Raw genomic sequence first — 254,842 nt, 5'->3', positions numbered from 1 at the left:
GTAGTAGAGTGACGTTGCCGCATGGAGTTGTTGTGACGTGTTTGAGTACAGTTAAGGTGGTCGTACACACCTGACAACATAATACACGTTATATTTACACTGACAAGTTTGTTACTGTATTTATTTAAGAACACCTTGCAAGGTAATGTGTGTTCAAAACTGATTGAATGGTTATAGATTTTCAGGATGTGTTGGTATGTTATTTGTTGTCGTAACATGTATATTTAATGGCTACCTTGAGCGAGAGGTGTATTTGTGATTCCCAGACACAAAACACATTGATTTTTCAAAGTCAGCAAAATAGTGGTTTTAGGTGTACATATTGGGGCATAATTAGAAATCGTTTCAAAGAAAGTACACACCAAATATATGTGAAAGGTGTTGCATAGGCGGATCCAGAAGGGGGTGGGGTGTGTGTGTGTGTCACCCCCTTTTGTCCTGAAAGTTTATTAAATGACCCTTGAAAACGAAGTGTGTGCACGCCTCTTTCTCAAGAGTGTGCACCCCCACCCCACCCCCTTTTCTCAAAAAGCTGTATCCGCCCCTGGGCCATGTTATTTATCTGTGATAGCAAAAGTTATTTGAAAATTTTCGACACCTTCAAGCACAATGTTTAGGCTTGACAATGTAAAGGAAGAAAATGATATTGTCTCGGATAATCAAATACGATGGTGGACATGTACTGTGATTAGGCACCGCTTGTAAACAACACGTCGGAGTCAAATTTCTGTCAAATTGATCGAGCATCTGAATCTCTGTAATGTAAACCATTGTGCATTATTTCCTCTATTAACGCCCCTTGAAATTATAGCATTGAAGAGAAGGTATGGCCTAACATGGAACGGTACCACCAATATCAACATGGTGGTCAACCTGTACTGTTGCCCTGATCTCCGTGACCTGTTCCCATACAGCGTTAATGAAATTACCAATCAGGATTGTGCTTAGTCAACAATGTTGGCCGAATTCCTGGTCAGTCATAACGACGAACTGACCACAGTGGACAATTGAGAAGGTCACGGCACTCACACATCATATGCCTGGCACCCTCGTATGTTTGACACAAAACCGTTCCTTTTGTTTCGACCGAGGTCATTAGAGTGTAGCTTTTGTAATGTGTATTCTACAGAATACATATCATCAATAGGTGTGAGAGAACTGTGAAATGAAGGGCATGTTTGACCTTGCTCCGTTGTCGCTGGGGCATTATAAGGAAATATACCTACTTGTCATAGCTTTACTGGCACTGCAACGCCACAATATTCAATTGTACTTCGATATAAAAGCCAGGTATATCAATTACGGATTTGCACTTGTTGTAAGCTAATGATAACGTTCTCCAACGTCAGCTGCCAGAGGGCGGCGGGGAAGCTTGGTAGTTACAGCGGTCTAAGACCCAGATTCGATACACCAGATTGGGACAGTTTGTGAAGCCCTTTTCATGTTCCCCGATATTGTTTGTACATTGCTAAAAGCGGCGTAAAACAATACTCACTCAGCTACCTGAGCGTCATTTACAAAGACAGAAGCAAGCCTATGTTTAGCTTGTTATGCTCGATGTTTAGCTTGTTATGCTCGATGTTTAGCTTGTTATGCTCGACTTTTAGTTTGTTATGCTCAATGTTTAGCTTGTTATACTCGACTTTTAGTTTGTTATAATCGATGTTTAGTTTGTTATACTCGATGTTTAGTTTGTTATTCTCGACTTTTAGTTTGTTATACTCGATGTTTAGCTTGTTATACTCGACTTTTAGTTTGTTATACTCGATGTTTAGTTTGTTATACTCGATGTTTAGTTTGTTATACTCGACTTTTAGTTTGTTATACTCGATGTTTAGTTTGATATACTCGATGTTTAGTTTGATGTTTAGTTTGTTATACTCGACTTTTAGTTTGTTATACTCGATGTTTAGTTTGTTATACTCGATGTTTAGTTTGTTATACTCGACTTTTAGTTTGTTATACTCGATGTTTAGCTTGTTATACTCGACTTTTAGATGTTATACTCGATGTTTGTTTGTTACTCGATGAGTTTGTTTACTCGTTTGTTTTATACTCGATGTTTAGCTTGTTATACTCGATGTTTAGTTTGTTATACTCGATGTTTAGTTTGTTATACTCGACTTTTAGTTTGTTATACTCGATGTTTAGTTTGTTATACTCGATGTTTAGTTTGTTATACTCGACTTTTAGTTTGTTATACTCGATGTTTAGCTTGTTATACTCGACTTTTAGTTTGTTATACTCGATGTTTAGTTTGTTATACTCGATTTTTAGTTTGTTATGCTCGATGGCGTTTTAGCTGCATCGACACACTCACGTGTATTTCACTTGTATCGATCTGGGGTGCAACCCACGTGTAAGATATGTGACCTCTGGAAAGATTATTGTATGTTTCCTTCTTCCCTGTATTGATGTAACTACAATTTGCTGTGTCATTACGAACCAGGAAATATCTACAATGTTATGTCTACAAATACACTGTCACTGTTGTTACTACACTGCGTTTCATGTACCATACTGCCCTGCAGCCAGTGTCCACCTACTTCTTGTCCAAGAAAGCTCAGTCGATTCCACCTAGAAAACCATTTGTGTTCATCCATGATCCATAAATAGGGAAAGAAATGGAAGCGATCTGTATTTCGTGTTTCCTCGTTTCTTTTCAAATATTTAAAATTATTCTCCAGGTGACTTCATCCTTCAGACTGAAGTCCTTAACTGGACCGGCTTCAACCCATAAAATAAACCACAACGAACAACACAAAACTAAACTAAACAAAATAAAACACACCTCCAAAACCCAAACACCATCAGAAAAAAAAACAAAGTAAAAAGAAATGAGTACCAGAAACTCATAGAAACCGATGGCAATTTGCAAGTTTCTCTCTAAAAACAAGTATACACCTTGCGGCAATTGACAATAACACATGGTGATTGAACATTCTCTAGTAATGGCCAAGTTTAACCTCGGGATACTTTTGCACCGTTTGGGGTTTCAATATAAGAACACTGCTGGTGATAGCAGGCGTGTGTTTTGTGAAGAGAATGGTGTAGTGTCTCTGGGAAACAATTAACTGAGAACCTTACGTGAAAAGCGGGAAAAGGGACATGAGGTGGCTTAACTACATGAACCGTGGGTCAATGCATGTGATGCTATGTAACACCCTTGGGTTTCATCAGATGTGAAAATCTCTCGCAAACTACCTTTAGATAAAGGTGGGAAACTACTCAATATGCATGAATATCAGGAGCGTAGCTACCGTTATTGAAAAAACCGGGCTTACACATGATTGTTGCTAAAAAGGTTGGGCAAGCCCTCAATACTATCTAAATATAAAGCTTAGCAACCTATCGGGCTTACACGAAAGAATTGGCTTGCTTGGCGCCTGAATATAGAAGCAACGGATTTCTTCCCGCGCTGTGGTATTTCGTGCCGAACGATATCCGAGATTATCACACCGAAATGACCAGCCAAGTCTTTCCAGAATGGGTGATGAAACAGCTTGTTCCTGCTCTACCTCCTAAATCGATGATCGCTAAGCACAATGCTCAGTATCACTCTGTACATGACCCAAACAGATGACTGCCAACAGTAAATTTTAGAAATGGAGACATGGTATCTGGAGTCGCATTGTATCTATACTCTTCTGTTAAGACTACCAAGGCTATGTTGTATGCGACTGTGAAGGTAAACAGACAGACAGACAGACAGACAGTTTATTCTCAAGAGAACCCACCAACGGTGGTACATGAGAAAAGTACAATATAAATTCGCATATGATGATATAATCAATCAAGATTACAGCAATATAAGGTAAATACATATATATATAGTGAAATTTTCAATGAAATATGACAAAGCAATATTCTCATGCAGCTGCAACTAGTCTGAAGATGATGTTGATGAATTTAGACAGGTCTTTCACATTTTTTAATCTGGTGCTAGATAAACATTTTTTTAGCTTGAACATATTAGGCCATTCGTAGAGATCTTTACGTATGTGTATAGACCGCGGCTGGAGAAGGGCTTCACACCTGAACAGGTAGTGGAACTCATCACCAACCGCCGGGGGAATTACACAGATGGCACAAACGTTCCACTCTTGGGGTATCAGACCAGCGTCCGGTTTCAACTGGTAAGTTGTGATTTGTTGTTCTAAATTTCAAGATTGGATAATAGACGTTTTTAGGTAGATAAAGGTATTTTTCAAAACTTATATTTTCTTTAAACATTTTATAGTACACACCTTTCGGGCTTTCAATAATGGAACCATGCCAGTTCTGCAGGAACTGGTCTTTCAATATTTCTTCAACTTTTGAAGCTAACCACCGTGAAGAACACATAAACGGATTGTCAAATATATCACCTAATCCACAGTTATTTAATATTTTCTTAACGAACGTTGTCCATAGCAGTTTTTCAGAATAGCACGTTTATATATTTTGATGTAGAGGGATTCCCTACCAAGTTCTCCATAAATCATATAGTTTGGTGTTGAATTTCGAAGACCTGCTGCCAATTTAAGAAATTTTAAATGAACCTTTTCAATAAGTTTTATGTTTTCAAATGCCCCCCAATCAAAGCCTCTGTACATAGTGGGCATTTAACTCCAATCTCAGGTCCAGAGGCTACCACGCTATCATTGTGACTGTAACCCTTACAGAACTCACCTGGGGCATTGTGATGGGCAATGTCAGCAGAAGCAACACAACATTCACACTATCGGATGTCTAGAAACTGTCATAAATGGTTTAGAGAGTTTTTTATAAGGTCACATGGACCAAGTGCATTGAGAAGCAAACCGAAACATGAGTCTCATTAACCTATTCAGACAATGGTGGTGGTGGAATTGGGTTTAACGTCGTGCTTGAGAATATTTCGCTCATATGACGACGTGCATGCGTGTGTATGTGTATGTGCGGCTGCTTGTACTAGCCCAGACTGAAGCTGGTTTTATAGTGCTAGCCCACTGAGATACCATGCCGCAGTGAAGCATGAATACCCCACTCAGACACATTATACTGACTCCGAGCCGACCAGTCCTTGTTCTACCCATTAATGCCGAGCGCCAGGCAGGGACCAACAAGTACCATATTTTAACGTCTTTTGGTATGACGCGGTCGGGGATTGAACCCGCGACCTTCCGCACTCCGGGCGGACGCTCTAACCACTACACCACGGAGGCGGTCTATTCAGACTATGACCTACTTTTCAGCCGATCCGAATTTTATCGTGTGAAAGTGAAAACAAACAACTATGGTTACACTGAATTCCAATTCCTTGTTTCATAAGAAAATAATATTTACAAATGAATTTTAATTTTAAACTTTAATAACATCGTATTTCTATATTTTTTGGGCGAGTTGTAGGCAGCATGACCGTAACTAAGACGTCACAGACTGCCCCAACTTGATGAGGTCGTAAAATAATTCACAATGTATCTGGCTCACTGGTTACACCTGTTATGAGATGTTTGCTCTTCTTCAGTATATTTCAGTAACGCACAATGTGATTGATATAATATCAAGCCCGTACCAGACCGCCAAACTTTTCTAGCGGCAGAGCCTCGTTGTGAGATTTCCACGATTTCCAGGTTTCTGTTTGTCAGTGCTCGCTGTACGACAGAGCACGCTGCGCGACATGTTTGCAAGGATTATAAGGAGCATAGTGTTGCAATATACAAGTGCTTAGATGTATCAAATAATACTGATTAATATTTATGTATCCAGTTAAATGAATTGGTCTCAAAATTCTGGAGTGGTTATTGTACTAAGTTGCGCAATAGGACGGAACGCAGTCAACAGGAATCGAGACTGTTGTGTAATCAATGTTTTGACTTGTGTGACCGGAATTGAAGCCTCATCTTGGGAACGAGACATTTTTTATCATTTAACCATCAGCCAAACTGTCATTTCAGTTGACAGTGACAATAAATATATTTCAGAATGGAAATGTTGAGACTACCCCCGTGTTCCGGTGCCAACAGCTGTTCTGTTTATAGACATCAACGATGACACGATAGTTCGTTAAACAACGTTTTCTCCATTTAATATCCATGTATGAAACTATGGAGTGGAATTGGTATGACCAAATTAAAAAAACCCAACTTTTAGGCCATTTAAGAATTGTTCCTTACCAATGTATTTTGCATTTCATCAGAACGATTTTGCAGCAAACGAAGTATAGTCCCTATCCAGACAGATACCTGTCCTTCGCGGTGGTGATGGTGACGTCAGTGACGACGTCATCTGCTGTGGGGGAATAGTCAGAGACGTCCATTAGGGACAGGAACCAGTGTGTGTCTGACATCAACTATGACCATCATTTTCACCTATGTACACCCGACGGCGGCGCGTGCTAATGAAGTATAACACCTCCCCCCGCGACTGTCTAGGTGAGCCTCGCTATCAGCTTACCTCAATCGCATGATAACACGTACCAGAACCGGCGCCTAATCCTTTGTAAAACACACAATGAAAACAAATTACCCTGGCTCAGCATAAAGTCTTCCCGGCAGCGTGCCGTCGAAAGAGTTACAACATATCAAGTGGACGCCTGAAGGCTCACAGAAAAACGGGGAAGTGGACCGGACGCTTATAGCTTAGACTTGACGTAAGAAGGGTATATCAAGATCAATATGTTTACGTCACAATACGTTGCCCCAGATCAACGAAAGAAGTCCTGCTTATGTAAGATAATCAAAACGATCACTCTGTAATATTGATTTGTAGATAATTGAATGGTTCATGTTGTCAAGAATTATGAGATGCCGGTGTCGTCTGCTTTTTCCACAACACGATTATGTCGTCTGCTTGATACATAATATCGTTTTGTTTCTGAAGGATATATGTCCTGTTTGTAGTGTCGAAGAGAAACTATAAATTAATGTTAGACTGTCATTATATCCCACACAAAGGTTTTGAGAGGGTGTAAAGGGATTCTTCCATGACACAATTGTCCAATGGTTGGTCAGGGACAGAATGAGGGGGCATGAAACTTTATGTTTCCGGCAACACCCTATCTCATCCTGTAATGTAATTCTGAATCCACGGGATTCATCTATTCGTGGCACTGTCGACGGAAGTAACTCCAGAATTTCAATTACGGTTAGATTAGCTTTTGCAAAACTATATCGACTGACAAAAACAAAGGTTTATCTCCAACGCGACAAACCCGATCTGAAAGAAGCGACTGAATTATAGATGCGGGTTGACATGACTGGCTGGATGCGGGATTGGGAGACATTCTGCATAAACAAGACACGAGGGATTAAATATTCACATATACGTAGATTCTCATCTGCCCCGAGCCAGTGCATATCAGGCCATGCGATAAGCCACTGCAGGAAACCAGGATGGTCCCTGGAGATCGGTAGATGTCTAATGTACTGGCTTCACGATGCTAACGCTGTGCAAGGGTTTATTGGCGCTCTTGCTTTGTCAGAGGTGCTTGAGATGTGGCATATAGTTCGATGGAATCGAGGGATAGGTGTGTTGTAGTAAAGGGTCTTGGTTTTGGTATCGAAGCCACCCAGTGAAAAACTGCCATTCTTGTTTTATACACAAACCCTAGCGCCAACATATCTGTCTTGAATGAATGGTTTATATGTAGACGTTACAGACGCTCAGAGGACAGGTGGCTCAGTGGTGTAAGGTGACCCACTTCTCTTCAAAGAGGTGGGTCAGGATACGATGATGGTAGGATCGAGTCCTCGATGGCCGGACAACGGAAAGAAACACCTGTTTAGATCAATAATTTATCAGGGCATGATGTTGTCTCTGATGACGACATCTCTGTATGTCGCCCACTCATTGGATACTGTGTCCATACAACACAGAAGGTGGTAAACCCTTAACAGATTTCAGGGCTTGTCTGTTTTCAAGGGGCGGTCGAGGGCGCCTTTATAGACACGTATCTATAGTACTAAATGGTACACCGTTGTATTGTGTGTCGTACCTTCCGTTCCTTTCGATAAATAAATTACATGGAAGATGGGTGTCTAGGGTGAGAATAACACAGGTCGTGTACCCAGTTAGGTGAAACTGGGAGCACGGGGGCTAACGGATTATTACCAAGGTGCACAAGGGATTTGAAACCGCACAAAGCTTATCCTGACATGTTTAAGGGACATAACTCTTGACAGTTTCAGCATCTTAGACCAATGGGCCACTTTTGTTCGAGTTATGACAAGGCTTAATATAGAAGTTAACATCATGTAATATAATGGGAATATTCAGCTCCGCACGCCAGTCGTATATATATTTTGTCCACAACGCACAAATGCTATATAATCTTCTGAGACAGGCCGCACGGCTCGTGTTGTTTCTACGCCAGTCAACTTCATTGCATAACGACTGCTGCTATAGTTACGCATATAGTTAATGTCAGTAGGTGCTTGTGATGTTCCATGAAGAAAAAAAGTCTGAGAATCAGCCAAATCGATTTGTCCTTGTAAGGATTATATCACATGAAGATGAAAGGCTACGCATACATAGGATGTTGTGGCGTCAGGTATGACTAGACAGATATTCTGAACAAATACGAAATGTGTACCGTCTCGGAATGCCTATGAGACGCATTACCCATTTTTCTGTTGAAAGAGACGGAAGATAAGTTGATTGTGATTCCAAAGTAAAACCCTGTTGTCATGTAGTAGGTATACAAGGTTTTTAACTTTCAAGATGTGACGCTGACGGCCGTACATCAAGTCCTCGTGGTTTGGTAGACCGTCCATTTTAATTGAAGTCATGGCGATGCATACTATAGAAATGATCCCTAAACGTAATGATCCCATCAAACGTTATAGGTCCCGTGTCTGTTGCTGACGGTTGTACGTAAAGGCTTATAGGTCTCATGTCTGTTACTGACGGTCGTACATCAAGGGTTATAGGTATCATGTCTGTTGCTGACGGTCGTACGTAAAGGCTCATAGGTCTCACGTCTGTTACTGACGGCCGTACATCAAGGCTTATAGGTCCCGTGTCTGTTGCTGACGGTGGTACGTAAAGGCTTATAGGTCCCATGTCTGTTACTGACGGCCGTACATCAAGGCTTATAGGTATCATGTCTGTTGCTGACGGTACTGACGGTGGTACGTCTGAAGGCTTATAGGTCTCATGTCTGTTACTGACGGTCGTACATCAAGGCTTATAGGTCGTACGCAGCAGGCATCATGTCTGTTGCTGACGGTCGTACATCAAGGCTTATAGGCATCATGTCTGTTGCTGACGGTCGTACGTCAAGGCTTATAGGTCTCATGTCTGTTACTGACGGTCGTACATCAAGGCTTATAGGCCTCATGTCTGTTGCTGACGGTCGTACATCAAGGCTTATAGGTCTCATGTCTGTTACTGACGGCCGTACATCAAGGCTTATAGGCCTCATGTCTGTTGCTGACGGTCGTACGTAAAGGCTTATAGGTATAATGTCTGTTACTGACGGTCGTACATCAAGGCTTATAGGTCTCATGTCTGTTGCTGACGGTCGTACGTAAAGGCTTATAGGTCCCATGTCTGTTACTGACGGTCGTACATCAAGGCTTATAGGTCCCATGTCTGTTGCTGACGGTCGTACATCAGGCTTATAGGTCCCATGTCTGTTACTGACGGTCGTACGTCAAGGCTTATAGGTCTCATGTCCGTTGCTGACGGTGGTACAGCAAGGCTTATAGGTCCCGTAAAACTTATGTCTGTTGCTGACGGTGATACGTAAAGGCTTATAGGTCCCATGTCTGTTGCTGACGGTGATACGTAAAGGCTTATAGGTCCCATGTCTGTTGCTGACGGTCGTACATCAGGCTTATAGGTCTCATGTCTGTTACTGACGGTCGTACATCAAGGCTTATAGGTCCCTTGTCTGTTACTGACGGTCGAACATCAAGGCTTATAGGTCCCATGTCTGTTGCTGATGGTCGAACATCAGGCTTATAGGTCCCATGTCTGTTACTGACGGTCGTACATCAAGGCTTATAGGTCCCATGTCTGTTGCTGACGGTCGTACATCAAGGCTTATAGGTCCTCATGTCTGTTGCTGACGGTCGTACATAAAGGCTTATAGGTATAATGTCTGTTGCTGACGGTCGTACATCAGGCTTATAGGTCCCAAGTCTGTTACTGACGGCACGTACATCAGGCTTATAGGTCTCATGTCTGTTGCTGACGGTGGTACGTAAAGGCTTATAGGTCTCATGTCTGTTGCTGACGGTCGTACATCAGGCTTATAGGTCCCATGTCTGTTGCTGACGGTCGTACATCAGGCTTATAGGTCCCATGTCTGTTACTGACGGTCGTACATCTTATAGGTCCATGGCTTATAGGCCGTCGTCAACGCATGTCTGTTACTGACGGTCGAACATCAGGCTTATAGGTATAATGTCTGTTACTGACGGCCGTAAATCATCAGGCTTATAGGTCCCATGTCTGTTGCTGACGGTGCGTACATCAAGGCTTATAGATCTCATGTCTGTTACTGATGGCCGTAAATTAAGACTTATAGTATAATCAAGAAATTATTGAAAATTTTAGGAATATGACGTAATTGGATTTCTAAGTATAAACAACCTTGACCAGCTATCAAGTGCTTGGTTCAAAGGCTTATAGGTCTCATTCAAGAGAGACAACTCCGTTAATCCTTTTCATTAGTTTGTGAAGAGTTATCCCCATCTGTTTACTTGCTAGCAGACTTACATTTTCATGTGATCCTCAGGATGGATGATTTAGGAAGAGGAAGTTGATAGGTTTTAGAGTATTATAACTGAAGGACATCAGATCAGCTAAAGTGATTTCAAGTAGAACAGGCATCCCTTTGTCCACTGTTTATCGTGCACGTTTGGAAAAATATTGCAAATGGATATGGCATTGAGGCACCAGGGAGGCGCAGGTAGGCCCATAGAAAATTGACTGTCGGTGACAGGAGGCGGATTGGTATTCTTGTTTCTAAAACAAACGAAGGAGTTTAGAAAACTTAAGGCTGGATATGATTGATAGAGGAACTATGGCTGTCTGTAAGGAGACAATTAGAACTGAGCTGCATGCAATGGGTTGGCAGAAAAGTCGAGGAATTCCATCACCGATCATGAAACCTGAACAAAAGGAGCAAAGGTTGAACTGGTGCTTACAGCATAGAAATTTTAACTGGGACAATGTGATTTTCTCAGATGAAAGTTCTGTGTGACTGTTTCCTAATACACTGAAATTCTGGACCAAACAAACTGAAAAACCTTTGTATCAGCGCCCAAAGTACAGTCCGAAATTTAACGTGTGGGGTGGTATATCTGTGTTAGGGGCAACGCCCCTCTGTGTATTTGATGGGTATATGAACAGTGAGCGGTATACAGATATTCTCGAGGGACATTTACTTCCATCTGCTCACGTGTTCTGTGGAATGTTTTTGATTTTCCAGCAGGATAACGACCCAAAACATCGTTCAAAGCATTCACAGGCCTGGTTTCGGACCCAAAATATGACATTATTAGATTGGCCAAGCTATAGCCCTGACCTAAATCCAATAGAAAATGTTTGGGGACTTATGAAGGAAAGTGTCAATAAGAAAAATCTGACAAATATTGCTGAAATGAAAGAAGAGGTGGTCCGATATTGGGACAGCATGGACCACGACTTTCTAACTTCTTTGATCAGTAGTATGCCCCGCTGCATTGAAGCCTGCATTGTGCCCATGGTGACTTGACAAAATACTAACTGTTCACCTGTCTTTGAATCTGGAGTTATGTTCTGCTAATATTCATATTTAATACGTGAGTAATGAGTGAAAAAAATAATAATTACAATCTTAATTTCTGGTTGTACTGTATAAATCCCATGTCTGTTCCTGGCGGTGCACGTCAAGGCTTATAGGTCTCAGGTCTGTTACTGACGGTGCACGTCAAGGCTTATAGGGCTCAGAATCTCAAATGACTGACATTATGAACAACGATCCACGTCGTCACGGTTCTAGGACACGCAGTGAAACAAATAAAAGAGACTGACATTCCGATCACTAGCACAGGTTCTTCTGGGAGAAAGGGAAAATGTGTGTAGTTTTGTGGGAAGCGTTGTCTCCGTTGTATAATATTAGCCAACTAAATTTACGCCAAACCCCATATATTCAACATCTCTGACAGCCTAAACAAGAATGGTTTATTATACAAAGATCAATATCAGCCGACACTGTCCTTTGCACCTTAGAGTCATATGTGAATTCTCAAGCTCGACATACCCCAAGGACATCTAGTCCGAGAACATATCGAATCATGCCAAATTGACATGCGGTCGATACAGTAGGGTCATTACAAAATGTGGTATCGAACTGACCGACAAGCTGTATAACTTCTTGATCGATCAGTGAACATCGATGGACTATTATCAGGTGCCGAGGGAACATCATCTCCTTCGACATGTTGGATTCTGTTGCGGTGACGTTAGGGCCATTATGCATAGGACTGGACTGCCACGTGAGCAGGATTTTACGCAGCTTCGATCAATTAACATTTCCGATCTTCAAACAGTTGATGAAGTGTTGTTTTTTTATAAATGCTTTTCGAAACTTTAGCGCGCCTGTTTCATTTGTCTCCTCCCTAATTCAGTAGCAATGGAGCTATAGGTTATTGAAGTGTATATTGTCGGGTCTCCCCCATAATTCAGTAGCAATGCAGCTGTAGGTTATTGAAGTGTATGTTGTGGGGTCTCCTCCACAATTCAGTAGCAATGCAGCTGTAGGTTATTGAAGTGTATGTTGTCGGGTCATGAAAAAAATAACATATCACATTGTTTAATGCTATTAGTCACATGATCATAATGGGTCTGGGTATTGAGACGGGTACCCGGGTCCAACTCATTACCCACCCGTCCCAGGTATCGGGTTAGCCGTTCCAGCCCTTATTGAAGTGTAAGTTGTCTGGTCTCCTCCATAATTCCGTAACAATGCAGTTGTAGGTTATTGAAGTGTATGTTGTCGGTTAGGCCGTTTGTTGGTGATGTATCACTCAGTGGACAGTAACATGTCGTGTGTGTGAAAACGGCAACATTTTAACTAGCTAACCTGAGCGACTTTCTTGGCCAACGTGTCATGTACCATTCTAACGGCAAACTCCCATATGACAGAGCCAAGCCATCTGTGTCTATACAAAACAGGACGCGATTTCTTCTATTCACGAGCATTGGAAGGATGCCACAGGAAGAATTGGGCTTTTACAGCAGCTTCCTGCAATTGTATGTCCTCCGTTATTACCAGTTCGTATGAAAATCGCCAATCTGAAGTTACTCTGACTCAATACATACAGCGCACTCAATGTTGATCGTTGGTGATACGTGCATGTATCAGTCTGCAATGCAACATTAAATGGGGGCAAACAAATATCACAGGTAACAAATTCAACCCCACCCACTGTAGTCCAGGAGGAGAATCTCAAAAGGGGCCTAGAAATAGGATTTCGTAGCCTCCCCAGTACTGATTTTGTTTGACACTATTTTCAGTTAGTATGATGTCTTGGGCTCATGAAAAGGCCTGTAATACTCTCAGATTGTGGTATCAGTTTTTTTGTTACAGGCCATTATATGTGGTGGGGGTCTGCGAGCATTTTCGTCACATTTGGTTTGCTGCCCGACAACACCTCAAAGTTAATCATTAATAGTTTTACTACTATCAATCTGATCACTTTCATTTTGACTTCTGTGTACTGCTAAAGGATGTAGAAATTATTTGACATAATTTTGTTTTGAAAAAAAAATCAAAATGGCTGCCATTATGACCGCCGTTTTGTTTTGTCGTCTTTTGCCTTCTCAGCACTTAAATCTACATAAAATGAATACCGAATGTTTCCATTTACATCCAAAGTTGATACTTTGATGTGTTTTTGACACTTGTTTCTCCTAGAGTGATGGCTTGGGCACAAAACAAGTCATTTAGTATGGTCATAACATGGTAATTTAATGTTTTACAGCTTATTCTTTGAGACAGGGGTATTTTAGCGATTCTCCGACTTTTCATGGAAATGTGTGAGGGTGATTTATTTAATGGCAGATAACATTATTTTTGTTACTAAAACAAGTTGTTTTGTTTTCTTTACTTCTAGAGTGACGGCATATTATTAGGGATTTTTATATATTACCCAGAATTCAAAATGGCCGCCAAAATGGCCGCCATTGTAGTTTAACTACATATACTTAGTGGAGGACTAAATTTGTACTGATATGAAATCCAAACAAATCATTTGGTGTCTAATGTTTAATACAGTATAGGAATAGAGCTAAATTTCAATGATAGGGTCAATCAAAGCTTCACACTCCTAAAATATTTGATGACATAACATTATCCAAAAGTGTTTGAAAACTATGCTTCACGGCAGATAACTACGTATAAGCTTTGGTTGTAGGCATTCAAATTGTTCTATCAGATAACTCTTAATCACTTTTGATACATCCATAAGCTTGCATATAACCCTCCTTTTCACTTTCTTTCATTTCATATGTTACATCATGTCACAATCGGACCTGTAGAGATCCGGGTTAGAATTGATTTTCAATAACCCATGCTTGTCGTAAGAGGCAACTAACAGGATCTGCTAACGTTGTCAGGCTCGCTGACTGGGTTGACACATGTCATCGTATCCCAATTGCACAGATTGATGTTCATGCTGTTGATCCCTGGATTGTCTGGTCCAGACACAATTATTTAAAGACTGCCGCCATATAGCTCGAATATTGCTGAGTGCGGTGTAAAACTTAACTCACTCACTCACTCATGTCAGAATCGGAGTCATCTACTGGCAACAAGTCAAAGGTGTTCGGGCAACAATCATCTGCCATACAAAAAGATATGCCTATGTGCACACTATATCATTCTTTCTGCTGGCATGCTGACTTTTTGCATTTACACGATGTCAGTAGTTCAACTAATCCATGGGGAGCAGGATCTCTCGACATCAGAATAGGATAAGCTGACCATCACAAATGCTCCAACCATGGTCAACTGGTGAAGGAATGTTCATGATTGGTTGCAGAGACTGTTTCCAAACATGGACTTGGTAGTTTACTCGTTCAATGTGATGTTTTAGACTGTTGGATGTTGGTGGGAGGTTTTCATTCAATATCTTGTGTCATCTACAGACATCACTGGATTATTTGGTACATACATAGAATGCACAAACTGGCCACAAGATATAATTAGTGTTTCTTGAACATCCAAATTGTCATCCATTTGTTGTGTGAAGCTTCTCATCCCTGGGCTTTACAGCCTTTTTGGGAATCAATGTAAAAAAGGTTTTCAGGTTCAGTCGATGTAAAGGTGACCACAAGTTTGTCCTGGAAGAGTTCAATCGACTACTTATGAAGTTATCCCTTTGCTCTGCCCCAATCTGTTTAACATGCAAGAGGCTGTGGATTATATCCTTTGGGACAACAACTCCACTTCCAATGTTCACAAGATGCAGACATCATTCACTTGGAAGATTGAATGGATTTGTCATCAACCTTGACATTTCTAGTGTTCATTTACAATGGCTCATTCAGATGGAACATTAAGAAAGAACATCAAAAGCGGTTTGTTAAATGAACTTTAAAAGGAAGCTTTTGTTCCTTCGCTGCTTATACTAGCAGAAGAGAGAATGTTGGCAGTTCATATAGTTGATGGAATGGCAAAATTGCAAATGTTCAGAAAGGGAGCTGCTTCCACATTTGGACACTTGGCTGATATGCATTGGGACAACACTTCAATTCTGAATCGAACAGACTGCATTAGAGTTGATGTTGTTTGGGACAGGTATGCCAGACAAGAGTCAATCGAAACATGGGAGCAAATCAAAAGAGGATCGCCAACGGCGCTAGAAGTCAAGATTGTTGGCAAAAACAAACCACTGCCATGACAATGGGGGAAAAAACATCAGCAGTCCTGTCAACAAGTCTAGTCTTGTTGCATGTATGAACGAACGATGGTGTTCTGTTGGTCCAGCCATGCTACCTGAGTCACACCAATGTAGTTCTTAGGATGTCCTGCCCTGTCCAAACAATAACTGTAAAGTGACCTCGAAGGGGATAGAACGTGTAACTTTTGTATAAATTACAATGCTAGTTTGATCAAAAACAGTTCTCAGTACGTCTGTCTCGTCTTTACCCTGTCCTCAGACAGTTGGTGTTACGTTTAGAGTGGGTAAAATTGCCCGTTCACCCCGTGTGGACAACGTTTTCAAGCAGTCCAATCCTGTCCATAGTCACTTTATATCCCTTCTGAACTAAACCTATCTCGTTCTTAATGCGCACAACCCCGTTCTAACTCATTCTTCTAAACCAACTCATTTTCAGGCACTTCTTCCCATTCTCACTACTTTCTCACTCCGTTTCTAGTGCGTGCAATCGTAATAGCAATCACTTCCTGATTCGATTTATATAAATACCCTGACCATTCTTATTCCGTTCTCAGTTTCAAGGTGGAAACATTGACATCACCATGCCTCCAAGGAAGAAGAAGGGTGAACATCTAATTTATAAAGGGGTCAATGCGTTCAAGAAGTTCATCAAACATGGGTGGGGTGATGGGACTCATGATCATCAAGGCGGAGCTCCTCCATCTGTTGATGATAATGTCCCACAGCTATTCACCTCTCAGGTTTAAGCCAGTTCCTCACCAAACAAGTTCTTGTGTTTTCCTTCTTTCTTGGTCTACCAACTCATTGTACTCTTGCTCTGCTTCCGATAAAAATTGCAGGAAACCAGCATTCAATATTCTGACAGCTGCAAACTTGTTCATAGAAACTCTATCCCAAATGACGACCATGTTAAAAACGCATGTATATGTACCCTACCTTGTCATATCGTAATGCACACAGAGTTGACATAGTAAGAACTGCATGAGAACTACATAAACATACTAACAACGAGTAGAAAGTGATGAGAACCCATTGCAAACTGTTAGAACCGTGTACTACAAGTTTCTTCAGAACGGTTCATTTTGTTTTGAACATATTTGCTTGGAATAGCGACTAACTAGAGTTCTGCAAACGGGATGGACCAGGTGGAAACTGTGTACAAACGTATTGCAATTGATGCCGGACTGCACTACGTCTGCACACATACCCAGTAAGATTGAAGCGCCGCGATTCCCTTAGTAGTATGGCAATTCCGGTCTTAGTATGGCAATCTCATTTTAAGTACGTTATTACTCCGTCCCATTTTAGAACGTGTAGAACGTTCGACATGGGGAATTGACTTACAGAAGTCCTCTGAAAATCACCAACAAACATTGACACAATTGGGTGACAATTTGGATGTTCAAGAAACACTCATTACATCTTGTGGCCAGTTTGTGCATTCTATGTATGTACCAAATAATCCAGTGATGTCTGTAGCTGACACAAGATATTGAATGAAAACCTCCCACCAACATCCAACAGTCTAAAACATCAAATTGAACGAGTAAACTACTAAGTCCATGTTTGGAAACAGTCTCTGCAACCAATCATGAACATTCCTTCACCAGTTGACCATGGTTGGAGCATTTGTGATGGTCAGCTTATCCTATTCTGATGTCGAGAGATCCTGCTCCCCGTGGATTGGTTGAACTACTGACATCGAGTAAATGCAAAAAGTCAGCATGCCAGCAGAAAGAATGATATAGTGTGCACAGAGGCATGTCTATTTGTATGGCAGATGATTGTTGCCCGAACACCTTTGACTTGTTGCCAGTAGATGACTCCGATTCTGACATGAGTGAGTGAGTGAGTTTAATTTTACGCACTCTGTAATATTCGAGCTATATGTCGGCAGTCTGTAAATAATCGTGTCTGGACCAGACAATCCAGGGATCAACAGCATGAACATCAATCTGTGCAATTGGGATACGATGACATGTGTCAACCCAGTCAGCGAGCCTGACAACCCGATCCCGTTAGTCGCCTCTTACGACAAGCATGGGTTATTGAAGGTCCATTCTAACCCGGATCTCTACAGGTCCGATTGTGACATGACGTAACATATGAAATGAAAGAAAGTGAAAAGGAGGGTTAATTGCAAGCTTATGGGTGTATCAAAAGTGATTAAGAGTTATCTGATAGAACAATTTGAATGCCTACAACCAAAGCTTATACGTAGTTATCTGCCGTGAAGCATAGTTTTCAAACACTTTTGGATAATGTTATGTCATCCTTTGGATGTAAATGGAAACATTCGGTATTCATTTTTATGTAGATTTAAGTGCTGAGAAGGCAAAAGATCGACAAAACACAATGGCGGCCATAGTGGCAGCCATTTTGATATTTTTTTCAAAACAAAATTATGTCAAATAATTTCTACATCCTTTAGCAGTACACAGAAGTCAAAATGAAAGTGATCAGATTGATAGTAGTAAAACTATTAATGATTAACTTTGAGGTGTTGTCGGGCAGCAAACCAAATGTGACTTAAAATGCTCAGAGACCCCCACCACATATAATTGCCTGTAAAAAAACCCTGATACCACAATCTGAGAGTATTACAGGCCTTTTCATAAGCCCAAGACATCATACTAACTGAAAATAGTGTCAAACAAAATCAGTACTGGGGAGGCTACGATTTGAAATTTTTCAGCTGCCTCCTACTGGACTGTATGGATATAAGGAATACTTACCCTTTGATTTTCGATAGATACTAAAAAGGTCAGATTTAGAATAGCCTGTGTATAAGTGAATCTGACTGTGGTATTGAATAATACTCACTCGTTCCACAATAAACAATGATGTAGAATTCTGGGAAAAGTTCATGACATACAAGCTTGGCAGGTAAGTCAGGAAGTGAATCAAATGGTGATTGTATCCATGTTTAGGCTCCTCAAATAACCCCTGCAGTCTGAAATCAATCATGCCAAGCTTTTGCCACTGTTGACAAAAGATATCATAGAAACTATGTCAATCCAACAATTTGTGGCATCTCAACCTAGGTCACCCTGAAAATTTATTTTTAATAGGATACTGATGAGTATTATTCTGTTTGTCACATGGTACAGAAAAATGATTAATCAGGTCCAATATCACAATTTTTATTTTCAATGTATAGTAACAATTTCAGATTTTACATATAAAGGTTGTATATACAAATAAACAATATAAACTTTGGGACAAATTATAATACCAAGTTGCTTATACAACGACTCATTCTCTCACACTCCCTCAAGACATACAATCACAGATAGGAAACATGGAAACATATTTACATTAAATAGTAAACAAATGTCTTCAACAGTAAACAACACCATCTGATTGTTGTCAGACATTAGCTGTCCAGGGTGGTGTTGTATGAACATATACATGTTGTTCGAACAGCACCAAGCATCTACAAGACAGCCCACATCTCGACAGCAGGGAGATGCTATGGTATGGATGCCAAGTCGGTAATGCTGTTGAGTATGGACGGATGGATGAACAGCAGATGAAGAACTATGTTTTGTCACACCTTTAAACAATACAAAATACTGTAGTCATGTAATCACACATGCTGTTGTTGAAGTTTCGCTGTCACAGATGCCCTTGAATCAAGTCCTGGTGATACATGCTCAGTCTTTCTTGGTTGACTCCTGCAATGAAAGGCACCATGCCACATTATAGACAGCTAATCCTAGCATCATACACACATATCGTATAGCTATGCATATATACAACTTAACACATACTTGCAAACATATAAACAGATAATTGAAAAACTGAAGGTTGAGTCACGGGAGGGCACAAGGGTTTCGTCATTTAGTTCAGGTATGTATGCTGAAAACATTTGTCCTGCCTCCAAATAACCATGATTCCAATATGTCTAGACCGACATTGAAAACACATGTCAACCTTGCTCTTCATGGTACTAAGCAGTATCCTTTCACATTTACAAGACCTGATAGCATCTATGAGAAGCTCTGTATGTGTTCCTGCTACTCACTGGGTGGCCATTGGTCTTCTCCTCCTCTCCCTCTTCCTGGATTGGTGACGTCTGCAACGTAAATAACCAGAACTGTCACACCTTCCATAAATGTTGTGGAAATTTAAACTAAATTCTTAAACTCCCTTGGATCTTGTTCCTCAATTCACTATTCTCAAACCCTTTGTTCCCCAATGTAAGGTATTACTAAAGCGCTTGTAAGAGATAAGAACAAATTCAATGTTTACCTTGCCAGTGTCTCCCTTCTCAAAGTCCTGAGCTGGTGCTGTCTGCTTCTTCTTCTCCTGCTCAATGATGGCAAAGAACTCCTTCTCTGCCTTCTCCACGAGGTCTTCCTCCTCCACTGGAGCTTCAACCTCCTTCTCTTCCTCCTGGAACAAGGCAACAAAGTAACACCGCCATGAACATGGGTAGTCTCATCACAAAACACACAGCATATCACAGCAGTGTAAATAATGTTGGGGCAAGATAATCCAGTGGTTGACATTATGAGTACCATCCCCATTGTATCCCATGATGACATTTAATTGAGCAGGTCATTGTGCCTGACACCCAATTCAACTGACTTGCCTTTGACACCAAGCACGACAGTTCTTGGATGACAACTAGGTATGTTTGACTGACCTTGTCCTTCTCCTGCTGACTCTTGGTACGTTCCTTCAGCTTCATCTCCCTGTGTCGGCCCTCCAGGATCTTCTCTCGCCGCGTCTCACGCTCAAACATCTGTGGAGGATACACAGGAACCATTGTTAGAGCAGCATTAATAAACAAAGAAAACTTATGTTCCTACTATAACAGCCATTACTAGCTTGATGGATGTTGTCACATCAGCGAACCCTATGATGATTCCACTAAATTACGACACTGTTCACACCACAGAAGAGGTTTATGAGCGCTTTTCTAGATCACAGGTTGAACATCTTGAGAAAGCTGCTTACTGATGTGACAAGGTTCTTCTCATTCCTCTGCATCGTGTGCAGTCCCTCCGACAGCTCCAACAATGTCGTTGTACCGTCCTCGGAGCCGCATGCCACCAGCCTGCCAGCCTCCTGTACCCGCAGGCTGTGCAGTGGGACATCGCATACCTGGCAACATCACATAGTCATTACTGAGGCTTCTCATCATGTACAACATCTTAAACCTCATCAGTTATTTCCCCCAAGATAACAAGGACCTAAAAAGGCAACAAAGATCACAGCTCACTGCTTAATATGAAGTGACTGGCTGGACAAAATGTGTCGATTTACAAACATCTATCGATTTGAATTTAGTAACAGAGAGAGACAATGTGTCCCAAAATGTGTCGATCTGCAAACATCTATATTTGTATTTAGTAAAAGTCAGTGAGTGAGACAAATTGTGTCCCAAAATGTGTTGGCACAAATGCAAATACAGATACAGATAATAGTGTATAGAGGTAACAAGCCTTATATAAACATACTTGTAGACTGAGTGTTGGGTCATTCTGCTTGAAGATGATGTCCCATACATCAAGCGTACCATCCATCTTTGTGATGAAGAACACTGCAGGTCTGATTGGACTCCAGCATCCATCTGTGAGGTAGGATGGGTACTGCCTGGAACACAGCCACCATTCAGCTGAATAATCCATAAAACACACATCATTTTCCACAACTTGTACACTATGCTTTCAACACTGTACTGACTGTACTGATGGACTACTCACTTTGACCACATGATAGAAGACTCCCTGATATCTTCAGACCACAACTGAAACAACAAGGACAGTTTTACTATAAAGAAAACACACATCCAGCATGTGTTGTGTGTGTGTCTACTTTGTGAATTCCAATTATGATACACACACATATGCATACAGGATTGAACTGACCTCATGATACAGTGGATGACCTAAAATGTTTAGAGACCACATTGAAGTTATGAAATAGTATAGCCAGTGTGTGTGTGTGTGTTTCGGGGAAACACATACACACACACACACCATGCACACACACACACTCTCTCTCTCTGGCTCCACCAATGCATAACTTCAATGTGGTCTCTAGTCATTTTCATGCGTGTTTTCTCGGACGGACGAACACACACCGAAAATGACTAGAGACCACATTGAAATGCATTGGTGGAGACCACATGTGAAGTGTGTGTGTGTGTGTGTGTGTGTGTGTGTGTGTGTGTGTGTGTGTGTGTTTGTGTGTGTGTGTCAGCTGGTGTGTGCCTCCTTTGAAAATTCCTGGATCCGCCTATGCTTGACAACTCAACCTGTCCAGCTAGCACAATGTGAATGTACACGCAATCAAAGTAACTCAAAGTTGTTTTTAACACTATATAAGTATTAATGCATTCCCCATACCAAATTGACAATTTCTTTTCAAATGCAACATTGAGACGAAATGCCAATTATCATGAAATCAATTTTACACAAATCAGAATGCAGCACATATGCCCATTCATGTCACAGTTCACATTACGAGAGTGAGCTGCATGCTGTGGACAGCAATATGACAGTAAATGTTTAACAGTTGACAATATGTCACAGGCCAACCACAGGAGCCCAGTACTTGGACCTGGACCAACAAATTGGTCCATATTGCATGGGTACAGACAAACAGAGTCACACAACTGCCCTTAGTCATCTCTAACAACAAGCACGCAGCACTGGTAATAATTCTGGCCAGAACACCTCACTGAGAATGTTCACAGTAGGGACTCTCACATATTCTATATTATTCTAATTAATGAAATAGGCTCAAGATAATGAAATAATCATGACTAACTACCACTTACCCTGGCACACCAGTCTCCAACACTGAGGAAGTTTTTAGGGAAGTGAGGGTTTCTCTGTAGAGAGTAAACTGGGCCAATATGCCCTGAGTAGTTGGCTACAATCTTCTCTCCGGGGGTCTTGGCCTTCCTGTTGCAGGCAATCACTGATCCCTGCTCTGTACCAACCATGAACTTGGTTGGCTGGTGGAGAACACATATAAAACTATAAGGAACATTTCACAAGTTTTTTACATGAAAATACCTTTAGACATGCGAACAACAAATAATATTAATTTCCATGCACATTGATATTACATTTACAGTATTAATCCATCATTATACGAAGAGGTTTGACAAAATATGCAGTGAAAAGTTGTGTCAGTGTAAATGTTGTAACGTGAGGTGTAGTGTGCAGGGGTCTTGCAATGTGAATAGGTTCAGTGTCGGACATATATAACATGCAGTATCTTCTATGAGTTCATCCTAATTACATCAAAGCAAGTGTGTTGCTGCTGTGGCGTACAGCTCTCTAGACATCAAAGCACATAGTTGTTAAACACAACCAGGTAGGACATGACACAGGCTCTGACACAAACTAGAATACAACACAAAGCTTGACATGAGGGATATGGTCTATCTTGTGATTCCTATAGACATGCTGTCAGTGAATGACAACATATCATCTCACCATCAGCTTAAACTCCTCCAACAACTGACAGTATCAAGAATATAAAAATCACAATCATGAGATCACAAATGTTCACAATGAGAAACAATGAGCACTGAATAGCATTATGGTTTACCCAACAAAGATTCAAAGACTCTTGAAAATGCTTGTTACCATTAAGTAAAAATTGAAAAGCTATTGTGTGGTTTCTGTCAACATTAGCCTAATGAAATTTTGTCTCTATGACTTAGCACTTAGTCATATTAGGCTTTACTTGTAAGTCTTGTTATTTGATATGATAGACTATGTTAGCCAGCAAATGTGATCTACTTGTAACAGATTATCCAGTTGTAGTAATAGGTATATATTTTCTTTAAAGATATCATCAATACTAGAGATGTAAATCTTTTTAATAGCACCACTCAGCAATATTCCAGCTACATGATGTCGGCCTGTAAATAATCAAGTAGGAATCAGATAATCCAGTGAAACCAAGTCTGCGAGTCTAACCACCCAGTTTACTTTGTAGAACAAGTATAGGCGGCTGAGGACCCACCCTTAACTACGAACCCCATGGGGCCACAATAACGAACTTGACATACCATCGTTGGTTCATACTCCAGACAGTAAGCTCCCTGTGCCTTCGACAGGTCCTGTTTCTTGTCTAGGAAGAGTTTTTCTGTGGGCTCCCCGAGCTTCCGGATGTCCCACCACAGAACCTGACCGTCAGTGGAAGCAGAGAAACATTCTGTGCCTGTCTTTGACTGGATCCATATGGCCTTGTAGGCGGGGTCGCGATGACTCTGCTCAATAGGGGTCATCTCCACTGGTTGGGATCCTTTTCTTGTGTCCCAGTATGCTGTAGTGACAAACTCCACAATAACTCATTTATGAAATCAAAGAGTGTGAAATGTCTAAATATTTCAGAGAACATTTTGATGAATGAATGAACTGTGTTCAACACTGCTTTGAACAGCATTTCAGTGCAATGTGGAGAGATATCATGAATGTTTTAGATATTTACCACCCTCTAGCACATGTGTGCTACTGACAAACCAGGAACTGTAGTCAGGGTGAATCAGACATGGATCCACGATTATGGAATGCTGGCAGACCTAATGACAAAACTCTGCACAGCAAGAGAGGCACCTTCGACTCTCAAACCCGACCATATTTATGAAAGTATCTCCATTTTATAATGATTCTAAAGAAATATGAAACAACAAACCAATTTGTCCGTTGTAGCATCCACCCAGTAACACATGGGAATCCTTAGGGTTGTACTCCAGACACACCAGTGGGGAGACAGGTTTTAGAGTCATCTCGGGTTTGTTTGGGTTCTCTGTAAGTGAAGAAATCATAACAAATTATAACAACAGCAGACCAATTCATTGGTTTCATCTATTACTAAAAATTTCTAAAAGGCCGAAAGTATGTCACATGGAGGATTTGTTATATACTGAGGGAAAAAAGTAAGGGATCACATGAAAGCACAAGTGTTCCTTTATTTGTTTCCCGGTTTCTTCACAAGCTGTGCGATACAACGCCTGCGAAGAAACCTGGAAAAAATAAAGGAACACTCATGTGATCCCTTATTTTTTCCCCTTAGTATATATGTCAATGTAAGGTGAAAATACTTACCAACATCCCAGATATAAGAGTCCATGCTTGTATCTGGAGACGACCCTTGGAATGTCAGATTACAGTATGCTACTGCCAGTTTCCGGGGTCCATCAGGGAACCAGGAGATGTGTGTGGCTGTGCGCTTAACCTCATTAGGATCTCTGTTGACATACAGTTTCACTTACAAGTCAAAGCAGAATGTTGATGACAAGGAGTTTATGGCACTTTCAATTCTTTTCTCCAAAGTTCAAGATTGATTTGGAAATTACAGTCACATCAAAGTAACAAAGACAAAATTCTGGGTTCAACCAGATTGGGACACATGGAACACTAAACTTTTATGGACTTTCCAAGGACTTACAAAAAATGCCCAAATCCTAATAACACTACATTTTTAAATACTAAAATGCAGACATGGTTGAAATGGCTTTAATTGTATTCTTCATGATGAGAAATAAGTGTGACCTACAATCAATGCAAACACTGTAATAAACCAAATAATTTCTCAACATGCCCAATTATGATGAAAACTTAAACATAATCAATAAACAGATATGCAACACACACTGAAATGGAACAACTTAACGTCAAGGAACATGTTTTAGTATTTTTCAGAATTTAAGTTGAAAATTGAATTCAAGGATGTTTCTTAGTAGGCAACTGTTAAATTCATGGCAATTTTAATTGGTGTGTGAATCCTACTCTGCATATAGAATAGCCACACAGCCAGGCTACCCCACTACCTTGAAACAACGTAGGTACAACTCTGTGATTCTTACCTGAAAACATTAATAGTTTTGGCTGATGGTGTTTCATCCACCTGATCCACATCGACATCTTCAAAGTATTCCTCATAGATGTCAATGGCATTGTTCTGTTTGATGCAGTGCTCCATGACCTGAATAACAAACACATGTCAATGATGAAATCAACCACCATAGTCATGAGAGCACTTACAGGGAGTGAAGGGCATGGTTTTACACTGCATTTAGGACTATCACAACAGGGGACACCAGAAAATGCACCCATTGTATCCATGTGATGTATTGAAATCTGTCCTTTGGTGTCACAAGCAAATGATTAACCAATAGGCCATCCCATTTTCCCAATAGTCTTAATATATAGATAATGTCCATTAACATTCGTTAATATTACATCTTCTCAAGGATTGACATCAACATTTGACTTGAATTGACTTCAATACTTTGTGTTTATGGAGACATAAGGGTGAAAAAGAACATAAATGCAAAAGCATATTCATGACACTTGCTATAAATAAACATGTCAACAATAACAACTTCACAGGCTGTTTGTTTTATCAGTACCACAAAATAAACATGTAGGCTACAAATCAGAGACACTGATCAGTGAAATATTGGTGAATAGCTGTTAATAGCTAATTAGGAAACAGTGGGTGTTTTCCTTTTGTTGAATGAAACAAACACAATATTAACTGTATGGTTAGCTAATTAAATGCCACAAAACCAATGTGCATTTTTCTATTAAAAAGCAAAGACTCAAAAGAATAGTAAACATTTAAAATCTTTTGACTGATAACTGCATTACTACTTACACTGCCCAGCTGCTGAATGGTCTGAATGTACATCTCATCTTTCTCTACTTTCTTCCTGTATCTTGTCACCTGCTCCACCTCACCGGCATTGACATCCTTTGGCCAGCCACCTTCAACATGGTTTATACCACGAGAGCTGGTCTCAAATCTCTCGGTATTCACCTGCAATCATCATATGAATTAGAATGAAAACATGAAAAATGGTCAAAAGATTACAAGATCCAGGGTTAGAACACTAATTTTTCATGAATCTTATAACATGATCTGGTGTAACTGTCTACCAAATGGCAAAAGTGGTTGCATTGAAACATTTTATATTGCACTGTAATTAAACTATTTTCACACTAGACATTAATTTTATCTTACGAAAAGACATGATGATGTACTTACCTCATGTTCTGACATTTCCTGCACACATTGAATTCCACTATCCACTGGATTTCTCTCCACAAAGTTTGAGGTGAGTGATGAATCAGGGATAATGTCAACATGCAACTCTGCCTGTCTGTCAGCAAAGTTACACTGTCGACCGAATTCATTCCGTTTCTTTGTGTAGACGTAAACTATCTCCATTTTGTGAGGTGTTGTTTCAAAGCAAACTTGAAAATCTAGCTCCTTGAAATCTATAAAAGAACATTACATACACATGTTTGATAGCGTGAACAGTGTTTAAAAGCTGAATATCATGGATGCATTGATTGTCGATTTGTTTTTAAAAGCATGGCCTAGGCCCACTTACTAGTATTTAATCAACACTGCCAGTGTCGCCTATCAAAAACTACAACAAACATGATACATTTTGAACTATGAACTACATATTAACCGCACGAACGTGCGTTATTTCTATGTCAAGCAGATCTAGTTATATCCTTTGCGTGAAAATACTGATTTCGTAAAATTTTAAAACCAAAACGACTGCAATATAGCCGAGTAAAAACAAGAATAAATCTCATCACTCACCAGCGAAGCAGTTTGTAAAGTTTAAATATTAATAAACAGACATAACATGTACATAGCAACGTTGCACCAGAGATGACAAATAAGCGTTAAAAGTATCTGGGTATACTCAAAGGTCCGAGATTGTAACATGCATACCTTCAAATGTTTCAAGAAATGTGTTTCTCTCGGATTGAAGGCTCGATATCGGGTCGCTTGAAGAGTCGCCTATGGCAACGTTGAAATGCGCATGTGCAATTTTCGGTTACCTCCCAACTTCCGCCGGAAACCACGTGAGCGATGTAAACATGGCCTCTCAACTTTGGACAGTCTCAGACAGCAAGCAAGGCATGTAAAATGATGTTGAAAGAATCACTCTTTGGTCTTGATTTATTTTAAAACAATTTTGCACACATAATATTCATTAGTCACAGCTAAAAAATACATAGTTCGTCAGTTAATTTCTTTTGTTACACGATTTGCTGAATATAAACATGTAGATAGTATCCAACCAACGGCCACTAATGTTTGTCCTTTATGGTTCTTGGTACATTTTAGCGTAGGCTGCTGCAAAGTATAAGGTTGAACCATGCCAAATAGATTTGTATGACATTAGTTCACAAAAGCGAACACGATGAAAGAGTATAAACAAGCTGTTAGTTCCAGAAAAGATTTCAGAAAAAGTGTTTCCTATACTATAGTCTCAATATGTTTGGATTTTGTGATTGTGATTATGAATGATGTGCTGAGAATTTGTGATTTATTTTATTTTCCAATATTTAATCATCAGAAATGCATCACAGGAAGACATTGATAAGTTGTGTAACAACATACTGGAGATGATGTGCACGCCAGAAAGGTCTGGGGAGCTCAGTGGGATGCTGCGGCAGTTATGCTTCATACTCCAGGCATCTGAGGAGGAGCCTTTGTGAGTGCACTTAGATATCCTTTGAGCTGTATTTCATCTGTTTCCAGCATGATCATGATGAGAGTGTTGTCACGTTTAATATCAATTTGGGTATGAGTTATGTCTTGTTTTCTCATGATTTCCTATATGTCAAAGGGTAGCTAAATTTGAAGGGAACTGATGTTGTGTATACATGTTTATACAAGTGCTGGATGAATGCCCCTTGTAGATTGCCTACAATGCCATCCAGCAATTGTTTAAGTTGTCATGCTTGTAGTTTAGTAATAGTGTAACATTTAGTCTAAAATGAAATGAGGGAGGTTTCCCGATGACTTATGACTGAACTGCAGCATAAAACCTTATTACTCAAATCTGCTTGATACAGCATTTCCACCAAGCTGCTGGTGTCATTACTGTCAGCAGTGAGTCCAGCAGGAGCGAAGTCGAACCCCCGTCAGTGTTTGTTGTGTCAGCAGATTGTGTCAGAGCTACTCCCCTGTGATGGAGACTGTGCCAAAACTATCCAGCCATTGGACAAATCTCACGTGAACAAAGACCACCTACCTTTCTACATACTACAGGTAGGGTGGGGCAGACAGTGTGCTTTCCACTGACCGGGAACATGGAATAGGTGTGAAAGGAAGAAGGGACAGAGAGAGGGAGTAGGGAATAAAGTAATGGGACAGGTTATGGGTTGTATACTGAGTGGAAATGTGGAATAGGTGTAGAAGGAAGCAGGGTGAGGGACGATGACAGGGATTAGGGAATAAAATAATGGGAAAGGTTAGGGGTTGTACACTGAGGGGGAACATGGATTTTGTATTGTAGGAAGATGTTCTAGTCTCCCACATTGCTGCCTTTATGTTTCAGGGCGAGGGGTTTGGGTGTTTGGACCACAGTTTTTCTGAGGCTGTGAGGTGAGTATGGAAGGACTTTGTTAACTGTGAAAGATGAAGCTGAAACCTAGTGCAACAATGATTATGTTTCCTTTAAGTGAGGAATACATGGTGAGTGTTGTGTTTCTAAAGAACATTACACCATATTTTTTAAATCTGAGATGCCAGTTAGAGGTGTTAGTTATGTTGTCATACATGCTCCACAATACAACTGTTTGTATGACTCTGGACTTTCTTACAGGTGGTTGAGTACCAGGGGAGTTGACCTTGACACTCAGAGAAAGGCCTTCACCTTCCTCGTCTCCCTGTCAATGCTACATACCAAGCTTGCATCAGACAGTCAGTTCATTTCATATAATTTTTCCATATCCTGACTCATGATCTTTTGCTTATCTCCCTTTCCCTTGCGAATGGTAGTGGAACACTTGAATCCCTTGTAGTTACCGAAGCGGACGTAAAAATACACTCACCCACGAGGTTACCTCCCTTTCCCCGCGCAAACAGTCATGTGACCAGCCTTACTTGTCACTCTGTCCCTTTTCGCCCAAGCGGATGGCTGGGCGAGCACTGGAGTCCCGTATACGGTAGAGATCCTTTATATTTAGATCCTATTTATCAAAATTACACTGTGTATGGTATTTGGATATAACTATCATGTATTGATTGTATAAAATTTGAAGAAATTATTGTAATTTGTTGCACAATTTTCATCGTAATGTAACTTGTTTACATTTCATGAAATCTTGCATTGTTTGCAGGCACCGGCTATCTGTGGCTGATCCTCACCCCCCAATGCCCATCGTGCATTAAACCATGTTCTTCCACCTCACGTTGTACATATTGCAGTGATTTATCAAATTTGCAATTTAATAAATATTTGTCTTATATCTATAAACTTGCCATGGATCGGGTGAGGAAGTCATCACAAATCATGGTTGATAAACCTGGAGATCAAGCCGGTAACCGTAGGTTGTTTGCTACTGCAGATATACTGGTGCTATGTTGAGTACGTTGCAGGGGCAGTCGTCTGTTACGGGGTTGAAAAAGAGCTCTGCTACGACGGAGTTGATGCCCTCTCAGAGCAAGAAAAAGACTATTGCTTCATTCACAACGCAGAAAAGGGCATCTATAACTAGGTCTACATCGAAATCAACATGACCTAGCAAGTCAACTCATCAGAGGTCATTTAATGAGGAGATCATCCTACCGCCGTTACTTCTGCCTGAAGTACCTATTAGATCGGCGATGCAGTCGACCTCCACGATTACTAGATCGTCTCCTGCAACTACAACAGCGGGCCAGCTGTTTGACGGCCAACTTCTCAATGCAGTGAAGTTGAAGCAAACAACACATCAGTGTTCCCGAACGCTTCATCAACGCGAATCAGTTCCAGTCAACGCAGAACTTCGATCCAGGCGACTTTATGAGGCAATTTACTACTCAAATGATGGCCATGATGGAACAAGGTTTCGATGAGGAAGTGAAGGCATGACAGCGTTCGCAAACCCTCAGACCTACGCGAACCTAATATGCCTCACAGATCTACATCTGCAGACAACGTTGGCGAACGTGAACGTTCGAGAAGGTCATCACAATCGGACGACTCTGTCATAATAGAACAAGATGGAAGATCCACGAAGGCTACTAACTCTACGAGAACTTCGTCTGCGAACCCTCAACGTTCGAGAACGCCTAGGAATCCATCCCCAAGAACCAGCCGTTCCAGATCTACATCCCACATCTCTCACATGCAAAGAGAAGGTTCGCGCGGTCAGGGTTCGCGAGAGACTAGTTCGCGAAGGGATGGATCACGAGACAGACGTTTGCGAAAGGATGAATCACGACATTCGCGAAAGGAAGGTTCGCACATAAAGGATTCGTGAAGGCATAGTTCTACGGAACAAGAACTATCTGATGAACATACCGACTACATCTTCTCAGATACGGAAGTTACAGCTTGGATAGCTAATGGATTGAACTTAGAGTCTCCCTCCAAGGAATTGGATGAAGTTTACACATAAAAGATGTGCAAGGACGACTTTGACTCGGTGACCATTCCTCCTATTGAGCCAATATCCAAGGTGCTTTCGAATCTACGCATATCTTTTTGACAATGCTACTAGATTCCAGAATCAACATCTGCCAGCATTTAATGTGAGGAAAATCCCCTTACATCACATGGAAATCTTTGTGAGAGCGCCAGACTTAGATGAGAATATAAAACTGGTCAAAGAATCTCGGAACAAGATTTACAAGGTGGAGGATAAAAAGTTGTCCCAACTTGATACCGCAACGAGATCCTTCTTCGGATTAGCGAGGTCCAGAGCAATCAATGAGGCATTGATTAATAAGTTCCAGAACCCCAGTTCGGAAGAAGATAGGATGATATTATCTGCTCTGCTCACTCAGAAGAAGGACCAATACAACTATGGTCGAGTTCACTGAGCAACAGAATGCTGATGATCCACACAGACAACTCTACAGTGACATTCTCTATAAATCGGCAAGGATCAACAAGATCGCCAAGCCTACTGCAGCTCACATTCCAGTTGTTCAACATCACAGAGGAGGCAAACATCTGGATAAAGGCTCGTATGTCTGAGATACATGCGCTGGACTTTGGACGAACTAGATTCGACACAGGGCACCGTGCTGCAGTACATCTAGGACTTAGATGGGACTTTATTGCAAAGAATCAACTACCTGGTCAACCAGATAGACAGTTTCATGTGCTAGCGCTATCTACAATCCTCGGACCAGAGGACACCCAGGACTTATCCTTGTGTCCTGTCAGAGCCTTGAAGATATATCTTTAAAAGACTAAAACAAAGAGAAGAAAATTCAAGCACCTATTCATCCCCTTGTCGACAGAGACATCAGTGGAGGTCTCAAGAATGACAATATCGTTTTTGGATGAGAGCCGTTATACTAAGAGCCTACAAAGCAGCAGGATTAGAACCTCCAAGAGCTTCCAACCCAAACGATGTCAGAGCACTGGCATCAACACTTGCTCTACATGGAAATTGCTCTATAGCATCAATTATGGAGGGCTGCTTCTGGAAGTCAGATACAGTGTATGCCAACCACTACCTCCGAGACATAGCAACCGAAGACGTCTCCGGCATTCACCAGTTTGGGCCTCTTGTTGTAGCACAACAACTAACGGTTCCTCAAAGGCACTGAGTTGAAATCTCACCCTTTATCACGTTGATTTGTTGATAACTTTTACTATGGAAAAAGTTCTAGTTTGAAAGTCCATGCGCACAGTCTAGACTAGGCTAGCATGAATGATTAAGACTCTGTATGGGTAAAGATCTTACCTGTACGTAAAGGGGTCGCAACTCATTTATGATAAAGATCTTATCATAATCTATGGGTTGTTATAGATAACTAGTAAAAAGAAGATACTTAAGCCACATGAATCTACAAGATTCACTTGTCTGAGAGAGAAGTAAGACAAGATTGTGGTCCCCCCGAGTTACAACGGAAGTTGGAAGCATAGGATCTAGGAAATGCCGTTACGCAGTTCCCATGGGGGGGAGACAGGACGAATCTATGGACAGCTGTTGAATCCAAGAAGTGTCTTGACCCACGACCAATCGTTAGGATTCTATAAGCTAAAGATCATGAGTCAGGAAAAGGAAAAATATGTAATTTTTTAAGTAAAATTGATATTTTATACTTATCCTGACTCATGAGGAGAAGCCCTCCCAACCTCCCCGCTGGAAACATTTCGGATTTCACAGTAGATCCAGGTGCATGGGCAGAAAAATCAGGAGAGAGTGATAAGTAAGGCTGGTCACATGACTGTTTGCATGGGAAAAGGGAGGTAACTCGTTGGTGAGTGTATTTTTACGTCCGCTTTGGGAACTACAAGAGATTCAAGTGTTCCACTACCATTCGCAAGGGAAAGGTAGATAAGCAAAAGATCATGAGTCAGGATAAGTATAAAATATCAATTTTACTTAAAAAATTACAATTTTTCCTTATCCTGACTCATGTTTATTTGCTTGTCTTCTTCTTCTGGCGAACCTAGTGGAACACTTGTATCTCCCAATTGAAGTTCCCTTCAATAAAAAATCCCTCATTAGTACTGACCACGAGTTACCTCCCTTCCACAAGCGTGGGAACGAGGGCGCCACCTGAACCCATGTGCCTCACTCTCTCCTTCTTCGCCCAGTGAGCAAGACGTGAGAGCAACTGTGTCTCCCTGCACACTATATCCTTTATTTATATTTAGTTTGTTACCTCTTATATTCATCTATAGAGGTGTAACTAGTATCATTATTCAACATGCATTGATAATTATTCGTGGTTTCTGCTGCTTGATTCACAGTTCGCCGTGTTTGCTCAGCAGTTTCATGCTAATAAAAATCTGCACTGTTTGTAAATTACGCTACTCTGCTACCGATCCACATTTAAAATGCCCTAGTTGCATTACTCCATGTTCTATTGTTTCTCGTTGTAAATTAAATATTAATTTACCAATTTCTGCCTTTGATAAATATTTATGTTCCGCTTTTGAGACGGAAGGCAGATAAATCTCGAAACAATCTTCAGTCATGGCTAATAGATCGGAGTCAGATATATCCTGAGTTACCTTCGGGGATAAGCATGGGACGAGTCCGCTATATCTAGAGTTTACCTGCTTCCCAGGACGTTCCTTCATCACAGTCTAAAACTAGAAGAACTTCCACGCCGTCTCAACGATGCTCCGAGCCCCCCCAGGTCTACAGCCTCGCCAAAGGGAAATCCACACTAAGACTACTAAAAACTTTGCTTCTGATATTTAGAATTATGTTTATATGATGATGACATTTCGCTTATCATTCCAGATGTATGTCATAAGAAGTGACCAGTACGGCTACCGCCACTTCAGCGCAGATCAACATGCAATCAGAGATGCCTACGCTGACGATAATTATAACTGAGGGTCCCGCCACTATCACAGAGAGGACACCCTCAACGCCAGCGCAGACCATCCCAGACCACCTGGTCAACCAAATCATGAGGCTGATGGAAGACCGCTATGGCTTACAGAGGCCTCAGAGCCACGGGCCCCAGAGCCCACCCCATACTAAGTCATGCAAGGCCCCAGAGCTCCGCCTTTGACTTCGCGTGAGGGCCCCTGAGCCCATAGACGCGCGCCGCCGCGAAAGGGCAACACCCTGCCCGAGTGAGCTCTTTGCATAAGGTATCCCAGGTCGCCCGAGGAGGAGCTAGAGCCTGACCCTTTGCAAGAGGCTTCGCTGAGAAGGAGCGCCAGCCAGCACGACCTTGTCATGTACGGCGGATGCGCGCAAAGCAAGCACTCATATGTCGGATCGACACTGACTCCAGACATTCGCGCAAGACGCGAAGGCTAAGTGGTTCTACAACGCCTAGAAGGCGTTCGCGTAGCCCTCGACATTCGAGAAGTCCAGAGCGTCTCGAAGCCCACAGTTTCCGCGAAGGATGTCTTCTCCAAGGTCTACATACACTAGCCAATCGTCAGTCCGTTCTCCTCAGTCCTCACATAGATCTTCTTACAGATCGAGGCTCCGACATACGACCATACGTCAGAGGAAGACGATGGTATCATTTAAGATCGAAGGAGCGCTTCGCCGAGCCCACACCCTGTAGAACACAGAGGTCGTTCCCGAAGCAAGCGCTCATATATTGATCGGACTCTGACTCGATACTTCGCGAAGGTCGCTAAGGCTAAGTGGCTCCAAGTCTACTTCACCCAGAAGATCTAGAAGCGCATTTCGAGATCTTCGCTAAGTCCTCGGCGTTACGGCCGAGGAAGTCTCCTCCAAGGTCTCCATATACTAGCCACTGGCCATATATAGCCACTCGTCAGTCCGCTCAAGACATCACATGAGTTGTTTATCAACTGTAAGCCATATGCCGCCTACAAGCCTCACGCGAAGACAATTGCACAGGCTATTTACAACACACAACGCCGCTGTATTAATTTATCAACGGATGAAGAGCCTTATTAGGAATCTTCAAGCCGACTACCTACTACGATCACGACGATTATCTACATGTGTGACCATTACGCAGATCTGCAGACAATTCAAAACGAAATTGAACAGCAGTCTTGTTACAGCGTAGTAAAACTCATAATCGCCAACGATTTCCTCAGAAGTAATATGTACAACAAGTTCAGCTTTAACAGTCTACAAGCTGACAACTTGCAAGGTTATTGAACCTTATATAAGGAAGTCGGAATTATCTTCAAGACTGAAGTTACTTTCACGACAGCCTGGAAAATAACTTACCCAGCATTAATATTACAGAGCCAGGTATTTCGCTACCGGAGGTTTCAGCGTTTACCATCAACCCTCAAACACGCGTGGTCACCGGGTAACTTCGGGAAGTTACGGTGAAGACCGACGATTGTTCTAATATCAACGACGGCACTATATTATACAAGGTTCCTTTCCTGATACACCGGTGACGCCACAGCTGGTACTCTACAGAATCAAAATGCCTTGTTCTGATTGGACCGAGATGGACAACGCCCTACGAGAGGTCGATCATAGTTCACAGTTCAACACATAGGTTGCAAGTGACAACAATATATCAGTGAACGAGCAAGCCTCCTTACAGTCCAGCTAATCTAAACCTTCATGATTGGGCTGCCTTCTTGAGGTTAGAGACCTCCCCTGTCAAGTAAGGACGAGGACACGGCAGTCAGACGATTTTTTACATAAAGTTCAACGATGGCAGTCACCCCTGGTTATGCATCTACATCGTCAAGCACTTCGCAGCGAATTTACCTCGACGACGGGATACAAATGGATCCAAATCCATAGCGTCTCAGACTACAGTTGAATTCATCATCAAGCTACTAACACAACTAGATGGTTAGTAAACCTACTTAAGTTGGACCTAGAACCTTCGCAAGATCTGCTATTTCTAGGTTTTTGATTTGTAACGGCGCAGAAGTGCTCGAATCTGTTAATACATCCGCACACCAAACAAGCGCACGGAAAGCCAGATATATTCCAACTTCACGTATGGATTGTATCAAGGCGTGTCTGAATAACAACTTATTCAGCCAGAGCGGCAAAGCAGTCTAACTTGCCCTGCGTAACTCAACTGGCAACTTATACGATGCTAATGGCACAGTTTTGTCAATTATGCTGCAAAGGAAGGATTTACAGCTAGATATGCTACTCATCCTCAAGTGGCGGACTACTTATGTTATCTACGTCAGACTAAGATTTTATAAGGCTCAGCTTGTCCACCTATCTTGCAGCAATAGCTCTATCATAACTGAGAACGGGCCAAGTTAACCTAACCCAGTTACTCGCCTGCTACGAAGCTTTCCGATTGGAGGATTAAAACGGAAGTTCACGCTCCAACTTGGGATCTGAATAAAGTGCTCCAACACCTCACAAGTGAGGTTCATGAACACGCTTTGATGATATACTTGAACCCCATGATACGATGAATCTATCACGATGGCCAGTAACAGCACTGAAAATATATCTCCACCGAGCCAAACAGGAGGGAAAAATGCAAGAGATTTATTTCCTCTATCAAGCTACGCAGACGGAAGTCTCACGTACTACTATATCTCCTTTGGATCAGAACTGTCATACTCACGTGCCTACAAAACTGTAGGACTCTACCCTCCATGAGCTTCTAATCCTCATAATATTAGAGCGCTAACATCTACAATTGCTCTACACAAATGCCTTTGGAATAATGGAGGGTTATTTCTGGAGATCCGATATGGTGTTTGCCAACCACTATCTGAGAGATATCACCACCGAGGACGCCTCAGGTATCCACCTATTCAGTCCCATGGTCCTCACACAACAGTTGACAGTTCTCGGAGAAGATAAGTCCATCTTACAGAATTTTACTTATCTTATAACAGTACTAAATAGCTACATGCTATATATATTTTGCTTAAGTTCAATTTATTATCTTAAGCTCAGTACTATGGTTATTATATCATACAATATGTAAGCTAACAACTCTAATGGAGTTTGTTATTATATATTTAGCTTAAGTTAATCATATCTTAAGCTCAGTACTATGGTTACATTATAAATATATTAGCTAACAAACTCCACGGAGTTTTTGCTATTATATATGTAGCTTAAGTTTATTCATATCTTAAGCTCATTACTATGTTTATATCATATAAGTATATAAGCTAACAAACTCTAAAGAGTTTTTACTATCATATACTTAGCTTCAGTTTCATCATATCTTAAGCATTATGGTTACATTATAACATGTATTAGCTAACAAACTCTACAGAGTTTTTGCTATTATATATGTAGCTTAAGTTTATTCATATCTTAAAGCTCAGTACTGTGTTTATATCATATAAGTATATTAGCTAACAAACTCTAAAGAGTTTTTACTATCATATACTTAGCTTAAGTTCATCATATTTTAAGCATTATGGTTACATTATGATATTTAATAGCTAACAAACTCTACGGAGTTGTTTTGGCTATTTAGGTTGCTTAAGTTAATTATATCTTAAGCACAGTTCTATAATCATACTATATATATGCCTACAACTCTTAGGAGTTCTACTATTATATATATGTTCAGCTTAAGTTTCAATCCTTAAGCTCAGTCATATGTTCATTTCATAACATGTATTAGTTAACAAACTCTCAGTAGTTGGTTACTATTATACAGCTTAAAGTATCATTATACCTTAAGCACAATTCTGTTATAACTTACATATATGCATATTGTAAGCTTACTACTTTGGTTCTTATAAAAGTATTCATTATAAACTATCAACAGTTTATACTATCACAGTAATAGCTTTAGCTTAATTAATGTTCTATATACTTTTATTATATTCAGTAAATTGTAATAACCCTTGTATGGCAACTGATAAGTTAACAGCAGGAATTCAGTTCAGTGCCTTCATGAAGTTCCCTTAAGGTTATTACAATTATCTCAGTTCAAATCACTAATTAGTAAAATCCAAAGTATATATAATCCCACCTCCTATTCCGTAGGATTCTACAAGCAAATAAACATGAGTCAGGATAAGGAAAAATATGAAATTTTTAGAGTAAAATTAATATTTTTATACTTATCCTGACTCATGAGGTAAGCCCTCCCATCCTCCCCACTTAACACTTTGGATTTCCCTGGAAATTCAGGTGTTGGGCTCAGTATATGAGGAGAGAGTGAGGCACATGGGTTCAGGTGGCGCCCTTGTTCCCGCGCTTGTGGAAGGGAGGTAACTCGTGGTCAGTACTAATGAGTGATTTTTTATTGAAGGGAACTTCAATTGGGAGATACAAGTGTTCCACTAGGTTCGCCAGAAGAAGAAGACAAGCAAATAAACATGAGTCAGGATAAGTATAAAAATATTAATTTTACTCTAAAAATTTCATTTTTCTTACATCTAGATTTGATTGTAGAAATTCAGAAGAATGACATAGACACAGTGTTAATAGTTGCCTTTTGAGATCTATTGTGTATTGCATCTCAAGAATATAGCTGTATGGTTGAAAGTAAACAGCCATATTTCTACACACTCAAACTGCAGATTTGCGTGTTTGGCCTTGACTGTGTTTAGTAATGTAAGTGACTTCTAAGAGAGAAGCAATTGGTTACAGAGATAGTTCTGAAGACAAGTGAGCAGCTGTCCAAGTGGCTGGTGTCCGCTTCCCGCTATCAGGCTCCCAATCCTTACACCAAGAACCCTTTCCGTAAAGATGAGTCCAACCTCGTCACCGAAGTAGATGGCACTCCAAGTCGCAATTTCTTTACAGTTCTGAATATAGGTAGGTCCAGGACTCATAACTCCCCACCTCACAGACATCCATACTGTACACAGATAGCTAAGTGGAGGATGTTTGGGGTTACAGGAACTTACACTAGGTCTCCAGTATCCACAATGCCTGTTGATGTTGATGACTTTGGTGTTTAACAATATTCAGTAATATGCTCTGTGGAATCAACTTGTGAATTCAGTTTGACCTTTTTGTGTAAATATACAAACAATGGATTTTTTCCAGCAATTGTATGTACATATGTACATATGGAAATGATAATTTAAAGTTGTGATATGTGTAGACGGTGATATTTTCTCATTCATGTGTCCACAGTCATATTTATAGTTTCGTCTTTGAGTTGGTTAGATAACAGCTATCTGAATGTAAACAGGTGTATAAGGAGTTGGTTTCAAGGTATATCAAGACCAATGAAAAATTCCAAGACTTTATCATAATGTTATCTTGACATTATGGGGAATTCAAATGCTTTCTAACAATAACATGGATCTGTTCAGGGCAGTACTTCACAGACGACCAGTTCCTGAACATCTACACGTTCTCACTACTGTACCGCTGGCTGTACCACAACAACATCAACTGTGGTGATGGTGAGGCCACAGATGCTGACAGCAGCAAGGATCGGGAGACTCCTTTGTCTATGTTGGCGACAGATTCTCCACAGAGCTCTCCACGGAGAGATGGAACTTCCCCATCATTTGCGTCTCTTGATTCCCCATCGCGAGGGACAACACCCGTTAGTTCTCTCGACTCAAGTGACCAGTTTTCATCAATGATTTCCGAATCCCCTCAAAGAGGGAGTGCCCAGTTTTCATCAGTGATTGCCGAATCCCCTCAAACAGGAAGTGCTCAGTGTTCATCAATGGCTGGGGAATCCCCTAGAAGAGGGAGTGCTCAAGTTTCATCAATGATTACTGAATCCCCTAGGAGAGGGAGTGCTCAGCTTTCATCAGTGACTGGTGACTACTCTCGAAGAGGGAGCATTCAGCAGTTGTCAATGAGAATTGGCACTCCGGACTCGCAAGACAAGGGGAGACAATCAAAGGTGTTTGGGTCCCTGTCCTCGCGCACCGTTGACTACTGTTTCCGTGTGCTGGACCAGTGTGAAAGAAGTAAGTAGGATATTCATTTCATTTCCTTTGGTGATCAGGGAGGGCAGACAGAGCTGTAAGAACAGTTGTCTAAATACCCAGAATGATGTAGGTTAGTTATGTACATTCAGGAAGGTCATCCTGTCACCTTGGGTTTGAAATATAGCAATCAGATATGCTGACCAGTGATGCTGATATGAATGTTTCGCACGCATACCCCAGAATTTAGAAGTCTGATGGCTGATCCAGCTGACTGGGTGATCAGAAAGTTCATCTGATGCAAGCTCCTGTGGGCGTGTCCTCAGATCTTCATCATGTTCATGCTGATACTATCATAAAAAGAAAGTAAAAGAATAAAAGAAATCTGTACCAAGCCATGCCTGCAGGTGGTTTATAAGTTACGTGTGTCAGGAGTACAGGAACTTCACACTACAAGACTAAAGGCTGAGGCCTGTATACAGATGTGAAGCATGTAAAATCCCAGTTTCACAAAATACAGGAACTTAATTCTTTTTCATAGAGATCTTCCTATGGGGTACATATATGCATATTTTTGCGACTGAAACTGTCATGTGACAGGTAAGCACCATAGCCCAAATCATCATTCCTTCTGCTGTCATGCTACGTGCAACACGTGCTGGCTGACTGAGTTCTACAAGAAATGTCTGAGACTTCGACTACTGTATGTATATTGTCATTATTCGTTTTGGGGAACGTTTATTGACTTTCAGTTGTTCATGTCTTATTTTATGTGACATATAGTTGCAATTTACACTATTTTTCCCCATGGTTTACATAAATATTGCTATTCCATTTTAGCGTTGTACACGTTTGAAACTTGCTTATTAAAACAATTGTTTCATGCTGCATTGTTTTTTTTCATAAAATTTTCTGTTTTGTACATGTTATGGTGTTTCCCGCTGTTAGCGTCATGCTTTGCATGTTTGCTTTCAGGCGTTTACGGTGTGCTCCGCTTGTGGGCAAAACATACCACCTCAGGATGGGCATGATAAATGCTTATGCTGCCTTGAGAAAGCCGGTCATAATCCGGACGTATGTGAGCTATGTCTGGGGTTTTCACCTTAGGACTAGGAAAAGGAGAGCAGTGGACTTCCTTTTCTTCAAAGACTTACGTGAGGCGGGAGGTGACTCCATGTCGGAGGTCCCTCCATCCAAAGCTAAAAAACCTAAACATAGGTCTAAAAGTACTTAGGATAAACCTGCGTCTGTTTCTACCCCTCCTGTTAGTTCTCAGCCTTCATTTGATATGTCGCTTATCAATCATTTGTTTCAACAGCACATGGACACGATGAAGTCGTTACTCCACGATTCGGTTGCTGGGCTCCTCCAGGAGTTCCTCACCAACTCGGGGGGTGGGGCAGAGAGTTTTGGTGTGGGATTGGCAGGCTTGGCTAGATCCCCCAGCCTCGAATTTGCCGTTGATACTTTGGCTTCGGTTCCGTCTGTCTCGCCTCTGGCGGTGGGGGAGGGTTCGCACCCAGTCCCTGTCCCTTCTGGCTCGTGTCCCGTTGAGTATCCCCGGTGTGCCGGGGGCTCCAACCACTCGAGCTTCATCCTTGAGAGAGGAGGCCACTGTTATGCCAGTGGACCTCTCTGAGTCTCGGGACCGGGGCCCTGTTCCGTGCGTGGCGGTCGGGACGGAGAGTTTGTCTGGTTCTTTCTTTCCCCTGGTGTCCTTGGGTCGGTGGTTGGGTTCTCCCTTTGGGTTGGTCGCGACTCTGGCTCAGGCTTGGAGGCCGAGTCGATGGAGGTCGGGGATGCAGAAGAATCAGAGGGAACTTTCCGTTTTACATCGGCCTTACGGGAGGTGCGCCAGCACATAGCACTGGTTCTCCCTCAGGCTGCGATCCCCTTGGAGCAACAGGGCTCGGCTGAGTTCCACCTTCTGGGGGAGGCTTTCGCCCCACGGCAGCCTACTCAGACGCTGCTCTGAGTGCGTGTTCACTTCAGTGACCCTCAGGGGAGGCTCGGCTTCCTCGTTAGCTGCTCTTTGCAATCCGTGGCGACTCAGGTGATGTGTGCAGTCATGGGTATGCGCGGGCTGTGGTTGTTGACTTCCAGGTATTCCGCGGCGACAGGTATTCCGCTGGCCCTTCCATTTTGGCTTGGGGGTGGGGTGTGTGTCCGGCAGGAGTGGGAGAAGGCTACAACTAACCCTGGACTGTTACTGTCGGCCACTTACCACTTTCGAAGCGAGGCCGGCCAGAGTTTACCGGCATAAAGCGCACTCCCGTGCCGTCCTGTCTGGTCAAGGCAGGTATTCTGCGAGACGAGGTTCAGGCTTTGCTGTCCAAGTCCGCAATAAAGCGTGTTCCACCGGGAAAGGAACTATCAGGTCTGTATTCCACGTACTTTCTTGTCCCGAAGAAAGACGGAGGCTTCCGTCCCACACCCAACCTCAAGGGGTTGAACCGCATGATAGAGGTTCCATCCTTCAAGATGGAGACACTTCGCTCGGTGATCTCCTCTGTTCAGCCCGGCGATTGACTCATGTCGATCGACCTAAAGGATGCGTATCTTCATGTGCCAATACATCCCTCGTTCAAGCGTTACCTTCCTCTTGTTCGACGGGATTTGTTACCAATTTCGGGTGCTCCCCTTCGGCATATCTACTGCCCCCAGGGTGTTCACCAAGCTCATGTTAGTGCCGGACATATTAGCTCGGTCGCAAGGAAGGCATTGTCATCCTTATCTGGACGCTTTCCATGTGACTGGTTGCTGCGGGCACTAGCTCAACCAGCGAATCTAGACTCTACTCACATTGTGTTAGATATTCTAGTTCGCTGGGGTGGATCGTGAACCTCAAGAAATCCGACCTGGTACCCACCCAGGACTTTATTTATTCTCGGGGCGTGGTTCAATACACATCAGGGTCTGGTTTCCCTTTCGCCTGATCGGATCACCAGAGTATGGGAGTATGTCCCGTTCCTCTCACGCCCAGGCCGCTGCCACGGACATGGCTCCGGTTGCTGGGTCACATGGCGGTGACCGTCTCTGTGTGGCAGGTGAGGCTGAGGATGCGCCCTTTACAGCAGGCTTTGGCATGTCTGTGGGCTCACTCAGAGGATTTGGAGAAGTGTCTCACAGTTCCCAAGTGGTTATTTCCTCACCTTCAGTGGTGGACCGATGTCGGGAATCTCTCCAGGGGCTTCCACTTGAGCCTCCCAACACCAGTTCTCTCAGTTCAGACGGATACATCCCTTGCGGGCTGGGGGTGTGTGTTCTCGGCAGTCTGTCGATGTCCGGACGCTGGTCTGTAGCCGAAGCCCATCTTCACATCAACATATTAGAGCTGAGAGCCGCCAGGTTGGTATTCGAGCGCTTTGGGGATTACGTTCGGGGCCAGGTTGTTCATCTGCAAATGGACAGCCACAAGGCCATGACGTACATACTGGAGCAAGGCGGCACAGTGTCTCCAGCGCTCTTTTAGGGGACGTGGGAGTTCCTACTGTGGTGCGACCAGTATAACTGTGAGGTGGTTCCGGTATATCTCCCGGGGCTGCAGAACGTTCGAGCAGACACGCTCTCTCGCCGGTCCTGGTCCCGCACGAGTGGATGCTCAATCAGCAGATATTCAGAGTTATCTCCCAGTTGTACGGGTCGTTCCAGGTGGATCTGTTCGTGTCTGCGGGAGGAATCAGATACTAGTGTTCTGCTCTAGAATACCAGAAGGTGTACAAGACAACCGTTCAATATGAGAATAGGTGGTCCCGCTATGCTCGCTGATGTTCAGATAGGGGGATTGCAGATCCCTTTTCTGTGGATTTAATCCGAGTTTTGGAGTTCCTTTAGTCTCTTTGGCGGCTTCGACCATTTGTGGCTACTCCACTGCTATTTCCACTTTTCACACCCCTGTCAATGGTGCTCTTCTGGGGCAGCACCCTCTTATGCAGCGCTTCTTAGCTGGCGTGGATCGGTAAGCAAACAAGCCCACCTTGGGAATTGTCAATTGTGCTAGATTGGCTGTCCGGTCCTGCTTTCTCACGGCTATCGGCTATTTACCTTAAGTTGTTAACGGTTTCCTGTGGCGGTGACATCCGGTAGAAGGGTCGGCGATGTTCACACAATGTCGTCCGACCCGCACTGACGGGTTTTCACCATGATCGGGTCAGTATTCGCCTCCCGGATAGTTACCGTCCGAAGATCGATCACGCTTTCCATGTGATAGCTCCTATTGATCTTCCCACTCTTACCCAGTCTTCTACATTGGGGACCACTCCTACGCGTGCTCACCCGTTGGATCTCCGTAAGACCCTCAAGGTCTATATCAAACGAACACAGGGTATCCGTATCTGTTACGGTGATGAGAAAGCTGTGGTTCCTGCCAGTAAACAAACTATCTCTCGCTGGCTTGTTTCTGTCATCTGTGCAGCTTATCAGGCTAAGGGTAAGCTTCCCCGAGGGGTTGAAGGCTCAATCGGTTAGGGCAGTGGCTACTTCAGAAGCTTTGCAGCGGCACTGCCCATTGAAGATATTTGCTCAGCCGCTATTTGGCGTCAGCCGAGTTCTTTTATCCGACACTACAAGTTCAACATGCATTCTAGTGATCGTGCTAGTTTTGGTCGGTCTGTTCTCTCCAGTGGACAGTGTTCTGCCACCCTGACCGAGTGAGTCTCGGTTCATTATTTTGATTCTGATTTTCGATTGCTCTAATCGACTATCCACTGAAGGCTCATTGTTTACTTATACAATATATTCTCCTGTCGGTGTTGATTATATTGTTATGTGTACGCCCTTTCGGTGCTCAATCATGAATTGTCACTATGTGGGCTGGGCGTTTCCGAACATGTATCATGTTCTCATTCATTTACACTTTTGGCTCGGATCTGTGTACAATCCTCCCTTTCGGGTCACCTCCCATCATGCCTCTCTTCGAGCTGCGGGTCATATATGACCAGGTGAGTGTTTTTAGCGTAAGTAGCATGCTTCGTCCACAATATCGCTAATTTTCTTGCACCTAACAGAATTCCCACCTCCCTAGCCTTCGGTCTTTGGGAGTCTGTGTTTATGCATATATGTACCCCAAGGAAGATCTCTATGAAAATGAAATAGCTAAACCTGTAGAGGTTTCCAATTCTTTGAAGATAATCTTCCTTGGGGTAGGGCCGACCACCTCCCTGCAATTCTGTTTACTGACGCTTTGTCAGCAGAAGGAATGATGATTTGGGCTAGGGTGCTTACCTGGTTGGCCACGCATAGTATAGTAAATACAAAGGCATATGACATTTTCAGTCCCAGAAAATGCATATATAATGTAGATTCTCTTCAAAGAATTGGAAACCTCTACAGGTTAAGCTAAGTTTATTTAAATAGTTTTTGATGATGATAAATATTTGTACATTTGCATAGGCGGATCCAGAGGGGGGTGGGGGCAGGGTGGGGTGGGGTGAGGTTGCAGGGGTGCCCCCTCGCCCTTTTGTCCTGAAAGTTTATGAAGTTATTATTTGACAATTGAATACAGTTGAAAATGAAGTGTGCACCCCCTCACTTCTCAAACATCTGTATCCATCCCTGATTTCTTGCTCGTTGAATTCAGAGTGTAAACAGTTGCCGCGATCAAGACTTCATGATGTATGTAGACCATCAAGGGTTTACAAGGCAGTTAATAGCTAATCAGCTGGTTAGATTTGGTCAGGTTTGTTGCTGAAACCTCTACTTCTGATTATGAGATAATGTGTGCTGATGTCAGTCAGCTGAAAGGCACTACTTATGCCCATTGTATATCTTTTTCAGAGCCAAAGGTTAACACTGATGCTGAACTGCAGATTGCTGTAAGTACAAAACTGACTCTATCTGATGTAAAGGATGGTCCAATACATTTCTTGGCACTGTCTCTTGCTCTGGAGCATAAAAGCAATACACTTGTTGAAATGATGTGTATTCATGAGAAGTTGGCAGAGTTCTGAGATGTCATTAATGAATGAAGGAATTGTATTTTCCTCAGTTTCTAGACAGATGAGTCTTGTTCATATACAGGTATTGTCAGTTAGTTAGATATGTCCTGCTACAGTGTGATATCGCAGCAAGTTTAAATTATCACAGGAAACTAAAAATGATTGAACAGTCTTTTGATGTTTTTTTCAAGAATGTCATTCACCCTGGACAAAAAACATTATTGTGGGATAAAGTGTATTTATAATTTAAGAGACATTTTGCACCAGATAATAAAGATTGCTGAAAGTGTTGCCTGGTATGTTCCAACTGTTTATTGTCTGCAGTGCTTGGTTGAGGCAGTGACTGTCCTTGACCTCATCTGTGAGCTGGATGAAGGTCATGTTCCTCGTGTGCACCAGGAAGTGAAGCGTCTGTATGCTCGCGTGTCATCTGAAGCCCAATATGCACCCATTGTACTGCAGATATTGCAGTTCTTTGTTAACCACAGTAAGTTAAACATGTTTGAAACAGTGTAGAGGAATACTTCATGATGAATCTTGCCAGAACGGGCTTGACCATGTTGCCTTATTTAATTACAGGATATTGTGATGAGTTAGACAAACATTTGTTCAATAATTCCTGCAAAATGATTTTGAACCCTTGCCTCAGAGTGGCAGTTCTACAATGTATATGTTAAATACAACCAGTTCACATGACAAGCTAGTAATATGTCCTGAGTCCCAGGTTCTAACAGCTGGTCTCAGATGGCCTGTGTTCTGCATGGGTATCTGGATATACACTGGCTATTTTATATGGTTATAGTAGAATGAAATTGCACAACTGCAAGGATGGGAATTTGGTGAAGATCAAAATATTTTATGATTGCATGAACAATGCTTGAAATTCTTAGGAGATTTAAGTCCATCATATTAAACAGGTAGCGCTGTGGTCCATGACCCTGGAGATACATACCTGCACTACTTCCGTAATGTGTTGGGCCGCAACTTCCACGATCCAGGTGTGGCATTCGACACCATCAGATTTATTCTGCGTAACCTTGAGACCCTGTGTCATACAACCAAGGTCCTCTCTTCTTTCTTCCCCAACATTCTGAAGGTAGGTGTAGACAAATGACATTGCAGATGCAGTTTACAGTCTATTCCCAATCATGTCCGTATTTTGAATTTCTTTTCTTGTTAAATGGACAACATGCATATGTTTTACTGCAAGTGTTCCTAAGGGGTGTCTGTGCACTGATTACTGATATGTGATGTGTGTGTGTTGGTTATGTTTGCCTGTTCATCAAACTCATCTTCCTGACTGTAACAAGTATGATCTTAAATTGAGCACACTTTTGGTAAAAATATAATCCTAGCTCAGTGTTGACTTATTTGTAAGAAACTTTGTTCTGCCTATAATGGTACATTTGAATGTATCTAATCGTATGTTGACAGATTCTTGCCTGGCATCCGCGGACATTTGTGTCTGAGTTTACAGAGATCCTGCCTGCCCTCATGTCTCCTGCCACAGCCATGGAGGTGAGTCCATGCCGTTAGGGCAAATACATTTTGCCTTATCCTGACCAATACTATATTGATTATCTTTCATTCTCTCGAAATGAAGTGGAAACTTGTGTTCCGGAAGAACAGAAAAAACATCCAACCTGAACACATCCTTGCTCCATGCAGGCATACCAGAACCACATGACTAGTTCAGTTTACTTGTAGCATGCCCCACAGTTGTACAGGTCTGACATGGAGCTCTACTTGGTAGGTGTTCCACACAGTCCTTGACCTTCCATGCGTCACAGCAGCTTTAGAGGTTATCGAGAAAGCCAAGAAGATTGAGCATCTAGGTCAGGGATCAACTGGGGATGCGGAACCATCCAACTCTGTGGAGGCCTTCCAGCACCCGTTCTACAGACCTCTGTTCAGCTTTGTCACCCGCTACGACGGTGGCCACGGAGACACCATCGACAAGTATGTACACTTCATGCAGCATGCAACACACAATTACTAAAATATTTACATGTTTTGATGTAAGAATCATTTAACTAATATTGTATGACTGTAATTTGGTCATAATTGCTTTTCAATGCTTGTATCAATTCAGTGACAGTTTTCTAAGGAATCAACTCATCTCTTTGTGTGTTCCCCAGATTGTCGTCTCTACACAACATCTTGTCTGACATGAAAGCCTTACCCAGGGTGGTGGTGTGCTCCCAGACAGTGCCAGTACTAGTCAGGTAATAGTACTTGTTCTAGTGGGTAAATGACATGCTGAGATTGTTATTGATCCAGGGGCTACACCATGTCGATTCCAGCTTCAATAAGGTAGCCAGCAAAGACGAGTACAAATACTATGTGCTGTACAGATGGCCAGTGACTTGGCTGTTTGCATGTTATCATAGCCATCAAAGGTGGAAAGTTGACAGGTGTCTTGCTGGATGAGACAAACAAACATCCTGATAACACCAAAATAGGATCAGTTTGTAGGAGACATGTTTGACCAAACCATCACTGGGACTCCATCTCCAACCCCACCTTTCCTTCTCCCTGCACCATCTCCTACAGTTATCCTTCTGTGTGTGATGTATTGTCAACATGACTCCTGTTGTCCAGGGTGTGGTTCTCTGTGGTGCTGGAGGAGGTGGACGTGGAGTTCGCAGGGCAGCTACTTCCTGTCATGCTGGAGAGGTCCTCTCTGCTCTACGCTATCCCAGAATTCCAGAATGACATCAGAAGGTATGCCACGACCTTAGTTAGAAACCAATGATGTCTTTATTCTGGTTCTACTGTACTGCTACAATATATAGTATTTAAGGAAAATTTACGGAAAACGTCTGATCTGTTCTCATACTGAGTTTTGTTGCCGTGTGACGATAGTAGGTCCATTGGTGAGTCAGTGGGTGAGTTTAGTTTTAAGCCGCACCCAGCAATTTTCCAGCTATATGGCGGCGGTCTGTAAATAAATGAGTCTGGACCAGACAATCCATTGATCAACAGCATGAGCATCGATCTGCGCAATGGGGAACCGATGACGTGTGTCAACCGAGTCAGTGAGCCTGACCACCCAATCTCGCTAGTCGCCTCTTATGACAAGCAGGGGTTACTGAAGATCAATATTCTGACCCGGACCTTCATGGGTAAGGTCCATTGGTGATACTTTAAGGTGTCCAGTGGAAGTTGCATGAGGGAGCAGAGAGATTCTTTGTTGGAGGAGGGGGAGATCTAAATCTTAAATTATTATAATTGATTATTCTCGAATTGTAGTGAATGATTAGTGGTATAATACATAATACTTAATCATGATATTTATTATATTGAATGACTTCAAGAACTGTAATGACTGGTCTTGAGTGACACTGCTAATTTGAATCACAGACTCTTGTCTGAGAACCTGGTTGCCCTGCTACGGAAGTACCCCAGCATCGTGAACAACCAGTACCAGGAGATCTCCACCTTCCTCATGGGCACACGCGACTTCTCTGACAGGGAGGCCATCTTCTCTAATCTGGTGAGTCTTAGGTCAGACATGTCACATTTCACAATCATACTCCAGTGTAGAGCACTTCACAATTGTACTTTATTATATACAACTGCAAGCCATGAAATAGTGTGATTACCAAGTTGGTTGCACTCGTCTGAATCAACAGCCTGGAGCATGATATGGTGTCACTGTGTGAGGAGCATGTCTGAGGAAGAGCAACATCCTTCATGTTGTTGGACTGCAGTGTGTTATGCCCTACACTGGGCAATGGGCATCCATGAAGTAACACAACTCTGTAAGGATTGCTCAAACTTGTGTCTGTTCAACAGACCCATCATTGTTCATTTTATACATATTACTGTTAGCTGTGACTAGTAGTGGGGTGGTGTGGTAGCCGAGTGGTAAAAGGGTTCACTTGTCACACCAAAGGCTGGGTTCGATTCCCCACTTGGGCACAATGTGTGAAGCCATACTCACTCACTAACGCACATGTTGTAGGTGTGGTGTGTAGGTGAGCTCTGTTCCCTTCACCATGACCCCGGCTGTACGGCAGACCTCATCGCCAAGTATTATGAAACTCTTGAGGCAATGACCTATGAGGTGTCAGGCTTGCTGTTGTCTGCAGAACATAGGTCGGAGGTCAGCCCGAAGATCGTGTCAGTACTCATCTCCGCCATAGCCAAGGTGAGTGCATCCTCCAGACCTGTGTCACCCAAGGTCATCACAGCAGATGTTTTAGCTCTAAGATCACTCTGTGAATGTAGCCATAATTGCTTTATTGTACCCGAATCATATTACCTTGACGTCATTCTCTGAGAACCTCTTGCAAACAGTGCATGTTTTTTTTTTTAATTATTCAAGTTGAAATTTTCTGATGACTTGATTTTGTAAAATCTGCCATCAGTATTCTTTAAGCATGTTGAGTGGATAGAAAGCTCTGGGATACTTTCTTGGAATGGTTATGCTGAGTAGCTGTTGGTATGATTAACATCTTAAAGTCTTAAAGCAAATGTTATAAAAGCGAGAAATATTTAGTCTCTTTTTTGGCTGTTACACATGTGTGAGGTGTAGAGAAATACGCTTCATGCTGGAACTGTAGTTGTGTGCATGAGAGGCACTGGTTGTGACAAGATGTATCTGTCATGTCTGCAGCTGTCCACCAGGTGTCAGGACCTGATACCACGCGCCATCTTGTGTCTAACCAAAGTTGCTAAGCAACACTACAACAACGCAGTGGACCCTGAGGGCAGTGAGGCCCTAGTGAGCCGAGCCCATGAACTTATCAACTTGCTGAAACTGCCAAAGTGAGTGCCAGTGGTGACAATGGACTTTAGAAACACAATGACATCCATGGATAATGTCACTCTCATGCCCTGGTATTGTCGGTAGTATGTTGACAGGAATCTCTGACATTACATATATTTAAAACATATCATAATGTTCCAAATAATTATTCCATTTCTTCACCCATTGCCAAAGAAATAATCACTAGCTGAAACCCAGTGCAGAAGACTTTCAACACTAGCTTGAAATAGCAGAAGGAATTGCAAAGGGTTTTCATAATGTTAATGGTTCAACATAAGAAAATCATACTGCCACTCTTCATTAGTTATCAATGAAAAATGTACATCTCTGTCATAGCATTGTGACGTCATCAAGCTCATGATGTCATAGCATTGTCAGGGCATTGTACAAAATGTACTGTCTCCTACATGAGTCCTAGGAGATATCGTTGATGTCACACAAGCAATATCTCCTGTGGAACACAGTTTGGGATGATAAAAGAAAATCATACTGCCATTATTGTGATCCCTTTTCACGATTATGTGGTTGAAGCAAATAACACACAGGCAACAAGGCTGGAGCTTGAGCATACATTGTGACTTGGAGTACACAATGGGGCTACCGGATCAGTCGGACAGTATTAAGGGTTTTCATCCCAATTTTTCTCCTACACCCCATTAACAGCAGGGTAAATTTGTTGGAACATGATTTGATGTTGTCCACACAAATTTATCCCAAGATGCCCCAGTTACAAAAAGGCAACCCCTATACACAACGGGGTATGGCAGAAGGAACATCATGTGGAAACTCATAATTTATATGGATGATCCTGTACCCCATTGTCTATACTACTCTTGGTGATACTAACACTGGTAACTTGTGATTTATATGGATGATCCTGCACCCACTTGTCTATACTACTCTTGGTGATACTAACACTGGTAACTTGTGATTTATATGGATGATCCTGTACCCCATTGTCTATACTACTCTTGGTGATACTAACACTGGTAACTTGTGATTTATATGGATGATCCTGTACCCCACTTGTCTATACTACTCTTGGTGATACTAACACTGGTAACTTGTGATTTATATGGATGATCCTGTACCCCCATTGTCTATACTACTCTTGGTGATACTAACACTGGTAACTTGTGATTTATATGGATGATCCTGTACCCCACTTGTCTATACTACTCTTGGTGATACTAACACTGGTAACTTGTGATTTATATGGATGATCCTGTACCCCACTTGTCTATACTACTCTTGGTGATACTAACACTGGTAACTTGTGATTTATATGGATGATCCTGTACCCCACTTGTCTATACTACTCTTGGTGATACTAACACTGGTAACTTGTGATTTATATGGATGATCCTGTACCCCCATTGTCTATACTCTTGGTGATACTAACACTGGTAACTTGTGACTTTTATATGGATGATCCTGTACCCCACTTGTCTATACTACTCTTGGTGATACTAACACTTGTAACTTGTGATTTATATGGATGATCCTGTACCCCATTGTCTATACTACTCTTGGTGATACTAACACTGGTAACTTGTGATTTATATGGATGATCCTGTACCCCACTTGTCTATACTACTCTTGGTGATACTAACACTGGTAACTTGTGATTTATATGGATGATCCTGTACCCCACTTGTCTATACTACTCTTGGTGATACTAACACTGGTAACTTGTGATTTATATGGATGATCCTGTACCCCCATTGTCTATACTACTCTTGGTGATACTAACACTGGTAACTTGTGATTTATATAACACTGGTAACTTGTGATTTATATGGATGATCCTGTACCCCCATTGTCTATACTACTCTTGGTGATACTAACACTGGTAACTTGTGATTTATATGGATGATCCTGTACCCCATTGTCTATACTACTCTTGGTGATACTAACACTGGTAACTTGTGATTTATATGGATGATCCTGTACCCCATTGTCTATACTACTCTTGGTGATACTAACACTGGTAACTTGTGATTGATATGGATGATCCTGTACCCCATTGTCTATACTACTCTTGGTGATACTAACACTGGTAACTTGTGATTTATATGGATGATCCTGTACCCCATTGTCTATACTACTCTTGGTGATACTAACACTGGTAACTTGTGATTTATATGGATGATCCTGTACCCCCATTGTCTATACTACTCTTGGTGATACTAACACTGGTAACTTGTGATTTATATGGATGATCCTGTACCCCATTGTCTATACTACTCTTGGTGATACTAACACTGGTAACTTGTGATTTATATGGATGATCCTGTACCCCACTTGTCTATACTACTCTTGGTGATACTAACACTGGTAACTTGTGATTTATATGGATGATCCTGTACCCCACTTGTCTATACTACTCTTGGTGATACTAACACTGGTAACTTGTGATTTATATGGATGATCCTGTACCCCACTTGTCTATACTACTCTTGGTGATACTAACACTGGTAACTTGTGATTTATATGGATGATCCTGTACCCCATTGTCTATACTACTCTTGGTGATACTAACACTGGTAACTTGTGATTTATATGGATGATCCTGTACCCCATTGTCTATACTACTCTTGGTGATACTAACACTGGTAACTTGTGATTTATATGGATGATCCTGTACCCCCATTGTCTATACTACTCTTGGTGATACTAACACTGGTAACTTGTGATTTATATGGATGATCCTGTACCCCACTTGTCTATACTACTCTTGGTGATACTAACACTGGTAACTTGTGATTTATATGGATGATCCTGTACCCCATTGTCTATACTACTCTTTGGTGATACTAACACTGGTAACTTGTGATTTATATGGATGATCCTGTACCCCATTGTCTATACTACTCTTGGTGATACTAACACTGGTAACTTGTGATTTATATGGATGATCCTGTACCCCATTGTCTATACTACTCTTGGTGATACTAACACTGGTAACTTGTGATTTATATGGATGATCCTGTACCCCATTGTCTATACTACTCTTGGTGATACTAACACTGGTAACTTGTGATTTATATGGATGATCCTGTACCCCATTGTCTATACTACTCTTGGTGATACTAACACTGGTAACTTGTGATTTATATGGATGATCCTGTACCCCCATTGTCTATACTACTCTTGGTGATACTAACACTTGTGTAACACTGGTAACTTGTGATTTATATGGATGATCCTGTACCCCACTTGTCTATACTACTCTTGGTGATACTAACACTGGTAACTTGTGATTTATATGGATGATCCTGTACCCCACTTGTCTATACTACTCTTGGTGATACTAACACTGGTAACTTGTGATTTATATGGATGATCCTGTACCCCACTTGTCTATACTACTCTTGGTGATACTAACACTGGTAACTTGTGATTTATATGGATGATCCTGCACCCCACTTGTCTATACTACTCTTGGTGATACTAACACTGGTAACTTGTGATTTATATGGATGATCCTGTACCCCACTTGTCTATACTACTCTTGGTGATACTAACACTGGTAACTTGTGATTTATATGGATGATCCTGTACCCCACTTGTCTATACTACTCTTGGTGATACTAACACTGGTAACTTGTGATTTATATTGGTGATACTAACACTGGTAACTTGTGATTGTCTCACTGAACTTGTATGATTTGGCATTTCCAGTTTTGCGTCAGTGGTACTTAATCCTGCAGCAGACATCGACTCTGGAAGGTGAGTCATTTCTCACATCAATATCATGATAACTCCATGAGCATGGTGACTAGACAAAATGTATAGGAAATTACAGGTTCTAGTGAGTATGGTTTTATGCTGCTTTTAGCAATATTCCAGCAATATCACGGGGACACCAGAAATGGGCTTCACACATTGTACTCATGTGGGGAATTGAACCGGGTCTTCGGCACGACGAGCGAATGCTTTAACCACTAGGCTTCCAAACCACCTCTTCTGTTGATTGAACCAGTTTTTGTCTGTCAAATTTGGTGCAGTGAAATCTCATTTTAGTTGAACAGCCATTGTGACAATAGTGACCCAATCAAAACCATCACCACATACATGTGGTCATCCTCCTTGACAAGAGTATAACTCTCTTACCCTTCATGTTTGGTGTTTTTGCAGGTGGCATCGTGACAACACAGCTCTCCCCATCATCCTGAGAGGCACCTACAGACTGCTCTGTCCTGACTCCAAGTGATGATGAGCAGTAGAGATATCATGTTCTATTTACATTAACCTCTTGAAAAATACTAGACACTGTGTGATATCTGCAAAATAATTTGCTCTTTTAAACAAATGAGTGAATATAACATAAACTGGGCGAAACTTGGACCAAAGGGACCACAAGTCATGTCAAGGTTGAACAGATCATTCCAGATAGAGAGTAAATACATAGTGTATTCCTTCAAACTAGCCTCGCACACATTTATTTATTTAACACTTGTGACTGTAAAACAAAGTGCAATATATTTATTTTGTTACAAACAATTTTTCAAACTTGTTTCCTGTTCTTTGTGAATGACACACTTGTTTCTCCATGGGAATGGTAAGATAATTTCACACACGTTAGCTTGGCTGATGAAAAATCGATAAATAAAGACTAAATTCCACTTAAAGAAATGTTAGTGATCAATTTTGGCTTATAATAAAAAATGTTAGTACTAAGTGGGTTTTGACATATGTTTGAAATGCTTAAACATGGGCTTACAGCTGAAAAATGACAATGACAAACCGTTGCCCAAATCAAAAGACACTTGAACTTGGAGAGATGCAGTCCATCTCTGCCCAGATCTCACCAGGAAAAGGGTTTTCATACTAAAATGCATACATTTTACTTGAGTATTTCAAACAGTCCTGAAGAAAAACATTCAGCAAAATGTCAAGAGTCAACAACAGCTGTATCCCGATTGAGATCCCACCCTGCGGCCATAAATTATGAATGGTCCCTAGGTGTCTCAGTGGATCTGATAGTTTAAAAGACAAAGAGTTGAAACTTGTATGATAATTTATTTTCATTGTATGCACATTTATACAAATGTAACCTGTATGTACACCATTTACATTGCATTTTCCCACACAAACATTACCAGCAGTTGACAGACAGGTGGCTAAGAAAGGGTTAATACATGTGTCATACAAAGTGTAAACATGGGGACTGACATGGCTGTGACAGAGCCATCTGCATCTCCCCACATCCTAAAGTATAGCAATAATGTAGCCAGGCATACTCCTATGTGTCAAGAACACTACATTGTAAAGGTTCTGCAATCAAATAGTTTCTATAAAAATCAGGCCAAAAAGCATGTACATCTTCAATTTGAGCAGCAAGGACAAAAATGCTTTGTGATAAAATAGCAGAAAATAGAATGACAAATTCCTTCTATGCAGAATGCTGTAAAACACACATGGATGACATTCAGAAAATGGACACTATAGCACAGCTATATTTTCCTTCAGTTCTTCATAATGTCTGTTCACCAAAGTATGTTTTGCGCTTTCAACCTGGCAGTGAGTGAGTATGGTTTTAAGACGCTTTTAGCAATATTACAGCAGGGGACACAAGAAATGGGCTTCACACATTGTACCCATGTGGGGAATCGAACCCTGGTCTTCAGCTTAATGAACGAATACTTTAACCACTTGGCTACCCCACCGCCCCTTTAACCTGGCAGGTCCAGCAGGGTGTAGCCTGGTGTTTAACACTGTAGGGTAGGCATGTACATGGAGCATGCAGACAGGCAGCAGCTAGAACAACTCTAACAAGCACAAGGACAGCACTGGTACACACACCATTTCTTTCATCATAGTAGAGCTCTGACAGGTAGAAACATATTGTCTCAAACCCTGACTCAAGTACCCGTCAGTGACCTACATCACAGTCATGATGCCTTTAAAATTAACGTGATAGTTAAACTTTCGCAATAGAATTCACAAGACATATATATTAGGTTTAACCTTTCCTTTGTTTGGAATGATTATGGTAGCACTATGAATTTAATCTTAATCATCACCTATGAAATTGTTGCTTTTACTGATGGGCTGCATTTCAGTGTTTGACAATTTTAATACATGCCCCATCCCTCCCAGCTCTTGGAGTATGTACAAGGAACCAATACATAACCTAATGTTACACTTAGTACTTAGATATGGCAGAAGACCCAAATTTGTAACATCTGAAGACAGTTCCATCGAGAAGTTAACCTCTATTTAGTATTTGGTTACAAAATTATGAAAATGGCTTGTCGGAAGGCACAAACGACGTCTACAGCTTTTGGAAACCTATCAGCATGGTTAGGGTGAGGCCAGAACAAAGATCTGAATCGGGATGCATCTGGGATTCAAAGTAATATACATGGAAGAAGGGCAGTACCCACTGATCTGAATCATCAAAAGTATTAACCAATAAGTTGATTCCTTGTTCTCAAACTACTTGTGCCGACTAGCCCCAACTAAACAGACTATTACTTCCTTCAAAGACCTCTTGACAATAGGACCGAAATTGTCTTCATGTTTAATCACTGTCTGATCTGTGCGGACACGCTATGCCCATAATTAAATGCACCAGTCTGTTTGAAAAGGCTATTCCCAATTTAAGTTTTCTTCTCAGAACAGACGTGATCATGTGTTACATCAAGGTCAAGATGCTTTGGTTTATTGTACATAAGGCCTCTGGCCCGTATACATAGTGTCATAATCACAGGCAAGTATGAACAGTGCAAATAGTGGAAAGCATCATAACATTGTGAAATTAGCTGACAGGAGAAATCTGTTCCTTAATGACAGTGAATGTGTTAAAAACAGGGCTAATTTTACATTGACAGATTCGTCTTCTGATGATAAAATTCTTATAAGTGTTTCCCTTGTGGAATATACTTTCTTAAATTGGCATAAGTATCACATATAAATAATATATATAATAAAAATTAATGTCATAAGATACAAATCTTCCACTGCAGTGTGATACTCTCTGTGTAAATATCTGACCAACAGTCCATAGCGACCATCTAAGAAGCGAGATCCATGGATTTTTAATCCAATGTCATTTTTTTAAATAGCAAACCAGCTTCATTTCTATTCCACATCAATTCAGAAATGTTGATCTTAGCAAAAGAAAATGCACACCAAATGACCACAAAATGCTCTTGACAGTAAATTGTCTATACACTCTTTTCTGAATTTAGAAACTTCATTTATGACACAATATAGAGGGCATTATATCACATTATATTGGACTTAATAAATAACAATAATATTTTTCAAGCTTGTACACATTTTTCATAATGATTCCTCATTCACACCATTTATAAGCTGGACATGAAGAGCAATGATATAATGCCTAAATGCAAGAGTATGCTCAACACTGTAGAGAATGAAAGCTAAAGCTGTGGGTGATACATGGTGCTGTCAGATCTAATTGATGACTAGTGGATAAAGCCATGTAATAACACTATGTGACACATATATAGATTACATATACTGTTAGATGGTTATCCATGAAGGATAATTTCCAAGTAAGTAACTGTTATAATGGTGGGATGTTCTCATGATCATTTCAGCAGAGGTATGACAAGGATCTTGTTTCACAAAGCAATGCTAATGCCAAGGTTGATTCAAGAATCACATGGTGTAGTTTATGTTATGTTTGTTGAAGGAAGTATACCTTCCATTTTACAGCTAAATATTCACAACTGGCTATATACAGACGATCCCTACACTGGGACTGATCACATTAAATGAGCAAAAAAAAGCATTTGGATTGATCCTTCATGTTTCAAGGCTATGATGAAGCTGTTTCCGAGACGATGTGTGATGCTCCCCTATTGGACTGATGAAGGAGAGAATGAGGGAGTTTTGTTCTTTACCACTGTCAGCAATATGTTACATATTGTATTCATCTGGGGAACTGAACCCAGGTACTCAGCGTGACAAGTAAACACCTAACCACCTGCTTATCCCCCGATTATAGCATTATAATACAGAATTTGGCACTCAATTTTTCAATAGCAGAGATGCCAACCCTGAATCCAATGAGAGCAGTCATGCCTGGCTGGAAGTCAGGCCCAAGCACAGAAGCTGCCAGTTGGGGGTGAACACGTGGTCGGCTCTGCCATTTTGTTTACATACGGGCTATGACATATACTTGGAAAAACTTTGTGAAACTTAGTCGTCAATAACAAGCAATATACACAATCGAGATCCAAAAGATCACATGCTACGTTTCCGAATGCTTTAAACGGTGTCGACTCAAATAAATCACCGTTGACTTATGAAATTGTATACTGTAAAAATCAATTTCAGAATTGTTTCTTAAAAAATCAGTTTTTTAAAGACAAATCAGAGAGCAGATTTTGTATTCGGAGAATCGGAGTAACACCGTCAAAATCAGAGTGGTTGGCATGTCTGCAATAGATATATGAAAAAGAGTTGACCAAACGAATAAAACATTAGCCTTCCTGTAGCAACCTACAGCAAACTGTAGGGGAGCCAATACAATGTGATGCCCTTGAAACTGGTTACAAACGATGACAAGGTGACTCAGTGAGAGTGTTGCTATGAAAGCGGATGAAGCTGTACTATATTATGAGAGTATAGCCAATATGGACACCTTGCATCTTACACTGACCTCTACTGTGGAAATACTTTGAAAAATACTGAAAATGATCAATATATTGCAAAACGGAACATTAGATTAACCAAGACATGAAGATTAAGTTGCATATACTGACAAAAGTGTACCAACCACACACACCAATTAGTCTCTTGCTAACTGCAATTGTCTGCCCATTTTTAGAAACATTAACATCAAGTAGGTGAGAGTTAACAATCCAACAGAAATATTTTCCTTCTGTGCCCCAACACCAAGTATTTACAACTTACAAAGTGTGACTACTTGGGTACCACAACAAATAACACCTTGAAAACAACGGTCGGAAATAGATTCAATCAAAAACAAATATTTACCAATATATGCAGGAGTATAATGTGACGACCATCATCAACACCAAAACAGCAACATGCATAAGTTTCAAGTATATTTTAGTATAAAATAGTCACCTCTGTGATATAACTCGATGATTGTGATAAGCACATGGATGAAAAGTGAATGGGGTTTTGCCTCACAGTGATGCCAGCATGATATACATATTAGCACTTCCATATTGACACTGTAGGATTAATTAATTGCAGCATAGACAAGGATAGTATCACAAGAGTTGACTCCCCAGCCCAAAGTTCAGAAACAGTCTCGCTTCAGATTCAGAATATCTTGGTATACCTTTTGAGACTTAAGTGAAACCACCAAACTATAAATAGAATAAAATCTTTGATTTCCTGAACTTGGGGCAGGTGGAGGAAGGTTTTATGCCATATTTACTAACATTGCATCAGCATAATGTCTGCAGACAGAGCCCAGTCTTCAACTGTTGTATGTAGGGGTCAGCACTCTGAACATCAGTGTGATCACTGATCCAACAACTAATGTGTGGAGCCTAGCACAACATACTCTGACCATAACATTCTGCAGGTCCCAACAAGGAACCCTGTTTGTTGGTCTATAACTCTGCTTCACATCACTAAATCTATACTACTGAATATCAACTCAATCCCATGTGTGTGTTGCATCAATTACATGTATCAGGTAATCCTTTATCATGTCCATATTTAGCATTTGAAGTGTCTGTAAAATCAGTTTATATTACACTTGCATTTGCTGAGTACTATCCATAGAAGCTTTATGAAGGTAACGTGTATCATGTGAGATACACATCAACGGCAATGGTATTAGTGTACTAACGTTGTCCAGTCTCTGGGTAGTATGCTGAGTACAAAGTCTGTCCTCAAGAAGTCTTCATGGTTCTTTTGTCAGCCATTCCTTTCCACATACCAACCATCTCCACACGCACATCTGTTGAGAAGTTACCCACATGGTTCTGTTCCGAAAGACTCCTCACATCCTTGGACCAACAGACACCTGATGTCCACAGCACTTTCCACATATCTTTGTTCTGTGCCTTGATAACAAGATTAACAACATCCTACGAGGTGCTCACAGACTGGGAATTGTATCTATGTCACCTGTATCTGTCACATTGTTCTCATTTAAACTATATGTCACCTTGTACTTTAACCGGATCTTTTCCTGGAACAGAGACATAAAGATGCTTTAGTATCACATATAGCCTTGTCAGAGACGTATCACCTTAACACAGTAGTTTGTGATAAAAACCTATGAGACTTACAGCTGAACGAAACAACACTAACAGATGGGCAAGCTTGAACATGACATATATTTTAAAGGAATATTTGTTTTGAAATATGCCTAATTCTATATAATATTTGCAGCAAGCTGAGTGAGACACCACTTTTTAAAACCCAGGGACTAGACTTTCGAAGCTCTCTTAGTGCTAAGATAGTCGTAAGTTAATGTTAATGTATGGCACTTACGACTATCTTAGCGCTAAGAGAGCTTCGAAAATCTAGGCTCTGCAGTTCACCTTTTCCAGTTCCCTCATGCTCATGTTAACTTAGGACATTGGAGGACATCATGAATATGTGACGGGTCATTCTGTCTGACATTCCCTGCAGCATGCTATAATCCCTTCTGCCCAACCCTAACTGAAATGCTACACCCCTATAAAGGGAGGCAAGTCAACATTTTCCACAGGTTCTGAATCGTTCATATCACCAAAGTTCTTTTTTCAATTTACATGGAGTTGTGTTCCTATTAAAATTAAATAGCTTCAGAGTGTAAGCATTAGTCTTATTATTTTGTTCTAAATGTTTTGTTACTGATTATTAACAACTTTTCAACCAAATATTGGAAAATACATATAATAGTCAGTCAATGTTGAAGAAAATGAACTGATCTCAAACATAGTACACAGCTACAGAATTGCTGCTGAGCTATTGTGTCCTATATTCTGTGGTGTTTGAGATCTCATGGAGACATCCAGATTCTCTTATTGACTGTCATAAGGTATGATGACACGATAAGTCAGAAAGCATGTTTGTCATGATGTTATTCAATCAGGAGGTGCCGGGGATGGTATGCCCGGAACTCACAACTGTTCATAGCTTATGGTTTACACTTGATGAAAGATGTTTCTAAAACCTTACCCTTTTTGGGTTTGCTATAAGCATAACTTGTGTGATGGCTGCAGGGGGTAGGATGGGGTTGTATGCTGGGAGGTCCGAGGCTGAGGGGGGCTGCAGCTTCACCTTCATCACCTGGGGACAGAACAGTGCATGGAAATAGCATCACTGACAGTGCACAAAAATAACATCACTAACATCAACTTCATCGCCATACATGGAAATACCATCTCTGACAGTCCACGAAAATAACGTCACTAACATCAACTTCATCGCCATACATGAACTACTACTGTACTACCAGATATGACTTCCCTTACTTTTGGCACAGCTGCCTGGAAAACAAACTTCTTGATTGGACTTGTGTTGGTGGACAGTGTTGAGAGGACCATGACAAGTACATCTGGCCGAGGCTTGTCTGTTGCCAGATGGATGACGGTCTTGACACTGTTCTTGTCATAGGCTGTCACAGGGGCCATGTCTGTGGCTGCAGATAACGTTGGACAGAGCTACATGAGACATTGTCTACATCATTCCCTAGTAACTGATCTGATTTGTTCTTCCAATGTTTTGCTACAGTTTGAGTGTTACCAAGCGACACTTTTATATCATTGCGCTTGGAATATTTCTGTGTTAAATCAACAAGTTCATAGAGCATAGTGGAAGTCGCAGTGGCTGAGCGGGTTAGGCGGCTGACTTTGTCTGCTGGCGATTAGGTGCCTGACTCTGAGGGTATTGGTACGAATCCCGCATGGGACTCAACCCAAAAAAGTACTTTCTAAATGGCATTGTGTAATCATTCATAGATCACATTCCAAAATCAGAAATCAAAGACTGATGCAACATCAATGTTGTCCAGATATGACGTTTAACAAACATAACATGAGTTAAAGGTATCCTACAGATTCATTAAGTCAACAAACCGTAGCAAAAAAGTTCATGTGGCACAGTCTATGATTAGCAGAACAGGTTAAATGTTTTAATCGACCCAGCTGAGGATGCCCCAGATTCACAAAAACCTTCAAGGCTTGTCTCATTAGTGCTATGAAACTAAGGACCAACAGCTGATGTAATCACCCTCCATCTACACAGGTAAACTACTGCTGGAGCTTCCAAACAGACAGGTATGGCAGTGGATCGGTGATGGTAAAATGTGGGATTTTCATCATAGACAAAATGTACATTGTCCTCCAGCTTGCAGCAGTACATCACCACAGTAACCAACACTGAACCCCAGTTCTACACCTATTGTACAGATGCAGGGCATCATCTGTCAAAGTTTACATTGCCATCCACAACCACCCTGACAACTGGATGGTTGATTGGGAACATGCCATGTCAAATACCTGAATCCATGTTGCCCTGTGCTAATCTATAACTGTGATAACCTATTACTTATAGGCAGTACTTGTATAGTGCATACTTCAGATGTCACCCAAACTGTCATTACTTACAATAAACACACCTGCTCATTTATCAGATCTGTTGTCATTTCTAATATTATACAATGGTTTATTTTGCTTTGATCATGGCTATCTCACCTGGTTTAATATTTTCTAGGGGAATGAAGATGTCTGTCAGGGGAAGTAACTCTTGTGATGCAACATTCCCAGGAAGTATGGGATTGACTATTGCTGTAGACTGTGAAGATGAATTCTGATTGGCTAATGTCAGTAACGTAGGCTGTGTGCCTGGTGCTGATTGGCTTGCCTGGTTGGCGGACACCGCAGCAAGCTGATTCATGGTCATCTTCTTTGGTGTTGTTCTGAAAGATGGAGGACTTCAATGATAACAGTGTATGAGACAGAATGTTAACTACTCTCTTAACCACAGAGATAGTGAGAGAGAAAGAAAATATATTTGCATGATTTTTTATTCACTGTGAGGTGCTTCCTTCAGCCTGAGAGAGCAAGAAAGACACACAGAGAGAGAGACACTTACTGTTGTGGAGGGAAGTGATTGCGCTGCTCCTTGCCACCGAGGCTTTGTTGAAGAAGATTCTGACCCAGGAGGTCAAGGTCAGCCATGGCTGTCACTGGTACCTTCTGTGATGACACGCCAGGTGAAGCACTTGAGGCCTGAACTCCTGCTGGTATCAACAGTCATGTGTTCTGGTAAATATGCTTTAATACCCATCAGTATTTACACTCAACAGGAGAAAAAGACATTTCATATTGTTACGTGTCATTGTTTATTTATCTGTAGAAATTACCAGTGGCATCAAATGGTTAAAGCGCTAGTAAAATGTCAAGAACACAGATTGTAACAAAAATTGAGTTATCTCCCTTGCTTGTAGGAAACCTGAGGCGAGTTCAGAACCGCGAGCGCCCGCGAACGCTAGAGCGAGAGCTCGATCCTGAACGCCTGTGCCCGTTCGAGCGCCCGCGAACCATTCTCACAGCTGCCTCGCCAAGCGAACTAAGATGGCGATCATGTTTAATGTCATTCGTCACCACTCGCCCCTTTCCGTTACCTCCAAAAAGAAGGCATGGAGGGTATTTTATTAATGTTGTCAGATTACATGTATATTTCATCGAGTGGTCTGACAAAGTTGATATGTTCATGAGTGGCGTAACGATTGACAACATCAACAAAATATATTCTATTTAATATATTTTGATCATTGTTTATAAATGATCGAGACATCTTTTCGTAGTTCGCATTTAAGTAGTTCCAGGCAACAGTGATATATTCTACTCAGTGAAAATGCTAAAAAAATACCACTCAGTCAGTCAGTCAGTGAAAATGAAAATACCATTTTTTCTTTTCACCAATATTTACAGTATTTCACCCTTAAGAATATAATAAAAGAAGCTACTCGGCTTGTCCCGGAACAACACGAGTTGGTCACAAATGGTTTATTGTAACCAAGCGCTCGCGTCCGTTCAGGGCCGATGCGCGAGCGCTCGCGGTTCTGAACACGCCTCAGGACAAACTGGAATGTTCAGTAGTTTTGGTGGGTGAGTTTCTAGAAGGCTGGCTGTGCCAATATATGTAAGAGCAACACAAATGCAATTTGTAGCCTATTTGAAAACACCAAATTCCTGGCAGCTTCCCAGACAGAGACAGGCCTGTTTCAAGACATTTGAACATGAATGATGGACATTTGTGAATGCACTGACATATATGGTATGGCCTTTCACCTACTGACCCACTGTACTGCCTTTAAACATTCAATAAAGATTCCTAAAATGAAAACAATGTGTCTGGATAAAAAGTGTTGATTATTCATTAATCTTGTGTGGTTACTTACAGCCTTTAAGTTCTGTTTCAATCCTACTACAATTTACTGTCAGGTTTTGTATGGCACCTTGTACTACTGGTGCTACATTGGGCAATCTTACTACAATTTACTGTCAGGTTTTGTATGGCACCTTGTGCTACTGGTGCTACATTGGACAATCTTACTACAATTTACTGTCAGGTTTTGTATGGCACCTTGTACTACTGGTGCTACATTGGACAATCTTACTACAATTTACTGTCAGGTTTTGTATGGCACCTTGTGCTACTGGTACTACATTGGACAATCTTACTACAATTTACTGTCAGGTTTTGTATGGCACCTTGTACTACTGGTGCTACATTGGACAATCTTACTACAATTTACTGTCAGGTTTTGTATGGCACCTTGTACTACTGGTGCTACATTGGACAATCTTACTACAATTTACTGTCAGGTTTTGTATGGCACCTTGTACTACTGGTGCTACATTGGACAATCTTACTACAATTTACTGTCAGGTTTTGTATGGCACCTTGTACTACTGGTGCTACATTGGACAATCTTACTACAATTTACTGTCAGGTTTTGTATGGCACCTTGTACTACTGGTGCTACATTGGACAATCTTACTACAATTTACTGTCAGGTTTTGTATGGCACCTTGTGCTACTGGTGCTACATTGGACAATCTTACTACAATTTACTGTCAGGTTTTGTATGGCACCTTGTACTACTGGTGCTACATTGGACAATCTTACTACAATTTACTGTCAAGTTTTGTATGGCACCTTGTACTACTGATGCTACATTGGGCAATCTTACTACAATTTACTGTCAGGTTTTGTATGGCACCTTGTACTACTGATGCTACATTGGGCAATCTTACTACAATTTACTGTCAGGTTTTGTATGGCACCTTGTGCTACTGGTGCTACATTGTACAATCTTACTACAATTTACTGTCAAGTTTTGTATGGCACCTTGTACTACTGGTGCTACATTGGACAATCTTACTACAATTTACTGTCAAGTTTTGTATGGCACCTTGTACTACTGGTGCTACATTGGACAATCTTACTACAATTTACTGTCAGGTTTTGTATGGCACCTTGTGCTACTGGTGCTACATTGGACAATCTTACTACAATTTACTGTCAGGTTTTGTATGGCACCTTGTGCTACTGGCGCTACAGGCTGCTGCAGTTGCCCAAATGGTGACACTCCAGGCTGCTGGCCCATTGCTGGCATCATGACGGGGAATGTCGCCGCTGCTCCCATGACTGGCGCCGTGCCGGAGGCAAACATGGCCCCTGTAGGCATGGCTTGTGATACAGCTGGCTGTGGGGGTTGGGAAACTGACTGGAAAAGGGTTGTAAATATTTGTAGGACGTGTTTGTCAACTTTGCTGTCAACATCTTCTTCTTTTCCTGCTGTATGATCTGTTACATTTAGGCAAAGATGTCTCTTGATAAAACAGCTGATCAGGAGAAAGTAGATGATTACTGGCTGATAAACTGATCATATGGAAACAAGTTTTTTATTCAGATTATGAATCAATATATTTTGGTAATTTGTTTGAGAACACTCAAGAACTTTCCAAGGCACATAAGCCTTTTCTAGTCCTTTGAGAAAGAAACCATATTCAAAAACATTTCAATTAGAGCCAGAAAAACATATTCTGGGCATTGACAGTCTGTGTGAAGCCTGCAGGAAGTACCTGTTGGGCAGCAGCTCCAAATATATCATCTAGTTCACTGAGGACTGAGCTGTCAGACGCCTGGGTCCCGGACAACTTCTTGTCATCCAGACCTGTTGGAAGGTGGGAGGCACATGTTACATTATAGGCAGTGTACTACTCCATGGCTTATATCACCTGTTTTGTTTCAACACAAGAAAACATCACAACAAAGTCACTTAATATGATTAAAAGGAGGATCTTATATACAGATCAATAAATGATACAAATGTTTCTTTTCCCTTATGGGGGTGGTTGGGTAGCTCAGTGGTCAAAGTGTTCACTTGTCACGCCGAAGACCTGGGTTCGATTCCCCACATGGGTACAATGTGTAAAGCCCATTTCTGGTGTCCCCTGCCATGATATTGTTGGAATATTGCTAAAAGTGGCGTAAAACCATACTCACTCCCTCTTTCTCCTTATGGTATGAAACAAAGAGAAAGCAGGAAACCCCTTGTCAGAAAGTAACCTGGATATATAATAAGCAGCAACAGGCAATGTCCGCCACCACATGATTAACATAAGAAAGCAGGAGGTCTAAGGAACGACTCAGTAACAATGCAGTTTAACTGTCATAATGCATAACAAAAACATCCAACTTTCCCTATTCTTTATAATCTCCTAGATAAACTACCTAATGCTTGGAACTCGCCCTCCAAGATGGCTGTTGAGGTGGAGGTTGCTGATTGGTCAGGTCTAGCAGCTCTGCTAGGCGAAGATTCAAAGTTGAGATCCAGTAACGAGGAGGCATCTGTGAGGAGGAGTATAGATGGGGATCACTATTAAGGAGCCATATCTTGAGGGTGCTTAGGGGTCACTTTCACAGCACCAGAGTTGACAGTAATTAAGCATACATTGCAATTATAAGCATGGTAAGCAGTTACAGGAAGGACACAGGACTGTTTCAACAGTTAGGACTGTGGCAGAGTGCTGTGCTATTCAACAGTCAGACCATAGGAAAATGTTATTTAACAGTTACAGCTATGACAGTGCTGTGCTTATTAACAATTAGGACTGAGGATGATGCTATTCAACAATTACGACTATGATAGAATGCTGTGCTATTCCAAAGTTGTGACTGTGACTGGGCTATATCTATCTAGTGGGTGGATCTGACTTACAATCTGCAGAGTTAACTTGGCAAAATCCGTGCAATAAATAAACAAAACTGAACTGCTAAAAGGTAATTCTAATCCACCACCTGGATAAAACAAAAATGTAATTTTTTGAGTAAAATTGATATTTTATACTTATCCTGACTCATGCTCTTTTGCTTGTCTCCTTCCTCTTGCAAACATAGTGGAACACTTGTATCTCCCTAATTGAAGTTCCCTTCAATGTAAAATCACTAATTAGTACACCACGAGTTACCTCCCTTCCACAAGCGCAGGAACGAGGGCGCCACCTCCACCCATGTGCCTCACTCTCTCCTCATATACTGAGCCCAACATTTGAATTTACAGGGAAATCCAAAGTGTTATTTGGGGAGGATGGGAGGGCTGACCTCATGAGTCAGGATAAGTATAAAATATCAATTTTACTCAAAAAATTACATATTTTTCCTTATCCTGACTCATGCTCTTTTGCTTGTAGAATCCCTACGGATTGGAGGTGGGAATATATAATACTTTGGATTTTAATAATTAGTGATTTGAACTGTGATGATTGTAATAACCCTATGGGAACTTCATAAAGGCACTGAACTGATGAATTCCTGCTGCTAACTTATCAGCTGCCATATAAAGGTTATTACAATGTACTTATTATGATAAAGTATATATAACATTAATACAATGCTTAAGACTAATAGACTTAAGCTTGTTAATATGCTAGTATAAACTCCTTAGAGTTTGTTAGCTAAATTACTTTAAAATATAAACATAGTACTAAGCTTAAGATATGATTAAACTTAAGCTAATTATATAATAGCAAAACTCTTTTAGAGTTTGTTAGTTAATGTACTTATATGATATAGACATAGTGCTGAGCTTAAGATATGAATAAGCTTTAGCTACCTATATAATAGCAAAACTCTGTAGAGTTTGTTAGCTAATATATTTTTACAATATGAGTATAGTACTGTGCTTAAGATATAATTAACTTAAGCTACATATATAATAGCCAAAACTCTGTAGAGTTTATTAGCTTATAGATTAATAATGTAACCATAGTACTAAGCTTAAGATAAGATTAGACTTAAGCTAAATGTATATAGCAAAAAAAAAAAACTCCTTAGAGTTTATTAACTAATATACTTTTATGTTATAACCATAGTACTGAGCTTAAGATATAATTAAACTTAAGCTATATATATAATAGCAAAACTCCGTGAGAGTTTTGTTAGCTAATACATTTTATAATGTAACCATACTGCTTAAGATATGATGAAACTTAAGCTAATTGTATAATAGCAAAAACCCTTTAGAGTTTGTTAGCTAACATACTTATATGATATAAACCTAGTATTGAGTTTATGAAGGAAACCTTAAGCTACATATATAATAGCAAAAACTCCGTAGAGTTTGTTAGCTAATATACTTATATGATATAAACATAGTATTGAGCTTTGAAGGAAACCTTAAGCTACATATATAATAGCAAAACTCCGTGAGAGTTTGTTAGCTAATATACTTATATGATATAAACATAGTATTGAGCTTAAGATTTGAAGGAAAACTTAAGCTACATATATAATAGCAAAAACTCCGTAGAGTTTGTTAGCTAATACAAGTTATAATGTAACCATAAAGCTTAAATTATGATGAAACTTAAGCCAAATATATACTAGCAAAAAACTCTTTGAGTTTTGATAGCTAATATACCTATATGATATAAACATAGTACTGCGTTTAAGATATGAATAAGCTTAAGTTACATATATAATAGCAAAAAACTCCGTAGAGTTTGTTAGCTAATACATGTTATAATGTAACCATATTGCTTAAGATATGATGAGACTTAAGCCAAATAGCAAAAACTCTTTAGAGTTTGTTAGCTAATATACTTATATGATATAAACATAGTACTGAGCTTAAGATATGAATAAGCTTTAGCTACCTATATAATAGCAAAACTCTGTAGAGTTTGTTAGCTAATATATTTTTACAATATGAGTATAGTACTGTGCTTAAGATATAATTAACTTAAGCTACATATATAATAGCCAAAACTCTGTAGAGTTTATTAGCTTATAGATTAATAATGTAACCATAGTACTAAGCTTAAGATAAGATTAGACTTAAGCTAAATGTATATAGCAAAAAAACTCCTTAGAGTTTATTAACTAATATACTTTTATGTTATAACCATAGTACTGAGCTTAAGATATAATTAAACTTAAGCTATATATATAATAGCAAAACTCCGTAGAGTTTTGTTAGCTTATATATTTTTACAATCTGAGTATAGTACTATGCTTAAGATATAATTAAGTTAAGGTAAATATATAATAACCAACTCTGTAGAGTTGTTAACTTATATATTGTATGATGTAATAATCATAGTACTGTGATGATAAAAAGAACTTAAGCAAATTATATATAGCATGTAGCTATTTAGTACTGTTATAAGATAAGTAGAAATCTGTAAGATTGACTTATCTTCTCCGAGGAACTGTCAACTGTTGTGCGAGGACCATGGGATCGAATTGGTGGATACCTGAGACGTCCTCGGTGATGATATCTCTCAGAAAATGGTTGGCAACCACCATATCGGATCTCCAGAAAATAAACCCTCCATTATTTCAAATAACATTGTGTAGATCAATTGTAGAAGTTAGCGCTCTAATATCATGAGTATTAAAAGCTCATGGAGGGTCGGATTGGGTCCATCCGTCTTGTATGCACGTAGTATGACAGTTCTGATCCAAACGGAGATATAGTACGTGAGATTTCATTCTGCGTAAGTTGATGATAGAGGAAATAATCTGTTGCATTATTCCCTTCTGTTTGGTTCGGTGGAGATAAATTTACAGTGCTCTTGCTGGCCATCGTGATAGAATCATCGTATCATGAAGTCCAAGTATGTCATCCAGGCGTGTTCATAAACCTCACTTGTGAGGTGTTGGAGCACTATATTCAGATCCCCAAGTTGGAGGGTGAAACTTCCGTTTTAATTCTCCAATCAGAAAGTTTAAGTAGGTTTACTAACCATCTAGTTGTTTTAGTAGCTTGATTATGAAATTCAGCTGTAGTCTGAGACGCTGTGGATTTAGATCCACTTGTATCCCGTCGTCTAGGTTATTAAGCTGCGAGTAAGTCCTTGACGATGTAGGTGCACAACCAGGTGTGTCTGTCCTCGTTGAACTTTATGTAAAATTGCCTGACTGCCGTGCCCTCGGCCCTAACTTGACAGGGGAGGTCTCTAACCTGAAGAAAACAGTCCAATCATGAAGGTTCAGATTAACTGGACTGTAAGGAGGCTTGCTGCTCGTTCACTGATATATAGTTGTCACTTGTAGCGTAAGTCTTGAACTGTGAACTAAGATCGACCTCTCGTGGAGGTCGTTGTCCAACGCGGTCCAATCAGAACAAGGCATTTTGATTCTGTAGAATACCCGCGCTGTGATGTCACGGTGTAGCAGGAAAAACCTTGTATAAAATCTTGCCGTCGTTGATATTAGCATAATCGTCGGTCTTCACCGTAGCTTCCGAAGTTACCCGAGTGACCACGTGTTTCGAGGGTTAAAGAGGTAACGCTTGAAACCTCCGGTAGCGAAATACCTCGCTCTGTAATATTAATGCTGGGTAGGTTATTTTCCTGGCTGTCGTGAAAGTAACTTCAGTTTTGAATATAATTCCGACTTCCTTATATAAAGGTACAATAAACTTGCAAGTTGTCAGCTTGTAGACTGTATACATGAATGTATCGTCATAATTGTAGAATTAAAGCTGAACTTGTTGTACATATTTCTTCTCAGAAACTTTGACGATTATGAGTTATACTCGCTGTAACAAGGCTGCTGTTCAATTTCGATATTGAATTGTCTGCAGATCTGCGTAATGGTCACGCATGTAGATAATCGTATCGTAGTCCGGGATTGCATATTCTAGCAATCTATACGGAAAGGTTGATTTCTGTGAAGATCTATGAAACGTCGTTGACTAATTAATATAGCGACGTTCTGTGTTGTAAATAGCCTGTGCAATTGTCTTCGCGTAGGCTTATAGACGGCATATGGCATACAGTTGATAGACAACTTATGCGATGTCTTGAACGGACTGACGAGTAGCTATATATGACGAGTGGCTAATATATGGAGACCTTGGAGGAGATTTCCTCGGTGGACGCCGGAGACTTCGCGAAGCTCTCGAAGTATCCATTCTAGATTTTCTGTGTGAGGTAGACTTGGAGCCACTTAGCCTTCGCGACCTTCGCGAAGGTATCGAGTCAGAGCCCGATCAGTATATATAATATATGAGGGCTTGCTTCGCGAACGACCTCTGTGTTCAACAGGAGTGAGTGAGTGAGTGTTTTGTTTTACGCCGCACTCAGCAATATGTGGGGTCGGTAAAGCGCTACTCCTCCGTGACGTCCCTTGTAACTGGTGAGGCTCTAGTTCCTTCGCGGAGGTGGCCTGGGACTTCCTTAGCGAAGTGTCTAGAATCCGATCAATATATGAGCGTTAGCTTCATACAGGGTGTGGTTCTTGCTGGTTCTGCATAAGTAGAGCCGAGTAGATCATCCTATCATCTTCAGAAGTCGTGTCACGAAATCTGGTGATAAGAATCTCATTGATCGTTCTAGATCTATTAAGGCCAAGAACATACGCCTCTGGCGTTTGAACTGTTATGGCTTTATGGTAGGCTGTGTCCACATACTGTGGCACCGCAGCAATCGAGTCGATCGGAGGTAAGGTGATGGCGTCTGCCTCGTCTTCCTTTATCAGGTATGTCTGCGCCGAGTTGCCACTCTTGGAAGGTGAAGAGAGATCTAGGTTGTTTACCATCCAATATCGTATCTCAGCGTCTGAGAAAATGATGCCTCCATCATTTTCTATCCCAGCATCGCTGATGAGAGGTTGATGCTCTTCTGATGGTGGACTGTGTATTTCTATCTCTATGTCGGGTGACGCTCGGGGAGACCTGACTGTAGACTTGTGTGCAGACTTGTGTGGTGACCTGTGAGGCGATCGACGTGGTGATGTACGAGGAGATCGGCGCGGTGAACGGCGGAGATCGTGTTGGTGATCTGCGTCTATGGGTTGACCTTCTCGGAGACCTGTGAGGAGAATGTTGATAGCTTCGCGAAGCTCTTGTGTAGTCAGGTGTCCTTGGCGAAGGCCTTCGCGAAGCTTCCTCTGCGTCCGGTCCTGGGGAACGGCGATTTGACCTTCGCGAAGGCTTCCGTGAGGTCTGATGGTCTGAGTCCGCATCTAAGGATGAAGCCAAGGAAGGTGATGATCTATCCCGCCTTCGCGAAGGCCTCGAAGGCTGTACATCTGGGTCCTTCGTCGAGGTGGTCTGCGACTTCCTTCGCGAAGGTGGCTTCGTCGTGGCTGCTACGCTGATGGGGGTGCCTCTGGGGTGTCGTCTGCGTTGGAACCTTCGCAAAGGCTCAGGCCTTGGGCTGGCTGCTTCTCCAGTCTGTAGTGGCCCTCCATCATGATCATGATTTGCCGCAACAGTTCATCTGGGATGGTCTGCGACGAATTAGTCGGTGCCCTCTCTGCGATGTTAGCGGCGGGGCCCTCAGGGAAGTCGTCTGACGTCAGTGTAGAGACCTCAGGCTGCATGGCGATCTCTGCTGATGTCACTGTAGCTGTCTCCGGTCGCTTCTTGTGGCGTACGTCGGGGATGATGATCGGCTGATCATCGTAGAGGCCCAGTTCAGCGGCTGGAACAATCTCGGTTGAGAAAGTCCTAGTAGACTTCGTTGATTTCCCCTCAGAGGTCGACGCTGCCCTGGGGGTGCGAAGTCTGCGTTGAGTGTTGGTAGCGACGGGACCCTCAGGAAGAATATCAGCGTTGGTACATCAGGCTGCATGTTGATCTGCGCTGACATCACTGTTGTCGACATCGGTCATTCTTTTGATGTACATCAGGTATGATGATCGGCTGATCATCATACAGGCCCAAATCTGCGACGGGAACAATCTCGGCTGAGAAAGTTCAAGTAGACTTCGTTGATTCCCCCTCAGAGGTCGCGTTGAGATGCAGTAGAAACCCTCTAGTCTTCGGCTGCGACGATGGGATGTCTGGGGAAGCAGGACGCTTCTTGGAGGCGGCGGACTACGTCCCACGCCTCTCCACCACTCTAGCGGAACACCAGACGGGAGGGGGGTCGACCAACAGCAGTAGACTGGCGAGGGGTTCAGGTGTATCAGTCATGGCTAGACTCTGCATACGCGACCTATCTGCTGCGCGTCTCAAACGCAAAGTAATATTTATTAAAGGCAGAATTGGATAAATTAGTACCGCAACTGCAATGTGAATAACATGAAACATGGCGCAGTACAGCTAGGGCATATTAAATGCGGATCAGCAGCAGAATAAAAAACGTAATGTGCAACAGTACAGAATTTTTATCAACGTAATCCACTGAAACAACACGGCGTCCCGTGAATAAACAGTAGAAACACGACTAAATATCAATATATAATTGTTGAAGATACTAGCTAAACCTCTATAGATGTCTAACGAGGTAACTAACTAAATATAATCAAAGGATATAGTGTGTCGGGAGACACAGGCGCTCTCACGTCCAGCTCACTGGGCGAAGAAGGAGAGAGTGAGGCACATGGGTGGAGGTGGCGCCCTCGTTCCCGCGCTTGTGGAAGGGAGGTAACTCGTGGTGTACTAATTAGTGATTTTACATTGAAGGGAACTTCAATTAGGGAGATACAAGTGTTCCACTATGTTCGCAAGAGGAAGGAGACAAGCAAAAGAGCATGAGTCAGGATAAGGAAATATAGAATGGTTCAATAAATCAAAAACCAATTAATTTAAACCCGGTAGCACAAAGTCATATGAGATCTCATGCCTACATTGTCTCACCAATGTACAAGTTACTACAGGTTTAAATGCCATGCATTTCTTGGTACACAAAACGTAACTGTTGCATGAAGCAAGTGTCTGCAATGATTTACTCCCGTGAAGGCAGCAAGAGTTGCCTACCTTTCCCATGAGCCCAGTCTCCTTCATGGACACCTTCAACTTTGGACTTATATTCTCCCATTGTCTTCATAACTGTGTCATTAGCCTTCAAGATATCATCTGGAAACAAAAGAAAATACAATCATCTCTACTGTGGCTAAGATGGCCTCGAAGTTACAAGGGTACTGTGGTAGCCTAGTGGTTAAAGAGTTCCATTGTGACGCTGAAGACCTGGGTTCAATTCCCCAGATGGGTACAATGTGTGAAGCCCATTTTTGGTGTCCCCTACCATCATTTTTCTGGAATATTGCTAAAAGTGGCGTAAAACCATACTCAATCAAGTTACAAACACTGCGAATAATACCTAATCACTATTCAGATTATCAGCCATCCCTGTAAATTGTAAGCAACAAATTCAATCACATTTCACTACATTTCTGTCTGTTCGTGCTTATCTTTTCATGATTTTCTGTGCATTTGCACTCATATGAAAACTATGAACACTCATATAAAGTTTACACAAGTAACTAGGTTCTGGAAACATTGGTGACTTACTGATTCCGTCACTGTCTTTCTCATCCACATCACTGGCAAGGCGGAACAGATTGGGGCGTAGCTTCTCTAGCGTCGCATGCAGTTCCTGGGGCACACAGGTTGAAATATTGGTAACATTCTTACAAACATGTCATACCAACACATGGATTTCAGGATAAAAAGAAGCAGATCACTTTACAAATTGATTATTTATATGACTTTGTGCACATTATAAATATCCCTCTCACATGCAATTTAATGTGTAATTTATGTTCAATATCCTCAATTATCTACAGTATCACATCTCTTACCATAAATACCCTGGCTCAGTTCACTCTACCACAACTTCTTGGTGAAAAGCTGCAAATGATTTTTAACTCGGGCGCACGAGTCCTATCCATGTAACCATGACAACACAACTGTCATTGCAGGAGAGTATGTCTCAGTGTGAAATAACAGTCCATAACAACTAGTTCTGGAGAACATGGGAATATCATCAACAAGGTGGCTCATGTTTTCTCGAGGTAGCACGCACCTTCATCATGTCTTTCTCTGCCTGTGTCGTGGTGTTATTGTCATAGATTGCCATCATCTCCGTCAGCAACTTCACATTGTTGCTGATTGTCTCCAGCTCATTGATCCGCCGTGAGATCTTCTCAGTCTTAGCCGCATCCTACAACCATGACCAGCCGGCATGTGTGAGGTGAGGTGAAATTGGGTTTAACGTCATGCTTAAGAATATTTCGCTCATATGACGACGTGCATGCGTGTGTATGTGTATGTGCGGCTGCTTGTACTAGCCCAGACTTAAGCTGGTTTTATAGTGCTAGCCCACTGAGATACCATGCCACAGTGAAGCATGAACACCCCACTCAGACACATTATACTGACTCCGAGCCGACCAGTCCTTGGTGTACCCATTAATGCTGAGCGCCAGGCAGGGACCCACAAGTACCATATTTTAACGTCTTTTGGTATGACGCGGTCGGGGATCGAACCCGCGATCTTCCGCTCTCTGGGCGGACGCTCTAACCACTACACCACGGAGGCGGTCAGGAATTTGAGAGGCAAATCCTTAACAGTTATAGTTACTATCATAAACTGAAACAGTAAGCCTTGAGAATGGCATGTGTCTCCTACATAAAAAAAACTTGTGTTTCCTAATAAAAATAATTATGTATTCACATTGAAATGACTGTATTCACATCGAAATGACTGAAATCATTTTTCAGGATCATACTAAATGCACACACTGTGCATTACCTGTAGAACTATCTTGATGTGTCACAGTCTGAACCTGCTACACATATCCAGGATACCTAATGTATACACAGTGCCTTCAGAGAGTGGTCAGATGTAACATACGTTAAACCTGGTATCACACTTTCATGAAGAGTAAGTTCTAGTACTTTCTGGAGCTGAGTCACAGATGGGATTCAAACCCCCACTCTCAGAGTGAGGCACAAATCACCTGCTTTCAAATAATTGAACACAGATGATCAAAATCACACTGAACCTTTGACATGATCTGCTGTAAAAGATAGGTAAATGTAGTAGTGGTATTACCTCCTTCACCATGTTCTTGATCAGTCTGTTGGCAGCCTGCAAGTCATCTGGGTTCTTACTCTTCAGAAGTTTAGAGAGAAGCTACAACACAGAGACAGGGTCTTTCACCTATCATTTCTTAAACACGCATATATTATGACTATGGGAGCTACTGGAGACAACTTTGTGGAATGTTACAGTCACCTCACATAACCAGCTGATCCACCTTACAGTCACCTCACATGACCAGCTGATCCACCTTACAGTCACCTCACATGACCAACTGATCCACCTTACAGTCACCTCACATGACCAACTGATCCACATTACAGTCACCTCACATGACCAGCTGATCCACCTTACAGTCACCTCACATGACCAGCTGATCCACCTTACAGTCACCTCACATGACCAGCTGATCCACCTTACAGTCACCTCACATGACCAGCTGATCCACCTTGCAGTCACCTCACATGACCAGCTGATCCACCTTACAGTCACCTCACATGACCAACCGATCCACCTTACAGTCACCTGACATGACCAACTGATCCAACTTGCAGTCACCTGACATGACCAGCTGATCCACCTTACAGTCACCTCACATGACCAGCTGATCCACCTTACAGTCACCTCACATGACCAGCTGATCAGTCACCTCACATGACCAGTCACTTACTCTCACATGACCAGCTGATCCTGACCTTACAGTCCACATGACCAGCTGATCCACCTTACAGTCACCTCACATGACCAGCTGATCCACCTTACAGTCACCTCACATGACCAGCTGATCCACCTTACAGTCACCTCACATGACCAGCTGATCCACATTACAATCACCTCACATGACCAGCTGATCCACCTTACAGTCACCTCACATAACCAGCTGATCCACCTTACAGTTACCTAATATGACCAGCTGATCCCCCTTACAGTCACCTCACATGACCAACTGATCCACATTTACAGTCACCAGACATGACCAGCTGATCCACATTACAATCACTTGAAACGTACACCTAATCCACATTAGTCTTACATGATCAGTGTGAAATCTGCATCTCATTAGTACCTACCTTGGCCTTCTCGTCATCTTCAAACACAGCATTCCGTGGCCGCTCTGGTGGGATCTCAAAGGTCTGAAAGTACAGACACAGATTACTGATGCTGATGTTTTGCTTGTCCTACTCACCACATTCATAGCAGTCAGCAAACACGTTGACATGGCAACAGTTTTACTTAGTCATTTCTTTTGTTAGCCTGTCTATGTATTATGTCAATACTAAAATGTCTTAAATGGCATGAAAACATGACAAAGTGCTTAAGGAAGTTATTTCTACTTCCTCATCCAACACTGACATATACAATACAAAGTCTTCTCTTATCTTTGCACAGGAAAGGCCAGTAAATTGAGTAATGCACTTTGTGGCCTATCAGCCGGTACCTAGCAATATGTGTGTGTGTGTGTGTGTGTGTGCGTGCGTGTGTTTGTTTTTCAGGGGGTTCAACCCCCCCCTTTTGAAAATGATTTAAGACCACATTGAAGATTTTTTTTGCGTTGGCGGAGCCAAATGGGGAGTTCAAGGGGATCACAATTCACTTATATATCGTACCGTAACTGGTTTTAGGACGACTACTATTTTCGGACAGCCATTTTACTCGCAAATGCTGGCGTTATAACGAGAGATGTGACGTCATCAAACCTGCTGACTCGTCAGGTAACACCTCCGCTGTCTCTCCGGCAAAATGCTTCGCGTCAAACTTCCTAACGTGACTACAACATCAAAATTATTAAGAATGTACGTTACTTGATCCCTGGATACTTTTTGTAAATACATGAACAATTAAAAACATCTGTATCTCATTAACAACGTGTGTGAAAATCTGAGAGATGCGTCGTCTGCTATGTTGCCAACCTATGCTGAAAGTCGCGTGACACTAAAGGGGGGAAACTGTGGCAAAAGTTTTAATCTATGGAATCTGAGTAGGGTCATCTCTTATCCCGACGGTCTTCAAGAGCTCGACCACTTCTGACCACCGATCGGAAGATAACGGGACCAGCCGGGACAAAAGTCAGACAAGTTCGACATAACAAGTTCATCAACAGCAGCAGCTACAACATTAACAGTTTCCAACTTCTTTGCGAGAATTGATGAAACAATTTTCTTCGACCCAAAACCTACCAAAAAAGCGGAAAGTTATGAGCGCAATAGTTGGAGGACGGGCAATAACTGATGACGACATTCTACAGAAGATGAAAGATCACCAACAAAATCAGCCATCTGCCAAGAAAGTTCAGTTGTCTTCACGTAAATATTGAATATCGTCCGTAAAACCATCTGAGAACTGTATTCCCGAACACAGCACTTCAAGAATTGCCGAACCGAAGAGATCAATGATGGCGATGACGAAGTTTGCTACTAGTGCAAGTTATTTCAGCCTGTAGAGGTGAAACATTGTGTCTCACTTATTTTTGTGAAATGGGCGGAATGTACACACCCTAGTTGTAAATACTGGGTCTACCTACAGTTTTGCACTCCCGCCAAAACAGTTTGTCGAAATTCAGTGTTTTGGTGTCCATGTCGCAACGAGAAAGAGTAGAGAAAGAAAGTTTGTCAGCCAGTGTAAATATGTTGCTGTTTCTAAAGTGTTGTGATTTTCATATCAGAACTTCAAATTTGGACACGTTTTGTTTGTTAACGTCGGCTTTGCCGATTTCTTTCGTGAACAGTGCACCATACATTGTCGCACATTCCGGGGAATCCCTCTGACACATACACCAATCAAGTGTCCGGAAATAAGTGACGTCACTCTCATCTATCGGAAGTCTCCCAGTTGAACAATGGCCGTCACACCGTTTATTGAGGACTCGATGGAGATCGGGAATTGTGTTGATTTGATCCCTAAATAAATCATCTAAAGGTAAAAAACTGTTTTGGAGTTGTTTTTTTATTGATTCATCCGAGCGATACATAGTATTCTTATCTGTCCGAAAACCAGGTTCGCGAGGATAGCAGACAGAGTATATATGTTCTGCAGGTCATAAGACCTAACCTGTCCATAATATGATCATATTATATGCTTAAGATTTACATTGTACAAAATCAGTTGTAATAACTCATCTTCCAAATCTGAAAAGATGAAAATAACGTCTTATTACTAACACATCAATTACCATACTGTAACCATAACTGTCACAAGTTATCACAACAATTGAAATAAACAATTATCCAGTACAATTGAAAAGTACTATTAATTTCTGGAGTTACTATACATCATGACACACCATTAATTAGATATCCTCGTGACCCTAGAAATGAATGATGGATTCACATTGATAAACTACCACTGGACTTGCCACAGATCATAACTAGAGCTACTTGCGTTAGTATCACTATGTTCAACATCAATAACATAATGAGACAATAAACTTTAAAGGAATGTATTAGAATAATTAAACAAACAAATCCATAAATCATACTGCGGACTGTCAACACAAATACAGTGGAACCAACAACACAACTCAAGAGAAGCCATGGACTGACAACCACATGAGGGATACAACACAGTATGTGAGACGGTCCAAGTGATTACATCGTGGGACTGGGTACATCCAACAACACAATGTGTGAGACAGTCCAAGTGATTACATCGTGGGACTGGGTACATCCAACAACACAATGTGTGAGACAGTCCAAGTGATTACATCGTGGGACTGGGTACATCCAACAACACAATGTGTGAGACAGTCCAAGTGATTACATCGTGGGACTGGGTACATCCAACAACACAATGTGTGAGACGGTCCAAGTGATTACATTGTGGGACTGGGTACATCCAACAACACAATGTGTGAGACAGTCCAAGTGATTACATCGTGGGACTGGGTACATCCAACAACACAATGTGTGAGACAGTCCAAGTGATTACATCGTGGGACTGGGTACATCCAACAACACAGTATGTGAGACGGTCCAAGTGATTACATTGTGGGACTGGGTACATCCAACAACACAATGTGTGAGACAGTCCAAGTGATTACATCGTGGGACTGGGTACATCCAACAACACAGTATGTGAGACGGTCCAAGTGATTACATTGTGGGACTGGGTACATCCAACAACACAATGTGTGAGACAGTCCAAGTGATTACATCGTGGGACTGGGTACATCCAACAACACAATGTGTGAGACAGTCCAAGTGATTACATCGTGGGACTGGGTACATCCAACACTACATTTCTGACGTGAAGGTGAGGTGAGGTGAAATTGGGTTTAACATCGTGCTTGAGAATATTTCGCTCACATGACGACGTGCATGCGTGTGTAGGTGTATGTGCGGCTGCTTGTACTAGCCCAGACTGAAGCTGGTTTTATAGTGCTAGCCCACTGAGATACCATGCCACAGTGAAGCATGAATACCCCACTCAGACACATTATACTGACTCTGAGCCGACCAGTCCTTGTTCTACCCATTAGCGCCAAGCAGGGACTAACAAGTACCATATTTTGATGTCTTTTGGTATGACGCGGTCGGGGATCGAACCCGCGACCTTCCGCTCTCTGGGCGGACGCTCTAACCACTACACCACGGAGGCGGTCCTGACATGAAGGACAGTAGTACTGTCACACTTCTGACTTTGCCATGTACTTCGATAAGCAATACAATTACAGTCAAGTCTCGTTAATCCTACATCGTCCATCACACAGCAAAATGTCAGATTATCAAGGATGTCGGATTGTCGAATTCTGAGTACAGATCACGTTCATGGTAAAAAGCAGGACAATCATGATTCATATTTAGTGTGTGTGTGTGTAATTAAGCCACTAGGCTACCCCATCGCCCCTACTTGTCTGAGCCACTGACTTGGACAGTGATTTAACACAGATTGTAAACCAAAAGTCACTGTGTTCTTTAATCTGATTGGTTGAAAAACGTGATCAAATGGTATTTGATTCCCGGAAATTGTCTGCGTATTAATACATACAAACATCGCTCACACCATTGTATTGTTACGTCGTCAGCTGTGATGACGTCATTAAAATCATATTGTGACGTAAAGTCCGAATGACGTCACAAATGAGCAGTTCCAGATGCTACCATGGGAGACAGCCGAAACGGCCGGCTGATGAGATTTCACTGCTGTACCCGTACTCGATGTCAATGAGAGCAGACACAAAAAACGTGTGTGGACTTTTTGGTTTACTTTTTGTGTTTACAATGTCGATAAACATCATGTGTTGGCTAATTTCGGGTGTTATTGAGTATTTGAAGCACGGGAATATTTCATTTGAAACCTCCGGCTGACGCCGTCGGTTCCAAATGAATTCCCGTGCTTCAAATACTCAATAAAACCCGGAAATTGGCCAACACATTGTGTTTATCTCCTGAACAGCACAGTGTCATTCTCATGAAATGACAAAAGAGTTAAGTGTTGCTGCTTGTCATATAAAGACCAAACAGAAATGTGTTGCTGCATGTTGTGTCTTACATTTGAACAATTGCAGTCTGTAATTCACTGTCCATCACAGGAAAGTCTCATGGCCTGGCATGTCAAGACACCGTTTTGAAATCATGGTAATGAGAGAACAATGAGGCCAGGCTGACTCCAGTCATCTGAAATTTTGACTTTACTGGCTATCGTCTGTCATCAGAACTGTCAAAACTTTAAACTCAAGTCCCATAAATCTTGAGTCTTGTGTTCAACTTTCACTTTTACAGTGAGACAAAGATGACACAGTGCTGACAATATTACAAGGACACAGTACACAGAACAAATTCCGAACTGAAGGCTAACACAACAGGCAAAATGATGAAACATCACTACGGTTACCTGGAAGTACTGGTCACCAATAAAGAAGAATTGAAATGGATTTAGTAGTGACAAATGAGTACAATGGAGAATTACTCAATTAGAATACTGTGGTTACCAAGGTTACGTATTCAGAATTAAAGAAAGTCAAGTTTACAGTGTGAACAACCAAAAGTATTGTTTAACTTTGGTTTGTTTATTGTTGTATGCTCCACTTGGCAATATTCCACTACAGTCAGTAAATAATCGAGTCTAGATCAGACAAGCCAGTGATCAACAGTATGAGCATCGATCTACAAAATTGGGATGCGATGACATATGTCAACCAAGTCAGCGAGCCTGACCACCCGATCTTGTTAGTCGCCTCTTTTGAGGATGGGTTGCTGAAGATCAATTCCAACCCGGATCTTCACAGGTTCTTTAACTTTGGTAACTGATGTTGACATATATATATACTGTTTCATTCTAACATAAAAGGGGTAAATTGAAATCACATTTGTAATCTCACTACTGCTATACAAAGATGTTAAGACATTCCGTTACAGGTCAGATCAGAAGGAGCAGCTAGATAATACAAATTACTTCTTTATTGAGAATTATCAGTGTGTGACTGGCATGGATTAAACATACAAATTCACACAAGAGAGCCAGGTAATGTCTTAATTCAATCTGAACAATAATCAAGTGTATAACCCACAACCACATACATGTGCTTAGCTGTCATAATCCACAGTCAGTGTTTCCCATATCTTGTTATGGGTATTCAAAAAATCAGAAAATGCTATTTCCACTACAGCCAACTTAATGCAAGAAACAGCAGTAAAGCCTTCAGGAAGTGCCCCATTTTCTGTTCCCTGTTGGGTAATATTACTAACAACTAACAAATCCCCACTGGCAGCATCAAATGTTTGAAGAATGAAGAAATACAGATAGCTGCCCTAGGTGATGGTGGCCTCAGTTACAACACTAATTCAGTGTACATGTCATCAGAAATTCCCATTTGCATAGAGCTATTCTGTATTCTATCAACAGTCTTACTCTGGCATGAAACTTGTGATTTTGTAATGGTTTTATAATCCCCTGTAAAGTACTAGCAAGGGATAATGCCATCTTCAAACATTCACAAACATGACATCAAGTAGCTGAAGATCGTTTTGTAAATATTCATAAAAAAGGATGAATTAGTCCAAAAGCATGAAGCAAAGTTATATTTCTCTGTGAGATACAGAAATTATTTAAACAGTGTAATGGGATTATCCTTGAACCTCTAGCTTGACACAGATGAGCACCTGACCAGGTGATGTAGAGATGTAAAGATTCACTCACTGTGTCTACGTATGTCGGATCCTCCTTCACTATGCCCTGGGTCTTCAGCATGGTGTAAGCCTCCTGGATCTTGCTCTCATGTGTCAAACCCTTGCTCCAGCTGTACAGAATCTCAATACACCTCTTCTTCACTTTCTCTGTTGTCTTTGAGCCTAGGTACTAAAGTAAAACAAACAAGCTGGTGTCAGTGAGAGAGCACAGGTGTAGTGGATTTGCATGTAATAATAATGTTGTAGCCATACATATGTTAATGGCATGCCCTACTACTTCAGACTAAAAGAAGAATTAGGCTTAGGTGAGTTGACATTTAGTGAGTGAGTGAGTGAGTTTAGTTTTATGCCGCTTTCAGCAATATTCCAGGAATATAACGGTGGGGGACACCTGAAATGGGTTTCACACATTGTACCCATATTGGAAATCGAACCCGGGTCTTCTGCATGATGAGCAAATGTGTAAAACACTAGGCTACCCCACAGCCCCGAGTTGAGATTTACTATATTTAGGGATATCAATTTACATGAAACAAATCAACAGCCATACAAGAAAGGAGTAGTATTAGAGATACTGCGTGAGTGTTGGCTTAATGTCATGTTTAACACTACTTCAGGCCAAGAATCATAATCAAGGTGAATCTGGTATTAGGGCCAACAGCTAGAGTGGGTGAGTTCAAGTGATCAGTGTTTTAAACAGTTTCCCTATTATATCATTATGTGTCTGCTAATGTGGGAGGGAAGCCCAGAGTGTGTCATGTTTACCTTTCAGGTGAAACCCACAGGCACGGAAATACTACTGACAAACCAAGAAACCTAATCAGGCAGAACCCGGAATTGAACCCACAAATGCTTTCTTTCCATGACCAAGGCATGCAACTCCGCACAAACACCTGCACCACCTTAGATAACCGGGCCACCAACAAATTCCATCGTGTTGAACATTAGGTGCCCTTACTCACAGAAGGAATCTCAACATCTTGGTTATCATTTATATACTTACCTTGGGAGACACAACTTTGATAATCTCATTTAGAAAGCGAAATTTTCCAATTTCTTGATGAAATCTGCGGCCACAGTTCTTCACACATGCTTCCAGTGTCTGAAGGATAAAACAAACACAGTCACCACGATGATAAAACTAATATGCTCTCAATACAGTGATACATGTATACTGTATATTATATGCTATGAGAAGGCTGTGTCTTCAAACACCCTTTGTCCATTCTTGACAGAGCAAGTGTATGGGTTGTACACATTTTAAACAATATTTCAGTAGCTTTAAGATATGTTAACATAATAAAGTAACTCTGCAAAGAAAACCACAATATATTGAATTTCGACTTTCTCATCATGATACTTTTTTCCAGCGTGATATGAGCACAACTTTCACAAGTGGGTACGTGATACATGGTCTCAAATGGGCTAACTGTAGACAGGAAGCCGGTCACAAATACTTTCACATATTTGATCACCAGTTTCAAGTTCTAATATCTGAATTTTGTAACAACAAATTTGACTTGTAATGTACAAAAACTTTGCCAACAAGACAAACATATGGATGATGTATCGTAATACATACTCATTTTCATTGCAATTATGATATACAGGTAAACCTGTAGCACCCACACCTGTAAAACCCAACAATAATTTTCATTGCAAATCTGGATTAACAATGACAACTCACAGTGAGGGCAAACAGTGACTCTCTCTCCTGGGGTGACTGTATCTTGTGTGCCAATAGTCGCACAGCAAACTGAGGTCCCTCCAGTTCATGGTTCACCTTGTCACAGAACGCCATGATGAAGTCCCAGTCCTCATCTCTCTGGGCTGGGTTTGTCGCTTTGTCTGGTGATGTAGATAAACATTGTTTGATCTCAACATCACCTTAGGAAGGGCTTACATTTATCAATATTGTTATGACGATAATATACTTTGAAAGGTCTTAGCAAGTCAACCATGTATGTAGTGTTTCTAACACAAACCAATACATGAGGTATGAGTTAATCCAACTAGTATACACTTCATTTAAATAAATTCTATATCTCACTCTCAGACAGAGGTTACCATGGTTATCATACCAATATTTGTGTGAAAGAAACACAAGATCAGTGCACTTTACCAGGCAGATTTTGTACAATTCAACTAGTACTGAGTGGAGGATGGAACTCATGTTGCCAGCTTGAAGCTAAGCTAGGCTGATGGGTTTGTCTAATTAGTCTACAATTTACCATGGGATTACAGATGCTTTCACAAAAAACAAGTGTTTGCCACTAATATGGCAATGTCCTGCCGCTAAAGAAGAATGAAATATTTACAACATATTTACTACTTTTTGGTCACATACAAGATGCCTGAAATGACTGGTGTCTGCATAATCACCCAATGTAGGCTGTCAACATAACTGAAGACATTGGGTGCAATGTTTTATGAGATATGGTGTTTACATACGTTTGAAAAGTGGTCAAAGTGTCTTGGTGACCTTGACGATAAGGTCAAGGTCATCCAAATCTACTGGTTTCTCTGCATAATCCCCAATGTAGGCTGTCACCAAATTTGGAAACATTGGGTACAATAGTTCATGAGATATTGCGTTAACAAGAGCTTGAAAAGTGGTCAAAGTGTCGTGCTGACCTTGAAAATAAGGTCAAGGTCACCAAAATCTTCTGCGTAATCCCCCAATGTAGGCTGTTACCAAATTTGAAGACACTGGGTACAACAGTTTATGAGATATCATGTTAGCAAGAATCAGGACGTACGTACGGATGCTGCTGAATACATAGTCCCCTGTTCCGCGTTCCGGGGACAATAAGTGTTTGTCTACCAAATGATCAAAACCGAATTGTTCACCTTTTGGGCATACAGAGTAGTCATTTTCAGGGGAAATTTGAAACAGTGTGATTTTCCACAGATTTTGGATTAATTTGTCAAAAAGAGAGAAACCCATACACTACCTCAAAACTAACCTTAAGGATAGTAATGGGGTTGCTTAATCCAAAAGGTCAGAAAGGGGTGTTTGATTAGCGAGTAGTGCTCAAGATTTGTTTGTTTGTTGTTTAATGCCACAGTCGGAAATATTCCAGCTATATGACAGCAGTCTGTAAATAATGGATTATGTACCAGTCAATCCAGTGATTGACATCCTGACCACCGATCTTCACAGTTGGGATACCATGACACATGTGTGAACCAAGTCAGTGAGCCTCACCACCTAATCCAGTGTTGCTTTTTACAACAGGCATGGGTTGCTGAAGACCAGTGCTAACCCACATCATCACAGGTACCCAACCCTATGAGTAATGAAGGGGTGCTTGTGGCTTACTTGGAAAGGGGTTCCTCACCCTAATAAATGTAAAACTGTTCTTGATTGGAAAGGTTTGCTGAGATTAGAGTTGAGAGCAATCTACCCAAACAAAAACCTAGGAAACTTTAAGGACCGAGGGGGTCATGCATGATGCGTGAAGCCAGGGATAGAAATGCAATTTTTTCGAGGGTGCCATATGGCCAAAGAAAAGGTACTAAGGCGTGCTTTCGTGAAAATATGTGTGCCCATCCATTTTGATGATTGAGACTTAAAACATCACAACAATTCTGTTCAATTCTTTGTTTAATGAATCAGTAGACATCATGTAAACCTGTAAACTTGAGAGCAGGATTCCCTGAACACTATTGCGACAACAACAATAGTTCAGCTTCATTTGTCCTGGACCCATTAACTAACCCACAAACTATACTATCATCCAAACTATGCTATCGTCCAAACTTGAATTCAAAATGGTCAAGCCCATGTTAAGATGTGAGATAGAGTGTACCAATAAATAGTTTCATGAGGTGCAAAAACTGTTTTTCAATAATCTGAATTGGTCAAATTTATTGCTTTTTCCATTACATGAATCATGTTGAGTATTTTTTGTATAATTTTAAATGTGCTGCCAGGGCACTGCAAAAATATTTTATCCATGCCATTTCAATATGTGCACAAAAATCAAGCACTATTTCTATCACTGGAAGCGAAAGCAGCTGGCAAACTCAGCTTGTGAAAACTGTAAGCAGTGCCCGCTGAACTGCAGTATTACTGAATCACATATAACATGCTTGAAACCCCAAACTTATTGTGGTTTGCTCGAATTATTCTGCAAGAGATGTTTTTTCATCAGTGATCACACTGTGGATGTAGGCTTGCATGCAACCAGACTCATCTCTTGTTTAAAAACAAATGCACATATTCGGAAGGAAGAACAAGCAGGCTAACTGGAAGCCTTTTGTGCACCTTACAGTTGTTTGTGTGTGCATAACGATATAGATATAATACTAAAGCACATAAGTGTGGTGCATGACAATAAAGCCTTTAGCATCCAACAGACCTTATTGCTGGCATTTTGTATGGATTCAAGGACAGCATGTGGAGGATAAATATGCAAATGGAAATAGCTATTCATGTTTCAGAATATTTTCTCAATTAAAGTTAATTTTTTGTAACATGTATTTATTCAAATGTGTAACCATGTCCAAAATAAAAAAGATGAAAAAAAAAACATGAATGGATTGTATAATGTGTGATGCTGGTAGGAAAGTGATTGGCTTATTACAGCCGAGCCATTGAATATTGTGATATAGACTTGATAATCAGTGAAGCAGTGAAGCAAGATAGCAATATTAGCACTTTGCAAATCATCCATAATGTTTGGTTTGAGAACAGAATGAGCTCAAGGTGTGACAGACTCAGAAATTATTTCATGCATGATTTAAAACACACAGAACCGTTGACATACTGGCCTTTTAAGGGCAAGAAATTGAAGGAAAGGTTGCACCGTAACACAAAAGTGGAGAGTTTGGTTTATTATCATGATTATGTTTAACACTTTAAATAGTAAATGCCATGGCATATAATCTTTATGTGGAATCTGACTGCCTACTTGCTATACTGAATAGACCAAAATACATGTACAGTTACCAGGCTTCCGCCTAAGGTCGCAGACTGACACTGTTTATCATACAAATGAGGGGAACATGACCACTGCTGACATGATGATCATTTGCCTGTGTATATACACAAGATACATAGGTCACTAAGGAGGCAATGCTAAATTTGGGATACACAGTCATCTATTTTCTGTTAGGATCTTTTCGGGTATGCTTCATAATGATTGCGTCTGGTCCGGTTTGACCAAAAAAGTGGTCGTGGCTAAATTTCCACGAACACTTATTTAGTCAAATCATTCTGATAAATAGCTATTGTGACTTAGTACTAATATTTGTCTGCATCACTGGTACCCAACATAAATTGTATCTTGAGTAACCATTGTCAACTGACTGAATAAAAGGTAGGTCTGGCAGTCCATGATAAACACCTTTCGTTAGCACCAGACAGGGTCATATCAGACTATAACGAATTTACACGCACATGCCGGCCGGAAATTATTTATGCAGGCGCTGTTTCAAATCGTCCTTACACCATTGTGACAAATACATATTCAAAAATAACAATCAATCAAACAATTTGTGCTCTGTTGTCCTCTGCAAAATATTCAGTCTGCCACGAACTTACTCAGTACCGACTCCAACGTTTCTCGTTCTTCGGCCATCTTGGTGACTATCACGCGACAAGTTGCGCGAGATTGTACGATACTTCCGACACTAAGGGGGCGTGGCATTGACAAATAACATACGGTTATAACAGACAATATCGCGAAGTTATGAACACGAGCCCAGATACAGATGACTGGGTGCACATTGTATTAAATATAGGATATGAATCAATAATATATGGAGCTTCTGAAATACATCCATGCACCAGAAATGACAAAAGTATTATATTAGAGAACAATAAAGTGCGAGAGACATATATACATGAATACCTATATGAAACCAGGGAGAATAGAAGACGATGCTGTAGATTATCCCTGATGAAACAAACAATCGGTGCAGAAATCAGAGTAATTTGCGAAATGCCCTTACATCGCTCCTAAATTCCGTCTTCGCTGTATTCTCAATTACATAATATCAAATTCGAATTATTTGGAACATTAATGCACCTAAAGCAAAATACTTTTTAAAAAATTACTTAGAATGTATTTTATATCTAGGTCAGAGAAATATCATATAAAATATAGAAAATAAATAACTGTAATAACTTTCACAATCACCAGCATTATAATTAATAGAAGTAGCTGTTCTAAATTTGTTCATGATAATCTGCCATAATATATATGGCTCATTAGTACTTCATAGAAACTGAAACTGAGTTTTAAACTTTTCCACGGTATCGCCATTGCGATAGTAGGGTAGACTCCTGGAGTAGAATGGACCGTGTGGAGGGACGTTATACGTTGAACAAAACACGCATCCGTACACTTGTTGATGTCAGTTTAGCAGATGCAGTCTCTTCATATTTGGAATGTACACGTGTGTATAAGTTTTGTGAACAATGCTGCCCTTGTTTCTTCTTTGGATGTTATGACATAGATATCGTATCTATTTATTTACATTTTGAAAAAAGATAATTTATTTTATAAATTCAGGTTTATGTTTCAACGTGTCATGATTTTTTTCCTTTTTGCTCCTTGATAATAACTACCTGGAGATAACACAGATAAACGACGAAGGACAGTAAAGGCAGACAGCTGAATATTCTGAATATTGCATAGGCACTTGTAACCTTTAATTCACACTGACCTCATACATAGTTCTGGAAATAGTTATGTTATTTTTGTGAACAATTCTCATTTGTACAAGTTACACCACGAACAATTATCAATAACTGGCAAGGGATTCAAGTCTAAGTAAACAAAGTAAACTAAGTATTATTCGTTACACTGCTATCAGTGTAACGAATAATACTGAGCCTAAGTTTACTTAGACCGAAGGGATTCGTGCGTAAAATATCCTTTGATTGCGTCCCTTGAATCAGAACTCTTCAATGATGAGTATTGTTTTTACGGAAATAAACATTTCCTAATGTACACGCTATACGCTGAACATTCTAGGCATGTTCGGAGATCGCAGTTTCCTCCCACCAGTCAGTGACAGGTCACAAAATACACGTCAGCGTTAGCCAGTGTTGTATAACACGCATATACACAGGAGATGTTGTTATTGGTGGTTTCAAGTCGTCTCGTGGCGGGACATCAGAAGAGGTTTCACTAGCGGTATGCAACCTGTTGTCTACAATGTGTTGAAACAGTTACATTGATTATATCTACAGGCGAGTTTTGGAAAGATGTGTCATAATGTATATTGGCAGAGAAATGTTAGGTAAGAGTTCCGCCGGTAACCCCCGCTTGAAATGTATTCTATTTATTAGGATTATTTCGAGGGTTTAGGGTTAGGTTTGGGGTTAGATTTTAGTATATCATGTTTGGTATCATGTAATTTAGGTATCATGTTTGTACCATTTCCAGTCTAGCATTTTAAAGGAAAACAGAACTCCACCTTTAAGCCGCCCAGTTGACACCTCTTTAATTAACCTGTGTAATCATCAGGTGCCAATTGGCGTCAGCAACTCAACAAACTGTCTTTCCTACGAGCTGGGGAAGACCTTGTTGACAACCAAGGGAATCTCCTTGAATTCTCATATATGATCGAATCACGCTCACCAAAACATTTCACAGTAACCTTAATGGTTACTGGTCATGCTTTACATTTTTTAAGCATAAATCAACAACAAAAGCAAATGTCAGTTTGACTGAACCTCTTTACTGTAAATCCTTTGTTATCACCAGACATATAGGTGTTGCTTCGCACAGCAAGAATAGCCCTGAACACAAGTAAAACATGTCGAAATATTAGTCCATAATAAGCAAATTTGTATTACATGAAGAAACAACAAATCCATACTTTTGTTTACCTTTAACTGGATAGTACCATACGGTGACAGTTGTAGCCAGTCACACCATGTTTAACCCGTGAATATCTTGGTTAGAATTGATCTCCAGTAACCCAAGCTTGCTATCATCATATCCCAATTGCGTAGATCGGTGCTCATGCTGTTGATCAATGGGTTGTCTGGTCCAGACTCGCTTATTTACAGACCGCCGCCGCCATATAGCTAAAACTTACCTCGCGCACACCATGTTTTGTTTGTTTCTTGTTTATTGTTACGCTTAACAATGTGTCAGTTATATGATATTGGTCTGTAATTAACTGAGTCTTGACCAGACGATCCACTGATTGACGTCATGAGCATTGATCTACACAACTGTGATACGATGACATGCAATCAACCAAGATACAGAGTGAATGTTTGACTGTTTTATTTGATCAATAGTATAAGCCGAACCAATTGTATTTCATGTGTTGTAGATGGATGATACGTACAAGGCCATTGGGGCAATGTTGGCTATGCTCTTCTTTGTGGTGTACCTGTCCCGCTTGTACCGACGATACAGACTCAGACACTATGAAGTGCCTGTCCGAGATATACGTAAGGGGCATCGATGGTTCATGATGGACCTGTTCACAGAACCCACATACTGCAACATCAGCGGTTACCACATCATTCACGGGGCCAGGTGTGACTCGTGCGGCATCAGCGTGTACGACCACAGCATGAGAGCAGCAGACAAGAAGTTCAAATGTAAACAGGTGTGCATTAAGGGGGAGGTAATGCATCACCAGTGGATTCCAGGTAACCTCCCCTTGTGCAGCGTCTGTGATGTGTGTGGTGAAGACTGTGGCAACTCCCCAGAGCTGTGTGATCGGCGATGCTGCTGGTGTCAGCGAACCGTCCATGACGACTGTACACCCTCCACCGATATCTGTGATATGGGGGCCAACTGTAAAGAAATTGTACCTCCAAACTGCCTTGAACTTAAGTGGGTAGGGCTCAAAGGTCGTAAACATCTCATTGTGAAGTCTGTCCGCAAACCTTCCATTCCAGAATGGTCTCCCCTGATTGTCATAGCTAACAGGAAGAGTGGGAACAATGATGGGGAACATGTTCTGCAAGCATTCCGTGCAATACTGAACCCAGCACAGGTATGTTCATTCATCTGAGTTAAGACCAGTGAAGATCTGGGTTAGAATTGGTCTTCAGTAACCCATGCTTGTCGTACGAGGCAACTAATCCAGATAAGATTTAGCTCATGTAGGTACTGTACCCACTGTATTTTTTTGGAGTGGGTATTATGAATGTTGAGTGGGTATTTCATTTTCTGTTACCCTCTGCTCTCAAATATGTGCGTATTTCAGTCATTTTACTCGCCTAAGTATATGCCATTGAGTAAGTTTACTAAGCAGGTATGTTCTGCCTTATGTCATACTACTGTATATTACCGGCTATAAGCCGAATTTTGAGGACCAAAAAAAGCAGTCTGTAGAAGGGGGTCGTCTTATCCATGGGTTACGCTTTCGTCAAACGTTTTTCTGGGGGTAAGAAAACAACATCATATCACTTCGCGTGAACAAACAACAGAAGATGACTTTGTCAGTACAGACGTCAAATTTGCAATTAAACATCACTAGACAAGATTATTTACCTTTTAAGTTCTAAGTTGTTTTTGCTGGGCATTGTATTATTTGCAGGGATTAAGATTACTGTGTGTATCTAAGCCGGAAATAGCAATCAGCTGTGCACATGTTTCCCGGCGAACAAGTTCAAACATGCACAATAATATAACGGGACGAATTCTGACGCAGTCATCAGTAAAATATAATACAGAATACTATTATTTAACCCAAAGAAATATAACCTAGCATTGTGTAATTTTAATTACAGTTTTTATGTAAAATAATATAATCAACACTAAGGTTATACGGACCCTCATGAACGTGGTACGCAGAAGTTGTACGCACATGGAATGGGGTAAAATACGGAAGCCATTTAAATTCACACATTTTTACCGATGTTACTGTAAACTAGCAGTCAATGGAAAGCGAGGCAGTAATCAAAACCAACTTAAAAATAATGGAAATGATTTCATAAAAAATCACTCATCCTATACTGACAGTACAACACTTGTCTTATACTAACAGTACAACTTGATAGCAATCGATGTCTTTTTCATTACGCAAGCGATTTTGATAAATATATTCTGTACGCATTTGTGTTAAACATTTTAAATGCGTAATTGGTATGCAACAATTATTTTTCAATGCGTAATTCTATGCGTATTTTACCTGGATACGCAGCTTATCTTGGCCTCTGCATATGTGTTGAATTTGAGTATAAATATATTAAAAAACCACTTGCTTTTGGTGGGACAAATGTGAACTGACCCTGTTTCCTATCCTCAGGGAGAGCTAAGTATGGAAGAAGTATTATTAATATTATACAGGTTTTCTTTGGTATGTTTGGTAGTTTCAGGTAGGACTATTTTGGGCCAATCACCACCATCTGGGTACAAAATGCTTTCATTACCCTGTGTATTGTGTTGCTAGGTGATAGATCTCCATGACATTCCCCCGGAGAGTGGCCTTGAGTGGTGCCATCTTCTCCCTCTCATCCCTGTGCGTGTCCTTGTGTGTGGGGGTGATGGCACCATCGGCTGGGTCCTCAAGTCTATAGAGAAGCTACAGTTCAAGGTATATTTGCATCCACCCTAGACAAGTACTAATCAGTGCACCCACAATGCACCTATTCTTGTAGTAAATTTTATAGTATTTCCTGGAAGTTTTCAACCAGAAGCACTTCGAGCAGTCCTTTCTGATCTAATACAAATGACCAAATTCATATATCTGTACGGAATTACCAAGGCATTTCTTGATTCTAATGTATGTATGTTTTTTTGATAATATGTTTTAGTATTTATCCTATGTCTTTGTTCCAGAAGCCCCCACGAGTGTGTATATTACCGCTTGGCACAGGAAATGACCTGTCTAGGGTGCTGGGATGGGGTGAAGGTTACACAGGAGATGTGCAGGTCACGGATGTTTTGTCTCAGTTGAAGAAGGCCCACCCTGTAGCCCTGGACAGGTCTGTGTGTGAACTTAATGTTAGGGATACAGTTGAAGAATAGGGATACAGTTAGGGATACAGTTGATGCAATTTGGTCAATGCATTCTATTTATTAGGATTAATTCAAGTGGTTAGGGCTAGGGTTAGGGCTTAGGGCCTACCTTTAGAATACAGCACCACAAACTTTAAAAATACGTCATAATACCCTTTTACGTAAATGTAATGTGATTTTGTTCGAAAGCACGTTTTCGAAACAATGCCCTATGACGCCTGCATGGCAACACGGTTGTCTAGCTCAGTGAGTGCATATAAGCTCCGCTCACTGGTGTTTCATCTCTACGAGCTATGTCATTGCATAAGCCCAACGATGTTGAGAGTTTCCAGTAGTTGTATACCGGCGGATGCGTAATATTTTGCAAGCACCAGTTTGAAATATTTTAATCTTTTCACTAATACGCTCATATTTATTTGTATTACAGGGTGCTGAGGTGTTACGTTTTGTGTATTTTGTATATTTTGTATTTTTTAAAGTTACATATATAATTTTTAAACTTATCCTATCTCACGACTTGCACCTCTCTCCCTTCATTCGCCCATGAGTGGAAACGAATTAAACTTTGCTCCAGGCCTACCTTGTCCCTGTCCCCGTGTTGTGCATGCCTTCCTGTCTTAGCCATGCTCACTAGTCCGTGACAGCACGAGGCATGTGCAGTCCTCACTCACATGATCACCTTACATACTCATTCTCTTTCTTGTCGCTCGACAGAGTGGACGTGAAAAGTTTTTAGTCTTAGAATTGCTCAACATGGATAAGCCTGTTCAGGCCAGAAAACGAAAGTTTTGCGCTCAATGTAATAAAGTCTTTTCACTTTGGGACCCACACAAATCGTGTATTGATTGTGTGGGTTGTTGTGATTGGGACAAACGTTGTCCTAAGTGTTCAGGACTGTCTAATGAGGATTTTAAAGCTTACAAACGTGCTTGTGCCCGACGTTTGGCAGATAGGGCCAGGAATGCTTCTGCGGGATCTGGTCCATCTCCCGCTAAAAAACAATGTTTAGATCGCCGCACCCTACCTGTTCGCCGTTCTAAATCTCCCGTCTCTCCTAACGAAGATTTTATGGACGCTTCGTCTGATTCCTATTTGTCTGAGGATGTTAAAGGCTTTTGGGACGCTTTCCTCACCTAGCTTAAGTTCTCATGGGCAGACAAGGGTGGTAATGACTGATATTTCTTTTACACAAGACCTGCGATCTACTTTATCTCGTAGATCCTTTTCTTCGGACAGTTCAAAGTCCTCGAAAACTTCTAAATCCAAGCATTCATCATCGAAGCGTAGATCGGCGTGGTTGGAATGTAACCGTTCTCCTCTTCGTACGGTTTCATGCCACTGAAACAATTCACCCACACGAGTTGAGTCACCATCTCGTTCGGAGGTTCGAATTCGTTCTGCTACTGCTGGGAAGTGTCGTTCTAGATCTCGTTCACACTCGTGCTCTCGTCGTCCTTCCAATGTACCAGTCCGAACCGATTCACCACCTCGATTCATTTCACCAATCAGAATTGGGTCTAATGCCAGTGTTGGTTCACCTAGCTGTGTCATTGCCAAGGGTCGAACGAGTTCACCAGACCGAACTTATTCACGTAATCGAATGGATTCACCAGGACGAACCGGTTCACGTACCCGACTCAATTCACGTCAACATATGTTTCTGTTCGACTCATCATCTCATGGTCGAATCAAATCACCACAGCGTTTTGATTCACGTAGTCGTTCAGTCTCACCTAGTCGAAGTGGTTCGCCATTTCGATCCGGTTCACCTAGCCGTACGGTGTGTTTTCGTCAGAGTGATTCTCGTAGTCGGTCTCATTCACCTCAGGTGAATCAGGAAATCCCGTCTAGTCAGTCTAGAGCTAGTGAGCACTTGCGGTCAGCGCCTTTGCGTGATAGTTCCCCACATCAACATCGTTCTGTGCGGGTGGTTTCACCTGCTAGGCTGCGTTATTGTTCAGTGGATCGGCGTTCACCTTCACGCCATGCCACTTCTACTTTGCCTCGGTCACAGGTTATTGCTGAGTCTTGGAATCCTGTGCTTGATTCCTCTCCAGCGACGGGTTTAGACACCATGCTTCATGCTGTTGACCCTAAGTAGCGTAATTTTGAGCACACTGTAACAATATTTACTTCCTCGGATCCCCACTCGTCATGTGTGGGTTGTATTGACCTGTGTTCCTGGAGCAAACGTTGTCGGTAATGTGCTCCCGAATCGGTTCGCCATACCGAATGGATTCACCAGACCGAACTGTTTCGCCACGGCGTATGTGAATTACGACATCGACTCCATTCACCATAATATTAAGACTGTTTCTTATCGCCGAAACAGTTCGCATCATCGATTCAATTCACAGCACCGAAATGGCTTGCCTCGCCGTAACGGCTCTCTTCACCGGAACGATTCACCTCGTTGAACCAATTCTCCTCGGCCGGAACATTTCACCTCGCCTCACTGGTTCATCTGATCGTTCTAGATCTCTCCATCAGCTGAGATCATTTAATCGTTTCGGATTACCGAACCGATCCAGATCACAGTCACGATCCAGATTACAAAGCCGATCCAGATCCTGGACTGATTCAGATCATATCAACGTTCCGGCTCACCACCCTGAACTGATTTACCAGCAGGAATTGTTTTGGTTGATTCGACACACATGATCGCATGGTTCGCCGACCACCTACAGCTACCTAGAGCAAGATACCAGATGTTCTATTGATTACATTCAACATGAAGGATCGGGACTTGTCAACACTGATTTTCCACATCCTCAACGAGGTTCGTGAACTTGCATCCAGATAGGGCCAAATTTGTCGAACTCTGCTAGTTTTCAACACGATCCTAGTTTTCAGGGCATCTGTGAGGCGCTGAATTCCTCATTACGAAGTGGCAAGCTCTAAGCTCGACAATTTGATTTGTTTATCTGGTTTACTTTACGGCTTGTGAGGCTTTTTAGTCACATAACTTATCCAACCTTGTACCCCTTTTTCGGATGGTTGAACAGAGGTAGTAGCTATGTGCTTCACCATGCCGACTCGATTTACATGTGATGTCAGTAGCGCAGTCATCTAGACATATCACGTTCAGCACTTGACGGTCTGCCGATCCCAGTTCTCAAGAGTCCTCCGTGACCGGGGCTCATCTTATTCCAGATTTAATCTACCATCCGATCTTCACCTTTGATGAATGATTCGGTTCAACGAATCTACCCTTCGGTGTAGATATCAGTTCTAAAACCACCCGATAGGGCATTACTAGATAAGCTTGCTAGCCAGGAATACTTTACGACGCTTCACTGAGTCTTGTTACTACAGACTACTGGTAACAGCGTGTTTGTGTATCGCTGAGTGCAATTATTGCTGATGGTTCGTCATCTTCAGCTCCCTTTGTTTTACATGATAAGCAAGTTTCTGGACAGATAACGGATGGGTCAAGTTTTTGCGCATGGTACCAGCAGTGATGTTTTGTCAAATAGCCAGCATAGCTCAGCCCGGAATTTATGGGTTGCGACTCGCCCGGTTAACCGAAGACCATGTTGTCCGTATTTTTGTCAATTGTGTGTAACGTTTGCAAATGGCGGACTACTGTTTGTTTACCGGAATTTTGATGATTAGAGTGACCATGAAGTGCCCTTGCAGACTTGTCTTGGTCCAACGAATCGGATATCAAGTCCAGCCTTTAAATGCTAGTAACAATGAACGGTGCCATTCCCGGTAGGAGTGATTGTGTCGGGATTTCGACAGCCAGTCGAGAGAGACTGCTTATCGAGGGTGACAGACAGAAACACCCGTGAACGGTTTCACTTTTGCTGGGGTTACTTGGATTTTCTACACTAGCTCAAGCACTGAGTTCAGAGGTCACTGCAGTTATGCGTGGACTGTCACCAGGCAGCGATCTACTACCTTTCTCACTCCACCTGGCGAACCACCTGAGGTTGCCGATCGTACAAATTTCTTCAATTAGTTTACAATGTGAACGTTCCTGTAGATTGACTGACAATCTCCATGCGCCGATCATACTACATTCAGCACTCTGTTAGAACTGACATAGAAGACTGACATACATCCAGACTATCGGAAGTATCTTCGATTTACTTTCAAGGGGCATCATTGATACCAGTGGAGGGTCCTGCTGTTTGGCATATATGCGGCCCCGTGGCTTTTTACTCAGATACCCATTCCGATAACAAGCTACCTGCATTGTCTAGACGTGACATTCGAGAACTATATCGACGACTGTGTTCAAGCCCAGCAGGATCCAGTCGTTCTTCCTCTCCACAGGCAGTTAATCATCAAGTTGCTCGCGCAATTAGGATGGCTGCTGAATTCGGAGAAATTGGAGGTAACACAGACCCAGTGATTTCTTTTTATTGGGACAATATTCAACACGACAGGTCATGATGTTTGTGCCCCAGGAGAGGTGGGACAAGATTCAGTGCAATGCACCACTAGTGCTGGTCCAACCCACAACTTTTCGCCAGTGGCAGAAGTTACTAGGGAGATTGACGTCGGCACAAGCGCTGACTTACAGGGGCCAGCTGCAGCTTCGCCCTCTTCAGATGTTTCTGTGCCCATACATCCGGGACGACAACCCCAGGGAGTTGATTCGTCTTACCGCACAACTACATTCAGTCTTTCGTTGGTGGCCCAACAAGTGGAATGTTTGTGTTGGAGTCTCTATGGTGCCCTTCATACCGACTCAACACCTGTTCGTCGACACATCTTTCAAGCTGGGGCGCTCACTTTCTCCATCAAGTGGCAGTGGTCATCAGGAGAAAAGGCCCTTCATATCAACGAATTGGAATTCAGCACTGTCATTCTCGCCGTTCGGCATTGGACAGTTGAACTACGGTTTAGTCATGTACTGATTCAATCAGACATTTCGATGGTAATATTGTACATAAACCATTAGGTGTTGACAGGATCAGCAGCTCTGCTTCAGTTGATGTTTCGAACTTATCATCTGATCGATTCACTCAACACAGTGGCCAGAGCCCGACACATTCCCAGGATGATGTCATTGCCGATGCCCTTTCACTCATGGAGTGGAAACAACTGCCTCTGATATTCCAATCGTAGATCTACCTGTTATCACGACCAGATGTAGACCTGTTCGCCACTCGGGACAACCATCAGCTTCAGCGCAGATGATCACCAGTTGCGATCGTTTCTGCTTTGTGTACAATCTGAATAAAATTCTGAATTATATTTCTGATTTGTGTCTTCGATTCTTCTGGGACTTCGATTTCTCCTCTCAATTTAATTTGAGAGTCGCCACCTCACTTACTGTCCTCTGCTCCACGGAGTAATTATGTCAGTGAAGTGAGTCATTCCCGAAGTGTTACACTTCGTAGCGTTTATGCTCCTAAGTACCTATACACATCTATGTGATCTTACTGTGGTAGTGGAAGTGGAGGCATAAGATGATGTTGTGGTACTGAACGTTAAAATTGTGAGTTTTTCCGATTCAATTACCCTTTCACCCTCCTTGGGACGGTGTCTGTGTGGGTTGTTTCGAAGCAGGGGCTGGCCCGATACTAGTCGTTAGACTTTTATTACGGGGGTACCTTGGAAATCATGGCGATGCGACTGATTACACTCGCTAAGCTGCGTCCTTTCACTTTGTGAAGGTAGTGACTGAACACCACATTGCTCCGGAATCCCGGTCCCTGGGAGCACTTGTGCTTAGTAAGTCAATGGGTTCGAACTAACCCTCGCACATAGTAACTTTGGTAGTTATTGGCCTGCTTTGTAGTTGCTTCCTACGGTTGTTTTGGCATAACGCTTAGCTGTTATCACTTGAACTTCGGGTAATCTATGACCCACCTTCCTACCGTGGGATAAGTGCAAGTCGTGAGATAGGATAAGTTTAAAAATTTGGAAATTTTAACTATAAATTGTTTATTTATATACTTATCCTATCTTTTGAAGCGGTAATAATGCAGTACACTAGACACGTCAGTCATGTTTGTGCCGGTTCGGTCAATGCATTCTATCTATTAGGATTAATTCAATGGGTTAGGGTTAGGGCTAGGGTTAGGGCTTAGGGTTTAGGGCTTAGGGTTGGGGACCTAATCCAATATAGTAGGTACATGTCCGGTGGTTCAGTCAATGCATTCTATTTATTAGGATTATTTCAATGGGTTAGGGTTAGGGCTGAGGGTTTAGGGTTAGGGCTGAGGGTTTAGGGTTAGGGACCTAATCCAATGTAGTAGGTACATGTCCGGTGGTTCGGTCAATGCATTCTATTTATTAGGATTATTTCAAGGGATTAGGGTTAGGGCTGAGGGTTTAGGGTTAGGGTTTGGGCTGAGGGTTTAGGGTTTAGGGTTAGGGACATAATCCAATGTAGTAGGTACATGTCCGGTGTAATATGTGAGTACCATTTGTTGTTTTTCCTTTTGCAATTTAATACTTTTTTTCACACAAAAACGGGAAACCAAAAATGTCGAAAATACACTATGAAATGGTTTAATGTAGAAATTTTGGGCTAATGGAAACTGGCCTGGAATTTGCACTGAAGCCTCTTTCACACGCAATATTTGTTCAGTAATGATTCGAAGGCTAACTCACCCTCGTGCCGTCACTACACATGCTCATGTCTCCCTCGTTCCTTAGTGCGATCCACATTATCCTTACAGTGTTCCCTACATCACTTTTCTGTCACTAAATCACCGATTTATATAAAAAGCGTCATTCATGCACGCGCCGTGAAATCTCGTCTGACACCTGGCGTCAACAACCCTTTTCAGTTTGAGGCATATCGGCTCATTCCACGCCACACGTTATCTTGTAGATTACGGAATGGGACGAGTGTGCCAAATGGCATCAGGTCCATTCGGCAATTGTCCGTAGATTAAAATCACGAGACACCAAGTCTACCCATAATCTTCGTAATTGTCCGTGACCTATTCGACTCTTTCCGTTCATTTCCGTGACGTCACAGGAATGACTCGATAAATTTGCACATTGTGCAACAGTGTGGACGTAGCTCAGTTGGTTAGCTGTCGAGCTAACAATCCGAAGGTCGCGGGTTCGCGTGGGACGGGTTCCCACAAACTGGTTGCTTGTCTTAATGACACGTGACCTACGGCAGAGTTCGTCCTCACGAGAAGTTGTGGTGCTGTATGCTAAAGGTGCTCCCTGTGTGTGAATATAATGTTAGGGATACTGTTGAAGAAGGCCAAACCCTATAGCCCTGGACAGGTCTGTGTGTGAACATAAAGTTAGGGATAGAGTTGAAGAAAGCCCACCCCATAGCCCTTCACAGGTCTGTGTGAACATAATGTTGGGGATACAGTGGAGGGTTGGTTGTGTTCACACTGTGTGTCCTCAATATGTAAAGGACAGTGTTAGTGTTAGGGTGACATCATTTGAGGGTGTTCACACTTTGTTCCGTACAACTGTATCTCCTGAAGAAGTCAATAGTTGTGTAAAAAATATCCAATTATGACTAAGATAAGGATTAGGGCAGCACATAAGAAACACGAATGTGTCATCTTGCAATTTGACAAACAATCAAGACAACAGTCAGATATTTCTGCCAGTAAATGAGGAGACTATTGCTGTCCATGTAGACTACTTGTTCCTGATTCATATTGGGTGATTTTACTGATGCTTCTGTCTCAGTTCTGTGTTGGGATCACTGAAATTGATGAGATATTTTGATTGACGACTTTCAGATGGAAAGTTGAGATCAGTCATGAGAAACACTTTGGAATATCAGTGCCCAAGCTGAAAAGGGTAAGTGTATTACTACACCTTTCACGTTCGATGTGACAAGGCCAGTGTTCTGGTGCCCGTGTAATTAATATCTTGTGTGTGAGACATTGTCTCTGTGTGTATTAGAGTACCATTAGTGGTAACTTGATATACAGGTTAAAGTCACACAGGTTGATATGCAAAGTTCAGTTTGGGGATTTGAATAAAATTTGAGAAGAACGATCGATATCTTGAACTTAGTCCCCGTTTGAAAATCAGGCCAGGAAATGATATTTATTAAATCTAATCTGTGTTTTCCCCTCAGGTAATGATGATGAACAATTACGCCTCTATTGGTGTTGATGCACTAGTCACACTCAACTTTCACAAGCGCAGGGAAAGTTGGCCATGGCTGTTTGCTAACAGACTCATCAACAAGGTGGGTACTCTCAATACACGGCAGACATACGTGACATGCAGACTCATTTGTATGAAATGTAGTTTTTACAGAACATACACAGAGACAGACACACAGACAGAAAGACAGTATAAACACACACTCTCTCTCTCTCTCTCTCTCTCACTCACACACAAAGTGTGAAAGGACTCTTGTATCTGAAGTTTTCAAGTCAGTAGAAAAGGAGTTACCTCCCTTTAATCATTCTTGGCATTTTATGTCTGGCGTGATCTTGTAATATTTAAACCAGATGTGCATAAAGTGGGTGAAGTGTTTGTAGGTTAGGCAGATTTGTCATGTGTGATAAGCCTTATGTATTATTTCTGATTCAACTGTGAGTTGGTGTCAATTCTGCAAAGTTTGATGCAAGTTAATGCTTGGTACAAAAAAGATGAGTACCCAATATTCAGTATGCCTTTCAACTCTCTGCTGATTTTTCCATGCTAAAGCAAAGGAATTTTGTTTTAAAATGGGTTCTTGGGCAATGACTTTTTTAAAACAGGCGACCTCTTTCATTCGTTATGACAAAAGTAGGCTATTTAGACATAAAAAAAATAATACTTTTTTGTCAGAAAGCAGCAAGAAAATGTCTTTTTGCAGGGTGTTTTTGCTGTTGTGGCAATGACTGTGAAAAAAGAATATTTAAAAAACATTAGTTGAGATAACTTGAAAATATGTTATTTCATTCACACTTAATGTTCCTGATTTGTGTTAAACCAATTTCTACCATGCTAGTTGAAATCCTGCATTATGATTGGTGAACAAGCCACTGTGATTGACCCCATTATCAAAGATGAAAGTATAAGTGTGTTTGAAAACTTGTACAAGACAAAGTAAACAGATGCAAATGCTGATATTACATTAAACTGCTTCAAGAATAATCAAAGAATGTGTGGTAATGCCCTTAGACAGAAACGTGACATACATCGACCAATTATATTAATAGAGTGCCTTATTACATTCCTTCCCACCAAGGAAGTCCAACATATGGTTGCACTCTATCCTGTATGACATCATGCTCGCTGCAACGCAATGCTTCAACACCCTGAATAAACACATGTTTGTTCTTGTGAAAGGAAACCTGCATTGTTTGTGTCATTTTCTCAGGGTTTACATGTCTAAATATTTGGAGATGTTTTGTTTTCTGTTATCTGCAAAATATATTGTTTGATTTATAGAGAATACTAAACGATGTCCCATGTACTGCCATATTTATGAAACGAGTGAATGGTTTGGTATCTAACGTAGCGAAACCAATACCATTCACAAGTTTCATAAATATGTTCCTCTGTATCAGAATCACATGTTTTGAAAAGCAGTATGTGTGCAGTACACCTGTCATGACACTGTGGTGTGTGTAATTCACCCCTGTGCAGTACACCTGTCATGACACTGTGGTGTGTGTATTTCACCCCTGTGCAGTACACCTGTCATGACACTGTGGTGTGTGTATTTCCCCCTGTGCAGTACACCTGTCATTACACTGTCGTGTATGTATTTCCCCCCTGTGCAGTACACCTGTCATGACACTGTGGTGTGTGTATTTCCCCCTGTGCAGTACACCTGTCATGGCACTGTGGTGTGTGTATTTCACCCTGTGCAGTACACCTGTCATGACACTGTGGTGTGTGTATTTCACCCCTGTGCAGTACACCTGTCATGACACTGTGGTGTGTGTATTTCACCCCTGTGCAGTACACCTGTCATGACACTGTGGTGTGTGTATTTCACCCCTGTGCAGTACACCTGTCATGACACTGTGGTGTGTGTATTTTTCCCCTGTGCAGTACACCTGTCATGACACTGACACTGTGTGTGTATTTCCCTGTGCAGTACACCTGTCTGTGCAGTGTGTGTACCTGTCACCTGACACTGTGGTGTGTGTATTTCACCCCTGTGCAGTACACCTGTCATGACACTGTGGTGTGTGTATTTTCCCCTGTGCAGTACACCTGTCATGACACTGTGGTGTGTGTATTTCACCCCTGTGCAGTACACCTGTCATGACACTGTGGTGTGTGTATTTCACCCCTGTGCAGTACACCTGTCATGACACTGTGGTGTGTGTATTTCACCCCTGTGCAGTACACCTGTCATGACACTGTGGTGTGTGTATTTCACCCTGTGCAGTACACCTGTCATGATATGGCAAGTCTTATGTCAGTAATGGCCGTGAGACAGTGCCCTGTGACATGTGGGAGTGATTGTTGAGGGGGAGTGAGTCACCCCAGGCCAGGTAGCTTCATTTGAGGATGTTGGCTGCATCACTGACCTAGCACCATGTGACTGCATGCTCCAGTCTGACTCACAATCTGAAAACCATATATGCACACACAAACAGCTTCTGTTTGGGGAAAACAGTTGCATTTTCTAATTTAGCTGTTAAAAATACCAGTGTTTTTAATAGGGTGAGTCACTTTCCTTAATTTTGGTTTTGATTATTGGTGCACCTGGTTCCTGAATCTAACGATTAAGATATGAATGTATATTCTTTATTGTCTTAGAATCTGACTAATAAATACATGTCATGTTTGGCTGTTTGTATGTTCTTGAGACATACTGAATGAATCACAATTAGGAATGTTGAGTTGTGCAAGGTGCAGTGATCACAGACTCGTCCTATTTCTATCAGTTAGTACTTGGCACCAATGACTAATGTCTATGTTCTTACAAAGGTTTCTTACAATCTGCCTCATATTATGTTGCCATGGTTAAGCAATGGTCTCAAAACTGCAATCAAATATGAATACAAATGTGCTGAGAGTAGACACTTTATACATGCTACAGAGTTGGGGCAAATGCTTCAGATTTCTCTATTTACAGGAACCCGTGAAGATCCAGGTTAGAATTGGTCTTCAGTAACCCATGCTTGTCGTAAGAGGTGATTAACGGGATTGGGTGGTCAGGCTCGGTGACTTGGTTGACACATGTTATCGTATCCCAATTGCGTAGATCGATGCTCATGGTGTTGATCACTGGATTGTCTGATCTTGTCTCGATTATTTACAGATCGCCATCATATAGCTGGAATATTGCTGAGAGTGGCATAAAACTAAACTCACTGAGAGTAGGTACACCTATTTCAGAAAAGGTACACCAACTTCATTGTAGGTACACCTACTTCAGAGATGGTACACATGCTTCAGAGAAGGTACACATGCTTCAGTGTAGGTACATGCTTCAGTGTAGATACATGCTTCAGTGTAGGTACACATGCTTCAGTGTAGGTACATGCTTCAGTGTAGGTACATGCTTCAGTGTAGGTACATGCTTCAGTGTAGGTACATGCTTCAGTGTAGGTACATGCTTCAGTGTAGGTACATGCTTCAGTGTAGGTACATGCTTCAGTGTAGGTACAGGCTTCAGTGTAGGTGCTTCAGTGTAGGTACAGGCTTCAGTGTAGGTACACCTGCTTCAGTGTAGGTACATGCTTCAGTGTAGGTACACATGCTTCAGTGTAGGTACACATGCTTCAGTGTAGGTAAAGGCTTCAGTGTAGGTACATGCTTCAGTGTAGGTACATGCTTCAGTGTAGGTACATGCTTCAGTGTAGGTACATGCTTCAGTGCTTCAGTGTAGGTACATGCTTCAGTGTAGGTACATGCTTCAGTGCTTCAGTGTAGGTACATGCTTCAGTGTAGGTACATGCTTCAGTAGGTACATGCTTCAGTGTAGGTACATGCTTCAGTGTAGGTACATGCTTCAGTGTAGGTACAGTGCATGCAGTGTAGGTACAGTGTAGTGTACACATGCTTCAGTGTAGGTACATGCAGACTTCAATATAGGTACACATGTGTAGGGTCAGTGTAGGTACATGCTTCTAGGTACACAAGCTTCAGTGTAGGTACACCTACTTCTGAAAAGGTACACATGCTGCAGTGAAGGTACATGCTTCAGTGTGTAGGTACATGCTTCATGCTTCAGTGTAGGTACACGCTTCAGTGTAGGTACATGCTTCAGTGTAGGTACACATGCTTCAGTGTAGGTACATGCTTCAGTGTAGGTACACCTACTTCAATGTAGGTACATGCTTCAGTGTAGGTACATGCTTCAGTGTAGGTACACCTGCTTCAGTGTAGGTACATGCTTCAGTGTAGGTACATGCTTCAGTGTAGGTACATACTTCAGTGTAGGTACATGCTTCAGTGTAGGTACATGCTTCAGTGTAGGTACATGCTTCAGTGTAGTGCACACATGCTTCAGTGTAGGTACATGCTTCAGTGTCGGTACATGCTTCAGTGTAGGTACATGCTTCAGTACTTCAGGTAGGTACATGCTTCAGTGTAGGTACACAGGTACTGCTTCAGTGTAGGTACACATGCTTCAGTGTAGGTACATGCTTCAGTGTAGGGTACTTCATGCTTCAGTGTAGGTACATGCTTCAGTGTAGGTACATGCTTCAGTACATGCTTCAGTGGTACATGCTTCAGTGTAGGTACACTTACTTCAGTGTAGGTACATGCTTCAGTGTAGGTACATGCTTCAGTGTACATGCTTCAGTGTAGGTACATGCTTCCAGTGTAGGTACATGCTTCAGTGTAGGTACATGCTTCAGTGTAGGTACATGCTTCAGTGTAGGTACATGCTTCAGTGTAGGTACATGCTTCAGTACATGCTTCAGTGTAGGTACATGCTTCAGTGTAGGTACATGCTTCAGTGTAGGTACATGCTTCAGTGTAGGTACATGCTTCAGTGTAGGTACATGCTTCAGTGTAGGTACATGCTTCAGTGTAGGTACATGCTTCAGTGTAGGTACATGCTTCAGTGTAGGTACATGCTTCAGTGTAGGTACATGCTTCAGTGTAGGTACATGCTTCAGTGTAGGTACATGCTTCAGTGTAGGTACATGCTTCAGGTGGGTACATGCTTCAGTGTAGGTACATGCTTCAGTGTAGGTACATGCTTCAGTGTAGGTACATGCTTCAGTGTATGCTTCAGTGTGGGTACATGCTTCAGTGTAGGTACATGCTTCAGTGTAGGTACACATGCTTCAGTGTAGGTACACATGCTTCAGTGTAGGTACATGCTTCAGTGTAGGTGCTTCAGTGTAGGTACATGCTTCAGTGTAGGTACACCTGCTTCAGTGTAGGTACATGCTTCAGTGTAGGTACATGCTTCAGTGTAGGTACATGCTTCAGTGTAGGTACATGCTTCAGTGTAGGTACATGCTTCAGTGTAGGTACACCTGCTTCAGTGTAGGTACACCTGCTTCAGTGTAGGTACATGCTTCTTCATGCTGTTGGTACATGCTTCAGTGTAGGTACATGCTTCGGTGTGGGTACATGCTTCAGTGTAGGTACATGCTTCAGTGTAGGTACATGCTTCAGTGTAGGTACATGCTTCGTGTATACACCTTCAGTGTAGGTTCATGTAGGTACACCTGCTTCAGTGTAGGTACATGCTTTCAGTGTAGGTACATGCTTCAGTGTATGGGTGCATGCTTCAGTGTAGGTACATGCTTCAGTGTAGGTACATGCTTCAGTGTAGGTACACCTGCTTCAGTGTAGGTACACCTACTTCAGTGTAGGTACATGCTTCAGTGTAGGTACATGCTTCAGTGTGGGTACATGGTTCAGTGTAGGTACAGGCTTCAGTGTAGGTACATGCTTCAGTATGGGTACACATGCTTCAGTGTAGGTACATGCTTCAGTATGGGTACATGCTTCAGTGTAGGTACATGCTTCAGTGTGGGTACATGCTTCAGTGTAGGTACATGCCTCAGTGTAGGTACACCTACTTCAGTGTAGGTACACCTGCTTCAGTGTAGGTACATGCTTCAGTGTAGGTACATGCTTCAGTATGGGTACATGCTTCAGTGTAGGTACATGTGTAGGTACATGCTTCAGTATTGGTACATGCTTCAGTGTCGGTACATGCTTCAGTATGGGTACATGCTTCAGTATAGGTACATGCTTCAGTGTACGTACATTCTTCAGTGTAGGTACACCTACTTCAGAGTAGGTACATATTTGCTGTAGGAACCCATGCTCAAGTGTTGCCACACAAGTGCTTCAGAGTAGGCACATGAGTCTTTGGTAGTAGGCACGTGTATGCTTCAGAGTAGGCACAAATGTCGTTGAGAGTACGGTCTGACTCCATCAGGTGATTCAGAACAGTCTGAAATGCAGCCTTTGTCACATTGAAGAGGACATGAAGACAATGACATTGATGACACTTTGTTCTGATGCGCACTACTTGTGAAACAAAGTCATAGTAAGAGTTTGATTCCTCAGGCCTCTCCTGAATCCAGCATGTCCTAGTGTAGAGGTCTGGTGTCAGAACCCGACATTAAACTGACATCGTGCAGGCTTCTTTCTCTTGAAGGTTGTGTTGCACTCATCTGTATGATTGAAGAAAAAATGTTCTGTCATGGTGCTATGTATTTTGAACGATGTCTGCACAGTTTCAGCAAATACCAGGAATATATTTGTGTCATAAAAGGGCCATTCATTTCTGATTCCTGTCAAGCATAGGCTATCAGCCATGAAGAACCTTTTCATGTCACTCCGGAAGACACTAGTGGTTGTTAGTTTTTTCTAAAAAAATGTTGCTTTCATTAAGCAAAGCATCCAAATTGACAAAGTATGTCACCTTCAGCAATTTCAGAGTAATTTAGATTTGAAATGTGAGAAAGGCAGAAAATATAAGACAAACAAGCGCGGTTTTCCGTGAAGAGTGTTCCTCCTCAGGGAGTCCTACGGAGTTTGGCAACAAGAAGTGTTAGCCCAGAACAAAGGTGTTTGTACATCATTTGCCGCCAGCATTGGTGAGGAGCAAGTGACAATAAGCAATGAAGTGTGTAAGCAGAGATGCCTTAAGTGGGAGAATGAGAAACAGGTGTGAGATATGACAGAACTTTAACAGTAAAACACCAGGAGGAGGAAGACAGCCTGTGTCTGTCACACCTCCAAGCTTGGTGGTAGAAACAGCAGCATGCCCCTCCCGTGTTGGTCTCCCCTCTGGGGGGTCCTGTTTCAGTGCTCTCCCCTCCAGGATCATCAGTGAGAACACTTAGCAGCCTCCTAGTTCCTCCATTATCTGCCTGCAGCAAGATTTATGCGGTCTTTTATTGACCATGGTCGTGTAAGCTTGAGTCAGGTTGCATGGAATGAGCCTGGAGTTCTTTGTAGCACTGATGAGACATTACTGAAACCACTGATGACCTCAAAAGTCTACTTTCTTAAATTTGTGAGCACACAAGCCTGGCATAGTGATAAGGGACTACCACTTTCTACAGGGTTCCAGCGGTATTTATGGGTCATTAGGAGTATTTGGTAAACCATACAGAGGTGCCATCTGTGTTCCACGGATCTCATGTGCAATACATTACAGTGTATCTTTATTATGGAGAAAGCTTTTATTGTACCAGTAATTGGCTACAGATCATTGCCACTGATATCTGGGACCTCATTACTTATACAGTTAAGATGTTTGGGTATATTTTGGTCGTTGTATGCTTCAGTGCGGGCAATTGATATTTTGATGTTTAATCAGTGTTGTTAATAATCACATAATGTGGTGTTCTAGTTGTTTTGATCAGTGGCTCTGTTGTTATTAAGTGTAAGTGAGTCTGGGTATTAGACATCACCATCTTTAGGTATTAAGTGTTGATGTCTCGAGGTATTAAGTATCAATTATTATTCTATGTATCCAGTATCAGTGTTTCCATATGTATTGAGTATCAGTGATTCTAGGTATGGTGTTTGAATAATTCTAGGTATTATAACTGAGTCAAGGAAATAAGTATCTTTGAGTCTGGGTATTAAGTATCTTTGAGTCAAGGCAAAAAGTTCCCATGATTCTAGGTGTGAAGTATGAGTTCAGGTATTAAGTATTAAGTACCCAAGAGACTAGGTGTGAAGTATGAGTTCAGGTATTAAGTATTAAGTACCCAAGAGATTAGGTGTGAAGTATGAGTTCAGGTATTAAGTATTAAGTACCCAAGAGACTAGGTGTGAAGTATGAGTTCAGGTATTAAGTATTAAGTACCCAAGAGATTAGGTGGTGGCGTGTGGTCCTGTGCAGTGAGCTCAGGTCACAAATCAGTTGAAGTTAAGCAACATCGAGCTCGGACAATCCTTGGATGGGTGACCGTGTTTGGCAGCTTGACTCCTGAGAGTTTCTAGGACTTCAGTCCTGCCCCACAATGAAGCACATGTGATGCATGTGGTCTCACCTTAGGCAAGTGGGTTTGTTCAAATTGCCTCTATTCACCCAGCAGAAAATGGGTACCCGGTTGGATAAAGTCATGTGACTATAACCTTCTAGCACCTAACAGGCAGCTTGGGTTATCCAGGGTAATAATAATCAGATTCTGATTAAGCGCCGCGAGCAATCACTTGGTGTTTGGAGACTGTGTGCTATAGAAAATGGTATTTAGTACCCATAAGAACAGGTATTAAGTACTCATGAGACCAGGTATTAAGTACTCATGAGACCAGGTATTAAGTACCCAGGAGACTAGATATTAACTACCAATGATTCAAGGTATTAAGTACCCTTGAGACTAGGTATTATGTACCCTTGCGACTAGATATTTAGTACCCATAAGACCAGGTATTAAGTAATCATGAGACCAGGTATTAAGTACCCATGAGCCAAGGTATTAACTACCAATGATTCAAGGTATTAAGTACTCTTGAGACTAGGTATTATGTACCCTTGAGACTAGATATTTAGTACCCATAAGACCAGGTATTAAGTACCCAGGAGACTAGATATTAAGTATCCATGAGTGTAGGTATTAAGTACCCAAGAGACTAGATATTAGGTACCCATGAGTGTAGGTATTAAGTACCCATGAGTGTAGATTTTAAGTACCCATGACTTAAGATATTAAGTACCCATGAGTGTAGGTATGAAGCGCCCATGAGTCTTGATATGAAGTATGAGTCCTAGGTAGTAAGTATCCTTTGTATCAAGTATCCCTGAGTCAACTGTTTAAGCATCTAAGTTGTCAAGTTGTCCGCATAAATACTCAACACATTTCACCCAAAAGTCTCCATTGATAGAGCTGTTTCTTGTTATACTTGCTGTATGTGATACACAGGTCTGTTCACTGCTGTCAGGATACAACACATGTAAAAATAATTTTTAGACACATTCCTTATCTTGTGTAGTCAGACTCGAAATAATATCAAACTATGAGGTTTCCTCAGATGTTTTTGTAGGAGTTTTTCATGTGGATTAATTTGGTCCAAATGTTATTACATGTTGGCCTGTACCCTGTAACTGACACTGCAGTGGGAAGGGCCATAAATCAACAGCTGATTACCCCCTGAAGCAGCAAGGCATCCCCACTGCATGAAGCAGGGGAAACATGGCCAGCAAAGAAATGTTGCTACATTTAGGAAAATGATTACATTTTCAAGCTTTTTAGGTTTGATTTAAAATCATTCCTGTTTCTCACTGTGATGTTAGTCCGGGTGATCTTCTTTGTGTGCTCCTGTTAGTGGAGAGTCACCAGAAGGTTTCCAGGCTCCAGTCAGGCCTCTTTGTTTAGTTTTTTTGTATGCATTCCCTCTTATTTGTGGGGATAAAAAATATCTCAAATGTCCAAGTAGAATAATATTAGTTCAGTCAAGATGTATTTGCATTTATGAACATTGATAGAAGTAAAAATTAGATTATTCAGAATTGGATAATGAATCCTTGGTATTGATGAAGTTAATGTTTTACTGTTGTCATTTTTGAGTAGATGTAATGTGCTTGAGTGGGGTGTCCATGTTAAATTGTGACTGTCTCAGACACAACTCTGTAGTAGTAGTAGTAGTAGTAGTAGTAGTAGTAGTAGTAGTAGTAGTAGTAGTAGTAGTAGTAGTAGTAGTAGTAGTAGTAGTAGTAGTAGTAGTACAAGCTACAACATACATACATGCATGAATATTGCTGTGCTAGTGAAAATCTTCACTGGAATTTTGAACCCCATATGACCAAACTCCATACCAGACAAACTGTTTGTGCATGTTGTCAATGCACACCACTAACAATGACATTCAATGGGTAATGCATTTTGTTAAAATACACCTCAAATACAATGTCATTCTCTAACCGAGGTTCAAGCATAATGTCTACATACATATCACACCCTCACTGACATTCTCAGAAAGTGGTCAATGCATATTGTCAACACCCTCACTGACATTTTCAGAAAGTGGTCCATGCATATTGTCAACACCCTCACTGAAATTCTCAGAAAGTGGTCAATGCATACTGTCAACACCCTCACTGACATTCTCAGAAAGTGGTCCATGCATACTGACAACACCCTCACTGACATTCTCAGAAAGTGGTCCATGCATACTGACAACACCCTCACTGACATTCTCAGAAAGTGGTCAATGCATACTGACAACACCCTCACTGACATTCTCAGAAAGTGGTCCATGCATACTGTCAACACCCTGACTGACATTCTCAGAAAGTGGCCCATGCATGTTGTCAACACCCTCCCTGACATTCTCAGAAAGTGGTCCATGCATACTGACAACACCCTCACTGACATTCTCAGAAAGTGGTCCATGCATATTGTGAACACCCTCACTGACATTCTCAGAAAGTGGTCCATGCATATTGTGAACACCCTCACTGACATTCTCAGAAAGTGGTCCATGCATATTGTGAACACCCTCACTGACATTCTCAGAAAGTGGTCCATGCACTGTCAACTATCATACTGTCAACACACATTCTAAGGCAGACAACTAAATGTGTTTCTGACCTGTGAAGTGTGAATAAATGAGCTGCAAAAAGCAAGAATCTTTTCCCACATTTTCTTAACAAGTGGTTCCTGTCACTGTGGGGCATCCCCTGGCCCCTCCCCCAGTACATACACCATGGGAATCGCAGATACCCTCCTGCCCCCCTCTGTATCTGTTATGGTGTCCCCAAATATGATTCTCCACATGGCACCTGTCCCCCACTGCCAGATATATCTGTCCCCCTGTGATCCCTAGGCCCTCCCAAAACACTCTGTTTATAGCATTTCAAAATTTATAAACAAAATCTGACAAATATTTGTGCCCCAGGGTGAGTTTCCCAAGCTATTCTGCTGCTTAGCTGGCCATGTTTATTTTGTTGGAGGCATGCTGATAAGAAGTGGTTAGATGATGTTAGAAAGAGCAGTCCGAGGGCCATTTTGTCAGCTTCACTACAGACATGGGCTTTGTTGTAATCCACATTGCATAATCGGAACTTGCTATGATGTTGATAAGGTCTTGTTGGGATTCATGTCAAACCTATTGTGGGCTGTGTTAAATATTCACTGATCTGTCTGTAGTAGACTGTGGCCTATATCCACTGATCTGTCTGTAGTAGACTGTGGCCTATATCCACTGATCTGTCTGTAGTAGACTGTGGCCTATATTCACTGATCTATCTGTAGTGGGCTGTGGTCAATATTCACTAAGCTATCTGTAGCAGGCTGTGTTCTTCATTCACTAATCTGTGTGTAGTAGGAGATGGCTGGTATTCACTAAGCTGTTTGTAGTAGGAGATGGCTGGTATTCACTAAGCTGTTTGTAGTAGGAGATGGCTGGTATTCACTAAGCTGTTTGTAGTAGGAGATGGCTGGTATTCACTAAGCTGTTTGTAGTAGGAGATGGATGGTATTCACTAAGCTGTGTGTAGTAGGAGATGGCTGGTATTCACTAAGCTGTGTGTAGTAGGAGATGGCTGGTATTCACTAAGCTGTGTGTAGTAGGAGATGGCTGGTATTCACTAAGCTGTGTGTAGTAGGAGATGGCTGGTACTCCTTAAGCTGTGTGTAGTAGGAGATGGCTGGTACTCACTAAGCTGTGTGTAGTAGGAGATGGCTGGTATTCACTAAGCTGTGTGTAGTAGGAGATGGCTGGTATTCACTAAGCTGTTTGTAGTGGGAGATGGCTGGTATTCACTAAGCTGTGTGTAGTAGGAGATGGCTGGTATTCACTAAGCTGTGTGTAGTAGGAGATGGCTGGTATTCACTAAGCTGTGTGTAGTAGGAGATGGCTGGTACTCCTTAAGCTGTGTGTAGTAGGAGATGGCTGGTACTCACTAAGCTGTGTGTAGTAGGAGATGGCTGGTATTCACTAAGCTGTGTGTCACTAAGCTGTGTGTAGTAGGAGATGGCTGGTATTCACTAAGCTGTGTGTAGTAGGAGATGGCTGGTATTCACTAAGCTGTGTGTAGTAGGAGATGGCTGGTACTCCTTAAGGTGTTCACTTAAGCTGTGTGTAGTAGGAGATGGCTGGTATTCACTAAGCTGTGTGTAGTAGGAGATGGCTGGTATTCACTAAGCTGTGTGTAGTAGGAGATGGCTGGTATTCACTAAGCTGTGTGTCACTAAGCTGTGTGTCGTAGGAGATAGCTGGTACTCACTAAACTGTGTGTAGCTGTGTGTAGGAGATGGCTGGTACTCACTAAGCTGTGTGTAGTGGGAGATGGCTGGTACTCACTAAACTGTGTGTAGTAGGAGATGGCTGTGTGTAGTAGGAGATGGCTGGTACTCACACTGTGTGCTGTGTGTGTGTGTGTAGGAGATGGCTGGTACTCACTAAACTGTGTGTCACTAAGCTGTGTGTAGTAGGAGATAGCTGGTACTCACTAAACTGTGTGTCACTAAGCTGTGTGTAGTGGGAGATGGCTGGTACTCACTAAACTGTGTGTCACTAAGCTGTGTGTAGTGGGAGATGGCTGGTACTCACTAAACTGTGTCGTAGAAGATGGCTGGTACTCACTAAGCTGTGTGTCACTAAGCTGTGTGTAGTTGGAAGTGGCTCTTTACTAAGCTATCAGTATTCAGTATTCAGTACATACATCTGGATGCTGTAGAACTCGTGATATCAACCACTTGTTTACAGGCCCAAACCCAGCTGTTTATGTGCCACCAATATGTTTAGGAGGAGCATGGTGAGGTGCACCAATAAATGTAGACTAAAGCTTAGTCTCTGATTATATAATTTTGATGGTAACAAATAAACCCATTTAAATTGAAAAGGAGCCCCAATGAGACCAGAGATTCAGAACCTGAACCTGGGGAAATCTTGACTCGCTTCATTTAGGGCTTTAGCACTACAGGGAAGGCTAGGCTGTAGGGAAAATAATGTGGTTCAGGGACTGTGAGACAGACTACAATAAATGTGCCGAGGAGTGGTGCCATTAGCGGGATAATGTTGTAATCTCTTGACCATTAAGCTTAAATCCATCTTTTGATATTGAACTTCATTGCCAACCTGAGTGTTGTTGCCATCAGTGGTTCCATGGTGTTCAAAGCTGATGAGAAGCTCACAAACACCATTCTTACATATGAGTTTGTCAATTCCAGATGTCCCATGTCATCGGTGCTTAGTTTAACTCGGTAGCGTAATTGAACGAGTTGAAAAGATGTTTGATATTTGTGCTGATTTGCATTGAGTGTGCTATGTAGCATTGCCAAAACAATCCATGTTACTCAAATACTTGACTGTCATCTCTATTTATGCTCATGATACTGGGGAAGAATCATTTGTGATGAGATTATTTGGGGTTCCAAGTTGTTTGATATCACATTTTCTTATCTTCAGGCAAGCTATTAGTCTCCTTCAACATGAGGAGACTGCAATCTCAATTCTTGTCATTGAAAAACACATCCAGTGAGACCTGATTCTACCCGATTGTGGGTTAAACTGTCTTTGTCTTGGAGGGAAAGATGGTTGGGGCTGAATGACCTGGTTGATGGAGAGTCAGAGTGCTGGCTGCTCACTGTATCAATCACTGGTTCATCACATGCCATTGTGATGTTACTGTAGACTAACATTCCTGGACTAGCAATAAACTTCAACTCCAAAGATGTCATGTAAAATGATGTAACCTTGCAGGTATGGTCTAACGTCAGATGTAACCTTGCAGGTATGGTCTAACGTCAGATGTAACCTTGCAGGTATGGTCTAACGTCAGCATCATGAACTACAAACAAGCACAAATATTATTTTCTTTGGTAATGAGTGAGTGAGTGAGTATGTTTTTAGCAATATTCCAGCAACATCACTGCAGGGGACACCAGAAATGGGCTTCACATATTGTAGCCATGTGGGGAATCAAACCCGGGTGAACGCTTGAACCACTAGGCTACTCCACTGCCCCCTTTGGTCAATAGGAATGGCAGAATATATAAATGTGACAAATTGTTCTGCTGTGTAGGAATAAGTTTGTTGTTGTGGCCACCTATATTTATAGACGACTAACCATGAAAAGTGATAGCGTCATTTGAATGTTGTGGTGTTGTCGCTGCAGTGCTAGATGTTCGTCACATGTCCGTGTGAATACAGTGTTTCAGAGAGCAGGAGGTATGTGGCTTTATCATCTCTTCATTGCCAGAACCCTAGAAAATTAATATGTTAAACTCCATCTTTATTGAGAGTAAAACCTCCAAGCCCTGATATTTGAGACAGTCATCGTGGTCATGGATGACAAGTTTTACCAGAAAATGTTTTCTTTCTATTTCACCTTGTCATTCTGTTTCTATCAATGTCATCTATACGATGATCAGAGAATGTTGCAGCGGTTTTATGGCAATTTTAATACTTTTCGAGCTGGTTGCAAAGAAAATTGCATTTGAAGTCTTGTATGATTCTGCACGTGTGCCTCGTACACCAGATGCAGAGAGCCGTTTAAAAACTAGAAATGTCACATGACATCTGGAATAGCTCCGGAAAGACCTGGCCATCTGTGGTGTGGATGTAGAGGCAATGTTCCACATGGTGGTGGGCCATTGGACGCATTCTCCAAGCTAGTTAGCAGGATAAAATTATCTAACAGACGCGTCATGACAACAAACACCGAGCTAGCCAAACACATGGAGGGACTCTCCGATTTTGAAGTCAATTTAAAAGATGACTTTATGTTGATGTGAGAGGTAAAGAAACTGTGGGAAATGTGACAATGAGAGTAACGTGTTGATAACGCTGAGTTTCTAGAAGGGCTTGTAAAATGTGAGAAGTAGGTTGTCAAGTTTGATAATTTGTCACCCAAGTAGAAATGATAGTGTTTCAGGTAAACACAACTACATAAGGAGATTTCATTTACCAAACCGCCCTACTTGTGGATTGTTAGAAGGATTGCCTCAGCAGCCAGAGTGAATGTGGTTGTGTTGCCAGGAGTGCACACCTACAGCACTCAGCTTCTGGAATAGCTTGTTAGACTATACGGATTCACATTGGCTTCAGGAACTAGGCAGGAATGTTGATTTTTAGTCTGGTGTTTTTTTTATGTCAGTCATGGTTTGGTTTGTGAGTAATTGGGTATTAGGAACATTTGTGAGGCTGGATGACTTGAGTATGTTTTCCTAAGTTCTCTCATTAGCCAGATGACAGAGCTGTGTTGTTGGCAGTGACAGGAGACGAACAACACCTGGTTCAAACAGACTTTACTGGATTAGCACTTGTTTCATTACCATTTGTGTGTGTCAGTGGTCCCGCTGTTGGTTGGACAATATACACAACAGCATTCTTACAAGAACAGACATTACCACCTACTTAGGTCTTCATTCACTGATTCAGGCTTCCATTAACCACTATCATCATTCACCACAATCATTCACCATCATTCATCAATCACCAAGTAAGACGGAAGTGTCTATGCATGTTAGAAGTTCATAATCTTGATGCTCTGCTCACTATAAAATTATGGCACAAAACCGAATCCCTGCATTGCTTAAATGTGTGATCAAAGTGTTCATTGATGCTTAAAATAATGGTTAATCAAGTCTCACTTCAATCGGAAAACTGGTAATCAAGAAAATGGTGGTGCAAATGTCAATCAAGTTAATTGTTTGTGAAAAAAACATTAGGCTTTGGAGCATTTGATAGAGTGAATCAGTTAATCAGATCCACAAGTATGTTGAGGTAAGGCCCAGTCCAAATGTACTCTGTGTTCTCCTGTTAGATCTTCATACAGAGATAGTGTGTCATGGTGAAAGGTTTGATAAAAGGTGATTGAACTTTAATTCCACGATCAATGACATTTTTTGCATGTCCTGCAAGCTGCTGATTAGTCCACTGTACTCAGTAGTGACTGCTGTGACTGCTGTAAGTGCCATTCCCTCAGTCACCATTCCCTCAGTCACCATTCCATTCACCTTTCAGTGCTCCTTAGCCTTGATATCAACTCAGAATTATATGGATTGGAAAAGAATGAAATCTGACATTACCATCTTGAGTTTTTTCTCTCGAGGAAACTGATGATAGAAACATGTTGAGAGTCTGCTAAATGGGGAGATGAAGTGATCATGGCTTGATCACGCCAAGCCAAATTCCCCAGTGCAATCCGCAGTCCACACAAACACGTGTCTTAGCCCCGCCACTAGGTGTGTGGCGGACCCACCATCACATCAGCACGGGCCGGGCTTTTTACAGCTAGTTTGCCCTCAGGCACTTGCGAAAAAACTCAAATTTAGAGCAAAAACATTCCTCCCTGGTGACAAGCTTGAAATGAAAATATTAGTTTTAGCCTTTCTTACGTTTGCGTATGTTTGGAAGACTTGAACCATCCACTGTCTTCCTCTCAATGAACCCAGGGGGCATACTTTCTTACACACAAGCAACCATTTTTTATGAAATGCCATACCAATTTCAGCCAAAAATAATATTTCAATTTGTATTTGAAATGGTTGTTGGCTTTGATAGTAAGTTCAATGTTTTGGACATGTGGTTTAGTTTCTTTCTTCAGAGAGATTTTTGCCGGCCTTGTTCTTCGGTTTCATACCCTGTTGGATTTTAGAAAAAAGCAACACATACCGCATACCTGAACGGTTCATAAGACAGCAGTTGTACAACTGGGGGGCATAAGCCATGCTCATATACTCAGTCTTGCCATGTCATGTAGCAAAAGTCTGTATGTCAGAAATAGAATAAAAGGGTTTTATTCAAATCGTAACAATAATGAATTTGCTCAGTTAAAATTGAAATTCTTAAATCAAGGTGGAAAACGTATGAAGCCAAATTGTTTTAGAATGCTGACATCTGATTGGCTCAAGAACCCTGATGCAACCTTCCATGGAAGGTTAGTCAGATCTTTGGGTAGAGATGACTCATCAAGATCTAATTTTGACAAGAGTTAGCTGTATCTAAATGTAGATGGAAGGGACATATTGGCATCACAACTGAAGAATACGTTCCAGCTGGATATTAATGTTGGTGTAAATTGACTAACCAAAGCGTTCTCTGTATGTTGACAGACCAAAGCGTTCTCTGTATGTTGACAGACCAAAGCGTTCTCTGTATGTTGACAGACCAAAGTGTTCTCTGTATGTTGACAGATCAAAGCGTTCTCTGTATGTTGACAGACCAAAGCGTTCTCTGTATGTTGACAGATAAAAGTGTGCTCTGTTTGTTGGCAGACCAAAGTGTTCTCTGTATGTTGACAGACCAAAGTGTTCTCTGTATGTTGACAGACCAAAGTGTTCTCTGTATGTTGACAGACCAAGTGTTCTCTGTATGTTGACAGACCAAAGTGTTCTCTGTATGTTGACAGACCAAAGTGTTCTCTGTATGTTGACAGACCAAAGTGTTCTCTGTATGTTGACAGACCAAAGTGTTCTCTGTATGTTGACAGACCAAAGTGTTCTCTGTATGTTGACAGACCAAAGTGTTCTCTGTATGTTGACAGCTCAAAGTGTTCTCTGTATGTTGACAGACCAAAGTGTTCTCTGTATGTTGACAGACCAAAGTGTTCTCTGTATGTTGACAGACCAAAGTGTTCTCTGTATGTATGTGTTGACAGACCAAAGTGTTCTCTGTATGTTGACAGACCAAAGTGTTCTCTGTATGTTGACAGACCAAAGTGTTCTCTGTAGTGTTCTCTGTATGTTTGTATGTTGACAGACCAAAGTGTTCTCTGTATGTTGACAGACCAAAGTGTTCTCTGTATGTTGTTGACAGACCAAAGCGTTCTCTGTTGACAGACCAAAGTTGACAGACCAAAGTGTTCTCTGTATGTTGACAGACCAAAGTGTTCTCTGTATGTTGACAGACCAAAGTGTTCTCTGTATGTTGACAGACCAAAGTGTTCTCTGTATGTTGACAGACCAAAGCGTTCTCTGTATGTTGACAGACCAAAGTGTTCTCTGTATGTTGACAGACCAAAGTGTTCTCTGTATGTTGACAGACCAAAGTGTTCTCTGTATGTTGAGTGATCAAAGTCTCGTGTATATTGTCAATTTGACAGACCAAAGTATTCTCTGTGTTTTGGCGTCCCAAAGTATTCTGTATATAGGGGCCCACTGACTAACCAGTGTCTCGTGTATATTGACCAAGCTGATTCTTCCATTCTTGTGTTTGGCAGCCATGCAATGGTACGCTGGTATTTTGGTTGCAGGGTGCGCCATGCCTGCCTGTGCAGTGTTATCTGCCAGATCTGTTGTAGAAGATGTACTTATGAACCTCTGAACATGGAGATGATGTGATGCTAGGCTCCCAGGACATAGCTTTTTATTTTAACTTATCACCAACTTTGTCACCAATGTCATGAATGTCCTTGAGATATTTTCAATGAATTATATTGTTTCAACTCTGGGGCAGAAGTATGGCTGGATTCTTTTCCCAAGGTTTGTGTAGACCAAATTTCTGTAACATATGTTATATTTGGGATTACACCAAGTTTCTGTTCAAGCATCCAAAACTGGTGGAAATTAAACATGAAAGTGATCTTTGTCATAACCCAAATATGGGTACTAGCCCATTTCTGGTGTCCCCTGCCGTGATATTGCTGGAATATTGCTAAAAGCGGTGTAAAACTAACTTTTGGTATTCTGAATTAAATAGTTTTGGCGTTTCCATGGCAACAAGTTTGACTTAGACTGAAATTGGTGGTAGTGCTGTTTTCCGTAGCTGAACTCTAAAACCGTTCACTATTTCTTCACCAAACTTGGCACATAGATTGGTCTGGTGGTGTACTGGTGCCTTTTGGTAGTTTTGGATTTCTGAATAAAATATCTTTGCATTTCCATGCCAACAAGTTTGACTTAGACTGAAACTGGTGGTAGTGCTCCTTTCTGGAGCAGAACTTTTAGAACCTTTCAATACTCTCCTTCCACTTTTCTATATACACACCAAAACATTTGACATAATCATAACTCGTAGACATATTCATGAAGAGTATTTTGCCATTGCCATATTGATGTCTTCTTGTTTAATAAATGTTTCATTGTTGGAAGACTTTAATCTCCATAGTTCTGGAGTGTTACATTGTTAGAAGATCTTGGTGTCATTAGTTCTGTAGTGTTACATTGTTGGAAGATCATGGTGTCATTAGTTGTGTAGTGTTACATTGTTTGAAGATCATGGTGTCATTAGTTCCTGAGTGTTACATTGTTGGAAGACCTTGGTGTCATTAGTTCTGTAGTATTACATTGTTGGAAGATCATGGTGTGATTAGTTCTGTAGTGTTACATTGTTGGAAGATCATGGTGTCATTAGTTCTGTAGTGTTACATTGTTGGAAGATCTTGGTGTCATTAGTTGTGTAGTGTTACATTGTTGGAAGATCATGGTGTCATTAGTTGTGTAGTGTTACATTGTTTGAAGATCATGGTGTCATTAGTTCCTGAGTGTTACATTGTTGGAAGACCTTGGGGTCATTAGTTCTGTAGTATTACATTGTTGGAAGATCATGGTGTTCCTGAGTGTTACATTAGTTCTGTAGTGTTACATTGTTGGAAGATCATGGTGTCATTAGTTCTGTAGTGTTACATTGTTGGAAGATCATGGTGTCATTAGTTCTGTAGTGTTACATTGTTGGAAGATCATGGTGTCATTAGTTGTGTAGTGTTACATTGTTGGAAGATCATGGTGTCATTAGTTGTGTAGTGTTACATTGTTGGAAGATCATGGTGTCATTAGTTCCTGAGTGTTACATTGTTGGAAGACCTTGGTGTCATTAGTTCTGTAGTGTTACATTGTTGGAAGATCATGGTGTCATTAGTTCTGTAGTGTTCATTGTTGGAAGATCATGGTGTCATTAGTACTGTAGTGTTACAGGTTGTCAATTCTTGGTCTGCCAGCACCATATTCATGTGTGTCTCCAAGTGGGGAGACTCTACAAGCGGCTTTTCTGTGAGAGTTCTCCCCCAGGCAGCTTGCATAGCATAACTGAAATACTGTTTAAAGGGGCATTAGACTTCACTCACTCCCTCTAATGAGTGTGACACATAACCCAGACGTGATACAGGTATGAGGTTACCTGCATGAGTTGTAGGTAGCAAACGGCCAGACCTACACATAAGTGTGAGAATTTCCCATGTACAGTGTTTGTGTTATGAAAGGAGAAGATGACAGTGGTCTCTCAAGTCAACCATGACAGAAAACACCAAGGATTTGTAGCTAGCCCAACCCAGACATGGAGTGAACACTGTGCAAGAGCAGTTTAATACTGCTATAAGAAATTGATAAAAAATATCTATTTGTTAACCAGCTGCTGGGCAAGGGAGACAACTGTTCTCTCTACCTGTTGCTTTACAATATATGCTGGTGATAGAACACTTTCTTCAGTGGTGTCCTCTAATGGAAAATGGTGTCTTGATGGACTGTGAGTTCTTTGGTGAATTGAAACTTGGAGCCAGTACTGAGGACATCAACATGCTGTCAGACACTCAGCACAGATTCTGCTCTGTCAATTCTGAGAATTTCTGAAAAAATCACTAGTTAAAATTGCATATACTTTCCTAGTCTCTTAGTGAGTGGTATATCATAGTTGCCTACCTTGTAGGGCAAGAAGTCGGATGGAATGAAACTGAACTTTTTCCATGTTAAAATAAAAATGATGTCATTCATCCACTCTGTATCAACTGGACGACATGTCATTCATCCACTCTGTACCAACTGGATGGCATGTCATTCACCTACTCTGTACCAACTGGATGACATGTCATTCACCCATTCTGTACCAACTGGATGACATGTCATTCACCTACTCTGTATCAACTGGATGACATGTCATTCACCTACTCTGTACCAACTGGATGACATGTCATTCACCTACTCTGTACCAACTGGATGACATGTCATTCACCCATTCTGTACCAACTGGATGACATGTCATTCACCTACTCTGTATCAACTGGACGACATGTCATTCATCCACTCTGTACCAACTGGATGGCATGTCATTCACCTACTCTGTACCAACTGGATGACATGTCATTCACCCATTCTGTACCAACTGGATGACATGGCATTCACCTACTCTGTACCAACTGGATGACATGTCATTCACCCACTCTGTACCAACTGGATGACATGGCATTCACCTACTCTGTACCAACTGGATGACATGTCATTCACCTACTCTGTACCAACTGGATGACATGTCATTCACCCATTCTGTACCAACTGGATGACATGGCATTCACCTACTCTGTACCAACTGGATGACATGTCATTCACCTACTCTGTACCAACTGGATGACATGTCATTCATCTACTCTGTACCAACTGGATGACATGTCATTCACCTACTCTGTACCAACTGGATGACATGTCATTCACCTACTCTGTACCAACTGGATGACATATCATTCATCTACTCTGTACCAACTAGATGACATGTCATTCACCCATTCTGTACCAACTGGATGATATGTCATTCACCTACTCTGTACCAACTTGATGACATATCATTCATCTACTCTGTACCAACTGGATGACATGGCATTCACCTACTCTGTACCAACTGGATGACATGTCATTCACCTACTCTGTACCAACTGGATGACATGTCATTCACCTACTCTGTACCAACTGGATGACATATCATTCATCTACTCTGTACCAACTGGATGACATGGCATTCACCTACTCTGTACCAACTGGATGACATGTCATTCACCTACTCTGTTCCAACTGGATGACATGTCATTCATCTACTCTGTACCAACTGGATGACATATCATTCATCTACTCTGTACCAACTGGATGACATATCATTCATCTACTCTGTACCAACTGGATGACATATCATTTACCTACTCTGTATCAACTGGATGACATGGCATTCACTTACTCTGTACCAACTGGATGACATGTGATTCATCTACTCTGTACCAACTGGATGACATGTCATTCACCTACTCTGTACCAACTGGATGACATGTCATTCATCCACTCTGTACCAACTGGATGACATGTCATTTACCTACTCTGTACCAACTGGATGACATGTCATTCACCTACTCTGTACTTACTGGATGACATGGCATTTACCTACCCTGTACCAACTGGATGACATGGCATTCACCTTCTCTGTACCAACTGGATGACATGTCATTCACCTACTCTGTACCAACTGGATGACATGTCATTTACCTACTCTGTTCCCATGTGTGTAGTGTGTCATGGTGGCCTGTAGTGTAGTGTGTTGCCTCCCCTTGTGTACAGGAGGAAGGGAACCCTGCTATAGTCTTGGGTACACAACAAGGCAATAAAATGCCCGCCAGCCGAGCAGGAACCAGATTGCTTTCTGATTCCCAAGACCTTTTTTCATCAATGGCTGAAAAAGAGAGAAACTGAAAATTTCTCATGAGAGAAAAACCGATGTAGCTTTGTAATGTTTGTGGAAAGGCTGTAGAGCTAAGTTGTCAGGCATGGTTTAGTGTACATCTGTGGCTGGCTGAGGAGAAGCTGTCTGTCTGTGTGTCTGTGAGGAGATGTGTTGCAGCAACTTCTCCTGGATGGGGCTGACTGTTATCACTGATGTAATCTGCAGAACTCCACCCTGTCAGCCTTGTTACATGAGAAATATGCCACCACAAACATGTTGTTTGTTTAGGTCAAATATCCCCAGACTGTTGAAGCTGGAAAAGTACTGTTGGATTTGTCAGAAAATATCTTTAGATGATATGCATGAATATACAATCTTCATTTTGTTGCATAGTTTTCAATATATGAGCCAGATTATTAATACAAACTTTCTGTTTTCAGAAAATGTCAGTTTCAGCTATCTCCTTCATTCAGGAGCTTGTAAGAGTATGTCCTCCTGTGAAAGCTTGAGGTCATATGGGCTGTCTTCAGTGAATGCCATTGATATTTCTATGAAACATATTAAAGCTCTGAGTCCACACAGTTGTAGAACAGTATTTCCCTGTGATATTTGTCAGCAGAAATTTTGTTCCAGGTTAAGTCCAGTATCTTACAGTCTGTCTAAGACATAAATTTGTTAAAATTGTCCTGTGTCAGAATGTATCATTTCTACTCTTCAACACAGGTATTTGAGGGGTGGTGGGATAGCCTAGTGGTTAAAGCATTCGCTCATCACGCCAAGACCCGGGTTTGATTCCCCACATGGTTACAATGTGTGAAGCCCATATCTGGTGTCCCCCACAGTGATATTGCTGGAATATTGCTAAAAGTGGCGTAAAACTAAACTCACTCACTCACTGAAGAAACGGTGACCCTTCGTGATATTGCTGGAATATTGCTGTAAGCGGCATAAAACTAAACTCACTCACTCAGAGGTATGTGTGCAGTGAGGGTAGTGACATTGGATACTGAGTAAATTAGAGTATGATACAACTGTCCGTGAAACTCTGTGAACTATGTGATGTTAATGAGCAGGTGCTTGTGTTTCAGTTTGCGTACTTCACCTACGGCACCAAGGACGTCCTGGAGAGGGAGTGCAAGCAGCTCAACAAGAAGATGAGGGTGAGGATGATAGTTCCGACAATCCTGGGACACAGTGATGCAGCTGTGTGAGGCACCATAGTTCTCTCAGTTGCATCACTGACGTGGGTTCCCTAATTACACTGATTACGATTCTCGGCTTGTCAGTACTGTACCAGTGCTCAACACGTGGTCATTGTCTTTGATCTGATTCATTTGGGGCTTTTCTATCACAGTAAGGTGATATGCCATGAGTGAACTGAAACACTGTTTAACATAGTGTTGATACCCTCTCACTCATATAACCGCTTTTATTGAATTGAATTATTATATTTCGACCAAGCATCTTGATTCGGTGTTGGTCTGAGCTCGTACATGCCTAATGTAGTTGCTAATTAACAGTGTTGGGTATGTAAGGGGGAGGCATTGCCACAGTGATGGAGTGACGTGGATGTGGTTGTTGAGGCTGCCATGTGTTCAGCTCACACACTCACTATAGTACATGACAGAAGCACACTGTAGTTGAAGTGTTCACACCTGTGTATGTATGTGAATGAAGAACTTGATAAGAAAGGACAATGGGCCATTCACATTGTACATGTACAGGTGAGGATAGCGGAGTTTATATATTGGAGAATAATAAGGCCCTTTATCTATACAGATAATTTACCTCTGGAGTAGTTGGGACAACATGTGCTTGTGTTCTGACAACCTGGAACAAAGGAAAACCCTGTATGATAGAGACGGTACTGTGACTGTGGAGAACTCACTGATGGCTATTGTGTTACTGAAATATAGCCTTGTATTGTGGGATGTATGTACATATGTTCTCCATTCATACCTGTAAACTCCATTATGCCATATTTTTCTCCTGGAAAGAAATGACTTTTCACCAACTGAGGAAACAGTTTAGCACTGATGAAGATTAAGGTTAAAGATGGTTGTTTTCATTAAGTTTGATTGAGGGTGTACCCCTATTAAAGATGGTACTAGGGTTGTGTCTTGTCATTGAAGGGGCAGTGGGGTAGCTTAGTGGTTAAAGAGTTCGCTCGTCATGCTGAAGACTTGTGTTCGATTCCCCACATGGTTTGCTGGAGTATTGCTAAAAGCGGCATAAAACTAAATTCACTCACTCACTCACTCTTGTCATTGAAAATGGGTAAAGTATCATTGTTGTCATTGATAGATGTGTCTTGAATGGAGTGAGGGCTTACTAGTTTTTTTTCCTTGGCAGTTTTGACCCTTGGCTATTAGGTATCCATAGTTGTGGGTTCGAATCCCAAACAGATTTACCCAAATTTGACCAGACGTTTTCCCTTGAATTTCACTTAAATTGTGAATGTCTCAGCTGACACACCATGGAAAGCTGGAATAATGTTGACATGGCATCAGATCTATCTCAATGACTGACTTGTCATCTATGGACTGAGGCCACCCCATCATGGGGTGTCATGTGGTGTGGGGAGCACCTGTTGGACTGGAACACAAGAGGTAAGGAAGTTGTGGAGGGTACGACCAGGCTCAACCTGGGCATCACATGACAGGAACAACCCATTTCCTATATTTATTGTCTCATTCCCTGTCATTGTAAAATGCCTCTCTCTTGGGAGTCAGGAGTAAACATCCTTTCTTTGAAGCAGTCAGTATGGCCTGTTCCTCCTTATGTGTAAACACTGGTGTTCAGCCTGCTGCTGATGCTGTTTGTGATGTCTTTGCTCTGCCATGGATTCCCCACCATACACTGGTCACAAGTATCTCCAATCTGCCATCCAGCACAATTCCTTTCTATCCCATACTATCCAGTTTTATCTATTGCTGCCCTAAACTATCCAACACCATCCTGTGTTGCCACAGATATGCCTAACAGTCTTTACTCTTTTCCTTTGCAATAAAAATGAAACACCACTATCTATCTTATTCAGTGGTACTAAGCATTGTATTCATTTTACCCCCAATACTATACCTTGGTATCACACACTATCTACAACTATCACTATCACTATCTACAACCATCACTATGACAATCTACAACCATCACTATGACAATCTCCAACCATCACTGTCACCATCTGCAACCAACCATCACTGTCACCATCTGCAACCATCACTATCACTATTTACAACTATCACTATCTTCAATCATCACTATCTATAACCATCACTATCTACAACCATCACTATCTATAACCATCAATATCTATAACCATCATAATCTATAACCATCAATATCTACAACCATCACTATCTATAACCATCACTATCTATAACCATCACTATCTATAACCATCACTATCTATAACCATCACTATCTATAACCATCACTATCTACTATCTATAACCATCACTATCTATAACCATCTATCTACTATCTACAACCATCACTATCTACAACCATCACTATCTATATCTATCTATAACATCATCACTATCTACAACATCATCACCATATCTACAACCATCACTATCTACAACCATCACTATCTACAACCATCACTGATTATCTATATAACCATCACTATCTACAACCATCACTATCTATAGTTAACCATCATTATCTATAACCATAGTGATGCATATGATGGTTATCTACAACCATCACTAATGATGGTATAGATAACCATGGTTATCTATTAGATAATGATGGTTGAAGATATAGATAACCATCAAGATAGTGAAACCATATAGTGATGGTTATAGTGATGGTTATAGTGTTAGTGATGGTTATAGATCTATAAGATGGTGATGATAGTTGTAGATAGTGATGGTTATAGATAATGATGGTTATAGATAGTGATAGTGATATAGATAATATGATATTGTAGATAGTGACTATTATAGATAATGATGGTTGTAGATAGTGATGGTTATAGATAATGATGGTTATAGATAAGTGATGATGGTTATAGATAGTGATGGTTGTAGATAGTGATGGTTATAGATAATGATGTTATTGTAGATAGATAGATGGTTGTAGATAGTGATGGTTATAGATAATGATGGTTATAGATAATGATGGTTGTAGATAATGATGGTTGTAGATAGTGATGGTTGTAGATAGTGATGGTTATAGATAATGATGGTTGTAGATAGTGATGGTTGTAGATAGTGATGGTTGTAGATAGTGATGGTTATAGATAATGATGGTTATAGATAATGATGGTTGTAGATAGTGATGGTTGATAGATAGTGATGGTTATAGATAGTGATGGTTATAGATAGTGATAGTGATGGTATAGATAGTGATAGATAGTGATGGTTATAGATAGTGATGGTTATAGATAGTGATGGTTATAGAATGATTGTGATAGTGATGGTTGTAGATAGTGATGGTTATAGATATAGATAGTGATGGTTATAGATAGTGATGGCTGTAGATAGTGATGGATAGATAGATGGTTATAGATGTGATAGTTGTATAGATAGTGATGGTTATAGATAGTGATGGTTGTAGATAGTGATGGTTGTAGATAGTGATGGTTATAGATAGTGATGGTTATAGATAGTGATGGTTATAGATAGTGATGGTTGTAGATAGTGATGGTTATAGATAGTGATGGTTATAGATAGTGATGATGGTTATAGATAGTGATGGTTATAGATAGTGATGGTTATAGATAGTGATGGTTATAGATTGTGATGGTTGTAGATAGTGATGGTTGTAGATAGTGATGGTTATAGAAAGTGATAGTGATTGTTGTAGATAGTGATGGTTATAGATAGTGATGGTTATAGATAGTGATAGTGATTGTTGTAGATAGTGATGGTTAGTAGATAGTGATAGTGATATAGATAGTGATGGTTGATAGTGATGGTTGAGATAGTGATGGTTATAGATAGTGATGGTTATGATGATAGATAGTGATGGTTATAGATAGTGATGGCGATAGATAGTGATGGTTATAGAAAGTGATAGTGATTGTTGTAGATAGTGATGGTTATAGATAGTGATGGTTATAGATAGTGATAGTGATTGTTGTAGATAGTGATAGTGATGGTTATAGATAGTGATGGTTATAGATAGTGATGGTTATAGATAGTGATGGTTGTAGATAGTGATGGTTATAGATATAGTGATTGTTGTAGAGTGATGGTTATAGATATGATGGTTATAGATAGTGATAGGTTTATAGTGATAGTGATGGTTGTAGATACATGATAGTGATGGTTATAGATAGTGATGGTTATAGATAGTGATGGCGGTTGTAGATATTGTTGTAGATAGTGATAGTGATGGTTGTAGATAGTGATGGTTATACATAGTGATGGTTGTTGGAGATAGTGATAGTGATGGTTGTAGATAGTGATGGTTATAGATAGTGATGGTTATAGATAGTGATAGTGATAGTGATAGTGATGGTAGATAGTGATGGTTATAGATAGTGATGGTTATAGATAGTGATGGTTGTAGATAGTGATGGTTATAGATAGTGATGGTTATAGATAGTGATAGATAGTGATGGATATAGATAGTGATGGTTATAGATAGTGATGGTTATAGATAGTGATGGTTGTAGATAGTGATGGTTATAGATAGTGATGGTTGTAGATAGTGATGGTTGATAGATAGTGATGGTTATAGATAGTGATGGTTATAGATAGTGATGGTTATAGATAGTGATGGTTGTAGATAGTGATAGTTATTATTGTAGATAGTGATAGTGATGGTTATAGATTATGATGGTTATAGATAGTGATGGTTATAGATAGTGATGGTTATAGATAGTGATGTTTGTAGATAGTGATTGGTTGTAGATAATGATGGTTTGTAGATAGTGATGGTTATAGATAATGATGGTTGTAGATAGTGATGGTTATAGATAATGATGGTTGTAGATAGTGATGGTTATAGATAATGATGGTTATAGATAGTGATGGTTGATAGATAGTGATGGTTATAGATAGTGATGGTTGTAGATAGTGATGGTTATAGATATGATGGTTATAGATGATGGTTATGGCCATAGATATGATGGTTGTAGATAGTGATGGTTGTAGATAGTGATGGTTATAGATAATGATGGTTGTAGATAGTGATGGTTATAGATAGTGATGGTTATAGATAGTGATGGTTATAGATAGCAATAGTGATGGTTGTAGATAGTGATGGTTATAGATAGTGATGGTTATAGATAGTGATAGTGATTGTTGTAGATAGTGATAGTGATGGTTGTAGATAGTGATGGTTATAGATAGTGATGGTTATAGATAGTGATAGTGATGGTTATAGATAGTGATGGTTATAGATAGTGATGGTTATAGATAGTGATGGTTGTAGATAGTGATGGATATAGATATAGATATAGACCATCACTATTCACAACCATCACTATCTATAACCATCACTATCTACAACCATCACTATCTATAACCATCACTATCTATAACCATCACTATCTATAACCATCACTATCTACCAATCATCATCTATAACCATCACTAACCATCACTAACCATCTATAACCATCACTATCTATAACCATCACTAACCATCACTATCTACAACCATCACTATCTATAACCATCACTATCTATAACTATCACTATCTACAACCATCACTATCTATAACCATCACTATCTATAACCATCACTATCTTCAACCATCACTTATCTATAATCATCACTATCTCAACCATCACTATCTATAACCATCACTAACCATCACTATCTACAACCATCACTATCTATAACCATCACTATCTATAACCATCACTATCAACAACTATCACTATCCACAATCATGTGCCATGACCACCATCTCCCTGTTGCATCTGCTGTGCTGTTACTGTTTTGCTAGAGTTGTACCAGTGTTGTGCTAGTATCATTGCTGTACTATGACTGACAACAGTTGTATCTCGGCTGTACCATTGCTATACCATGTCAGTATGATGTTTGTACCATAGCTGTACCATTGTGTACCACCATTGTGTACCACTCGTGTGGCATGTTGTACATCTGCTGTACCATGGCTGTGCCATAGTTGAGTGAACTTTGTACCAGGGTGTATCAGTGTGGTACCATGGCTGGGCAATTACTGTACCATGTTTGTATCTTTGTACCATGACTGTGCGATAGTTGTACCATTGCCTAGTATAGGGGTGTACCTGTGCTGTACCCTGATGCAACAAAACTGTGCACTTCTGTATCCTACTTGTACCCCTGCTGTACCAACTTTGTACCGTAGGTAGAGTACCTTCCTCACTGCTTGGACCCTGCTTGTATCATCTGGAGGACATCGTATGGTGTTGAGCAAGCAGGCTGTTTCATATCTCACCCCGCCGTGATCAGGTTGCTCGTAAATCTCTCCCTCCATTAGCCAGCAAGAAAACAAACAGGCTGAAAATTCCAGGTTTTTATATTTCTGATATTTCATTTTTGCAGGTTCCATCACAGGCAGTGAGTGTGAGAAAGGCTGCGCTTATGACAACTGCATGTATGAGAGTGTAGGACCAGCGAGTTCCCATAGCAGGCATGGCTGTCTCTGTGTTTACATGGAAGAGAGGCTGGCCATGCTGGTCTTACTCTATCATTAATAACACATTTGGGCCTAACAACATGCATGAGGACAACCACTGCACCATGTGAACCTTCCTACACCAACAGTAACCCAGTGATCAATCACGACATTCTTGCTTCAGTTTTGGTAAAAAGCAAATGGAAATGACAAATTGAACATAAGTTTAAACTGATGTGACTGGGTTAATTCTCTCTGTCCTTATGTAACCATGTACAGAATTTATGGATTTTGTTTATCACAAAATATTTAAAACAGTTTAAAATGAGGTCAGATTTATTTGAATTTTTATTCCACCACAGATCTAAATATAGGTTTTTGTTGCTGATTTACCCAACTCAAGTTTCAGAGATTTCAGCAACTTAACATAGCTTGAATATTGGAATTGACTGTACTATGAAAAACATAAAACTGTTTATAAACAGTTTAGTCTCACTTGGCACACTGGAAGGTCAATAGGAGATCAAAATGTGCTTTCAGTTTATCATAAACCTAAACTGAAGATGATTTTTTTCAATGTTGTAGATCAAACAGAAACAGAATTAGTCGAACTATTGAAGTTGTTGTTGCATTTGTGTTAAGCTTGGTCTATGTAGTGGATTTGGCATGAAACACATCATCCATCCACATCTAAGTCCCTGGTGCACTTCACACAGTTGTCTTTTAATACCATTATGTTGATCCGAGTTGACTTTCAGTGAAAGCTGATAGCTCTTCTCTTGACATCTCACAACTCTGGGAATAGGTTTTCAAGCTGTTTGTAAATATTCATCAAAAAAAGATTGCAATGTGTGATGGCAACAAGATAAGACATGTATAGTATAGGCAGTGGTGTGTTCCACTCAAGACCTGATGACCATCAGTAGCTAGTCTCTCATCTGTGGTGGGCATCTCATCACTTCATTTACACTTTTCATTAAACTGAGGGGACCCAGGAAATAAACACATACCATTTTGTACTCATTTTACATCCTGCCCTGTTATTTTACTGTCTTTATGAGGACATTATGGAATGAACATCTCTAAATAGCCGCCACTAAATTCCCTGGCCACAATGGATGCTAAGTGTGACTTGTACTTGGGAGTTCAGTGACATGACATTTACTAGGAAGGACCATGAAGTGACTAGAACTTTGAAGGTTATTGAAGTGACTAGAACTTTGAAGGTTATTGAAGTGACTAGAACTTTGAAGGTTATTGAAGTGACTAGAACTTTGAAGGTTATTGAAGTGACTAGAACTTTGAAGGTTATTGAAGTTACTAGAACTTTGAAGGTTATTGAAGTGACTAGAACTTTGAAGGTTATTGAAGTGACTAGAACATGGAAGGTTCCTGAAGTGACTAGCAGTTGCAAGGTCACCAAAGTGACCAGTACTTGGAAGTTCCCTGAAGTAACCAGTACTTGGAAATTCCCAGAAGTGACCAGTACTTGGAAGTTCCCTGAAGTTCCCTGAAGTGACCAGTACTTGGAAGTTCCCTGAAGTGACCAGTACTTGGAAATTCCCAGAAGTGACCAGTACTTGGATGTTCCCTGAAGTGACCAGTACTTGGAAATTCCCAGAAGTAACTAGTACTTGGAAGTTCCCTGAAGTGACCAGTACTTGGAAGATCCAAACAAGACCAGACTGATTCTGTATCACACTCTGTAGATCACAGGCAGACATGCTCTTACTCTATCAACCACGGGTTGCCTGGCCTGCACTCTGTCATTACCAACCTAAATGATATATCTGGTATTTTGCATACTACAGTGTAGAATCATACATTTGTATACCCACGACAAGCCTGAACCTAGCACTGGTCACACGGTCGCTTGGGGTGAATACAGTAGAGCTAGAAGCATTCATACAACATACACTGTAAATGTAAGCACAGATCTATACAAGAACTGGACCTGTTTAAGAGATGGGATATGTCAGTTTACTTGCTCCAGCATCTGGGTCTCTGTTTCAATCCAGACTTCAAGCCACGGCCTGGAATTTGTTCATTATGAGACACAAGCAAAGTCCAGTAATAACTGAAGAACTACAACCACTATGATCTTACCATTCTGCTTTGAGATAAGATCTTATTCTTCTGAATTGTTTGATTTGGTGTGATGAGAGAGGCTTTCTGTTAGAACGAACCTAGATGACATGGCAGGGGAGGAGGGTTGCGGTCTCACAGAGCTATCACATGTACTCTAATTACATTTCCAGATATACGCTGTGAAATAGAAAAAAACTGTCTTCAAGAATGAATGGTCTGTTCCGCGTCTCACTCATCTCCTTGACTTCAGAATGTCTCATTTACACAAGGTTCAGTTAGTGGGGCCATCTTGAAGTCTTCCTCCAGCTCACCTATATAGCTATCTTTGTGTGTCTCCTTATGTCTTCTGTCTCCATCTTGTGTGGCATCCTTTAAGCTGACACAAGGTGTTTGTTGGATGGACAGTTCCCTCAACATATGGGACACTGCATATACAGTCCTAGACTAAGGCTTAATCTCTGAATATATATAATTTTGATAGTAACAAACAAGCCCATTTATATTGAAAAGGAGCCCTAGGGAAACCAGAGATTCAGAACCTGAGGAAACCTAGACTTGCTTTATTTAGGGCTTTAGCACTGCAGAGAAGGCTTGGCAGTGTGGAAAATAATGTGGTTCAGGGACTGTGAGACAGACTAATACAGTCCCTAAATAATCCCTAAGCCATCAAAAACATGCTAATGTACAATATTTACTGGCCCAGCATGTCTGTTGTAAAAGTTATCTTTTCTCTCTGTGATGGTGTGTTTAACTAAAATGGCCTCTTGTTAACCAACCTGATACCTTTGGGATTCAAGGACAGAACAAGTTCTTACTTTCATATTGTTCTTGAGATCCGACTTCAATGGGGATGTTGTTTGTAACTTGTTGTGTTTAGGCTGTCAACGTTGTGACACATTTACCCCCCACTTATGTCATTGTACAAAAACACATCATGTTGAATATTTGCCAGATTTGTTTGTCAACAGTCCTGTTCATTTTCTGCCCTTGTTATATAAGTCCATATTTTCCTGCCACAGGTGTCCTGTATGTAACAGAGGTGATTTCTGCTTTCAGGTTGAGTTGGATGACCGTGTCCTTGAACTTCCTGACATTGAAGGCATTGTCATCCTCAACATCAGCAGCTGGGGCGGTGGTTGTCGCCCATGGGAACTAGCGTCTGATGACCTTGACTTTAAACCTGCAAGGTAAGTTCTCATACTACATAGACTGTGGCATCAAACTGTCACATTGTTGTTAATATTCACAACGTTAATACAAGGGCCAAAACATCACAATGAAGCTGACTGATGGGGCACTTTGTACGCTCACCAACAGGACACGTGCAGCTGACTGATGGGGCACTTTGTACGCTCCCAAACAGGACACGTGCAGCTGACTGATGGTGCACTTTGTACGCTCCCCAACAGGACACGTGGAGCTGACTGATGGGGCACTTTGTATGCTCCCCAACAGGACACGTGGAGCTGACTGATGGGGCACTTTGTACAGTCCCCAACACTTAGACTTGGTGCACTTTGTACGCTCCCCAACAGGACACGTGCAGCTGACTGATGGGGCACTTTGTATGCTCCCCAACAGGACACGTGCAGCTGACTGATGGGGCACTTTGTATGCTCCCCAACAGGACACGTGCAGCTGACTGATGGGGCACTTTGTATCCCCAACAGGACCCAACAGGGACACTGTCCCCAACAGGACCGCGTGAGCTGAATGGGGCACTTTGTATGCTCCCCAACAGGACACGTGCAGCTGACTGATGGGGCACTTTTGGCAGCTGACTGATGGCACTTTGTATGTTCCCCAACAGGACACGTGCAGCTGACTGATGGTACACAGCTCCCCAACAGGACGTGCAGCTGACTGACTTTGTATGCTCCCCAACAGGACACGTGCAGCTGACTGATGGGGCACTTTGTACACTCCTCAACAGGACACTAGCAGCTGACTGATGGTGCACTTTGTACGCTCCCCAACAGGATACGTGCAGCTGACTGATGGTGCACTTTGTACGCTCCCCAACAGGACACGTGCCGCCGACCAATGGGACATTGCAAGTTTCCCACCAGGATACAGCCAGCTCAAGCCTGCTTGGTCACTTTGTAACCAGTTACATAACCATATCATTGCCTCTGCCTGAATCTAGCTATATCATATGCACATGTTGATTCTGATCGCATAATGGATGGTTGTCCTGCAAGGAATAGGAATGGAATCTAAGATAAATGCTGGGAATAAGGAAAGTTTGGAACACATTTTGTACCTAAAATAACTTGATATGGTAATAAGTGGCTAATTTTAAATCTGATGTTGTTGAGCATATACAAACTTCAAAATGGAGGTATCATACAAAAAAGAGGAATTTCGGGATAGGTTTTAAGGCTCGGGTGGTTTTGTCGTAGAACTCTTGAAGTTTTAGAGTTTTTCAGAAGCACCTGGTGCAATAGTCGGTGGTTGAGGGAGTGCTGTAGTGGAGTGCTGTGCAGGAGTGTCAGGACATCCAGTAATCTGCAGCAGCAGCAGCAGCAAACATCTGGCGACACAGTGGGACAGGGGCAGGGGCTGGGACCAGGCTTGAGTTATGTGAAGTGAAGTGAAAACATCTTCCATGTTCAGCACCACAGTGACACAGCACCGACATGCACTTAAGGGAGCAAAAATATACCTCCTATCAAGGCTTAGAAGAAGGAGATTTCAACTATTATTGTGGTTGTTTTTTCATAAAAAATATCTTCACCCACTGAAAAAAGTCCCAAGATTACAAACATATGGCAGGAATAGTATTTGTGGGAATAATTTCTGTTGTGAGCTCTGGGAAAATTGTCCACATGTTGTAAAGAGAATAATCTTTGATTTAGGTCTGTGAGATGTTTTTAAATGACCTCTGTGGTGGGTCAGCTAATAGCAGTCGGACAAGGAGAAGTGAGAGAAAACACTAGTGCTATCTGGGTCATAAATCTCCTTCTCTCAATGAGAGATCACAGAAGGAGAAGCCAACTGCATCAAACATATGTGTGATTATAAACCTCCATACTGATGTGACAGTTATCTGTGATTTATGGGCAGATAGCATCAACTAATACCCTTACTTCCCAACAGATGATATATTGTTTATGATTAAGTCCTCATGGAGGGCTCTGGCCACTTGTGATGTGCTGACCTCTCACCCTATTCTTGCCAAAGTGACCCCACATGACCTGAGAAGTTCTCTCCTCCCACGGTGGCAGGGAGTTGGATTTTGGTACTTGTGTTATGTTTCAATAGATGAGTATTTTTTCAGGTAATTTTGTAGTGCCTGCATTATTCTAGCTGGTTTTAGAAAAAAACACAAATTCTGCTATTCTGGTTGTATTATATATAAACATATTTCTGCTATTGTCATCTTGAAACATTTTGAAACATAACTGCTGGGAAAAGCAGGGTTTTACATGACGCATGATTCCTGCGTATTCGACACAACCGGTTTGTAAAAGACTCTCAAGCTTGATGCAGGTTTTATGAGTGACCCTCAGAATTCAGTTCAATAAAATTGATTTGATAAGCAAACGATGATAGTTTTCGTGAGGTCTTCGTTAATTTAGATATTTCTTATGTTAATAACTCTTATGTTACAGTGAATAAATCACAAGCATGAATATTTGTTCAGTATACTGGATTTTGTTATGGCTGAATTGAACAGTGAAAATATACTACCGGTAACACTTAAATGGCAATACATCACAAAACAACCAAATCTTTGCAAAACTCGTGCTTTTTGATATACAAAAAAAAATTCGCTCAAATTTTCATGACTCCTAAATATTGAAAATGACTCCCCAAAATAAAATACTGTGAATCACCATGACTCTCATTTTTCAAAGTCTGTGTAAAACCCTGGAAAACTATATATTTTTCAGTTTGCACAATATCTCCTCTGTGTGTTCAGTTCTTTATTTTCACACTTCTTCCCAAAGCACTGGCCAGCTTAGTCTGTAGTCCGATGTACCCTGTTCCCACCCCATATAACTGAGTCTGTAGTCTGATGAACCCTGTTCCCATCCCATATAACTGAGTCTGTAGTCTGATGAACCCTGTTCCCATCCCATATAACTGAGTCTGTAGTGAGATGTACCCTATTTCCCACCCCATATAACTGAGTCTGTAGTCCAATGTACCCAGTTCCCACCCTCAGATAACTGAACCTATAGTCCAATGTACCCAGTTCCCACCCTCAGATAACTGAGCCTATAGTCCGATGTACCCTGTTCTCATCCCAGATAACTAAGTCTGTAGTCCGATGTACCCTGTTCTTGCCCCAGATCACTAAGTCTGTAGTCAGATGTACCCTGTTCCCACCCCATATAACTGAGCCTGTAGTCCAATGTACCCTGTTCCCATCCCATATAACTGAGTGTGTATTCTGATGTACCCTGTTCCCACCCCAAATAACTGAGCCTGTAGTGAGATGTATCCTTTTCCCACCCCAAATAACTGAGTCTGTAGTGAGATGTACCCTGTTCTTGCCCCAGATCACTAAGTCTGTAGTCAAATGTACCCTGTTCCCACCCCAGATAACTGAGCCTGTAGTGAGATGTACCCTGTTCTTGCCCCAGATCACTAAGTCTGTAGTCAGATGTACCCTATTCCCACCCCATATAACTGAGCCTGTAGTCCAATGTACCCTGTTCCCATCCCATATAACTGAGTGTGTATTCTGATGTACCCTGTTCCCACCCCAAATAACTGAGCCTGTAGTCCGATGTACCCTGTTCCCACCCCAGATAACTGTGCCTGTAGTCCAATGTACCCTGTTCCCACCCCATATAACTGAGTCTGTAGTGAGATGTACCCTGTTCTTGCCCCAGATCACTAAGTCTGTAGTCAGATGTACCCTGTTCCCACCCCAGATAACTGAGCCTGTAGTGAGATGTACCCTGTTCTTGCCCCAGATCACTAAGTCTGTAGTCAGATGTACCCTGTTCCCACCCCATATAACTGAGCCTGTAGTCCAATGTACCCTGTTCCCATCCCATATAACTGAGTGTGTATTCTGATGTACCCTGTTCCCACCCCAAATAACTGAGCCTGTAGTGAGATGTATCCTTTTCCCACCCCAAATAACTGAGTCTGTAGTGAGATGTACCCTGTTCTTGCCCCAGATCACTAAGTCTGTAGTCAAATGTACCCTGTTCCCACCCCAGATAACTGAGTCTGTAGTGAGATGTACCCTGTTCTTGCCCCAGATCACTAAGTCTGTAGTCAGATGTACCCTGTTCCCACCCCAAATAACTGAGCCTGTAGTCCAATGTACCCTGTTCCCATCCCATATAACTGAGTGTGTATTCTGATGTACCCTGTTCCCACCCCAGATAACTGAGCCTGTAGTGAGATGTACCCTGTTCTTGCCCCAGATCACTAAGTCTGTAGTGAGATGTACCCTGTTCCCACCCCAAATAACTGAGCCTGTAGTCCAATGTACCCTGTTCCCATCCCATATAACTGAGTGTGTATTCTGATGTACCCTGTTCCCACCCCAAGTGTTCCCACCCCAGATAACTGAGCCTGTAGTGAGATGTACCCTGTTCCCACCCCAGATAACTGTGCCTGTAGTCCGATGTACCCTGTTCCCACCCCATATAACTGAGTCTGTAGTGAGATGTACCCTGTTCTTGCCCCAGATCACTAAGTCTGTAGTCAGATGTACCCTGTTCCCACCCCAGATAACTGAGCCTGTAGTCCAATGTACCCTGTTCCCATCCCATATAACTGAGTGTGTATTCTGATGTACCCTGTTCCCACCCCAAATAACTGAGCCTGTAGTCAGATGTACCCTGTTCTTGCCCCAGATCACTAAGTCTGTAGTCAGATGTACCCTGTTCCCACCCCATATAACTGAGCCTGTAGTCCAATGTACCCTGTTCCCATCCCATATAACTGAGTGTGTATTCTGATGTACCCTGTTCCCACCCCAAATAACTGAGCCTGTGAGCCTGAGATGTACCCTGTTCTTGCCCCAGATCACTAAGTCTGTAGTCAGATGTACCCTGTTCCCACCCATATGTAGAGCCTGTAGTCCAATGTACCCTGTTCCCATCCCATATAACTGAGGTGTGTATTCTGATGTACCCTGTTCCCACCCCAAATAACTGAGTCTGTAGTGAGATGTACCCTGTTCTTGCCCCAGATCACTAAGTCTGTAGTGAGATGTATCCTTTTCCCACCCCAAATAACTGAGTCTGTAGTCAGATGTACCCTGTTCTTGCCCCAGATCACTAAGTCTGTAGTCAGATGTATCCTTTTCCCACCCCAAAGAACTGAGTCTGTAGTGAGATGTACCCTGTTCTTGCGCCAGATCACTAAGTCTAGTCCAATGTACCCTGTTCCCATCCCATATAACTGAGTGTGTATTCTGATGTACCCTGTTCCCACCCCAAGTGTTTCCGTCCTAAATAACTGAGTCTGTAGTGAGATGTACCCTGTTCTTGCCCCAGATCACTAAGTCTGTAGTCAGATGTATCCTGTTCCCACCCCAAATAACTGAGTTTCTAGTCAGATGTATCCTGTTCCCACCCCAAATAACTGAGTCTGTAGTGAGATGTACCCTGTTTTTGCCCCAGATCACTAAGTCTTGAGCCCCTGATGTTATCACCCCCACATCCCTAAGTCTGGAGCCCCTGGCATCCCCCAGCCCCCTTCCCACAGCCTCCTCTGGTTCCCACACCTCCACCTCGTCCCACAGAGACCATCAAAGGGGAGGAGTTGTTACCTGTCATGTCCACTCAGCTCACCACACTCCCTTTCCATTAATGCATTAAAGTACTCACAATGTAGATACTAGAAGATAGAGTGTTTCAACTCAGCTACCGCTTGATGCTGTATCCCAGGGATTATGTGATAGCTGTTCCTTGTTTGCGCCATATCGGAAGATAAGGAAAACGTCTATTTAGTTTAAGATGAGAAGAGTTGCATTGCTTTCGAGGGATATTCATGCATTACAATGGATTACATTCTCAAAATGTCTACATATATTCATAATAAAACACAAACTGAATATTATGGAATTTGATACTTTTAAAATGATTGTAAATATTTCTTCCAATATTTGTATGAACCTATTTGTATTGGTACTTCATAAGGCAGATGTTCCTTCAAAATGTTATCAAAGAGCATTGTTTTAGGGGAATTGTATTTGCTATCCATTTGCTTTGGTCTTAAAAACATTGAATTAACTAGTACTAATTTAGTGTGAATCAAAACTTTTCCATTTCTCCAAGAGTAGGTCTTAATGATGGCTCCAATACAAAAAGAAGCATCATGTCCACTTTGGTTTCAGTAGCACTATGTCCTATTGACCAGTTGAACTATTAAACTTTTTAATTTTCTGATACTGAGAGCCCTTGTTCCCTATCAAATGAAAGTCTTGTCAATGGTATTAAATTTAAATTGATTTGAAACTAGTCCTGGTAGTGTCGAGTGTCCAATTACCACCAATGTGATATGTTGATGATGTGAAGGAGGTGGGGGCTGCATCACCAACACATTCTCCAGGTGATAAGATCAGCTGATAAGTGGGCGTGGCCGATGCCATTAGCAGATAAGGGGGTTGGGCAGGCTTGATGTTTCTTTAGTAGCAGGGTTAGTACAGAGGCTGTAAATACCAGGAGTAGGATGAGGGAGGGGGCAGGTGGATAATTGTGGACAATATGTGACTTAGCCTAGAGAAAAACATGACTGATACATATAAGCCCAGGGTTGTGTTCTGCTATCACGGCTCCGATACTGGGGTAAAATAACAACCAAATTTATTGGAGGTGTAATATAAGGCAATAAGGAGCACCACTTTTGTGTCAAGTCCATATTCTGTTAAGACCTTGGAGCAATATTGCTTACATCCTTTTGTCAGGAGCTCTCTTACCGGTAGGTCAGGAGTCATCACACTGATGTTTGTTGCCATCTCTTTGTGTCGTTCATCTATTTTTATTCACCTGAGTTTGCACTAGGGTACTCATATTTCTCTTGTACACCTATATGTATATTGTTCACACAAAGTAGGGGATAATCAGTGATCCCTGATAAGCCTTTTTACAGCCTTGATGAAGGCATGCAACATAAGCCTTGATGAAGGCATGTAACATAAGCCTTGATGAAGGCATGCAACATAAGCCTTGATGAAGGCATGCAACATAAGCCTTGATGAAGGCATGCAACATAAGCCTTGATGAAGGCATGCAACATAAGCCTTGATGAAGGCATGCAACATAAGCCTTGATGAAGGCATGCAACATAAGCCTTGATGAAGGCATGCAACATAAGCCTTGATGAAGGCATGCAACATAAGCCTTGATGAAGGCATGCAACATAAGCCTTGATGAAGGCATGCAACATATATGTGACTTGGTGTTTGAGGTCAAAGAAGTAATGCACAAAGGTAACAATGTTGTTCACTTGCTCCAGAAGGATTGTTTTACCATTCCCCAGATGAAACAGCTGTCAGGTTAGGTCCTTAATTGTTTTGCAATGGAATTTGAGGTAATTGAGACATGTATCTTAGTCAAGTTCCAAGCCAGCAGACATTTCACATTCACCCTTCTGGGGTGACATTTACACATCATGTAGACCTGTAGGTGGGTAGATACAGATATAGACCTGTAGGTGGATAGATGCAGATATAGATTTGTAGGCAGGTGGATGCAGATGTAGACCTGTAGGTGGGTGGATAAAGATGTAGGCCTGTAGGTGGGTGGATACAGATATAGACCTGTAGGTGGGTAGATACAGATGTAGACTTGTAAGTTGGTGGATGCAGATGTAGACCTGTAGGTAGGTGGATACAGATATAGACCTGTAGGTGGGTGGATGTAGACCTGTAGGTGGGTAGATATAGACCTGTAGGTGGGTGAATACAGATGTAGACCTGTAGGTGGTTCGAGGCAGATGTAGACCTGTAGGTGGGTGGATACAGATGTAGACCTGTAGGTGGTTCGAGGCAGATGTAGACCTGTAGGTGGGTAGATACAGATACAGATATAGATCTGTAGGTGGGTAGATACAGATATAGACCTGTAGGTGGGTAAATACAGATATAGACCTGTAGGTGGGTAGATACAGATATAGACCTGTAGGTGGGTAGATACAGATGTAGACCTGTAGGTGGGTAGATACAGATATAGACCTGTAGGACGGTGGATACAGATGTAGGCCTGTAGGTGGGTGGATACAGATGTAGACCTGTAGGTGGGTGGATACAGATGTAGACCTGTAGGTGGTTCGAGGCAGATGTAGACCAGTTGGTCAATGGATACAGATGTAGAGCTGTTGGTCGGTGGATACAGATATAGACCTGTTGGTCGAAGGATACAGATGTAGACCTGTTTGTCGGTGGATACAGATGTTGACCTGTAGATGGTGGAAACAGATATAGACCTGTTGGTCGGTGGATACAGATGTAGACCTGTTGGTGGGGGGAGACAGATGTAGACCTGTAGATGGTGGATACAGATGTAGACCTGTTGGTGGAGGGATACAGATGTAGACCCGTAGATGGTGGAAACAGATATAGACGTGTTGGTCGGTGGATACAGATGTAGACCTGTTGGTGGGGGGAGACAGATGTAGACCTGTAGGTTGGTGAGGGGAGGTAATCCCACAGTTTGGAACCCATGTTCAGTGTTTATGTTACTTGTCACCAGGGCTCTACATCACTTACACAGGCTCTCCACAATCTTTGATGTGTTTGATGAGATGAGAGGACTGTCTTATGTCCAGAGAATAGGGATGCCTTGTGATGAGGGGTGCCTGTCTTGTGTAGAGAAGATTTTAAACCAGGAGCAACATTTACTTCCATGAGTGACCTGAGGATGCATTACAGTCTCATCCATCTTACATTGAGGAAAGCCTTTGAGAAGTATTTCTAACACATGCTTTCTGTGTGGTTCAGCTTCATGTTGTGTCGCTGCAGGACTCCAGCTCATGGTCTCAAACAAGGAGATCACTTTCACATATAATTTCAGAACTCGGTAATAAATATAATGTGTCCCCTGAACAAAACTACATTTGGAATGTGCTGTCTTTGATAGTACAGTCATTTAGTGAGGGCAAGGCCTTAGATGTTCATTCATGTCTTTATCACTGTCAGCACACATGAGAATCATGGCGGTCGGTCCCAACCAAATGGAAGTCTGAAATTAAGTTGTTACATACAGATCTATATGTCATACATCACAGACCCTGACTCCAAGTATTTGTGAAATTAGGTACATTTCAAATTGAGGTACTATATTCCAGAAAACTAACTGTCTTAACAAAGTTATGTGTATGATTCCTTTATGTTGCACAGGAGTTCACTGTTACTGTAAGATTACAGATTATTGTCACCTAAATTTTATGTGTCATAAATTCCAGAAAGTATGTGTGTGAATATGAAATATTAAATATGTGTCAGGTATAAAAGTTGTATTCTGCAAGTGCTTGTTGGGCACACATGATACTTTATCATATAATCCCACACTTCAGATGATCAGTGGTTAACATTGTCTCACAAACATGTATGAATATAGTCTGAGTGAACTGACTGATTTATTGTATGGTGCCAAGTGATTGCTGGTAAGTTTGTTTACAGAAACATGTTCACATTGGAGAAACCGTGTCCAAAAGTATTGGGAAAGTTAGTTAGAAGCTTAAGGGCAAGACAGAATTGTAACAGTGTATAGATCTGAAAAAGTAGTTCCTGTTTCATGACCTCATTTGCATATTTATGATATCATCCTGATTGGAGTCGTATATTGCATTGACTACACGTACATGCTTTTTATGATGATATGTTTTTGCAGAGACCATCAGTCTGTGATAAGTACCTCTGTTGTAAACAAGTGGACATAATGAAGTGATGTGATGGTTTTGAAGACACAACCATATTATTGTCTGCCTTTGCTAGAAATGCTGTTATATCGGATGCAGTAATATACCAGTTATTAACACCAATACTTTTACATGCATCAGAAAATAAGGATTTCGGTGGTGATAGAGTCATAAGGAAATATTATACAACTCTTGTAAGTGTATTTTCAAATGTAATGTCGTCAACTTCAAATACTAGGGTGTAAATATTCAATTACTTGCTGTTTTAAAATGTGTCAAAGTTTGGTCAACTCTTATCATGCTTATCAATGTGGAGGAATTTCATTTATCCCAGAACATTATGATTATGTTACGTTTGTATGGTGAACAAGGTCATGTGAATGGGGTAATGAAAATTTAAAATTGCTAATTTTAGATTTCAAACATATAGTAACAAAACTGTATATTTAAACATGTTAAGCATGTCGGAAGTTAAAAAACAACTTTTTACAGATTAGTCATACTGAGGTATATGAAAATACTTGACGTGACATATACTGAGAGAAATAAATAAAGGAACACTGCCATGAAGTGTATATTATGCAAATGGGTTGAAACATGAAAACTATCTGTGTGGTATTATCGTAAATATGTTAAAGACCAACATGACTCAATTTGTGGATTACGTCTCACTATATAGAAACTGAACATATGGTTGGCATTTTAGTATATATGTTTTTGATAGAAGAATACTAACATACAGAATATCTAGAACAGCTATTATTAAAATTCCACAAGACTTAAATATCAGACCATTTGTGGCTGAAGCTGAATGTCTTCAGAGCAAAAGTGCTCCTTATTTGCTTCTCAGGATATCTAAAGGCACAAGACTTTCTGAACTGCTTTGGGTGTGTGTTTTTTCCAAACTTGAAGTGATTTAAAAAAAAAATAGTATGCCTTGCTGGAACTTTGCTGTTAAAGAGGCCACAGGCTTCAGACTTTACATCTCTGAACACCGTTCTGCCATTAGACTTGCAGTGCAGCGGTATCATAGCATTGTGACGTCATCAATATCATGACGTCATAGCATTGTCAGGGCATTGTACACAATCTACTGTTAAAACGATATCTCCTAGGAGATATCGTTTGATCTCACACACAAGCGATATCTCCTGTGGAACACAGTTTTGGATGATAAAAGTGTTTATTGATGCCGCCTGGTTCAATCTGTGTAATCTAGACAGGGTTATGCAGACTTTGTACTTTCCCGATAACAGATATCCTGAGATGAATCACCTTCCTCGTTCACTGCACGGAACTCAAGCATTGTTTTTACAACAATTAATTCCTACCCAAACTGATAAACTTAATCTTCAAGCAACAACATTGATGTTTTTTACAGCTAAGACAACACAAAAGAAAATATCAAGCTGTTTAACACATTTATAAGTGGAGAATACAATGAAGGCTTTGTGTCACAAATGTTGGCAATTAATAAGAAAGCAATATGTTCTGTTTTTAAGTTCTCTCTTATCCTAGCTGCCAGACAACCCCTGCTGGGGCCTGCAGTCTTCTTTCTTCATTGTAGGCCTGGCTCTCTGTTTGGTTGTTCAGCAACTTTAGCACTGCAGGAGAAAGCTGTTGTTTTTGTAGTCATCTGTAACAACACAACACCCTTTTTTCACGTCCGAGAAATGAAAAAAGAGCAATTAGGTGCAGACTCGAGTGTTTGCCATGACACATGACTCGGCTGTTGTCACAAGTGTTTTTAGCAGCTTTCAACAGATACTGCAGTATACAAACTGACTGTCTTCTGTACAGACTGCTGGACAGTTTCCTTTGGTTATATCAGGATTGTGGATTTTCTGTCAGCACCTAATCCATTGCTTAAACCAACATGATACATTTCAAACAAATACTCCACTGGGTTTTCCTGCTGAAACTGACATGCCGTATTACATTGAAACACTGCTCAAAGCAGTGTTAAACTTCACTCACTCACTCACTCACTCACATACTGAATGTTCACGAAACCATAGATAGTACTATACCAGCTAAGGTTGCACGCCCGCACGCACACACGCACGCCGCGCACGCACTCACTCACTCACTCACTCACTCACTCACTCACTCACATACTGAATGTTCACGAAACCATAGATAGTACTATACCAGCTAAGGTTGCACTCACTCACTCAATCACTCACTCACTCACATACTTAATGTTCACGAAACCCAGCTACGGTTGTGGTGGACAAGTGATCACAGATACTGCTCTAACATTACTTCATGTGTTCTCAGAGTCGTTTGCAGTTGTCATGTTGAAGAGAGGAGACATACGGCTCTAAAATTGCCTGTCATCATGTACAAGTGGTTAGAGTGAGTGAGTGAGTTTAGTTTTACGCTGCACTCAGCAATATACAAGCGGTTAGAGATACTAGCGGTCAGTATGTATCTGTTCTTGCCAGTCACAGATGCTTGAGGTGTACATGTCATCAGAGCTAACACTGCTGGTTGTGGTAAAGCATTGTCCAGGTCAAGATGCCTAACACAATAATGTATTTTATGACAAGGAGTAGTGATTGGCACCATTTCTTACTCAACGCAGAATAAGTAAACATGCCACACATCTTATACCTTCATTTAATATCATGCCACACCGTTGCCCTGGAAACCCAGTCCCAGACAAATATTTCTGCATTGATATGGTCAGCATCCTTCACAGCAGGATGTTTCTGATGTAAAAGGACACGGCACCATGAGGATGTTGACGTCCCCTGCGGTGGTCCGTGTTGACGCTCACAGCCCTTGTATACAGCAGCACACCAGTAAATGGCTGCCATATTGGCAACAACAATACTCGCCTGCTGCTTTAGTCTCCAAATTTGTTTGTTTTAGATTCACAGTCATAATTTCTGTATGAGTCTGTGACACCCTATATGTTCAGCCGCTCAGTGTCTAAACACAGTGTATACGCAATTGAGAGCTTCCCTGTGATGTACATATTTGTAGTTTTTATTTCAAGTGAACTCTTGATGCCCAGTAACTCAATTCTGACATTTGCAATATGTAATTTTGGTATGATCTAAACCATCTGTCCTTTCATTATCTTTCTTCCCTAATGGTCTCACAACAGTAAATACAAATATGATTTCTGGAAGTAGAAGTAAGGTCTGTTTATTGCAATGGTGTGTTCACTGACTAAATCAGGGGATGTAGGATGTCCATAGATTATATTATCAGAGCACATTGCCAAAGAGCTGGTACAAACCACTATAATGATTGATGGTTGCAGTAACATCTTTGCTGTCAACTCACTGTTGGTGTTCATTAGAGCCAGTGTTCTTGATAATCAGTGCTTTTGTTTATGGCTTAGTCACCATCAGCATCTGTGTTTTAGCCAGTGTCCACTATAGTGAGGTGTCATTGTTGAAGGATGGGAACCCAGGCCATGAGGTGACCCTTGTTCCAGACTTAATCACCATCAGCATCTGTGTTTTAGCCAGTGTCCACTATAGTGAGGTATCATTGTTGAAGGATGGGAACCCAGGCCATGAGGTGACCCTTGTTCCAGTCGGACCCTTAATCACCATCAACAGGTGTGTTGTAGCCAGTGTCCACTATAGTGAGGTATCATTGTTGAAGAATGGGAACCCAGGCCATGAGGTGACCCTTGTTCCAGACTTAATCACCATCAGCATCTGTGTTTTAGCCAGTGTCCACTATAGTGAGGTATCATTGTTGAAGGATGGGAACCCAGGCCATGAGGTGACCCTTGTTCCAGTCTTAGTCACCATCAACAGGTGTGTTGTAGCCAGTGTCCACTATAGTGAGGTATCATTGTTGAAGAATGGGAACCCAGGCCATGAGGTGACCCTTGTTCCAGACTTAATCACCATCAGCATCTGTGTTTTAGCCAGTGTCCACTATAGTGAGGTGTCATTGTTGAAGGATGGGAACCCAGGCCCTGAGGTGACCCTTGTTCCAGACTTAATCACCATCAGCATCCGTGTTTTAGCCAGTGTCCACTTTAGTGAGGTGTCATTGTTGAAGACATCGTCATATGAGAGAAATATTCTCAAGCACGACGTAAAACCCAATTTCACCTCACCTCACCTCATTGTTGAAGGATGCGAACCCAGGCCCTGAGGTGACCCTTGTTCCAGACTTAATCACCATCAGCATCTGTGTTTTAGCCAGTGTCCACTATAGTGAGGTGTCATTGTTGAAGGATGGGAACCTAGGCCATGAGGTGAGGCTTGTTCCAGTCTTAATAATCATCAGCATCTGTGTTTTAGCCAGTGTCCACTATAGTGAGGTGTCATTGTTGAAGGATGGGAACCCAGGCCATGAGGTGAGGCTTGTTCCAGTCTTAATAATCATCAGCATCTGTGTTTTAGCCAGTGTCCACTATAGTGAGGTGTCATTGTTGAAGGATGGGAACCCAGGCCATGAGGTGAGGCTTGTTCCAGTCTTAATAATCATCAGCATCTGTGTTTTAGCCAGTGTCCACTATAGTGAGGTATCATTGTTGAAGGATGGGAACCCAGGCCATGAGGTGAGGCTTGTTCCAGTCTTAATAACCATCAGCATCTGTGTTGTAGCCAGTGTCCACTATAGTGAGGTATCATTGTTGAAGGATGGGAACCCAGGCCATGAGGTGAGGCTTGTTCCAGTCTTAATAATCATCAGCATCTGTGTTTTAGCCAGTGTCCACTATAGTGAGGTGTCATTGTTGAAGGATGGGAACCTAGGCCATGAGGTGAGGCTTGTTCCAGTCTTAATAATCATCAGCATCTGTGTTTTAGCCAGTGTCCACTATAGTGAGGTATCATTGTTGAAGGATGGGAACCCAGGCCATGAGGTGAGGCTTGTTCCAGTCTTAATAACCATCAGCATCTGTGTTTTAGCCAGTGTCCACTATAGTGAGGTGTCATTGTTGAAGGATGGGAACCCAGGCCATGAGGTGAGGCTTGTTCCAGTCTTAATAATCATCAGCATCTGTGTTTTAGCCAGTGTCCACTATAGTGAGGTGTCATTGTTGAAGGATGGGAACCCAGGCCATGAGGTGACCCCTATCCAGGCTTAGTCACCATCAACAGGTGTGTTGTAGCCAGTGTCCACTATAGTGAGGTATCATTGTTGAAGAATGGGAACCCAGGCCATGAGGTGACCCTATCCAGGCTTAGTCACCATCAACAGGTGTGTTGTAGCCAGTGTCCACTATAGTGAGGTATCATTGTTGAAGGATGGGAACCCAGGCCATGAGGTGACCCCTATCCAGGCTTAGTCACCATCAACAGGTGTGTTGTAGCCAGTGTCCACTATAGTGAGGTATCATTGTTGAAGAATGGGAACCCAGGCCATGAGGTGACCCCTATCCAGGCTTAGTCACCATCAACAGGTGTGTTTTAGCCAGTGTCCACTATAGTGAGGTGTCATTGTTGAAGGATGGGAACCCAGGCCATGAGGTGACCCCTATCCAGGCTTAGTCACCATCAACAGGTGTGTTGTAGCCAGTGTCCACTATAGTGAGGTGTCATTGTTGAAGGATGGGAACCCAGGCCATGAGGTGACCCCTATCCAGGCTTAGTCACCATCAACAGGTGTGTTTTAGCCAGTGTCCACTATAGTGAGGTGTCATTGTTGAAGGATGGGAACCCAGGCCATGAGGTGACCCTTGTTCCAGTCTTAATAACCATCAGCATGTGTGTTTTAGCCAGTGTCCACTATAGTGAGGTATCATTGTTGAAGGATGGGAACCCAGGCCCTGAGGTGACCCTTGTTCCAGACTTAATAACCATCAGCATGTGTGTTTTAGCCAGTGTCCACTATAGTGAGGTATCATTGTTGAAGGATGGGAACCCAGGCCCTGAGGTGACCCTTGTTCCAGACTTAATAATCATCAGCATGTGTGTTGTAGCCAGTGTCCACTATAGTGAGGTATCATTGTTGAAGGATGGGAACCCAGGCCCTGAGGTGACCCTTGTTCCAGACTTAGTCACCATCAACAGGTGTGTTGTAGCCAGTGTCCACTATAGTGAGGTGTCATTGTTGAAGGATGGGAACCCAGCCCCTGAGGTGACCCTTGTTCCAGACTTAATAATCATCAGCATGTGTGTTGTAGCCAGTGTCCACTATAGTGAGGTATCATTGTTGAAGGATGGGAACCCAGGCCCTGAGGTGACCCTTGTTCCAGACTTAGTTACCATCAACAGGTGTGTTGTAGCCAGTGTCCACTATAGTGAGGTGTCATTGTTGAAGGATGGGAACCTAGGCCCTGAGGTGACACATGCGTTGCAATTGTTCACCTTCAGCAACTGAAGCTCTTGTTGGATACAGAAACACAGCATGCACATTAACATAAATGAGGCATGTTTTAATTATGATGAAAGTGCAAATGTCACAAAGTTTTTAAAATATATTTGGTGGAAATATATGGTTTTCATGTTGAAGATCTCAAGAGAGAGAGTCATGTACCTGAACTAAATAGCTGTTACAGACACTGGCGCTGTAATTATCACCCTATATCAATACAATGCTGATACTGTCCCGGTGGAAACATTTCTTATGTAACAAAACACCCACCATAAACATTCAAAAATGGAGTCTAGTCTTGACACTTTCACTTAGCTTTGGACATTTCTATGAATTATATTGTGTAGCAGTGGGCATGAGACAAGGAAATGAGCTGGCAGCTCCGTATTGGAGCTGCTGCACTGACATTGAGTGTTTTATGTGGAATGCTGCTGTAAGGAGTGGTTGCACTCAAACATATTTGTCACAGTTTCAAGTCCCTGCTTAGGGCTGTAGCTCTCGGTTTACCACAGAGGAGCTCAGGCTGTTCACATTGCCAGGAATGCTATATGCTGTACAACCACTTATGTTGGAATGCCATATTCTGTACAACCAGTTTTGTTGAATGATGTATTCTGTAGAACTGTCATGTTAATGCTATATTCTGTACAACCAGTTGTTTGTAATAGCTATAGAAATATTCTTGTGATGGTATGGCGTGGTGGGCGAACTGGCTCAAGTGCAAGGCTACTGATCCTGCGAGTTTGAGGTGACTGAGGTGACGTGATCGAGCCCACCTGTGACCGGGTGTAAAAACCTTGGAGTCAACTTTGTGTGTGACTCTTTCCGTGTTGACACAACCCCTAGTGTACAGTACACAACCCTGTGCACTTATAAGAACCCACGAATCCGTTGGTATATGACCAAATGGTGGCCACATGAATACGTGCAAACACCTAGTTGCGGGTACAGCAGTGTGCAGTAAACTTGGACAAAGCACTGTGACTATGTGTCCCAGTCCACCCAGCTGTGAATGGGTACCTCGTAAGGATGGGAAAGCCACACTAAGTCGGTGCGCCTAGTGGCTGCAAGAGTTGTATGCTCCCCAGGGAGTTGAGATTGATAATATGACGTGCCGTTGAGACTCACATCCAGTGATTGAGGGAAAAAACAAAGCGCCTTTGAGCAGCTGAGCTGGATATCGGCGCTATACAAATGTTAGTGTGTGTGTGTGTGTGTGTCTGTGTCTGTGTGTGTGTGTGTGTCTGTGTCTGTGTCTGTGTCTGTGTATGTTAGTGGTGGTCCGATTAATTGATATAATCGCAGATTGGTCGCAAAGACTAAACGACCAAGCAATCGATCATGCTTTCATATAATCGAACACAAACAATTTTGGAACACTTGTTTGCAATAACAATATATTTCACAAGGTTGGTTTTGTCTGTTACATTTCATAAGCACTACAAGCTCGTTCCTTGTCATGACTGAATTTATCTTAAAGAACCACTAAACTTTGTTTTTTGTTACTCTTTTAACCATTACATATGAAAGATTTGTGGTTAGTCTTATGCGGAACACCAAATTTATTCTTTAAAAACTTGTGGTTAATTAATACCGAGCGATTAAAAGTGGCCAAAAAGTCGCCTGCTTCCCTCTCGACCGCCAACGAAACCACAGACAGGTTACGTAACTCTGTCGCCAGAGCACTGCAGTGACGTCATATGAGGAACGATTTTCAGTTAGTTGTATAGAAAATGTGTAGCACGCTCATCATTTTGATGATTTCTCGACATCAACGAAGACATGCCGAATCGTTGCTTTGTCGTCAATTGCTCCTAGGGTCGGGCGATGGTGTCCCCATGCACAGATTTCCACAGGACCCGCAGTTAGGTGCTAAATGGGTTATGTTTGTGAGTCGCGGCGGCGTTGTGGAAGCCTGAAAGCGATATCTTACTTGTGTTAAGATCGGCTTCCACGGAAGTTAAAGAATCAAAACTACTTACTAGTTGTAATAAAATATGCATATGATTGATGACCATAAAGATTTTCCATGACACAACTTGTAACATAACGATTTCTTCCTCGAAGCGAGGTTGTGGTCGAAGTAACAATAATATTGTAAGTAGTAGTATATTGACACCCACCTCGCTGCCAGGAGAGAAATTGTTATGTTATCGCCATGTCATGCAAAATCATATTGGCCATCAATAAAATATATATTTTACTACCAGTAGAAAGTAGTTTTGATTTTTAACTTCGGTGAAAACAAACCTAAATACCATTTATCCTCAGACTGGCGGATGTTCCCGACAGGGCCCATTTTTAAAAATAAAAAAATCTGTTAGAATTAATGAGATTATAGTTTGTTTTCATCAAGTTAGAAAATCAAGACTACTTTCTACTACCGTAGTTAAATATGTATTGGAATCATAACCAAACGGATTTTGCATGACACAACTTATAACATAACGATTTCTTCCACCGAAGCGAGGTGGGGTCGAAGTCACAATACCGCGCCGATAACTTTCTTGCTACATTCCCATGGTTAATGTCCACTCACCAGTATGTAGATACTAGTCAATGTGCGTCTTTATATTTGGTCTTATAATCCTAATTAAATACTTGTATGCATTTTGAAACTAAATAAAAAGCAGACGATCTGCTGAATACTTATAGTGAATTTATAACAGAACTGTAATATCTAGACATTATATAGTTTGCCAATGTGAATCATAATTCGCACACACACCCTAGTGCATGTTGTCTGTCTCATTACACTTCACTAAACGAAAACAATGATTCTGTTGATATGCTACGACAAATGAATAAAACAAAATGCAAATATTAAAATTAAAACAGATTAAAGTTATAGGAACAATATCAGGCCATTACCTTGTTCGAGGAATGTATCCATCAATATCCACAAAACTGTTCCAAATGATGTGTCTTTTAACAGTTTAATATACCTAAAAAGTGATAAATCTTTTCAGGTACTGGTGTATAGTCTCATTGGTCACCCAAGATAGCACACCTGGCAACTAATTGCATAATGTCCGCCTTTCTTTAAAAAAACAGTAATTTAGTTAGCCAATAATGGGCAATCAATCAATCTATTGCCGGTTAATCCTTTGAAAGAAGGACGTTGTTTTTACTTGAGACACCGACGACCACGACAGAGTGTATTCAGTATAGATTAGTAAATCTACATACATAAACACTACCTTTTGACAATTCCGCTGTGTAAGATAAAAGTAATTAATCAATCAGCGTGTTATCGGTTAATCCTTTGATCGATGTTTATAATGTTGAATATTTACTCCTGACACAAGAAATGCCAAATGGGAACCTTTGTCGGGTAATCTAAGTGTGTTACCACTAATTATACCTGTTGTAAATTCATTAACTGACCATCAAGTGAATGATGACAAATAACATATGTAGGTATATACCACCTAACACGGGTTACAACAAGGGAGTATTAATTGCTGTATTGCATGTGAAAACTTATGGGCCGACACTGTTTTGAGAATACAAACAGATTTTTACATGACATGATTAAATATCGAGGTAAAAAAACACAGAAATGGGATCAATTTGAATCAGTCATTATACAAATAGGGCCTAACGACACCAATCGATTTTGACAGAATCGTCTATGAAAACAAGTTGTAACTCGAAACTAGGCAAAGCAGGAGACAAAACTAAATGACAGTAGATTGTGAGAACATATAGCTTTCATTTTCCACAACAATTGTCACGATTTCAGGTTTATACAAGCCTGTAAACAAGATAATTTACCCCCTAAAATGTAGATGAATTCTGCATCGGCCCTCAAAGCTATTCCTCATATGACGTCACAGAGTCGCGTCGCTCTGATTGGTTGAAATTTCGTTCGCGGGTGAGAATTGTGCACTGTTGTCAAAAAGGTCGATTTAAGTCAATTAAAGGTCGAAATGAGTAGTTTTAATGACGGGGTTTCATTTATAACGATGCCAGTTAGTGATTTATGTATTTTTAACCCCTAGGGTTTATGTGACCTTTAAAGACTCCAGAGGAAATTCATGTTTCTTTAAAGATGTGAAATTTGTAAATGTATTTTGTGCTATTTGCAGAAAGACTGAAAGAACTACATGGTTTTATTGTGCATTAACAAACATAAACAGGAGAATTTAATAAATGACACTAATCAATTATTTTAGATGATTGATCGGTTGTAATGAACCAATCATCAATTCTGAGATTTTAAACAATTCCCAACACGTATGGATGGATGGATGGATGTATGTATAGTACAGACTCATGACATATTTCAGTGTTTGATTAAGTGTGTGAAGTGGACAGGCTTCTGAAGTACTGTGTTCAGTGAGAGTAGTAAAGGATAATTCCTTTATTGGCTGTGTATACTGTGTTCAGTGAGAGTAGTAAAGGATAATTCCTTTTTGGGCTGTGTTCAGTGAAAGTTGTAAAGGATAATTCCTTTATTGGCTGTGTATACTGTGTTCAGTGAGAGTAGTAAAGGATAATCCTTTATTGGCTGTGTATACTGTGTTCAGTGAGAGTAGTAAAGGATAAGTCCTTTATTGGCTGTGTATACTGTGTTCAGTGAGAGAAGTAAAGGATAATTCCTTTTTGGGCTGTGTTCAGTGAAAGTTGTAAAGGATCATTCCTTTATTGGCTGTGTATACTGTGTGTCTGTTCATCTCATGTGGCTTTCACCAAAACACCTGTAATACTGTTGTACTGAAGCAGTATTCCGAGCTGACACAACTCACTCCACCAGGACATGGAACCAAGACCAAAGGGGTTACAGACTAAGGTTTAGTCTCTGAATATATATAATATTGATAGTAACAAATAAACCCCTTTAAATTGAAAAGGAGTCCCATTGAGTTGGGGGAAATCTAGACTTGCTTCATTAAGGTCTTTAGCATTGCAGGGTCCCTGAATATATATAATATTGATAATAACAAATAAACCCATATAAATTGAAAAGGAGCCCCAGTGAGTTGGGGAACCTGGGGAAATCTAGACTTGCTTCATTTAGGGCTTTAGCATTACAGGGAGGGCTAGGCAGTAGGGAAAATAATGTGGTTCAGGGACTGTGAGACAAACTTGGTTTACATGTACTATAATACCACTAGATGGTCAAGTGTATGTGAGTTCATATTTCACAGCTGTAAAACCTGTTGTATTGTAGGGGTTCTGTGTTAATATGACACACATATGAGTACTTGAGTACTTTTTCATTAAATGTATTGCAGTAATGTAAATATCATCGGCTATGTATCTTTAATAAGTTTCTTTTCAGTTTACCACAATTAAATTAGATAACAATTTTAGTCACAGGATACTAATTATAATCTAAATTAGATAATTTTTTTAATTTGAAAAGTTCCTGTTTGGTGTTCCAGTGTACACGTAGCTGTGACAGATCAGTAGAATGGTAAAGATTCATGAAACAATTGTCTTTATACTCTTGCTTCACTGAACTTGTAATAATCCCCTTTAATCTGTGGTATGTTGACTTTGTGTGGACTGTGTGTATTTACCTACACAACCAGAGATGTATACTCTATAAGGGATGAAGTAGGAGATGATGATGTACAATGTGTCCGATACCCTTGTCTTGCCAGGACTCGGCTACACACAAGCAGATAGGTGTTCCGGAACCTGTGCCTGCACTAATTGCTTATTGTTGTAATATGATTGGGCAGGATCCTGTTTGCTTGTTTTGTAAACAGCGTGTACAGGTTGCTGTCTTTGATGTGACATGTGTAATTTGTAGAATGATGTGTGAGAGACGGATACCGGAGATGATGGGCCACCAGTGTCCCTGCCCTGTCATTACCCCACCCGTCAGGGGAGGCACAGCATATAAACAATCATCAGTCCTGGGGTGGGTGAAGGTGAAAGGCCATGGTCTTAACCGATGATCAGCACTGGTCAGCTACAGGTGTTTGCAGGTCACTGTGCTTGCTGCATATGTCCACAGCAACTAGCTTGACCACAGGTCATTTATTCTCCATTATCACCTCAGCTGGATGTTTAGGACAAAAGCTAAACTGACCACAATCCAACACCAATGCCTGGCTGACCATTTCAATTTGGCGATGGGTCAGTCACTGGTCGTTAGATGGCCGTAGCAATTTAAATAAAGCCATTCAGCTGTACAAAGGATCAAGTTTGTGTTCAAATCATGATGATCTTCAAAGCAGTCTTGTGTTAGTTTGGGCATACAGTTTGTTGTGGGTGACAAAGAGAGTGATGGGATTAATGGCTACATTGCCAGCCAGGTATCTTTGCCTGCAGATTAGTGCGAAGTATCAGGTGAGCGTCAGTCCGCGGTCGGGTCACAGTCAAGAACAGACTTTACCTCTAACAACAACTGCAAACATTGACTTTTAACATCAATAGAATCAAAGCAGATTGGTTTTCAAATATCTTCTTTGTTCTGCTTAATGAATATTAATGATTTAGGTACAAAACAACATTCACTCATATAAATCTTGGATTTTAGAAATCAAAATTTGATTGCAGTTTAATGTCTGTTGCTAATGGAGTATAGACAGCCTTAATAAAGTTAGGTGCCAAATATACCGATATATATGCATAATGTTCTAGATGAACTGTTGGCTTACTGATAAGATGTTTAATTGTCAAGGTCTCTGTCTGTGGTTGTCCTGTGTCCTATGCTCTTGTTTATGTTGAATACGACTCGGCATCTACCATGTGTCCAAGTGTCCAGTAGGTCACCCTTCCTAGTACTCACACCACTGGAGCTGCAGAGACTTGCCTGAAGCAATGGACACTAGAGAGCAACTCATTTTGACCTAAATGCATAGATAGATGCAAACACAAAAGCAATGTATTGCTAACTGCCACCACAGTAGATATGTCAGCACTGACCGACAGGGGTTGTTAGAACCCATGTGGATTCTTGGGCAGGATAGGTTCTGAGTATCTCTACTAAAACAGGAATCAGATGGTTACCATTGCTCCAGATGCGATCACCTGGTTGACGATTGCTGTCACCACTTGTTGGGTTTGTTCAGAAGGTTACAGGTAACATGGCTATGGCCATTACATGTTTTGATGTTTCATTGTTATAAAAAAATATAAATGCCTTAAATCTGAACTGTTGCAATTTGACATAAAGGATCTCTACATTGTGTTACTTTGTCTTGTAGCTATGACGATGGTCTGCTGGAAGTGATGGCACTGTATTCCTCCTTCCACATAGCACAGCTCCAGGTTGGGCTGGCTGCGCCGTTTAGACTCGGACAAGCCAGGAAGGTCAAGGTAAGCAAAATTTGGTCTGTTAGAGTAGTATTAAGAATTGACAACTTGACTACTATTGCAAGAATTTCAACTTACAGATACATAATTGTCAGAACTCTCTTGTGACGTGTTAGTTGTGGTGTTGTAGATCAGTCTGCACGGTGGGAAGGCCCCAATGCAGCTGGATGGGGAACCATGGGAACAGCTCCCAGCAGAGATCATCATCACACACCACAGTCAGGCTGCCATGATGGCCATCAGCTAGGGACACCTGGAAGGATGGGATGGGATGATATAGAGAAGTGTGTGTCACTAGGGGATAGTGACACAAGGAGGCTGAGTGGTGGAGCAGTAGGTGTTGTCTGAGAGGCTGCCTTAAGGAACTGTGTGGTTGTAGTAGCTCCAGAGAAGAGTTCTGGACTAGTAGTAGATGTTGTGCTGTATAGGTACATATCTGTGTAATACAGGGGTGCTGGCTACACCCCGTGTAACAACCTCTCAGATATAACCAATGAATATATTCTATGTGAATCTCAGTATGTGGCCAATATTTTACTGTACTTAAAGCATCAAGGTAAAACACAAGGGATACTTTACAGAACTCTTTATATGAGGATGGCAATGAAGAACACTTCAGAATAGGACAGTGCAGAACACTTCAGATTAGGACAGTGCAGAACACTTCAGATTAGGACAGTGCAGAACACTCCAGATTAGGACAATGCAGAACACTTCAGATTAGGCTAATGCAGAACACTTCAGAAAAGGTCAATGCAGAACACTCCAGATTAGGACAATGCAGAACACTTCAGATTAGGACAATGCAGAACACTTCAGATTAGGACAGTGCAGAACACTTCAGAAAAGGTGAATGCAGAACACTTCAGAAAAGGTGAATGTAGAACACTTCAGATTAGGACAATGCAGAAGACTTCAGATACACAGTTGTGTACATGTCTGACAGTGGCCAAAGATTCCTGTGTTAAAGGAAAGACATTAAGGCTTTCTTAATAGAAACACACAGGACAGCCTTCCCTGGTAAAGCCATCTGATTCTCATCCCAGGTCACAAATTCAAACAGTCAAACTTACAGCTTTAAAGCAATGTCATGACGAGGCCAGAGCAGAGAATCTTCCAGACGTATCTTTATTAAAAGAAGATGTTGGATTGGTATGTGTAGATTACTTGTTTACTCTGTACACCTGGTGGTGAGAACTATTTCCAGGTGTTACAGTACTGTACAGTATCCAGTACAGTGTTGTACAGTAACACCTGTCAATAGTATGCTTTTGCTGAGTATCTTCTGTACGTAGTGTTGTGAGGTGTGTCACCTGTCGTTTGTGTAACTGTGTGTGTCATCCATCGTGTGTGTCACCCGTCGTGTGTGTAACTGTGTGTGGATCCCACCCAGGTGCTGGTCATCTACTCATAGGGAAACTTGTCCTGTGTCCAGTGCAAATATCAGCAATGTTGTTGTGCTATGCTTTGCTTTGCTTGATGACTAGCTTGGTGAATTGTTGTATATCTTTCCTTTGTGGTCATGTGCCCAGGGCTGGTGAAGGCAGTTACAGACCAAACCTATGAAGTGTTTGTGGACAAGTATTCAGCATCTAACCTGCGTTAAGACTTTCTGTTTACAGTTTGGTTGGCACTGTCGCTAAGATTTTATTTCTGTATGTAGTGAATGATCTTAGTCGGCTTGTCAAAGAACTTTACAAACCTCAGAAATTTAGCAGACATGGCAAAGACCAATTTTTAGGTGACTTGACTTTTTAGACAAGCCAAATTGTGAAAATGATTTACGTCTTACAGCTTGCATGTCATATGGTTATATATTTTCTCAAACATTTTTAAATGTACATGTGTATATCTGTTTATACCTTTTGTACTTTTTATTTATTATTTTTTTATGATCATTTTTAATTGTTTTATGGGAGTTATGTCATGTTTTTCTTTCCTTTGAATTCTTACCAACTGGTATTTCCTTTGTAGTGAATAGTGGTCATGCATATTACAACACCTTGCTAAAGTAGATCCTTTATTAAAAGAAGGGCAGATGAAGCATATTTTTGTGCCATTCTGTATTGTTCTACTGTAGACATCTTGTCTTTGTGAGATTGTGCCAACATTTTATATTTATTTTGAATTATACCCTTTTTCACATAATGTTTTACATTTCCACCCAGGTACATCATAATTTGCATTACTGTTGTTTTATCGGATGATTGTTAGGAACAGGTATGACAGGGTCATGTCCTGGGGTTCAGCTTAAAGCTGAGAGAGAACTGAGTTCAGATGGCCTGAACCATGCTGACAGTTCAGATATTTCAGTCAGATGTTCAGTTCAGTGCAATACCATTCTATTTATGTACAGATGTAAGCTATAGTCATGACGTTTGATCGATGTTGTCATTTAAAATGCAAAAGGTTTTTTTAGTTTTTTTAAGTCAGATTTTGCAATTTTGTTACAAATGGATTTTATGTTAAAATCATGCTGGATGTTACCGATAATTGAATATGGAAACATTTTTACCTGTCAAATATAAATGGAACACAGTTAAGCAGTACCTGTTTGCACATGTATGTTTATATATGTTGTTAACATAATTCTTTGAGACAATTTGCACCAGTTTGGCCTCTTTTCCCAATGTTAAACCCAATGTGTGCTCAAAGTTGTTACATTTACAGATATTTATTTGGGAAACAGGTAGTTTGATTAATGAATACAATATAAATTTGCTATACTCTAAGTAATTGTCATGTTGCAAACTGATCACAGAAATGGTTTTAGTTAGGCAAGAAGTTTACCACCAGTCATTGTTTGCTCACTATGAAATGTATTTGGTTGACCACTGCGTCATGACAACAGTGATGCTCACTCCATTAACCACTTGTTTTCCATGTCAACATACCTGGCAGGTTGCCAGGATACAGCCTTCATATGGCTGCATTTAGCATAAAAAAGTCCATCTCCAGTGGAGATATTGCGTGAATAATCAGTCTGACATACAGCTGTAACTTTGTTGTCTCCATTGTGCAATACTGTGTAGACATATACAGCATTTTGTTATATAATGCATTAGACACAGGTTTTAATATACATTATTTGGATTTATCGATATATTGTGTTTGTGACTTGGTAAACCATGGTAAATACCTCGTATAGACATTGTACAGTGTGCTCTGGAACCAAATACTGGGAATGGAACCAAAGGCCAATACAGAGAAATCTCTGAAGTAAGATTGAAGTACCTTTATTCACTGAGATGTTACAGAGGAATCTCTGAAGTAAGATTGAAGTACCTTTATTCACTGAGATGTTACAGAGGAATCTCTGAAGTAAGATTGAAGTACCTTTATTCACTGAGATGTTACAGAGATATCTCTGAAGTAAGATTGAAGTACCTTTATTCACTGAGGTGTTACAGAGGAATCTCTGAAGTAAGATTGAAGTACCTTTATTCATTAAAATGTTACAGAGAAATGTCTGAAGTAAGATTGAAGTACCTCTATTATTGAAATGTTACAGAGGAATCTCTGAAGTAAGATTGAAGTACCTTTATTCATTAAAATGTTACAGAGAAATCTCTGAAGTAAGATTGAAGGACCTTTATTCACTGGGATGTTACAGAGGAATCTCTGAAGTAAGATTGAAGTACCTTTATTCATTAATATGTTACAGAGGAATCTCTGAAGTAAGATTGAAGTACCTTTATTCATTAATATGTTACAGAGGAACTGAAGTAAGATTGAAGTACCTTTATTCATTAATATGTTACAGAGGATTCTCTGATGTGAGATAAATGTACCTCCATCGAGAAATTTCAGTGATCAGTTGGATAGTCCATGAAGTGCCCATGCACCTTAATGACCAGGAGAATGGTCAGTATATTAATGTGGTAATGTTAGGGGATTCCCAGCTGTGTGTATGGAGGCTTGGGGTTCTGTTGCCTTTACAAGAATATATATATTGTAATATGTTTAGAAGCATCTATAATGATATATACCTTGTGTTTAGTCTTATATATATTTTTATCAATGTTTTATGTACAGTAAATCTGTATGCAAATGTTGTCAGCTTTTATTGTGATAATAAAATAATGTTTTAAAAATGCTGATGTTGTTATTTCTGTCCTGTGTGAGAGGGACGGCGGGGTACCCTAGCTGTTAAAGTGTCAAAATGCACCAATTTATTTAAAATGATTAAATACTAGTACATGCCATAAATGCATAGTTTGTGTCAACTTTGATATTATATTCTTCATATATAAGTTATTAAGAAGTAATATTTCCGATAAATGTATCCATTTAAACAAATTGTTGCTTAGAAATACATCAAGTCACATAATTCTTTCTTTTATTTTTAATTATCGTCTGTGGGGGAGGAAATGTTTATTGGTAGTAAGTGAAGGCCAAGAGGCAATCTCGTGTGATAAATGCGAAGGCAGGACACAGACTCTGTGGAACTAGAGTGTCCAAGAAGATGTATCAGGGAGCGGACAGGACAGGTTACCCTATACCCTTGCTTACATGCACCATCTGCAAACTTATTGTGTAGAGTAAAGCCACAAAACATATATAAGGTATGTCCACGTGTCACAGACCGGGAACAGCTCACACATTGTGATCTTGTGGCTAAAAACACCGTCAAACTGTGCAGTTTTAATAAGTGTGCAAAAGTAGAAATATGCATACTGCTTTGATTCCGGGATAGAGGCCGAGCCTGCTGTTCCCCACAGAAGGTCCACAGTCCCACGTGAAGAGCACAACCAAGGTCGATTCCACAAAACGTTTTAATGGCTGCGATATCATAAATAGTGCTGATATAAAAGACATGAAAGGCACCAGGGCGTCGTCGGCATGGCCACGGGTAGTACTGTCAGGACCGATACAGACTGTATACAGTCGACAATTTACTGCCAATTTCTACAAATAGTAGAGCGTACATCAACAACGCAATCCCGTGGGAAAGTGACCCAGATGCTTTAGAAATATATTTTAAATTCCACTTACACCTATCTCTTTGTAGTGCATAAATTATCCAACAACTCCACAGGTCAAACACAATATGTAGCGGAGAACCTATCGCCAGTGAAGGCTGTAACTCTCGCGAGATGTACGCCCGTCACAGAAACCTATATAATACGGTACAGAATCCCTTCATTATCCAAACTCACTCGTCTGGCTATACTTATTTTATGTGTGTACCCAATTTGATCGGTTTGTGTGTGGAGCAAATCTTTATAAAAACGTCGAATTAGAAGTAAGTCGCTAGCACGTCCAGATTGAGCGTGGAGATGTTTGAGGCAATACTTGGCCATTGTGTGGCCTGTTGTCTCATCTGCCGCGCGAGTGTTGACCAGTCGTGTTGTGTACTCCGGGTTATATAATGGCCGCCTTCATCATCTATACAGGTTGATGGACCACTAGTGTTTGCCGAAACACTCGCACAATGTTTGAATTTAATTCAAATATTATGTCGGTATTCAAGAGATGGAAATATTTGTTTAAAAGGTATCTCTATAGATGAGTGGTTTGATAACTTGACGGTTTAACTGAGGGTATATGAAATCTTGACTAATAATTTAATAAAGATGTTTTTCAGAAACGTGATGTTATCACTCAAAGATCTCGTGGTTCACGTGTGTGAAGTGATAGTATAATGGCGCAGGTACCCTAGCATAAACACGAAGTAGGTGTGCAGTGCCGACAACCTCAGATCACGTCTTCATTGACGACAGTCTTGTGGGCTGCGTGGTCGATGTACGTTGTGACTTAGTGGTGCATTAATCACCCTTTAATGTAGAAAAATATTAAATCATGTTAGTCATGTCTTTCAATTCCGATACCATTTTGACTTTTGGGGGTGGTCGGGTAGCCTAGCTAGTGGTCACGCCGAAGACCCGGGTTCGATTCCCCACATGGGTACAATGTGAAGCCCATATCTGTTGTGATATTGGAGGAATATTGCTAAAAGAGGCGTACAAGCTTACTCACAGGTCCTTTTCTTGAAGACTGGTTTCCAACAGATGTACATCATTGAAATGCACATGGCTATTTCATGGGTTTACCATATTTCCTTTTACAACTTGCACAAATTAATAGTTGATTATTTGACTGAGTAGGAGTTGATGCCACTTTTGGCAACGGGAGACGCAAGGAATGTGCATTACACATCGAGACCATGTAGGGAATCGAACCTGGGTCTTCGGCTAACGAGCGAACGCAACACCCACGAGGCTACCCACCGCCCTTTATCAAGTAGACATTGATGAAGATAACTACTATGGGAGTATCCAAAGGTATGAGGTGACGCCTGTGGAGGGGGTCTGTCGCCACGCAACATCCGGGTACAGTTCACAGTTCTGCCAGATACACATCTGACAACGTAGAGCCTTAACAGCATCCCCAGCCTGTAATCACCGTGGGTGTGTGAAAACCACAGACTTGCCCATTGGAGAAGTGAAAACTAACGCTTGTCTAAAGAGAAATAGAGTGATTTATTGAAATCTCTGTACATGGATGGATTACATGGCTATGGAGATGTCCGTTTGGTCCCGGCAACCGCTGTCAATGTACATGTATCACAGGTCAAGGTGCCATTTCTGGTCAGAGCTACTCATATACATGCCGATATGTACAAGCACGTCCATAGAACGCAGTAACACCTTATAAAAAACACCCCTTTGAAAGTATATGGTTCCCATTGTGACGCTTCTCGTTAAAGTAAATATAGGTAGCATTGGTTTGTTGGTTTGTTGTTTAACGCCCCACTCAGCAATATTCCATGCAGCAATATGGCGGCGATCTGTAAATAATCGAGTCTGGAACAGACATGCAGTGATCAACATCTTGAGCATCGTTCTACGCAATTTGGATACGATGCCATGTGTCAACCAAGTCAGCGAGCCTGACCACCCGATCCCGTTAGTCGCCTCTTACGACAAGCATGAGTTACTGAAGACCAATTCTAACCCGGATCTTCACGGGTAAGCAGCTGTCGAAGTTGTGTATGCAAAATCTGAAATGTTCATTAGATATTATTCTGAGATGACTACAAATGAAAAGGCCTGGCTGGTTTCCGTGGTGCCATCTTGTAATCCCATCAGGCTGCACTAACCTTGGAGGCAATGACAAGTCTGATGTAGCGATGTTTGAGTAAGATTTGAATGGAACTGGTGTTCGCTGGCGGTACAAGTGAGTGAGTTTAGTTTTACGCCGCACTCAGCAATATTCCAGCTATATGGCGGCGGTCTGTAAATAATCGAGTCTGGACCAGACAATCCAGTGATCAACAGCAGGAACATCGATCTGCGCAATTGGGAACCGATGACATGTGTCAACCAAGTCAGCGAACCTGACCACCCGATCCCGTTAGACGCCTCTTACGACAAGCATGGGTTACTGAAGATCAATATTCTAACCCGGACCTTCACGGGTTGGCGGTACAAGTAACGGGTACTGGCCACTTTCTGCATGCACCTATGTTCTTTAACATTGACTCAAACAAGGTATTTAATAAAATAGTATCGGGAAAAATAGTTACAGGATCTTCCACAAAAAGTTTGGCAGATTCTGATGTAGACTAACATCTAGTCTCTGAAATGAACAAATGAAAATGTCTTTACCGTCTCCACGTTTCGTTCAGAGAAGGCCATCGACGGTAAAGATCCGGTCGTTTCACAGGGTCGGGAGACACAGATAATATCGACAGCCACTGGCCATGTGTATTTGGTTTGGGGGATACTGGAATGGGTGAGAACTGGTTTAGTGAAATAACTCTAGATAGATATCTTGACTAACTGTCTCTGCGACAAATTGACTTAATTTTCAGACCTACTTCCAATGCGACTAACAACTGAAGATGTAAACACCAACAGGTGCATCACGCCGTCGACAAATGAAGATGTGGGAACTCACAGAGAAACCACGCCATCACAAATGAAGATGTGGGAACTCCCAGAGAAACACATGGTAGGGCGATCTGACAACTTCATTTTGTGACAGATCCCCTGAGAAGACCTAAGGATATAGTGTTGCAAAAGCTATTGACGGGTAACTCACAATGGCACTTAGGATATGGTATACATACAGGGGTAACATAGACAAAACTAAACACATTTAAGGTGGTATTTACATGATCAACAACGGTATATTCTTCTTATGGGTCTGTATTTTAGACCATTGACGGATATATCTTTTCCAAATATCTTGGTAAAAATGACTTACGTGGCTTTAAAATGAAGTAAAAGAAGTATGTGTTAATGTTATCAAAGGTTTAGTATAACCTCGGAATGTTCTTCGATGTGCCTCTAATCTGTCTGTCAGGGCAACACGGCTTTAGTGTCAGGGGGAAGTGGGTAATCTTTCAGTTAAAGGTAGTCATTGAATGCTCATTCCAAACGCTGCCTAATCCCACAGGGAGGAAGGCATGATCAGGCTATATGTTAACGTCATTCTCATTTTCAAACACTTTGTCCTAACTGGTAAGAATAACACTGACGAGGTGTACAGGAAAGGATTTCCACAGTGTCGTATTTAGTCCACAGTGTCGTATTAAGTTCACGTGTTACTTCAGCTTTTCTAGTCTTTGGGTACTGTTCGATGACTTCCCGCTAATGTTTGTTCGTCACGCGATGATACGGACTGTATTGCTGAGCTGAAACACTCAGTCTGGCATACTAATTTCACATTTGGCTGTATAACAAGTTAACAACACATTTAGATCAAGATTATAGTGGGTTACTGAACGAAAGCAGCAAACATAGAGTTTAATGCATTTGCGATGCTATTTTGTTTTGCTTGAATCCATAAACGACAACGATTCCTTGCATAATTTGTCAGTCCTGTATTGCCTACAGACATCCGGAAGTAACTGACATAGATACGTGTCAAGGAAATATCCTTACAATCATGGGATCTACAGCTATGAATCACGACTTGAAGGCTATTGGTGTAGGCAGGGCTTAAGATTGTCAGTATGATGTCAGTACGTGTCAAGGCAATATCCTTACAATCATGGGATCTACAGCTATGAATCACAACTTGAAGGCTAATGGTGTAGGCAGGGCCTACGATTGTCAGTATGACCGAAGATGGTATCACAGAGTTCACTATCACTACACACACACTGCTGCCTTCTGTAGATATAGTAGATATACGTCAACAAACACAACTAATGTAGTAAATGCTACACTAGTCTGTAAACATCTGAAACTTTAACAGCAATGTCAGATACACACTCTCAGACGCTTCTGTGTAACTACACAAAATATATGCAACTGAAAAGGAAAAATATATATACATATCATCTTTGGTACACAAGCTTGTAGATGTTGAGTAGTATCTGGCAGTAATGTGTATGATACAGGTTTCTACCAGTCCAGTTGCGACCCGACGTGGCAACACTCACACAGGTGAGCGAAACCAGAGGCATATTGCACAGGCCGTCGTATTGCAGGAAAGATCTACAGAGATTTCGGTTTTAATCCGTTTAAAGGTTCCGAGGTTCAGTTAAAGGTCAAGACAGGTTTAGTTAAATGTCCATTCAGAAATTACAGTAAAGGTCCAATAAGAGGTGGACGTAAGGTCCAGTTAAAGATCAAATAAGTGCTTCGTTTCAGGTTCCATCTAAAGTCGAAACGAAGGTTCAGATAGAGGTCTAGCTTCAAATCTAATCAGAGGCTCAATAAAGGTCTAGTTAAGTGTCCGGTTAAGGTCCAATAAGTAGTACATTTAAAGGTCCAAACAGTTTCCATGAGACATCCACTCAGAGGTCCAGTGTACACTCCAACTGGCCATTTTCCTGGGCCATTTTCAGCACCGCCCTCCATTGTTCATAACGGGGGGCACACTGTAACATTGCTTGACCCAGACGGACGCGGCCTGTGAACAAGAACTGCCCCACCCCGTGCCTGATGCCGCACCGGACTGGGGCGTGTACCACGCCCTTCAGTTCGTGGGGACCGGCACTTCCGCCTGTTGGCTTCTGGAAGATAGCCTCTTTCTGGGAAATAACCCTTGATGCTGTGACCCGGATGCGACTTGTGTCCTCGTCATGGGTGACGTCATCTATGGTTCCAATAGCAACTGAAAGTAAAAGTAAAGATTCGATTATTAGAAACTTCCTACAAAATACTAACACAAAATGTAACGCGCCAGCTACTAACAACAACTACTCCTCCTCCTCCTCCTCCTACTACTACTACTACTACTACTACTACTACTACTACTACTACTACTACTACTACTACTACGGCCGCTGCTACTGTTGCTGCTACTCCTCTTCCTCCTCCTACTAAGGGCCTGATGTCGATAAAACAAATCGCGAAAACAATAGTTATTGACCCCGTGTTGATTCCGGGATAGGAATGGTCTTAAGTAACAGTCGAAAGTAGCGCCTCAACCGGATCAGGTGCCTAAGGGCGGTGACTTGGTAGATTATTTGCATGGGACCCTGATGTTGTCCGACGTTGCTAATATCAACCACTGGTTCGTCTGATCCAGATTCGATTATTTGCAGGCCGACGTGATATCGACTTCTGCTGAGATCTAAAATATTCACTCACACCCAGCGGGTTTATCGCCGTTGTTTCATATCATATTTCCAAGAGCAGTGTATGAAATAAGCCCGTCCGACCGCCCGAGACGGGCTAGATTTCTGACGGACGATATAAATTTACAGTTAGCCAGCCCGATGGTCTGGTAAAATTTGTAGATGTTTCATACATCTGAGTAAATTCACCATATCTTGGTGTCTGGTCTGGTTAAATCGATGTTGTGCTGGTAACATTTTGAAGTTAACAGCCTTGATGTCGGTATGGGTTCTTGGCTTATTTCATACTTTGCCAAGAGGTTTTCAATTATAGTTCGTTCCTGCAGACAATGGTATGGGAAGATATATCGTGTGTCTGTCATACTGAACACATCCATTAAAACACGACCAATTTACCACAAAGCGCCCAATTAAATAGGGAAAATCTCATTTCTGTGCATGGCGTGACGTAGGTGAGGTGTCTGCATGCCACTGAAAAAATATTTTGCTTTGAAACATTACCATTGGCAGAAGCGACATTAAATGTTATGGACGGAATGGGGAAGCTCCTGCCTGTTTCGTCATAAATCACATGAGCTGACACGGAATAATTCGCCATGCCATTTCAACCCATCACATCCGTGAAATTTGATTTTTCAATGTTTTGACACACAGTTGGTTTTGACTCTTAAAATTAAATTTATGGGGATTTAAGGAAGCCCTGACACCTGGATGACTTACAGAGCGTAAGCAGCAGCCTCTTAAAGTGTATTCGGGTCATTTGCTCGACTGAAGCAACGCATCTCACCAAACAGAACCTGTTGGCTTTGACCGCTTCACACGGATACTCAAAGCCCAGCGAGCACGCGACAGAGGGCGCTGACCATGTCGGAGTCACGGTCGGGTGTGGACACAGCAGCCAGTAACTGTCTCATCCCCCGGGCTCCGAGCTCGCCACTGCCCAACCACGTAACGAGATGACTGCTCGTGACGTCTGCTTCCACCCAGTGGCGGGAAACAGCTCTATGCTCACAACCCGCACTTGCATCTTACTGCCATTTGACCTTGACAAACATGAGGTGGACACATATAGCATCAAAGCTAACACACTGGCAAGCGGCCGAAACTTTAAACAGAACCTTTGAAAGTGTATGTTTTTGTTTGAAATTGACTGTTGAATGTCATTCTAAAAATCATGATTACTTACCACTTTGTGAAATATGCCATCACAATTATCAAAGCATTGTCTCGACTTTCTCATTCAATAATATATAATTACAGCCTGTCATAACGTTTAAACGAGAACAAAGTCATGTTGGCTTGTGATAGAAACTTGAACCTGTTTGGGAGGTAATTTAATTCCAATGGAAATGCACATGTTCTGCATCTTTAAAGTTTCGAGTTCGAGACTAAAAGTCTCAGACATGGTAATGTCGTCTGCTCGAACTGATATTCTTATCTGGAGGATCTGAAGAGGGGAAGGGAGAAATTGGAGCTTGAGTCAACACACCCTCTGATCCGATAATTAGAGCTACGGCCAGCCATCTGATGACCGCCATTACTCGGACGAGATGACAAACCGAATCAAACCAGCAATAAAGGCGAGACTATGGAAAGGGATAATATTTCCGGGAATAGCCAAACAGGAATTACTGGAATGATTGAATATGAAGTGCGATGGACAGGCCCGATACCATGGTAAGATAATACGATGGTCAGTTCGTAAACACGCAGACGACAATGGCCCGCCATCTTGAAACATGTCATTCGGGTAAATATTTGAAATGGTCGGAGGAATTATCACCTGTTGACTGGTTTAAGATATCATGTGGACAGTCATCGGGCACCTGTTTTTGACAAGCGAAAGTCTCGTTTATCTTGGATGTAATCTCGGAGAATTAGCGTCCGTTGGAAGCTATCATAGCTGACATGTGTGTAGTATCGGTATTGGCACTTCATTACAGATTCCCATCAACAAATAGCCGTCTTTTGTCAATACGGGTTGACAAATACATCCAGGAAAGCTCAGTTTTAGCCGGGTGTCAAAACTCTCGTTGTCGTCTACTTGTTCCAGTGACAAGTAGGGGCGAGACGACAAACATGTCCCTCAACTGACACTGGGGAGATCGATGCTTGTACATCGAGATCTTTGTCCAACAAAAATGACAGTTTTTCACGTTACAGAGAAAGTTATACCTTCTGTCTCATAAAATGGGGTTCTCAAACTACATAGAGAACCCATTATCACATGCTAGCGGACCCTCGAGAACGTCAAGATTTATATTGTAAAAGACCACAGAAGATTGTTGTTGACGTTTCTGCACACGAGGGACTCTTTCTGCTATGTCCACTCTTTGTAGGCATTTCTAGAAACGGTCGATCCAGTCAGATAGACGGAACCACCCATTACAGGAACCTATAAATCGTCAAAAAGAATCCTCGAGTTTTGTTGCAAGAACCATTTTGCTCATGTTTCTGTTGAGACCTAAAAACCAGCCCAACTTGGATACTTCTGTATCTGTTATGTACATCTATGTAATAACTCAAACAAGGATTGTCACTAAGGTGACATAATCCCCCGCCGCAAATTATCAAATCAAACTTATAAAGTAATGAAAGTTTAAGTTAAATGTCAACAAAAACATGACCAGTCAACCTCTCTTGATATCTTGCTCTATATTTTCAAGACTGACTTTGACCTTGACATGAATGTCATAGTGTATGAGATATGCAAAAATAGTACTAAAGAAATTGCTTATTGAAAAACATTAAAGGGAAGTCTTGAAAGTATATGAAGAAAATCAAGTGAACCGTTCTTGAAATATCTGAAATCTTCAAAGTGTCATCGTGACCCTGAAAATTATGTGATGGTCACCAAAATTGACTGGGCCTTGGGCCTTCCTTATATGAAGCTTCGTGTCAAATATGAAGAAAATCCAGTGAATGGTTCTTGAGGTATCCCGCTGGCAAGCATAACATGCAGGTTAATATGCTGAAATCTTCAAAGTGTCGCCATGACCTTGACAATTATGTGAAGGTTACCAAAATTGACTGGACCCTGCGCCTTGGCATTGAATATGAAGAAAATCAAGTGAACCGTTCTTGAAATATCTTGCTGACAATTCAGGTTAACATGCTGAAATCTTCAAAGTGTCATCGTGACCCTGAAAATTATGTGATGGTCACCAAAATTGACTGGGCCCTGGGCCTTCCCTAGATAAAGCTTGGTTCCAAAAATATGAAGACAATCCAGTGAACGGTTCTTGAGATAGCTTAACATGCAGGTTTACATGCTGAAATCTTCAAAGTGTCCCAATGACCTTGACAATTATGCGAAGGTCACCAAAATCGACTGGGCCCTGCGCCTTGGCATTGAAAATGAAGAAAATCCAGTGAACGGTTCTTGAGATAACTTAACATGCAGGTAAAACGTTAAAGTCCCCTTGTGACCTTGAAATGAAGGTCAAGGTCACCAAACCTGACTTGGACCTATCTTATACGGTGATGAACCTAGGTACCAAATATGAATAGAATCTAGAGAACAGTTCTTAAGATATTCCAATTCGTACGTACGGGCGGACGGACGGACTGGAGCCTATATCCCCCGCTTCGCGCGGCGGGTGGTAATTATAGTCTGTTTGCAGTGAAAACGTACCGATGAATTGCACTTTAAACAAATACGTAAATCAGATAAAGTGAAATTAGAAGTGTGAATCCTCATGATTTTACCATGCCAATTGAACATTTAAATCTCAGAATTTTATTCAACTTAGGATAAACGTTGTCTAACAAACGATCAGTTTCAAATCGCTATTATTGGTTTGTATTACAAGGGGGTATGCACATTAAATGAAACACCGAGAACGAGTAGGGTTGGGCTAAGTAAACGCTCATCACGTACTGCACGTGCATTTGTTTCACTGTTCCAATTACTGCGCTTACTCCCTTGTAATACAAACCAATAATGCGATTTGAATCTATGATCGTCTGTTAAACAGCTTTTATCCTAAGTTGAAATTTAAATGTTTAATTGGCAAGGTAAAATTATGAGGATTCGCAATCTTAATTTCACATTATTTGATTTACTTTTTTGTTTAAAGTGGAATTCATCGGTACCTTTTCACTGCAAAGAGACTATAGATGCCATTTTCTTGTAAACAGACACCGATGTTTATTGTTAATAATCTTAAAATATGTTTAATCATAAGCTATGTTTTCTTGCTGTATCTCGCCTTTAAAGTTGGAAAGTCTGCTGTGGTGTGGATGGTGTTATTTCAGAGATGATCAAAACTGCCTTGCCTGAGATAATGCCGTTTCTAGTTAAAAGCTTTAATCGGATATTTGATTCTAGATGTTTTCCGTCTGAATGGGCTAAATCAATAATTGTTCCATTATTTAAGAATGGAAACATAAATAACCCTAACAATTATCGGGGCATATCTCTGACAAGTGTTGTTGGTAAAACATTTGTATCTATTATCAACAATAATAGGCTAACACAGTGGTCAAATATGAGGGACTTGATCCCAGATTCACAAGCTGGATTTAGAAAGGAATACTCAACCTTTGATCATATTTTACTGTATACTCAGTAATTGAGCGATGTTTAGCTTTTAGTAAAAGAAAATTGTATGTAGCCTTTGTTGATTTTAGAAAGGCTTTTGATTCTGTTGACAGAGATAAAATGTGGAAAATGTCTTAGAAATAGGGGTCTTAAAGGGAAAATGTTTGATATCAGGTCAATGTATTCAAATGTAAAAGTCTTGTGTTCGATGTGATGATGCTTTCAGTGACTATTTTGATTGTCCTACTGGTGTACGACATTGGCAGGTTCTAAGCCCCATACTTTTCTCATTCTTTATCAACGAACTATATTTTGACGTTATACAATCCTGGCAGACATAGCATCCAATTATTTCCTGATCTTGTTGAACTTTTATTTTACTTTTGCCGACGATGTGATCCTTATGTCAAGTACTGTTATTGGCCTTCAGGAGACAAATTGATACACTTTCATCTTATTCAGATAACTGGCGACTTGATGTTAATCTTGAAAAGACCAAAATTGTTGTTTTCGTAAGGGTGGCCCAACGGCAGCTACAGAAAAGTGGTACTTTTAAATGTGAGCGTATGACTGTTGTTAACGAATATAAATATCTAGGGATACTGTTTACACATACACTAAATCTGAACAAATCCATTATTAATTTGGCAATTAGAGGGAAAAGGGCCCTACTTCAATTGCTCTCTGTTATACCAAAGTTGGGGTTGTTGGTCCCAATATATTTTCAAATTGTTTGATTCCCAAGTACAGCCTATTCTTCTTTATGGGTCTGAAATTTTGGGCAATAAGGAATTTTATGCCATTGAAAAGGTTCACCTTCTTGCATGTAAAAGGTTTTTAAATGTTGGGATGTCTACCCCTAATAATATGGTGTACGGTGAATGTGGGAGATTTCCTTTGTACATAATTTCTCTACCTCGCTGTTTAAAGTACTGGTGTAAAGTAATAAATATGCCAGAACATCGTCTGTCTGAAAAACCTACAATATGATTGTCCATCTTGATAATATTGGTAAAAATACTTGGGCAACCTGTATTCGTATTCTTTTGTTTAGATACGGCTTTGGATTTGTTTGGCTATCCCAAACCCCTGGGCGACGTTAATGCATTTATCAAACTCTTTTCGTACCAGGGCTATTGATATCTTTAAACAAGACTGGCATTCATCTTTATATGAAAGTTCAAGATATGATTGCTATCGTGAGTTTAAATCTTTACTTGAACCTGAGTCGTATCTATACAACTTACGTAGTAAAAAGCTTCGTAGTGTTTTCATGCGCCTGAGACTTGGCCTAAATGATTTATATATCAATCAAGGAAGATATTCATCTATTATAAAATCACAAAGGTTCTGTCCATTTTGTAATACTGTAGAGAATGAATTACACTTCTATTTCTTTGTCCTGCATATAATGATTTAAGGCAACTGTATTTTCCGCAATGGCTACAATCAAATATTAATGCTACAAAACTGTATTCAATACTTCATGTAAAGCATCCCTATTACAATATAAGGTAGCTCCTATTTATTTTATCACGCGCTTCTTATATTGAGAAGAGATTCAATGTAACGTGTGTGTACGTCGCATGTTGTATATGCGTTATAACATATATCATACATATTTATTCTGTATATGGGCCCTCTGGCCTTCATGCAATAAACTGATACATGCAATTATGATAACGCCAGTCGCCTGAATCCATACTCGTACGTTCCTCTACCAGATCCGGTAATACTCGCCAGTGACTTGAATCCACATCCCACCACCATTCAATCCTACGAGCAATGTCGATGTCACTTTCTCCTTCATAGAACACCCTTTAACATCACAGGGGCGCTTGGGTGGCCTAGTGGTTAAAGTGGTCGCCCGTCACGATGGTTACAATGTGTGAAGCCCATTTCTGGTGTCCCCACAGAGATATTGTTGGAATATTGTAAAAAGCTGACGTAAAACCAGGACTCACACACACCCACCCATTCACTCACTCTTTAACGTCAAAGCTGTTGTCTCGCCCTGATGTGTCTAGCATTTCCACGCCTTTATAATCTTCGTGTCACACGTCAGTCTTATATACAACCAAAATGTGCAAAGGAGCGTTAACATTATGCATAAGTAATTATTAGTGATCAAGTAGTGACTGTCAATTGCGCCGCCACTTTACGTTGTAGTCCGCCAGGACTGTTTACAGTGTCGATCTGAGTCCTGCCGAAGGTGCAGGGTTAGCAATGTTATAGAGCTGTCACTTACACCCCTGACTGGGTTTACATGATGACGGAGAAAGGTTCGAGCCTAGCGGCGAACACCAGAAGTGGCTGGAGCAGACAGACCTGGCGCAGCTCCTGGCTCCGTGCACGAGCCGACACACTGAGTGGAAAACATACATACACCCTGTATATATCATCTTATGGGCTATGTAAATATGACAGTGCAGCTTCAATTAGTTACGTATGGTAATAGCGGCATCGTAGGAAGTATAGCTGAAGTATAGTATAGCTACGGTGACGACGGCAGTATCTATAAGCAGGGTAACAGGATTGTGCGGTGGCACGGTACAACAACAGTATCCAGGCAGAACGAATGTAGGCAGGATTGCGTATAGGTACAGCTACAACGAGTAGGCGAGTGTAACATAAATGTGTGTAGGTATGGTGCCAACAGCAAGTATCTGTAGGCAGGGTGTAACAGGGATTGGGTGTAGGTACGGTACAACGACGCAGTATCTGCTGGCAGGGTGTGACAGGACTTTCGTGTGTAGGAGTACAACGCCAGTATCTGTAGGCAAGGGTGTAAACATGCTTGGTGTTTACGCCGCACAACTGGCAATATCTGTAGGCAGGGGATGTAATACTGTGTGGTGGTAATGGTACGGCAGGTATCTGTAGGTAGGGTGTAACAGGAATAAAGTGTAGGTACGGTACAACAGTATCAATATCTAACATGAATGTGTCTTAGTGCGGACAATGGCATATCTGTGTAGGCAGTAGGTGTGTGTAACAGGGATTGTGTGTAGGTACGGTACAACGACAGTATATGTAGGCAGGGTGTAACAGAGTTGTGTGTAGGTACGGTACAACGACAGTATCTGTAGGCAGGGTGTAACAGGATTCGTGTGTAGGTACGGTGTACAGCAACGTAGGCAGTATCTAGGTAGGCAACAGCGTAACATGAATGTGTGTAATGGAGTACGGGTACGGTGCAACGACAGTATCTGTAGGCAGGTGTAACATAAGTATGTGTGTGTAGGTACGGTACAACGACAGTATCTGTAGGCAGGGGTGTAACATGATTGTGTGTAAGGTACGGTACAACGACCCCAGTATCTGTATGGCAGGGTGTAACATGTGTGTGTAACGGTACAACGACGACAGTATCTGTAGGCAGGGTGTAACAGGATTGTGTGTAGGTACGGTACAACGTGAGTATCTGTAGGCAGGGTGTAATAGGATTGTGTGTAGGTACGGTACAACGACAGTATCTGTAGGCAGGGTGTAACAGGATGTGTGTAGGTACGGTACAACGACAGTATCTGTAGGCAGGGTGTAAAAGGATTGTGTGTAGGTACGGTACAACAACAGTATCTGTAGGCAGGGTGTAACAGGATTGTGTGTAGGTACGGTACAACGACAGTATCTGTAGGCAGAGTGTAACAGGAATGTGTGTAGGTACGGTACAACGACAGTATCTGTAGGCAGGGTGTAACAGGATTGTGTGTAGGTACGGTACAACGACAGTATCTGTAGGCAGGGTGTAACAGGATTGTGTGTAGGCACGGTACAACGACAGTATCTGTAGGCAGGGTGTAACAGGATTGTGTGTAACAGGTACAACGGCAGTATCTGTAGGCAGGGTGTAACAGGATTGTGTGTAGGTACGGTACAACGACAGTATCTGTGTGGGCAGGGTGTACAGGTATGTAAAAGGATTGTCGTGTAGGTACGGACAGTATCTGTAGGCAGGGTGTAACAGGATTGTGTGTAGGTACGGTACAACGACAGTATCTGTAGGCAGGGTGTAACAGGATTGTGTGTAGGTACGGTACAACGACAGTATCTGTAGGCAGGGTGTAACAGGATTGTGTGTAGGTACGGTACAACGACAGTATCTGTAGGCAGGGTGTAACAGGATTGTGTGTAGGTACGGTACAACGACACTATCTGTAGGCCGGGTGTAACAGGATTGTGTGTAGGTACGGTACAACGACAGTAATCTGTAGGCAGGGTGTAGCAGGATTGCGTGTATGGTGTAGGTAACGGTACAACGACAGTATCTGTAGGCAGGGTGTAACATGAATGTGTGTAGGTACGGTACAACGACAGAATCTGTAGGTAGGGTGTAACAGGATTGGGTGTAGGTACGGTACAACGACAGTATCTGTAGGCAGGGTGTAACTGGAATGTGTGTAGGTACGGTACAACGACAGAATCTGTAGGTAGGGTGTAACTGGAATGGGTGTTGGTACGGTACAACGACAGTATCTGTAGGCAGGGTGTAATATGAATGTGTGTAGGCACGGTACAACGACAGAATCTGTAGGTAGGGTGTAACAGGATTGGGTGTAGGTACGGTACAAACGACAGTATCTGTAGGCAGGGTGTAACTGGAATGTGTGTAGGCACGGTACAACGACAGAATCTGTAGGCAGGGTGTAACTGGAATGGGTGTAGGTACGGTACAACGACAGTATCTGTAGGCAGGGTGTAACTGGAATGTGTGTAGGCACGGTACAACGACAGAATCTGTAGGTAGGGTGTAACAGGATTGTGTGTAGGTACGGTACAACGACAGTATCTGTATGCACGGTATATCTTTTAGCAGCAATAACTGTTTGTATGATATGACGTATATTTGTTTGTAAGACATGACTTTAATTTGTTTGCATAGTATAACATCAGTTTGTCTAGATCTCACGTGCAAGACACTAATCAAAGTCTTTACAGACATAAACATGAACAGGGTAGCACGCAGTGTTTGACTAGAGTTAGGGAGTGTGTTTGGCAGAGAGTGTCAGCTGCACTGTACCAACAAACCTTATTGCGCAACTACCCACTGAACCATGCTCTGTAAAGTGGGGACAACTTTCACTTCATCAAGGGATCAACTCAGTGATCGAACACTGCTTGAAAAGACTTAATGAAATCACTATACAGTTGAAACTGAATAGGCCAGAGTGAAATCGCTGCCATGGCGAATGACTCCAGCGACCTCACTGGGACAGGCCTATTGTTTGACGGCGAGACACATGGTCTCCTGCACGTGCAGCCACTTCTTCCTGTACACAGAGACGTGGCAGGTATCGCCCGGCGTCTGTGTGTCACAACTGAGTCTACAGGTAAGCATATAGCGTAATTGTCTGGCCTTGTATAGACCGAGTTGTGCACAAAGGCAGCACTCTCGTGAACTCTCGTGTGTACATTTACCTGTATATGTATGTAGATCCGAATCTTTGTCACGACTACCGCGAGTCTGCTTGCGCATGTTTTAAGAGAAATTGCTTGTTAAATATTGAACTGCTATTAAATTAACCCTGTATCCTTGAACTGCACCTGCAATCCTTGAGATTCGGGTTCCCAACTGCCTTGCCATAAGGAAGAGCATTCGAGCCTTAGTTAAAAACAGTTTTGCAGTTACTAGTATATCACGACCTCTAAAACTTTGGTTAAACTCACGGGAGTTAGCTTAGTGTTGTTGGAAAACCAAAGGTCACCTGGGATTCGAACCAACCACTAAGATCAGCCAAGATGCGCATCCATGCACAGGAAATTAAACACCAGAGCCATTAGTGCTACCATTCAAAGAAGATAAAAGAAGATTCTGTATGATAGGGTTTAGCAAATGAGTACGTTTTCGTGTAACACTCACCTTCATATGGACTTTGACTTGACCCAGCTCCGATTTTCTCAACGTCGTATTCAACCTTGACCTTTGCCACTGTCAAAACCTCATCATCACTCTCAGTCTCTACATATAATCGCGTAGGACCGGAACCGGAAATACAGTTCACCTTGCTGAGGCCACTGGTGGTAAGGAGGGGAGATAACTTAATGTCCTGTGTCGTCGTTTTCAGCCTGTAATTTTGCAGTTTGGTTGCCAGGATCTCCTGAGACACAACAGTCTTATAGGCATCACTTTCAACACGAAAGCAGATCCGGAATAGCCCTGACTTCGTTGGGTTCACGGTGATCCGAAGAGCTCCGTTGGTTGTAAACCACGTGACCTTGCCCTCTTCACATGCAGCTACAATGTTGGTAATTCCGCCATGATTGTTTTCAGGATCCCTGATAAATACGGAACAAACATGATCTATAAATATATATCTATATACATATCTATACAAAATTATGACATTTTTTACTCTCATAACTGGTTTTACAATCGCTCATAGACGGAGAAATTGACGATGCGATTACTTTTTGACTTTAAAAAAACCCTGACGCTCTTCTTGAATGAGTCAATACAATTGGGAGAGTAGGCAAGAATGGTCTAAGTGAGAACATATGCCATCAGATTCCATTATGCCGTCTGCGAGAGAGTGCCGCTGCATAAAACATCCTCTCCTACAAGCTTCCAGCCGTCTGTGATGCCTCTATAAAACATAACGGCCCACTGGCACAATTCTCCTAAATCTGCACCTAGCGACAATAACAGTGTCTGAATCCCCGTCATTTTGGAAGATCAGGTTCCCAAGACCGAGCTGGCTCTCACAACACATTGAGCTCATTGCCTTCTCGTCATACATAAAAAAACGATGTTTTTAGTAAGTGCAGCGTGCTGCTTGCACCGCAATCTATACTCTCCCACCACCAGAGAGTCTGTGAAAATCACGTCCCTGTTCCTCCAATGGGGACGTGAGGCCGAGTACCAGGCCGTGGCAACAGAGACGTGAGACACAGGTCTGGAACCCACAACGTCAACAAGGGATGTTGCTGGGAGGATGAGGACTTGAGGCAACAAATGGGATAGAAGTGATCGGGATAAGAATACTACAGTCGTATATGTAATACTCTGATTATACCTGAATTCCATAATTATAATCAATGCAACATGGCTGGATTTAAGTTGGATCATTTCCACATCAAAATTTGTTTTTGCCTTATGTCAGTGTCAAGGTCGCGTCTCTGGTATAATAGACGACCTGGCACGTTGCGTCTGGTTGCATGTTTCTTGTCGTCGATCAGATACGACATTAAGATTGACCCTGCACAGAACCATGCCACGAGTTTCACAATCTCTGTATGGGACATTTGCATCGTGAATAATAATAAAAAAAGAATGACAAAATCCTTTCCATATTAGTACGAAATATCTGCTAAAACAGACTCAGTTTTACGATTCTGACCATATCTTGAACATATGATATGATCAAACCAGGTTACAACTGGCAAATGCAACTTATGCACATGCAATATGGTCTTTGTTCTAAGTGGTTTGTGTGGAGCATATCTAAATAATATAATGCTGAACTTACTTGACCATGCAGTCGCACTGTTGACAGGCCGTTCCCATGACGTCACTTCCTGCCCAGATGACCACCAGCACAAGCATGCACGTGCATGGCCACTGTCCACATTGCACGTGCATCATTATCCTCCGGTCAGCGAATATCGTTCCCAATGTAACACAGACGACAGGCCGCCATCACTCTAAGATCTGTGATTGTCATGTTACAAGGTACTGGCGCACTACAGGGTGACTATGTAAATGGGTACACGGTCATCTTAACATCCATGTATGCATGTTTCGCAACTCTGTGTTAAAAAATCTCATGACACTGTTCAATGTCGAATATGCTGGTGCTGATGATCTGTGACCACTGCCAGTCGGTAGTGAACGGTATCTATAGTGTCTGTACGTTATGTGTCCTGAGTCCTGAGTTCGGCAGACCCGACTCCCAGACGCTTTATCCGTGTGTGTCCCAGCATCCCCGCCCTGCACCCATCAGCCACGTGTTGATGCGGCACCGTCCTCCCAGCTCCCATCTGGAGGAGTGGGAGACCCCTCTACAGCAATGGACTCGTCTAGTGCCTCCATTCCCAGACTGTTGCTGGCCGGTAATGTTTTCATCAAGCCAGGATACAGACCACCGAACTTGTCAACAATTTCCACATACATCACAGGTGTCGGGGGAAGAATTATGTCTCTTATCATTGGCAGGATACAGAAGACTTGTTGAAATAACGAACCCCTATGTATTCTATTATATAATGATTTTGTCATATTTCATACTTTATGGTAAGAATTATTATTATGCCATTAATTGTATAAATGTAATTCAGTTTATATACGTTTTTCATGATGCTCGTGGAGCACGTACTCTCGCAGACCATGTAGTGTCGTAGATTGATCAGTGGTGTGTCATGACGTAGATAGTGTAATCCCGGATTCTGTACTCGTAGAAATTGTAATCCTGTATAATGTATTTGTGGATACTGTAACTAGTGATCATGTAGATCGTAGATGACATGGTCGTAGGTACAGCATGGTCAAAGGTTGACCAGGTATTCGTAGATCAGGTATGAGGACGTATAATCATAATTCGTGTAGTGGTAGATAGTTTAATCCCATTTCCTGTACTCGTAGAAATTGTAATCCTATATAATGTAACCTTTATTGTATTTGTAGATTATTTTACCATAGACCATGTAGTCGTAGATTGAGCATGGTCAAAGGTTGTGTGATCGTAGATATGAATGAAGCAGTGTATTCGTAGATATGAATGAAGCAGTGTATTCGTAGATCAGGTATGAAGCAGTGTATTCGTAGATCAGATATGAGGCAGTGTATTCGTAGATCAGGTATGAGGCAGTATAATCGTAATTCGTGTAGTGGTAGACAGTGTAATCGTAGAACATGTAGTTGTAGGTCGTGTACGGCACAGTGTTATCGTAGATCATATGGTCACAGATTAAAGTAGATCGTTTTATTTTTCATAAAGAAATCGAAGTTCTACTTCCTTGCAACTGAATGCCCCTCACTCATTACACAAGACCATCTACATCTCCATATTTGATTATAGGTAAAGCGCTGTTTAACTGGAGCATTCAATGTTTATGTGCATGTTTTCCCATGCATTTTATCTTCAACATTAAAGTTCCAAACAGACATATCACATTTCACAAACTAAATCCTGATATAAGAAAGAATGAACTGTGCATGTTTGTAATTAAACAACTTGATATCTTTAGCCCCCTTCATATTTCCCATGTGCTTTACATCCAGTTCCGGTGCCCAGTGCCAGGCATCCTGCGTCCGCGCTGACCCCTGCAGCACGTGAGTGTCAAGTGGCCTCATCCCCTCTTCAGACGGCGCGTGGCATCTACGACTGCCTTCAAGATGTATGTCCTCCGTGTGGAACTGGTCGCTTAGGACTCTCTAGACTAACGCATAGTCTCTGAATTTACATACTTTTGAAATACTTTTTTTTCATTTGAAAAGGAGCCCCAGTGAGGTCGGAGTTCCTGAACCTCAGGAAATCTAGACTTGCTTCATTTAGTGCTTTAGCATCGCACAGAGGGCTGGGCGGGGAGGAAAATAGTGCGGTTCAACGACTGTGAGACAGACTAATTTAAGGACTCGCCACACAACATCACATTAATAGGTTTGTCTCACAGTCCCTGAACCACTTTATTTTCCCTATTGCCTAGCCCTTCCTGTAATGCTAAAGCCCTAAATGAAGCAAGTATAGATTTCCTCTGAATCTCTGGTCTCCCTGGGGCTCATTTTCAATTTAAATGGGTTTATTTAATACTATCAAAATTATATATATTCAGAGACTAAGTGTTAGTCTATCACATCCTGTGTATACAGATCTATAACCAAGGTTAACACAACTGCACTTGTATACTCAAAAAATTAAAAGGTTGACATATTTACATTTGTATACACATATGTCGGTAAAGTTGGCACATATACTTTTGTATTAAACATTTACACTTATATATTCACATAAATAAACAGTGTTTTTAACTTTGTAAATACAAACTTTAACTCTTGTGCGCACATATATTTACAAGGTTGATGCAGTTACGTTTGTATTAAAAACATATCTCACACACACATACACCGAAACGCACGTGCGCACAAACATACACACACAGTGACAAACATTATAATCGCATCCACACCTGTATACATGTACATACATTTACACATGTATGCGCCATTATTAACTAGAGTATATTATAGCATAAACCAGTATGTATTCACAGGTAATCCTGTTGGAACTCCACGTGAGGGTGGGTGGCTGGGTGACATCTTCATTCATAACGTGACGTCTGACGTGACTGTCACCCGTCCCACGGAACACCCACCAGGTGTGTTTCACCTTTCAGACATCCACAAGCGATAGTAGCTAGCCGTGATGGCGTATTGATGTGAAGCTGTCACAGAGAGGCCCGCACAACATTGAGCTGTTACACTTCAGCCATACAGGCCGTAGATCATAGATTACACACCTGGCACCCCACACCATACCCTATCAAATACACGTTAAAGCACCAGAAGGATACATTATACAGAAACATTAATCATGGCCATAGTTCCAAGACTTCTATGATACACATTTTCAGGGAGACACTCCTTTAGTATCCAAGATGAAATCTGTTGTTTACGCTGTGGCGTGCTGGGTGCCATACAATACTCTGTCTCTCCTCATCTGTATCGTGTTTTGTTATAGAGGTATGCTCGGTCACGTTTGGTGCTATGACTGTCCAGATTGTTGGTTGTCACGTACTTCATTCATGTCTGTCTTGGGATCCAGCGGGTACCTGGGCAAGAGCAAATCCCGGGTTTACCACTCTTATCTTAATTCCTGTGTGGATGTGGGCAAGAATAGGTCCAGACTATCCAATGCCTGACTCTCCGTGTGGATCTGGGTTTGAGCAAGAATAGGTCCAGACTATCCAATGCCTGTCTGTCTGTGTGGATCTGGGTCTGAGCAAGAATAGGTCCAGACTATCCAATGCCTGACTCTCCGTGTGGATCTGGGTATGAGCAAGAATAAGTCCAGACTATCCAATCCTGTCTGTCTGTGTGGATCTGGGTATGAGCAAGAATAGGTCCAGACTATCCAATGCCTGTCTGTCTGTGTGGATCTGGGTATGAGCAAGAATAGGTTCAGACTATCCAATGCCTGTCTGTCTGTGTGGATCTGGGTCTGAGCAAGAATAGGTCCAGACTATCCAATGCCCGACTCCCCGTGTGGATCTGGGTCTGAGCAAGAATAGGTCCAGACTATCCAATGCCTGACTCTCCATGTGGATCTGGGTCTGAGCAAGAATAGGTCCAGACTATCCAATGCCCGACTCCCCGTGTGGATCTGGGTCTGAGCAAGAATAGGTCCAGATTATCCAATGCCCGACTCTCCGTGTGGATCTGGGTCTGAGCAAGAATAAGTCCAGACTATCCAATCCTGTCTGTCTGTGTTGATCTGGGTCTGAGCAAGAATAGGTCCAGACTATCCAATGCCTGACTCTCCGTGTGGATCTGGGTCTGAGCAAGAATAGGTACAGACTATCCAATGCCCGACTCTCCGTGTGGATCTGGGTCTGAGCAAGAATAGGTACAGACTATCCAATGCCCGACTCTCCGTGTGGATCTGGGTCTGAGCAAGAATAGGTACAGACTATCCAATGCCTGTCTGTCTGTGTGGATCTGGGTATGAGCAAGTCCAGGTTATCCACTCCCCATGTGGATGTGGGCACAAGGAGTGATCCAGTCTCGCGTATCATTGTAACGTGTTTGGGGTCGTTGCTCATGGTATGAACCACTGGTTTGTCAAAACCAGTCTGCCGTGATAGAGCGCGAATATTGCTAACTGCGGCCTACGAAAACACTCACTCTTTTCAGGACAATCTGAGCTTTGTACTCACTGCTTATTTATTTGTAAGAGAAGTGCCTGGGGTAACCCAGCGCAAGTGTATTTCCTTCGGCTAATCATCACACAGATGTGCGAGTGCTATATCCTGACAGGAGGCTATCCCTCTAGACTGTATCACCAATCTTTCATCTGTTAGTGGAGATAGAGTGACATGTGTAACAGAGACGTTTATACAGAGATTCGAACCTTCCCGCCTCACACGCCCATGGTGTAGTGTGTCGCCGTGTGCGTGGACAAACGATGGAATCAGTGGCGGTATTGAGAGACGGATGCCTCCAGTGGTCCTGGGTGACTGTTGATTGTTATCAGTGTCTCAGACGGATCTGTCAGTAGAGGGAGCCAGGAGTGGTTGTTGTGACAACAATACTGGCGGATTAGGGCGTGGTGGATTTTACACTGTTATTGTAGGAAATAGGAGACTGTGGCGGCGTCGTATAACGGGGTAAGGTATAACGGTATAACGGACGAATATGTTCAAACAGCTTATGGAGAAATTAAATAGAGTTCTGACCTTCCATGTTCCATTTAAGGGGGGTATCTAACGGTGAAGGGAATTAGAAAGTTTCAAGAAGGAAATGCAACTTTTACCATGTAATGGCGGAGTGAGTGAGTGAGTGAGTTTAGTTTTACGCCGCTCTCGGCAATATTCCAGCTACATGGCGGCGGGCTGTAAATAATCGAGTCTGGACCAGATTCTCCAGGGATCAACAACATGAACATCGATCGACGCAAATGGGATACGATAACATGCGTCAACCCAGTCAGTGAGCCTGACCACCCGATCCCGTTAGTAGCCTCTTACGACAAGCATGGGTTACTGAAGATCAATTCTAACTCGGACCTTCACGAGTCCGCAATGACGGAAGTGGTACATTGCAAGGTGACGAACAGCTGAATAATTCATTCCTATATTTGAAGCAAAAATACTGGAACAGACAATGTTCTTGGCGCGTACCAGGCCATGGGTGAGTGAGTATGGTTTCACGCCGCTGTTAGCAATATTCCAGCAATATCACAGCGGGGGGACACCAGAAACGGGCTTCACAACCAGGCCATGAAAGGAAATGAAATACATGTATTACACATTAAATTAATTTCTGTGCCAGACAAAGTATCACTGCGATAAAGACTAAAGTAGTATTTATCATCAATGTTTCAAAGGTTGTTCTGTTTTGAAGTTTTTATATTCGTTTGCGTTCACCCTTGGGTGTTTCTGGGTGTACAAGAATGTGTGTGAAAAAGACCCCCCAAACACTTGATACAAAATTGACACGGCGGTCAGAGTTAAGATATGATATGTTGAGAATGCAGCTAGTAAATTTGGTCAAACGTTTTTTTAACTTCCGATTTATTATTCTGTTCAAGTCATTTGATAATTACTTTTTTTCAAACAAGGGCCAAATGATTTTGAATAATTACCAGGAGTACTGTGGGGGTAGCCTAGTGGTTTAAGGTTTCGCTCATCTCGCCGAAGGCCCGGGTTTGATTCCCCACGTGGGTACAGTGTGCGGCGTTAAACAAACAAACAGTAACAACACATATTGTAACATGCTATACCCAAAGAATCCACCCCCATGTTCATCATACCGGCTTCTTAATGTCACTCAAGGAAGCAAGGTGATGTAGCTTGAATATTAGTCAAAGAGGTGTAAAATGAAGGTATCTCACTCATTGTAACAAAATGTTTGGCCCAGACATGTAACAGGATTTTTTAAATTATTAGATGGCGGCCTTTTTAGATGGAATTCGTCGAAATATCGTTAGACCAAGATACAAGCGGAAGGTTCTATCCGTGGCTGTATTAGCTGGTGTAAGTGGGTTGCCGTCAATGGCAGCATCCCGGATGGCGCTCCCACATCAAAAATGATCCTTATTTTGCACGACATTTAATTTACTGATGAAGCATAGCCCAGTACCTGCATTGTCCTGGAATGTAACTAGTCCAAACTGGTTGAATACCCTTTGAAACACGTGTCAGTGTGATACCCTCTGTCTCCTGTGTGCCATGACAGGACCACCCTGCCGCCACACGTGACGGTCACCTGAGGGGTCACTTCCCCGTGTCCAGACAGTGACATCACAATGGGCAGGTGGAAATGTATACAATGTACATACATTCGGACCTATGACCGTCTGTCCCGGACACGCGCTTAGCACGTACATGTTATGCTTGATTGTCCACACAGGGTAGGGGTTGAAGAGGTCATCCCTGTCAACACGTACACACACACGACCACCAACCCCTTTTCAAGCAAAACTTCAGATAATTAACACATCAGAACGAAGTTTTGGCAACAATACTCACATACACACACCTGGCTGTAATTAACAACCATGTAGAGGGTCTAGACACTTGAAACCCGTGAAGCTCCACGTTAGAATTGGTCTTCAGTAACCCATGGTTGTCGAAAGAGGCGACTAACGGGATCGGGCGGTCAGGCTCGCTGACTTGGTTGACACATGTCATCGTATCCCATTTGTGTGGATCGATGCTCATGCCGTTGATCACTGGATTGTCTGTTCCAGAATCGATTATTTACAGACCATATAGCTGGAATATTGTTGAGAGCGGCGTAAAACTAAACTCACTCACTCTAGACACATGAAGGTCACGTCATCTGAAGTGGTGTTCCCATTTCCACATCTGTGTATATCTAAGACACACGACTAGATATGCATGTGTGTTCGTTCTGCGTTAGATCCAGTCTGATATTTACGTAATAGGTAGTATTTCACAATACATGGTTCTTGTTTCAGCGCCAGGGCATTTAATGGATGTATACTGTTTTTATGGTCTTACTGGGCGTCTGTAGAAAAGTAGGACATGGGCGTATGGGATTTGTAGACAACTTCAAAGTCTTATTTTGGGTGTAATATAAACCTCTGTGGTTAAAGTAGAAATTAGCAACATACGTGAGGGGAGGGCGACGCATGTATCTGATCACATCTGCATCGTGCTGGTCCTCGGTTTGTTTACGCAAAGAAATAAACAAAAAGGTTATTAGGGAAAAGATCAACCCCGTCTCTGTTTTGAAAGTTTATTCTCCGTGTCACCAGCCTGTGTGGAACGTGATGCATTAACCGTTATAGGGAACGCACTTGCTTCAGATGAAGGCGACAGTCAAAGCTATACTACAAGGACGTGTTGTGGAACCTGGAACAAGAAACCCAGTGGTCGACAGTATGAGCACCAAACAACTACAATGTCATGATGACATTTATCATCATCATCAGGCTTTAGTAGGAGATATAGTGAGTGAGTGAGTTGGGATTTACGCCGCTTTTAGCAATATTTCAGCAATATCACGGCGGGGGACACCAGAAATGGGCTTCGCATATTGTGCTCATGTGGGGAATCGAACCCGGGTCTTTAGTGTGACGAGCGGACGCTTTAACCACTAGGCTACCCCACCGTCCCAGTAGGAGGTATACGATGAGTGAGATCAAACGATATCTTCTCGGGGATGTCTTGTTCCCGTGCTTGTTCCATTTATCACCAGGTGGACTTTTCTTACAATATACGAAGACATAAACATAGACATCCATTTAAATTGTGACTGCTGATTGAGTCCGTTCTCTACTGCTCACAGACATTTCATAATATATAAACTATCGGGGTTCTAAGACGCTGCGCATTTCAAATAGATATTATACTAGTGATTAAACTTCCGATTACAGATTTTTAATGGCCACTCTCCCTTTATCTTTGGACTGTGAATACTAAATAGCTTTATAAATACCCCAAATGACTATTAGATTTCTAGCAATATTTCTTTGAACCTTTAAGTACAAATACATTTTTTTGGCTCAAGCACATTTACATGTCCACGTGTGTGAGGGTTAAGGTCGAGGATACCTAAACAGGCGCGTAGCAAGCCAGTTTCTTCGTGTAAGCCCGATAGGTTGCCAAGCTTCATAGTTACATAGTATGAGGGCTTGTCCAACCTTTTTACCAAAAATCATGTGTAAGCCCGGGCTTTTTGTTATAATGATAGCTATGTCCCTGCTAAATATATGTAGAAAGGCACAATATAATAGCCAAGCATATAAACTTTAGTCCACACACTCCCAAACACACTCAATCCCATTAAATTTAAACTTAAAGTATGTTGATATTTTATAACTTCCTCGGATTGGTAAGCATGGCGTACATCCTTTATGTCACATTTTGCGCGTGTATGCAACAGGTTCACGGAAGCCTGGACTGGCTTATCCTCGACAAAAAACCTGCTCCCATATTAACTGTAAAGAGACGCAAAGCGCGGGGAAATATCATACCAGTGAAATCAGGGGAACAGATTTCACAAAGACAAAATACGTTTACGTAATAGTCAGTTGTCGCCTTGTCAGCGATACGAAAGTAATCGGCGAGACTTGGGCTGGGATCTTACCGATTGAGTAAGTGCAGTAGATAACCTTACGACACTGCGGTGTCGTCACCGGGTCGTGCACCCAGTCAGTCGATGGGAACCCTGCAGTTATGTCCCCAGACTATGTCTGATAATGTACACAGTCGGGTAACACGAGTAATTAGCAGTAGTTAATGTTGTTAATGAGCACGATAACCAACTGCTGCAGTTCAGTTCAGTATATTCTCCACCGACCGTAGTACACTGAACAAGACTGAAGGTACCGACCCCTGTCACTACAAAGTCACATGGCTGGTCACATGATTACACATATAACATATAATATGCATTCAGTACAGGTCAACATGACAACGAGGCTACCCAACTGCTTTAGACGCTTCTAATGTATTCAAATGGGCAATATATGTGGACAGATGTTCACTTGCTTGACAATGACGTAAGAATCTATGCCGAAACGTCGCCTCCATAATAAAGAAGTTGTATATCCATAAAAAATTGTCCTCATTCTAGATGTTTCAAACTGGATATATCTTTAGGTGATAATGCGTTACGTAATTTATGCATATTCAGCCACATTAAATAATACTTTGGAATATAAAGTAATCGTTGTCGGAGAAGATCTTGACACAAAGATAGTGAAACTCGTCTCCTACAAGATTAACTACATTAATATACAAACACGGTCTTCTCTCAGTCTTCTCTCACAGATCACTCCAGGAACGGGGTGGAGGAACTCAGCTGGGAAAATGCGAAGCTGGAAATGTTCCGATAACATTGTATATCACTAAAACTTAGTTGTGTGCCATAAAACTTATAATGGTCAACCTTGACTTAATAAAGATTTATTTCTATTGTGAATTCTGATGCCAGGGTTTATGTCTGAGCGTCTGAACCTTTCCCCTGTTATATTCAACACAAACGACTGTGGTCCATGGTCTTATCTGTATACACCCCAGGTATAACTCGTGTATACCACAGCTCGTATTCCATGATGGATGATGCGGCTTTGAAATACCCCGACAGTACACAAAGATGAAATACGTCTGCTTATGCTTCATTTATTGTTAATATTCAAATGCTAAAGATGGCGGAACAACACAAGACTTAATCTGGTACTATTTGATATATGAGAATCTGCATGTACGCTGAGCACCCATGTCCGCTACCCCTACACCCCGCCCCTACATGATGTTGTCCTCAGCGAGTATTATGTTCAGTCAGTCACTCGTTCAGTAGATAATCCCGTAAGGACGACCAGCCTGCCGTGGCCAAAGTCGGCACTTTGAAGATATCCCTCATTGTACATAGCAAGGCACATAGCTTGATACACAATACAAGATAGATGTGTTCTGTGGTCCAGTCCCGTGCTCTGGGGCTCAAGGTTTCTCCAGTTTCAGGTCACACTCTCGATTCAGACAAAGGGTGCTTGTTGAAGAAGAACTGATTCTATCTTCAGTGTCTGGTTAGATGTATGCCTCGCTGGTGATCCTGCAGTGCTGGTCACTCACATGTGAAACGTGATTAACAGGTTAGCACTGCATGGCTTCGACTGATCGTTGTACGCGTGGTTCCCTTTTCTTCCGATCTGATGAAGTATGTAACAGTTTCCGTAGTCGCCGTATCAACTCTCTATGCAGGTGAGGCCAATGTAAACAAATACTTAATCATCACCTCTCGACACCATCTTAAGCCCAGTCTTTGTGACTAGATCAGGGAGTCTTTAAATTATTAACAAATCGAAAACTTAAAAGAAGTTCAATATATCCAGTTTTGTCTTTGACACTGGATTCAACTATACACAACCTCTGTCCATGAGTATTTATGTTTCACCGTATCGACTTTGGTCACCATCTTCTCGGCTTGAACTAAATACAGCATATAATCCAATCCCTTTTACTTTCAGGGAAGAATTGAAGATAATCGAGTTATTAGTCCCTATTGGCGGAATATTTAACGTGTGTCTGTGGTAGCTCCCGTATATTGTAGTCGGGATACGGGTAGTATTTGGAGGCAGTGACTAACGCCAGCAGTTGGTCATTTCTGGTTAAAATTGGTCTTCAGCACCCATGCTTCCCCTAAGTGGCGACTAACGGAATCAGGCTCGCTGACTTGGTTGACACATGTCATCGTATCTCAGTTGCGTAGATCGTTGATCATGCTGTTGATCACAGGATTGTGTCGTCCAGACTCGATTAGTTGCTGTAATAGAGCTGAGTGCAGCGTTAAACAACAAACAAACAAGAACAACAGTATTTGGTCCTTGTTGCTGTCCAGGTGGTCCAAGCTCAAATGTGTACAGGAAGCAGTGATATATCTGTAATACTGGTGACTGCGGTGGTTATCTAGATTCACTTCGTCATATTCTTTGAGTGAGTGAGTGAGTTTAGTTTTACTCCGCACTCAGCAATATTCCAGCTTTTTGACGGAGGTCTGTAAATAATCGAGTCTGGAACAGACAATCCAGTGATCAACACCATTAGCATCGGTCTACTCCATTGGGATACGATGACATGTGTCAACCCAGCCTGACCACCCAATCCCGTTAGTCGTCTCTTACGACAAGCATAGGTTACTGAAGATCAAGTCTTACCCGGATCTTCACGGATCCATTCCTTGAGGTCAGTCACAGCAATTCGGTGGCATCTTAGAGACGCGGCTCAACATGGATTTGTGCCATCACAGACTACTAGGTACCTCTGAAGTGATGGCAAAACACTGTATACATTGTCAGTTTAACGTGTACATATAAACCTCAGTTGAGCCACATCGGAAAGGTTTAAATGAATACGATACTCTCCCCTGACAGTTGAGCCACATCGGAAAGGTGTAAATGAATACGATACTCTCCCCTGACAGTTGAGCCACATCGGAAAGGTGTAAATGAATACGATACTCTCCCCTGACAGTTGAGCCACATCGGAAAGGTGTAAATGAATACGATACTCTCCCCTGACAATGTCTACTCTTGCTAACCATAGCATAGTGGATAAGGAGTCAAGCTGAAGTCCTGGGTTCGATTCCTCACATGGCTACAACAGGCACAATCTATTGTTGTTCCCTGCGGTGATGCTGCTGGAGTATTGCTAAATACGACCCAAACCATTCCACCTCACTCACTTATGCCGAATTCATGGTTTGCTGTTTACCTACCCCTGGCAGCGCCATTCCTTGGTTCCTGGGTTTCACCAAAGTGGTAAGGGTCTAAGACATCTGTCACTTGGGCCTTTCCTCCCCATGAAGCTGAAACACCATGATATAACGGAAATTATGTCTAAGCTGCGTTACACTTAACTCGCTCACACCTGGCCGCGACAATAGTGTGAAGTTGAACTGTTTTCTTCAATCAACCACATTCTCAGCTAAAACTTGTGCCTCCTAGACTAAAGCTTATTTTTGGAAAATATATATTTTTTATATAATCAACTCGATATAAAGAGTCTAGAAAATCTAGACTTGTATTATTTCAGTTATGGAATAATATGGCTCTGCAGGGACTGTGACAAATGACATCTCTTACCACAGTACACCGGAAAGGTTATGGCGATCCAATGTCAGCTAGGTAAACATACTTTCCCAAGTCCAGAAACACTACACCATTCCATTTCAAGACTTTGCAAGCAGATTATCCTATCCTTTTGGAATTTTAATCCGTATTAAAATCAATCATCGTAAGATGTCCTGACAACATAATTCAGTGCATAGCGTCGTCTGCTCGTATTGTTGGGCGAGTGTCGTCTGCTCCTGTCCTCTAAGCTGGATTAGCTAGTGATGAAACAGAAAGCTTTTGAAAGGGTAAAGGACAGAAGTACCCGTAATGAAATGCTAATAATGTTTGATTATCCCATCTTTCCTGTGACAGGAGAGTCCATAAGTCTATGGCTGCATATGTGCAGTATTTAGACGGGGATAGGGCTGGTAGAGGAACCTCGAGGCTAGAGGGGAACTTAAGGGTGTTGATTTTTGACAATTCAAGAAGATCCACAGAGGGAAAGAGATCACTTTCCCCTGTAACATGGCAATATGATCTATATTATCCGGCCAACGCACAAGGGGGAAGACTAATCTTTTCTAGAGGTCTCTGTCTTTCTGTGCTGTTACTCAAGGTGGCTTCATAAAGACCACTGGGCCCAGATTTTCGAAGCTCTCTTAGCGCTAAGATAGTCGTAAGTGTCATTCATTAACATTAACTTACGACTATCTTAGCGCTAAGAGAGCTTCGAAAATCTGGGCCCGGTGTTTGACCGGCATGGATGCGAGTCAGATTCTAACCCTGGGCCTAGATTTTCGAAGCTCTCTTAGTGCTAAGATAGTCGTAAGTGCCATACATTAACATAAACTTACGACTATCTTAGCGCTCAGAGAGCTTCGAAACTCTAGGCCCTGAACCACAGAAAGACGTTGGAGCTGCCCAAAGTTGGGATCAGAGTCCACAGACTATCTTGTGTCCGAGAACACGCGGACGACGTCCAGATTTGGCGGTCATCTTGTCCGGAGATTGACCAGTGTATGAGAACGCAAGGCACATGGACGGCGGTGAGGTTGGGGTCAACACACCGATGGTGCACTATCATGGCGAACATATTGTTCAAGCTGGTCAAGGTGAAAATATCGAGTAATATCTTGGTATCATGGCCGATCAATGAGACATTGCATGATGGTGTCAAAGTGTCATGGTGAATCAGTGAGACACTGCCCAGTGCGGGCATAGTGCCTAGTGCTGTACGATATATGCAAGGCTAAGAAAAGGATGCGGATTTCAACTTTTTATTGTGAATAACACGACGTTTCGGAGCGTATGTTTGAAGCAAGCATACTCTTCGAAACCGTCTTGCTTTTTTAAGGCAATCCACTTCTAAATGCCCATCAAAGATTTTATGCATGGCTAGTTTCCTGGGGCAAGACACAGCGACTGATACTCGCGGTACACTGCATTATAACAGTTTAGGTTAATCTTTGGATGTTATTAATCAAACTTCGATCAAACTTTAATCATGCGTGCAAGTGATGTAAAAACCATCCACTTTCCTTGTTCCACCAAATTATGCAAGTAGCATCGCGATGATCTTTAAACCATGTGCGTTGAATACACACTTGTATGAATGAAGCCATAAATGCTTTCGCAGTTCTTATATATAAAAACATTCGTGAGAAGGCAAATTGTTTGTCTAAGATGTCGAGATCCCGCCTTTCCTGCCATCTCGATCTCCACGTGCCTCCCGTGGTCTCGCATCTAGGTCGGAGATATACACGTTGCTAATAATCTTCCCAAATCGGTTCGCAAATATTTTTATTTAACTTACGTTATCATTTTCTTTGACCTACACGTGTTTCCGCCTCATGCCATTCAAGCAGACGATATCCGATATGCTCACAACAACGTGCGCAGCGTAAGGGTCACGTGACAACAACAGCCTCTTTCAGGATTGCTGGTTCTGGGTAGATCCAATCTGCCCTGCGCGGCTTGTCATGATTTCGCCATGAGTGCCTTCGAACAGTACCGGCTTTGTTCCTCCGAAGCTCAAATCGAGTTATTATTGCAGTTTATATTAACAAAATGAACGATAACGCGAATCTGGTAAAATCTGGCATACGAAATAGTCCACACATAAAGCAGAGACGTGTGAAAACGACCTCTTTTGCATCCCTGGAGATAAGGAAATACTGGCGTCCACACACACACGCTCATCGATAGTGAGAGGTTTTAGCTTACACGTTTTGAAAATATGCTGTCAGCACCGTATAAACTGCTGATAAAATTAAATTTATTCTGCAATCCGGTTTGAAATATTAACGCGCCATTAAGTTCCACACATAGACATCAGGCGCCTAAAACACTGGGATGGTTTCCGTTCGCAAGTATGGCTCCAGGAACATAAACTCGATCTGTAAATATACTGACACCTTGAGTTAATTTTCAGAGTGGATTACACATAATTCGTTGTAAAATGGTATTAAAACAACACGTTACACAAAGGAACTGAAAGGAAAATATGTGTTGTTTCTTGTTTGTAATCCTATATATGACTATTCCCTTTACTAAAAATGAGGGGATCAAAATGCACCTACTTATAACTCTGCCCATACATACATGCACTCCGTATAGCGTAAGACATTGCAATTTCCGATGTTTGATTGCCTCGTAATTTATCTCGTTATTTTCACAATAATTGCGAAGAATACCGTACCGTGAAATTTGTAAGGATATCTTGTAGCATGATAGTGGTAAATGCCAGAAAAGTTATCTTCGATTTTTATTAAGGAAATAAGAAATAGTAACTTGCCTCTTGATTGTATGTTAGCATCCGACTTAATGACTGTCCGGATTTTAACCCATGGTTCTGAAATTTGTTGATTTGGAAATATGCGAGCGAAAATATACTAATCCATGTTTTATCGTAACACATTCATTAACAAAACCTATATCTGATATCAGGGGACAGGACGACACTCGTTTTTATTGAACTTCCCAAGAGTGAGTGAGTGAGTTGGGTTTACGGTGATTTTAGCAATATTCCAGCAATATCACGGCAGGGGACACCAGAAATGGGCTTCACACATCTTGCCCATGTGGGGCATCGAACCCGGGTCTTCGGCGTGACGAGCAAGTTTAATGACTTTAACCACCTAGCCTACCCCACCGCCCCACACTTCCCAGGAAGCACAACTACTTGGTTCCCTTATAACATAAACCTACTGAAATGGTACACCAACAAGTTCTGACAATTGCAGGTGTCTCTATGACCCAAGGCCATATTTGATGGTATTGTTTGCATTGAAGAAGTTGAAGAGAATCACTGTACATGGTCAGATTTTGCATAAAATTACAACAAATAAGATAATCCTGATTTCCCTCCAAATGTATAAATGAACAATTTCAATGAGTTGGTGAGTTCAGCTTTACGCCGCTGTTAGCAATATTCCAGCAATACCAGGGGACACCGGAGGGCTTCACACATTGTACCCATGCGGGGAATCGAACACAGGGCCTAGATTTTCGAAGCTCTCTTAGCGCTAAGATAGTCGTAAGTTAATGTTAATGTATGGCACTTACGACTATCTTAGCTCTAAGAGAGCTTCGAAAATCTAGGCCAAGGTCTTCGCGTGACGAGCGAACGCTTTAACCACTAGGCTACCCCACCGCCCCACAATTTAAATGAATACTGTATAGAATATGTTTTGTCCTGTTGTTCTGTCTAATGCAGCTCTGTATCCAGGTTCACCCAGAAACCTATATGTGTATACTGGTGATGTCAGCAATTAGAAACCACTGGACCAGCAAGTATGAGTCATAGTAGTACACACATACTCACAATAATCATAAAGGGAAGACGCCTCCTATATCATGTTTGAATAAACAGTTTTCCTTTACGCACACTCCCCTTTGCCTCTTTACATCTAGTGTACATGTACTGATGGCGACACAAGAGCAGAGTAGTAACAGCTTTACCTCAGTTCAATATATATTATATTATACATTATATACATTTTAGATAAGGAAACGAGCTATATATAACGCCGTTCCGAAGAACATTCACCGTGTAAAATATGGTATAATGAGTAGTCTGTGTCACGGTCCCTGAACCACATTATTTTCCCCATAGTCTGTCTCACAGTCCCTGAACCACATTACTTTCCCTACTGCCAAGCCCTCTCTGCAGTGCTAAAGCCCTAAATAAAGCAAGTCCAGATTTACTCAGGTTCTGAATCTCTGGTCTCCCTGGGGCTCCTTTTCAATTTATATGGGCTTGTTTGTTACTATCAAAATTATATATATTCAGAGACTAAGCGTTAGTCTATTTCCCCCACTGCCTAGCCTTCCCTGTAATGCTATTTCTAAAGCTCAAAATGAAGCAAGTCTAGATTTCTCCTGGTTCAGGAATCTGCCAACTCACTGGGGCTCCTTTTCAATTTAAATGGGTTTATTTCTTACTATCAAAATTATATGTATTCAGGGACTAAGCGTTAGTCTATAAAATGAGTAAAGAAACCATGAAGTAATACACGTCACTAACTTTAAAACTTTGGCGATCCTATGAAATAGGCATATTGCTGACTGGATCTTGGAGACAACAAAATGAGAAGAGATATGCGAGTATCTCATGTGTCTCATGTATCCCATGTGTCACCCAATGAAAAAGATTCTCCAGTGACATTCAGGGATATGTTTGAGGTACCATGTCAAACCAACACTATATACACCCCCTCGTGTTGGAGCCACCTGTGTCCATTGTTTGACCAGCAGGTCAGTCGGTGCGGGTTTAGTGTTCTCCGCCATGAAGGCCAACAATAAAACGAAAAGGAATAACAATAAAGCAATGCAATAAACCCGAGTTAATTCCAACCGACAATAAATTGAGTTATTCAAGGTGTTAAACGTTGTACGTGAGGAGAAGCGAGGTAAGTAATATAAAAGGGTCATTAATATGAAGTGGTCGGTCCAACACAACCTCGTCCAACAATCTGTAGGCAGAACACTCGGCAAAGGCGACAGGATTACCACTGGAGTATCAACATTAAAGGACCAACTGACAGTTTATGATAGCTTCAGGCTACAGGAGAACTGTAAGATCAAGGCCCAATGTATATGTGTCCCTATAACGGCCAGGTTACCGCTAGGGTCGACCCTCAGGGTATTGGGAAGAAGGGGATAACGTCGACACCTGAAGGTGGTCAAGGTGAAGCTGTTAGGTCCGAGCCATTTACCCGTTCCATTAAGTGATGAATACAGTAACACCCAGGCCCAATCAACTGTCCGTGCTCATAGCTGACCGTATTGTTCCGGTGTCACGATAGTGTAATTATATCGACAGATCTGTGTCACACCTTCACGCCATCAACAGGTGCATAATGACAATGTCATTACGAGGGTATTGGCGGTCGTGTGTTGATGGACTGTGATACTGGACCTGCGATTGTTGCAGAGCACTGTAAGATGACGATCTCTGTCTCTTGATCTGTGTTGAAAGCGTTAGCTGAGGGTAAACCGATTAATGAGTGACGAAAGTGAGGTTGTTGATAAAGAATCGAAATAAATCCATAATGAGGAGAAATATCTGCCGAAAGCAGAGTCTAACGCTTAGTCTCTGAAGTTTGATTGTAACAAATTAAATATACCCATTTGAATTGAAAAGGAGCCCCAGGGAGTCCAGAGATTCAGAACCCTGAACTTGGAGAAATCTAGACTTGCTTTTCAAGGCTAAGCAGTAGGGAAAATAATGCAGTTCAGGGAGTGTAAGACAGACTAGCCAATACCTTACACACATGTTTATGAATCACTGCCCAATTGTTCGCGAATAGGTGCCGCACCACCGGCGTGAACGACCGAACGAATGAAATCTTTTTTAGTCTCTGAATGTATATACTTTTGACAGAAACACATATGTCCTTTTAAATTGAAAAGCATCCCCAATGAGACGAACCTGACTAAATCTAGACTTGTTTCATTTAGGGCGTTATCATTGCTGAAAGGGCTGATCGGAAGCGAACATAATTAAATGCTATTCAGGTACTGTGAGATAGACGACTCGGACATCAGCAGTCACTTTATGTCTTGCGCATCAGTCATCTATATTGCCAAACACGCATCAGTCATCTATATTGCCAAACACGCATCAGTCATCTATATTGCCAAACACACATCAGTCATCATCACGCATCAGTCATCTATATTGCCAAACACGCATCAGTCATCTATATTGCCAAACACGCATCAGTCATCTATATTGCCAAACACGCATCAGTCATCTATATTGCCAAACACGCATCAGTCATCAACACGCATCAGTCATCTATATTGCCAAACACGCATCAGTCATCTATATTGCCAAACACGCATCAGTCATCTATATTGCCAAACACGCATCAGTCATCTATATTGCCAAACACGCATCAGTCATCTATATTGCCAAACACGCATCAGTCATCTATATTGCCAAACACGCATCAGTCATCTATATTGCCAAACACGCATCAGTCATCTATATTTCAGCCAAACACGCATCAGTCATCTATATTGCCAAACACGCCAGTCATCTATATTACTGTAAACACGCATCAGTCATCTATATTGCCAAACACGCATCAGTCATCTATATTGCCAAACACGCATCAGTCATCTATATTGCCAAACACGCATCAGTCATCTATATTGCCGCATCAGTCAAATTGCCAAACGCATCAGTCATCTATATTGCCAAACACGCATCAGTCATCTATATTGCCATCTAACACGCATCAGTCATCTATATTGCCAAACACGCATCAGTCATCTATATTGCCAAACACGCATCAGTCATCTATATTGCCAACGCACGTCATCAGTCATCTATATTGCCAAACACGCATCAGTCATCTATATTGCCAAACACGCATCAGTCATCTATATTGCCAAACGCATCAGTCATCTATATTGCCAAACACGCATCAGTCATCTATATTATTGCCAAACACGCATCAGTCATCTATATTGCCAAACACGCATCAGTCATCTATATTACCAAACACGCATCAGTCATCTATATTGCCAAACACGCATCAGTCATCTATATTGCCAAACACGCATCAGTCATCTATATTGCCAAACACGCATCAGTCATCTATATTGCCAAACACGCATCAGTCATCTATATTGCCAAACACGCATCAGTCATCTATATTGCCAAACACGCATCAGTCATCTATATTGCCAAACACGCATCAGTCATCTATATTGCCAAACACGCATCAGTCATCTATATTACCAAACACGCATCAGTCATCTATATTACCAAACACGCATCAGTCATCTATATTACCAAACACGCATCAGTCATCTATATTACCAAACACGCATCAGTCATCTATAAACACGCATCAGTCATCTATATTACCAAACACGCATCAGTCATCTATATTGCCAAACACGCATCAGTCATCTATATTGCCAAACACGCATCAGTCATCTATATTACCAAACGCATCAGTCATCTATATTACCAAAACGCATCAGTCATCTCATCGCATCAGTCATCTATATTGCCAAAACGCATCAGTCATCATTCTCATATATACCAAACACGCATCAGTCATCTATATTACCAAACACGCATCAGTCATCTATATTACCAAACACGCATCAGTCATCTATATTACCAAACACGCATCAGTCATCTATATTACCAAACACGCATCAGTCATCTATATTGCCAAACACGCATCAGTCATCTATATTACCAAACACGCATTAATCATCTATATTACCAAACACGCATCAGTCATCTATATTACCAAACACGCATCAGTCATCTATATTACCAAACACGCATCAGTCATCTATATTACCAAACACGCATCAGTCATCTATATTACCAAACACGCATCAGTCATCTATATTACCAAACACGCATCAGTCATGCCGCATCAGTCATCTATGTTGCCAAAACACGCATCAGTCATCTATATTACCAAACACGTCATCAGTCATCTATATTACCAAACACGCATCAGTCATCTATATTTACCAAACACGCATCAGTCATCAGTCATCTATATTGCCAAACACGCATCAGTCATCTATATTACCAAACACGCATCAGTCATCTATATTACCAAACACGCATCAGTCATCTATATTACCAAACACGCATCAGTCATCTATATTGCCAAACGCACAGTCATCTATCAGTCATCATTTATAAACACGATTATATCAGTCAGTCGTATATGTTACCAAACGCATCAGCATCAGTCATCTATATTATCTAAACACGCATCAGTCATCTATATTACCAAACACGCATCAGTCATCTATATTGCCAAACACGCATCAGTCATCTATATTGCCAAACGCATCAGTCATCTAGACGCATCAGTCATCTATTGCCAAACACGCATCAGTCATCTATATTGCCAAACAAGTCATCTATATTTACCAAACGCATCAGTCATCTATATTACCAAACACGCATCAGTCATATATTTACGCATCAGTCATCTAAACACGCATCAGTCATCTATATTGCCAAACACGCATCAATCATCTATATGTTATGCCAAACACGCATCAGTCATCTATATTATCAGTCAAAACACGCATCAGTCATCTATATTGCCAAACACGCATCAGTCATCTATATTACCAAACACGCATCAGTCATCTATATTACTTAAACACGCATCAGCTATGTTATAGAGCACGCATCATCTATATTGCCAAACACGCATCAGTCATCTATATTGCCAAACGCATCAGTCATCTATATTGCCAAACACGCATCAGTCATCTATATTACCAAACGCATCAGTCATCTATGTTGCCACGCATCAGTCATCTATATTACCAAACACGCATCAGTCATCTATATTGCCAAACACGCATCAGTCATCTATATTGCCAAACACGCATCAGTCATCTATATTGCCAAACACGCATCAGTCATCTATATTGCCAAACACGCATCAGTCATCTATATTACCAAACACGCATCAGTCATCTATATTACCAAACACGCATCAGTCATCTATATTACCAAACACGCATCAGTCATCTATATTGCCAAACACGCAGGAATCATTTTGGAAACATACGGTGTTGTCCATAAAACAGTAAATGCTTGACATCTGACACTGAATGAATAAGGGATTTTAGCATCTGCCCAGTTGTCGTTTATAATCTTGTTAAGTCAGTAAATAAATCAATTGTTTTCGGCGAGAATAGTTAACAAAATACTTTCCCCTAATCACCTCTATGGAAAAATAAATTTTAATTAAGCCTAAATATCTTGAGAGTCTTACTCCTATATTCTCACAGACTGATTCTAATTTGTCGGTCTATTTAGTTAATCAGTGTCGAATACGTTTCTGTGTAGTGTCAATGTAGAGCAGCGATCGTGTATCGACTGTGGATTGTCGTGGCAGGTCTGTACTATAGAGGTGACTGTATCGACTGTGGATTGTCGTGGTAGGTCTGCACTATAGAGGTGACTGTATCGCCTGTGGATTGTCGTGGTAGGTCTGTACTATAGAGGTGACTGTATCGACTGTGGATTGTCGTGGTAGGTCTGTCCTATAGAGGTGACTGTATCGACTGTGAATGTGATTGTCGTGGCAGGTCTGCACTATAGAGGTGACTGTATCGCCTAATGGATTGTCGTGGCAGGTCTGTACTATAGAGGTGACTGTATCGCCTGTGGATTGGATTGGCAGGTGACTACTATAGGAGGTGACTGTATCGACTGTGGATTGTCGTGGCAGGTCTGTACTATAGAGGTGACTGTATCGCCTGTGGATTGTCGTGGTAGGTCTGCACTATAGAGGTGACTGTATCGACTGTGGATTGTCGTGGCAGGTCTGCACTATAGAGGTGACTGTATCGCATCGCCTGTGGATTGTCGTGGCAGGTCTGTACTATAGAGGTGACTGTATCGCCTGTGGATTGTCGTGGCAGGTCTGTACTATAGAGGTGACTGTATCGACTGTGGATTGTCGTGGCAGGTCTGTACTATAGAGGTGACTGTATCGACTGTATCGTACCTAATGGATTGTCGTGGCAGGTCTGCACTATAGAGGTGACTGTATCGACTGTGGATTGTCGTGGCAGGTCTGCACTATAGAGGTGACTGTATCGACTATAGAGGTGACAATGGATTGTCGTGGCAGGTCTGTACTATAGAGGTGACTGTATCGACTGTGGATTGTCGTGGCAGGTCTGCACTATAGAGGTGACTGTATCGACTGTGATTGTCGGGCAGGTACTCATAGAGGTGACTGTATCGACTGTGGATTGCAGGTCTGTACTATAGAGGTGACTGTATCGACTGTGGATTGTCGTGGCAGGTCTGCACTATAGAGGTGACTGTATCGACTGTGGATTGTCGTGGCAGGTCTGTACTATAGAGGTGACTGTATCGACTGTGGATTGTCGTGGTATCGAGGTCTGTCTATAGAGGTGACTGTGACTATAGATTGTCGTGCAGGTCTGTACTATAGAGGTGACTGTACTGTGGATTGTCGTGGCAGGTCTGTACTATAGAGGTGACTGTATCGACTGTGGATTGTCGTGGCAGGTCTGCACTATAGAGACTGTGACTGTGGATTGTCGTGGCAGGTCTGTACTATAGAGGTGACTGTATCGACTGTGGATTGTCGTGGCAGGTCTGCACTATAGAGGTGACTGTATCGACTGTGGATTGTCGTGGCAGGTCTGTACTATAGAGGTGACTGTATCGACTGTGGATTGTCGTGGCAGGTCTGCACTATAGAGGTGACTGTATCGACTGTGGATTGTCGTGGTAGGTCTGTCCTATAGAGGTGACTGTATCGACTGTGGATTGTCGTGGCAGGTCTGCACTATAGAGGTATGACTGTATCGCCTGACTGTATCGACTGGATTGTCGTGGCAGGTCTGTACTATAGAGGTGACTGTATCGCCTGTGGATTGTCGTGGTAGGTCTGTCCTATAGAGGTGACTGTATCGCCTGTGGATTGTCGTGGCAGGTCTGTCCTATAGAGGTGACTGTATCGCCTGTGGATTGTCGTGGCAGGTGACTGTATCGACTGTGGATTGTGTACTATAGAGGTGACGACTGTATCGACTGTGGATTGTCGTGGTAGGTCTGTACTATAGAGGTGGCTGTATCGACTGTGGATTGTCGTGGTAGGTCTGTACTATAGAGGTGACTGTATCGCCTGTGGATTGTCGTGGCAGGTCTGCACTATAGAGGTGACTGTATCGCCTGTGGATTGTCGTGGCAGGTCTGTACTATAGAGGTGACTGTATCGACTGTGGATTGTCGTGGCAGGTCTGCACTATAGAGGTGACTGTATCGCCTGTGGATTGTCGTGGCAGGTCTGGACTATAGAGGTGACTGTATCGCCTGTGGATTGTCGTGGCAGGTCTGCACTATAGACGTGACTGTCGATATCTGTCTCGAGCGGTTACACGCCAGTGACGCTGATTGCAGTTATTCTCATGCCAATTACAGGTTCCGATTCTATAACACTAGAACCCTCGCTTCGGGGCTCACGGAACAATTGCAGCATGACGTAATTAGTTTCGTACAAATTGGAAGGGGAGGTAACTGCGTCGATTAGTAGGCAATTACCACTGACCACCAATGAGTTTAGCGAGAGATTAATGGCCGCAAGGGGGATTTAATCGCAGGAGGCCGTTAACACCTCGACGGCAATGTCAATGAATTTATCTGACTTACAACAATTTAAATCAGTTACTCAATCGCAGACAAATTGTTTATGGGTGATTTGTCTTCTATGTAGCCTGCCTTCCGGCGGTTCAGTTTGATTTGCAAGTCCATTGTATCCCAAATCTGCAGTTAGATGGCGGTTACGTGTGGCCTTGTGTCCAGCCCGTATGTTCGGTGGACCAGGAATAGCGGGGTGATGTAAGTTGGCGGCGAGGGGTTCAAGAGACGCTATACATTATAACATAGGGGGATAAACGGCCGACTGGACGTGTAGACAGGCCAATTGTTCAGAGAGGAAAAGGCAAACTCTGTTGTATGGATGGAATGGCATGGCTTTCAACTCTTTCTCCATGTACTTCGGCAAGGTTGATAAAATCAGTGGCATTCGTTTTGGGGGAAATGTACTTAAACTTTCCATATAAACCATTAAACAAATCATATGAATACACATTGCCATTTAGAAAGTGGTCATATTTAACTAATGTTATATTTGGGATTACGTGGCCGCAGTGCTTAAGTGGGTTAGGCGGCTGACTTTGAGTACTGGCGATTAGGTGCCTGACTCTGAGGGTGTGGATTCGAATCCCGGATGGGACTCAACCCAACAAAAGTACTAGAATCTGTACTTTACTGAGAAGATGTTCTCCTAAATAAAACAGGATTAGTTAAACAATTCATATGTCATTAAGATAGCAGATGCCAAAATATTGCAAGAGTGACCTGGTTTCGGCAATGTATCGATCGTTTAACATAAGCGTCCTTAACACAGGTATCGGCTAAAAATAGATCAGAATTTATTGCAGCTGTAATGTGTGTACAAGTAAGATATGTCCAAAAGCTGCAGACGCCGTCGTACGTGTTCCCGAGCACTCGGTCTTCTCATCACGGCCAGTTTGTGCTTTTGTGTTTTGTATATTTCAGCAGAGACCATATAATAATAATCTATTATATGGTCTCTGATTTCAGTAATTTGGTCTTGTTTAACACTTCTTAGCTCTACTCCCTACTGATGAGCCTGTACTGACAAAGGAACACAGTCATCAGGGTTGTTGAAAGTATGTTACATTCACAACGCACTGTAACGTGTGTGTACATCTCGTTTGTATCTGACCTGATCCTTGTCAGAGTGGCTTTACATGGTGCATAGTAGCCTTGTTCCAAGGCTGAACTGAATGTTGAGCCCATGGATGTATAGTAATTCTGTCCTTCGGAGAGGCAAGTCGAGATAAGCGGACAGTCTAGGGATAAGGACCCCAGTCTCTTATTTATTATTTTTTTAGAAATTAACATATAAACGATTAAATTTTACCTTAGAGACTTGTGCAAGTCGAAGTGCACAGCTTCAAGCACGACTACAAAGCATGTGAGGCATTGTTTCATCTGTGCCTATGGTCACTCGGCTGTGTTCGGGTACAGCAGAGTACCGAAGTAGCTGTCAGTGGTTACTTGTAATCTTTCGTGTTTCGACCTCACTCTTAGGACGAGCAACAGCTTATAAATAAACTCAAATTATTTATTCGATTATTTTGACATTTCGAAAATATAATCATTTTCAACTGTCCAGAAACCTTAAAACCAAAAGGTCCAAACTGAATGAAAGATAACAGCCCAAGGGTCCGCATCGCTTTTGTTAAGCATCCAGAAACTATTTCTATTGAGAACTGGGCGATGGGTGCTACTAAAACTGTAACTGCTAACATATTGGCCATAACGTAATCCTTTCTATGGTAATTCCTTGTGACAAAACGCACGCCTGTTTATAAACTCTGTATCCGCACTTATATTTTCTTCTTCGGTAAAATTATTAAGTTCGAATGACGAGAGCCACAGATCTTTATCATCGTTTTTGTAAAGGAAAATTATGGTTTCACAATAGCTGCTTGTATGGATGGATTAAGCCTCAGTAGCTATTACCCTTAATAACTCTCAATTCCTTTACACCTCCGACTTCACGATGCAATAAAGCACAAGCGTCTTCAACTGTTGTATTTGTCGCGAGAGAATACCATGCAGGCAAAGGGGGTCGATGTATTTCAATGAAAATTTACAACAGAATGGAGGCAGCGGAAAGTATGTGTAATAAAGCCTTCTGTAGAATGTTTGGAACAGTGAGTCACAAGTGGGGATCCTTCATGATATAGTTACTTAGGGAACGCTTGAGTGGCTTGCATATTGCTCTCCACAGGAGTCCGTGCAAGGTAAATAAAGTAATCCTTGCGTTGATTACAGGTGAATACAGGTACATATACTAACAAAGAAGGCTGGTAGAGAGATTCGCCATTGCTGTACAGTGTCACAAAAGTAGATGAATGGCTCTTAACCTCATGTCTTCAGCTCCTTCATGGTAGTGATGTCACACCCGGCGGTAGCTCTCCCGTGGGAACTGTTACCCCACTCCCGACATGTCCCTACGCATCTCAAACCCCGAAACAAACCTTCACATTGAGACGCTGATCCCCTGGCATCGTCCCGAAACATCGCCCCCCAAAACAAACTACTAATGGCTGTACACTGCGGGTATTCCACGACGATCTCCCGGGGAGTGCTGTGTTTTGTTAATGCGATGGTATTAATGATACTGCACGTTCAAGTTTTGTTCTACCGCAAAGCTAATCCCCCCGACCCCTAACAACGCCAGGTTGGCGTTTCCCAGCGGGTGGGAACCGTGTGTTAATCTTCTATATCGGGTGTTCGGAGCTGTTACAACACAAGCACTTCGTTCATTAGCAGCAGAATATATCTACTTGATTTACCAGACATCGATACCATATCATCACCTAGCTTAACGCCATAGTTGTCACGAACACACTTTGCTTGATGGATTGAGAGACAAATGGTGTAACACGGCTACAACGTCACAGCCCACGGTGACGGTGAACGTGTTTGTGGTGAAGCCGAAACAACTGCTATAACGGAGTCCCTGTCCTGTCTTTGGTAATGACTCACGCAGGGTATGCAGCAGAGGGGTTACCATACCTAGACCATGATTTATTGAAATACAGTCAGTTATGTATCACCGGCTAGTATTGAGACAATGGTTTATAACTGCGTCGGGAATGTAACTGAACGATTGGCTACAGAAATACGTCGGGTATGTAACATGGCGATACGTTATAGAAATACGTTGGGTATGTAATTTGTAGATAAGTTGCAGAAATACGTCGGGTATATAACATGGCGATACGTTATAGAAATACGTCGGGTATGTAACATGGCGATATGTTATAGAAATATGTCGGGTATGTAACATGGCGATATGTTATAGAAATACGTCGGGTATGTAACATGGCGATATGTTATAGAAATACGTCGGGTATGTAACATGACTATACGTTATAGAAATACGTCGGGTATGTAACATGACGAGACGCTACAGAAAGACGTCGGTAATGTAACATGACCATACGTTATTGAAATACGTCGGGTATGTAACATCACACTGGTCTACGTAATTGTGTAATTCAGACAAAAGTATTCTGAGTTTTTCGCTGTGTTAGATAAAGGAACCTGAAAAGTTTTGTCATTCACAGACATATCATAACCTAACATGTTTTGGATAGTTTTGTTTCAGACTAAGTAAGTCGTGTTAACTCGAACACAATAGTCCCCACCAAACCCAACGAGCCTTAATTTGAAGCAGCGTTCCCTATACCGACATATTCACTGAGGTCATCTAACGCCAGGTTCTGTATGTAGATATAAATATGCATGTAGCCTGTTATACCGCTTGTCCCCATCCATCATCTGTATCTATATTAACATCACCACACAAAGGATAGTAAGACTAGATGTACCTGAGTCACTTCACGCTCCAGATCCGCTGCCCTTCCAACAACAACCCCCCCCCCCTGCATCACGAGGTACACGATGTACCTACTGACACTGCAGTTCAGGATGTAAGCAGCAATTTATCTACATCTCGAATCTGTTTGACAAATACAAAACTAGGGTTTTCAGACGCTTGACTACTTGAGGGGTTATTTTTGTGGTAATGATAGCCCCTGCGTCCCTGAAGATGGTTGAGTATAAAGGTGGCTATATATATATCAGTCACGCACAATGAAGTTTGAATCTCATAATTTACAGTTAAATCTTCCTATTTATGTCACACTTTGTATAAAGACGAATTTAGCTGGACCTCAGCTTCCACCAGTTCCACAAGTTCAATAGTCCTATAAAGGTATTATTTCTATTGTGAAGTGATGTTGTAAATTCCATCTGGCAGCTGACTCGGAAAATATGTTCGAAAACTTCGAAATTCGGTGAAATCCTGTTAACTGGGATATTGTTGAGCATATTATGTAGTTTTACCCAATAAACTTGCTCCCATAAATATACATTTTACCCTCTTCTTCCACCTTAAACGTCCTCCACATGATACAGCTTTACCCTCTTCTTCCGCCTTAAACGTCCTCCACATTATACAGCTTTACCCTCTTCTTCCACCTTAAACGTCCTCCACATTATACAGCTTTACCCTCTTCTTCCACCCTAAACGTCCTCCACATTATACAGCTTTACCCTCTTCTTCCACCCTAAACGTCCTCCACATTATACAGCTTTACCCTTTTCTTCCACCTTAAACTTGCCAACGCATTATACAGCTTTACCCTCTTCTTCCACCCTAAACGTCCTCCACATTATACAGCTTTACCCTCTTCTTCCACCTTAAACGTCCTCCACATTATACAGCTTTACCCTCTTCTTCCACCTTAAACTTGCCAACACATTATACACCATTACCCTCTTCTTCCACCTTAAACTTGCAAACACAAAATACAGCTTTACCCTCTTCTTCCACCTTAAACATCCTCCACATTATACAGCTTTACCCTTTTCTTCCACCTTAAACTTGCCAACACATTATACAGCTTTACCCTCTTCTTCCACCCTAAACGTCCTCCACATTATACAGCTTTACCCTCTTCTTCCACCTTAAACGTCCTCCACATTATACAGCTTTACCCTTTTCTTCCACCTTCAACTTGCCAACACATTATACAGCTTTACCCTTTTCTTCCACCTTAAACTTGCCATCACATGATACAACTTTACCCTCTTCGTCCACCTTAAACGCGCCTCAGCACAATACAGCTTTACCCTCTTCTTCCACCTTAAACTTTCAAACACATTATACAGTTTTACCCTCTTCTTCCACCTTAAACTTGCCAACACAAAATACAGCTTTACCTTCTTCTTCAATCTTAAACTTGCTAACACAAAATACAGCTTTACCCTCTTCTTCCACCCTAAACGTCCTCCACATTATATAGCTTTACCCTCTTCTTCCACCCTAAACGTCCTCCACATTATACAGTTTTACCCTCTTCTTCCACCTTAAACGTCCTCCACATTATACAGCTTTACCCTTTTCTTCCACCTTCAACTTGCCAACACATTATACAGCTTTACCCTCTTCTTCCACCTTAAACTTGCCAACACAAAATACAGCTTTACCCTCTTCTTCCACCTTAAACGTCCTCCACATTATACAGCTTTACCCTCCTCTTCCACCTTAAACTTGCCAACACATTACACAGCTTTACCCTCTTCTTCCACCTTAAACTTGCCAACACAAAATACAGCTTTACCCTCTTCTTCCACCTTAAACTTGCCAACACAAAATACAGCTTTACCCTCTTCTTCAACCTTAAACGTCCTCCACATTATACAGCTTTACCCTCCTCTTCCACCTTAAACTTGCCAACACATTACACAGCTTTACCCTCTTCTTCCACCTTAAACTTGCCAACACAAAATACAGCTTTACCCTCTTCTTCAACCTTAAACGTCCTCCACATTATACAGCTTTACCCTTTTTTTCCACCTTAAACGTCCTCCACATTATACAGCTTTACCCTCTTCTTCCACCTTAAACGTCCTCCACATTATACAGCTTTACCCTCTTCTTCCACCCTAAACGTCCTCCACATTATACAGCTTTACCCTCTTCGTCCACCTTAAACTTGCCAACACATAATACAGCTTTACCCTTTTCTTTAACCTTAATCTTGCCAACACAAAATACAGCTTTACGCTCTTCTTCCACCTTAAACTTGCCAACACAAAATACAGCTTTACCCTCTTCTTCCACCTTAAACCTGCCAACACATGATACAGCTTTACCCTCTTCTTCAACCTTAAACTTGCCAACACAAAATACAGCTTTACCCTCTTCTTCCACCTTAAACTTGCCAACACAAAATACAGCTTTACCCTCTTCTTCCACCTTAAACTTGCCAACACAAAATACAGCTTTACCCTCTTCTTCCACCTTAAACTTGCCAACACAAAATACAACTTTACCCTCTTCTTCCACCTTAAACGTCCTCCAAATTATACAGCTTTACCCTCTTCTTCCACCTTAAACTTGCCTCAACATAATACATCTTTACCCTATTCGTCTACTTTTAACTTGCCTACGCAAGATCCCTCTTCGTCCACCTCTTGCCAACACATAATACATCTTTACCCTCTTCCCCCACAATATATGCCACTCCACAATATATGTCTATATACCACACGAGCCCTAACCCCGCGTAATGTCAGCTGTGATTGGTTCGTGTATCCACCTGTAAGTAAACCCGCTGATACAGCGTGTACACGCCAGCACTAATGTCGCTATAGTGACACTGCAGGACACATGGTCACGTCTACTTACATAGTTTAAAGTCAAATGGATCCCTACTTAAGGGTGTATACCGGGTAGATATGTTGACGTTGTTACAGTATCCCCGTGGCAATGAGGGTGAACGCTGGGGTGCTATAGTCACCCAACTGTTGACAGATCCAGGCTTGTAGGGCCAGGCTCCTCTGTGTATGCATGTGTCTCTGCTGTTCAACGCGTTCAGATTGCGATCTGTGTAATGATAGGGGGTGATCATGCTCACTGACTCCGACCTCACTGATGATATCATGCACGGGTTTTTTAACTATCTGAAACCAATCATTCATGGTTTGTTTAGTATTCATAAGGAACTATTGTGATGTTCACAAAGTGAGAAAGTAATACCTGCCTTTGTAAGTTATACTATTGGTAGTTTCTATTGGCATTCAGCACAGCAATGGGAGTGAGAGACAGAGACCTATATGACAAAGTGTAGCTTAAGATGACGACGACCACCGATGTGAAGATTAAGTGTTTCCGGATGAAGAAAATGTGACCAGCGTCCGATATGCATGTAACCGAGTGTATATTAAATCATGCGGGTCACGACAGTCCCAGTACTAAGATGGTCATGCTGTACCAAATTACTACCAAACCATCGAGGTATAACTTCAGCTTCATTCCACGAAGCTACGGCCATCCTAGGATATGTAATGTATAGAAATCATTTTGTAACATGGACTTGCGATTGTCGTAACGCCAAGATCGGTTCGTGATCCGTGGACCTAGTTGTTTTGACTTACGATTGTCGTAACACCAAGATCGGTTTGTGATCCGTGGACCTAGTTGTATTGACTTACGATTGTCGTAACGCCAAGATCGGCTCGTGATCCGTGGACCTAGTTGTATTGACTTACGATTGTCGTAACGCCAAGATCGGCTCGTGATCCGTGGACCTAGTTGTATTGACTTACGATTGTCGTAACGCCAAGATCGGTTTGTGACCCGTCGTTCTAGTTGCATTTTCTTACGATTGTCGTAAATCCAAGGGTGGTCTCGATGATGTGGATACACTTTACGATGAAGTCATCTGACATCTCACTTTATCTCCGTTCACATAAAGTTGCATTACGAGTGAAGTGTCCAAGGGGTACCTACAACAATCTGTAAGCCCTGGCAGATCACGAGTAATACATCCAACGTCACCCCTGGTCGTGCTGTATCATTATTACATTATATTTGTCAGGAAAATGCCAAGTAACTGTTAGGCTATGACTTGTACGTATATTGTACGTTTACTTAGTACCATAGTATGCGGGTGTGTTTTGTTGAAGTGGCACGTCAAGTGTTCATTGTGATGTTCATACATTGGAACCCGTTATAGGTTATTAATGGAGAGCTTAAAATATCGGGTAGCTACTGTAAGCGTGGTGGTAGCTGTGAGGACCCGTTAGAATAGACGGGTAGCTACTGTAGGCATGGTGGTACCTGTGAAGACCCGTTAGATTAGACGGGTAGCTACTGTAGGCTTGGTGGTACCTGTGAGTATACGTGAGATTAGACGGGTGGCTACTGTAGGCATGGTGGTAGCAGTGAGGACCCGTTAGATTAGACGGGTAGCTACTGTAGGCATGGTGGTAGCTGTGAGGACCCGTTAGATTAGACGGGTAGCTACTGTAGGCATGGTGGTAGCTGTGAGGACCCGTTAGATTAGACGGGTAGCTACTGTAAACGTGGTGGTAGCTGTGAGGACCCGTTAGATGAGACGGGTAGCTACTGTAGGCATGGTGGTAGCTGTGAGGACCCGTTAGATTAGACGGGTAGCTACTGTAGGCATGGTGGTAGCTGTGAGGACCCGTTAGATTAGACGGGTAGCTACTGTAAACGTGGTGGTAGCTGTGAGGACCCGTTAGATGAGACGGGTAGCTACTGTAGGCATGGTGGTAGCTGTGAGGACCCGTTAGATTAGACGGGTAGCTACTGTAAACGTGGTGGTAGCTGTGAGGACCCGTTAGATTAGACGGGTAGCTACTGTAGGCATGGTGGTGGCAGTGAGGACCCGTTATATTAGACGGGTAGCTACTGTAGGCATGGTGGTAGCTGTGAGGACCCGTTAGATTAGACGGGTAGCTACTGTAAACGTGGTGGTAGCTGTGAGGACCCGTTAGATTAGACGGGTAGCTACTGGAGGCATGGTGGTAGCTGTGAGGACCCGTTAGATTAGACGGGTAGCTACTGTAAACGTGGTGGTAGCTGTGAGGACCCGTTAGATTAGACGGGTAACTACTGGAGGCATGGTGGTAGCAGTGAGGACCCGTTAGATAAGACGGGTAGCTACTGTAGGCATGGTGGTGGCAGTGAGGACCCGTTATATTAGACGGGTAGCTACTGTAGGCATAGTGGTAGCTGTGAGGACCCGTTAGATTAGACGGGTAGCTACTGTAAACGTGGTGGTAGCTGTGAGGACCCGTTAGATTAGACGGGTAGCTACTGTAGGCATGGTGGTAGCTGTGAGGACCCGTTAGATTAGACGGGTAGCTACTGTAAACGTCGTGGTAGCTGTGAGGACCCGTTAGATTAGACGGGTAGCTACTGTAGGCATGGTGGTAGCTGTGAGGACCCGTTAGATTAGACGGGTAGCTACTGGAGGCATGGTGGTAGCTGTGAGGACCCGTTAGATTAGACGGGTAGCTACTGTAGGCATGGTGGTAGCTGTGAGGACCCGTTAGATTAGACGGGTAGCTACTGTAGGCATGGTGGTAGCTGTGAGGACCCGTTAGATTAGACGGGTAGCTACTGGAGGCATGGTGGTAGCTGTGAGGACCCGTTAGATTAGACGGGTAGCTACTGTAGGCATAGTGGTAGCTGTGAGGACCCGTTAGATTAGACGGGTAGCTACTGTAAACGTGGTGGTAGCTGTGAGGACCCGTTAGATTAGACGGGTAGCTACTGTAGGCATGGTGGTAGCTGTGAGGACCCGTTAGATTACACGGGTAGCTACTGTAGGCATGGCGGTAGCTGTGAAGACCCGTTAGATTAGACGGGTAGCTACTGTAAACGTGGTGGTAGCTTTGAGGACCCGTTAGATTAGACGGGTAGCTACTGTAAACGTGGTGGTAGCTGTGAGGACCCGTTAGATTAGACGGGTAGCTACTGTAAACGTGGTGGTAGCTGTGAGGACCCGTTAGATTAGACGGGTAGCTACTGGAGGCATGGTGAGGACTCGAGTGTTAGATCTGAGATGGGCAGAAAGTTACAGATATAAGGTGTATAATTAGCTGTGATATAGATACAGTGGTGCTGAATGCTGGGTAGCCGGGGTGTCAGGGTGTACCTGTAATTACCACTCTCACTGCACCTGTACCCGGTCTCCCCGGATGTGCAAGCAGGGGGGATCGGATTGTCTCATACTTCATCACACACCGTAACCCCTCTAAGATGCTTCTACTCCTACGAGCCAGCACTGAAGACGGGGTGGGAGTGAGATATTGACGGGAGGGGTGGCGCCCCGCTCAGTGGGGGTCAGATATGTAATACCTGCAAACTAGATTCCGCTCTTTCAAATGTTATAGGTTAAACCGACATGGGTAATATCCATTCATTAACCGACTGTCTGGGGAGGCTGGCCTTTTGAGCTATGTTATGAAATGGTCGTGAGAAACATCGCCAGTCTAATAGATCTATAGTCTGTTTAAAAGACGGCAATTTGCAGTGCTAATTGGTTGTTGAGAGGAGCGTCAGGTGAGCTATAGGTCGACTAGGGAAGAGATATTTGATTCTCTTGTCAGGTAACTCTACAGGGGCGAGGATGCTGGTCTGAAGGGAGGGGTGTGGTTGGGCAAAATACTGCCCAGGAATTGATTTCATCTATTCTTCCCGATTATCTGTCCTTGCTACAGCTGAACAGATGGTGATTTACAGCTGACCTGCAGTATATCAACAGGGAGTCCAAGGTCGTGACAACATCGTGTTTAGATTGCTTCCTAAACACCATGGTAGAATGTTGTATATAAGGCAACTGGCATGATAAAACTGTACTTTTAGAAAAAGGGCGTGTAGCTCACTTTAACATTTCAGGGATATTTGCAATTATGTTGAAAGGCATAATGAAAAGATAAAGATTGTACGGCTATTTAAAGATATTTTGATCTCTCCAAAACGGCAAGACATTTTCCGTATGACATAATAGGGTCACAACGTAATATATGTTATTCTGTATGACATAATAGGGCCACAACGTAATATATGTTATTGTGTATGACAGATGCACATGGAATTCAATAACGATACATTCAGTTATGACATTTATACCATTGGAGTGATGGTGCTGTCTAAAATTGGATCAAAATTATGTTGAAAACATGTTGATAACGTCACATTTTCAGTTTTGTGGTTTCGGGGGATATTGCCAAAATGTCAATTTTTACAACAACAGGGCACATATTAAGATAACTTGAACTAAAAGTTAGCCGATCACATGCAATGGAAACCTTCTTAACTCGAACACCTCTACCTGGATATGTCGTTTATGATGAAGCAAGTTTTACGTCGCAATCCTAAGGAATCTTTATGAGTCCTATGTTTTAGTAGGGATACCTGTTTAGAATGGTTTTGACTAAGTGTGATCGATGTTGTTCACGGTGAGAGGACCGAGACATTGACGTTTAACGTCACATGTCAGTAGTTTAGACACACAGTAACGTAGAACCAGTGATCCAACTGATGGAACACACGGTGGTTATTGTGGTGACAACCATCCGAATACTGTTGCTGCCCACACCTATAGATCACCGGACGTACTGTCCCTATGTCATAAGGCAGTGTCTTGGTGGACACTGGCTGGCCGAAGATGTCCGACGGGTCAGTAATAGCCTCTAACTAGCTGATGTTCCAGGTGGCCGACCAAGGATAAACCATAGGTAATCACCCGTCAAAGAACAATAGCTTCTGATGAACACCACCAGGGGGCGTGTTAGTCACGTGCTCAGTAAATCTTTGTGGCAGACGACAAGCAGATGACCCGGATCAGACCGCTGTCGAGGAACAGTGGACGTGCGATGTGGGCAGTCAATGTATTAAGAGTGGACGCTGGCTATTTTCTTCATTCTTTTAAATCCTTTGGTTTAAAGGCGACGAGGCATACACTTGATGTATGGGTCTCCTGAAATTAGTGTCAGCAATGAAGCCAAGCAGCAGTGACGGACAATGCCATAGTTGGTGGTAGGTGCAGACTCCCCTGGTGATGGTGGAGAGAGTCCGGAGGGCTGCCCACAACCCTGAACCTCACCCCATTGTGTCCCTGCAACTGTAACTACTCGTCCTCATCTACAGCAATGCAGCGACAACAATGACGTCTAATTTCCAGGGTTATATACCATTTCTGGTGTGATAGATTCAACAATGGCTGCATATAGCTCTGTACGACTTATTAACAAGAGCGTCTCACCAAAAAGAACTAAATCTTTTTTCTTAGTGAATGTGTTGTCAGTAACACGTGCCTTTATGAAAACACTTAAAGTAAAGTAACTGTCCGTCATGGCACATTTCCTTTCCTGGGGTTCCTACCGTCTCTGTAGATAATGGTCTGTCTTAGGGTAATATCGTAAAGCATATAAAAAAATTCTTCAATGAGTGTCATACTGATTTACGACATGTGCAGGAGACGTTTTGTATTTATTCATTATTTGTTTTCAAGACTGAGGAAATGTGTGAATTCTGAAACATGATTTGTGGAACACATCCATCAATGAGAAAATATGTTTTAACATTCCAGTAGTACATGTTAGGAAGCTAACAGTAACCATATATACATGAGTGAGTGAGTGGTTATGGTTTTACGACGCTTTTAGCAATATTCCAGCAATATCACTGCGGAGGACATCAGAAATGGGCTTCACACATTGTACCCATGTGGGGAATCGGCATGACGAACCAACGCTTTATCTACTGGGCTACCTCACCGCCCCATATATACATGAAGTCAGTTACATAAACACAAGTGACTGTGTAGTACATTAATCACTTCAAAACGATGGCCGTATGACGAAAAATCTGATGACTGTCAAAATGATACAGGAAAATTGTATGATACAACTTCTGTGACATCAATAATTTTGAAAGAAGTAAGGTAAATGTCAGTATGACGTAAAATCTGATGACTGTCAAAACGATACCTGTATTAAGTCAACAATATGTTCATGACAAACATAATGTGAAATATACGTGTGTGCTTACTGAAATAGATCTATATTAGCCCATATGTATAATATATCGTATTAACATGTGTTGTACAAGTAAAGTAATTTGTTAGACAGATGATCATAGTATGTGATAACTTCTTGTATTAGATGATATATGATACTGTAACAGAAGACTTCCAGGAACAACGGCATCTTGGTGCGTCCTGGACTCGTCATGAATGTAGAAAAACGTCATATAGAGACTATGTCCACTCCAGTCTTCACGGGATTCCTTAATTGAAAAACAACAATTTATTAACTCATAGGCAATCGACAGGAAGTATACGAAAATTTGGAAAATTGTATGATACAACTTCTGTGACATCAATAATTTTGAAAGAAGTAAGGTTAACGTCAGTATCGACCTGTTAAGATCTATGTTAGAATTTGTCTTGAGCAACCCATGCTTGTTGTACGAGGAGACTAATTGTAATGGGAAGGGTGGTCAGGCTATCGTACTGACCTAGAGCATGCATGTCATTGTATCCCAATGCGTAGATCAATCACTGGATTGCCTGGTCCAGACTTGATTATTTCATACCGCCGTCATATAGCTGGAAGATTGCAGTGTGAGGGTGTAAAGAAAAAGAAACGAACGAACGCCAGTGTGTATGTAAGTCCCCTTGAAAGATGACACTCAGCTGCTGCATAATAGATTCTAGTAATGTCCCCGGGAAAAGGTGTATGTTGTCTGCAAGTATCATGCCGGTAGTAGGTTTACCCACAGCTGTTTTCTGATACAATTCTATACACTGACTTGTACAATGTTCTACTTGTCCTGGTGACACCACCATGAGCGTTGTTTGACGGTCACGACCAAGCTATACTGGCCATGTGAATAGACACAGCTCTAACAAGTTGAAGGAGCGCTTGACTTTCATTAATGACCAAATACGTGAAGACACCGTGTCAGTACCTCCCCAATAAAGGCGATAACTGTTTCCTGTTTTTTCAGACACGTGGCCCCGAGGACCCTCGAGTCTTTGATAATGTCAGTCTGATCCCCTCATCGTGTGTGTATCAGTTCACAGATCGCTAGGGGTCGAAGATCAGGGTTAGAACACAGTCAACTTAGTGGTCGCCAGGCCGGACACCCCGTCCTCTGACAATACCAGGGATCTCGTCCCATGCCCTAGTTTCCTGTCCCCGGGTAGATTCCACATGCACGATCCCGGGGGTCAGGACTTCCACAATACGTTTTATTGAGATAATCATCTGTGAGAGTTATTTCACCTGTACAGAAGCTCTCACCTGTGTTTTACCTGTGTAGGTCCTGACCCTGTCACTCACCTGTCTCTCATGTCGCATCACAGCCGCTGTCGTTGAAGAGTTCTCCCAAAGTTACACTCCACACTCCGATACAATGTGTTCAATGAAAATAATCAATACAATCGGTAATTATCCAGCCTCTGCGTGAATGTGACTTCTTTAAACACTTTAGACCTCCAATAGGCCCTTATCGTACGCTGTTTTGGCGTTATTCCTACATTTTAGTTTCTTGTCAGGAATCCCAAATGTAAGAGCGTTGAATCACACTGATTCAATCTACCGTAGATGATGTGATAAGATCGAGGAACCACCGTTCTCACACAGCAGGCAGGCGAGGGTAGATCCTATACCCGTCAACAGATACATGGGTTGAAAAGTCCTGAGCCTAAATACGAAGGTGATATAGCACATCCTTAAAGGTTCACAATGCTTTCCATGCTGACAAGCTATGCCACTAGGCATCATATACTGAAACAAACAAATAAAGGATCACAGGAAAATTCAGGCATTCGTTTATTGTTCTAGTTTTCATCACCACAGAGCTATTCAAAGATGGTGATGAAAAAGGGAAATTATTAAAGGAACGCTTGCATTTTCCTGTGATCCTTTATTTGTTTCTCTCAGTATATTTCTGAAGGCATCAAAGAGGCCCTTAAGGGGTTGTTGTCGGCACGGGTACTACCAGAGACCATATAATAGATATTATATGGTCTCTGATACTACTATACAGAAAGGTACCTGGGGTACACATCTGTAGTACCCTATCCAAAGTCAGAATACAGAAACGTACCCTAGGACGATTCTAATCGTATTGTGCCGTTTTCTTAATCGGAACTGTCATACTTTTGCATTTGATGCGTATATAAGAAACCTACATGGTAAAGAGCATACACTGCTCTATAACGAATGATTTGCGATGCACACTACCACTCGCTATCGAGAACAACAGTATATGTTTTCGGTTTTGGGTTGCGGAATATGGACTCGTCCGTCGATTAGGGTACCGGGTAAATTTCTGTATTTTGACTTTGTTTAGGGTACATTCCTAAATTCAGAAACGTACCTGGTGTACATATCTATAGTACCTGTGGCGACAACGACCCCTTCAGCCAAAGTGACATCACTGATTTTATTTAGCGATTTGTAATCATGAATGAGTCTTGGGTAGAGCATAATCGACCAGAGCCTAAGCAATATTCAATGTAAACATCTAACATGTCCTCCTCCGAAGAAGACAAAGACTGTTCCACCAGAACAATGTACCGGTGTACAAGTCCGCTGGCGCCATGGCGGCAACAAACGTCTCAGACCTCAACTCACTGAACATCCTCTGTATTCAACAGATTTCGCGACGTCAAATTTTCACTTCTTCTCAAACATGGAGAAATAAATTACTGGCAAAGTTTTACGCAAATGTTGATGACGTCATTCCTGGAGGACTTGCTACACAACCAAGAGGACCGAGGTCACCGTTAACAGAAGTATGTGGACCAGTGTTTGCCCTTAACCCTGAAACGCTGCAGGCCCTAAGGACCCAGAACCATAAAAAGTTGTGAGCCCTGATCAGAATGTGTTGGCCCTATATTTTAGCTACAATATAAATAATTCCCAGCAAACAATAAAACCGAGTTAAAGAGTTATCTAAAAATTACTGAATGATATTTTCTCAAAATTTACTCTTAGTTATTTGGGATTAAAAAGCTGCAGTAAACAAAAGCTGTGTGTCCGAGTGGTTTTCAGTCGACTTTGGGCCTAAGGACCGACGTAAATTTCGAACGCTGGCGTGGACCTTGGAGATGAGTTTGATGAAAGATAACTACAGTCCGTTTGAGTCAGAAACGGAATGAATTGCAAATTTTATCAGTGTACAAAATTGCCACATAAATATAAATAGTACACATGTTTATCATTTACTAATACCCAACAGCTTTCCTATATATAGCAAACAATTTCATCGAAACATTCCGTCATCGTTGGGGTCAGAACGTTTCAGCCTAACCTCGTATACCAGTGGATATTTAATACTACGTAGTTACCGGTGAACAATATGCCAATTTCACACTTACATACGCTTAGAAAAACTATAAATAAACTTGAATACATTCTCAACAACAGGGGACACTTGATGATTTACTACATTCGCCAAGATGTACAATTGTTTTCGCCACTGAAACGTGCAGTACTAATTTTAGAACATGTGTTTTCAGATTTTCGGGTGCTATTGAGAATTTCACTACGGAAAATCTCATTTAAAAGCGACGGCGCTAAAGTGATGATACTCTAAGTTTGCTTATGGTCGTTCTTGCACTGTTAGATCAGGAACACGGTCCTTTAAGAGTGCTCTGTAACCTCAATATTGGCTGCAGATTCTGTCAGTTAGATAACAAGACTTCGACAACTCTCGAGTTTTATGATTACCTATCCTCAGTGAGAAGTCCCAACTCTTGTGACCCCGAGTCACAACAAGACCTATATTGCGTGTTATGTCTGGGGCGGGCTCCCCAGTTGCTTATTACGTACACGTGACGCTGTATGTAGGTAGCATGTCTAGACTTGCACCTATACCAGGCCTGGGTGAACACAGCGAAACTGACATAAACACACTGTTAGAACAGAGTCGGGGATGGGAAGCTATTGAAACTGTCACATTGCTGTACAATGCATTGTAACAGAACAGGAAGACTCCGGTAAAGCGGCACACTCGTTACAGGTGCGTCTGTGTATTCACGCTGTGTACCGACGACCTGTAGCAATATCGTAGTCAACAGACTGTCCAAGACGCCTGCAATTTTAGAATCCTATTTTCTCGTACAGCCGTTTCAAGTTTTCAAAGACACCATGAAATCGACAAATGTACACTATAAGAAAATTGCCTTTCAGATTTTAACGCGTTTGAAAATTAAATTTGAATGCAGCTGTAACAAAACCAACGTTGTCAGGTAAATTGTAACTTACCTGTCGCTAATTGCATACAGGCTGTGACAATAATAGTGATGTCAACTGCGTTAATAGATTGTCCGACTGAATGGTATTGAGCTGCTAGAGGGCTAACGCCGCTCACCTGTAATCAACAGGTACGGCTGTGTGATATACGGAAATGCTCGGGTGATGGATGATCACTGTACCTGTAATCAACATACACAGGGTGACAGGTGAAATTCAGATGACTGTTGTGGACGTGGAGGATACCAATATGAAACCAGCACCACCACAAACTTGTCTGTCTTCTACATCGGGTTTGCGTCAACATACAAGATCTGCGTGGACATCGTCGACACACACCTGATGACAGCTTACCTGCGCTAATTACGGTTTACCTTTAAGTGACATGGACGTGATCACAAGGTATATGTGATGGATCACATCCTCCGCGCTGTATATTCTAGATAAGTACAACATAAGTATTGTAAGTAAAGGTCACACAGATAGCTATAATCAATCGAGGGCTCCTCCTGACAGATTCAGATCTACGTCCCTCGAGGATTAATTATACAAATCAACGAGCACCTGTTTACAGTGGATGGATAGCCTGTCAAGATGTACATGAACTTTCAGCTTGAAAAACAAGGCGAATTCAGCTGACATCACGGCTTCTGTTGAATCTTCACCAAACATATACTTCTTTTTGTGCTTCCTGGAACATACAGACCCAACCATAACAAGTTAGGTTCTTGGATTTACTGTGAGCTGGCAAAGGAGATTGAATATACAGCAGTGTCGCTCAGTTGCCTGTTATAATACAGCTATAATAATTATAAATTATCATATACGTATATCAGCTTTCTATCCTGTAGGAAAACTATCCCTGTACAACTGTAGGAGTAGACCCATCTCATTGCATCTTTACCGCAGTGTGTCGTTTACATATTACTCAAGCTGGTAAAATCACCAAAGACGTATTGCCAATTACGACACAAAGGAGACCCAAAAATGACAAGACAGCATGAACCATGTTCTCCTGTGTCATGCAGTCATAGATTAGTTTGACTGAAACCTTCTCTAATAGCAACAGAGTCGTGGACTCTTAAACCGCAGCACTTTGTATACACTTGCATGTCGTGTACCTGTGACCTGAAGCCCTCTGAAGGTAGGGCTGCCCCTCAGTCAAGCTGCACAGTCTCGTATAGTTCTTGATCTACGTGAGGTGCCGATGCAGGACAGCAGGAAGAGATGCGTTAGCCTCCCACAAAGCACCTCATGCATGCCGAGATTCTCTGCATCATAAACATAATTCCTCATTGACACTAAGACCTCAACCCATCACTTTGAGTATAGGATTTCTACACTTGACCTTCCGTGTTTGAAATACATTAAGTTCCTCTTATATTCTGTGTTTCTAAGTAAATCTCTGCAATGTCAGTAATTGTTATGGTGTGACTCGTCTTTGTTTTTGTTAAATCAATATGAATTCAATGACAACAAACCCGTGTGACATCAGTCGGTGCTGGTCGACTGTTTGGTCGGGATAGTAAAAGTACACCTGGCAGGCTGCCTGTTCACCAAGATTTCCTCCCTAAGCCTGTGAATGACTTTGTGTCTCAAACTCTCAACCGCGGGATTCAACTTGATGTTTTGTTTTTGCTGTTGACTTCCCTGTTGTTGCTGTTGCCCCCGTGACTACAGTTACCGGTGTTGGGAGCGACATGTCCCTCATAGCTGTTGTGAACGTCATCAGCGTCTCGGGGAACAACAGGTAAACATCACCTGTGGTAAACAAGCATCACTCGCTTCCTTGTTCATGCGTATCATACGTAAGGGGGTAATAGGTTGTACCTTTGCTGCAAATTTTGAAACTGTGAACGTGTAGGCCTGTTTGTAAGACCTCTGTTCTGCTGATGCCAGGGTATCTGAGGCTTCCTACCTGGTTTCATCTGTGTGTTTATCTGAATCTTAGATCAAAGTCAGGAATTGCAGGTATATTGTCCTTGTGTATTGGATTCTGCGAGGGGCGGTTCCTTCAACTCGCCAAGCATGTCACCCTAGTCTGTCTATCCCGGGGGTGGAATGGGCGTGTGTTTGATGTGGTACCGACCACAGACCCTGAAGCGTCCGGGGGTCAGGCGGCACACTATCTGACACCTCCAGGGTAAACACGCGCGACTGCAACGGGAAGCAAATCTTCGATTTGGGGGTAAAACTGTTTGAGTTTTTTTGTTTATTGTTTACGAGTTGTGTTGTCTGTGCCCCGTGATAGCGTTGAGCTGTTGACATGGGACGGAGGGTTGGGGGAGTTGATAATCCTGTAAGCTTGCATCCGTCGCCTGTCGATAACATTGCGTGGTTCACAGCAAGGAAGGGATAGATGAGGAGTGGATGGTCGTCGGACTGGGCTTCCGTCTCTTTGAGTAAGTTCAACAGCAGGGGGCACCTGCATCGAAACTATGCTGCGCATGTCTTAGCCTCTCTTTGGTTCAATATAGTTAGGCCGTTATTCAGCGCTTGACTCAAACTGGTTATAAGTCAAATGTACACACTTGAGATTTTATCAGTTGTACTCCATAATTGGATGTTGTGTATACGAAAATGTCTTAAACAATTTCCTAGACATCAATCGTAGTGTTGTTATCGATCTGTGTGAGTGTTCAGTGCGCGATAAACAAGTGTTTATGTGGAAGGCTGGCCTCATTATTGATACGACCGAGGACTCTGGCCAATATCTCTATTGTATTCGTGTGTCGTAAATACCATGAAAACTTGAGACGTCGTGTCACAGTATCAGATCCCGTATGTTGTAAATACACCCCTCCAGACTTCTCCAACCCCTCACACACAGCCCGCTCTACCACCCCCTGAGTAACCACTCCCCGCTCCCCTCGGAGCGAGTTCTCTCTGTTCATCCCCACCTCTGCCACAGTGGCCCTGACCCGTCCCCTCTATCTCCACCCCATCTTCATACAGCAACAGTGTCTAATCATTATTGTCCTATTGCTGTGACGCAGTACCCCCAACTGTTACACCCAGCCCGTTCCTCCCTCTCTTACTGTTGCGGATTATCAGTTAATAATGAGATGAACCGCCCAAGTCAGCAGGTCAGTGCCGTTAGAACAAAAGGCGGGATTTCGGGGCAGCGTTACGTCGAGAGGTCAGCCCTACGACCCGCACGTGCAGGGGTCAAGCATTGTGAGGCGCTGGGTTGATGATTCGAGCACCTGTGGGGTCAGATCCGATAATGAGAGGTCACTGCTTTTCTGTCATTTCAACACTGTCGTGTCCGTTTAGCCCCAATAATCTCACCAAGCTATTTCGTCAAGTATCATCCAATTGTGTCGCAAACCAGTTTTGTCTCTCCTCATCCCTGGCCTCCCTAACATCGTACCAACGATGCATGGGTGCTGCTGGGTACATTGTGCCCTGCACGCGGTCCCTGCCCTGGGGTGTCTGTACCCTCCTATTTCACGTGACGCAGCAGGCTGGGGTGTTTGTCTGATGGAATTAGGGGACAGGGTGCATGTGTTTGCACAAACACAATTGTTTTGGCATTCATAACAAGATTGTATTCACGCCTCAGACTGGCCAGGCCCAAGGACACTGGTACACAACTGTCAGTCACTGACATTCAGTCTCATTGTATCCATGCGAACATTGGCATTCCTCTACATCTTACCCGTGTAAACACTGGTATTTAACCACATCTTATCCCCGTGAACAATGTTGTCTAACGTAATCTTACCCGTGTAAACACTGGTATTTAACCACATTTTACCCCCATGAATATTGTTGTCTAACGTAATCTTACCCGTGTAAAAACATACACTGGTATTTAACCACATCTTATCCCCGTGAACAATGTTGTCTAACGTAATCTTACCCGTGTAAACACTGGTATTTAACCACATCTTACCCCCATGAATATTGTTGTCTAACGTAATCTTACCCGTGTAAAAACATACACTGGTATTTAACGACATCTTATCCCCGTGAACAATGTTGTCTAACGTAATCTTACCCATGTAAACACTGGCATTTAACCACATTTTACCCCCGTGAATATTGTTGTCTAACGTAATCTTACCCGTGTAAAAACATACACTGGTATTTAACCACATCTTATCCCCGTGAACAATGTTGTCTAACGTAATCTTACCCATGTAAACACTGGCATTTAACCACATTTTACCCCCGTGAATATTGTTGTCTAACGTAATCTTACCCGTGTGAACACTAATGGTCAACCTCGTCTTACCCGTGTGAACACTAATGGTCAACCTCGTCTTACCCGTGTGAACTCTAATGGTCAACCTCGTCTTACCCGTGTGAACACTAATGGTCAACCTCGTCTTACCCGTGTGAACACTAATGGTCAACCTCGTCTTACCCGTGTGAACACTAATGGTCATCCTCGTCCTACCCGTGTGAACACTAGTATTCAGTCTCAGCTCGACCGGTGAACTCTGATTATCAACATCAGGGTAATGTTCAAAATTGATTTCGTCACTAAATATCTGGCAAAGATTGGCTGTATCAAGCTCAACATTTACTAAATACCCTTCCCGTACCAAATATGGAGTATAATGTGGCTATATATAAAGTTCAGATATGAAAGACGAGATTTATAGGGCAGGTTGTCAGTAGGGACTATATACACTCACTGGATTAAGGAAGGTATTTCCTGTCCTAAGCACCGTTTATTCAAGTTCTATACGTGCAATAAAGGATAACCGTAGGTCCCAGTATACTATCTAGGTTATCCTATTTACGTGTTCAGACTTTGTCAGGATTAATGCATAACCATTGACAGGTTAAGAAATGTCCAGATGCACGTGTCCAAACGCATAGCCTCTCTGACCTTATTTCAGCACTGAAATATACCATTGTGGAAACTTTTCCTGTACGTATTGAGATAAACAACCCTTTCATTCTATTCATTGATATACCACGCGAATAGGAGCAGTTACCGGCTTGATTGTACACGTAGCTAACCGCAACACGCGCGCAGCTCGCGCGTATCTCATTCACGCTTATAGGTCAATACATTGATCTCAACAAATCAAATCAAAGAAGTCTCGGTAGATAACGCGTGTGTGTTGACAGCGCCCCCTGGAGGACAATACGACAGTGGTGGGTACGCTTCTTCACGTAGACAATGTAGGTATAGAGCTACACGCGTCTGTCATTGTCCACCCTTGGGTTGACAGCTACCTGTGGTGAGAGTTCAGGGCATTCTGCCAAGGAGGACTGTTTGTGTCAGCGTGCCCACCCCAACATGTCGCTCTGGACATAAACAGGCACGAAAACAGATCAAATAAAAGGTTGATTGTGTATCCACATGTCATTTCGGCTATAACGATGATTCTTCCTATTCACATGAGATTTGAAATGAAGAAATAGTTGATACACACCCGTGTCCCACGTCCCTCATAAAAAGAATACAACCAGTTGAATGTGGACTGTGTGTATTAATGGTCGATGGAATTCATTCTTCATTCTTTACGGTATAAAAATGAATTATAGACCAACGATGCGCATGCATAGCAGTTACACCATATCAAAGTCCTGACGTGCTCTGGTAGTCTCTGATACAGACCTGGTCTGTCAAAAGACCCTGAAGCAAATATATCCAAGAAATCCCACGCAAGTTTAGAAAATGTGGCAAGTCTAGATTTCCACAGCTTCAGAAAATGAAGAAAGTCTCAGGGCTCCTTTTTATTATATTTTTGGGTTTTTTTTCACTATGAGCCTTTTTTCTGTAAAATATGTTCATTTCAGAGACCCGTTGTTTGTCTAATGCAGACCATGAAATAAAGATATTCTTTACAGCCATTGCAAATCTAGAATATTTGGCAAGTCTACATTCCTGCCGTTGGTAAATGAAGAGAGTCCCTGGGCTTGATTCAGATGTATTTTATTAAGACAACTGTTCAGAGACTAAATGTAAGTCTAGTGTACTGGGAAACAGATCTGCCTGTCTAATGTGAAGTTCATGTAACGTTTATCCAGAAAACCGATGCTCTGTCCAAAGAAGTCTTTACTGCGAATGTGTTTCTTATTCCTGATCATTCAAAATTGGAACCAATGTCTGTTTCGCACCAGCTTGCAGACATTCCGTTTCGCAGTGACACCAAGGCAAGCCAACCCAGTTACGAAACGTTCAGTCACATGATACATTCAACAGCTTCTCTTCTTTAATCAGCTACAAAACCTTTGCCATGTGGTTTCCATTAGAGACCTGTAGTTTTAAATTGAGCATTATCAGATTAACCAGTGCCGACTGGGGCAACACCAGCGTTGGCCTGTCACGGAGTGTCAGTCGCCACCTCTACACGTGCAGCACGTGCAATACGCGCCATATTTACATAATCCCCTTAATGCACGCTATCGCATGTAGGAGGACAGTGTAAGGCGTAATTAGCAGTTAGTGAAGCGACCTTAAGGGTAAACGAGGGCGTAACGGAGATACACCGTACGTAATTACCATGAAAACCTTCACACTAAACCGTCACTTATCGTCCCAACTGCCTCTGTTGTCATCAGATAAGGCCGCCAGGGGGCGCCCTGTCATTAAAATTCGCGCAATCCCCGATTACTTAGTTACTGGCCCAGCAGCCAAGTTGAAACAAGGATGAAATTCAATGTCCTGCATTATGAGCATTATACGATTCAGGGGAAACTGGTTCAAATCGTATAAAAACCTGCCGTGAGATTCGACTTCACCCTCGACGTAAGGTGTTGCTGATGTTCCGGCCAAACATTGAACTGCGGCGAGGCAGCCGAACCACGGCCATCACTGGGTTCGATTCCCGATTCGATACAGGCTCAAAAAAAGATTACCCTAAAGAGTCGTGAAACCTAAGTCACGGTTAGGGTTGTCCTGGCAAACATTACAAGAATATTGATGTGGGGTCCGGTCTTCAGAACCCAGAATCAAGACAAATTGAGAACAGATCTTAAGAACCTTGAACCTAATACCTAGAACACCCGATGACTGATTGTGATAGCGAAGAACACAGACTTTACGGAACATGGAAACTAGAACACCACAGTATAGGTCGCGAGAACCAAGAACACCAGAGAACAGCTCTGTGGAACCTGGAAGACCTTAGGACAGATCTTGACAACATGGAGCCTAGAACACCCGATCTTGAGAACATGGAACCTAGAGCACCTGATCTTAAGAACCTAGAACCTAGAACACCCGATCATGAGAACCTAAAACCTAGAACACCCGATCATGAGTACCTAAAACCTAGAACACCCGATCATGAGAACCTACAACCTAGAACCAATCTTGAGAACATACAATGATACTAATGCCACTATCTGTATTATTCCATTATATGTCAAGACGTCTGGGCCAGGCCAGGCAGTGTTTGGTGGCGTGGTCAACGATAGCCTAATGACAGTCCGTCAGGTGACACGATGTAACCACCCGATCCGCAGTTCAGTCGGATGTTGACAGGGGAACCAATATGTACCTATTCTGGTCGATTCCCTGTGGTGTCACTGAGACAGAGTACACCACCAAGACACATCCACTCAATTGCTGCCCGATCCGACCCCCTCTGTCTGGCCTGGACAACCCAGCACCCCTTGTTCACTGCCCCCGGCCCGAATGTCAAGTTCTGGCTAAAGAAAACACAAGTGGTAATTACAAAAACACGGAATCTCGACGGGTCAATAAAAACGAGCAATGGTTTTCTGAGGGTTTGGTGCGGTTAGTTGGCTACTAAATGTTGTGTGGAGATTTCAATGTGAGGCAGATGTTTCCCTCAATGCATTATTTACAATCTACACATTCTTCAAAGGCTAACGTGGCATGAAGAATTGTAAGAATTAATCTTTATGATAAAATAGGCCGTTGTCCTCTATTAAAACAAGAACGATCTTTGAAGACTATACGTTACACGTGACATCACTTTTGTCAGCACTAATTACAATGATTGGATGAGCGCCCCCTACCGGGCGATTTCCTCTCCACGTCTGTTCCAAAAACATTGAACCGCCAATTACCATTCTGGGACAAACATACTATCACCGGACTCAGCGATAAACTCCCACTTTGAAAACCATACTTAAACTTTGATAGTCTCGTGCAGAAGAGCACGGGGATATACGTACACCATGTATAGTAGATAACCCTTTTGATGTCTCTCCCTAAACATATGTCCGCCAGAGGATGTGGATACACACGGCTGAAGTTATCCTTGTTAAGTCGGGGAGATACGCTTTGACATGAAAGAGGCATCTGTTTATGGTTTCTACGAAAATATATTATGTGATATAATGGCTAGTTTTAGTAGTACATCTCGGGCTCTTGGTTCAGGGTTTATAGCAGACATTACTGCCAGATATACCGGAATCTTGTTACCTACTGATGGATTGATGAAGGTTCGAGCAAGAAACAGATTTGGTAGAGTGATTCCCGTCCGTCTCTGTTCACCAAAAGGTGTTTTGTACTTTGTAAAGAATTATTTGAATTGATTCGTCCAATACTATACTTCGTTTTGTGATAGTTCCCGTAAGTCCACCTGTCACGACAGGTCCACGCCCATGGGTGTTGCTGGTGGTGGGGTCAAGGTCACGTCATGATATAATCTTACATACATACGCACTGATACATCTTATCGAAGAATACACGGTAACTACCTATACCTCGTAATTACACGGGAGCATTACACCGCCTACAGCGTTTTACATTTAGATCTATACATATAATTTCAGAGTGATAAAACTATTCAAAATACTGGATGGCAAGAGGCCTGACTTCGGCTTTTCCCTTTTGCGGAGCAACTTTCCCCTTTTGTCGAGCAACTTTTCCAATTTATGTAGAGCATCATTACAGCAGGTCCAGTTTGTGATGGTTAAATTTCCCAACTATTGAGGTACTATGGAGAAGAGTCGTACTATAGGTTTCACAAAGGTCGTACGACTCTTGTTTGGTCATAGCTACAAGGCCCCAGTAAAGCTCTCAAAACGGGTTTTGGTGAATATGTCAAGGAATTTTCCAAATTTGACAAATTCATTGACAAAGATTATGTCTGATACAATTCCGTATATTGAGCTGTACCATGCATTCCCATACATTCCCGTGTTATTTGTTGTGCGATCTGTTGACTTTCCATTGAATTGTGTTTGTGTTTGGTTCAACTGGCGATGCTGGATACGCTCACCGTTTACTACCGCCTGGTATCTGGTTTGATAGGAAATTTGATGGGTAATCATGAACACTTGCTTATGGTATAGATTTATGATATATGATATAGAAGAGGGAGTTCATATGATTAAGGAAAGAGTACTGACGCCTCTTATTTACACGCCCATGTACCACCGCCATTGGTCCCCTGACAATGTGATGCAGTGGAGTAGACAGGCGATTAAAGCAGTGGGTTCGATTTCCAAGTTGGTGCGATGAGTGGAAGCAAGTTCTACTGTCCTTATCCATTTTGATTTGGCTGGATATTGCCAGAAACGGTGTAAAGCATTATTCACTTACACCTTAGATAATAAAACACTGGTAGATCTCACTTCAAAACAAGGACCATACCAGTTGAACACAATACCTTAGTCTCAACTGGATCTAACCAGCAATGGAGTGGTACCTGAAGATAGCTGTATGTCGTGACGATGTCAACTCAGACCACTGTCACCAACTACTAATGAGACATAATGGCTGTCTACGACTGTCGACTTATGTATTTATCAGTGTAAAGAACTCCGATAACTGCCGGGTAGGCATGGTACAACGCATGATAGTCGACCATCAATCACAAGACTCCACAACAGCGTCGGAGGAACCGGACCAGGATCACGTGTCAGACGCGAAGACGTTATCTGGTGTTGTGAGACTACATTTACCATAGGATATAGAAAAGTGGATGTTTATCGTGTTATACTGATGCTGATACTACTACCCTTCTACTATTTACAGTGGGAGATAGACCCGTAGCTGTTTATCGTGTTATACTGTTGTGTAGGTAAGATAGACCACAGACAATGGCGGTTATCTCTATGTATACCCGTTACCCGTGGGCTCCGAGCGCTAACCCTGCACAAACATAGTTTCGATAATACGCTAATCCTGACGACGTAAACATGGATAAGTGAAACGCTCGCTATCGCGTGTAGCGAACAATGCCAGCTGATGTTATCAGGGCGAGCAGCGACAAGTTGTTCCCCTTGTGCAGAATGGGCCGGTCTGTACAGCTCTGCTGGCTGCCTGGCTGGCCTCCACGCGTGGCTGGAGCTGGCGAGGGGCGGGTTGAATCGCCTGCTTGGCCAATCTTAGGCTGGTCTGAAAAGGCCTCAGTTTAGACTCAGCGTTACGGCGAGCAGGTTGTTGGCAGGCAGTGGGAAAGTTTGACAGGTTGTGGGACTCGGATTGTACTGAGCTGTTCCCGTGTTGTGTATAGAGATGTGGTCTTGTATTATGGAGTACCTGCTGGTGTGACATTATGGATATATCGGTACTGTGGCGAGCCTTGACCAGCGGTCATCTGGTCATTACCTGGCTACTCCTCGCCGTCATCACAGGGGGAAGAACGCAGCACACCTGTAATCAGTGCGACTGTACAATCAGGTAAGATCAGATCACCGATGCCAACAGTAACATAGAACCAAAGACCACTGCCTAAAAGGTCACATGATTTCAAAATGAAAGCGACTGAAAATAGTTTATTACTGTCATTTGTATTCAACCACACAGCCCAGTTGTGAAAACAAATCCACTTTATCAAATGAAGATATTTTCTGTTTTTCGTTAAAGTATATTTGTTTGGGTGTTAAAATGACTAGGTTTTATATTGTTATGAGGAACAATATGGCCCAGGTGTCTTCCCCCGTCACACGGAGGGCAGTGTAGTTCTGGCTGCGGATTATGTAGGAATGTTATGTAAGTAATTAAATGCACGAAGTGTGACGATGTAGATGTAGACGGTGTCAGGTGACAAGACGTCAGGGACGCTGGGTCATGTGATTACAGAGGATGGTATCCAACAGAAGATAGAAACCTGAAACCGTCATTTATGAAGAGACATATAAATCAGTGACGGTGGTTGACAGCTCGACCATCCTGTTCCACCATGATACAGTTGAAGCAGCCAGGGACGACGGCCATCTCCGCCACGGCTCGTCATGGCTACGGGGGTACACCTGTGACCTGTCGGTCACACTTTAATTACTCGTGACAATAAACACGATAAATTACACTTCAAACATTGCTTTCACAAAATCATCCCAGCATGCGAGACACAAACCAAATTCAAAATATCTGATTTCCGGAGAGCGTTGTTTGTGAATATTGCGGCTACGCAAACCCCCCTAACGGTTTCCTCTTTATTATCATATGAAAGAGACTACGGTGTGCGAGAGAAACCGTTAATGTATTGAGGCAATATTTGTCCGAGTGACTTTCTGGCCTATTATGAATTCCAAGTCAACAAGCCGATAATCGGTGTATGGAGCTACTTACGCTCTTCCGACACTCGTACAGACCAAGCGTTGTGAGGAGTTGGTAGGATGACACGTCGGACATCCAGGATATGGGATCCGAGATGCTGTCGTCTGCTCGGGTCAATATTGGTGCACGCTCCCCTCCTTCTCTCTCGGCCCCTCCACGGCGTTCCTGGCTGCATTGACGAGCTACAGGTTGTTGGTTCCCCGCACACATCGGTGTTGACGTTGTCTACAACTGCCGGCTTAGCACCGCCGTCCATGTATGTCCTCGCATCGAGCCCAGGTAATCCTGCACACACATGATGGAGATCAACACCGAGGCACGTAACCTTCAAATCTATACACAGACAAACACATCATGCTCAGAAAATATCAAAACCTGTTTTTGCAGTTCCAAACTTTTGGACAACCTTCGCTGGTTTAATACAGCTTTTGCTTGTATAAACACTGAAATAAAGACGGAAAGGAGAGGAAGGTCACTCAAAATGATTTTCAATACAATGAATCACACTTGTACCTGACTGCATGTGTTGATCGGTGCAAAATGCACGAGATGTTAATATAACATTTCCCTCATATTTTAAAGCTTTCTCTGTTTTGAAGCCTCGAGTCTTATAAGTTCAATTGATTCTGAAATTCAAATTCTTTTTGCACTCCTATTCATCTCTTGCTATTGCTAAATAAGACCCAGTTCTAGTATTTATATATTCTCCAATCCTGTAAAGCTAAGTAAAGCAGTATGTGTGTACGGTCTGAGGTTTGCTAGGTATCTATCTCCACAGTGTCTCTGGGACTGTTAAGTGACGAGTTGGCAGCAATGGCGGTTATAACATGCCGAGCTGTTGTAGAATGCAGACACCACGGCAAACACGCGAGACCAATAGAACAATCTCTCCACGGTTAAAGCCGTAATAATGAAGTTAATAGGTTAGCATGTTTGGGTATTTGACAAAGTAGGGGGTTTATAATGGCATCTGTCAGGGCCTATATATCGTGAGGAGTGGTTCATGGCTGTTGGCGATGTCCTGCATTCCGTGGAGGGGTTCATGTCGGTGACATTTTAGGGGTGTTTATTTCACAAGCCTGATATGTTGATCTTAATAGCAAAGCAAATAACATGCAAATGTGAACAGACGGGTTTATGAAAACGTTTTTCTTGAAACTTGTTCACGACGTGACAAATGCGTAGTCGAGTATCGTGAACCCGTCCTCCGACATAACACTTGCTCTGGGTCTAGATTTTCGAAGCTATCTTAGCGCTAAGATAGTCGTAAGTGCCATACATTAACATTAACTTACGACTATCTTAGCGCTAAGAGAACTTCGAAAATCTAGGCCCTGAACAGTTGGGGCGGTTGGTAGAGTGGTTCAAACGTTGGATCGGTAGGCGGACACCAGGATCCGCTTTCCCGCAGGTACTAAGCGTGAAGGCTATATTTGGTACCAGCTGTAGTGATATTGTAGAACCAGTTGTAAACGAGATATAAAGATCTTAGTTGCTCCATGTGGAAATAGGGAGTCGAGTGTATAGGTGGGTTTTATCCTAGAGTTCAGTTCGGGAATTTCGAGTTGAGACGATAACGCGTTACTGTTGTGTAGAATGTCCCACTACAGCTGGACTACAGAGGTATAGCATCCCAGTTGGAGGTGGAGTTTGCTGGAGGAAAGTGGCTGGATCCCGCTAACACACTCCGACACCTCGTCAGTGGGAGCCAGAGTCCACCTAGATGAACACTTGTCTGTGACGAGTGGATGGGAAGCTGTCTCTGAAGACCATGTCTCAGATGGTAGCCTACCGACACAGTTGACTGTAGTGAGAGTGTTGTCTCTAGCAAGTCGCTGTAGGAAGGCTGTAGTCACGTCCCACTCCCCAATAGTACCTCCCTCATTGTCCCCCTCTACAGGTATGTGACCACATTCCCGACAATGTTTGATTTGTAACTCGACTCTCTGTCCTCCTCTCGCCGACCGGCGTTTGTCCCGCCTCCCTCCACACTGAGGGGTATTTCTGTACCCCACCGTCAACCCTATCAGTCGGGGCAAATAACCGAAGGCAAAGTGATGGGGGTCGGGGGTCCCTCCCCATGCCTTCCATCTCTCGGTGACTGTTGTTGTGGGGACATTCTACACCTTCAGGATGGAGCCAGGTAATCACACCTTTCACAGGTTGTTTGTGGCCGGAATTACCTTTCCACTTGACACAATTTGCCCAGGATGGTAGTTGCATCATGACCAAACACCCGGACCGGGCGGTCTTCCTTGTTCTCGCCGACCACAGCAACAACACACTACACAACACGACCGAAGAGATTAATGAGGATTAAAAGAAAATACAATCTGTTTACACGAATCTCAAAAATGTCTTTAATTATCCAATGTCAGTTTAAGTGACCTCTAGATGGAAGTTAACATGTCGGGGTCGCGCCTTTGCAAGGTGTACTGACCCAACAGCGACAACACAACCAAAAGACACTGCGCCTGGATTCAAATTCATGTGCGCCCTTGTCCCATAAACCGCCATGAAGTGAACCAATAGGAAAGTGATATCTTTATGCATATGCTTCTTAATCAAGACATATGAAACCTTGGGTAATCTGACCGTTTATATTGTTAACCAAATATGACTACAGTCAGTTATGAGCCGAGTAAATCTCGTTGAGATGGCGAGTGACTCAAGTCCCAGGTATGTGCTCAAGTCCCAGGTATGTGCTTTCTTAACAACCATCTCTTTGAATAAACCCGGAGATGGTAGCGATTACTCAGCTCGTCATGCATGCGATAGTGTAAGTTTAAACCGCTGTAACATAGACGTATAATGCAGTGTAGGGTTCCCCATGGAGATAGAAGATAGTCAGGTCTTGATATAGGTTTGTGTTGTCCATTCCCAGTCAGCAAAAGGTCTAAAAAACCGACGTCACGCTAACGGCTCTGTAGTTACGGTCGTAGCAATCTTCTGGCGTGTGTAATGACGTGCCGCACGGAAACCGGCTCAAATACCCTAATTAAAGCGGTCCATAATGCGTGCTTGCTTGATATTAGGCCGTGTTTGGGTGCCATGCATCCAACCTGGGCTGGTTCGGATGTGATTAGCCTATCACCTCTATGATTAGTTCCTCCAGGACGAGGATTGTTCCGGGTCTCGGATGGCTTTATTGCAGGGTCACTTTTCTGACTGTAGGAGGGAGGTTCTTTTGACGAGGGGTACAAATAGTCGCCGCGTTCCTACTCTGCCGGGCTGCACTGTTATGCAAGTTTGAAATTGAGCCAATTGTAAATAAGATAAGATGGCATGTTTCCGCAATCATCAACAGCATGCGAATAGAAAATGCCAACACAAATATTACCTGTAATTGAAAGAAGGTGTAACTGCTATGCCACCGACATTGTTAGACTTTCCCCGTATGCAACCTTGGGCTTCGTTCGGGAAATACGACTAATTGCACAAAGCCATGTTCTCTTAAACACATATAAAGTTACTGACTTTTACTTCGATAATAAAACATAGATGTTCGCTGGGTATTCAAATACAGTTCTGATAGCCGTGATGTTCCCTGATACCTAAAATAAACGTATTAGTGGAATATGGGGGATACTCTTTTCATCCGACCCTTGTAAAATGGCGATATCATTGGTTCCGAAATAGAGGTATCACTGGTTTTGAAGGCAGGGGTATCAAAGGTCTTTGAGTGTAGGTACCAGAGGGTGTTCAAATGATGATATCAGAGGTCTAAGACTTGACGTACGAGGGTCTTGAAGTGAGGTCAGCAGATTACCAGCTGTGGACAATACAGGACATACCAAAGGTGTAGGTACAAGGCCAACGGAAGTCTTGTAACGGGTGTTTGTGTATCGAGGTGTTACAAGGGTGCTTGTCTGGTTGATTTCGCCCTGAGACTGTTGAAAATTGCTGGCTCGGGCCTATTTCCTCCATTGAACGCGGTATCACTTGGTTCCACATACGACGACCTTCTCTACTCTACAAGGCGTTGTTTACAGCCGCTGACAACTTGTACGTCAGCCAAGCTTGTCGGCCGCCACGAACACCCCTATTTAAGGTGTCGTCTGCTCCTGGCGACCCTTTCCTAAAGTGGAATGTGGCAGACGACAGATTAGACAAAACCTGTCCCCCTCCTTGGTGGAGAGACCTGCACCTCGACAGTGGATAACCCGCATTACATGTGTAAACAAGATGAATGCATAACCGTGGCCTGGCCTTGTAGCCATGACAAACGGTGAATGTATTAATAATAAACAGAAAATAGCTGAGCCAAGGTATTAACTGTGGTATGCAAATTGGGCCGGTCGGGAGATTTCAAGCAATATATATGCCACTTAGATTGAAATATTGCAAATAATGTTCATATTTTACCTTTCTATATTTGATTTATAGACCATGGACTTAACAGCTTGACCTCATTTCTTTCTGTCCTCTGTTTTCTCTCTTTCACGTCTATACATTTGTCCTGCCTCGGCTCATATAGACAACCTATAAAAGTGACAGAAGTCATGTGCTGTATTGCCCACAGTAGACCTATCGCTGTGGGGACGTCTGTAGTCGTCAAATGTACTGTAAATCGACCTGAAGCGGTATCTTACGCTTGATATATCGTGAGGTATAAAGAGCTTACAACTACAATACTGTGTCGGGTAATGAATATATGGAGTTTTTGTGTACAGATTCACGCAGTCAACAGTATTACAGCTATATCACCACCTAATGTAGTTGACGAGTCTGATACATGCAAAGCAATGGTTAGTATATACCCGTGAAGGTCTGGGTTAGAATTGGTCTTCAGTAACCCATGCTTGTCGTAAAAGGCGACTAACGGAATCGAGTGGTCAGCATTGTTTGACACATGTCATGGTATCCCAAGTGCGTAGATCGATGCTCATGCTGTTGATCACTGGATTGTCTGGTCCAGATTCGATTACTTACAGACAGCCGCCATATAGCTGGGATATTGCTGAGTGCCGCGTAAAGCTAAACTCACTCACTCACTCACTTGTGTGGAGCTCCAGATGTCCATGCCTAATACACAGGAGCATATCCGATCATTCTGGTCACACCAGATCCTCGCTTTGCACCAAGTTATTTACTGTATTTAATCATGAGAAATGTTCCAAGGCAGATGACATCTTTAATGTATTTCCTCTTGAGTATTGAAGCATATTGTTATACATCTGTTTTTGTTTTCCAGTGACCCGGACAATGGAGAAAAGGCCATCATTAACGTCAAGCCAAAATGTCTTGAAGGTCAAATCACGTGGTTAAGTTCATACGGTGCAATCAGGTTGGAGTTGAATCCGCAACATGCCGGGGAGTACAGATATTGTGTTCGTGTACAAAGTGAAAATATCAAAACTATAGTATCACAGGAAGTGCTGTCGAGGACACATGGGAATTATAAATTAAAAATTGTGAACGATGTGGAAGTTCGGTTATCTCCCCTTTTCACAACTAGAGGGCGCGGCAGGGAATTTTGTATTTCCGGTTCCGATCCAATCCATTTGTACATGGAGACTGAACGTAGCGCCGAAGACACGGGCGTGGCCAGGGTGAAAGTTTTCTATGACATGGAGAAGACGTCGAGTAGTCTCCGTTACAGTCCCATGGAAGGTGAGATTTGTTCTGAATGTAGTGTCAATGTGTTCTCAGTGTAAGTTCCATCTCTGCTACTGAAGTTGGCATCCGTGAACAAGCCATGCTTGTCGTAAGAGACGACTAACGGGATCGGGTGGTCAGGCTCGATGACTTGGTTGACACATGTCACCGTATCCTGATTGCGTAGATCGATGCTCATGATGTCAATCACTGGATTGTCTGGTCCAGAATCGATTATTTACAGACCGCCGTCATTTAGCTGGAATTTGCTGAATGCAACATGAATGCTAAAAAACAACAACCAACCAACCAACAACTAAACAACAGTTAGCCCGGGGTCCCCTCCCAGCATGTGTACGATCAGTGATGTTCATTACCCGGATATTGCTAAAAGCGGTATGGGCCCACCACCTCACTCACTCTGACTGTTATTACGGCATTAAGTCTCAGTAAATATACCCATCATAAAACGTATGGACGCCACAGCGACAGTCCATCTAATTTCAGAAGGGTCGTCCTGACACGACTGGTGAGTTGACTCGATGACGTAACAGGTGAATAACGCCTAACGTGGCACAGGAAGCGACCACGGTGCCGTGTGTACAAAACACGTCATCTGTCTGGTAAAACCAGAACACCGCAAAGTATTCCCTCTCCAGTAGCGAAACTAGACCGAAACACATAACAAAGGAAATCTGTTTTCGTTGTGCAGCATCTTTATAAGAACATTGTTAGGTCGCACTTTTAACAAAGTTTATCTTCACTTATAAATGGAAACGAAAACACACCCCTGAGTGCCGTTAAATAATATCAACGTGCTTGCTATTTTATAAAGATTTATTAAACGTTAATTGTGAAAGGTTTCAAGATCTTAAATTTTTCCAAAAACTACCAGTGTTAGATTGAGAAAAGAAATATTACAAGCACCTCTGAGGGGCAATACCTATTGTTGTGAAAGCAGGTGTGTCCACAAAGGGCGAAGTATCATCGATTGTGTTTTCTTCCAGCAGTTTGATAACACCCTTAGAAAACAAGGTACTTCATACTAAAGTATTTCCATAAAGCCTGATTCACACTGAAGAGTCACGAAAAAAACATTCGTTTTAGAAGAAATAAAATTCGCATAAGATATTCCCCTTCCATGTGGTTACCCGGAAACATATCAACTTTCCCCAACGTAGGGGACGCGGTATTGTAACAGAGGAGAAACCCATGGCTGATAAATCCTGATCAGTTGCAGAGAGAAACATATCCTGTCACTGTAGACGGTTAAATCTCACTTGTCGCCCGACTAACTGGTTTTCAAGTCACTCCGGGTGCAATGTACTCTTTTGTTGCCGTGAGCTGGCTGAGGTAGAATTAATCAACCGGTACACCTCAGAATAAACACTTAACTTGGAACCTAGAGAGATGGCCTTACACAGTTTAGTGAGTGAGTATGGTTTTACGCCGGTTTAAGCAGTAAAACTGCAGGAGAAATGGCTTAAAATGGGTTTCAGTCATTGTACCCATGTTGGGAATCGAACCCGGGCCTTTGTGGACGAGCTTTAACCCCCAAACCGCCCTTTACACATTTTAGAAGATGAACGTCCGAGGGTAACTATTCCAGAATACTTGTCCATACACATCTTTACATGAAGAACAATATGGTGTAAATAAGAATTCTCGTCTCTTGCATATCACAGACCGGAAATTTAGACCCTGGGTCTCTTGCAAACACTAAAAATATAAAAATGTAGTTCTGAGTATAGAGATAATAAGAGATATATAAGATACAACCGATAGCAGGAAGTATTAACACTTTCAAATGTAATAACCGTTAACTACCATCCAGGCCGTGTGGCTGGAATGCTATGAAAAAAGCATTGCCGTACCCACTGAATACCTTTTTTGTCAAACACCCACCCTGTACATCCGACCCCACCCCCTCCTTGGATCTGATGATAGAAAGAGCCTGGGAACCTGTGCTGTATAAAGACCCTCACTCCACACTCCTCCAATACACACTGTCCTAGTCATTCAGCCCTTCACCCAGCCGGAGATATAGAGCCATGAGGAATGCAGCCTTTTTCAACCGCACGTGTTTGATCTGTAGAAATATTTGAAATGATATTGCGAGTTATTCGTAATTGAATCGGGCTATGGAGAAATGTTTGAAAGCAGCATCTTGACATCCAGCAGTTTAAGCCGCTGTGTTGGGACTTGTTGGCCTAGCTGTCAAACCCCTCAACACTGGACCTGCGAGAGAGCTTGCTTTGAATATATTGATAGTGGGGTTATTATGTTTTTTAAATGATAATTTTATTACCCTGCATTTGCTTGTTTACAGAGTGCCGTCCTTGTACTGATAGAGAACTGTTGCGGGCCTACTGTACCAGTGATTTCGGTGAGTTGTCAAGCTATAACCAGTCGTGAATCATCGCTGAGTTTTTACGTAATGTAATGTTAGGTGCACCTATCGCAGAGTTAGTACCCACGCTCGTCACCTCTCAGCTGGAAGCCAGCGGGTTATCTTATGGCATGCCTGCTGGATTGTTTCATTAGGGACGAAAGCATGAGGTTTTTTTCGTATCACTCACTCACTCACTCACTCACACGGTGATTGTTGTAGGAATCGCCTAACGGGAACGGGTGATCAAACTCGCTTAGTTGGTTGTTGCATGTCGTATATCAGCTGAGTATAACGATGCTCATGATTTCAATCACTGGAAAGTCTAGTCCAGACTCGATTATTTACATAGCGATGTGATATTGCTGGAAAATTGTTAAGTCCGGCGTAAAACAGCAAACAAAAGCAAAACAAAGTTGACTGAATACCGACGTCAACATAGACGTGCATCTAGCTACTTCCCAGCATGCACAACTCTGATGGAGAGGTAGTAAAGTGAATGAACAATGCATACAGCCTCAATCACACACCCCGATCTGTCGGAACACTTTGTTCATCAGTCCACGACTGCCAACTTCCTGTCGGTAGCCATCGCCAACACATAGCGCCGCCCTAGCTGGCAATCCGACACCCTTTTGGACCTCGCTCTCGGGTACGCAGGGCTATAAATCGTATTTGGCATAACAGTTTCAACCTGAGACATTAACTTTGTAACAGAAGTAGATGGTACCCCCCACCCTCTTGCCGCTCGATACTGCTACCCCACACGGATTCACGTGACTCTGCATTAGAAATCGATCTGCCGTAATGCCGACTGCGCGTGATGTAGGTCTTAATTCTTAACTTTCTATAGCTAAGTGAATACACCACCGCAAATTCACATGTCATTGTCTAATTCACAACGGCCTGTCATTGTTGCCACCCCTGGCTGTTAACGTGGTTTGTTCCGCCCGTGTAGGTACTGTGATTGTTACAGATAAAACTGCCTTTCCATACTTGGCTATAGAGTTTAGCACGAAACGACCCGACACAGCCCATAGCATGCATCATGCATCCGTGTTGCTGTGAGTCATCATTCCTGAAGACAACCATCAGGCTGTATGGGCGAAACTATGTACAGCGACGTGCACCCACACAATTATACAGATAATTTTATGTCTTGATCCGTGTGTGTATTTCGAATCCTTTTGTGCCTGTTCAACAATCAAGTGTAATGACGGCTTACCCGATGCAGCTATTATGTAGGGGAATTTGTCATTATGGCTTAAGTGTATGTTTTGATCGTTGTAGGACATGTGTCGTATGTATGTATTATATATCATTAAAATATATATGTTGTATTTCAGTTGCAGTCGGCAGCATGGATGACGTCAACCATGACGACGTGGAAGAAACCTCCGTCATCCGGGTGTCTGTGACTCGGTTGATTTCGCAGAAGGAAGCCATTTTCAAAAAGGCAGAAAATGGATGGTCCCGTCCCCACGAGCTGAAGGGCGGGATTCACGCCCCGCACCGGTGTGGCATCAGGCACGGGGAGGGGCAGTTCTTGTTCACAGGCCGCGTCCGTCTGGGGCGACCAGTCTTACAGTGTGCCCCCCGTTATGAACAGTGGAAGAGTGTTTTCGAGATGGCTCTCCTCAATGATGAACTTGAATGTTCATACGGTTCTTGATCCTAGAGGGGACTTCATCTAATTATGTGCCATATCCACACGAGACTGTTTACTTACAGCGACCTAACGTGACCCAAACAATGGATCCATCGCGTGTGCCCATGCGCCACGTGAGTTGTGAGACGAAACTGTCTATGTGAATCTGTGATAAACTGTTTTAACTCTCCAAACTTGGAACCGGAAGTGCATAATGTCTACTGTGCGTGGCCTGATCACGTGACGGACTCCATGATTCTGTACATAATGTGCTCTCTCAACCTGTGATAGCCTATTGTTCGTACACTGAACCCTCAACAGGATCTTGACCAGTGAAAAATGGCGGCAGTTTCAAACTGTGACTGTGTTTAAAGATGGCGACCGGATGGCATATAAACAGACAGTTTGGGGCGGGTCCATTACAATATGATCTCATCTGTGCTAGTCTCTGTAGAATCGTTATTGTCATAATGTCATTCCTGCTTTGAGAGTGCAGCAAACAGATTCGACCAAACCAAATGTATATAGAACAGAGATCTGAGTTGTTCATACAAAGTCGTGTATTTATGAACTATATACTGTAGCTGTTTGCTTCAGAGACAAAACTAACTTTCGGCGCATTCTGTTGGTGACACAATGCATTCATTGTGCATACCTTTCGGAAGAAGAGACAGCCGAACATTCAAGACATATTCATGCTCTCATTTAAATTCTTTACACTGCCGAACATTCTATCCACATTCCTTTATCTCTTGGGACCATCTGGTTTCCGGTTCAACTGAAAAGTTTCAGAAATGTCCATCTTCGAAGTTTCCGTCCCCTTCAACCCAAAGTAAAACCTTGTTAAACCAAACTTCATATCAGATAGTTCCAAGCACATATCACACCCCACTCATGTTCCCCCAGTTGGTTTTATGGCTGCAATGTTGTCGAGGGGCCGTTATGCAGTCGCTGGAAAACATCAACCTTCTTCAGTCCACATCACTACAACCATAACTCCACCCACATGCAACCCATCCTCATTCAGCATTGCAACATCAACAACAGCACCCCTCAAGCTATATGATGACGACATCAATCTGAAACAGCATCATCTACATGTATATCATCACTAGACAGAACTGCAACATACTCCATGTTGCTCCTATACCCATACCGCTCCATCCACATGAGAACGAGATATTCACACATTCCTTGCTTCTGCTTAAATAACCTTCACGTTCACAAGCATTTGCTGAAAATGCAACTGTTCAGATGTTTCCGGAAACTTTAATAGCTTTTAACAATTTTATGACTGAAATTGGTAATTAAATAGTTATGTCCTCTGCCCAGCCAAGAGCTGTTTGTGCTGAGCTGATTCTAAATTGGATATACACGTATGTAACAAACTCATACGCGTTCATTCAGTCGCTCGGGATCGGGTGGTCAGACTCGCTGACTTGGTTGACACGTCATCAGTTCCCAATTACGCATGCTGTTGATCACTGGATTGTCTGGTCCAGACTATTATTTACAGACCGCCGCCATATAGCTGGAATATTGCTGGGTGCGGCGTAAAACTAAACTCACTTTCAGTCGCATCCAGCTTTACAAACATAATTTTCGCGTACTGACAGTGGTAAACCTTTCCATTACTGCGGATTTACTATATTCATTAATATGTAAACAGATATGCAGATACGACATCCGATGGTCAAAGGGTTTCTGTATACTTTTAAAACGACCATAACCGTTCGCAGAAACTTCATACTTAATCATACGCTAGCTCCGTACAGCGTTTGCCGGACGTGGAGTTCCACAGTTTAGCCCAGCTTTAAAAGCCTCCAGCACATATCACACCTGCCATTTGCTTTATGTACATATTGTTGATACCAAATTGTTACTTGTTGTTGAATCGTTATATTTTGTATAAAATGATGAAATATTAAAAGACTGACTACATACTCAGTTGGGTTGATTGTATGAAAACTTTTGAACCCCCAGTACGGGATACAGAAGATGGATACATGCTATAGATGGATACATGTTACAACGGATGCAGAGGACGAGACACGAGCAATAACACACAACACATGCATTCACATATGCATGTAATAACACAATTCACAATTGTGCCATAGGAACAATAGCATATCAACAACGAGTTGTTTGCCTACTGACATACTGTGTCCTGGTTTTGACGTTTTGGCAAAGTTCCAAATTCTGTGCGCAGCAGACGACAATGTTTGGCGACAGGGTGTGCCTGCAGACACGACACGCGTGGCCACCTGCTACGGCAAATCTACATGTATACAAGTTACATAGACATTTGGCCACGTGGATCACAGAATCAGCTGACAAGCGGAGTGAACAGAGACCCGTTCCACTCTTACTCATTTAAAAATGTCTGTTAACAAAACAAGCTGGAATAATAAACATTGTTTTTTGACGGCATGACTGTTTTGACGAGATATAAATATCCTCAGTTTTCCGCCCAGAGGCACCGACTTGACTGCACGGGATCTCTGTGACATGGCGACAGACCTCGACTGTCGTTGAGATACACATTGTTATAGCTGATATATTCGAGCCCGAAGCGGTATATCATGTTTAAAATCCAACTACGTGACACCAATATATACACAACAGTTGTGAAAGTATATCATGGACCTTTTCTCTTTGAAAGTGATACCCCCAGGCAGAGCTTCCCTATTAACAATGTGTGTGGGGGTATGGGACATATATCTTTATATCCATCAGCGTTGTACTGTGAATGGCAATAGCATACATCTTTATATCCATCAGCGTTGTACTGTGAATGGCAATAGCATACATCTTTATATCCATCAGCGTTGTACTGTACTTTTTTTTTGGGGGGGGGATGTCTCAAGGTAGCTGTGACTGAAGAGTAACTTTGGTATGTGTAAAGGTTGGAAGCAAGTTTATAGGCATAAAACCGCCCGTTAAAGATCGAGTTTGGTCCAAACAAACCAAGGATTGATGTTATGAGCAGCGTTCCACGCCGTCGGGGCGCAATCCATCCAGTCACCAAGCATGACCAACCGGCCCATCAAGATGCCTCTTAAAACACAGATTTCTGGGGACCAGTTCTAACACGAAATCTCTCGATCCTAGATACAACGGAGGAGTATACACTATACCTACTGTATCATAAGGACGGGGTCGGTGGAGTATTGACATGAATTCCGTAAAAATATGTGTAATAGTATAAAAGTGACATTCATTCAATTCAGTTATGAGAAAGTTCAGATGCTTATCGTGAGAATGTGTCCTGTTCTGCTGATACCCCATAGCGTTATGGTGTATAATAAAGATGAAATCTGTCTGTACATGGTTTGCTGAAGACTCGAGAGGCAGTTACTCGTCCACCACGGTCAGAACAAAAGCCCTTTCTGGGAAGACCCTGAATGGAACAGTAGACAGAATGGCTGTCTACATTAAATTATGTCCCATCTACACACCTCAGCGACTCCCCACGGGAGTTAACGTCGTCAGAGAGCAGAAAGGTCCATCTCTCCTCAATAGATGAGGCTAGAGCACCAAGTTCCCAGGCTACCCGATAGCAACACAACAGTGCACCCGATAGCAACACACGATCTTCGCATCCTATTTTCTCTGCGTCTTCAGTAACAAAGACATCTACCCCGGTGGAAACTCCACACATGGCTTGGTTTTGATGTCACATCAGATGAGGATGTTCTCCATTGTGCACTCCTTGTGATTATGGCCCGTGACTAACACGGCTATATCTACACTGGCGCTGTGCGGAGTGTGCAGCTATCACATGCCCATTGCTGGCTATAACTTTGAGCGAAAGGTCATGCTATCTTCAGGTGGTCTATTTTTGTCTCTTCATTGTCCATTCATGTCAATAATATACTACCCAAAACAAGTTAAGGACGATCTGATTCGCCACACTAGTATACTGTTCGCACCTGTCTATTACCTTGTGGAAACATGATAATGCCATATCTTCTTACATAGGTAGAGCGGTTTTCGTAGCCTGGTTGTTTTCGTAGTCATCGCTCGCCAGGTTGAAGGCCGGAGTTCGATTCCTCGCACGGGTGCAGTGGGTGAAGTCCGTTTTGTGCCCTGTCGTGATATTGTTTAATGTTACAACAAGCTGTCTCAAGCGTCACTTCAACGATACGTTGTGCTCTGCTTTGTAAGGTTATGCAAGGCAAACAAGATACACGTATACCCATATTTGATTCACATACACCAAGAAGGAGTATATAGGTAGGCTAAATGACTTGAGATCGTAATCTTAAGATCGTAATTTCTGAGACATGCGATTATCCCATATATCTTTGCATATAATACATCCCACTAATATGTTAGCGTCCTGAGAATACCCGGGGGATCCGGGCGTCCAGCAAGCTATAGATCGGATGGAAAGGCCCTGGGACTTGGTTGAAGGCATGTCATCAACAGAACGGTCACTGGTGTCTTGTCGGTTGGCTGAAACTGGGTATTGGAAGGCTGGAAGCTGCTTATCGGGAGGCTGAAACTGGGTATTGGAAGGCTGGAAGCTGCTTATCGGGAGGCTGAAACTTGGTATTGGAAGGCTGGAAGCTGCTTACCGGGAGGCTGAAACTTGGTATTGGAAGGCTGGAAGCTGCTTACCGGGAGGCTGAAACTGGGTATTGGAAGGCTGGAAGCTGCTTATCGGGAGGCTGAAACTGGGTATTGGAAGGCTGGGAGATTCTTATCGGTAGGCTGAAACTGGGTATCGCTAGGCTGAAACTGGGTATTGGGAGGCTAAACCTGGGTATTGGGAGGCTGAAACTGGGTATTGGGAGGCTGAACCTGGGTATTGGGAGGCTGAAACTGGGTATCGGGAGGCTGAAACTAGGTATTGGAAGGCTGGAAGCTGGTTATCGGAGGCTGAAACTGGGTATTGGGAGGCTGAAACTGGGTATCGGGAGGCTGAAACTGGGTATTGGGAGGCTGAAACTGGGTATTGGGAGGCTGAAACTGGGTGCTGGAAGGCTAAACTTAGGTATTGGGAGGCTGAAACTGGGTATCAGGAGGCTGAACCTGGGTATTGGAAGGCTGAAACTGGGTATTGGGAGGCTGAAACTGGGTATCGGGAGGCTGAAACTGGGTATCGGGAGGCTGAAACTGGGTATTGGGAGGCTGAACCTGGGTATTGGGAGGCTGAAACTGGGTATTGGGAGGCTGAACCTGGGTATTGGGAGGCTGAACCTGGGTATTGGGAGGCTGAAACTGGGTATCGGGAGGCTGAAACTGGGTATCGGGAGGCTGAAACTGGGTATTGGGAGGCTGAAACTGGGTATTGGGAGGCTGAACCTGGGTATTGGGAGGCTGAAACTGGGTATCGGGAGGCTGGACCTGGGTATTAGGAGGCTGAAACTGGGTATTGGGAGGCTGAAACTGGGTATCGGGAGGCTGAAACTGGGTATTGGGAGGCTGAACCTGGGTATTGGGAGGCTGAAACTGGGTATTGGAAGGCTAAACTTAGGTATTGGGAGGCTGAAACTGGGTATCAGGAGGCTGAACCTGGGTATTGGGAGGCTGAAACTGGGTATCGGGAGGCTGAAACTGGGTATTGGCAGGCTGCCCATCTGACTGCACGTCACGGTACCCCGACGGAGTGGATTATTTATGATATGTACAGGCCTCAGTGATACAGCTGGGATACTGCTTTATAAAGCCTAAAACAGCTCTCTCACTCACGCTTCCATATCACTCACTCCAGGAAAAGTCCTATGTGACTATGAAAACCTTCATATCGATTTGTCTTATGTGTGTGGATTAAACATGGCTATAATACAGGCCTATTTTGTTTGTATTTTTGATGTCCGACATTGGTTGTTATTGTCGTTATCGACTGAGACGGCCGTGTGGTTTGACGCCGAAACAAGGGCAACATTCAACACAGTTAGTTAATACTTCAATAGTTTATGACTAGGTATGAGCTGTGGTTTGACGCCGAAACAAGGGCGGATTTCAACACAGTTAGTTAATACTTGAATAGTTTATGACTAGGTATGAGCTGAGGTTTGACGCCGAAACAAGGGCAACCTTCAACACAGTTAGTTAATACTTCAATTATATAGTTTATGACTAGGTATGAGCTGTGTTTTGACGCCGAAACAAGGGCAACCTTCAACACAGTTAGTTAATACTTGAATAGTTTATGACTAGGTATGAGCTGAGGAGATGGCAACCTTCTAATACCCTCACTCTTCACTGCCACCATGACATTGTCGGTACTGACACGGCGGCGCTTACCTAGCAATCAAGATATAAACATAAACCCCTTGAACAGCGCTCGGTTGATGGGGGTTATCGGTCATGATTAAGCCTGTATTACGGCAGAACATCGTCTACAAACCTCTATTCTGTACAGACACAATGACAGAGCATGTACCACTAATGCGTTGATTGATAACGCCTCCCTCGACAGATGACGTCATATAATGTGCAGATATATAGGGAAAGCGAGTTGGTTGTGTTATCTGTGTTACACCAGAGATAAAACACCTTTGCTTAGATATCACCTGCTGAATAAGATTTTTAATTGCAGATGCATATACTCTTGTAAAATTATCATTGGCTAATGTGGCGAGTGTTACGTTGTCATTACAAGGTATAAAACTGCCAAAGTCAGCGGTGAAAGGTCGTTCTGTGGATTTAACTGACTGTTTCGAAGCATATTCATGTTTTTATTCAGTATCGTTATATTCACTTGTGCTACAAGAACACGTACAATATTGTACAATACATCAAGAGCATCATGCACTCTTGTACATGTATCAAGAGCATCATGCACTCTTGTACAATACATCAAGAGCATCATGCACTCTTGTACATGCATCAAGAGCATCATGCACTCTTGTACAATACATCAAGAGCATCATGCACTCTTGTACAATACATCAAGAGCATCATGCACTCTTGTACAATACATCAAGAGCATCATGCATCAGAGCATCATGCACTCATCAAGAGCATCATTGTACAATACATCAAGAGCATCATGCTTGTCTTGTACAATACATCAATACATCATGCATGCACTTCTTGTACAATACATCAAGAGCATCATGCACTCTTGTACAATACATCAAGAGCATCATGCACTCTTGTACAATACATCAAATCTTGTACAATACATCAAGAGCATCATGCACTCTTGTACAATACATCAAGAGCATCATGCACTCTTGTACAATACATCAAGAGCATCATGCACTCTTGTACAATACATCAAGAGCATCATGCACTCTTGTACAATACATCAAGAGCATCATGCAATCTTGTACAATACATCAAGAGCATCATGCACTCTTGTACAATACATCAAGAGCATCATGCACTCTTGTACAATACATCAAGAGCATCATGCACTCTTGTACAATACATCAAGAGCATCATGCACTCTTGTACATGTATCAAGAGCATCATGCAATCTTGTACATACATCAAGAGCATCAAGAGCATCATGCACTCTTGTACAATGTATCAAGAGCATCATGCAATCTTGTACAATACATCAAGAGCATCATGCACTCTTGTACAATACATCAAGAGCATCATGCAATCTTGTACAATACATCAAGAGCATCATGCAATGTAATACATCTTGTGTACAATACATCAAGAATCATATCAAGAGCATCATGTACAATACATCAAGAGCATCATGCACTCTTGTACAATACATCAAGAGCATCATGCACTCTTGTACAATACATCAATATCATCATCAAAGCATCATGCACTCTTGTACAATACATCAAGAGCATCATGCACTCTTGTACAATACATCAAGAGCATCATGCACTCTTGTACAATACATCAAGAGCATCATGCACTCTTGTACAATACATCAAGAGCATCATGCACTCTTGTACATGTATAGCATCAAGAGCATCATGCACATCTTGTACAATACATCAAGAGCATCATGCACTCTTGTACAATACATCAAGAGCATCATGCACTCTTGTACAATACATCAAGAGCATCATGCACTCTTGTACAATACATCAAGAGCATCATGCACTCTTGTACAATACATCAAGAGCATCATGCACTCTTGTACAATACATCAAGAGCATCATGCACTCTTGTACAATACATCAAGCTGCCAGATTTAATTTCGTGTGGTTGTATACGAGGACTATTTTTAGACAGTATTGTTTTACGTTTCTTAATTGGAAGGGCACAGTAAGTGTTTCAATGTATAAATCTTAACACATTTTGATAATAGAATTTCGAGATTGGATATGAAATTAAAGTACAAGGGGACATGGAGGATGCTTGCATTATTATTATTTTATTTTTATATTTGTATTTTCGAAAAACCCAAAGTCAATCTATGTTATTAGATTGCAAGTCTTTCCAGAGATATTTATTGTGAAGCAACGCTTTTATATGCTACATGTTACTGCAGAACGGCCACGTGTCGGGCAGCCTTCAGTCGTACAGTAAGAACGTCATGTGGCCCAACAGGTATAATCCAAATGATCACATCACGGAGAATCCACTGACATTAAGTTATGTAGCTACTGTTACACTGGGGTACATTCCGTGGAAATCTTTTCATGTCTCCACATTCCTGACCATGCGGGGCCAACAAGATGTTTGATTCATAAAACATCTAATTCACACATTCCTGCCAGGATATTTTGACATATTAATTCCATAGATATATACATATTTTCTCATTACGCACAACACACCGTGTACGTGTAACTCCGGTATATTTACTTACGCCGGACAGAGTACGAACTGTCAGTGTGCGATGTACTAACGATATCTTTACATTAGGTGATCGACGTATATGGAAACTGTTATTGTACCAACATCCGAGGCTGATGGTGGCCTGTGTTGAACAGCGACGTCCTGTCACTGAAGCGAGGCATGAGGCCCACATTGAAACATCATGAGTCATCCAAGGCGACAAATTCCCCATCTACGCCGAATCTTGATGCCCCCGATTGTACCGGCTCACCCATTCCACCCGGTACCAGTCGGGTACGGCCTGTCACCCGTGTCCCGAAGATCAGCGTCTTTATTCCCAGTTCTGAGTAAGCTCCCTGCTAGAGTCACACCACGTGACATGTAGGGTGAAACATCTACAAGCCATTCTCAGTACTGAGGGGTGTTAGCAATGACCTCGACATTGTATTTTGTCTGTGATAACGAAAATCGCGTCTGTTCGTTACCTATTACGTAATCTTTATAACGCTCCTTTCTGGAACAAGTCTCTTTAAACCTCCATTTTCAAGAAAACATACGCAGATGTATTTATCTTTTAGACCATTGTCGCAATAGAAATAGAATCACACAACTGATCTCCGAAAAGTATTTTTATGAAGCAAATCATATCATACAGAAGTTTTAGATGAATGCCCTTATGTGTCTATGTACTGTGTGTGCCATCTGTGTAGATGCTTAAATGAATGCACCACTACGTTCAGTATGTTCAACTCTTGTTCCGAGCAAGCTATCATGTTTAGTCTCTTAAGGACGCCAGATGCTTAGTCGGATAATACCGGTCATTCAGCGACAAATCTCTGCCCATGAAAGAGAGGGTCAGTGTTTACCCAGGTAACTGTAAGAGAACGCGCACCTGTGGGGATGTAAATGGGGGACTCGATGGGGACAGCGAGGGACGCCAGGAATGCGCGGACATTCATCGCAGCTACTCAAGTGTACACTCACACGCACTGGAGTACTTTACAGGGACCACAAACCCCTAATTATTTCCGTAAACCTTTCTTAATTATATACCAGCTTCAGTGCACTCATGCCTTCTATACGACTTAACTGTTGTTCGACTAAAGCTCCTCGGGATATGATGAAGGGATGACACACAGCTCTGCATCAGAAACAATGCAATCAGCGATGAGGACAAGCACAGGATAATGTGACACTCGCGGTTAATTGAATCCGACATCTGTAGAGCGAGGATATAACTTTCTCTTTTTTGTTAATATTAGTCAATTATTGATCATGTTTTTGTTAAACAATACACTCTGTGTTATTAGAGCACACAGCGATCCCAGGTTATCAAAGCACTATGAAATCTCTGTGACATTATTATGACTTTCATTGCCTATATTTCGTCGACATCCGCAAGCAGCGGATTTTACAAAATGATATGACAGGAAAGGGTTATCAATCGTAGGCGATTTTACATGCTTGGTATCCCGAGATGACTAGCGGTATTTTTCCACCATAACAGTAACGTCACCTTGTGACTAAATTAATTTACATACAGCTTTAACACTTCAGTCTAATTGGGTTTTGTAGCGTAGAGTATTGTAAAAAGTAATTTTCCGGTGAAAGGAATCCGAAACGGATACAGTTAATTGAGTTGAAAAACAAATTGTCCTAAAATA

The 254,842-nt window shown here is 41.9% G+C and overlaps 7 protein-coding genes across 9 annotated transcripts; 4 read left to right on the top strand and 3 right to left on the bottom strand.

The window, feature by feature from the left end:
* Positions 1-18,984: 18,984 nt before the first annotated feature.
* Positions 18,985-27,739, bottom strand: LOC124277983 (dynein intermediate chain 3, ciliary-like). Its single transcript, XM_046713711.1, has 15 exons — positions 27,588-27,739; positions 26,883-27,115; positions 26,493-26,654; positions 25,699-25,817; positions 24,938-25,080; positions 24,525-24,638; positions 23,899-24,155; positions 22,651-22,830; positions 21,572-21,615; positions 21,326-21,461; positions 20,823-20,969; positions 20,509-20,607; positions 20,112-20,255; positions 19,885-19,935; positions 18,985-19,534 (listed from the first exon to the last, which is right to left on the bottom strand). Exons 2-15 carry the CDS (start codon positions 27,063-27,065, stop codon positions 19,514-19,516), a joined length of 1,800 nt encoding a protein of 599 aa, XP_046569667.1. The 5' UTR covers positions 27,066-27,115; positions 27,588-27,739; the 3' UTR covers positions 18,985-19,513.
* LOC124277982 (AP-5 complex subunit zeta-1-like) lies at positions 27,718-55,470 on the top strand. The gene is made up of 19 exons (XM_046713710.1): positions 27,718-27,776; positions 28,219-28,356; positions 28,721-28,916; positions 29,206-29,252; positions 29,473-29,570; positions 38,831-38,998; positions 39,505-40,119; positions 45,853-45,890; positions 46,338-46,500; positions 46,931-47,109; positions 47,448-47,531; positions 47,767-47,972; positions 48,152-48,238; positions 48,615-48,737; positions 49,377-49,509; positions 49,981-50,166; positions 50,635-50,786; positions 54,472-54,519; positions 54,928-55,470. Exons 2-19 carry the CDS (start codon positions 28,268-28,270, stop codon positions 55,001-55,003), a joined length of 2,688 nt encoding a protein of 895 aa, XP_046569666.1. The 5' UTR covers positions 27,718-27,776; positions 28,219-28,267; the 3' UTR covers positions 55,004-55,470.
* A 326-nt stretch (positions 55,471-55,796) lies between these two features.
* Positions 55,797-89,774, bottom strand: LOC124277980 (ADP-ribosylation factor-binding protein GGA1-like). Of its 2 annotated transcripts, XM_046713706.1 has the most exons (18): positions 89,711-89,774; positions 85,850-86,010; positions 85,166-85,264; positions 84,173-84,331; positions 82,868-82,876; positions 78,109-78,171; positions 77,051-77,131; positions 76,020-76,157; positions 75,506-75,590; positions 74,972-75,070; positions 67,492-67,608; positions 66,840-66,931; positions 66,295-66,481; positions 63,838-63,982; positions 63,438-63,661; positions 62,217-62,383; positions 61,921-62,031; positions 55,797-60,943 (listed from the first exon to the last, which is right to left on the bottom strand). In XM_046713706.1, exons 1-18 carry the CDS (start codon positions 89,745-89,747, stop codon positions 60,851-60,853), a joined length of 2,067 nt encoding a protein of 688 aa, XP_046569662.1. In that variant the 5' UTR covers positions 89,748-89,774; the 3' UTR covers positions 55,797-60,850. The 2 variants fall into 2 exon arrangements, with proteins under 2 accessions (XP_046569662.1, XP_046569663.1); XM_046713707.1 differs by lacking the exon at positions 82,868-82,876 and having other exon boundaries at positions 63,838-63,985.
* A 1,325-nt stretch (positions 89,775-91,099) lies between these two features.
* On the top strand, positions 91,100-163,259 carry LOC124277981 (diacylglycerol kinase epsilon-like). Its single transcript, XM_046713709.1, has 10 exons — positions 91,100-91,310; positions 92,464-93,138; positions 94,540-94,683; positions 94,929-95,074; positions 102,791-102,851; positions 103,135-103,248; positions 126,839-126,910; positions 136,465-136,595; positions 159,708-159,819; positions 159,947-163,259. The coding sequence occupies exons 2-10, from the start codon at positions 92,464-92,466 to the stop codon at positions 160,061-160,063; spliced, it is 1,572 nt and encodes a 523-aa protein (XP_046569665.1). The 5' UTR covers positions 91,100-91,310; the 3' UTR covers positions 160,064-163,259.
* A 5,265-nt stretch (positions 163,260-168,524) lies between these two features.
* On the bottom strand, positions 168,525-183,542 carry LOC124277978 (meteorin-like protein). Its single transcript, XM_046713704.1, has 4 exons — positions 182,363-183,542; positions 180,757-181,172; positions 177,203-177,261; positions 168,525-169,888 (listed from the first exon to the last, which is right to left on the bottom strand). The coding sequence occupies exons 1-4, from the start codon at positions 182,476-182,478 to the stop codon at positions 169,568-169,570; spliced, it is 912 nt and encodes a 303-aa protein (XP_046569660.1). The 5' UTR covers positions 182,479-183,542; the 3' UTR covers positions 168,525-169,567.
* Positions 179,882-184,573, top strand: LOC124277979. Its single transcript, XM_046713705.1, has 2 exons — positions 179,882-180,226; positions 184,114-184,573. The coding sequence occupies exons 1-2, from the start codon at positions 180,079-180,081 to the stop codon at positions 184,287-184,289; spliced, it is 324 nt and encodes a 107-aa protein (XP_046569661.1). The 5' UTR covers positions 179,882-180,078; the 3' UTR covers positions 184,290-184,573.
* A 40,465-nt stretch (positions 184,574-225,038) lies between these two features.
* Positions 225,039-246,406, top strand: LOC124277976 (meteorin-like protein). 2 transcript variants are annotated; one of them, XM_046713703.1, is made up of 4 exons: positions 225,039-225,129; positions 240,023-240,441; positions 242,756-242,812; positions 244,162-246,406. In XM_046713703.1, exons 1-4 carry the CDS (start codon positions 225,080-225,082, stop codon positions 244,485-244,487), a joined length of 852 nt encoding a protein of 283 aa, XP_046569659.1. In that variant the 5' UTR covers positions 225,039-225,079; the 3' UTR covers positions 244,488-246,406. The 2 variants fall into 2 exon arrangements, with proteins under 2 accessions (XP_046569659.1, XP_046569658.1); XM_046713702.1 differs by lacking the exon at positions 225,039-225,129 and adding an exon at positions 233,667-233,949.
* Positions 246,407-254,842: the final 8,436 nt, after the last annotated feature.

This window comes from Haliotis rubra, unplaced genomic scaffold, assembly GCF_003918875.1.
Source record: "Haliotis rubra isolate DU_JTF1 unplaced genomic scaffold, ASM391887v1 Scf23, whole genome shotgun sequence".
Taxonomy (NCBI): Eukaryota; Metazoa; Mollusca; class Gastropoda; order Lepetellida; family Haliotidae; genus Haliotis; species Haliotis rubra.
This window is presented reverse-complemented; position numbering and strand designations above follow the sequence as displayed.

What these genes read in the sequence shown, in the direction of transcription:
- LOC124277981 (XM_046713709.1), top strand. Translation starts at nt 92,464, where the DNA reads ATGGATGATACGTACAAGGCCATTGGGGCAATGTTGGCTATGCTCTTC. An exon ending in CTAACAGACTCATCAACAAG is followed by an intron (nt 103,249 to 126,838) that starts GTGGGTACTCTC and finishes CTTGTGTTTCAG; the next exon opens with TTTGCGTACTTCACCTACGG. An exon ending in CTTGACTTTAAACCTGCAAG is followed by an intron (nt 136,596 to 159,707) that starts GTAAGTTCTCAT and finishes TTTGTCTTGTAG; the next exon opens with CTATGACGATGGTCTGCTGG.
- LOC124277979 (XM_046713705.1), top strand. Translation starts at nt 180,079, where the DNA reads ATGGCGAATGACTCCAGCGACCTCACTGGGACAGGCCTATTGTTTGAC. An exon ending in TGTCACAACTGAGTCTACAG is followed by an intron (nt 180,227 to 184,113) that starts GTAAGCATATAG and finishes CTTTACATCCAG; the next exon opens with TTCCGGTGCCCAGTGCCAGG.
- LOC124277976 (XM_046713702.1), top strand. Translation starts at nt 233,825, where the DNA reads ATGGATATATCGGTACTGTGGCGAGCCTTGACCAGCGGTCATCTGGTC. An exon ending in CCGTTACAGTCCCATGGAAG is followed by an intron (nt 240,442 to 242,755) that starts GTGAGATTTGTT and finishes GCTTGTTTACAG; the next exon opens with AGTGCCGTCCTTGTACTGAT. An exon ending in CTACTGTACCAGTGATTTCG is followed by an intron (nt 242,813 to 244,161) that starts GTGAGTTGTCAA and finishes GTTGTATTTCAG; the next exon opens with TTGCAGTCGGCAGCATGGAT.
- LOC124277982 (XM_046713710.1), top strand. Translation starts at nt 28,268, where the DNA reads ATGATGTGCACGCCAGAAAGGTCTGGGGAGCTCAGTGGGATGCTGCGG. An exon ending in TCTTCCCCAACATTCTGAAG is followed by an intron (nt 47,110 to 47,447) that starts GTAGGTGTAGAC and finishes GTATGTTGACAG; the next exon opens with ATTCTTGCCTGGCATCCGCG. An exon ending in AACTTGCTGAAACTGCCAAA is followed by an intron (nt 50,787 to 54,471) that starts GTGAGTGCCAGT and finishes TGGCATTTCCAG; the next exon opens with TTTTGCGTCAGTGGTACTTA.
- LOC124277983 (XM_046713711.1), bottom strand. Translation starts at nt 27,065, where the DNA reads ATGGAGATAGTTTACGTCTACACAAAGAAACGGAATGAATTCGGTCGA. An exon ending in ACCCAACACTCAGTCTACAA is followed by an intron (nt 20,970 to 21,325) that starts GTATGTTTATAT and finishes TGATGTTGCCAG; the next exon opens with GTATGCGATGTCCCACTGCA. An exon ending in AGAAGGGAGACACTGGCAAG is followed by an intron (nt 19,936 to 20,111) that starts GTAAACATTGAA and finishes TTTACGTTGCAG; the next exon opens with ACGTCACCAATCCAGGAAGA.
- LOC124277980 (XM_046713706.1), bottom strand. Translation starts at nt 89,747, where the DNA reads ATGGCCGAAGAACGAGAAACGTTGGAGTCGGTACTGA. An exon ending in AGTCACTGTTTGCCCTCACT is followed by an intron (nt 85,265 to 85,849) that starts GTGAGTTGTCAT and finishes TTTATCCTTCAG; the next exon opens with ACACTGGAAGCATGTGTGAA. An exon ending in AGACTGGGCTCATGGGAAAG is followed by an intron (nt 67,609 to 74,971) that starts GTAGGCAACTCT and finishes TCCTCCTCACAG; the next exon opens with ATGCCTCCTCGTTACTGGAT.
- LOC124277978 (XM_046713704.1), bottom strand. Translation starts at nt 182,478, where the DNA reads ATGATGCACGTGCAATGTGGACAGTGGCCATGCACGTGCATGCTTGTG. An exon ending in AAGTCAAAGTCCATATGAAG is followed by an intron (nt 177,262 to 180,756) that starts GTGAGTGTTACA and finishes TTTTCCACTCAG; the next exon opens with TGTGTCGGCTCGTGCACGGA. An exon ending in CTGTCTGCTCCAGCCACTTC is followed by an intron (nt 169,889 to 177,202) that starts TGGTGTTCGCCG and finishes CTTTTACTTTCA; the next exon opens with GTTGCTATTGGAACCATAGA.